The following is a 288,358-nucleotide window of genomic DNA, read 5'->3' on the forward strand; positions in this document are numbered from 1 at the left end:
ATGAAACAGTTCATTCCGAAAGTGTTCAAGGTCAGATTCCAGCCAGAACTGAGTCTGTGATGTTTTGGGGATGTCTCTCCTATCTTGAATTGGGCCCACTCACTGAGGTGACAACTACCATAAATCACCATGTGAATTTAAAAATTATTAATGATAAGATGTTGCCTTTCAGTCAACATCTGTATGATGAGTATGCTGTTGACACCCCAGTTTGTCAAGATGAGAACAGCAGAGTTCATCGGACGGGAAGAATATGTGACTGGTTTTCTGAACGGTCCCCCACCCTATTACATCTTGATTGGTCTGGAAAATTGTCAGACCTGAACCTCACAGAAAATCTGTGTGATATGTCGGAACAGCTGGTAGATCGCCGACATATCCTCAGCAAGTGGACTAACCCTGATGCAGCATATCTGCTCAACCTTGGGGCTTCACTTCCCAACCATCCAAATGGTTATGAAGTCCAGGTGTGGAATTACATGACATTAAATGATGCTTGTAATCACTTATGTAGGGTGACTAATTTTCTGTCTGATGAGGTTATAATTGCTTCAGTTATTGACGGCTGCTACTTATTTTTCACTTTGCAATGACTTGGAACCTTCGGGTAATCAGTAGCATGGAGGCAACTAGATATCTGATTGGCAAAAGTGTGTTACCTTAATAATTGCAAACCTTTCCTGAATCTCGAAAAATGTCATTAATTAATGCATCGTCAAAAATCAAATCATATATTTGAACCAGGATGCTGATGAGCTTAATCAAAGCATTCAAATGAATATCTGTGATCTCTGTGACCCATGATCCTTTTTATGTCTTTCTTTTGTATATGAGTGTTTTTGCTTTGCTCATGTTTTGTTGTGCCATGTGTGTCTCATTTCTTTTTTGTATAGTATGTAGTGCTGAGTAAAGTAGAATGTGCGAGTTTTTCTAATGTAAAGTGATCTTGTAAAGTGTTAAGTAATAAGTCCACCATTGTTTTCCAAATAACAAAATAATTGGTGGATCCACATGCAATAGAAATCTGGATAATTGACGAATCTGACCTTGTAATATCAACCAATACGGCCTTGGTGTACTGGTATTGTGAACAGATGAAAGCACAGAAGAAACTACAGCCGTAATTTTTCCCGAGTGCATGCAGCTCTACTGTATGGTAAAATGATTATGGCATCCTCCTCTTGGGCAAAGTATTTCGGAGGTAAAATAGTACCCACAGGATAGCCGGGTGGGGACTATTCAAGAGGAGACACAAACTGTGTTCAAAGGATCAGAGCGTGGAGTATCGGATTCCTAAATCTGACAGGTATGTTAGAAAATTTAAAAAAGGAAATGGATAGGTTGAAGGTATATATACAGAATGGCGCAAATAAAAGTGTCACGGAGAACGGAGTTCGACGGTACAATGAAACACGGCAGAGGAAAGGAAGTACAATACTAACTTGACTATAGCATGATGTCGAAAGTGACTACCATTCATCTCTTGGCCTTTCTGTGCCCTGGTCAGGCAGTTGCTGAAGGCGGGTCGAGGCTGGACTGTTGGAATTGCTACAGTCTGACCCGAAATATTCTGCTGCAGTTCTTGAAGACTATGAATGTTGTTGCGATACAGCGTAGACCTGAGGGTTCCGCACGCAAAGTAATCACACACTGACCTATCAGGTGACTTGGGTGGCCCGCTAGGGCTGCGACCGGACTGACCTCTGCTAACACTTCGGTCAGGCGTGAAGACTATGTAAATGAGATCCAAAGTGCGGCCGGTGTGTGGGCAGTTGCTCCGTTCTGTTGAAAGCGACTGCAGGTCTTTTCCTCCTCTGTTAATGCTGCCACAGAGTCAAGTCCAATCGAACCCACCTGTCCGGCCCACTTTTATTTTCCTCACACTATAGTGAAGATTATTGAGTTCAGTGGCAGGAGGGAAAAGACTTCCGGTCAAGTGAATGCAGGGTTACACACACTAAGTAAAACAGGAGTAATGCAGGAGTGGCTTTAATAATGGACAAGAAAATAGGAATGTGGGTAAGCTACTTTGAACAGCATAGTAAACATATTATCGTAGCAAAAATAGACACGAATCCCACATCTATAACATTAGTACACGTTCATATGCCAGCTAGCTCCGCAAATGATGAAGACATTGAAGAAATGTGTGATGAGATAAAATAATTTTTTCGGATAGTTAAAGGAGACGGAAATTTAATTTTAATGTGGGGCTTATAACGATATGTTTACGTAATGTGTATACATAAACATACAGTTATAAATGTCCCCGTTCGTAGTCTCTAATTATAATAATATGTTTACTTTTGTGCTGTAACATATAGCTATAATCAGCGGTGGAAACATATTTGCGAACGCCGACCGTGTGCGGCTGTTTCTTGTTGGATCGTCTGATCAGTCGGAAGTTGCATTGCAGAGGAGAGTAAATGCCTATTCAAAATATAATTATTTTGGATAGCTCAACATGAATTTCCTAAGGGACCGTAGTTTATCATGCATTTACCAGTAGAATATGGCGCGGAGAAAATATTTCGCCGCATGCAACTTCCGTCCGAACTCGACGAAAGAATTCGTGACTGTGAACTCTCTATTTGGCAGAAACATATAGAAAATTAAATAATTTCATGAAGAAGTGAGACATAGATTCTATAGTAAATGAATAGTCCATACACCAGTTCCATTTAACTCTGAATTTATGGCAAGTAATAGACGAACTTACACTGCAATGACGGATTTAACATGGATGCCGTTTTGACTGGCACTTCTCTTAATGAAAACAATTCCTTTGACGTTTTCACATACACGTCGCACAATAAATCTACTGCTAGGCACTTTCAGTATTACACATTTACTTTACACTAGAACAATATTAATTTTGACAATAACAATACGGCGGCAAGACATGCGCGTCCGACACAAGTTACAGGAGACAAGAGAAGAATGAGTAACTGTTCATCGAGAATATCTCGTACATCTAAACAAAATGTGTAAAAATGTTCTTCTTCTGTCCGTTTTTCGCGCCGCGGTTTTCAAAGTCAATAACTCACAGCATCTCTGACGGCGCTTCGACAATAAACAAGTTACATCACAGGTCGTTCACCTTTTACATTTTCGCAACATTATTTGCTAACTGTAGCTGTTGCCGAGCGACTGCTCGATTAATGAATGATTTAAAATGATAAGGCAATCACATAATGTTACAGGCTGGAATTCTTTAGTAGGAAAAGGATGAGAAGAAAAATAGTGGGTGAAAGGGGGGGAAGGAATGAAAGAGGAAGTCGCCTGGTAGAGTTTTGCACAGAGCATAATTTAATCATCGCTGACACTTGCTTTAAGAATCATGAACGGAGGTACTACATGGAAGATACCTGCTGATACCGAAAGGTTTCAAACTGATTATATAATGGTCAGTCAGAAATTTCGTAGTCAGATTCTAAATTATAAGACATTTCCAGGTGCAGATGTGGACTCTGACCATAATTTATTGGTTATGAACTGTAGATTAAAATTGAAGAACTGCAAAAAGGTAGGAAATTAAGGGTTTGGGACCAGGGTAAGTTGAAAGAACTAGAAACTTCCTGGGAGATTAAAACTGGGTTCCGGACCGAGACTCGTGCTCGGGACCTTTGCCTTTCGCGGTAAGTGCTCTGCCTAGTTTTATTCCCTTCTTTGATTTCGTTTCGTTCGTTGCATTTGTTCGAGGTGTACGTCCCGTGACATCTGTTCAAATTCACCGCTGATCAAGTCAGTCAGGTGTTTTTTTTTTTTTTTCTTTTTTCCACGCTGAGCTACCGTGCCAGCACTAACTGAGCTACCCAAGTATGACTCACGACCCCCTCTTCACAGCTTTAGCTCCGCCAGTATCTCTGACACTCCAAACCTCATATAAGCTCTCCCGCGATACTTGTAGAACATCCCTCAGTCTATGGCTAAGCCATGTCCACGCAATATCCTTTCTTCCAGGAGTGCTAGTTCTGCAAGTTTCCCAGGTCAGCTTCTTTGAGGTCTGGAAGATAGGAGATGACGAGGTACTGACGGGAGTAAAGTTGTGAGGACAGGTTGGTGCTTTGGTAGCTCAGTTGGTAGGGAGCTTGTCCGCGAAAGGCAAAGGTTTCGAGTCGGAGTCTCGATGCGGAACACGATTTCAATCTGCCAGGAAGTTTCATGTATGTTCTCACTATGCTGCAGAGAGAAAATTTGATTCTGAAAGAACTAGAGATTGTTGACAGTTAGACAACGGTTGACTAGAATAGGGGAAAGGAATACAGAAGAAGACGAATGGGTGACATTAAAAAATGAACTACTGAAGACACTTGAGGACTAAATAGGTAGAAAGACAAGACCTTGTGGAAATCCTTAAATAATACAGGAGATATTGAATTTATTCGATGGAAGAAGACAACGTAATGCAACAAATGAACCAAGGGAAATGGGATACAAACGTCTAAAAATGAGATTGACAGGATGTGCAAAGTATCTAACCAGGAATGGTTGGAGGAAAAATGTAAGGACTTCGAAGCATATTTCACTAGTGGAATAATAGATACTACCTGTAGGAAAATGAAAGAGTGCTTTGGAGAAAAGGGAGGAAGAAACTGAATGAATATCAAATGCTGAGTTATTTAATCCGAAATCCGAAGGCAGTATTATAGAAATGGACGAGGACGTAGATGAAAATGAGATGGAAGGTATGATACTGCGACAGAATTGAAAGACCTGGCCGACATTCATCAGAACTTCTGATAGCCTTGGAAGAGACGGTAGTGACAAAACTCTTCCGTCTGATGTGCAAGATGTATGAGACAGGCGAAATACCCACGGGGGGGTGAGGGAGGGGGGGGGGAATATAATACTTCCAATTCCAAAGAAAGCAGTTGCTGACAGGTGTGCAAGTTACCGAAATATCAGTTTAATAAGCCTTGGTTGCAAAATTCTAACAGTAATTCTTTACAGAAGAATGGGAAAACTGGTAGAAGCCGAATTTGAAGAAGATTATTTTTGATTCGGAAGAAATATAGGAACACACGAGGCAATACTGACCCTACGAATTACGTTAGAAGATAGGTAAATGATAGGCAAACTTATGTTTATTGCGTTTGTACTCGTAGAGAAAGCTTTTGCCAATGTTGACTGGAATACTCTATTTGAAATTATGAGGGCAGCGGGGCTAAAATACAGGTAGCGAAACCCTATTTACAACTTGTACAGAAAACAGACGGCAGTTATAAGAGTAGAGGGGCAGAAAGGGAAGCACTGGTTGAGAATGGATTTAGTGTTGTAGCCTATCCCCAAAGTTATTTAATCTGTACGTTGAACAAGCAGTAAAATAAAACAAAGAAAGACTTGTGGAAGAAATTAAAGTTCACGGGGAAGAAATAAAAACTTTGAGGTTTACCGATGATATTGCAGTTCTGTCATGGACAACAAGGGACTTGGAAGAGCAGTTGAACGGAATGGACAGTGTCTTGAAACGAGGATATAAGACGAACAGCAACAAAAGCAAAACAAGTGTAATGGTATGTAGTCGATTTACATCAGGTGATGCTGAGGAAATTAGATTAGGAAACGAGACACTTAAAGCAGTAGATGGTTTGTGGTATTGGGACAAAATAAGTGATGATGGCCGAAGTAGAGAGGATATAAAATGTAGACTGGCAATGGCAACAAAAGTGTTTCCGAGGACGAGCAATTTGTTGGCATCTAATATAGATTTAAATGTTTGGAAGTCCTTTCCAAAAATATTTGTCTGGAGTGTAGCCGCTTATGGAAGTGAAACACCGATTATCAACAGTTTAGACAAGAGGGTAATAGAAGCTATTGAAATGTGGTGGTACAGAAGAGTGCTGCAGCTTAAATTGGCAAATCATAAAAGGAGAAGGTATAGAATAGAATTGAGGAGACAGGTAATTTGTGGCGCAACGGCTGAGAAAAGTGATAGGTTAATATGACGCATTCTGAGACATCAAGAGAACAGAAATTTAGTACTAGAAGAAAGTGTTCAGGGTAAAAATCATAGGGGGAGACCACTAGATGAATACGGTAAGCAGATTCAGGAGGATGTAGCATGCAGTAGTTACTCAGAGATGAAAAGGCTCGCGCAGACTAGAGTAGCATGAAGAGCCGCATCAAACCAGTCCTCAGACTGAAGATCACAACAACATCCACAACAACATGACCTAGTTCAATAGTTTTCTATAAACATAAAAAAATTGTTCAAATGTCTCTTAGCACTATTGGACTGAGGTCATCAGTCACCTAGAACTTAGAACTACTTAAACCTAACTAACCTAAGGACATCACACACATCCGTGCCCGAGGCAGGATTCGAACCTGCGAGTGTAGCGGTCGCGCGGTTTCAGACTGAAGCGCCTAGAACCGCTCGGCCGCAACGGCCGGCTATAAACACAAAAAAGCGCAATTTTGCATTATAGAATGTAATTTTTAACATTTATTAGTGAGCCATGGCTGGCTCATGCTACGCGCTGAATTAAACGTTCGTTGCGATTCTGTGTTTAGTCACCCGCGGTTATTGCGATTATGCTGTTATCCTCTCATTCCGTGGGTGGCAGCAGCGGTGTGTATCGATATTCGCACCTTGGACTATCTTGGCTCATCGACCCTGGACACGAAAGCTGAGTTTCGATTTAATTTACCAGCAAGTCAAGACTGTTCACATTGTGTCGTTTGGAGTTCGCTGTCGGCTGTTGGGATATTCCCGCGAGCAACAACATGGTTTTCAAGTTGGAAAATTCTAGCCACCCTCCGATGGAGTTTCAGTGTATTTGATTAATGGAATTGAAGTGCACCAGCGGAATCTTCTGCCTTGTGGTCGTTAACGTTCCGGTTAGCTGCCCTGGCCGTTGATGTAAGTTTCAGGCAGTGTAGTTTCCTCATCGTGTTGTTGCTGTCCAGCGCGGTGAGTAGTATGACAGCTCCATGTATGAATGGTCGTGGGCACCAATATCTTCTACGTTGTTCCGTTGAACTCCCTGTCGTGCCCTGGTCGGGTGAAGTGGAAGTTATCTTGTCGGAGGGTCCGTTGACTGTCGGTCGGTTGGGTTGTCGTCGGATCGAGAATGGTTGGCCCGACTGCCTGTCTCACCTCAGCCAGCGTTAGTGTTTGAATTCCAGGCCGACCCTCGAACATCTGAGCACCCTTGAGTGCACTGCCTTTTTTTTTTAAATTTGTTAGTGTTGTTTGTACTTGAATGAATTTTATCCATAGTGGATGCTGTCGAACTCTGTTTGTTTGTACTTGTATGGCTTCTAGCCGATTTTTTTTAAAAAAATGGTTCAAATGGCTCTGAGCACTATGGGACTTAACATCTATGGTCATCAGTCCCCTAGAACTTAGAACTACTTAAACCTAACTAACCTAAGGACAGCACACAACACCCAGCCATCACGAGGCAGAGAAAATCCCTGACCCCGCCGGGAATCGAACCCGGGAACCCGGGCGTGGGAAGCGAGAACGCTACCGCACGACCACGAGATGCGGGCTTTTAAAAATTAAGGTTACTTTGCCCTTAAGGCATAAGATTCTTTAGGCCTTCAGCCTAATTTAAAGAACTGTTTCACGTAAGACCTTTGGCATTTTAAAGGTTTTAATGTTGTTGAATTTTAAGTGTTGGGCCTTCAGCCGATTTTGAGTTTGAGTTGTTTTGCTCTTAAGGCCTTCAGCGTAGTTCAAAGAACTGTTTCACGTAAGGCCTTTGGCATTTAAAAAAATTTTAATGTTGATGAATTTTAAGCGTTGGGCCTTCAGCCTAAATGAAAGAACTGTTTCAATTAAAGCCTTTGGTATTTAAAAATATTAATGTTATGGAGTATTAAGTGTTAGACCTTCAGCGGTTTTGAATTTAACCTGCTTACTCTTGAAGTGTCTGATTCTTTGGGCCTTCAGCCTAACTAAGGAACTGTTTTAAGATCTGGCTTTGGCTTATAAATTTCTCTTTTGTTTAATGCTGTTTAGCTTTAAGTGTTGGGCTTTCAGCCGATTTTGATTTCAAATTGTTTGCTGTGAAAATCTCAGGTTCTTTAGGCCTTCAGCCTAAATAAACTTCTGTTGTAAGATAAGGCTTGCCTTTTAAATTTCTGATTATGCTTGCGTTTTAAGTTATTGGCCTTCAGCCGTTTTTAAATTAAAGTGGCTTTCAGCCAGTAATTAAGTCCCAAGATTAAAGCTGTGTGTTTAAAAACATGTTTGGCGGGCTCTGGTAATGTTTGATCAAATAATAATGTTATATGTTCGAGTGTAAGTGACAGCACCTTATTTTGGCCCCTTTCCACAATTTAAACTACCTTTAGTGCCCTGCGGGTTAAGCTGGACGTATCAGTTAGGATTGTTTGGTGGGGAGGGGGGGGGGGCGAGTCTATTGCATCAATGTCCTTAGTTTTCTTTTCGCTCTACTGTATTCAATTACAGCGTTTACTGGACAAGCCCGTGATTCAGTAACACATGCTAATGTTAGGAAAGAGAAATGCAACAGTTTAGGGAGTGGGACTAAAATACTGCCTTTTCCAGCAAGGCTGAAGATGCGATCGTCGAGTTTCATTACCAGAAGCTGCTGCTCTTAAAAAAGAGCCATCCTAAACGACTGACTCGCAAGTATTCGCGCGGCGACCGTCTGGATTTCTCCGCGGGGCGACTATATCAGGATAACATTTCTTCTTGCGTCCGCAGTTTGCGAACGTGCGGTCCTTTTATAGTCCAATAAAACTGCCTAAACGCCGGGCGGCTAGGCTGCGCCATTTCCACGGCGCACCCGGCGGCAGCAGCAGCGGCTGCGGCTGTGGATGGTTTTTCGGGACGCGGGCGGACGTCAGCTGTTTGCGGCCGTCACGAGCAATAACCGCGCACCGGACAAATTACTTATGCAGATGCGGCGCACCCACTGCGCAGGCGCAAGCCCGGGCGCCCGCCGCTTGCTTTATTAATATAGTTGTCGCGGCGCTCATGTTTATTCTGCCGGAGGGAAGGAGTGGCGGTGTGGGGGGCGAGCAGAAGTACTCGTTGCAGGAGCTGCGCTTTAGCCCAGAGGTCCCCGCGTAAAGTTGTTGCGGATGATGCTGGGTGAAATTATAGCTGTAACTGGAACGGTTAGCTGAGCTTTAGTGGGCTACAAACTTTAAATCTGTTAAAAGGCGTTCATAATGAAGTGTGCAGCAGCAGCAACGATCAACACATATTTAGGACGTATCTCACGTAAGAAAATCAGCTTGTACTTTTTTACCACTATATCCGGTAAACCACGAGTGAAGAGTAACTGGCAGATTCCATAATCCGAGATTACCAGAAAATACTTGACGCAGTGTCACTCTGCAGACTGTTACTCAGGTGTGTGGGTGGCTTGAAGATTTTTTAAGTAACAGAACCCAATAGGTTGCCCTGAACGACGAATGTTCATGGAGACAAAAAGCATCGTAGGGAGTGCCCCAGGGAACTCTCATAGCACCGTTCTTGTTCTCTACGTGCGAAAACTATCTGACGGATAGAGGGAGGGGAAAACTGCGACTGTTTGCTGATAATCAGTAGCGTTCGGGCTAGTGTCGTCGTTGATTGACTCAAGGACGATATAAGATGAATTTGCGACCTAACTTCCCAAAGATGTTCGGGCTCACATGCGGTTCCCCTTCGTCGGAATGTCTTGGCTCAAACTCGTCTAGGGGTTCAACCGCACGTGTCGCATTACACGCCCTAAATTAGACACTTGTGACCCTTTGGTTAAATTTGTTGGCAGATGCCAAGTTTGCGAAATACAAAGGTAATATAACATACACTCCTGGAAATTGAAATAAGAACACCGTGAATTCATTGTCCCAGGAAGGGGAAACTTTATTGACACATTCCTGGGGTCAGGTACATCACATGATCACACTGACAGAACCACAGGCACATAGACACAGGCAACAGAGCATGCACAATGTCGGCACTAGTACAGTGTATATCCAACTTTCGCAGCAATGCAGGCTGCTATTCTCCCATGGAGACGATCGTAGAGATGCTGGATGTAGTCCTGTGGAACGGCTTGCCATGCCATTTCCACCTGGCGCCTCAGTTGGACCAGCGTTCGTGCTGGACGTGCAGACCGCGTGAGACGACGCTTCATCCAGTCCCAAACATGCTCAATGGGGGACAGATCCGGAGATCTTGCTGGCCAGGGTAGTTGACTTACACCTTCTAGAGCACGTTGCGTGGCACGGGATACATGCGGACGTGCATTGTCCTGTTGGAACAGCAAGTTCCCTTGCCGGTCTAGGAATGGTAGAACGATGGGTTCGATGACGGTTTGGATGTACCGTGCGCTATTCAGTGTCCCCTCGACGATCACCAGTGGTGTACGGCCAGTGTAGGAGATCGCTCCCCACACCATGATGCCGGGTGTTGGCCCTGTGTGCCTCGGTCGTATGCAGTCCTGATTGTGGTGCTCACCTGCACGGCGCCAAACACGCATACGACCATCATTGGCACCAAGGCAGAAGCGACTCTCATCGCTGAAGACGACACGTCTCCATTCGTGCCTCCATTCACGCCTGTCGCGACACCACTGGAGGCGGGCTGCACGATGTTGGGGCGTGAGCGGAAGACGGCCTGACGGTGTGCGGGACCGTAGCCCAGCTTCATGGAGACGGTTGCGAATGGTCCTCGCCGATACCCCAGGAACAACAGTGTCCCTAATTTGCTGGGAAGTGGCGGTGCGGTCCCCTACGGCACTGCGTAGGATCCTACGGTCTTGGCGTGCATCCGTGCGTCGCTGCGGTCCGGTCCCAGGTCGACGGGCACGTGCACCTTCCGCCGACCACTGGCGACAACATCGATGTACTGTGGAGACCTCACGCCCCACGTGTTGAGCAATTCGGCGGTACGTCCACCCGGCCTCCCGCATGTCCACTATACGCCCTCGCTCAAAGTCCGTCAACTGCACATACGGTTCACGTCCACGCTGTCGCGGCATGCTACCAGTGTTAAAGACTGCGATGGAGCTCCGTATGCCACGGCAAACTGGCTGACACTGACGGCGGCGGTGCACAAATGCTGCGCAGCTAGCGCCATTCGACGGCCAACACCGCGGTTCCTGGTGTGTCCGCTGTGCCGTGCGTGTGATCATTGCTTGTACAGCCCTCTCGCAGTGTCCGGAGCAAGTATGGTGGGTCTGACACACCGGTGTCAATGTGTTCTTTTTTTCCATTTCCAGGAGTGTATAATAACAGTAATAATAATAACGGGAACTAAATTAAAAACCCATAAATGTTGTAGGCCACACAGTTGCGATTTGGTTACAATAATGTTTATTCAGAAAGCAAACTAATAGCGAAACTGGTCGTATTTAGAATTAATATTACACTCAAGCGCGTATCTATTCGACCCAGTTCGATCATTCATAATCTCATCGCGAAATACAATATTCCACCTCGTCATCTTTGCGAGAAGTTAGTTTCATACCAGGCTCGCGGCTGCTCACCGCTCAGAGACTAAGTCCCGCGATACCATACAACGCGAAATTATCTTTTTAATTTCCTAGCTACCTAAAGATCGACTGTCCGCTTTCGCGTCTCCATCCGAACGGTACCCTTTGGTGTCTCCACCCGAACTGTCCGCTTTCGCGTCCGCAACAGCACAGTACCCTTTGGTGTCTAGACCGCCATAGTCTGGAACTGCGTGGCCGCTACGATCGCAGGTTCGAATCCTGCCTCGGGCATGGGTGTGTGTGATGTCCTTAGCTTAGTTAGGTTTAAGTAGTTGTAAGTTCTAGGGGACTGATGACCTCAGAAGTTACGTACCATACTGCTCAGAGCCATTTGAACCATTTTTGTCTAGACTAGAACTGCCCTCCGCCCGTCTCCGACCGTATTTCACGCGCTCAGAACATCTTCGCTCAACTGACTAGCACTGTTCCCTTTCCTGAAACCGTCAATTTGATTGGCTATAGCTTATTCTACATTACATTTTAACATATTTAAATAATCAAAGCTTGACCATTTTCACGTTCTAAGTAAAGTAACAGTAATATCCATTACATAATAAACGTTAAGTTCTTTTACCTAAAATCAATACAATTTCCTTCTTAACTTTGAATGTCACAGCAAGTAGCCTAGCATCAATGTGCTTTGTGATAAATAAATACAGAATAAAAGTAACTATTATGTACTAAACTTTACAAGAAATATTCTATTACCTAATGATTCAATAAGGTGTTAAGCTGTCATGGTTCAATGTGTTTTGTGAAGAGGAAATGATCTGATGCTTAACTGTAAATACTGATAATTTAAATTTACTACATCTTTTACACAAATAAAGTTACACGATTGATATTTACAAAGTTTGTCATTTTAATGATGTGCTTCTATATGAAATGTCGATTGTTAACATCGACCAAGTGTTTCAGATTTTAACTTTCAGGACTTTGTTACAAAACTTGTTAATTTCACTTTAACAGTAAATCCTAAACTATTATAGATGTAATCAATATTCAAGTTTTATTGCGATTACCACGAAAATTTGTGGAGGATGGCAGATAAAAATTACTGTGGCTTCATTCCCTGCATTACTACATAATTAAATAGTTTTAATAAATGTTTCCCTTTATGGACATCTTAGGTCCGCCATATTTAACACTGCTGCGTCTCCTTGGCCACAAAAGGCTTCTACTGGGTTTCCCTATGACGTAGGTTCTCGTCTGCCTCACTCGCACAATACAGCGCTTAGGTCTCAATAGACAATAGACGCCTGTGAGTTTCCCCATCTCGTGGTGAATTTGCGCACTTTGTGGCACGCGGTGATCGACTACAGGGTTCATTCCACAATTCCTGTAGGCTGACTCTTTCGGCCATATATTTTAATGAGAGCGCAACGCTCGTTAACTCACAACTTGTACAGATTTTCTGTTTGGTGTTATGAAATAGTCGAATGGGAATGATTGGATTGTATGTCTCATTCCCTAGTGCGGATGACATAGATAACATTCTATCGGAATTTGTAAAATCATTGGTAGGAGTGGCAACAAAACGACTATTCACGTTGTTGTGTAGAGCGTATGAAGCTCGTGATATACCATCAGACTTTCGGAAAAACGTCATTGACACAATTCCAAAGATGTAACGGCTGAGAAGTGCGAGAACTATCGCACAGTCAACTTAATGACTCATGCTTCCTAATTGCTGACAAGGGTAATAAATAGAAGAATGGAAAAGAAATCTGAGTATCTGCTAGATGACGATCAGTTTGGTTTTAGGTAAGGGAAAAGGCACCAGAGAGACAGTTCGGACGTTTCGCTTGACAATGGAAGCAAAACTGAAGAAAAATCAAGGCATACTCTTACCATTTGTCGACCCGAAAACAGCGTTGGGCAATGTAAAATAGTGCGAGATGTTTCAAATTCTGAGAAAAGTAGTGCTAAGCTACAGTGAGAGAAGGGTAACATGCAGTATGTACAAGAACCAAGAGGGAGCAGTAATAGTGGGTATCTACATCTACATCCATACTCCGCAAGCCACCTGGCTGTGTGTGGCGGAGGGTACCCTGAGTACCTCTATCGGTTCTCCCTTCTATTCCAGTCTCGTACTGTTCGTGGAAAGAAGGATTGTCGGTATGCTTCTGTGTGGGCTCTAATCTCTCTGATTTTATCCTCATGGTCTCTTCGCGAGATATACGTAGGAGGGAGCAATATACTGCTTGACTCTTCGCTGAAGGTATGTTCCGAAACTTTAACAAAAGCCCGTACCGAGCTACTGAGCGTCTCTCCTGCAGAGTCTTCCACTGGAGTTTATCATCTCCGTAACGCTTTCGCGATTACTAAATGATCCTGTAACGAAGCGCGCTGCTCTCCGTTGGATCTTCTCTATCTCTTCTATCAACCCTATCTGGTACGGATCCCACACTACTGAGCAGTATTCAAGCAGTGGGCGAACAAGCGTACTGTAACCTACTTCCGTTGTTTTCGGATTGCATTTCCTTAGGATTCTTCCAATGAATCTCAGTCTGGCATCTGCTTTACCGACGATCAACTTTATATGATCATTCCATTTTAAATCACTCCTAATGCGTACTCCCAAATAATTTATGCAATTAACTGCTTCCAGTTGCTGACCTGCTATTTTGTAGCTAAATGATAAGGGATCTATCTTTCTATGTATTCGCAGCATATTACGCTTGTCTACATTGAGATTCAATTGCCATTCCCTGCACCATGCGTCAATTCACTGCAGATCCTCCTGCATTTCAGTACAATTTTCCATTGTTACAACCTCTCGATACACCACAGCATCATCTGCAAAAAGTCTCAGTGAACTTCCGATGTCATCCACAAGGTCATTTATGTATATTGTGAATAGCAACGGTCCTATGACACTCCCCTGCGGCACACCTGAAATCACCCTTACTTCGGAAGACTTCTCTCCATTGAGAAAAACATGCTGCGTTCTGTTATCTAGGAACTCTTCAATCCAATCACACAATTGGTCTGATAGTCCATATGCTCTTACTTTGCTCATTAAACGACTGTGGGGAACTGTATCGAACGCCTTGCGGAAGTCAAGAAACACGGCATCTACCTGTGAACCTGTGTCTATAGCCCTCTGAGTCTCGTGGACGAATAGCGAGAGCTGGGTTTCACACGACTGTCTCTTTCGAAACCCATGCTGATTCCTACAGAGTAGATTTCTAGTCTCCAGAAAAGTCATTATACTCGAACATAATACGTGTTCCAAAATTCTACAACTGATCGACGTTAGAGATATAGGTCTATAGTTCTACGCATCTGTTCGACGTCCCTTCTTGAAAACGGGGATGACCTTTGCCCTTTTCCAATCCTTTTGAACGTTACGCTCTTCTAGTGCCCTACGGTACACCGCTGCAAGAAGGGGGGCAAGTTCCATCGCGTACTCTGTGTAAAATCGAACTGGTATCCCATCAGGTCCAGCGGCCTTCCCTCTTTTGAGCGATTTTAATTGTTTCTCTATCCCTCTGTCGTCTATTTCGATATCTACGATTTTGTCATCTGTACGACAATCTAGAGAAGATACTACAGTGCAGTCTTCCTCTGTGAAACAGCTTTGGAAAAAGACATTTAGTATTTCGGCCTTTAGTCTGTTATCCTCTGTTTCAGTAACATTTTGGTCACAGAGTGTCTGAACATTTTGTTTTTGATCCACCTACCGCTTTGACATAAGAGCAAAATATCTTAGAATTTTCTGCCAAGTCAGTACATAGAACTTTACTTTCGAATTCATTGAACGTCTCTCGCATAGCCCTCCTCACATTACATTTCGCTTCGCGTAATTTTTGTTTGTCTGCAAGGCTTTGGCTATGTTTATGTTTGCCGTGAAGTTTCCTTTGCTTCCGCAGCAGTTTTCTAACTCGGTTGTTGTACCACGGTAGCTCTTTTCCATCTCTTACGATCTTGCTTGGCACATACTCATCTAACGCATATTGTACGATGGTTTTGAACTTTGTCCACTGATCCCTAACACTATCTGTACTTGAGACAAAACTTTTGTGTTAAGCCGTCAGGTACTCTGTATTCTGCTTTGTCACTTTTGCCAAACAGAACAATCTTCCTACCTTTTTTTAATATTTCTATTTACAGCTGAAATCATTGATGCCGTAACCGCTTTATGATCGCTGATTCCCTGTTCTGCGTTAACTGTTTCAAATAGTTCGGGTCTGTTTGTCACCGGAAGGTCTAATATGTTATCGCCACGAGTCGGTTCTCTGTTTAACTGCTCAAGGTAGTTTTCAGATATAGCACTTAAAAAAATTGCACAGGATTCTTTGTCCCTGCCACCCGTTATGAACGTTTGAGTCTCCCAGTCTATATCCGGCAAATTAAAATCTCCCCCCAGAACTATAACATGGTGGGGAAATCTACTCAAAATATTTTTCAAATTATCCTTCAGGTGCTCAGCCACAACAGCTGCTGAGCCAGGTGGCCTATAGAGACATCCAATTACCATGTCTAAGCCTGCTTTAACCGTGACCTTCACCCAAATTATTTCGCATTTCGGATCTCCGTCAATTTCCTTCGATACTATTGCACTATTTTCGCTATAAACACGCCTCCCCCTTCACTGTCCAGCCTGTCTCTGCGGTATACATTCCAATCTGAGTTTAGGATTTCATTACTGTTTACGTCTGGTTTCAGCTAACATTCTGTCCTAGTACTATATGGGCGTTCTGACCGTTTATTAATGAGAGCAGTTCTGGGACCTTTCTATAGACGCTCCTGCAGTTTACTATTAACACATTAATATTGTTATTCCCTGTTGCATTTTGACTACTCCTACCCTGCCGCGTCTCAGGAGTCGCCTTGTCGCGCCTAGGGAGAGAATTCTCTAACCTAAAAATCCCACAAGTGCACTGCACACGTACTCCGCTACCCTTGTAGCCGCTTCCGGCGTGTAGTGCACGCCTGACCTATTCAGGGGGACCCTACATTTCTCCACCCGATAGCGGAGGCCGAGAAATTTGCACCCCAGATCTCCGCAGAATCGTCTGAGTCTCTGCTTTAAGCTTTCCACTCGGCTCCAAACCAGAGGACCGCGAACGGTTCTGGGAACGATACTACAAATAGTTAGCTCACATTCCACCACGCGAGCGAGGCTTTCCACCTTCACCAACTCCGCCAACCGCCTGTACGAACTGTGGATGACCTCTGAACCCAGACGGCAGGAGTCATTGGTGCCGACATGAGCAAAAATTTGCAGTCGGGTGCACCCAGTGCTCTCTATTGCCGCCGGCAGGGCCTCCTCCACATCTCGGATGAGACCCCCCGGCAAGCAGACAGAGTGAACACTGGCCTTCTTCCCCGACCTTTCCGCTATTTCCCTAAGAGGCTCCATCACCCGCCTAACGTTGGAGCTCCCAATAACTAATAAACCCCTCCCCCCGTGGGCCTGCTCGGACCTTGCTGAAGGAGCAGCCCCATGTCCACTCACAGGCAGAGCGGGCGATGCCACAGGGCTAGCCTCCACATTGACCCGCCGCCTCGTGCGCCGCGAACGCCGCTGAACCCGCCACTCCCCTTGGGGAGAGGGTGGCCGAACCGCGCCTGGTACCCGCGAAGATGTCTCGACAGCAGGGATAGTGGGTGAAGCATGTAAGACCTGGGGTCTACGATGCGACGCACCAGACTCCCCACTGCCGGTACACTCCGAGGCAGCAGCCTGAAGACGGCTGACCGCCGCCATCAACACGCTCAGCTGTTCGCGAACAGTGGCCAGCTCCTCCTGCGTCCGTACATAGCAATCACACATCCTATCCATCCTAAGGAATCAATTTACTGTAGAGAGTTAATCAACTTTTAACTAGACTGCTAATTCACTAAAGGCGGCTGATAGTTGACTAAAATGTGGTTACTAGACACTTCTTGTAGAAAACAATGAAAATAGCACTACCTGTCTCTGGACTGTATTGAAACCAACACTAGCACTACTCGCAATATGGTTGACTAAAGGGACTCTCTCTGACTGTATTCTAAACAAACACGAAATCTATGGAACACTATTACTAGCACTCGACAATTAAAGCTTCCTAAAAGCAAAAGCTCACGGAAGAAGAAGTGACAAGTAAGAAAAATACAGTTAATACTTAAATTAACGTAGATCGCTGCACAGCAGACGTGAAGCAGACGGCTGTTACGACGGAGAACGAAGTACCCGGATTAAAAAGGAAGTAAGACAGGGATGTAGTCCTTCGTCCCTACTGTTCAATCCGCACGTCGAAAAAGCAGTTAAGGGATTAAAAGTAAATTGCAAGAGTTATATTAAAATTGGAGGTGAAAGGATATCTTTGGTGTCACCGCCAGACACCACACTTGCTAGGTGGTAGCTTAAATCGGCCGCGGTCCATTAGTACATGTCGGACCCGCGTGTCGCCACTGTCAGGATCGCAGACCGAGCGCCACCACAAGGCAGGTCTCGAGAGACGTACTAGCACTCGCCCCAGTTGTACGGACGACATTGCTAGCGACTACACATACGAAGCGTTTCTCTCAATTGCCGAGAGACAGTTAGAATAGCCTTCAGCTAAGTCCATGGCTACGACCTAGCAAGGCGCCATTAACCATATCTGGAGAGAGTCTCACTTGTATTATCAAGAGCGATGTACCGCAGAAGTGAATAAAAGTTAAGTATACGAGAAGCTCCGTTCTTTTCTTTATAGCATTCATAACGTATCCTGTTCCAGACTTAACGCAAGACGGCTTGAGTTGACGCGTGCCCTTTCGGCTACCTCCCTTGTGTCTAGACTGTCTTGTCTACACACAGCAATATCAATGATAAGATTCGCTGATAACTTTGTTATCCTCATTGAAAGTGAAGAATTGCAGGATCTGCTGAAGGGAAAGAACAGTCTAATGAGTACACAATATGGATTGAGGCAGACTAGCACTAGCAAAAGGGGCATTTCTGGCCAAGAGAAGTCTACTAGTATCAAACGCAGGGCTTAATGTGAGGAAGAAATTTTTGAGAATGTAAGTTTGGACGCAGAATTGTATGGCAGTGAACTATGGACTGTGGGAAAACCAGAACAGAAGAGACTCGAAGAAATTGAAACGTGGTGCTGCAGAGGAATGTTTACAATTAGGTGGACTTGTAAGGTGGGGAATGAGAAGGTTCTCCGAGGAATCTGCGAGGAAAGGAATATGTAGGAAACATTGGCAAGAAGGACAAGATGATAAGACATCTCTTAAGATGTCAGGGAACAACATCCATCGAAACACACGGAGCTGTGGAGGGAAGAAACTGTAGCGAAAGGCAAAACTGGAATACATCCAACAAATAATTGATGACGTAGGTTGAAATTTCTACTCTGAAATGAAAAGTTTGGCACCGGAGATTAATATCAATTCGTGGCGTGCCACATCAAACCACTGAAGAGACTCATGACATGATAAAAAAAAAAAAAATCTCGTCCGGTGTTCGGCTGCCTAGTGCAAGTCTATGTATTTAACACAATTTCGGCGACCTGCACTTGATGAATAGCCCCTTGTTCTAAATATGGAAGTACGTAAGTTACAAGAGATAAGGAAAAACGCTCCTCCAATGTGAAAATGCACTATCAGTGGTAAGCTGCTTAAATATCTAGCCGTAATGTTGGAAAGCGACAAGTGATGGAACGAGCAGGTTCATAGAGAGATTGTTAGGAAAGCACAGTTCATCTGTAAAATAGAGCGCTTACGGAACACTTTTGCGACCCATTCTTGAGTACTGATCGAGTGCTTGTGATCGCCGTCAGGAAGACATTGAAGCGATTCAGAGGCGTTCTTCTATATGTGTCACTGGTAGTTTCGTCCGCCCCCGGTAGCTGAGTGGTCAGCGCGACAGAATGTCAATCCAAAGGGCCCGGGTTCGATTCCCGGCTGGGTCGGAGATATTCTCCGCTCAGGGACTGGGTGTTGTGTTGTCCTAATCATCATCATTTCATCCCCACTGACGCGCAAGTCGCCGAAATGGCGTCAAATCGAAAGACTTGCACCCGGCGAACGGCCTACGTGACGGGAGGCGCTAGTCACGCGACATTTACGTTTCACAGGTAGTTTCGATCAACATCAGAATATTACAGAAAAGCTGCCTGAACTCATATTGCAATTCCTGTAGGTTTTCTTTCCCCAAAAGGCTCAAAACATGCTTCTGTTTCACACTACATATTCACTAAAACCGTAAGAACTGATATAAGCAATTTTTTTATAATTACACATTTCACTCTTCGTCTTTGTATAAGGCTCACGAACATTTTCAGATAAAGCATTGATTCACATAAAGCATACATGTTATAAAAGTGTTCGTCCTCAGCCTTCTTCTATGAACAAAACTTTTGTCACGTGCGCACATGAAATTATAAATGAAGAATCGTTCATGACGTGATTCAGAGGTGCATGTTGCGTGTTCCACGGCCATTCTTAGCGGCAGGCACCATCCTGTTGAGCAAAGAGCATCCAGGAGCCAGCTGTTCATTATACTCGAATATTAGCCTTTCTTTATAAATGGCATCCAAAATGGCAGACAATACTCCAAATTTATACGACACAGTCTTCCTGTTCTCTTGGACACCGTACCTCTGAACCGGAGAATGGTCATGTGGTATCAGCATGACGGATGCCCTGCGCATAACGCCTTACGAGCACGACGACTTCTGAACCGTAAGTTCCCTGGTACGTGGACTGGACGAGGTGGCCCAGTTAGGTGGCCTGCCCGATCTCCGTACCTTACACCGCTGGATCATTTTCTTTGGGGAGCAGTGAAGGATGCTGTTTACCAACATGAACCAACAACACCAGAGGACATGAAGCAACGCGTTATTGATGCTTGTAAAGCCATCAAAGAGGAAACAGTAGCACGAAGTAGGGCATCCTTCATCCGCAGAGTGACCCTATGTACGCAAGCCAATGGGCATCACTTTGAGCATGAGATGTGAACGCTATGTTTAGTATGTAATGCTGGTATCACAGTGGAAGTTTCTACAAAGGGCCATTTTACTCAGTGATGTTAAGAAACATTTGTTTGCAACAATTTGTCATTTAACGCATAAGATAAACGTAACATTGATAATTATGTGATAATAAAACTGACTGGTTAAACATGTTTACATTCATCTTCTATGTCCTACCTGAACTTCCCAAATCAAAACATTTTTACCTAAACAACGGTAAAAATTTTAGTCCATTTGCTCGTTTAACTAAAACCATCAACATGAATTTTACTATTACGAGTGAATGATTAACTGCGACTTGCACTAGATCTACAGTAACGTAAAGTTTTAGCGTTGAACGGCATTACCTTTTTAGTAACGGATTAACAATAAGCGAAGTTAACTTTGTGACTAACGTTGCGGTACACAGATATGTTAAAGAACCGCATCACCCCAAGCCTATGGGATAAATACCTGCTGGAATGTACGACGTTAATGCAGGATGGCAGCAGACCGTATTATTCGTTTCGGACCTCTTGATAAGTATGGAAGTGTGATTACGCATGTCAATCACATCGCGATTACGGGCAGCATGGGGTTCACGCCTGAGCCTCAGGACGTTCGCTAGCAGCGCATGTCGGGTGTTTCAAGAGTCAACTTCGCGTCTTAATATCTCGGGATGTAATGGGAATATTGCGATGCAATCAACGCCATTGTGTATGTGCTTTGTCATTCTATGGATTGCTGAAGAAAACATATAGGAGGTCGATTTAAAAAAAACATAAGTTTGTGTTAAAAAACATATATGCTTTCGTTTTAGAATGTTTCCAAATATGTACATTCATGGGCCCCAGCCCTACATTGATACCAGTGAAAGTCGTTTTCCAATAGCTGTTATTGTTCCAGAGATATTTTGGGTGGACAAGCTAGCTGGGACACCCATTGTCATTTCTTATTAACAGTGCCAGCTTATTCCCAATAATAAGCAGCTTTCATTCAATTAATACTCGGCAAAAACCAAACCTGCATTTGGATGGGACTTCCTTTACTCTTGTCAAGAAAGGTGTGCAGTGTACTTCTGCATCCATTTCCAATAAGCTATCACAGGAATTCAAAAATCTTAGCAGTAATCCATGCGCTTTCAAATCGAAACCCAAGAGTTTCCTCATAGGTCACTCCTTGTATTCTGTCGAGGAGTTCCTTGAAGCATCAAGCTGATTCTTATGTTTATTGTTTATTGTGTTTACTTAAACTTATGGCTTGAGTTTTTTGGCTTCATAAACATTTTATTTTTATCTGTTATTACTTTTATGTTGTAGTTTCATGTACTAAGACGTTCCATGACCTTGGACATTTGGTCCTCAATTTGGTCCTACGGAACTTGACGTCTAAATAAATAAATTAAATCACACAAACGCCCAAAAAGGACTGGGAGTATTGTGTGATATGGTTGGAGTCTGTGAGGGCACTTGTATTGGTATAGCATGTTCCCTCTTGACTGTTTCCATCTGCTTGGCCATACGCAAAGACCATCTTGGCTTGTTCCCGCCATGATTACTGTACTGTTCTGCTGCTTACAGTAATCTGCATCAATCATCAATCACACAGTCTGTAACATACAAGGAACACATGGAATGTAGTCGTAGGTATTTCCATTCGTCAGCGCAATCTACCATGCCAATGATGCATTTCCAGACACATGTACATAGGACCTTTTTCCTCCATTTTCAGACACAAATGCGACCCTGCAGTGTGTAGGTTTCACTAACGTTCACTCTACATATATAAATCAGTTATTCCGTTGTGCCTGTTTGTGACTCAACTTCACTATATAGTGATTAGCAGTTCATTCTATTCATAATATCTATGTTGACCTATCATGCTTGGGGGATAGCGCCTGGTAAGTAATTGTCTATGTCAACAAAATTCACCAAGAGCCATATACTTTAAGACATTATTTTATTTTATTCTGAAAGCAACCAGTTTAAGCATTTCATTATGCCATCTTCCGGCCCCATACGCTTCTATCCAAATAAACGAACTTGTCATGTAGCAAATACGTCTTTGTATGAAGCAATTGTATAACGATTTGGATTCACAATATCCAGTGATTTATGGTGGCACCTTTTTCCTCAAAACATTGTCAGACAGAAATGCGTCCCTATCGTTGCTGTCAGGTCTTCGTATGCATACTAATTGGAATTCATGATATCCAGTGATTTATGATGCTACACGACAATTTCGTTTTCTGGAAAGATGCATGTGGGGCCTGGACATGGAAAAATGAAATGCCAAAACTGGTTGCTTTCAGAATAAAATATAGTAATGTTTTAAAGAGTATGGCTGATGGTGAATTTTATTGACATTGACAATTTTCACAGTATTGTTGTATATATTAGCTTTTTTCCCACACCTTCAACTAAATATGCCCCTCTTATTTCTATATTGGCCCACCAACCCTTTCCACTTTAGATACATACCCAACACCTCCTCCTTCTTTGCCTTCACTCTGTTGATCTCTTTTCCCCCTCTGCCAGTCATTACACAGCTTTTCCTTCTTAAGCCTGCCTCCAGCCACCCTCTCCCTCTTTCACCTTCCTCCACTCATCTTCCTACTTTTTCACTTGCCCACTGCCACTCGCCATCTTCCACATGCCTTCTACACCTTGTACTACTCTACCATCCCTTACTCTGTATACCTTCTCCTCCCCTCCTCTATCCTCCTCCTCCTCCTCTCCCTCCCTCTGTCCACTTCCTCTTCCTTCCTCTCTTTGTCGACCTCCTGGTCTACATCTATCTGTTGCCACCAACCTCTGTTTATCCCACTCTTCCTCCTCCCTCTCTCTGTCACTCCTCTTCTCTCTTTGTTATTTCCCCCTCCTCTACCCATATCCTACTCCCCCTGTCCCTGTCCATTCCCTCCTCCACTCTCTCCCCCTCTATGTTCAGACACACCCGTTCACACATACTCCCACTGAACTGCAGCTGATACTACCTGCACAACATTTCAGTCATGGAGGGCAGTCCAGATGTCAGGCATCTTATCACTTCCAACCCCACCACTGTGTTAGCTAGGTGATTCTTACCCCAAGCCGGCCGGTGTGGCCATGCGGTTCTAGGCACTTCAATCTGGAACTGCGTGACCACTACGGTCGCAGGTTCGAATCCTGCCTCGGGCATGGATGTGTGTGATGTCCTTAGGTTAGTTAGGTTTAAGTTGTTCTAAGTTCTAGGGGACTGATGACCACAGATGTTAAGTCCCATAGTGCTCAGAGCCATTTGAACCATTCTTACCACAAAATGCGCTTCAGTCTAGACAGTGTTATGTGTAACATATTTGATGGAAACTGATCCACAGGTTCACATACACACACACACACACACACACACACACACACACACACTCACAAACACACACACATATATATATATATATATATATATATATATATATATATATATATATATATATATATATATACTCCTGGAAATGGAAAAAAGAACACATTGACACCGGTGTGTCAGACCCACCATACTTGCTCCGGACACTGCGAGAGGGCTGTACAAGCAATGATCACACGCACGGCACAGCGGACACACCAGGAACCGCGGTGTTGGCCGTCGAATGGCGCTAGCTGCGCAGCATTTGTGCACCGCCGCCGTCAGTGTTAGCCAGTTTGCCGTGGCATACGGAGCTCCATCGCAGTCTTTAACACTGGTAGCATGCCGCGACAGCGTGGACGTGAACCGTATGTGCAGTTGACGGACTTTGAGCGAGGGCGTATAGTTGGCATGCAGGAGGCCGGGTGGACGTACCGCCGAATTGCTCAACACGTGGGGCGTGAGGTCTCCACAGTACATCGATGTTGTCGCCAGTGGTCGGCGGAAGGTGCACGTGCCCGTCGACCTGGGACCGGACCGCAGCGACGCACGGATGCACGCCAAGACCGTAGGATCCTACGCAGTGCCGTAGGGGACCGCACCGCCACTTCCCAGCAAATTAGGGACACTGTTGCTCCTGGGGTATCGGCGAGGACCATTCGCAACCGTCTCCATGAAGCTGGGCTACGGTCCCGCACACCGTTAGGCCGTCTTCCGCTCACGCCCCAACATCGTGTAGCCCGCCTCCAGTGGTGTCGCGACAGGCGTGAATGGAGGGACGAATGGAGACGTGTCGTCTTCAGCGATGAGAGTCGCTTCTGCCTTGGTGCCAATGATGGCCGTATGCGTGTTTGGCGCCGTGCAGGTGAGCGCCACAATCAGGACTGCATACGACCGAGGCACACAGGGCCAACACCCGGCATCATGGTGTGGGGAGCGATCTCCTACACTGGCCGTACACCACTGGTGATCGTCGAGGGGACACTGAATAGTGCACGGTACATCCAAACCGTCATCGAACCCATCGTTCTACCATTCCTAGACCGGCAAGGGAACTTGCTGTTCCAACAGGACAATGCACGTCCGCATGTATCCCGTGCCACCCAACGTGCTCTAGAAGGTGTAAGTCAACTACCCTGGCCCGCAAGATCTCCGAATCTGTCCCCCATTGAGCATGTTTGGGACTGGATGAAGCGTCGTCTCACGCGGTCTGCACGTCCAGCGCGAACGCTGGTCCAACTGAGGCGCCAAGTGGAAATGGCATGGCAAGCCATTCCACAGGACTACATCCAGCATCTCTACGATCGTCTCCATGGGAGAATAGCAGCCTGCATTGCTGCGAAAGGTGGATATACACTGTACTAGTGCCCACATTGTGCATGCCCTGTTGCCTGTGTCTATGTGCCTGTGGTTCTGTCAGTGTGATCATGTGATGTATCTGACCCCAGGAATGTGTCAATAAAGTTTCCCCTTCCTGGGACAATGAATTCACGGTCACGGTGTTCTTATTTCAATTTCCAGGAGTGTATATATATATATTGATAGTGACCAGGCCAAATCCCTCACCAAATATGCATCAAACGAAAAAACTACAAAGAACGAAACATGTCTAGCTTGAAGGGGGAAACCAGATGGCAGTTTGGTTGGCCCGCTGGATGCCGTTGCGATAGGTCAAACGGATATCAACAGGGTTTTTTTTTTAAATAGGAACCCCCATTTTTTATTACATATTCGTGTAGTACGTAAAGAAATATGCATGTTTTAGTTGGACCACTTTTTTCGCTTTGTGATAGATGGCACTGTAATAGTTACAAATAAGTACGTGGTATCACGTAACATTCCGCCAGTGCGGACGGTATTTGCTTCGTGATACATTATCCGTTATTATACATTATCCGCCTTAAAATGGACCGTTTACCAATTGCGGAAAAGGTCGATATTGATGTATGGCTATTGTAATCAAAATGCCCAACGGACGTGTGCTATGTATGCTGCTCGGTATCCTGGACGACATCATCCAAGTGTCCGGACCGTTCGCCGGATAGTTACGTTATTAAAGGAAACAGAAAGTGTCTCAGCCACATGTGACACGTCAGCCACGACCTGCAACTAATTATGATGCCCAAGTAGGGGTTTTAGCTGCTGCCGCGCTTAATCCGCACATCAGCAGCAGAAAAACTGCGCGAGAATCGGGAATCTCAAAAATGTCGGTGTTGAGAATGCTACATCAACATCGATTGCACCCGTACCATATTTCTATGCACCAGGAATTGCACGGCGACGACTTTGAACGTCGTGTATAGTACTGCCACTGGGCACAAGAGAAATTACCGGACGATTGAAACCTTCCCAGCTCCTCTATATCTCTTGTGTTACGCAACCTTCCCTTTTACATTAACCTATGAAATCTTCCCTTAGGATTTCTACCACTTGCTTAATAAGAACAAATGAAATCTTCCCTTTGAAACTAATTCTCTTTCTCAATCTTCGCATACAAACTTAAATGCTGTATATTAAAAGTTATTTTCTGATTATTTCGACGAAACATAGAATGTGTCGTCGTCGTGACCCGCAGTCGTTACCTGCAAGAGCCCAAAACTGTTCCTTACCTTTTTTACTGGTACTGGAACCCCATCTGACTGCTACAGATTAGATTAGATTAGATTTACTTTCATTCCAATTGAATTCCAATTGATCCGTAGTAAGGATGTCCTCCAGGATGTAGAACATGTCAGAAAAACAACAATACATGACAAATATTTACTACTCAAACAAATAAGCTAATGTACCATTCCACAGGTACCAAGTGGAATGATAGACATTTTTTAATGAACACTATATGAAAGAATCAATTAACAAATACTAATGCACTGAATTTAAATTAAAAAAAGTTTTTTATTTATTTATAAGGTAACAGACGTGTAATACAAGTACTATAATACTTATTTACAATGAACACATTGCTGCATTGAAATGGTGCAGAAGTTAGATTGTACTTACACACACACACACACACACACTCACACTTATTTACGATGAACACATTACTGCACTGAAATCGTGCAGAAGTTTTATATATATATATATATATATATATATATATATATATATATATATATATATATATATATATATATATCAGTTGCTTCTACTGAGAAATTCATCAATGGAGTATAAGGAGTTGCGAACTGCGACATGAATATACTTACTCTGTTTTACTGTACTTTATTAGCTGCTGGTGGTCTGTCTTAATAAGTGGCTGTATTTATTACCAAAGCTGACATTACTCTTTAATAGAAAAGCTGACGTTACTCTTTAATTAATTTGACTGACGTTACGTAATTCATAGTTAAACTTTTTCTAGACAACAATAAATTTTGCAAAGATTTATGTTGATGGTTTTTGGGATGGATTATAATCAGTAATGCAGTATTGCTGCCAAAAATTAATTATATTCTGAATGAAATGATTTTTCAAATGGGACTTACTTTTTACAACAAACTCATAACTAGCATTGCTCAAACATACCTTCAGTAGTCTTGAGTTTCTCAAAAAAATAATTCAGTAATATTAATTTCTCTTATGATAATAGTTAGCTGATGTCTCTGTACATCCGTTTATAATCTCTTGTATATCATAGCTGGTGGCTGGCAGGCACACTGCTTCTCTCAACCTCTCGCTTCAGACCTGCTACCGACTCGCTTCACATCTCGCTTGCTACTGACTTCCTACGGACGCTAAAGTGCGGTCTCTCCTGCCAACAACGGTTTCTGGTGCAGACAATCCCTGTAACCATTATAAAATGTATCAATGCGCGGTCTTACCGGCTCTTTTCTTAAAATGTATCCATACGCTGTCTCTCCCGCCCTTTTTAAAATTATATCAATGTGCGGTCTCTCTTTCCAACAATACTTCGGTGCAGACATTCCCTGCTGGCACAATTATTTCCAACATGACAAATATTAATTATTCCTACTTAATCCTATTAATAAAATATAAACATCTTTCATAAATTGTGGTTTCACAATAGACAATAGAAATATACAAATATACACGTCTTACATAACCCTCCACAGGGTTTTCTTAAAATTTTCCTACGTCGTTAAGTAATTTGGACTTGATGTAAGGAGAAAATTTGATTATAGAAATATGTGTAGTAATAAGTAAGCTAATGATAGATATTTCTTTCCACAAAGTACATACATATACTGTATAAGAATTTGTTTTCCTAAGTCTAACAAAGAGAATAATCAAGAGTATACATCAAAATATACAAATAATATGAGTCAGTAAGTTGGAAGTGTACTTTGGGTAGTAAAAGTTATTTATGTCTCTAATAGTAATGGATGGATGGAGTGTAGCCATGTATGGAAGTGAGACATGGACGATAACTAGTTTGGACAAGAAGAGAATAGAAGCTTTCGAAATGTGGTGCTACAGAAGAATGCTGAAGATAAGGTGGGTAGATCACGTAACTAATGAGGAGGTATTGAATAGGATTGGGGAGAAGAGAAGTTTGTGGCACAACTTGACTAGAAGAAGGGATCGGTTGGTAGGACATGTTTTGAGGCATCAAGGGATCACAAATTTAGCATTGGAGGGCAGCGTGGAGGGTAAAAATCGTAGAGGGAGACCAAGAGATCAATACACTAAGCAGATTCAGAAGGATGTAGGTTGCAGTAGGTACTGGGAGATGAAGAAGCTTGCACAGGATAGAGTAGCATGGAGAGCTGCATCAAACCAGTCTCAGGACTGAAGACCACAACAACAACAACAGTAATGGATGGAAAAAAAAAATTTGAGCATATTTTATGTTTCATTATAATTTTTTTTTTCTCTGGTAAAATTGGCATCTATCAGTACCATATTCAAGGAAGGGGGAAAAAAAGGAATTGGATAGCATGGTCAAAGCACTGGCAATTGTCTGTGAATGCACTCAAAAGTCCGTTTGTTTCTCTCATATAGCACAACACCAGGTTTCGTCATGTCTCTTTGACCCATAATTTTAGTGTAACCAAACACTAAGTTAACCGTAGAATTGCCTGAGTTGCCACAGCTGCATCAGGTACAAGTTCCAACTCCAATTGTCGATTAGTAGTGATGGTGTGCATCTTCGTATGCAAGCACCTACTGACGTACATCATGACTGTGGTGTTCATCTTGGTATGCCGACACCTCATAGAAAACATTGTAGATCGAAGTAACGTGGTTCACTATTCACTTTATTTGTGCTCCATAACCATGGGGATGCACAGGAATTAAGGTACACGTATAATCATTCTGTCAAAAGCTTCACGGATATGGTTGATACCGTTATTACCAAATTTTACATCATCTCTTTCCTCTGTGGTCATAAAAATTATTTATTTTACTTTTAAAAGGACAAAATATGCCACCATGTGAGTTTGTAGAAAAAGTTTATAGTTTCAAACATTTACATGAAAAACACATTTTTCATCTGTAGTGAAATATTCCTGTAAGTGGAATTTAGTAGTACATTTAGGCATCAACATTTTAAATAAAATAGACAAGTACCTTTATACAAACTATGTCACTTTCTGTGACTTTAGCAGATACATTTCCTCTAAATAAATCATAATCTGCTGCTCATATAAATAATTACACGAAGACACTGTTATATTACTTCACAGGTTGTGAATTCACAGTTTTTGTAATATGATAGAACAATTTGACAAACTATGGCACTTTCTGTGACTTCAGTATGTTCGGTAGCGTGGTCGTCAGTTACGAGTCATATTGTCGGTCGACTATATATCATGTTTGAGTTGTGTAGCACACATTTCATTGTTATTTAAGAGAAAACATTTGTATTTTACGCAGAGTGCGAATCGGTATGCTGACATTTGGAGTGATCTGTTTTTCCTATGTATGTATCTGATGTAAAAGATATCATGTTCCATGCAGAAAAAATTTTTCGAATAGCGAAGTTCATATAGTAAGCAGTTTCTCCAGCCGTAGTGCTGCGCTGCGTTGTGCCACCTGTCATCAGAATAAACCATTGCTAAATTATATTCCGTACATACTAACATCTTCATTCTCCCCTCTCCTTTGTACCTCGTGTCATCTCTCTTCATAGCCTATAATAAAATATTCACTGTTAATAATTGTCAGCGCACGGCATGACTTCAATATTTCTCTGCATTATCTATAATAAAATATTCATGGTTAATAATCGTCTGTGTACGGCATAACTTCATCATCTCTCTGCATCTGGAAAATCGCGACAGCTCTCAGCATGACCTGTAAAGCGTTTATCCATATTTGTCCATATTCAATACTTATATTTCAATTAAAACTACGTTTATTTTGGTGAACTATGACAACAATGCTGCATGCACGGGTTGTAGAAGACATCTAACTGCTACTATTGTATGAAAATCATTCGTACGTGTTATACATTTACATTGAAAGTAGTCCTGTTAATTGCTTCACTTACTTTACATAATGTGAAATAAATGTCCTGCGAGAACGCTTCTAAGGCTGCTATTAATGTTCAATGTATTTATCTATGGTCGAGTCGAGGTGACCTGCTGTGCATGTAAATAACCCATTACTAGCTCACTGTGTTTGGGCTTGCTGGAATGTCTCAAAAAGCTCATTGTTATACTCTGTCTATATGTATCCCTGTAAGAAGATTTTTCTATTTTAAGAATTTCTTTATGTTTGACATATGATGGTTTCCTCTCGATTTTTTTGTTCTGCGAGTCTCAATGTGTACTACATTAGCGTGCGGAATATTTCTAATTCTGTACGGTCCTGCGTATAGAAGTTCAAAGTTTTTGCATCGTTTCTTCCCTTTGTGTGACAGATAATGGGTACGAACTAGTACCTTATCGCCAATCTCGTCCTTGCGTGATCTACTTACCTGCTTCTGCTGTCTCTTCCGACGATCTGCAGCTCGTTTAATGTTCGTTGGTGCCATGTCTATTATCTCACAATGACTAAGTCTACGCTTCTTTGGAAAAGTAATCATTTCAGTAAGTTTAGTCGGTGGGTCTTTATTCGTCAGTATTACAGTTAGTGAGAGCATCGTTGACTCATTAGGTATTGCATTTATTACTTCGTGAAACTGTGAAATGTATTCGCCCCATGTTGTATGCTTTCTGTGGCAATACATTCTACATAGTTTCTCGATCTCTTTCATTATTATTTCTGACAGGTTAGAAGAACTGTGATATCTTGATATGTAAATTCGTGTTATGTTTTTTCTCTCTAACATCTGTTCCCATATGTCTGACCTAAACTGCGGTCCGTTATCTGAAATAACCTTCTGTATATATTCTACTATTGATAGAAAATATCTTACAAATGCTCTTGATACTGATATAGCTGTTGCTTTCCTTAGTGGAGAAAATGTTACAAATTTGGATGTCAGTTCTACGGCTACTAGAATATAACCATAACCTTTACTTTGTCTGGAGATTTGACCGAAAAGATCAACTGCTGCCATGTGTCTTAACATAATCGGTAAGATGTCATACAGTGGTGGAATATGTGATACTGTTGATGATTAAATTTCTGACATATCTTACAGAATGCGAACGTGTTTTTCCATATTGTTCAAGTGACAGTTTTGTCGACGAATTAGAAAGCATTTCCTAGCTCCGTAATGTGCATAGCTTAGGTGCGTATACCATATCAATTTGTTTCTGATCCCTTCTGGAATGCATAAAAGCCAATTGTTGCCTTCTGGGTATGAGCGAATAAACAGAATATTTTGATGTATAGTGTAACTATGTCTGATTTTTGCGTTGCTCTTGTCTTGCCAAAGCGTTACAATCTCTTTTAGTGTTTCATCTATCTGCTGTTCTCTCTTTATGTCCTGTACTGCTGATGATATAAAGTTTTCGAATGCTTCTTGTTTGATATACCTAATACTATGGTTGTTGTGGCAGAAGGTATTTTCTTTCTCTAGTCGTTTATGGTGTATAGATCTCGATAGTGCATCGGCAACAATATTCTACGTGCCTGGAATGTGTACAATAGTGAAGTCGAACTCTTGTAGATATAATTTCCAACAGCTTAATCTAAAATGCATAAAATTTGCTTATAATAAAAACTAGATTGCTCGGTGATCGGTATATACTGTAGTGTGTCTTCCATATAGATAATGACGGAATCTCTTAAATGACCATACTAAAAATAGCGTCTCTAATTCTGTTACAGAATAATTGCGCTCTGCTGGAGAAAGTATCCTGCTTGCAAACGCAATATGTTTAACGATTGTCTTACCTTCTTCCTCTACTTCCTGGAAAATATGTACTCCTAGTGCTGTAGTTGAACCATCTGTTGCAATGGAAGGGTTTTGTGTTGGGTCAGGATGTGATAACAAAGGTGCTCTTAGTAACGCTTCTTTCAAATTCTCGAATTCAGCTTCAACGTCTTCATTCCATGACCAAATTGTGTTTTTACTTGTGAGCTAGTATAGCAAGGGTGTGACTAATGCTCCATAATGAATGAATTTTCTAAAATAATTAATAAGACCTAAAAAGCTCCGTAGTTCCTTCTTATTTGTTGGCACGTCGATATCTTTCAGTCCTTGCAATTTGTCGGAGTCTGGTGCAATACCGGTTTGTGAAATGATATGACCTAGAAATTTTATTGAGTCTTTTCCAAATTTGTATCTACGGAGGTTTATAGTTACACCGTTCTGCTCGAATGTATTTAGTAACTGTTGAAGAGTGTAGTTGTGCTGTTCCCAGATTTCTGCTGCGATTAGAATGTCATCTACATATGTAGTAATTTTGTTTTTAAGATCCTGTGGTAGAATTGTATTCCTGCCTCGTATAAAGGCTGCAGACGAAAACGTATGTCCAAACGGACGTTTACAAAATTGGCAACCTTCACCAAAGCAAAAGATTGCCGTATACTTTCGGCAATTTGGATGCAACTGGACTTGCCAAAATCCTGATTTGAGATCGAGGGTGGTATATACATAGAGGTGCCATGAAACTTTTGCAGTAACTCTTCTAACATCTGTGGTCGGTCAGTTTCTGTAATGATTATTTTATTAACCTGACGTGAATCTAAAAGTAAACGGACCGATCCATCCTTCTTTTCGCCGGCCGGTGTGGCCGAGCGGTTCTAGGCGCTAAAATCTGGAAGCGCGCGACCGCTACGTCGCAGGCTCGAATCCTGCCTCGGGCATGGATGTGTGTGATGTCCTTAGGTTAGTTAGGTTTAAGTAGTTCTAAGTTCTAGGGGACTTATGACCTCAGCAGTTGAGTCCAATAGTGCTCAGAGCCATTTGGACCATCCTTCTTTTCAACGATGTGTAATGGATTTATATATTGGCTTGCTGCTGGTTCAATTAGACCCTGATCAATCATTGCTCTTAACACTTTCTTAACTGCTTCTGTGTGTATGTGCGGGATTTGAAAGTGTTTTGCTTTGAAAGACTCGTGTGGTTTCACCTGAAATTCGTACATAACTCTTGTCATCGTTTGTGGAACATTGTTAAAAACTGTTTTATGTTGCACAAGGTTATTTCCTAATTCTGTGCGTTCTGTGTTGTCTTTTGCTATATTGTCTCCAACCTTGCATGTAATTGTCTCTAATACATTATACTCCTGTTCCTCTGCCATGTCGTTATTATGTGTATTTGTGTGAGATACTAATCGTTATCTTTAGAATCTGCAATAATCTCGATCCTGTGCATATTTTGTTCTTCTGAGGATACTGTGTTTTGAAATCTCACTACCACTTCAGTGTCTTCCTTCTGTAATGTTAGGTATGACGATTTAAAGTCAATCTTTGCGTCGTAATGTACGAGAAAATTCATTCCTAATATTATATCAGTCGTTAAATGTGGACCTATCCAACAATTGCTGTGGAAAGTTTGCCCTGAAAAAACAAACGTTAATTGTGTCTGTCTTTTGACTTCAATGCTTTTTCCTGGAAATGCTCCCTTAACTTTAGTTTTGTTTAACGGAAATACTGGTTAATCATTATTGCTATTGCATCTGTTAAATGTGTCTTCGTCAATTACACACATTGGTGAACCTGAATGAATTATTGCCAAAATATTTTGTGACTTTAAATTTATCTGGATTATTGGGTGGCATATATTTTTCTGCATGATCAGTTTTTCGTGTAACAATGTGTCTCACACGTCGTCAAATGTAATGGCATTCTCTATCGTTATCTTTTCTCTGTCCTTATCTATAGTGTCGTCATTTAGAGATTCATCACAGGCTATCTCTAGTCATAAATTTTCTGACATTTCATTTTCCGTCCGGTAGTGTTGTGTGTTTTCTATGAACTGTACTGTTCTACCGTCTTGATTGTTAGCGGTAGGTGGCGGATGAAATCTTGTGTCTGGTGCATTCATACGATGATTTGGTTGTTGTGTACTGTTTGAATTGTAGAATGTCCTTTGCGGTCGGCGTTCGTTTTCTCTCCTTCTGTCGTTATAGCTGTGGTTATACGGCGAGGCACGCGTGTTTCTCTGAAAAGACTGTCTTTGTTCGTTTTGTGTATTTTGCGGCTGACCTGTGTAATGGCTTGCGACCTGTCCCATTTTCTGGGCGATGAGTCATGTGAAAGTTAGACCGGTTCGGCATTTCCTGTCGTATGTGTGTCATGTTATTTGGACGGCTTTGTTGCTGTCTTCAATTGTAATGTACATTTTTGTTATACTGCTGTTAATTAAATCCCTCTGTGTATTCTCGAATAAAATTTACATTTTCACTGCCAAAGCATTTATTACGATTCTTATTGCCAAATAATAAATTGTGTTTGCTCAGAATTAGCACTGTTTCTCCGGTTTGCGTTATGTCGTGAAAAGTCCTTATTAACAAACGCATAATCTGCCTGGTGTACCTCTAGCAATTGCAGGATGTCTCTAAATGCGTACACGCTGTCCTTTTGCTGGCCTGTTAATAATCACACTTTTAATTCTCCGGGGAGTTTTGAAATACACAGCTGTATTAATGCGGATTGACTGTATGGCCCATTGAGGTATTGGTTTTGTTCAACCATATAGTCGAAAAATTGTGTGATTGTTGGGAAAGTAGAATTCTCTAAATTTGACAGACTAATTAGCCGATCTTTAATGCTACTCTGTGTGGTATCTGACCAATATGCTGCTAGAAATGCTTCCTGGAATGCTTCTATTCAAAAACATTGTCTAGCAATTGGTCGCATTCGTCTCGCTGGTTCCCCTTCAAGAAAACTAATAATAAATTCTAGCTTATGTTGAACTGGCCATGACGGTGGGAATGCCGCATTGAATTGTTGGATCCAGTCCAGTGGATGTATTTGCATCCTGTCGTTTTTAAATGTTTTAAACTTTCCCACTGAAAGGAAATGCTTGTGGTCGAAAACAGCATGTCTCTGTGTGCAATTATTTTCGTGATGTTGTGCATATGAATTTATGTGTCTTTTTGCCTGGTTAAGATGTCTTACACTCGTATGTCTACCGACATTATATGTATTGTGCATCTGATGCATGTCACAATGGTGTGTGTTCTGCCGGAATTGATTGTTTGCAGTTGTTTCTTGTGTGTCAGCTATCCTTTGCTGTAAAGAACTGATTTTTGGATGTAACAAATTATTACGTGATTCTAGGTTTGCGATTGTTTGTTGCACATTTGTAATTTGCGTATCCTTACTATTAGAAATCTTTTGAACTGAGACTGGTGTAGTGTCATCTGATTTACTGTCATTGTTAGTATCTAACAGGTCTATTCTTGTAGTGAGTTCGTTGATCTTTTCTGTCAATTCGTTTCGTAATTTACGATTACTTTTGGTTACTTTCTTAAAATCTGCTTTCAAATTTTCTGAGTCTTGAATGATATCTATGTGTTCTACACTCCTGGAAATTGAAATAAGAACACCGTGAATTCATTGTCCCAGGAAGGGGAAACTTAATTGACACATTCCTGGGGTCAGATACATCACATGATCACACTGACAGAACCACAGGCACATAGACACAGGCAACAGAGCATGCACAATGTCGGCACTAGTACAGTGTATATCCACCTTTCGCAGCAATGCAGGCTGCTATTCTCCCATGGAGACGATCGTAGAGATGCTGGATGTAGTCCTGTGGAACGGCTTGCCATGCCATTTCCACCTGGCGCCTCAGTTGGACCAGCGTTCGTGCTGGACGTGCAGACCGCGTGAGACGACGCTTCATCCAGGCCCAAACATGCTCAATGGCGGACAGATCCGGAGATCTTGCTGGCCAGGGTAGTTGACTTACACCTTCTAGAGCACGTTGGGTGGCACGGGATACATGCGGACGTGCATTGTCCTGTTGGAACAGCAAGTTCCCTTGCCGGTCTAGGAATGGTAGAACGATGGGTTCGATGACGGTTTGGATGTACCGTGCACTATTCAGTGTCCCCTCGACGATCACCAGTGGTGTACGGCCAGTGTAGGAGATCGCTCCCCACACCATGATGCCGGGTGTTGGCCCTGTGTGCCTCGGTCGTATGCAGTCCTGATTGTGGCGCTCACCTGCACGGCGCCAAACACGCATACGACCATCATTGGCACCAAGGCAGAAGCGACTCTCATCGCTGAAGACGACACGTCTCCATTTGTCCCTCCATTCACGTCTGTCGCGACACCACTGGAGGCGGGCTGCACGATGTTGGGGCGTGAGCGGAAGACGGCCTAACGGTGTGCGGGACCGTAGCCCAGCTTCATGGAGACGGTTGCGAATGGTCCTCGCCGATACCCCAGGAGCAACAGTGTCCCTAATTTGCTGGGAAGTGGCGGTGCGGTCCCCTACGGCACTGCGTAGGATCCTACGGCCTTGGCGTGCATCCGTGCATCGCTGCGGTCCGGTCCCAGGTCGACGGGCACGTGCACCTTCCGCCGACCACTGGCGACAACATCGATGTACTGTGGAGACCTCACGCCCCACGTGTTGAGCAATTCGGCGGTACGTCCACCCGGCGTCCCGCATGCCCACTATACGCCCTCGCTCAAAGTCCGTCAACTGCACGTACGGTTCACGTCCACGCTGTCGCGGCATGCTACCAGTGTTAAAGACTGCGATGGAGCTCCGTATGCCACGGCAAACTGGCTGACACTGACGGCGGCGGTGCACAAATGCTGCGCAGCTAGCGCCATTCGACGGCCAACACCGCGGTTCTTGGTGTGTCCGCTGTGCCGTGCGTGTGATCATTGCTTGTACAGCCATCTCGCAGTGTCCGGAGCATGTATGGTGGGTCTGACACACTGGTGTCAATGTGTTCTTTTTTCCATTTCCATGAGTGTATTTTGTCAGTTAAAATCAGAACTTCTTCTGTTAATTTTTCCCTAATATTCTGGATTTCAGTGTCTGTAGAAATTTTCGCCTCAATTGTGTGTAATTGGATTTCCGTGAGCCTCTCTTGTATTTGAATGTTTCTCTCCTTAACCGTTTCGGTTTCGGAAGTGTATATGGTTGTCCACGTAAGGTTTCCCCTGAGCAAACACTTTCTTTTTGTCGTCCTGTCGCTGTTTAGTAATTGTTTGTAATAGTCCTTTTCGTTTTTATCCTGCGATCGCACCAGTTGGCGGTGACGTATCAAACAGTTTTCTGTGTGATTTTTAAAACGTTCATCAATGTGAGCGTTTTGTTTAGAAAAGTTCTGTCATTGTTTCTCGTATGCTAACCGCGAATGCTTCTTGTTTTTCTATTATTTCTTGAATCTTTGCGTGTAATTCTTGGTTTGATTGTGAACATTTTTTCAGCGACTCCTTGAATTTCTACTTTTATTTCGTGTTTTAGATTTTGGTACATTTTGTCTAATTACTGATCTGTGTGTGTGCGTTCTGCCTTGATTTCGTTTTTAGATCTGCTGATTCTTGTGCCCTTGTGATTCCTGTGTGTATTTGTATTCGTTGTTAAGAGTTGTACACCTGTGTTCATTTGAACATCCTCAGATGGTGGTAATCGTGTCACCTCTTCCATTTTTTCGGAAGTTTCGTCAATAAAACTGTTGTATCTGCTACGCAGATTGTGTAGCTGTGTACCGTTTGAAACTGTTTCGGCACGTAATGGAGTCACACTGTTTGACTGCATTATAGTGGTTTCGTTACTGAAACTATTATGTCTGCTACTCGTAATTTGTGGCTGTGTAGCGTCTGTTGTATTTAAAAGCAAATTATTTTGCACCAATGTCTCATTATCAGTTGGCATTTCTGAAGTTGACTGTTCGTCAAAAGATTCCATATTATTACTACTCTCGAATGTCTGTTCATCTAACGTTTCACTATCGGGTTTTTCACAAGTACTATTTCTGTCTATTCCTGAATAGAATTTCTCGTCAGTATTTTCTACACTTTTATCGCTTTGAGAACGAGAAATTATTCTGCGGGACATTGTCTATAATTAACACACGCAACAAAATATATCACTGTTCAAAGCGGATTCAACACTGAACAAACACTTCTCAACGCAGAATCAATAGAGCGAACAGAATTGCCGATGGGCTGTGAATTAAAGGTATACAGTTTAGTCTTAAGCGTTGCGCCACTTAACACTAGCTTATTCATACAATTGTCAGAGTCAGAATATTCATTTTCACAGTAGATTCACTAAAGAGTCTTACTGATTGGATGTAGCCAAGTGAAACCTTCCTGTCTCCTCTTTATCCCTTTTGTTCCATTCTACAAATAACCTATGAAACCTTCCCTTAGGATTTCTACCTCTTGGTTAATAATAACAAATGAAATCTTCCCTTTGAAATTAATTCTCTTTCTCAATCTTCGCATGCAAATTTAAATGCTGTATATTAAAAGTTATTTTCTGATGATTTTGACGAAACATAGAATGTGTCGTCGTCGTGGCCCTCAGTCGTTACCTGCAATAACCCAAAACTGTTCCTTACCCTTTTTTTGTTGTTACTGGATCGCCATCTGACTGCTACATCGAACTGCGACAGGAATATACTTACTCTCTTTTACTATACTCTATTAGCTGCTGGTGGGCTGTCATAATAAGTGGCTGTATTTGTTACCAAAGTTGACGTTATTCTTTAATAGAAAAGCTGACGTTATTCTTTAACTAATTTGACTGACGTTACGTAATTCATAGTTAAACTTTTTCTTTACAACAATAAAATTTTGCAAAGTTTTACGTTGATGGTTTTTGGGATGTATTATAATCAGTATTGCAATATTGCTGCCAAAAATTAATTATATTCTGAACGAAATGATTTTTCAAATAGGACTTACTTTTTACAATAAATTTATAACTAGCATTGCGCAAACATACCTTCAGTAGTCTTGAGTTTCTCAAAAAAATAATTCAGTAATATTAGTTCCTCTTATGATAATAGTTAGCTGATGTCTCTGTACATCCGTTTATAATCTCTTGTATATCATAGCTGGTGGCTGGCAGGCACACTGCTTCTCTCAACCTCTCGCTTCAGACCTGCTACCGACTCGCTTCACATCTCGCTTGCTACTGACTTCCTACGAACGCTAAAGTGCGGTCTCTCCTGCCAACAATGGTTTCTGGTGCAGACAATCCCTGCAACCATTACAAAATGTATCAATGCGCGGTCTTACCGGCTCTTTTCTTAAAATGTATCCATACGCTGTCTCTCCCGCCCTTTTTAAAATTATATCAATGTGCGGTCTCTCTTTCCAACAATACTTCGGTGCAGACATTCCCTGCTGGCACAATTATTTCCAACATGACAAATATTAATTATTCCTACTTAATCCTATTAATAAAATATAAACATGTTTCATAAATTGTGGTTTCACAATAGACAATAGAAATATACACGTCTTACACGATGACAGATTTTTTGCACGCGTTCTATTTAGCGAGGAAGCGGCATTTGCCATCAGCGGTAACGTAAACCGGCGTAATATGCACTATTGGGCAGAGTAAAATCCACGTTGGCTTAGACAAGTGGAACATCAGCGACCTTGGGGGGTTAATGTATGGTGCGGCATTATGGGAGGAAGGATAATTGGCCCCCATTTTATCGATGGCAATCTAAATGGTGCAAGGTATGCTGATCTCCTACGTAATGTCCTACCGATGTTACTACAAGATGTTTCACTCCATGACAGGATGGCGATGTACTTCGAACATGATGGATGTCCGGCACATAGCTCGCGTGGGTTTGAAGCGGTACTGAATAGCATATTTCATGACAGGTGGATTGGTCGTCGAAGCACCATACCATGGCCCGTAAGTTCACCGGATCTGACGTCCCCGGATTTCTTTCTGTGGGGAAAGTTAAAGGATATTCGCTATCGTGATCCACCGACAACGCCTGACAACATGCGTCAGCGCATTGTCAATGCAGGTGCGAACATTACGGAAGGTGAACTACTCGCTTTTGAGAGGACTGTCGTTAGACGTATTGCCAAATGCATTGAGGTTGACAGACGTCATTTTATGCATTTATTGCATTAATGTGGTATTTACAGGTAATCATGCGGTGACAGCATGCGTTCTCAGTAATGATATGTTCCCAAAGGTACGTGTATCACATTGGAACAACCGAAATAAAATGTTCAAACGTAGCTACGTTCTGTATTTTAATTTAAAAAACCTACCTCTTACCAACTGTTCGTTTAAAATTGTGAGCTATATATTTGTGATTATTACAGCTCTATCTAACATAAAGCGAAAAAAGTGGTCCAACTAAAACGTTCATATTTCTTTACGTACTACACGAATATGTAATAAAAAGTGGGGGTTCCTATTTTAAAAAACGCAGTTGATATCCGTTTGACCTATGGCAGCGCCATATAGCGGGCTAACCATAGCGCCACCTGGTTTCCCCCTTCTATCTAGACAAGTTTCTTCTTTGTACTTCTTTCGTTTGACACTTATTTCGCGAGATATTTGGCCCAGTCACGATCAATGGACAACCCTGTACATACATATATAGGTATGTGTGTGTGTTTCGGTTAATAATGAAAACATACTCGGTCCTAATTTCGAATCCCGCCACTGCTTATATTCTGAATGAAAATCATCAGCAGTGGCAGCCGATTCCTTCTTTCATAAGAAGTCATCCTCATCCAGACAGTGGGCTCGTCAAAGAGGATGGAGGAGCGGACAGAGGTCCAGGCCACTTGATCAACTGCATGAGGATAGACAAGGCACTGGAAACCACCGCATTAAAGACACATAACGTGTATTCACAGGATATGAGACCTGTAATAATAAAAGCGTCATGATGATCTCTCCATTGGCAAAAGATTCCTGTCTAGTCCCTGTCCCCCCATCGGGTCACCGGGAGTGGACTACAAAGGGGGAGGTGACCTTGACAAAATGACTGAATAATCAACGAAAGGGTAACTTGCTACGAATTGGGGCGAGCAGTGTCAGAGGTTTGAACGTGGTACAGTAGCTGAAATACATAAAAAGTGAAATGTTAAGGCACAATGGGAATATATGGGGGTTTAGTAAAATGAAATATAAAGAAAAGAGGGATTTCTGATCACGTGAGTATACGGTAATATCAACAGCAGCTGAAAGTGGTATAATCGTGGTAGGATTCGCCGTACATAGGAAGGTAGGGCAAAGAGTGAGTTGCTGTGAACAGTTCACTGATAGAATTGTTCTCATCAAAATCGACAGGAAACCAACACCGACAACGATAGATATACATGTCGACGTCGTAAGAAGAAGATGAAGAGGTACAGAAAATATATTAGGATACTGAATGAGTGATTCAGTATGTAAAGGGAGATGAAAATCTAATAGTCATGGGTAACTGGTATGTGGTTTCAGGGGAAGAAGTAGAAGAAAGGGTTACGGAAGACTATGGGCTTGGTACTACGAATGAGAGAGGAGAAAGACTAATGGATTTCTGCAATAAATTTGAGCTAGTAACAGCGGATAGCCTGTTCAAGGGCTGCAAAATGAGGAGGTGCACTTGGCAAAGGCCGGGAGATATGGGAAAATACCTGATTACATCATGGTCAGGCAGAGATTTCGAAATCAGATTCTGGATTGTAATACATACCCAGGAGCAGATATAGACTCAGTTCAAAATATAGTAGTAATGATGAGTAGCCGAGGGTCTAAGAGACTACTCGGGAAGAATCAATGCGCAAAGAAGTGCGGAAATTCTAAGTACTGAAGAGATATGTTTGATCTTCTCTTAGACTATATACACAGCGATAAGGAGTGGCTCATGAGACCAGTTGAACAGGAAAGAAGATCTCTAAAAAGGGCAATCACAGAAGCTGAAAAAAAAAACAAAAAAAAAACGTAGGTAGCAAGAAGGTGACTGCGAATAACCATGGCTAACAGAAGAAGTACTGCAGATGATCGATGAGAGAGGAAAGTGCAACAAAGTAGAGGGAAATTCAGGAACACAGAAACCAGAGTCAAGTAGGAAGGAAATAAATCGAAAGTGCAGGGAAGCTAAGGCGAAATGGTTGCATAAAAAATGTGAATAAATCGAAGGAGATCGAAGGAGAAATGATTATCTGAAGGATTGACTCAGTATACAGAAAAGTCAAAGCCGCCTTCAGTGAAATAAAAAGCAACTGTGGTAACATTAAAAGTGCAGAGGGAGTTCCACTATTAAATGCAGAGGAGAGAGCAGATAGGTGAAAAGAATACATTGAAGGTTTCAATGAAGGCGAAGACTTATTTAATGGCATGTAAGAAGAAGAAACAAGAGTTGATTTAGAAGAGATAGGGGATCCAATATTAGAATCAACGTTTAAAATAGCTCTAGAAGACTTAACATCGAATAAGGAAGAAGGAACAGATAACATTCCATCAGAATTTCAAAAATCATTGGGGGACGTGGCAGTAAAACGACTATTGACGTTCGTGTGTAGAGCGCATGAGTCTGGCGATATACCACTAGATTTTCTGAAAAAATATCATTCCGAGAGTTAACAAGTGCGAGAGTTATTACATAATCTACTTAACAGCTCATGCATCTAAGTTGCTGACAAGAATAATATACAGAAGAATGGAAAAGAAAATTGAAGATGTATCAGATGACGAGCAATTTGGCTTCAGGGAAGATAAAGGCACCAGGGCGCTAATTGCTATTGATAATAGAAGTAAGAATAAAGAAGTTGCTGTGGATAATGGAAGCAAGATTTCAAAAAAATGGAGAAACGTTCATAGGATTTGTCGACCTGGAAAAAGCGTTCAAGAGTGTCAGGTGGTGCAACGTGTTCGAGATTCTGAGATTATGTACGGATAAGGTGTAGGAAGACGAGCAATATACAATGTCTACAAGAAGCTAGAGGGAACAATAAGAGTGGAAGACCAAGAATGAAGTGCTCATATTGAAAATGGTGTAGGACGGTAATCTAGTCTTTCTTCCTTACTATTCAGTCTGCACATAGCAAAGCGATGACTGACACAAAAAAAGGTTCAGGAGTTGAATTAAAATGCGAGGTGAAAGGATATCAGTGATAAGATTTTCTGATGACATTACTATCCTCAGTGAAAGTGGAGAAGAATTACAGAATCTGCTGAATGAAATGAACAGTCTGATGAGTACAGAATGTGGATTGAGTGCAAATCGAAGAAAGAAGAAAGTAATGAGAAGTAGCAGAAATGGGTATGCCGAGAAACTTACCACCACGAGTTAAGGAATTCTGTTGCCTGGCAGCAAAGTAACCCATGACGGACGGTGGGAGGAGGATATAAATAGCAGAGAAGCACTGGAAAAAATGGCATTCCTAGCCAAGAGAAGTCTACTAGCATCAAACATGTGCGTTTGAAAGACAGTGTGTAACACCATAGCTCTAATGATCTACTGATTTATTTTGCTTTTATTTATTTAATGTTACTTCTGTAAATGTGTGTGATTGAATGGGTAACACATAACTGTATATTTCTTTATTTGTTAATATGTGCAAAAGTTCTGTGTTATCCAATGCGTTTGTTTGTTGTTATGTAAACTGCTGATCCTCACTTAGGAATCTTAGCAATTATTGCACCATAAGGTGTAGTGGTTCCCCACGGGAACAGTATTGCATCAGAATGCGCAAATTGTGTTTGGCCTTGCGGAAAAAGGTGGGACTGGTAGCCACCGGTCGGAGACGGACACGGAAGTAGGCGAGGAAGTCAGTCGGAAAGCACACGGAGACGGAGACGGAAGCCGTCGGAGACGAGCCACCAGACGGACACGAGTTACGAGTCCGTGCTATTCCATGGGAAAGACGCATATTGTGCTGATTTCCAAGAGAGGATTTTCATGTTTCTCTCCAAGGGCTCGAATAGTTGGAAATATTCTGGAATTTGTCTCTATCATCGCCATCAAGAAATCGGCCTGCAATTCCACCTACCTGCATGCAGTTGCCACCACATTGCGCAATCATTGCTTCATAGTGACATTATGATGTATGGTGAAGGATCAGCTTAAAGGATGTGTTAATGTGCTGAAATATAAGGTAATTTATATCTGAATTTGTGTATCTACCTTGACTTTTCTCCTCATCATAACCTCTTAGGATCCTCACCGTTTGGACTATACTGATTACCGAGTGTCCTTACTGAAAGTACATTGGAGCCTAGAGTGATTTTGTTAATTAAAGCCTCTTGAACTGAAAAATAATTTTCCTAGTGAAAACTGCTTATTAACGTGTTGTTGCCAACTTCAAGTAAAAGTTCCTAAGACTGAGGCTTATAATGTTTCTTGCTTAGTAAATGATTACATTACTGCTTATTATTGCAAATCGCAGAAGGTGAGTCAGTGTCTTGTATATATGTTATTTTTGTGTCTCACTGCAGTATAAGTGGAAAACTGCAATAGTAGGAAATTATATATTCAGGTTTACTCTTTCTCTCTCTCGTGTATTAGAAGTGCATATTAATAATAACGTTATAAAGACAAGTCACTTTGTGTAAAGTAATAGTGTGTTTTTAGTAGATGTTATAATTTTGCAAATTGCTTCTGCTGCTCTAATTGTTGGTTTCAACTTTATCATATGTATATGTATGTATCAGAGTTAATTGCACTCGCTTGTGGTCAAGTATAGGTTGTGTTTATCTGTTAAAATTATTAATTACTATTTTCTTCAACGAGAATGTTGATCATTCTTTTGCCTAGTTAGGCTGGCGGCCGTTTTACCATTATCAGTTTAACAGTGCAGGAAGGCAATTTCTTCGTTAGTCACTGTTTAATTAGTTACGCAATTCTGACTTTCATTTCCGATAAGCCACTTTCGTTAGGTACAACATGGTCAAACAACAAAATTCCTCTCAGAGGGTAACACTGTTCTGAGTGCGTTATACCATAATTACTATAACAAAATAATTTTGTTTTGTAAACTGACTCCTACTTTGGGGTTATGGTGTAATAGTAGCAGAGTGTAGTGTTATACGTGGCTTTTCTTTGACAGGATTACTTTTTCTGTTAGGACATAATAAGTAATATACCAAACTTGGTATTTGATTACGCAAGCTACGTAAACATTGCGCCACCACGCAGTCCTAATAGTGTTATAAGTGGCGCCGCGTGACAGGACGTTGTTCAGTCTGCACCTACAGACGAAAAAAAAAAAATTATAAGTAGTTAGCCTTTTACTAACATAGAGTGAACATAAAACGTCCAGCGGCACGAACCTGTGCATTATTTGAGAGACCGGATAGTGAAAGTTCAGTTTAAATCGAAAATAAAAAGTATCAGTACTGAACAGTAATTAAAATGGACAGGAAACTAGAAATGAATCTAGATACGCGAGATCAGAATGTAACCGAAAGCAGTTCAGGCAGCACACCAACAGATGCCACTACACGCGAGTTAAATTACGTACGTTCTCACGCAGACGTCAATAAACAGATCGAAGCTATGTGTGTCGCGCGTTCTAAGCAAGACAGTATGAGCGACGTTGTGGAAGACAGTGGCTATGCTAATGAATCGCGGGATATGTTTGAATCACCAAAAACTGAAAGGAAAGTAGATCTTGAACAGAAAAATGTAGCAGAACCTAAAAGTGAAAAGAATTCAGATATGTTAGAATTGTTAAAAATGTTGTCTGCACAAATTGCAGCACAGGGACAGCAAAATGCTGCGCAAAATGACAATATTAGTAAACAAATGCAAGAGCAAGGAAAGAATCTTAGTAAACAGATTGAGAAGGTTGATGTAAAAGTAGACATTGTGAGTAATGAAATTAAAAACCTTAAAAGCGAAATTACTGTCATCAATGGCAATATTGCCAATGTACAAGGACAAATCGATGACATTAACGAAAGATTTGACACTGAAGTAATTAAAATACAAGATCAAATAGAACCCTTAGTCATCACTAAAGTGGACGAAAAGGTATTCGGTATTAAATCCGAAATACAAACTGAATGTAACGTGGAATTTGCGCAGATTAAACAGTCTGTAACAGAAACAAGTAGAGAATTAACCAAACAGATTGTTACTTGCGAAAAGAAGTGTGAACATAACACTTCACAAATCCAAGGCAAAGTGCATGACTTGGAAATAAAAATACAAACAGGACCTACACATTTTACTGAAAAAATGCCTTTCAGTAAAATATTAGAGGGCGAGGAAAAATTCGACCCTGCAAAGAGATATATCGGTTGGCACCCTCTTGATTTTGTAAAGAATTGCGAAAGAAATTTTCCTGAATATTTGACTGACCAGGAAAAAATTAATGTTGTAATCAGTGCATTAACAGGAGAAGCAAAAAGGTGGGGGTTGAATCTGGATACAAACCAGATGTCTTTTGAAAGCTTTAAACAAAAATTTATTGACGAGTACTGGTCAGAACGAAAACAAGACCAGTTGTGGCGTGAGTTCCTAATGGCCAGGGTGTATGATACCAGGGGTAGACAAACTATGAAAGAGTTTTGCGAATCGTGGTACAGGAAACTGATACATTTGAAAGCAAGAAGGACTGAAGCCGAGATCGTTTGGGTTCTTTGGCAGAAACTGCCTGAGGATTCTAAACGGTATGTTGGGAGTACCCACAGTAGTTTTTCTGTATTTCTGGAAAGGGTAGAAGATGAAGATCACTGGCGAAGAAATCGCGATTCCCGTCCACGTAATAACAACAATTATTCGCGAGAAAGTAATGACCAAGCTGAACGACACGAAAATGATAAATTTCGTGTAAATACGGTTCAAAGAGGTCGCGCGAGAGGTAGAGGAAATTATACGATGCGTGGCAGAGGGTACATGACGCGGAATTTCCAAACTAGAGACGAAAGGGAAAACTGAAAACCGCGTGTGTTACGGGTCGGATTCACGCGGAAACCGGTTTTGGGCCCAAAGAAAAGATGTCAAATATTAGATTCGAGAAGGAAAGATGTAAACTACGGGGCAGGAAGTTTAAGGCCGCGCCTATAGCAGATGGGCGCGAAATGTTACGTAGTGGCATTCCCAGTACGCAGTTGCGTGACCGTTCGTCCTCGGGCCAGCGGTTGCCGGAGCAGCGTACATTGTATTTGGCAGCAGACACAAACAGCAGACGTCAGAACAAGATGGCTGCCGTAGAGAGAAACAGGAGAGGCGGGATCGGACACTTCCGATGGCCGGTTTCAGTAGTAGATGAGTGTAAAACTGAAAATAAAGTTAATATGTCATATAATAAGGATAACTTAGTATCGGAATCGTGCGAAAAGACTTTATTAAAGAACGAAAGGGAGGCAGAAAAGGCGAGTGAAAAGGGAAATATTGGCACTGTTATTGATGTGTGTGAGGTAAAAGACGTAGATATGAGGGAAGTTATGATGAATAAAGAGGCAAGGGAGGTAGAATATGCCACGCAAAAGACGTGTGCACAACGAAAAATACGTGAAAATGATGTAAAGGAGGACGTTAGTGAACATGACATTATAAGCAGTGCAGACGAAATTGTTGTTGATGGAAAGGTATTTTATGATTCTAATGCAGAAGGGTCTAGTAAATATTTCGCACAATTACCTGAGAATGATAATAAAGAGGAAAATGAAATGAAAGTTATCGAAATATATGACGATTATACTAAATATGAAGTTAAGGCTGAAATCGTTCAAAGTGATATAACAGAAGTGTCTGACTGTCCAAATGATGTGCATTATGTAGAAAATGAGTCGAAAAACGAAGTGGTTGAAACATCTAGTGATAATCTGCCTCACTGTTTAAAAGTTGCTTTCCTGCTAGAATCTGATAACGAAAATGAAATCAGTGATAGTTCAGATGATGAAGGGTATATGAATATAGATCAAAATGAATATACTAACTTTCTCTATTGTTCAAAAGTTGAGTACTTAAGTGAATCTGATGGTGAGGAAGGGAGTAGTGATGACTCCAGTGAAGATGAATTTTCAGGTGTAAATGAAAGTGAATATACTTTTACTGAAAGAGGGTATGAGAAAATTAGTGACATTTTTCCAAAGCAAGATATAGAAAGTAGAACTGGGCAGAAACCGAATGAATTATTCAATAATGTAACACAGGGGCATAATTTACAGGAAACCCCAGATGATACTATACTGGGGCAAGCCTTAATAAATGTTTTAACTGAGTGTGAATTACAGGAACAAAAAGGACCACCTGATAAAATAATAGCAGAGCAGGAGATGTTGTACCTTGCTAAAGACTTTGAAATTCCAAAACCCAAAAAGCCACCTGATATACAACTGAAATCAGTAGGTAATATTTCCTGGAAAGACATTATGGTTGAGCAGGATTTGTTATGGGAAGAACAGGAGGAAAAGGAACAGAGGATGATTAAACAAACTATAATACCTGTAAATGTTTGTAACACTGAACTGCAAGTACTTTTAGACACAGGATCCCAAATCAGTGCCATATCAGAATCATTCTTTGATCATATTTCATGTAAACCAGGGTTAGTAATAATGTCTGTTAGTGGAGTGAAAATTATAGGAGCTACTGGTAGGTCCAGCAAGCCTATTCAAAAACAAGTATTGATGGACTTTGAAATAGGAAGCCAAAACTTTGAACATGATTTTTTAGTGATCCCTGAATTAAGTGCTGAAATGATTCTAGGTATTGATTGGCTAGACAAGGAGAACGTAATTTTAGATTGCAGTAGTGGAACTGTTAAGATTAATAGGGAAACCAAAATAATAGAAATTAAACTTGAAGGTGACAACCAGGTCCAAGCTGTGAATGTAGAACCCATTTTGTTAAAAATAGAATCTGAAAATGATGGTTTATCCCAACTATATGAAATATACCATGTGAGAGGATTATTGCAGGATGATCAAAAAACTGACAGCTTTAGGGAAATTGTTGATGTTATCCAAGGAATATCATGTGAACAGAAAGGTGATTTATTTAATATCTTGAATAATAATAAGAAAGTTTTCTCTGATAAACCAGGTGTCGTAACTAACTTTGAATACCGTATGGATATCCTAGAACATGAACCATTCTTTGTCAGACCATATCCAATACCTATAGCTAAGAAAGAAGCAGTACAAGCTGAGATTGATAAAATGTTGGAATGGGGGGTAATAGAAAGAAGCAATAGCGAATACAATAGTCCACTTATAATAGTCAATAAAAAGGATGGAGGTGTAAGAGTAGTTGTTGATGCACGAACTTTGAATAAAATTGTCAGGAAAGAAGTAGACAGGCCTGAAAATTTAGATGATTTATTACAAAAGTTCCATAATGTAAAATATCTAACCAGTTTAGACCTTACTGCTGGATATTGGCAGATCCCATTACACAAAGATTCTAGGAAATATACAGCTTTTTTGTTTGCAGGAAAATGTTACCAATACAAAGTTGTACCATTTGGTTTGAATACTTCTGTTTCTGTTTTCATTAGGGCTTTGGATTCTGTATTAGGAAAAGAACTTTGTGCCAGATTGACTGTATATGTAGATGACCTATTGATTGCTACTGATAACTGGGAGGAGCATTGTGACCTGTTAAACAAAACCCTTATTGCTCTTCAAGCAAGGGGCATGACTTTAAAGTTTAAAAAGTGTGAATTTGTGAGACAAGAAATTAAGTTTTTAGGGCACATAGTAACCACATCTGGGATTACCAAGGACCCAGAAAAGCTTAATGCTATTGAAAAGTGTCCTCAACCAAAGAATAAGAAACAGTTGAAAGCGTTTTTAGGTCTTTGTGGGTTTTACCGCAAATTTGCGAAGGGGCAAGCTTTCAACAGCCCACATTTGAATAGCTTGTTGAAGAAAAATAGTGTATATATTTGGACATCTGAATGTCAGAAAGATTTTGAAAATTTGAAAACTGAGTTAGTAAGGGAAAACATTTTATATCACCCAGTTTTAAGTGAGCCTTTCCACATCATTACAGACAGTAGTGCTTATGGTATTGGTGTTGAATTATTTCAGGAAAACACAGAAACTGGGGAAACAGAACATAAGACTATTGCTTTTGCTAGTAGGACTTTAACTAAATATGAGAAAAACTATACTATTTCAGAGAAAGAGGCCTTAGCAATCATTTGGGGATTAAAGAAATTTAGGATTTATTTATGGGGGCATAAAACCATAATTCATACAGACCACAAGGCATTAACTTTTTTAAAAAACTGTCGACTGTTTACCGGCAGGTTGAGTCGATGGGCCCTGTACTTACAACAGTTTGATTATGAGATATTATACATTAAAGGTAGTCACAATTATGTAGCTGATGCTCTATCACGATTGCCTGAGGGTATGAACAACTTACCAAGGGAATGTAATGAAGATGGCAAATTTTATATAAGATATATTAAGGAGGTTCCAGGTAGAAAAAGAATTGAGCAAATTTGTAAAAGTATGAGGTTCCACCAGAATGAAGATGAAATTTGGAAATCAGTGAAAGTTAATTTTAGTAACCCTAATTTCCCACAAATAAATAAATTTTACAAGATATTTAATGGAGTTTTGTACAGGAGAAAGAATACCAGTACAGAAGAATGGAAAGTGTGTTGGCCTAGGCAATTTGAGACTGAAGTGATTGATTATTTTCATCTTGCCTTAGGGCATTGTGGTCCCAAGAAGTGTATTGAAAAGTTGACTGATGTAGTTATAATTAATGTAGGTGCTACTAAGAAAATTACTGAGAGAATAAGATCTTGTGATGTATGTCAGAGGGCAAAAGTGACAAATAAAGTAAATCAAGGTTTCATGCAGAATACAGTACCAGAGGACACATTAGAATTGCTGTCAGTGGATTTGTATGGTCCTTTACCTAAAACGTCAGGTAATTGGTCTTACATTGTTGTAGTGTTGGAAGTTTTCTCCAAATTTGTTAAATTATATCCAATTAGGAAAGCCACTGCTAAAGCAGTCTTTGGCAAAATGATTGAGTATTTTAACACCATTGGTAAACCTAAAGCTGTTTTGTCTGATAATGGACCACAGTTTATTTCAAAAATCTGGAAGGAAGGCATGAAGCAACATGATGTTCAAGTTAAATATATTTCAGCTTACCACCCGGCTAGTAACCCTGTCGAAAGGTATATGCGTGAATTAGGAAGGTTAGGTAGAACCTACTGTCACCATAACCATAAGGCTTGGGGCAGATTTGTAAATGACTTTGAAAAGACCATGAACACCTTATACCATGAAACCACCGGTTTTACCCCTGAAGAAATTCTGTTGGACCGTAAAAGTAAAAGTATTATTGAAGAGATCTTGCAATTCCCACCTATTGTAGGAATTAACCTGCATGATAAAAAAGAGTTAGTTAAGAAAAGAATGAAAGATAAAGCGACCGCTAGATCTAAAAGGCATGATCATAATCTCAAAACAACTAAATTTAAGCTTGGAGATTATGTTTTAGTGAAGACACATGAAAAATCTAGCGAAATTAATAATGAAATTTCTAAATTCAAATACGTTTACAATGGGCCTTTTGAAGTGCAAGGAACTCCACATGCAAATGCTTATTTTCTTGTGTACCCTAGGTCAAGGAAGCCTTTAGGAGTTAGAAATATAGTCGACCTGAAATTGTATGTACACAGAAACCAATGATGAATAAAATGTAGTAACCCTCAGGGGGCATGCATTCTTTGCATTGTCAGGTGCCTGACGAGCACCAGGGACCCGAGTCGTTGCCAGCACTACTTCCATTTCTTTTCGTGCTGCCAATCTTCCTCTTCATCATTCAGAACTTTTACTATCTTCTTTCCTTCTTCTCTATCAGAGTAAAATGAAAAGTGTAGAAATAATGTAACATACTGTGTATTGTTTGTGAACAAATAGAAATGGATAAATAATATGGGTACACTAGAAAATGACCAAGAATAATGAAAGTATAGTGAGTATTGTAAAAGAAAAAAATGTAATGGAAAAGTAATTAAAAGGAAAAATATGGATGAGAAATGGTAAGAATACTGAAAACAAGGTAAATAAATGCCACAATATGACTAAATGTAAATGTTTTGAAAAATGTTCTGTGTCAAAATTGAGGAGAGAAACCTGATTAATATGTGTAAAGTAGATATGAGATATATGTGTCTAGTGCCACAAAGAGTAGGCAAAAGTCACTTACAGAAGGACGTAAAGTTACTGTTCTGATCTTGACATATTTGATAACATTAATGTGTAATTATACTGAGTACTGATGAATAAGAAAGCGGGGAGAAAAACTATAAATCAGGGACTCAAATAACCCCTGAACATTGTCATTATGCCAAAAATGTCATTTAAAATTTTCTTGACTAATGTATATATTTTCTGATGTTGTCATTTGAAAAGAAATGGTTTTGTTGCCAGTGTCTAATAACTGTTTCAAAGTTGCAGGTATCATGGTTTATACCATTAATGCAATTTGTACCAAAAGTGTGACAGAATGATGAAAAACATGAAGATGATGATAATGAACTGCTCAAAAATATGTTGTTGGGCAATGAAACAAGATAAATGAATAAAAATGCTGTGGTCCTGAAATTAAGGACTACCAAATATGCTGTGTTCAGCAGTAGCCAAAGGACTTGCCATTGTGGGGCAAGGAGCTGATACGTGGGCATGAACTGCCAAACCTAAAGTGTGTTTTTGTGCCTAAATGTTTATAAGGACTACCAAAACAATAATGGGCAGAATGTGTATAACTTGGACTGCTAGTGCTGAGGCGAGCAGTGAAGTAAGTTAGGTTTTTTGCTCAATGAGCTATGAACTGATTATTCTTTCTGCAGTCAGTGAGAACTTATTATAAAATAAAAATAGATTATAATTCAAATGGACGTAGATGTTTGTTTTGGACTGCCTTGTTTTAAAATTACAGCAGTGATGATTAAAGATAGGATCTGAATAGCTTAATGTGTTTATGTGCAACAAACATTTTGGACTGCTATTAATGAAGAGCAGCTTTAAAGTTAACTATTTTGAGAAAACCTTGAAAAAGTACTATAATCATTAACATGCTTGTGTGTTTGAATATTTACATTCCTTTAAAAATATTGAATGATAAATTTCTGCTTTGTTAGGTTAAAAATGTTCTGTGCTATTGTATGTGTGTTTATTTTTTTTGAAAGCTATACCTATTCTACTAATGTATAGATTATTTTGTGTACTGTTTGTCTTTTATTTAAACTATATGTGTGTGAAATGAACATGCTTAAAGGTATCCTGTGTAATAATGAAAATTAATTTCCTTAAACCAGTCTGTGGATGAAAATTAGTGTAAATGTCTCAATTTTTCTTAATGTACATGCTGTATGTCTGTAATATGTATTTTTTTTCTTCTTCCCAACTGAAGTTGGATGATATAATTTCTTTTCTGTAGCCACCACCACTTAGGTGTTATGGATGTTTCCTTGAAGTGTCCCTTACAGGAAACTTCAACGAAACATGGGGCATGTGTAACACCATAGCTCTAATGATCTACTGATTTATTTTGCTTTTATTTATTTAATGTTACTTCTGTAAATGTGTGTGATTGAATGGGTAACACATAACTGTATATTTCTTTATTTGTTAATATGTGCAAAAGTTCTGTGTTATCCAATGCGTTTGTTTGTTGTTATGTAAACTGCTGATCCTCACTTAGGAATCTTAGCAATTATTGCACCATAAGGTGTAGTGGTTCCCCACGGGAACAGTATTGCATCAGAATGCGCAAATTGTGTTTGGCCTTGCGGAAAAAGGTGGGACTGGTAGCCACCGGTCGGAGACGGACACGGAAGTAGGCGAGGAAGTCAGTCGGAAAGCACACGGAGACGGAGACGGAAGCCGTCGGAGACGAGCCACCAGACGGACACGAGTTACGAGTCCGTGCTATTCCATGGGAAAGACGCATATTGTGCTGATTTCCAAGAGAGGATTTTCATGTTTCTCTCCAAGGGCTCGAATAGTTGGAAATATTCTGGAATTTGTCTCTATCATCGCCATCAAGAAATCGGCCTGCAATTCCACCTACCTGCATGCAGTTGCCACCACATTGCGCAATCATTGCTTCATAGTGACATTATGATGTATGGTGAAGGATCAGCTTAAAGGATGTGTTAATGTGCTGAAATATAAGGTAATTTATATCTGAATTTGTGTATCTACCTTGACTTTTCTCCTCATCATAACCTCTTAGGATCCTCACCGTTTGGACTATACTGATTACCGAGTGTCCTTACTGAAAGTACATTGGAGCCTAGAGTGATTTTGTTAATTAAAGCCTCTTGAACTGAAAAATAATTTTCCTAGTGAAAACTGCTTATTAACGTGTTGTTGCCAACTTCAAGTAAAAGTTCCTAAGACTGAGGCTTATAATGTTTCTTGCTTAGTAAATGATTACATTACTGCTTATTATTGCAAATCGCAGAAGGTGAGTCAGTGTCTTGTATATATGTTATTTTTGTGTCTCACTGCAGTATAAGTGGAAAACTGCAATAGTAGGAAATTATATATTCAGGTTTACTCTTTCTCTCTCTCGTGTATTAGAAGTGCATATTAATAATAACGTTATAAAGACAAGTCACTTTGTGTAAAGTAATAGTGTGTTTTTAGTAGATGTTATAATTTTGCAAATTGCTTCTGCTGCTCTAATTGTTGGTTTCAACTTTATCATATGTATATGTATGTATCAGAGTTAATTGCACTCGCTTGTGGTCAAGTATAGGTTGTGTTTATCTGTTAAAATTATTAATTACTATTTTCTTCAACGAGAATGTTGATCATTCTTTTGCCTAGTTAGGCTGGCGGCCGTTTTACCATTATCAGTTTAACAGTGCAGGAAGGCAATTTCTTCGTTAGTCACTGTTTAATTAGTTACGCAATTCTGACTTTCATTTCCGATAAGCCACTTTCGTTAGGTACAACATGGTCAAACAACAAAATTCCTCTCAGAGGGTAACACTGTTCTGAGTGCGTTATACCATAATTACTATAACAAAATAATTTTGTTTTGTAAACTGACTCCTACTTTGGGGTTATGGTGTAATAGTAGCAGAGTGTAGTGTTATACGTGGCTTTTCTTTGACAGGATTACTTTTTCTGTTAGGACATAATAAGTAATATACCAAACTTGGTATTTGATTACGCAAGCTACGTAAACATTGCGCCACCACGCAGCCCAGTAGTGTTATAAGTGTTAAATGGTAGTGAAACATGGACTGTGGGACAATCGGAAAAGAAGACAATCGAAGCACTTGAAGTGTGACCTACAGAAGAATCTTGATAGCTGTGTAGGTTGATAAGGAAAGTGCGAGCTAACATCCCAAAGATGTTCACTCCAGGCTCGGAGCTGCTCCCGCGATTGCATACAACACGAAATTTTCTAAGTCGTTCTACTTCCAATCTGCCTAAAGACCGACTGTCCACTTTCGCGTCTCAATCCCAACGGTACTGTGCCCGTCCCCAGCCACGTTTCCCGTGTGCCGAATATCGCTCCACTGACTAGTGCAGTTCGCTTTCTTGAAGCAGTCCATCTGATTGGCTACATATTTAAATAATCAAAGCTTGACCACTTTCACGTTCTAAATAAAGTAGCAATAATATCCATTACACAATAAACGTTAAATTCTTTTAGATAAAACCAATAAAATTTCCTTGTTAACATTGAACATCACGGCCAGTAGCCTTGGACCAATGTGCTTTCTGATAAATAAATATAGAACAAAAGTAACTATTATGCACTAAACTTTACAATTAATATTCTATTACCCAATGATTCAATAAGGTGTCATACTATCATCTTTGAATGTGTTTTGTGTGGAGGAAATTAAAATTACTGTGGCTTCATCCCCTGCATTACTACAGAATGAAATAGTCTTCATAAATGTTTCCCTTTATGGCCAATCATAGGTCCGCCATATTTGACTCTGGCCACAAATGGCTTTCACGGGGTTTCCCTATGACGTAGGTTCTCGTCTCATTCGCGTGCTACAGCACACTGGATGCCTGCGAATTTCCCCACCTCATGGCGAATCTGAGTTCTTTGTGGCACACGGTCCTAGACGACAGGATTCGTTTCGCAATTCCTGAAGGCTGACTCTTTCGGCCATATACTTCAATGAGAGCGAAATTATCGTTAACTCACATGAGGTATGAGGAGGTTCTCTTCAGAATGGGCGAGGAAAACAATATATGGCAAACACTGACAAGAAGAAGGGACACGATCTTAGGACATCTGTTAAGACAATATGGAATAACTTCCATGGTATTAGAGGGAGCTGTAGAGGGTTAAAACTGTAGAGGAAGACAGAGATTGGAATACGTCCAGCAAATGATTGAGGGCGTATGTTGCAAGTGCTACACTGAGATGAAGAGGTTGGTACACGCGAGGAATTCGTGGCGGACGCACCAAACCAGACGGAAGACTGATGACACACATAAAAGTAGGTACTGAGAGCCTAACCGAAAAAGCCACGAATGTATCAACAAATAAAAGTACATTACCAGCCCTATGTAACATAGAAACCAGCTGCGGAAGACCAGACATGTAGCATAGACTTGTTGTTGTTGTTGTGGTCTTCAGTCCTGAGACTGGTTTGATGCACCTCTCCATGCTACTCTATCCTGTGCAAGCTTCTTCATCTCCCAGTACCTACTGCAGCCTACATCCTTCTGAATCTGCTTAGTGTATTCATCTCTTGGTCTCCCTCTACGATTTTTGCCCTCCACGCTGCCCTTCAATGCTAAATTTGTGATCCCTTGATGCCTCAGAACATGTCCTACCAACCGATCCCTTCTTCTAGTCAAGTTGTGCCACAAACTTCTCTTCTCCCCAATCCTATTCAATACCTCCTCATTAGTTACGTGATCTACCCAACTTATCTTCAGCATTCTTCTGTAGCACCACATTTCGAAAGCTTCTATTCTCTTCTTGTCCAAACTGGTTATCGTCCATGTTTCACTTCCATACATGGCTACACTCCATACAAATACTTTCAGAAACGACTTCCTGACACTTAAATCTATACCCGATGTTAACAAATTTCTCTTCTTCAGAAACGATTTCCTTGCCATTGCCAGTCTACATTTTATATCCTCTCTACTTCGACCATCATCAGTTATTTTACTCTCTAAATAGCAAAACTCCTTTACTACTTTAAGTGTCTCATTTCCTAATCTAATCCCCTCAGCATCACCCGATTTAATTTGACTACAATCCATTATCCTCGTTTTGCTTTTGTTGATGTTCATCTTATATCCTCCTTTCAAGACACTGTCCATTCCGTTCAACTGCTCTTCCAAGTCCTTTGCTGTCTCTGACAGAATTACAGTGTCATCGGCGAACCTCAAAGTTTTTACTTCTTCTCCATGAATTTTAATACCTGCTCCGAATTTTTCTTTTGTTTCCTTTACTGCTTGCTCAATATACAGATTGAATAACACCGGGGAGAGGCTACAACACTGTCTCACTCCTTTCCCAACCACTGCTTCCCTTTCATGCCCCTCGATTCTTATAACTGCCATCTGGTTTCTGTGCAAATTGTAAATAGCCTATCGCTCCCTGTATTCTACCCCTGCCACCTTCAGAATTTGAAAGAGAGTATTCCAGTTAACGTTGTCAAAAGCTCTCTCTAAGTCTACAAATGCTAGAAACGTAGGTTTGCCTTTTCTTAATCTTTCTTCTAAGATAAGTCGTAAGGTTAGTATTGCTCACGTGTTCCAACATTTCTACAGAATCCAAACTGATCTTCCCCGAGGTCGGCTTCTACCAGTTTTTCCATTCGTCTGTAAAGAATTCGCGTTAGTATTTTGCAGCTGTGACTTATTAAACTGATAGTACGGTAATTTTCACATCTGTCAACACCTGCTTTCTTTGGGATTGGAATTATTTTATTCTTCTTGAAGTCTGTGAGTATTTCGCCTGTCTCATACATCTTGCTCACCAGATGGTAGAGTTTTGTCATGACCGGTTCTCCCAAGGCCATCAGTAGTTCTAATGGAATGTTGTTTACTACCGGGGCCTTGTTTCGACTCAGGTCTTTCAGTGCTCCGCCAAACTCTTCACGCAGTATCTTATTTCCCATTTCATCTTCATCTACATCCTCTTCCATTTCCATAATATTGTCCTCAAGTACATCGCCCTTGTATAAACCCTCTATATACTCCTTCCACCTTTCTGCCTTCCCTTCTTTGCTTAGAACTGGGTTTCTATCTGAGCTCTTGATATTCATACAAATGGTTCTCTTCTCTCCAAAGGTCTCTCTAATTTTCCTGTAGGCAGTATCTATCTTACCCCTAGTGAGACAAGCCTCTACATCCTTACATTTGTCCACTAGCCATCCCTGCTTAGCCATTTTGCACTTCCTGTCGATCTCATTTTTGAGACGTTTGTATTCCTTTTTGCCTGCTTCATTTACTGCATTTTTATATTTTCTCCTTTCATCAATTAAATTCAATATTTCTTCTGTTACCCAAGGATTTCTATTAGCCCTCGTCTTTTTACCTACTTGATCCTCTGCTGCCTTCACTACTTCATCCCTCAGAGCTACCCATTCTTCATCTACTGTATTTCTTTCCCCCATTCCTGTCAATTGTTTCCTTATGCTCTTCCTGAAACTCTCTACAATCTCTGGTTTTTTCAGTTTATCCAGGTCCCATGTCCCTAAATTCCCACCTTTTTGCAGTTTCTTCAGTTTCAATCTGGAGTTCATAACCAATAGATTGTGGTCAGAATCCACATCTGCCCCTGGAAATGTCTTACAATTTAAAACCTGGTTCCTAAATCTCTGTGTTACCATTATATAATCTATCTGATACCTTTTAGTATCTCCAGGATTCTTCCAGGTATACAACCTTCTTTTGTGATTCTTGAACCAAGTGTTAGCTATGATTAAGTTATGCTCTGTGCAAAATTCTACAAGTCGGCTTCCTCTTTCATTTCTTCCCCCCAATCCATATTCACCTACTATGTTTCCTTCTCTCCCTTTTCCTACTGACGAATTCCAGTCACCCATGACTATTAAAATTTCGTCTCCCTTCACTACCTGAATAATTTATTTTATCTCGTCATACATTTCATCAATTTCTTCATCATCTGCAGAGCTAGTTGGTATATAAACTTGTACTACTGTACTAGGCGTGGGCTTTGTGTCTATCTTGGCCACAATAATGCGTTCACTATGCTGTTTATAGTAGCTAACCCGCACTCCTATTTTTTTATTCATTATTAAACCTACTCCTGCATTACCCCTATTTGACTTTGTGTTTATAACCCTGTAGTCACCTGACCAAAAGTCTTGTTCCTCCTGCTACCGAACTTCACTAATTCCCACTATATCTAACTTTAACCTATCCATTTCCCTTTTTAAATTTTCTAACCTACCTGCCCGATTAAGGGACCTGACATTCCACTCTCCAATACGTAGAACGCCAGTTTTCTTTCTCCTGATAACGACATCCTCATGAGTAGTCCCCGCCCGGAGATCCGAATGGGGGACTATTTTACCTCCGGAATATTTTACCCAAGAGGACGCCATCAGTAAAGCTGCATACCCTCGGGAAAAATTATGGCCGTAGTTTCCCCTTGCTTTCAGCCGTTCGCAGTGCCAGCACAGCAAGGCCGTTTTGGTTATTGTTACAAGGCCAGATCAGTCAATCATCCAGACTGTTGCCCCTGCAACTACTGAAAAGGCTGCTGCCCCTCTTCAGGAACCACATGTTTGTCTGGCCTCTCAACAGACACCCCTCCGTTGTGGTTGCACCTACGGTACGGCCATCTATATCGCTGAGGCACGCAAGCCTCCCCACCAACGGCAAGGTCCATGATTCATGGGGGCAGCATAGACTTAAGAACGTAAAATGAATGCGTAAATGGTGTAAACTACTGAACTTCAAAAGTAATTTACTATACAAGGGCTTATCACACGTAGCCGCATGTCGTGGACGCCCAACAAGAACGGACAACAGATTGCGGCGTGAACCGCAGTGAGACGGCTAAGTGCATATAACGTCAGAACTAATACTGAAAGCGGGACAGGCAACTGAAGAAATCGTTGCTGACAACACGGCCGCACCCCCACGTTTTCTCTCAAACGCCACCCGCTACTAAAAGCGCTATAAACCATATTACTCAATTAAGGTAGCCCTGGTACAGAGCAAATAATGAAAGAAAAACATGTAATGTAATGTAATGTAATGTAATTGTCAAGACATAAAAACTATAAAAAATCTATAATAAAACTGTCAAGAAATAAAAGGAGTAATACAAGGCTAGGGATGCAGATAATGTAACCATCGGATAAGGCAACCTGTATCATTATGGCGTATACCGAGTAGTCAGCAGACTAGAAAACATCAGAAAATACTGGAGACGTATACACTGCAGTGTTACAAGTTAAGTACTAAACTGAGGAACAGTATATTACGTAAAACCCAGTAAAAACATGGAATCTATCTCTGAAAACATTATGCGATACGTCCCAGCTGACACGACACGAAATCTACAAGATAAGTGGACGAGATGTTACAGATACAACTTACGCGAAGATGACCAAATACAACAACCCGCTATAGTGGACGCCCCTTTAGGAACTGAAAGAGCAGTTGAACGGAATGGACAGTGTCTTGAAAGTAGGATATAAGATGAACATCAACAAAAGCAAAACGGGGATAATGGAATGTAGTCGAATTAAATCAGGTGATGCTAAGGGAATTAGATTAGGAAATCAGACCCTTAAAGTAGTAAAAGAATTTTGCTTTTGGGGAGCAATATAACTGCTGACGATCGAAGTAGAGAGAATATAAAATGTAAACTGGCTGTGGCAAAGAAAGCATTTCTGAAGAAGAGAAGTTTGTTAACATCGAACATAGATTTAAGTGTCAGGAATTATTTTCTGATAGTATTTGTATGGAGTGGGAAGTGAAACATGAATGATAAATAGTTTAGACCAGAAGACAATAGAAGCTTTCGAAATGTGGTGCTACAGGAGAATGTTGAAATTTATTTGCGTAGAAGACGTAACTAATGAAGAGGTACCGCATAGAGTTGGGGAGAAGAGGAATTTGTGTTATTACTTGACCAGAAGAAGGGATCGGTTGGTAGGACACGTTCTGAGACATCAAGGGATCATCAATTTAGAATTATAGGGATGTGGGGAGTTTAAAAATCGTTGAGGGAGAGCAAGAGATGCATACACTAAACAGATTCAGTTGGATGTAGGCTGCAGTAGTTACACGGAGATAAGAAGCTTGCACAAGACAGAGTAACATGGAAAGCTGCATCAAACCATCTCTGAAGACCACAACAACAACAACAACAACAATAACAACAACAAAGAGTGGCTGAGCGTCCCTTTATGTTTAAGTTCAATTTACTCATTGAGGTTACTGTCTGTGAGTTGCAACTTGTACTTCATAAATTGTAATTCCTGCACAATGTTAAGGACCTATCCTTTAGATTGTACAAATATAAGAATTCTTAGTTGTCTTTCTTGAGCAAGCTGTGCATACTGAGTGTCAAATGCACCACTATAGCTGTCTTCGGATAAAGAGTGGCTCCATATTCCCTGAACCTAGTTTCGAAACTTCTCGCCATCTGCTCGATATATCTTACACTCATATAGTGAACATTTAAGACCTTAAATGCCAGCATTATTATATGGGAAAAAACATGCACATCATAGGCGGTCAAGAAGAGCTATTGTACACTGAAGCGCCAAAGAAACTGGTATGGTCATGCTTATTGAAATACAGAAAGATGTAAATAGGAAGAATGAGGCGCTGCGGTCGGCAACACTTATATAAGACAACAAGTGTGTGGCACAGTTGTTACATCGGTTACTACTGCTACAATGGTAGTTTATCAAGATTTAAGTGAGTTTGGACATGGTGTTATAGTGAGCGCACTAGCGATGGGACACAGCATCCCCGAGGTAGCGATGAAGTGGGGATCTTCCCGGACGGCAATTTCACGAGTGTACCGTGAACATCAGGAATCGGGTAAAACATCAAATCTCCGACATCTCTGCGGCCGGAAAAATATCCTGCAAGAACGGGACCAACGACTACTGAAGAGAATCGTTCAGGCCGGCCGCGGTGGTCTAGCGGTTCTGGCACTGCAGTCCGGAACCGCGGGACTGCTACGGTCGCAGGTTCGAATCCTGCCTCGGGCATGTGTGTGTGATGTCCTTAGGTTAGTTAGGTTTAAGTAGTTCTAAGTTCTAGGGGACTTATGACCTACGATGTTGAGTCCCATAGTGCTCAGAGCCATTTGAACCATTTTTTAGAATCGTTCATCTTGACAGAAGTGCAACCCTTTCGGAGACTGGTGCAGATTTCAATGCTGACCCACTAACAAGTGTCAGCGTGCGAACCATTCAACGAAACATCATCGATAAGGGCTTTCGGAGCCGAAGGCCCACTCGTGTGCCCTTGATGACTGCTCGACACAAAGCTTTAACCCTCGCCTAGGCCCGTCAACACCGAGATTGGACTGTTGATGGCTGAAAACATCTTGCCTGGTCGGACAAGTCTTATTTCAAATTGTAAAGAGCGGGTGTAGTGGCAACCTCATGAATCCATGGACCGTGCATGTCAGGATGGGACTGTTCACGATGTAGGTGGCTTTGTAATGGTAGGGGGCATGTGCAATTGGGGTGATATGGGACCCCTGATACGTCTAGACACGACTCTGACGGGTGACACGTACGTAAGCAGCCTGTCTCATCACCTGCATACATTCATGTCCACTGTACATTCCGACAGTCTTGGGCAATTCCAGCAGGACAATTCGACATCTCATACATCCAGAATTACTACAGAGTGGCTCCAAGAACACTCTTCTGAATTTAAACACACCTCTGTTGGCCACCGCCCGCATCTCGTGGTCGTGCGGTAGCGTTCTCGCTTCCCACGCCCGGGTTCCCGGGTTCGATTCCCGGCGGGGTCAGGGATTTTCTCTGCCTCGTGATGGCTGGGTGCTGTGTGATGTCCTTAGGTTAGTTAGGTTTAAGTAGTTCTAAGTTCTAGGGGACTGATGACCATATATGTTAAGTCCCATAGTGCTCAGAGCCATTTCAACCATTTCATTTCTGTTGGCCACCAAACTTCCAGACATTAACGTTATTGGACGTGCTGTTCAGGAGAGATCTCCACCGTCTCGAAATCCTACGGATTTACGGACAGCCTTGCAGGATCCATGGTGTCAATCCCCTCCAGCACTGCTTCAGACATTAATCGAGTCCACGTCACGTCGTGTCGCGGCGCTTCTGCGTGCTCGCGGAGGGTTTACACGATACTAGGCAGGTGTACTAGTACCTTTGGCCCTTCAGTGTATATGCAACTAGCTACCGAGCAGCGTCCCCTGTTAAACTGCACCCGCTCTGTGTCTCCACTACGAGATCGGTGCTCAGTGTAAGGCCAGCACAGTGAGGCCGGAAGCGGACTGCGGCCGATGGAGGCTCGCATATAATCGCGAGGGGCGGAAATTGGCCGCCACGAGTTCCAGCCCGTGCGACGCCTCTGTTGTGGCCAATGTCCGACGGCGGAATATAGCCGGGAGAGGACGCATTCTGGGCCGCTGACCAGGCCGACACCACTATAGCGGCTATTCGCTCTCAAATGGTTCCCACACTCAAACTGCAAAATACGGGCAAGGGCCGCCCTACGCAGTTGACGGGTCGCCACCCAGCAACGTTTCCTGCGGGAGTCGTTCAATACAAGCACGCAGCAGACCATCAAAATGCGGATGTAACCATAAACAGGGCGACACGTGCTACGGATTACAAGAGCAGACCGACGATTCGCATCCTACTGCTACGCTGCCCATCAGAATATGTACCAATTTTAGTACAGACGTCACTGCACAGTCGAAACACGTGTTGTTGTCATTATCATCGCAACAAATTCAGGCTGGTACTTCGTGTTAATCCTTGTCTACGTATTCACTCTTTAATGCGGCACATTTTTCCCAACAGTGGATGGTTTGGATGATATCTTCCACTTCGAAGTCGCAGGTTCGAATTCTGTCTCGGGCATGGATGTGTGTTATGTTCTTAGGTTCGTTCGGTTTTAGTAGTTCTAAGTCTAGGGGAATAATGACCTCAGATGTACCCCATAGCGCTTAGAGCCATTTCTTGAACCACTTCGAAAATCACCTACTCAAGATTACACATCAACAAAAGCAAAACGAGGATAATGGAATGTAGTCGAATTAAGTCGGGTGATGCTCAGGGTATTAGATTAGGAAATGAGACACTTAAAGTAGTAGATGAGTTTTTCTATTTGGGGAGCAAAATAACTGATGATGGTCGAAGTACAGAGGATATAAAATGTAGACTGGCAGTGGGAAGGAAAGCGTTTCTGAAGAAGAGAATTTGTTAACATCGAGTATTGATTTAAGTGTCAGGAAGTCGTTTCTGAAAGTATTTGTATGCAGTGTAGCCTTGTATGGAAGTCTAACATGGACGATAAATAGTGTGGACAAGAAGAGAATGGAAGCTTTCGAAATGTGGTGCTACAGAAGAAAGCTGAAGATAAGGTGGGTAGATCACGTAAGTAATGAGGAGGTATTGAATAGGAGTGGGGAGAAGAGAAGTTTGTGGCACAACTTGACTACAAAAAGGGATCGGTTGGTAGGACATGTTCTGAGGCATCAAGGGATCAGCAATTTAGTATTGGAGGGCAGCGTTGAGGGTAAAAATCGTAGAGGGAGACCAAGAGATGAATACACCAAGCAGATTCAGAAGGATGTAGGTTGCAGTAGGTACTGGGAGATGAAGAAGCTTGCACAGGATAGAGTAGCATAGAGAGTTGCATCAAACCAGTCTCAGGACTGAGGACCACAACAATAACAACAACAACAAGAAGATTACACACATGGCTACCATCCATTGATTTTCATCCGTGATCGCCCTGTCAGGAAAATGCAGGGCTCGAGAACTGGAGTAGGAGATGGGGGAAAATTTGGCGGCCAAAAATATAGATATGTCTCTGTATGCAATGCAAAATGAGCTGGGTCGCCACCTTGGACGTAATCTTGAGAGGATATTCCTGCAAAGAGTAGAGTACTTACGTGTTTGTGTCCTGGTATTGCTCTGACACCATGTTTAACATCCAGTTTTCATTCTTGCTCTTTCCTCTTCGATCTTGTACATATTGTATACTACCCGTCTTTCCCTATAGCTTACCCCTATTTGCCTCAGAATTTCCAACATCTTTTATCATTTTACTTTGTGGCGCGCATTTACAGGTTGACAAATGCCATGAATATGTCATGACTGTTGTTCAGTTTTTGCTTCCATTGTCAATCGTAACGTCAGAAATGCCGCTGTGTTAACTTTACCTTCCCTAAAGCCAAACTGACCCTCATCTGACAGATCTTCAATTTTTTTCCCAACACTTCCCAACATTATTTGTGTCAGCAACGTGGTTGCATGAGCTGTTAAGCTGACTGTGCTATAGTTTTAGCAATTATCTTACTTGCTATATTCAGAGATTGATTTTTTTCGAAAGTCGGATGGGAAGATGCAAATCTCGTACATTCTGTACACCGAAAAGAACAGTTGTTTTGTGGCCTCTTTCCAAAATATTTTAGAAAATCTCTTGTGCCTAATTTGATCTTAAGCCGTCCAAAGCTCTTTTAAATTCTGATTCGAATATTGCCTGTCCCTTGCCTGTCGACTACTTTTTCTTCTGCTATTACGTCAACAATCAAGTTCTCTCTATCACAGAGGCCTTCAATGTACTTTTTCTACCTTGAAAGTATAATGTGCAACATTTCTACTTAAACTCGTGTTTGCGTTTGGTTGGTATCTGATAAACATATACAACTTATTCTTATACTAAAATCCGTAGATCTCAGTGCAGGGCAAGAGAACTGTGTTAAAATTAAATTTAGAATGGAAATATGTGAAGCGCACGTTACACGATGCGAAATTCAGGCTAACTAGTACATCAAACAATTAGCCTACGAGAGAGAAATCCGTTATTAATAGAATTTTTGTAATCTGTTTGACTACAAAAAAAAGACTCAGATTAAAATGTTGTCCCTGAATATTATTAATCTGTATCTTTGGTCTTTCAGGAAATGACTAGCAGAATTGTTAACGTAATTACACAGCAAATGGACATAAAATGTAACGCGTCTCACTTTCTCATAAATTTCTTGTAAACTTACAAGATAGCACTTTTCTCAAATCTTTTGCTGATATGAAAGCTCTGAGCTGGTATTATAGTTTTATTATATTTTCACAAATGCATTCTGACGGTCATTGTGCCTTACAGTGGACATGAATTTCGCTGATAATTAAATTTGTTGGCGTACCTTTGAGCACGGAACACTTATCTGTTCTGCAACCTGTTACCATTAGGAATACTGATCTGACTGTTCGAAACCCTCTTTCATTTACTGTACTTGTGATGTGCAATTCAAGACGGCATCTTATCACTTTTCATAAAAATGATTCTGCAGCACACAACTCGCGGTGTGTAATGTGAGTATACAAAACACATTCACAAAGGTAATGACTGAAATATCACCAACTAAACTAAACTGATAAATTATAACAAAGACTTCAAATATAACTATGCTTCATTAACAGCAATACACCATATCATAAAGTTTTCACTACTAGAGAAGTTAGCAAAAATCTTTCTCAATAATTTTCCTCTGTCCACTTACTTTCCTTGACACTTATTTCAGTTATAAGACAAATCCATGTGCTTCTATATAAAACTTCTTGCAATAAACTTTAACAAAACCCAATACTATAACAATAAAAAACTGCATAATTACTAATATATATAAAAACAACTAGATTACCTTAGGAAACCACCCTCCTGGCATTCTTTCATTCACAATTTGTACCTTTAGTCCAGCTCCAGCCCAAAGTTACATAAGGGGGATTGTTTTTATATGTAAAAGCAGAACGACGGTGACTGTTTTTGCACATAAAATCCGAACGACACACATAAAAATTGTACCGTTAACTGAACATTAATTTCAGACCAATTAAATTCTTTTGCAAAAGGAATTAATCGATTTGCATAGTTTGCCTGGGCGCCAGCCCTGTTCGTCGTTCAAATCTTGCTTAATACACCAAAACATAGCTACAGTAAGACTGAAGTTCTAGTGCCTATACAAATGGCCGCTGGTCCGGGATGAAGCAAAACCCCATGTTCCAAGCTGAAATAGGAACCAAACACTAAGATCCCACCCCCTACCCCAATACGCAGTTTTATTGCAACTTATCCGTGTAACTGTTGGTACTTAAAGTTCCCTTCAGATCTTTCTATTTAAAACAATAAAGTTGTATGTAATGCAGCAGCCCATTCTAAAAGTCAGATTCAGTTATCAGAATATACGCAGCAAATTATCTGAGAAGAAGAGGTTAACTTAGCGGAAGAAATTGCTGCGGGTTCCATCAGACCAGTCAAAAGACTTCCGACATTTAAAATAGAAAAAAACCGCCATTCTTGTTTTGCTTTTCTTTACAGGAAATCGATTTGAATACGCCTTTACTGGCGAGGGTGCCAAGCCTCAGATTTTATTTCTGTACCACTGCTGTCGATATATGTCTGCCCCACGTCTCATCTAAAGTAAGAAATAGCCGCAAAAAAATCACATTCTTTCTAAAAATGTTCAAAAAATTACTGATAAATTCGGTTTCGTCTTTCACTCTTGTCATTAACAAAGAAATGCGGCACCAGCCATTCACGAAACTTTCCCATGGTCAATCCGTGGTGTAAAATCAAACGGACTTTTTCTTCTCATGCTTCCACATTTAAGTGACAAACGCACAATACTACTTGATGCACTTTCTCTTCGTTGTCACCTCTACTTCAACTACTGAGTGAGTAATCGTACAGACATTTTCCACGGAAAGTGTCGCTAAAACCCGATTTGAATTTAAACTGAATTTACGCTGGCGATAAACAAATAATTCAAAAATGGCTCTGAGCACTATGGGACTTAACATCTATGGTCATCAGTCCACTAGAACTTAGAACTACTTAAACCTAACTAACCTAAGGACATCACACAACAGCCAGTCATCACGAGGCAGAGAAAATCCCTGACCCTGCCGGGAATCGAATCCGGGAACCCGGGCATGGGAAGCGAGAACGCTACCGCACGACCACGAGCTGCGGACAAAACAAATAATTCTATGGCATCATGGTATTATAGTATTTTCTTTTGAACGAAACACCATCTACAGACCAAATTGACACCTGATTCAAGTTGTTCGAATCTGTATCAGTTTAAAGGTGAATATATCTTGTGCAGATTTAGGGATACGAAACAAGGGAGTCAGCTTTTCGACTTGCCTAGCACTTTCAAAGACATTTAAATCAAAGCATCTTGACATATTCGCGCTTTTTTAATCTTTAATATTAGTACCTATCTCATGTTATACAATGCATAGTGTTAAGTAAAGTAACTTGACGCGTATGTCATCCCCCCAGAAACAAATCGAGCACCAGAAATTTTAAACCCCCAGAAATACTTTTTAGCTATTTAGTGTATGCTCTTCAGCCGTATTGCACTATATATTGTTAACTATGGTTTGCGAATCTTCTGGATCTTGGGTACAGAATCAAGGCCTCAGCCTATAAATTCAAGATGCAGGTGTGCCAGCACATTTCAGCTAAGAGAGTTCTCTGTGCGCTGAAGAAGTAGGGCTGGCGTGTAAAAAAGCAAGAATATATCAACAAAGGAAAGCAGAACGGTGGAAGGAGTATATAGAGGGTCTATAGTATGGCGACGTACTTGAGGGCAATATTAAGCAAATGGAAGAGGATGTAGATGAAGATGAAATGGGAGATATGATACTGCGTGAAGAGTTTGACACAGCACTGAAAGACCTAAGTCGAAACAAGGCCGCGGGAGTAGACAAGATTCCATTAGAATCACTGATAGCCTTGGGAGAGCCAGCCCTGACAAAACTCTACCATCTGGTGAGCAAGATGTATGAGACAGGCGAAATCCCTCAGAATATAATAATTCCAATCCCAAAGAAAGCAGGTGTTGACAGATGTGTGAATTACCGAACTATCAGTTTAATAAGTCACAGCTGCAAAATACTAACGCGAATTCTTTACAGACGAATGGAAAAACTGGTAGAAGCGGACCTCGGGGAAGATCAGTTTCGATTCCGTAGAAATGTTGGAACACGTGAGGCAATACTAACCCCACAACGTATCTTAGAAGAAAGATTAAGGAAAGGCAAACCTACGTTTCTAGCATTTGTAGACTTAGAGAAAGCTTTTGACAACGTTAACTGGAATACTCTCTTTCAAATTCTGAAGGTGGCAGGGGTAAAATACAGGGAGCGAAAGGCTATTTACAATTTGTACAGAAACCAGATGGCAGTTATAAGAGTTGAGGGGCATGAAAGGGAAGCAGTGGTTGGGAAAGGAGTGAGACTGAGATGTAACCTATCCCGATGTTATTCAATCAGTATGTTAAGCAAGCAGGAAACGAAACAAAAGAAAAAATCGGAGTGGCAATTAAAATCCGTGGAGAAGAAATAAAAACTTAGAGGTTCGTCGATGACATTGTAATTCTGTCAGAGACAGAAAAGGACTTGGAACAGCTGTTGAAGCGAACGGACAGTGTCTTGAAAGGAGGGTATAAAATGAACATCAACAAAAGCAAAACGAGGATCATGGAATGTAGTCGAATTAAGTCGGGTGATGCTGAGGGAATTAGATTAGGAAATGAGACACTTAAAGTAGTAAAGGAGTTTTGCTATTTGGGGAGCAAAATAACTGATGATGGTCGAAGTAGAGAGGATATCGAATGTAGACTGGCAATGGCAAGGAAACCGTTTCTGAAGAAGAGAATTTGTTAACATCGAGTATAGATTTAAGTGTCAGGAAGTCGTTTCTGAAAATATTTTATGGAGTGTAGCCTTGTATGGAAGTCTAACATGGACGATAAATAGTGTTGACAAGAAGAGAATGGAAGCTTTCGAAATGTGGTGCTACAGAAGAATGCTGAAGATTAGGTGGGTAGATCACGTAACTAATGAGGAGGTATTGAACAGAACAGGGGAGAAGAGGAGTTTGTGGCACAACTTGACAAAAAGAAGGTACAGGTTGGTAAGACATGTTCTGAGGCATCAAGGAATCAGCAATTTAGTATTGGAGGGCAGCGTTGGGGTAAAAATCGTAGAGGGAGACCAAGAGATGAATACACTGAGCAGATTCAGAAGGATGTAGGTTGCAGTAGGTACTTGGAGATGAAGAAGCTTGCACAGGATAGAGTAGCATGGAGGGCTGCATCAAACCACAGTCTCAGGACTAAAGACCACAACAACAAGAAATACAACTACCTTAAGGAAAAAGTTCGAACCGATTCGTACAAGTTTAAAGTACAGAAGTGGTGCACTTCAAGTACACACAGTAAACATGTTTTTCACTTATGTGCACAAAAATACAATCGGTGCACATACAGATGGTGCCAGTAGCTGAGCATTAATTTCAGACCAACATCTTTTCAAAAAAAGAATTAATCGATTCGCGCAATTTGTCTATGCGCCAACTCCTGTTCGTCGTTCAAACCTTGTTTAATATACCATAACATAGCTTTAGTAAGACACGTTTTTGAATGGCAATACAAATGGCCACTGCTCCTTGCCAAGCCGAAAACTTTTTACCCTATGTTCTCAGCCCAAATAAGAACCGAGCTCAGAGACCCACCAAATCGCGAGTCGGCGCTTAGCCTTCTCCAACGTATTTGTAAAGGTTTTCATCTACGCTGTTTGCATGTTTCTCACCTTGTCTTCGGAAATATGTGCCTGTATGATACTCTTGGCCAGATTAAAATTGAATTCAGGATTCAAGAAAGGAAGGTAGAGTTTAATGCCCCGTGAGCGTCAGTGCAGATGGAGCAGAAATACATATTAGGGAAGAGAAGGGGATTGAAATCGGCCGCGAACTTTTTAAAGGAAACATATCGACATTCACCTTAAGTGATTTAGGGAAGTAATGGGAAATCTGTGTCAGGACGGCCGGGTGAGATTTGACTCGATTTACTTCCTAATAAGAGTCCAGTCTATTGCCACTGCAGAGCTTCGCTTCGTGTTCAAAACTGTCTATCGGAATGATATTGCGTTGTGTAACAATGATCTTTACCCTTTAGAGAGCAAAATGCCATTTACAAATTGTACAGAAAGCAGACGTGAAAGGGAAGCAAAGGCTGAAAAGGCACTGAGACAGGCAGTAGCCATTTTCTGTTATTATTGAATCTGTACATTGAACTGGAGATAAAGAGGGCCAGCGTGAAGTTTAGAACGGGAGTTAAAGTTGAGAGAGAATCCTTTGAGATTTGCCAATGACCCCTGTAACTTTGACAGAGACGACAAAGAACTTGGACGGGCAAGTGAATGTATCGGATAGTATATTGAAAATGTATTATCAGGTGAGCTCCATAGTAGTAAAATGAGGCTATTGGAATGTAGCCAAATTAAACAAGGTAATGCTCAGGGAATTAGATACAGAAACGACGCACTAAAAGTCGACATAAAAGTTTTTGGGTATCGTTGTTGTTGTTGTGGTCTTCAGTCCTGAGACTGGTTTGATGCAGCTCTCCATGCTACCCTATCCTGTGCAAGCTTCTTCATCTCCCAGTACTTACTGCAACCAACATCCTTCGGAATCTGCTTAGTGTATTCATCTCTTGGTGTCCCTCTACGATTTTTGCCTTCTACGTTGCCCCCCAATGCTAAATTTGTGATCCCTTGGTGCCTCAGAATATTTCCTACTAACCGGTCCCTTCTGTTTGTAAAGTTGTGCCTCCTGATAATGACGTCCTCTTGAGTAGTCCCCGCCCGGAGATCCGAATGGGGGACTATTTTACCTCCGGAATATTTTACCCAAGAGGACGCCATCATTTAACCATACAGTAAAGGTGCATGCCCGGTGCCGCGTCATATTGTACACAACTACTGCTGGAGAAAACTTATTAAAATATAGGCCCCTCTCCTTCTTCTTTTGAAATAAATTATCTTTTTTAAAAGCATGAGGTAATGGCACGAACAGTGAACGGTAATATCAAAATATAAGGGTCACTGCGTAGCTAGAACGCACCAGTAGACCCAGAAGAAGGCCGCTGTAACTGTGGCCAAAACGTTGGTTTCCTCCAGCAGTAGTTTTAAACAATATGACGCGGGACCATACCCAGGAAACTTTTATGTCGACTGACTCTGGCCGCGAGGAAGACTACGTAGTTATTGGAGGCACTAAAAGTTATCGATGAAGTTTGTTATTTCGGCAACAAAATAACTGACAAGGGCCGAAGTAAAGAGGATGTGAAATGCACAGTGGCATTAGCAAGAAAAGCGATTCTTAAAAACAGAAAATCATTAGCATCCAATATAGATTTGAGGACAAGAAAATATTTTCTGAGAGTATTTGTTTGGAGCATAGTCGGAATTGAAACGTTGACGATAAACAGTTCAGACAAGAAGAGAATGGAAGATTCGAAATTTGGTGCTACAGAAGAATGCTGAAGATTAGGTGGATAGACTGAATAACTAATAAGGAAGTATTGATCGGAATAAAAGAAATTTATTGCCGGGCTTGACTAAATGAAGGGTTTCGTTAATGAGACTCATTGTGAGACATCAAGAATTGGTCAGCGTGATGGTGGAAGGAAGTGTGTGTGTGTGTGTGTGTGTGTGTGTGTGTGTGTGTGTGTGTGTGGTGGGGGGGAAGGGGTGGAGGGACGAAAGGGTATAGACAGAGACGAAGACTGCGTTGTAGTAAGCAGGTGCAAATGGATGAAGCTTTCTGTAGTATTGCAGAGACGAAGAGGCTTGCTCAGGACAGACTAGTTAGAAGAGGTGCATGAAGCCAGTTTTCGGACTGAAGACCACAACAACATGTACTGAAGACCACAACAACATGTTCACGCATTTGGAGGTGAGGAAGGCAGTGCTTTAGCAGCTCAGTGGCTGGTAAAGGAGTGTTGCAGTAAACTCCCTCTTTCATCCCTCCCTGCTACTCCACCGCTGCTGTCGCTCCCTTCGAGCACTTTTTTTTTTCCGGCAGAGTCGTATGGGGAGAAAAGAACGCAGAAGGGAGCAGCTCGGCCAGCGTTTCTCTTTTACGCGCCTCCGCACATGGCGTTAAACAGCGAGCAGAGGAAAAGACGGTCCGCTTAGATTTCAGTTTTACGGCGAAACGAATCTGCGAACGTGCGGAAGTCTGGGGGGATTAAAGCCGTCGTGGATGAATAGGGGGTGTGGAGAGTGGCCAGGCCAGGATTGCGAGGTCGCGATATTCCTACCGGCGGGTGCCGAGGCTCAGGACTTTGGGGGGGGGAGGGGGGAGGCTCGGACAGTGACCCACGAGGCGACCCCTCTGGCCAATACGCCGCCCTAATTCTGCGGACCGCTGGAGTTCTTTAGGCGCCCCTGCGCCGAGGCCCCTGCGTCAGCGCGTGTCTGAATAGAAAGTGAGCCACGGTGCGTGAGCCTCACGTGAGAATATGGAAGTGGTTGGCCGCTGCAGAGGTGGCGGTATGCGTGGTAGGGATGGGAAAGCAGACCGGTAAGAAACCATATCGGTATTTTGTTTCAGAATAACCCGTATTTCTCGGTATTTGTTTGATCTCGGTTATAACAGGTGTTTTCTTATGTTTACTAATAACCGAGTAATAAAAATTCGAGATATCAATTAGCCATAGCAGCGCTGCTAAAATTTTTCGTTTTTAAATGAAACCTTTTTAAAAAGTGAGTAGCTTTTGCTGTTCAGCTTTGCATTGGTCTGAAATATTGTGTTCTTGTTGGAAATTGGAAAAGCAATCAGTGCTATTTTAATAAGGGTGCCGATAGAACAAACACGTGGCATCACAATTGGTACTGCATTGCTGAGACGATAATGCCCCTTTTGCCGTGTGTCGCGGCTTTAGGTATGCATGTACGTGAGCGGTGCAGAGTCCAAGACTTGCGTGCACCTGGTCTGTACGGCAGTTCCTCGCTGTCGTCGGCGGACATCCTTTATTCACATGATATCTTGCGAACCATGGATGAAGGGTATCAGACGGATGCCATATTCCTTGACTTCCGGAAAGCGTTTGACTCGGTGCCCCACTGCAGGCTACTAACTAAGGTACGAGCATATGGGATTGGTTCCCAAATACGTGAGTGGCTCGAAGACATCTTAAGTAATAGAACCCAGTACGTTGTCCTTGATGGTGAGTGTTCATCGGAGGTGAGGGTATCATCTGGAGTGTCCCAGGGAAGTGTGGTAGGTCCGCTGTTGTTATCTATCCTACATAAATGATCTTTTGGATAGGGTGGATAGCAATGTGCGGCTGTTTGCTGATGATGCTGTGGTGTACGGGAAGGTGTCGTCGTTGAGTGACTGTAGGAGGATACAAGATGACTTCGACAGGATTTGCGATTGGTGTAAAGAATGACAGCTACCTCTAAATATAGATAAATGTGAATTAATGCAGATGAATAGGAAAAAGAATCCTGTAATGTTTGAATACTCCATTAGTAGTGTAGCGCTTGACACAGCGACGTCGATTAAATATTTGGGTGTAACATTGCAGAGCGATATGAAGTGGGACAAGCGTGTAATGGCAGTTGTGGGGAAGGCAGATAGTCGTCTTCGGTTCATTGGTAGAATTTTGGGAAGATGTGGTTCATCTGTAAAGGAGACCGCTTACAAAACACTAATACGACCTATGCTTGAGTACTGATCGAGCGTTTGGGATCCCTATCAGGTCGGATTGAGGGAGGACATAGAAGGAATTCAGATGCGGGCTGCTAGATTTGTTACTGGTAGGTTTGATCATCACGCTTCAAGAACTCGGATGGGAGTCTCTATAGGAAAGGGGGCGTTCTTTTCGTGAATCGCTACTGAGGAAAGTTAGAGAACCAGCATTCGAGGCTGACTGCAGTACAATTTTACTGCCGCCAACTTATATTTCGCGGAAAGACCACAAAGATAAGATAAAAGTGTCAGGTCCCCAGAGGATTTAATTGACAAAATGACATAGCTATTCATAATGTAAAGGTTCAGCCAGTATTTCTTACGCGGACGCCGCGCAGTACCGCAGACACGGAAGGGAAAGTGTCACACAGTACAAATAGCCTGAGCTAGTAAACACGTCGAGGATACGAACAGCGCGTCTCTCGGACCTTGGAGGGTGAGAAGGAACTTTCCGTCCGGGACTCGGCCCGACATATCGAAACCAATGTAGGTCCACAGCGACGAAATGTCCGGGAAGACCGAAAAATAAGTTAGAGAAAGCGGATGCGAGGGCTGCGTCCGAGCAGGGCAGACCTTCACAATGGGTATTTAAGGGCATCCACGAGCAGCAAGAAGCAGAGTCGTCGCAGAAGTCGAAGAGGGCACAAGCAGCGCCCAAGGCCCGGCAGCATCGAGAAGGTAGCATCCGCTACTGATGAGTTTATAGTAACTGCAACTACGAGAAGATGGTGATGCTCTGGTGGAATCAACTACAACTGTCAGTTAAGTAGAAGTTTTACCGTGGAATAGTTTTGAACAGGGACAGTTTGTCTCTGTCTCAAGTAGCCTCTACAGCTAGTTTCAGCAACAGAAGGAACAAGCCACTAGCTGGTGCTTGTCTCCTGTGAATAGTATCAGGGTCCTTTGTTTAAACGAGGAGTAAAGTGGAGATTCTGGCTGAATCTATAGAGGTATACAGAGTAAGGGGAAGGGTCTGACACCTCACATGTTCTTTGTGATCTTAATTTAATAAATTACGTTAAAGGAGAAATCTCACCTTACTGTTTTCAGTGCTGCCAATTCACCCTTTGTACCCGCTACCTATTGGAAGTATTGTCTAAGGTATCTACACCTCCTACACGCCCTTAGACAGTCCAGGAGATTCTACTCCCTCTCACCTCCGTAATAAAGACTAGTTGAAGGGAACCACAAACCCATAATTGTCGTCAACGTCCCGATTGCGCCACGCAGGCTCCACCAACTCTATATTGGCATCCGGGACCTGTGCCGGGACGCGACAAAAGAGATTAGGGCTCGTACAGACGCAAATAGGCAGTCATTTTTCCCTCGTTCTGTTTGGGAGTGGAACAGGGAGAGAAGATGCTAGTTGTGGTACGAGGTACCCTCCGCCACGCACCGTATGGTGGATTGCGGAGTATGTACGTAGAAATGCAGATATGTAGATATCCCAGAGTGGTACCAGCACTGGTCTGGAACTACTTTTTCGAAGTGAGGTAGCAATGAATACACTGCCTCATTTGCTTCAAAAAATTAAATATTTGTCTGCCATTTCCAATAAATAAAAGAAAACGAAGGAAATAGCAACAATAATAAACTGAAAACTTAACAATTCATTCATAATATACAATCAAAATGGAAAGTAGGTGATCTGCTGCCTGTGTCAACGTAATATGTCTTTATCTGCTTGTAGCCTTTGAAAAAGGACAGCTTAACACGAGAAACAGTTCTTCAACCCCAATATTCACCCTTCAGCACTGACTACTCCTAATTTCCAAGTAGTGTTATCATGCCCAAATACAACTTGATTTTCGAGCAGAGTTTTAAAAAATTTGAATCAATAGAAAAATGTTGGCGATTTTTTGTAGCATTCAAACACTTATCACGTTTCGACGATACCAGCGAACAGTAGATGGGCTTACTTTTCTTTCATTTGACTAATTTAATATTCTAATTATGTGTTTCTTGAAACTGAGAGAGTCAAAATGTTTTACTCTTTGTTCGATTTCTACGTTTATCGCAGGAAATAAGACGAATAAAAAACGGAAAATCAGTTATTTCATAAACTGGTTACTTTGAGCGGTTTAACAGTTAGCTTGGTGCGAAAAAAAAAACGATATAGCCGAAAATCGGTTGTTTTAGCGATAAGCACACTGCTTAGTTCGTGGTAATGCCAGACGTTAGATTTCTCAACACACCGTCGATATGCAGGGCAGATGTCATTGTATGTCATTTCATTTGTACGAATGGAAAGCGTTCTACATGTCATTTTTTCAAAAAATTCTATTGTGTGCGTAGAAATCTGTTGTATGTCTCTAGACTTGTTCCAAGTGTCATATCAAGGAGAAAATGTTGCAGGCGTTTATAACTGTAATGTGTGTGGTCATTGTGCCAAACATGCTTGGCTAAGGAGTTCTCTCAGCTAAAGCTACGAACTCATTTCATGTAATTCCCAAGCGTACAACAGGCCTTTTTTATTTTAAAGGTGCTGCTGAACATCGTTGTCAATGCAGGAATGTAAGATCTCTAAATGCAGAATTATCAAAGTGTTTCATACTCATCCATCTCATGTAGGTATTCAAATTCTCACTCTGAAATAGAAGATTAGGAAACTGTCAGTGTATTGAAAACAAGAAACCCATGGTATACTTGTATGCCATGCCGTAGTGTATCTTAAAGACCAACCACGAAATAGAAAGACCAGTTAACTACGAACGTTTTTATTCCTCAACAAAACAGAGAGCTTTACAATAAACATCGCAACATCGGATCGCAAGAATGGAGTTGTGTAAGTAACAGAGGTCAGTACTGAGAGGTTTTTTCACGAATTTAAGTTTATTGTTCTCTTGTAAAGAAAAGGTGAAAGGAATGAGAAATGGTTCTTGTTAACCACAGCTGTACTGATTAAAATATTTTTGCTGAATTTCTGTAGTTGTATTATCACAAAGGAAACGTAATGTCTCTATTAATAGTAGGTGGAACTAAAACTTACTTATTGTCACTTAGAGCAAGTCAGTTACCTGGAATGGCACTAGAACGTTCTTGTTGACTACAGTTCTACCAGTTATAATATTTCTGCTGAGTTTCTGTATTTGTATTATCACAAATAAGACGTAGTGTCTCTGCATTAATGGCAGTTTGAATAAATAGTTATTGGCACCCAGAACCAGTAAATTTCCGTTAATGGCACTTAGAACGTTCTTAAATGAAATATTGATTTTCCATTTTACCGCATTGTGTTTTGTAATGGTGAGCTGCGCAGCATAATTCTTTGATATCAGAATAGCTTCTCAATTTTTCGGATACAAATAACTTATGTACAAACACAGATATAATCTTTTCTTGATTCTCCAAGAAAATTCTAGATTTGGCAGCTGACAGTTAAGTTGGCACTACGACAGACAACGACGACAGCGCCCTCTAGCAGGCGTAGATCAGCTCTACGAGCTCCGCTAGAGATTCTACCCATTCGATCAAGAGCAGACGGCCGGCACACTTCGATTCAGCTTTGCTCTACATACGACGGGTCTCAGCATCGCACCCCATTGAAAGTTATGTAACCATGTATTAAATTGTTTTTTGCACCAGTAAACCACTTTTACTTACGTACAGTACCGACGTATTTTTCCTGCTCCTGCTCCTACCCACGCGCCGCCTTCCAGGCGGGATACAAAACTCTCCATGCTACTCTATCCTGTGAAAGCTTCTTCATCTCCCAGTACCTACTGAAACCTACATCCCTCTGAATTTGCTTATTGTATTCATATCTTGATCTCCCTGTGCGATTTTTAACCCCTAGACTGCCCTCCAGTACTAAATTGGTGATCCCTCGATGCCTCAGAGCATGTCCTACCAACCAATCCCTTCTTCTAGTCAAGTTGTGCCACGAATTCCTCTTCTCCCCAGTTATATTCAGTACTTATGTGATCTACCCATCTAATCTTCAGCATTCTTCTGTGGCACCGCATTTCGAAAGCTTCTATTCTCTTCTTGTCCAAACTATTTATCGTCCATGTTTCACTTCCATACATGGGTACACTCCATACAAATACTCTCAGAAATGACTTCGTCACACATAAATCTATATTCGATGTTAACAAATTTCTCTTTGTCAGAAACGCTTTCCTCGCCATTGCCAGACTACATTTTATATCCTCTCAACTTCGACCATCATCAGTTATTTTGCTCCCCAAATAGCAAACCTCATCTACTACTTTAAGTGTCTCATTTCCTAATCTAATTCGCTCAGCATCACCTGATTTAATTAGACTACATTCCATGATCCTCGTTTTTCTTTTGTTGATGTTCATCTGATATCCACCTTTCAAGACACTGTCCATTCCGTTCGACTGCTCTTCCAGGTCCTTTGCTGCCTCTGACAGAATTGCAATGTCATTGCCAAACCTCAAAGTTTTTATTTCTTCTCCATGGATTTGAATTCCTACTCCGAATTTTTCGTTTGTTTCCTTTACTGCTTGCTCAATATACAGAGGCTACCACCCTGTCTCACTCCCTTCCCAACCACTGCTTCTCCTTCATGCCCCTCGACTGTTATAAATTTAGTTCATATAGTTCTTTAGGCCCCTTTTCCTAAATGAGTATTCGATTGTCTTAAACGGATTATTTAACTTGTTGTTCCCATTTCATTAATTTAGACAATAGCTTACGTTTTTCGGATAATAAGTCTATCATCATAAAAGTGAAATAACATTTTTAGGTCACTATCTACTTATGTCCTATATACTTTTAAACTGACCAAGTGACCAAGCTATTGCCATTCTGTTTCTACTAAATGGGAGTAGAGAAACCACTATTCAAGGTTCTTATCATTCTACTTAATTACTGACTAGCTGGAACTGCTCGCTGGTCCAGATACTGACACACAGATTAACGAAATTAACTGAACGTCCAGTGCTGCTACTCTCGGGAGAGGTATACGAAAATAACTACGCGTTGATCAGAGAAGCTTATTTTTCCACCTGCTCTGCATATGACGTGATATTGAACGATTGAAACCATAAAAGGAAGCCTAAACGTATAACTTCATCTTCAAAATTAATGCATTTTCGGGTAAGCAATCAGAAATAAGTTACATATAACCTTGTTACAGTATTTAGGCGTTAAACGAAAATCTAACAAAACATCTTGTGTAATATTTACCGGGAACAAAAACAAGATCAACTGAAGATGACACATAGTTGTCGAAACATGCTCTGGTAAGGACCAAAAAAATGGAAGAAAAAGTATCTTCCAGAGGTCATAGTCTTAAGTTATCCAAGTTTATGTGTTGATAATTTTAAACAAAATTAATATTTTAAAAAGTTGATACCATTAATTTTACGACGAAAAATTGGGCATTGTGGCTGTGGGGTCCCCGATACTACGAGTTCTGTCCTGTACGAATAAATCGCCACTAATTACAATCTCTAGTTTCCCGTATGATTTTGGATCTCTACAGCTCTGATACTACCATATACGTAATTCCATGATGTCTTTAACACATGCCTTATCGTATTGTCCATCTACTTGGTTTTTTTCTAAATATTCCCTTCCACGCTACTTCTCCCAGGATACTCATTTCCTATCGCTTCACTTAGCTGTCAGCATTCTTCTGTAAGACCGCATCTCATACACATCCACTCTCTTCATTTTAGGTTTTCCCATAGTCCATGATTCAGTTCGATACAACACTTTAAGACAGACGTATAGTCTCAGAAACGTTTTTCTTATGTTTGCCTCTAATAAACGTATTTTGGTACCATGTTTTGTCTGTGCTAAGCTGCTTCTTACATCCTCCTGGCTTTGCTAGTCAGGTGCAAATTTTATTTCCAAGGAACCGAAATTCTTTCATTTCGTCCCCCATTGTAATGTTGATTTTTTCGCGGTTTCCCACTCCACGGGAAGAATTATGTCGCTCCCCCGCGTTCTTTGACAAGGGATTTCTCAGAATAAAGGCGATTCCTTATACCGGAAGTCTTCCGTCTTCATTGCAGAGGACAGCAGTGTCATCACGGACTTAAACCATTTATATTCTGTCACAAGGAATATTAATTTCATTGCTGAATTTTTCTTTTAATTTCGCCACTACGTTTCCGATTTACAAGCTCGTTCTGTGTTACCAACTCTCTCTTACAATCTTTTTAATTCTAGCCTGTGTTTCTTGGTATTAAGTTCTTCTCGTTCCTTCTTGGCTCTAGTATTGTACTGTTGATTCTTCCTCTATCCCTATAGTTTCATGTGATAGTTTCAAATTTGTAGCGTGAGGTTTAGATGGAGTGCGGTTTCGGCGGGATGTTACTGACAAACATAGAAAACTCTATTATAAACAAAATATTCCTTGTGACCCGAATAAACTTGAAGAAGGGTTGAACAACTAAAAATATCTTCTTGAAATAATAATGAAAATTAATACAACACCATTCACTCTGGCCTCACATTGGCAAATCAAATAACGATGTAACATTCTACAGTATACGGCATTTGGCCTTTAGTTACGACAATGGTAACTTGTAATACCAGTAAATATTCACGTATAATAGAAAATTGAGTAAAATCGCTGCTAAACCCTTCTTGCTTTGCTGCAGATAACTGCCCCCAATCACCAAAACACCAGTTATCAATATGCTACACAACTGTCCCCCCTCACGTCTAAGGGATCACCACGTACATACATAAAGAATTGTTTTATACATGCGAGTATAGCAGTACACAATACACATGAATGAATCACCGGTTCAACAACAAGAACCGTACAGAATCAACATAAATACCACGTAGTGCACAAGAATTTTTTTTTGCATTTAACTTGTGCACGATCATGCTCTCTGAACTTAGATATATGAACCGGCTTGCTTTATACCACATTATTCACTTTAGGACGCCCCGAAATCAGTACGCAATACTCACTTATCATGGCCCCAAGTGCAAGCCGTAACTCGATGTTCACAACTTCCGGCCGAAGCGGGATAACATTGACTTCAGTTAATGCAATTCTGGATATAATATTGCGACTTGAAAATAAGAACACCACCCATTCCAACACTAACTTATAAGCACTGTTACTGCGTCTTTTGCAATACGCAACAGCCATTCCTCGCCCTCCTGCCATACGGTGTGTGCGACCGCAGTATGTGGAACCCACTCCAACAGGTTGTTGTCCACAGGCCACCGCCACTCGTGTTGACCATGTCCGTCCGGAGTCGACGAACATGCCAACTCAGTGAGGGTCTTGAACTTGGCTTCCAGCAGAACTGCTTTCTTTGGTGCCTCTCGTCGTAATGTGTAATAGGCAGACATCTACCCAGGCCATCATTCAGGAATTCCAAACTGCTTCAGTATCCATTGCAAGTACTATTACAGTTATGTGGGAGGTGAGAAAACTTGGATTTCATGGTCGAGCGGCTGCTCATAAGCCACACATCACGCCGGTAAATGCCAAACGACGCCTCCCCTGGTGCTAAGAGCGTAAACATTGGACGACGTAACAGTGAAAAAATGTTGTGTGGAGAGGGGATACAATATGGCGATCCGATCGCAAGGTGTGGATATGGCGAATGTCCTGTGCACTTCATCTGGCAGCGTGTGTAGTGCCAATAGTAAAATTCAGTGGCGGTGGTGTTATGGTGTGGTCGTGCTTTTCATGGTGGGGAGCTTGCACCCCTTGTTGTTTTGCGTGACACTATCACAGCACAGGCGTACGTTGATGTTTTAGGCACCTTCTCGCTTCCCACTGTTTAAGAGCAATTCGGGGATGGCGATTGCATATTTGACCACGATCGAGCACCTGTTGATAATGCAGGGCTTGTGGCGGAGTGGTTAAGCGACAATAACATCCCTGTAATGGACTGGCCTACACAGACTCCTGACAACTCTCCTCACTGCAGCGCTCCGTGAAGAATGGACTGCCATTCCCCAAGAAACCTTCCAGCACATGATTTAACGTATGCCTGAGAGAGTGTCAATTGTCATCATGGCTAAAGATGAGCCAACACCATACTGAATTTCAGCATTACCGATGGAGTGCGCCACGAAGTTGTAAGTCATTTTCAGCCAGGTGTCTGGATACTTTCTGTTATATCCTAGCCAGTAATGCCAACCGAGCCCGCTGCCAAAAAGGTTGGCAGCATCAAAGTCCGGACGCCGTCCGCATAAGCAGCGCCAGCGATACAGGAAATCGCCGCAAGTCTGCGCGCGCCACCGCTGGCTTCTGGCTTCTTAAGCGCTGGAGTCGCGAGCGCTAGGACAGTTCTGGATTCGCCGCTCAGTTGAAGACTCGCCACCGAATTGTGTACCTGCTAGTCAGTTGTGTGTTCATCGCAGCAGAGTTGTTGTTTGTCGTCAGCCGACGCTGACCAAGCCGCTCCGACTCGAACTAGACAGATTTCTGTAGACCATGTTCACCACTGTGTTCTGTATCGTCGTTAATAAAGATAAGTACCGACTTTCATTTAATCCGAGTGTTTGGGGTTTCATCATTCTGTTCACTGTTCCAGCGGACCGGTCGGCCCGCTTATAAAAGTGTGGCGGTGACTTCGTAAGCCGTTTCTACAGCGAATTGTTTGTCCCTACGAAGGCCGTCACAAAACTGGCGACGAGGACTTCCGAACTCGTGTGCAGGGCTGGTTCAACTTGTTTCTTGAGATAGAATTTTGGGGGCTGGTCTAATTTGTGTTCACAATGTCTGCCGAATTACAACAGTTGATCTTGTTACAGAGTCAGCAAATACAAGGTCTGGTGGAAGCAATCGCCAAACAAGCGGCTAATCCACCACCACACAACGAACAAGCACAGGCAGCACCGCCTTTTCGTGCTTTTGAGGCATCACGAGAAGAATGGCAAGAATATTTCGCGCAGTTTCAGGCGCACATGTTAGTCTACAAAATCACAGGTAATGAGCGGCAGCTTTATTTAATTTCCACTGCAGGCGTGGAAGTCTATAGACTCCTTTGTAAGTTGTTCCCGGAATCCAAGCCAGAAGCTTTAGACTATGACGTTGTTGTTACCAAGCTTGCTGAGTATTTCGAGTCGCGAGTTCATGTGGCAGCGGCGAGATTCAAGTTCTTCAGATTAAAGAAACTGCCACATCAATCTAATAAACAGTGGTTAACAGATTTACGGGGCCTCACCCGTCAGTGCCGATTTAATTGTGTGTGTGGAGCTTCCTACAGTGATGTCATGTTACGCGACGCTATTACTCAAAACATTGCAGATTCTCGTATTCGTGCTGCTATCTTAAAGTTGCCTGACCCGTCATTAGGGACTGTGATGAACATTATTGAAGCCCAAGATACTTTTGACTATGCTGAGTGTGCGTTAGATCAGCCATGTATTTCTCAAATTGCCTGTGCTAAGCAAGTTATGTCACGCCCGCGGCCCCACCGGCAGAGTCAGACTGTAAACACTAGCCGGCTGCGTCATGTTAAACACATTCGTCAGCCGCGTGTGCAAAATGATAGACTTAAGTCTTGCCCTAAGTGTGTTCTTGCTCATCCTCGTGAACGTTGCCCGTTACGAAACGCGGTTTGTCACTTTTGTCAAAGGAAAGGACACATCCAAACTGTTTGTTTGCGTAAACGCAAGAACAATTCTAGTGCTGCCCAGCCCATGGATATTCATGTTCTTCAAAGCCAGCCCGCCCAGAAGGTCGCGTTTAAAGACTCTTCCACGGTTCGTGTGGGTACTAAACTTGTTCGCCATCAGCCACCCACCCAGCCCTCTGCTATGCGACCCAAGCGTAATTCAAACGCTGTAAAAAGTAATGTACAGACTGCAAGTGAAGCGGGAGTTGTTGTTCCACCCGCCCAACCCACGAGTTGTCGTAAGCAGCGAACACGCGCTAAACGCGCTGATTTTGTGTCTTCCGCCTCCAATGCTCCGATCCAGAGGCAGTGTAATAAACTATTTGTGAAGCTACGCATCCAGGATAAGACCTTCAATTTTCAATTAGACACTGGTGCGTCTGTGACTCTCATAAATAGTGCTACGTATGCGGCTATCGGCCGCCCTAAACTTTCAGCGGCAAAACATTCTTTGGCTACTTATAGTGGCGAACACATTCCTGTGTTAGGTGTATGTAGCGTGCCAGCCACATTCCGGGGCAACACAAAAACAGTTTCATTCACAGTGCTCCGCGCTACAGACAGTGTAAACATTTTCGGATTAGACTGTTTTGACTTGTTTGGCCTGTCTATCCAAGACAATGTGTTGCAACTTAATTCTGTTGTTGTTCCTCAAGACAGCATAACCGAATTGTGTAAACGATACAGTGACATATTTAAAGACGAACTCGGTTGTGCTGCGAACTTTGCCGCTCATATTACGTTAAAAGATAATGCTCAGCCTCGATTTTTTCGTGCTCGTCCAGTGCCTCACGCCCTCCGGGCACCTGTAGAAGATGAACTTCGTCGTTGGCAAAACGACGGTGTTATTCAACCCGTTTCAGCGAGCCAGTGGGCTTCTCCCTTAGTTATTATAAAGAAACCGTCCGGCAAGTTACGTTTGTGTGCTGATTTTAAGTCTACAGTTAATCCTCAGACTGTCATTGATTCTTTTCCTTTACCTAGACCGGACGAGCTGATGGATAAGTTAGGGGAAGCTCGTTTCTTTTCCAAAATTGATCTCCGTGAAGCATATTTGCAATTGCCCCTCGACGAGCAATCACAACAGTATTTTGTCATAAACACGTCGTTGGGGTTGTTCCGTTTTCTGCGTTTGCCTTTTGGTTGTGCGTCAGCTCCAGCTGTTTTTCGGCGTTTTTTGTCACAACTTCTGGCTAATGTGCCATCGTGTTGCAACTATTTAGACGATATTGTTGTGTCCGGTCGGACGCCTGCTGAACATTTCCGTAATTTGGAGTGTTTGTTTACAGTGTTGTCTCAGGCAGGCCTACGTTGCAACATCGATAAATGTTCATTTTTCCTTACGGAGTTGGAGTATCTGGGACATGTTATTAATGCTCAAGGCATTCATCCCTCCCAGTCACATTTAGCAGCTATTCGTGATTTGCCCGCCCCTCGCAATCTGCATGAATTGCAAGCAGTTCTTGGCAAATTGACATATTATATTAGGTTTATACCTAATGCATCACAGATTGCTGCACCGTTGCATCGTCTCCGCCGTAAGAATGTTCCGTTTGTGTGGTCAGCTGATTGCCAATCAGCCTTTCAGCAGCTAAAAGAGGCTTTATTGAATGATCGTTGTCTGGTCCATTACGACCCTAACAAGCCTCTGGTGTTAGCTTGTGATGCCTCTTCTTTCGGCCTCGGTGCTGTGTTGTCTCACCGAGTCGGTAACACCGAACGTCCTATTGCGTTCGCCTCTAAATTGCTAAACAAAGCTCAGTGTAATTATAGCCAATTGGACAAGGAAGCGTTGGCTATTGTGTTCGGTGTCACAAAATTCCATCACTACCTCTATGGTAGACCATTCTATTTAGTAACAGATCACAAGCCCCTGACGTCACTGTTTCATCCGTCTAAACCAGTTCCTCAGCGGACGGCTCAGAGACTACAACGTTGGGCTCTTTTGTTATCACAATACCAGTATGAGATACTGTATCGCCCTACAGCTCAGCATGCAAACGCTGACGCGCTTTCTAGATTGCCGATTGCTGCGGATGATGTCTTCGATTCCTCTGACGACTATTGCCATCAGATTGACGCCGATGAGCATCAATCCCTCCGGGATTTTCCGATTGATTATCGTCAGGTGGCACGTGAGACAGCTACGGATCCTCATCTGAGTTTACTATTACGTTTTGTTCAACGTGGTTGGCCGTCCAAGGCAAAGGACATATCGGATCCTGTGGTTCGTCGCTATTATCCGCAACGTCATCTGTTGTCTGTTTCGCACGGAGTTTTGCTGTTACGCACCGAGAATGACCAGCTTCGTGTAGTGGTTCCCCAAGTGCTCCAATCCAAGGTCCTCGACTTGTTGCATCAAGGTCATTGGGGAGTGGTCCGCACCAAGCAGCTTGCCCGCCGTCATTGTACATGGATCGGCATTGATAAGCAGATTACGCAGATGTCTACAGATTGTTCGACGTGTGCCGAACACCAAGCTGCTCCGCCTCAACGCTATTTTGAGTGGGCACGCCCTGCCGGTCCCTGGCAGCGAGTACATATTGATTTCGCTGGTCCATATTGGCATTCTCGTTGGCTCATCGTGATAGATGCATTTAGTAATTTTCCGTTTGTTGTGCCCATGCAGTCTACAACGTCTGCACAAACTATACAGGCGTTGACTTCAATTTTTTGTATTGAGGGTCTTCCAGAAGTTTTAGTGTCTGACAATGGTCCACAATTTACCTCTGCTGAATTTGAAGGTTTTTGTTCTGCCAATGGCATTCGCCATGTTCTTACTCCGCCGTTCCACCCTCAATCGAATGGTGCAGCGGAGCGTTTTGTACGCACATTCAAGGATCATATGGACCGCCTTCGTGCTACGCACTCTCGTCAGCAGGCCCTCATCACGTTCCTGTCGTCGTACCGGACCACGCCACGCGACGGCCCTTCGCCTGCGGAGCTTCTCCACGGCCGTCGTCATCGCACCCTACTTCTGAGCTTCGCACGCGTTTTCAGCGCAACGACGCCGTTTTTTTCAGAGTTTATCACGGTCGCCGTCGTTGGGAACGTGGTACCGTGATAAGTGTCCAGGGTCGCGTTTTTTATACTGTTCAAGGTGCTACTGGGGTGCACAGGAGGCATCAGAACCAGTTGCGCCGCGCTGGCCGCCCGGATTCTGCCGCTCGTTCTTTGTCCACAGATTTGGTCCGCGGCGGGTTCCAGCCGCGCCTTCCGACTTCGCTGCCGCCCCCAGGGCAGCAGCAGCAGCCGTCGCCGCTACCACGCCGACAGCCCGTCCCGTTGATGCCTCCCGCGCAGCTTCATGCGGGAGCGCCCCGGGTGGTCGCTCCGGCGCCTGCGGTCCCTCTTCAGTCGCCACCGCCTTCGGAGCTGATGGACGTCGACCCCTCAGCCGGGCCGCCTTCCCAAGCGGTGGCTGTGCAGCCTGTACTGCAGCCGCTTTCCTTGGGCACCCCCAAGGAGTCTGACACCGCAGCGCCTTGTCCGGCGCCCACTCAGCAGCCGTCGACGCAGCGTCAGGAGACGCTGCCTCTCTTCGTGGGTCCCGACGCCCCGTCGCGTCCAGTACCAGAAGCTGCGCCCGTGGTCACAGGCGTGCACCCTGACCTCGGTTTTCAGTCGATGTTTCCCGAGGCCCCGCGCAGCCAATGCTGGGGTGCGGACCGGGGACTGCCACCGACAACAGTCTCCGCCCCGGTCTCTTCTGCTACGTCTGCGGCCAGACCCCTCCCCCGCCGTCGACGCTCGCCACGTCATTATTCAACGACGGTGCGGCGATTTGGGGGGGAGGAGTGTTATATCCTAGCCAGTAATGCCAACCGAGCCCGCTGCCAAAAAGGTTGGCAGCATCAAAGTCCGGACGCCGTCCACATAAGCAGCGCCAGCGATACAGGAAATCGCCGCAAGTCTGCGCGCGCCACCGCTGGCTTCTGGCTTCTTAAGCGCTGGAGTCGCGAGCGCTAGGACAGTTCTGGATTCGCCGCTCAGTTGAAGACTCGCCACCGAATTGTGTACCTGCTAGTCAGTTGTGTGTTCATCGCAGCAGAGTTGTTGTTTGTCGTCAGCCGACGCTGACCAAGCCGCTCCGACTCGAACTAGACAGATTTCTGTAGACCATGTTCACCACTGTGTTCTGTATCGTCGTTAATAAAGATAAGTACCGACTTTCATTTAATCCGAGTGTTTGGGGTTTCATCATTCTGTTCACTGTTCCAGCGGACCGGTCGGCCCGCTATTAAAAGTGTGGCGGTGACTTCGTAAGCCGTTTCTACAGCGAATTGTTTGTCGCTACGAAGGCCGTCACAAAACTTTCAATCACACAGTGTACATTGACTGACCCAAGACGTGAAGCACTGAGAATGGTAGGAAGGTACAAACTGACAGTTCACGGATTGACAGGGTATGCGATGTTATTCCAGTGATTACAATATCGAATGAAATCGGCAAAGAACTCAGCAATATGATCCTACCTACCATCATGCGGTTGCTGTCCCTCTGGCCTGCATGCACGCGCTGGTTCAGTTGGGAAAGGTGTCATAAAGCCGTTGTATCTCTGCTGCTGAGGCAAGCTCGCCCACACCTGTTGTAACTAGTTCTTGAGATCCTGTATACTGGCACAGGGACAGAGATTACGTCCGAGGTGATGCCACAGATGTAACAGTGACAGATCTGGGACTCTTTCTGGCCAGATGAGTACCTGAACATCACGTGGACAAATCAAGGCGACACCAGCAAGGCTCTACTGAAAAAACCACCACGATGGACATGATGACGCAAGATGTCCCTGACGTGGCGTCAGAGTTCCCTCAATCGCTACCGGCCGTGGCTCTCCACAACTTGACACCAGGAGTAACACCGCTGTGACTTTCAAACACATTTCAAGACTGAGACCTCTCCCCAGGTCACCGCCATACTAGCCGACCATGGTCACCTAGCCCGCTAAACACAATGCCAGACCATTCATGGGTAATCCACGCTTTCCGACCATAGCACCGTTACAAACTCAGCAATTTGCGCTGTGGTTTTAACGACAGTTTTTGCACGTCACGATCGTGTCACATAGAGTGCTGGTGCACTCCAAACATTGGTGCCGGAAGACAGAGTAAGTTACAGGGAGACCACTACATGTTTTTGGGTGGCAGGCGTAGTTTTGAAGGGGTTCCAGTGTGGCTGGTGCCCAATACGACAGTCATCCCTTTCACTGATCAGACGTGGTCGACAGAAACTTTGACTATTATACCTGCCCTGGCGTCCCCATGATGTCCAAAACGGAACCACTGTGACATCGAAATTCTTTTTCTTCTTTCATCATGGTCTAGGTCATAGACTTGTTGTGTCTTCTAAGTACCAGCCATACTTTTCTTGGTGTTCCTACTGATCGTGTACCTAAAGTTTTAAATTTTAAAGGTTGTTTGGTAGTCTCGAATCTGGCATTCTTTGTGTACCAAATATCCAAAGCTCTGCTCCTATGTCTCGTTTCGTAGTTTACTTAATCTTCTACCACCCTTAACTCCTCTTAGAAATTTCATTTCTGCCGCTTGGTTTCTACTTTCTGCCTTTTCAGTAGTTGTCCAGGTTTCGCTTCCAAAAGCAATGTGGGGTGGCTATTACTTTATAAAACTTTATTTTTGTGTCTTTTCTCGCTTTATTTCTCCATGTTCTCTTGATTGTTTCTTATACAATTCGATATTGCTAGAGTTTGTTTTCAGTATCGATTTCACTCTGGTAGCTCATAATATTTCCAAGGTAACTCAAGTGACTAACTTGTACAGTGCGTGTGTTTCTTATTACGCTCTCAGTTCTCGGCAGTTTTGTCCCTTTGGAAGTCACCGTTTTTTATTGCGGAATTCATATTTTTATATTGTATTCTTCAGAAATCTAGTTCAGTCTATAGATGGACCTCGTATTAAAAAATATTTTATGTTGTAATCTCAATCCCGGGTCACTTTGTTGTTTCCATGTTTCAATCGTATCATCAATGCATATACTGAAAAGTATGGGTGATAAGCTACACTCTTGTCAAACCCCTTCGTTTATTGCTATCTTCTGATACCGCATGGTGAGTCTTTATTCAAACTTTTGTACGTTTACATAGGATTTCTATCAACTTGATTAGCTACGGACGATATCCATGCCTGTTCCATAATATCTTCCCGTCTACATGGTCGAAGTGGGCTCTCTCTAATCCTATAAAGGCGATGTATGTTTCTCTATTGAACTCTCTTTGTTCTTCTAAGATTTATTTAAGTATGAAAACATTATCAGTGCAGGATCTTGCTTTTCTGAAACCATTTTGTTATTCAGATAATAAATTTCGGCGATAATTTGTACACCTTGATTTATTACTCGGCGTAAATCTTATAAGCTGCGTCCGCTAATGCTATTCCATGAAAATTGTTGCATTCATTTACTTATCCTTTTTTAAAGACATGTGAAGCTCTCCATAGTTTTGGGATTTGATGTCTTTGCCAACACATATTACGTAAATCAAGAAGTTTAAGTTTTAATAATAATCCCCAGTATTTAAGTAAGTGGCATTTATGCCGTTGGAGCCTGCTGCTTTCCGGTTTCATTACTTTTTTAAGGGTCGTGTTTATTTCTTGGATCGTTTTGAGATAGGCGTCATATGGTTCATCCGTTGTAAGGGGTCTTCCCCTACAGCTAGGTGTTTATTGCACCAGAGCTGTTCATAATGTGCAATCCATTTTTATTCTGATTCATATTTAACTTTGTCTTTTTTTCTGTTTAATTTCAACGCTTCATCCTGTAAGATACAGACTGCCTTCCATGGCTGTCATGTTCAACTCTGCTCACAAATTTACTCCAGGATTCTTTTTTCGGTTTCTTGACAGTGATTTTTACTTTATTTCTTTTATCTTTATATTCTTATTTCGCAGATTGTCTTTTCGTCTGTGATATATGTGACACGGTCGTTTTCTTTCCTAGACTGATTTTGCTATGTCTTCGCTCCATATTCTGAGTTCCTTCTTCTTTTCTGATTCTCTTTTCCTACTGACTCATTTGCGGTCTGTTCAATACACTGTTTTTAATATTTACTTATTCGATTTCCAAACTTGTGTCTGTCTGAATTGGACAAATATTTGCTGTAGATGTTTTATGCTCTCATCCTGTAATACGTATACCGCAAAACCTTCTCCCTTCTTGTCTCAACTCTGTTTTTTTTTTTCCATCCAGAGAGCATAGCTATTTTTGCCACTGGTATGTAGAGATCCTATGAAATGTCGCAACCTCTGAAAACACAAACACCCTGAACTTGCATTCATATATTAATGTTGGCCATCGCATAATCTGTTGCTGATGTGTGTCCTCGCCCTCTAAAGAAAAATAGTACTTCTCAGTCCATTACTTGAGGAAAAATATATAAGAGATAGTCCATTATCATTTGTTTGAATACTGAATAACTGGACCAGACGGCCAAAAGCATAACGCTATCTCACACGAGTACGCAGCTTCTCCATGTCCTTCACAGTGATCAGTCAACATCCGTCACTATTCACTCCCTTTTTTAAATACTACAAGGCGTGGTAACAATACTAAACACCAACACTGTACCCTGGCTGCCGTTTTATGAGTCACAGAGAATTGCATCTCCAGATATTTACAAACTTGCCGTTGGTGTGTAAGTGTGCGAAGTTACATTGATACCCGACCATGTCCTCTGGTTGCTTCACCTTTTACGTCAGGCAGTGTATCTTGCATTTTGTAATCTCGTATACACTACTGGGAAAAAATGCACTACCCTCAAGCACAACGACACTTTATTGACAGGTGATGTAGCAGGTCTTTCATCACTATAAGACTATATGAACAGAAATTCAGATCTAATGAAACACGAAAGTCACAGTAAAGTGCGTCCAGGAAGTCGTATAAATACACTCCTGGAAATGGAAAAAAGAACACATTGACACCGGTGTGTCAGACCCACCATACTTGCTCCGGACACTGCGAGAGGGCTGTACAAGCAATGATCACACGCACGGCACAGCGGACACACCAGGAACCGCGGTGTTGGCCGTCGAATGGCGCTAGCTGCGCAGCATTTGTGCACCGCCGCCGTCAGTGTCAGCCAGTTTGCCGTGGCATACGGAGCTCCGTCGCAGTCTTTAACACTGGTAGCATGCCGCGACAGCGTGGACGTGAACCGTACGTGCAGTTGACGGACCTTGAGCGAGGGCGTATAGTGGGCATGCGGGAGGCCGGGTGGACGTACCGCCGAATTGCTCAACACGTGGGGCGTGAGGTCTCCACAGTACATCGATGTTGTCGCCAGTGGTCGGCGGAAGGTGCACGTGCCCGTCGACCTGGGACCGGACCGCAGCGACGCACGGATGCACGCCAAGACCGTAGGATCCTACGCAGTGCTGTAGGGGACCGCACCGCCACTTCCCAGCAAATTAGGGACACTGTTGCTCCTGGGGTATCGGCGAGGACCATTCGCAACCGTCTCCATGAAGCTGGGCTACGGTCCCGCACACCTTTAGGCCGTCTTCCGCTCACGCCCCAACATCGTGCAGCCCGCCTCCAGTGGTGTCGCGACAGGCGTGAATGGAGGGACGAATGGAGAAGTGTCGTCTTCAGCGATGAGAGTCGCTTCTGCCTTGGTGCCAATGATGGTCGTATGCGTGTTTGGCGCCGTGCAGGTGAGCGCCACAATCAGGACTGCATACGACCGAGGCACACAGGGCCAACACCCGGCATCATGGTGTGGGGAGCGATCTCCTACACTGGCCGTACACCACTGGTGATCGTCGAGGTGACACTGAATAGTGCACGGTACATCCAAACCGTCATCGAACCCATCGTTCTACCATTCCTAGACCGGCAAGGGAACTTGCTGTTCCAACAGGACAATGCACGTCCACATGTATCCAGTGCCACCCAACGTGCTCTAGAAGGTGTACGTCAACTACCCTGGCCAGCAAGATCTCCGGATCTGTCGCCCATTGAGCATGTTTGGGACTGGATGAAGCGTCGTCTCACGCGGTCTGCACGTCCAGCACGAACGCTGGTCCAACTGAGGCGCCAGGTGGAAATGGCATGGCAAGCCGTTCCACAGGACTACATCCAGCATCTCTACGATCGTCTCCATGGGAGAATAGCAGCCTGCATTGCTGCGAAAGGTGGATATACACTGTACTAGTGCCGACATTGTGCATGCTCTGTTGCCTGTGTCTATGTGCCTGTGGTTCTGTCAGTGTGATCATGTGATGTATCTGACCCCAGGAATGTGTCAATAAAGTTTCCCCTTCCTGGGACAATGAATTCATGGTGTTCTTATTTCAATTTCCAGGAGTGTACATGGTGTATCAATCCTATTCTCACATGCATACTATCAGAAAGGAGCCGAATGACATCAGCCTATAAGTTCTCCCAAGAATTTTGCTCCTTTTGCTGCAAATCGATAATGAACCGAGCAGGCCAGGGCCGGCAGTTTATACCGCGAAGAGCACGTTACGTGACAGCAGCCGTATACGGATTTGTACTTTCCTACTGAAAAGGACACCACCTTACTAACGAAGATATGGCAGTAGCACGGAGACAACATCTTGTGCAATTCTGCGGGCGCTAGTTACTCTGTATTAACACAAAATAATGACCCAAGTTACAACTCATGGCGCAAACACAATGAAGTCTTGGATGGGACCTCCGTGTTGTGGGCGAAAGCGCTCTGGAATAGACAGCTCACCAGGCCAATGCCAGACACGTGAACGAACATCACTGGCATACAGATAGAAACCGTTCTCATCACTGACGACAGCAAAGCGCCATTCCACTCTCCAGTCGACTCTTCCACGACATCAGAGTAGCCGTGCTTGGTGGCGTGATGTGTCAGTGGCAGCCTGCCCAGAGGCACACGTGATCTTAGTCCTGCTAGAAACACAAGTTTCACAACTATCCCTGATGACAGCAGGTGCAACATGTGGCCTGATATCATTCCTGGATGATATTTGGTCGGTCGTTGCTGCTCGCCAAGTGCTTCGTCCTTAACGTGCATCTGTACTACGCATACATCCAGAACCCGGTGTGCGGATGTAAGAGTGTTCGACAGACCAGTGCTAAACACCGACACACAACCGACATATTGCAACGAGCATATACAGCTATCCGTCGATACATCCACACAGCTTCCTCCAGGCCGACATTTCAATCCCCTTCAAATGAGTGAAACCGTTCAACGGAAGTGCTCGTCGGTGGCACATGGCTGTATCCTAGAATGAGTGTTAGAAACGTTGTCCACCTCTAAACGAAGCACATTTAGTGCTTCATCATCTCCTTCGAAGGATTAAGCGTTGTAATCACCTGTTCCGGTCTCTATCACCTATTCATCCATCTGTTACGAGGTCTAACAAGTTCTCTCTTTCCAGTGGACCGGTAACTCATTATTTTTTTGGCATTCTATCAACACGATGTTCTCTTGAATATTTTCATTGACATAAAAGATTATTAAATCTGATAATAGTGCTTCATTCTTATTTCATCCATTTTATTACAGCCTCTCTCATATCTCACGAACTTCATCTCTGCTGCTCGTATAAGCAATTTTTCTGTTTTAGTTACTGTCCATGATTCGGAACCATAGAAGAGAAGGTATAGACATAATTTTATATAATTTCATTTGTGTTTCTTTTCTTATTTTTTCCCAAAGTTCTTCCAATTGTTCCGCATATAGCTTGATATTTATTAACCTTCTTCTCAATGTCTTTGTCATAGTTAAAACTAATATCACGTGCTGAGCAATTGAAGTGGGATACTCGCTCCAAAATTTTCTCATTTATTATTACCTCCGATTTTAATACTTTACTTTGAAAGCCATTATCTTCTACTTATAGATATAGCTAAGTCGTAAACAATTACGTTGTGGCTCAAATCTACATACTGAACTTCAAAAGTTGTCTTCTATTTCCTGTATAATTATCTCATCATCAGCATATATTGTATGGTACGCTAGAACCCGTTTTAATTCCTGAGTGTACTTCATATTTCCACATTGTCAGTACATAATTTAAATAAAGTGGACTATAGACTGCACCCTTGTCGAACATCTTGATTTATTACACTTTCAACAGAAATTTTCGAACCTGAACTTATAAACATTATTGTATGTACTGGGCGATCAGAAAGTCAATATAAATTTGAAAACTGAATAAAACACGGAATAATGTAGATAGAGAGGTAAAAATAGACACAGATGCTTGGAATTACATGGGGTTTTATTAGAACAAAAAGAAACAGAGTTCACAAAATGTCCGACAGATGGCGCTAGACAGCAAAACGTCAGTAACTGCGCATGACAATCGTGTTTAGAAGGAGCTATAATGAGAGAGAGAATCCTTGCTCCTAGTCTCCAGTAATTGGGACAGTTGCCCCTCTCCAACATAAACACTCCCATCACAGCACAAGACATTAAACTTATCCTCGAGTCCAAACGCAACACGGCCCCTGGTCACGACTGTGTCACCTACCGCCACCTCTGAGAAAGCCCCTATTCCTTCCTGACTGTCCTCGCCCATCTCTATAACGTCATCCTCTCTACTGGCTTCTACCCTGACCTGTGGAAGACCTCCCGCATCCTCTTATTCCTCAAGCAACACAAACCCCCTTCTGCCGCCTCTTCCTATTGTCCCATCTGCCTCACCTCCGTCTTCAGTAAGGTCTTCGAATCCATCCTCTCCCACCGTATCCATCAGCACCTTACCAACACCACCTCCTCCCCCTTACCCAGTGTGGCTTCCGACCCTCCTTCTCTGCTGAAGACCAACTCCTTAACCTCGTTCACCTTCTGTCCCTCCAGCTCAACTCCCATTGCTCCGCCATTTTTGTTTCCCTTGACCTCCAAATGCCTATGACCGTGTATGGCATCCCGGTCTCCTCTTTAAACTCCAAACCTACTCCCTGCCTATCAATTTTGTCCATCTGGTCGCCTCCTTCCTCTTGCACCGTCCTTCCTACATCACCCTACACAACACCAACTCCCGTATCTTTTATCCCACTGCTTGCGTCCCTCAGGGCTCTGTCCTCTCCCCTCTCCTTTATCTCTTCTATACGGCTGATATGCTCAAGCCACCCCCACCTGTCTGCCTTCTCCAGTATGCTGTATGCTGATGACACCGCCTTCCTGGCTCTCAATCCTACCCTTCAACGTTCCCAATGTACCCTCCAAACCCACCTTAACCAGTTCGCCACTTGGTGTAACTAGTGGTTCCTCCGTCTCAACACCACCAAAATCCAGGCAATCATCATAGGCCGCACTACCCGCTCGTCTCCATGATTTCTACCTCAACCTTTATGGTCATCCCATCCAGCTCACCCCCACCCTGAGATACCTTGGCCTCACCCTCGACCGACACCTCACCTGAACCCCTCACCTCCACACCATCCAGGAGAAAGCCCATTCCCACCTCCACCTTCTGAAACTCCTGTCTGGTCAGACACGGGGTTGCATCCTTCTACCATCCTCCACACCTACAAATTCCTCATCCGTTCTATCCTCTGCTATGCCAGCATTGCCTGGATCTCCGCACCCACCCGCTATTACAAGGCCCTCCACACGCTCCTATATGAACTCATCCACTTCCCCCACCTCCTCCTGTTCCTCCAGTATCTCCACATCCTTTACATTGTCTGCAGGCTTTATCCCCCCCACCCTCTGGTTTCCTCCTTCCTCTCCACCCCCCGCCCATTGCCACGCCTCTATTGCTGTACCCCTCCCTCTCTCCACCTCCACACCCTCCATCTCCTCCATCAGGGCAATTTCCAGCGCCATCCCCTCCCGGATGATGAACTTCGCTGTGACATCTACCCTTCCTTCCAACTATAACCTGGCCTTGTCCCCCCCTCCCCAGGGCCCCCTTTTACCTCTCCCAGAGCGGATTTTCCTCCTCTCCCCCCCCCCCCTCTGAGACCCTGCACCCCATTCTGGCCTCTTTCCTTCCCACGTCCCTCCCTACCTGGCCCTCTTCAGTGCGCACCCCGCTCATCTCCCCCATCTCTTCCCCTCCCTCATCTCCTTGCCCCTGGCAGATTCTCCGTTTTGATCGTCGTCGGTGTGCCACATCAGTGTTGTGTTTAGTGCTGTTTCTCCTGTGCGTCAAGAGGTGTGATTTTAATTGTATACTGCCTTGAGGTTCGCCGTCAGTGTTTGTTATGTGCTATACCATCTGTCGATACCTTTCATGCTCCAGTCATACTGTGCCTTGTGTTATTTTAATTGTCCCAGTGTGTGGTTTTTGTGTGCGCTACTTTTTTATGGTTTTTATCTCCATTTTGTAGTCTCCCCTTTATTGGTCTATTGCCTTCCATGATGCTCCCCCTTTTTTTATATCTATGTTCACCATATTTTCTCCTTTGTATATTTTTTAATTGTCTTCTATTGTTCGTTCTATGTCTTTCAGTTGAAGAACAGCGCATATGCTGCTGCCAGCCCGCCCCGACGGGGAATCAAAATACTATAAAGGAAAAAGAGAGAGAGAGGGAGAGAACCAGATGCGCCAGCAGTCGCAGCATGTTGACATTGCCTGAAAATTCGCTTTTAGAGAAGCTGGATTATCAGAATGGGGAATGTGCTAGTTCAGCGTTACGATCCTATCACCATAGGAAGGGGATTCGAACGGGCAAAGGTCCGTTGACAAATGCAGCTATGGCGAGAATGATTTGGAAGTTCGAAGCCACGGGTTGTTTAGACGATAGACCCCGTAGTGGCCGACCGAGCACAAGGCGTAATGCTGCTGAGACAGTTCAGGAAGAAATGGACTGTAGCAGGTTCGTCTACGCACTGGGAAGTCGGCGCTCGTGCAGTCGCACGTCGCTCCAGCATTCCATACACTACTGTTTCGTTGGCACTTAGGCATACCCTCCGATGCTATCTGTACAAAATCCATCGGCATCATGAACTGTTACCTGGCGATTTAGTGAAGCGGAGGTCGTTTGCGGTGTGGGCGTTTCAAAAGATGGCGGAAGATGACGATTGGTTGAGTAACGTGTTGTGGACCGACGAAGCTCATTTCTCGCTCCGAGGGTCTGTCAACGCCACAACTGCAGAATTTGGGCTACCGAAAATCCTAGAACTGTCGTGGAAACGCCATTGCACGACGAGAAAGTCACGGTATGGGTTGGATTTACCACATCTACCGTTATCGGGCCTTTTTTCTTCGAGGAAATTCGTGATTCTGATTTTGTAACTGCTACCGTGACGGGTGAGAGGTACGCCGATATGTTACAGAATCGCATCATCCCCAACCTGGCTGACAAACACCTGCTGGAACGTACGATGTTTATGCAGGATGGCGCTCCACCCCATATTGCTAGACGCGTGAAAGATCTCTTGCGCCCGTCGTTTGGTGATGATCGTGTGCTCAGCCGACACTTTCGTCATGCTTGGCCTCCCAGGTCCCTAGACTTCAGTCCGTCCGATTATTGGCTTTGGGGTTACTTGAAGTCGCAAGTGTATCGTGATCGACCTACATCTCTAGGGATGCTGAAAGACAACATCCGACGCCAATGCCTCACCATAACTCCGAATGTGCTTTACAGTGCTGTTCACAACATTATTCCTCGACTGCAGCTATTGTTGAGGAATGATGGTGGACATATTGAGCATTTCCTGTAAAGACCATCATCTTTGCTTTGTCTTACTTTGTTATGCTAATTATTGTTATTCTGATCAGATGAAGCGCCATCTGTCGGACATTTTTTGAACTTTTGTATTTTTTTGGTTCTAATAAAACCCCATGTCATTCCAAGCATGTGTGTCAATTTGTACCTCTCTATCAACATTATTCAGTGATTTATTCAGTTTTCAAATTTACACTGACTTTTTGATCACCTGGTACATACAGACTCAATACAGTGTTAATAATATGTTTACGGAAATTTTTTATTTCCAATAATTTCCTCAGAAAGGATCTTTTTATCTTGCCAGAGACTTTCTCAAAATCAATAAATACTAAACGTGTTTCTAAGCCGAATTCTCGACGTTTCTCAATAATCTGTCGTATCATATATTACCGTTACATGAACGTCCTTGATTGTGTATCTGAGATTATTGTATCAGTTTAAGAATTTTCCCATAGATTTTACATTCTGCGTTTAGTAAACTTATTCCTCTACAATTTCCTGTGTCTTTGGTTCAGATGGTTCAAATTGCTCTGAGCACTATGCGACTTAACTTCTGAGGTCATCAGTCGCCTAGAACTTCGAACTAGTTAAACCTAACTAACCTAAGGACATCACACACATCCATGCCCGAGGCAGGATTCGAACCTGCGACCGTAGCGGTCGCTCGGCTCCAGACTGTAGCGCCTAGAACCGCACGGCCACTCCGGCCGGCTCCTGTGTCTTTCCTATTGCCTATTTTGTGTGTAGAATTTAGCTGTGTTCGAGTCTTCAGGTACAGAATAATTCTTCCGACATGGAGGATGCAACGCCGTAAAATGATTCCTCCGCATTTCATTAATTCAGCATTAATGCCATCTAGGTCCGTAGTTTTCCTGTTTTTGTAATATTTAAGGATACTTTTAATTCCTTTATGTCTATTTGATCTACGTAACTATTGTCAATTTTTATAGAATAACTTTCTTCACTATCTTCATCATATCACAAATTTTTGTAATAGTATAGACATTGATCTTCTGTTACTATATTAATGTACGTAGCATCTTTCACCTCCGTATTCATATGGTTCTTAACTTTATATACTATACTATGTCTTCCGTGAATGTCATGTTCAGTAGCCGGCCGGAGTGGCCGTGCGGTTCTAGGTGCTACAGTCTGGAGCCGTGCGACCGCTACGGTCCGCAGGTTCGAATCCTGCCTCGGGCATAGATGTGTGTGATGTCCTTAGGTTTAATTAGTTCTAAGTTCTAGGCGACTGATGACCTCCGAAGTTAAGTCGCATAGTGCTCAGAGCCATTTGAACCAAGCCATGTTCAGTATTAGGAATGAAACTTTCCCAGAATTCAATATGGTATATTTTTATTAAATAGTTTGCTTTACGTCTTTTCTGATTATATATTTCCAGGGCTTAATTTGTTCATATATGTAAAAATGTGTCATAAGGATTTGTTTTTTTGTGTCTCTATTCCATATTTTGAGATCCCTTTTCCGGTTTGATACATTACTTTTGCTTAGTACCTCATTGGCTACTGTTAACATTGTTATTGACTGTCTTTGTCATTCTTCTTCAGTATTGTCTTCGGTTCCAACCATCTGCAATTCCTGTGTGAGTCTTTGTCGCCGTAAGTTCCCTATGCGATGTACCATCTGACTTTCTGAAAAACGTCATCCACACAATTCCGAAGACTGCAAGAGCTGACAAGTGCGTGAATTATCGCACAGTCAGCTTAACAGCTTATGCAACTAACTTGCTAACAGAAAGAATCGAAAAGGAAATTGAGGATGCGCTAGATGACGATCAGGTTCGCGTTAGGAAAGGAAAAGGCACCAGAGAGGCAATTCTAACTTTGCGATTGATAATGGAAGCAGGACCTAAGAAAAATCAAGACACATTCAAAGGATTTGTAGATGTGGAAAAAGCGCTCGACGGTGTCAAGCGCTGCAAGGTATTCGAAATACTAAGAAAAATATGGCTAAGCTATAGGGAAAGGCGGGTAATATGCAATATATAAAAGAACTAAGAGGGTAAAATAATAGTGGAAGACGAAGAATGAAGTTTTCTTATTAGATAGGGTGTAATACTGGGATGTTGTCTTTCGCCGCTACTGTTCATTGTATACGTCGAAGAATCAATGAAGGCAATAAGAGAAAGGTTCAAAGTGGAACCTTATCAATCGTAAGATTCGATGGTGACATCCGTGCCCTATTTGGAATGGAAGAAGAATTACAGGATCTGGTGAATGGAATGAACAGTCTAATGAGTACAGAATATGGGCTGAGACTAAATCGAAGAAGAAAGTAATGAGAAGTATCGGAAATTAGACCAACGATAAACTTAACATCAGGACTGGCGATCAAGAAGTAGATGAAGTTGAGAAATTCTGAAACTTCCTGGCAGATTAAAACTGTGTGCGAACCGAGACTCCGGCTGGAGTGGCCGAGCGGTTCTAGGCGCTACAGTCTGGAGCTGCGCGACCGCTACGGTCGTCGGTTCGAATCTTGCCTCAGGCATGGATGTGTGTGTTGTCCTTAGGTTAGTTAGGTTTAAATAGTTCTAAGTTCTAGGGGACTGATGACCTCACTAGTTAAGTCCCATAATACTCAGAGCCATTTGAACCATTTTGAACCGAGATTCCAACTGCCAGGAAATTTCGTATCAGCGCACACTCCAATGCAGAGTGGAAATTTCATTTTTGAGATATTCTGCTTCCTAGGCAGCAAAAAACCCATAACGGACGGAGCGAGGAGGACATGAAAAGCAGATTAATGTTGGCATGAAGGGCGCTCCTGGCCAAGAGAAGTGTACAAGTATCAAACATAGGCTGTAATTTGAGGAAGAATTTTCTGAGATTGCAAGTCTGTAGGACAGCATTGTAAGGCAGTGAAACATGGAGTGTGGCAAATGCGGAAAAGAAAAGAATAGGAGCTTTATGATGTGGTGATAGGGAAGAATGTTGAAAATTGTGTACACTGATAAGGTAAGGAACGAGGAGGCCTTCCAGAGAATCGGTGAGGAAAGGAATGTATGAAAAGCACTGGCATGAAGAAAGGACAGGACGGCAGGCCATCTACATCTGCATCCATACTCCGCAAGCCACCTGACGGTGTGTGCCGGAGATGGTCTGTTAAGACATCACGAAGTAACTTCCATAGTGACAGAGGGAGCTGAAGAGCGTAAGAACTGTAGAGGAAGACAGAGATTGGAGCACATCCAGAAGATAATTGAGGACGTAGGTTGCAAGCGCTACTCTGAGATGAGAAGGTTGGCCCAGGAGAGGAATGCGTGGCGGCCCAGCTCAAACGAGTCAGAAAACTGATGACTCAAAAAACAGAAAAAATGGTTCTAACCACACACAGGTGGCTCAGGAACTCTGCGACATACAAACGGCCCTTCATCAGTCACATACAGACAGTCACTAACGACAAGACGGAGCCGTTCCACTCAAAAATCGAGTCAGGACACCAGAGAGGCATTGTTTGGCGGTTTCCTGCTGACTATTGTAGCCTAGCTAGAGGCACATGTGATTTTAGTCCTGCTGCAAGTAGACGGTTCCCAATGATCCCAGGTGACACAGCAGTGTAATGTGTGCCCCAGTTTAGTTCCTCGTTGGTGTTCGCTCAACCACTTCTGGAATCAAAATGGGTGAATCTTGACGTGCGCCTATACCATGCGGACGTCCAGAGCCTGGTCTACGGGTGCGGTAAAGTTCCAGAGACCACTGCTGAAAGCAGCGACACATCACCGATGCACCATGCCGATCATCTGTAGCATTCTGTCGATGTGTCCATCCATTTTCCCGCAGGCCCAAAATGAGGCTCTGTTCAAATCGCTGAATCTGTTCAATAGCAGTATGTACTCGCTGGTGGGGCACGGTTGTAGCTTGACATAAATGTTTCTGAGCCGTGGTGGAACTGGTGCCAGGGCTGTCTTTGGTTAGGCACTATCGGTTCCCTCTGGCAGAAGTTGGTCTTCGGAGCCTGCGCCGGCTCAGGATATAGCGGGCAGTACGGAGTGGAGAGGGACAACAACGTTGGGCACGGCAGTCCGAAGTGAGCGTATTAGTGAGACGTTGGAGAGACGACAGCGAGCACGGTGTGCCTGAGGTGGAAGCGTGCTGGGCCCATAACCCACGCTCTGCTATCATTGGCACGTTATTTCTATTTTTTTAATTGCAATTTCCTTAACCTTTAATACAGGGTGAGGCAGTGAAACGGCACGATTTTGTAAAACCACCAAAGATTTATTTACAAGTAAAATCATAATAGTTGAACATGGATCTCAAGCACAAGAGTGGAAATTAAAGATTTAACTTAAAAACAATCATTTTTTTAATATGGTGTCAGTGAGGTGTCGTCCTTGGTTTTGCACACATTGTCTAAGCCTGAGATGAAATTGTCCCATGACGTTTCGTAGCATCTGTAGTGGAATGTTGTTAATTTCCTGTCGAATTCGCTCCTTCAGGTCTTCTTTTGTTCTTGGTGGATTTTCCTGGAAGACTTTGCACTTGAGGTAGCCCCAAAGAAAAAAGTCTGGTGCCGTCAGATCTGGTGAACGGGCAGGCCAGGGGAAATCGCCATTCCTGCTGATTAGACGTCCTGGAAATGCAACTCTGAGCAATTCCATTGAGACATTAGCAGTATGGCTTGTTGCACCATCATGCTGGAAGAGTGTTTCAGCATCTGGATCATGTCGATCAATTCCAGGCAGACCAAAAATGGTCAACATGTCAGCATAACGTCCAGAGTTTACCGTCACTGTGTTGCCATCTTCATCTTCAAAAAAATAGGGCCCCACGATTCCACGAGATGACATTGCGCACCAGACTGTTACTTTTTCAGAATGGAGAGGTTTTTCATGAAGTTCATGCAGGTTATCTGAGGACCAATATCTGAAGTTTTGCTTATTTACGTACCCACTAAGATGAAAGTGGGCTTCATCACTCATCCATAAGTTATGCACTCTTTCTTCATTTCGTTCAATAACGTTAAGCATTGACTAGCAAAAGCGTATACGGTTATTGTAGTCATTAGGTTTAAGGGCTTGCACTACCTGAATTTTGTATGGATGATAGTGAAGGTCACTCTTCAAAATCCGTCTTACTGATCGATTGCTGAGACCAAGTTCTGCGCTGTGCCGTCTCGCGGATTTTCGCGGACTTCGTCCCAACGCTTCGCGCACACGATTAATGTTCCCGGGTGTCCGGATTGTTTTTGTGCTGCCGCCTCTTTTCTTTGTTGTGCTAGCAGTAGCTTCAAAGGTTTTAACCCAAAGGAGAATGGCTTTCCTTGATGGCACGGGAGCCCGTGGCGGCAGGTTGAATTCACGACGAAAGGCGCGTTGAGCACCAACCACACTATCCGCGTTTTTGTAATATGCCTTTACGGCATATGCACGTTGCGCTCTCGACCAACGCTCCATGGCTACTGAAACTTCCACCACTCTAGACGCCCAAGGTCACTTCCCCCACTCTCGCAACCCCCCTCCGCGCCCGACAACCACTATCGAAATCGTGCCGTTTCACTGCCTCACCCTGTATAAAGGGAGTGGTAAGACTTGACCGATACAGTGACCATTTCATTTCAACATATTTATTTGCATCATAGATAAATCATTAAGAGAATTACAATCATAAATCAGATGATAATTTCTTTAAGAAACGCCATTCAGGCAAACTTTACAAACTGCTTGTTATATAAAACCACAAATGAATTAAGCTCTTTAACAACATTTAAAAACCCGCCACTCGGGCCAAGTAAATCATTTAAAATAAACTTCACATCAAATAATGAGGAAATCAATTGTTATTTTCACACAGATTGAAAACCGGCCTTCCCGGGCGAGATATTACCAAACAACTTTACAAGGTTATAGACAATTTGATCAATAATAACCCAGTTATTTCCCCATCAAAATTGACATACGCCACTAAGGCTGAATTGCACCGCAATTTCAGAAAACGGCTTGAATTAAGACACATTCTTCTATAAATTCCTCAAAATTTTTAAGACAAATATTTAAAACATTTAACCCGGGCAATCTTGCAGAGCCACCACAAGTTTGCAGCTTGTACAGAAACTGAGGCCCGAGATTGTGAGGCCGCGACTTGGCCACGAACGGTGGAGGCGACTGAGTGCTTATCTTCGAATTAAGGTGTGGACTCCGTTTGTACTTCCACCCCGTTCAGGACACCGAAATCGGAACCAAACAGCACACGCGAGCTCAGGCCAAGTCCACCGCCCGTACGCCCGCTAGTAATTTAAAAGGGGAGGCTATGCACTTCGGTGGCCCAGTGCTTCCGATCTCTGAAACATAAATCAGAAGCGACAACAGGGAACCAAACAACCCATACAGAAAACTACTTCGATGAAACTGACATAAACTGATTTCATTCCTTTCAGCAGAACCACGTACACGAATGATGCAAACGCACCTGGCTCGTTAAAACCCAAGCATCACATGAAGCACCTCACGTGGGGCTGTACGGTACCACAAGGCAATCTTTAGACACGGAATATACACTCCTGGAAATTGAAATAAGAACACCGTGAATTCATTGTCCCAGGAAGGGGAAACTTTATTGACACATTCCTGGGGTCAGATACATCACATGATCACACTGACAGAACCACAGGCACATAGACACAGGCAACAGAGCATGCACAATGTCGGCACTAGTACAGTGTATATCCACCTTTCGCAGCAATGCAGGCTGCTATTCTCCCATGGAGACGATCGTAGAGATGCTGGATGTAGTCCTGTGGAACGGCTTGCCATGCCATTTCCACCTGGCGCCTCAGTTGGACCAGCGTTCGTGCTGGACGTGCAGACCGCGTGAGACGACGCTTCATCCAGTCCCAAACATGCTCAATGCGGGACAGATCCGGAGATCTTGCTGGCCAGGGTAGTTGACTTACACCTTCTAGAGCACGTTGGGTGGCACGGGATACATGCGGACGTGCATTGTCCTGTTGGAACAGCAAGTTCCCTTGCCGGTCTAGGAATGGTAGAACGATGGGTTCGATGACGGTTTGGATGTACCGTCCACTATTCAGTGTCCCCTCGACGATCACCAGTGGTGTACGGCCAGTGTAGGAGATCGCTCCCCACACCATGATGCCAGGTGTTGGCCCTGTGTGCCTCGGTCGTATGCAGTCCTGATTGTGGCGCTCACCTGCACGGCGCCAAACACGCATACGACCATCATTGGCACCAAGGCAGAAGCGACTCTCATCGCTGAAGACGACACGTCCCCATTCGTTCCTCCATTCACGCCTGTCGCGACACCACTGGAGGCGGGCTGCACGATGTTGGGGCGTGAGCGGAAGACAGCCTAACGGTGTGCGGGACCGTAGCTCAGCTTCATGGAGACGGTTGCGAATGGTCCTCGCCGATACCCCAGGAGCAACAGTGTCCCTAATTTGCTGGGAAGTGGCGGTGCGGTCCCCTACGGCACTGCGTAGGATCCTACGGTCTTGGCGTACATCCGTGCGTCGCTGCGGTCCGGTCCCAGGTCGACGGGCACGTGCACCTTCCGCCGACCACTGGCGACAACATCGATGTACTGTGGAGACCTCACGCCCCACGTGTTGAGCAATTCGGCGGTACGTCCACCCGGCCTCCCGCATGCCCACTATACGCCCTCGCTCAAAGTCCGTCAACTGCACATACGGTTCACGTCCACGCTGTCGCGGCATGCTACCAGTGTTAAGGACTGCGATGGAGCTCCGTATGCCACGGCAAACTGGCTGACACTGACGGCGGCGGTGCACAAATGCTGCGCAGCTAGCGCCATTCGACGGCCAACACCGCGGTTGCTGGTGTGTCCGCTGTGCCGTGCGTGTGATCATTGCTTGTACAGCTCTCTCGCAGTGTCCGGAGCAAGTATGGTGGGTCTGACACACCGGTGTCAATGTGTTCTTTTTTCCATTTCCAGGAGTGTAGATCGTTCGGTAAGGCTACGCACACGTATCAATGTTTTAGACACTTGCCAGCTGAAGTAAGAACAATACTATGAAGGGGCGAAGCACACACTTAGTAAGAGGCATGAAATATCACATCACAGTCCTTGCAACGCTTTGCTGCCTCAAGAGCAATCATCATTATATTTCTCTAATCGTTGGTAGGAGTTGAATTACTTAACTTGATGCCAGCTGGTGGATCGATGTGGCGAAGATACCAGACGTTGCTTGGTTCGACAGTAACAGCCTGTCCCTTCACGGAAGCGAGCGTATGCATAGCTTCACGAGGCTGCCAAGAAGCAACAGCGTTGGCCCTCTGTTACTGACCCCAGTACGATCAAGCGCTAACTGCCGCCCGTATTCAGTCACACCGTACTCACTGTCGTCTCTCCAACGTCTCGCTAATACGCGCACTTCCGCTTGCTGTCCGCAACCTTGTTGTCCCTTTCCAATTCTTTTCTTTATTGAATTTCGATGGCAGCAGCTTAGTATGCCGCTCTTCAGCCTACAGACTTTGTTTTAAAAAAGGAGAAGATAATATGTAATAAAAAACAGGCGACAAAATCGGAGACAAAGGGTAACATGGCGAAAAAATCGTGGAACTTAAAACATAGAACAAGGGGGATGATGATGCTAATAAAATACATATGAACCAGACAGGTAAAATAATAGACAGACAATTAAAAAACACGCCAACAGTCTGGTTTGTGTTCGCAAAAGACACAAAATTCACACCCAGCGACAGCATGGTTTCTGTTAGCAACACGGGAAAAGATGGAACAACACTGAACAGTCACTGGAACACAGCACTAAAATATGACATACCACAGCCGAGAGCAGGTGGGGGGAAACTGGACAGAGGATGGGAAAATAAAATAGGGGGGAAGGTGAGGAAAAGCGAAGGGGGGAGGGGGGAAGGAGCCAATGGAGGATGAGGACCCATAAGAGGGGTGGGGGGTGCTGGGCAGACGCGACAGGGAGTGGGGAAGGCAGAGGATGGAAAGACAAAAGGACTCGGGGGGGGGGGGGGGAGAAGGGAGGTAGGAAGAGGTTTGGTGGGGAGAAACACAGGATGGAAGGGGGGAAGAGGGAGCCCAGGGAAAGGACGGAGGAAAGGAAGGGGGGGTGAGGATCAGAGTTGATAGGAGGGGTAAATGGAGGGAGAGAGGGCATCGTCCGGGAGGGGAGTTGATGGAAAGGAGGTGAAGGGTGTAGAGATGGAGGGTAGAGCGGACACAACAGTGAAGGCGTGGAAGGGGGCAGGTCCCTTTCCACTCCGTACTGCCCGCTATATGCTGAGCCGGGCCAGGCTCCAAAGACCAACTTCTGCCAGAGGGAACTGATAGTGCCTAACCAAAGCCTGGAGCCACTCCCGCCAGCCACGACTCAGTATCAAATAGTATTCATCTCTAAACTGAGAACAGGTACGGCATGCGAAGTCAGAAACAGAGGGTGTACAGTAGACCTACCGAGCGCTATCTGGTGACCGTGAGAAGCCCTCAGTATGCACGTATTAGTGCCAAGTGCCACTGAATACAGTCCTGGACAATGTTTTTCTTTTCTTTTTTTTCCTTTCAGTGTATTTGTCTAGCTTCTGAAGAAGTCATTCACAGTAAGAGTCGAAAAGCAGTCCGTCTTCAGGCCACGAGTGGCCTACCGGGACCATCCGACCGCCGTGTCATCCTCAGCGGAGGATGCGGATAGGAGGGCGGTGGGGTCAGCACACCGCTCTCCCGGTCGTTATGATGGTATTCTTGACCGAAGCCGCTACTGTTCGGTCGAGTAGCTCCTCAATTGGCATCACGAGGCTGAGTGCACCCCGAAAAATAGCAACAGCGTATGGCGGCTGGATGGTCACCCCTCCTGGTGCCGGCCACGCCCAACAGCGCTTAACTTCGGTGATTTCACAAGAACCGGTTTATCCACTGCGGCAAGGCCGTTGCCGCAAGAGACGAAAAGGGGACAGAAAATGTTCCATAGACAACAACAAGAAATCGCAGTAAGCCGGCTGTCGGCAAGCCTGCCAAATCCTTGCGTGGTAACCTGCCTCGCCGTGGTTCTGAAGCCCTTCGGGACGAGTGCTCCAGGACGGAGGCAGGAGGCTGCGGCAGCGGGAGATATCTCTGGACGGTGGCGGCGGCGGCGGCGGCGGTGTGTCGGCACGCGGTGTCGGCAGGTAGCGGCCGGGCGCGGCCCGCAAGGAATGCGTCCGCCCCCGCCGCCGCCGCCGCCTCCACCGCCCTGGGAGCGCCAGACGCGCGCCGCCGCCGCCGCCGCGCCGCCTCCCGCTGCACCACCGATCGCCTCCCGCGCCACACCGAGCCGCGCCACTCCGCGCCATTCCGATATGGATTTCGCAGCTGTGTGCATCGATCCCCGAGGCCTGGCCTCGCCAGTCCGTACCTGCGGCAGGCACGCAGCGTCTGCGTGACGCCGGCCCGCCTCTTCTGCCGCACTGCTGTCTCAGCTGCCGTCCGCGCGTCGCCGCCGCTTCTCTTAACCCTGCCCTAATCTTGGGGTCTTGAAAGGAGAATATAAGATGAACGTCAACAAAAGCAAAACGAGGATCATGGAATGTAGTCGAATTAAGTCGGGTGATGCTGAGGGAATTAGATTAGGAAATGAGACACTTCAAGTAGTAAAGGAATTTTGCTATTTGGGGAGCAAAACAACTGACGATGCTCGAAGTAGAGAGGATATAAAATGTAGACTGGCAATGGAAAGGAAAGCGTTTCTGAAGAAGAGAAATTTGTTAACATCGAGTATAGATTTAAGTCTCAGGAAGTCGTTTCTGAAAGTATTTGTATGGAGTGTAGTCATGTATGGAAGTGAAACGTGGACGACAAATAGTTTGGACAAGAAGACAATAGAAGCTTTCGAAATGTGGTGCTATAGAAGAATGCTCAAGATTAGATGGGTAGATCACGTAACTAATGAGGCGGTATTGGCTCTGAGCACTATGGGACTTAACTGCTACGGTCATCAGTCCCCTAGAACTTAGAACTACTTAAACCTAACTAACCTAAAGACAGCACACAACACCCAGCCATCACGAGGCAGAGAAAATCCCTGACCCCGCCGGGAATCGAACCCGGGAACCCGGGCGTGGGAAGCGAGAACGCTACCGCACGACCACGAGATGCGGGCGAGGAGGTATTGAATATAATTGGAGAGAAGAGGAGTTTGTGGCAGAACTTGGCAAGAAGAAGGGACCAGTTGGTAGGGCATGTTCTGAGGCATCTGGAGATCACAAATTTAGCATTGGAGGGTAGCGTGGAGGGTAAAAATCAGAGAGGGAGACCAAGAAATGAATAAACTAAGCAGATTCAGAGGGATGTAGGTTGCAGTAAGTACTGGGATATGAAGAAGCTTGCACAGGATACAGTAGCATGGAGAGCTGCATCAAACCAGTCTCAGGACTGAAGGCCACAACAACAACAACAACAACAATCTTGGGGTCGATATTACCCGAGAAACAGATTGTTCTATCATAACAGTTTTAAACAACCCCATGCAGAACCTAGTGACGCCAGTATACGAGGGTCACTCCAAAAGAATGTACACTATTTTCGTAAAAATACAGTTTTCGTTCTGGATTTGTGAAAGTTTTACGCTGTGTAGATACATCCTTCCCGCTTGTCTTCAAACTTAGTTCAACATGTTCCCGTGAGTGACGCCGTCACAACATGTCTTCTACATATACATCTACATACATACTCCGCAATCCACCATACGGTGCGTGGCGGAGGGTACCTCGTACCACAACTAGCATCTTCTCTCCCTGTTCCACTCCCAAACAGAACGAGGGAAAAATGACTGCCTACATGCCTGTGTACGAGCCCTAGTCTTATCTTTGTGATCTTTCTGCGAAATGTAATTTGGCGGCAGTAAAATTGTACTGCAGTCAGCCTCAAATGCTGGTTCTCTAAATTTCCTCAGTAGCGATTCACGACAAGAAGGCCTCCTCCCCTCTAGAGACTCTCACCCGAGTTCCTGAAGCATTTCCGTAACACTCGCGTGATGACCAAACCTACCACTAACAAATCTAGCAGCCCGCCTCTGAATTGCTTCTACGTCCTCCCTCAATTCGACCTGATAGGGATCCCAAATGCTCGAGCAGTACTCAAGAATAGGCTGCATTAGTGTTTTATAAGCGGTTTCCTTTAGAGAAGAACCACATCTTTACAAAATTCTACCAATTGTAACAACTACAACGGCTTCTGATACCAAATGTAACAGTTGTGTTACTAAATGTGACACTTCTGTCACTAAATGTAACTGGGTTTTCTCTTTTGATGCTGTCAATTGTCAGGATGGGCATTCTAAAGCATTCTGTCAGGGTGAAAATATTACATAATTTAACGTTTCTCTCTTAACAACATGTGGGCAGGGTGGGTTCTTCCTTGGCTCGGGTATGAGGTCGAATGAAACATCATTTTTACATAAGATAACTTTTATTGAAGATTTGTACAACTGTATCTTACGGGATGTTCTGGTTCGGAGAGCGGCAGCTGTGTCGTTTGTGAAGTCTTCTGCTGCGGCAGCGGCGGCGGCGGCGGCGGCGGCGGCGTCTGATTACGCGTAGCGGTGTGTATCTCGTGTCGCTGTCTCGCTCAGTTGACTGGAGAAGCGCAGCGCGAGGTGGCCCGTTTAATTATTGCAAGCGAAATCGTGCGTCGGATGATACCTTGGGAGTGGCGTCCCAGTGTTTCTCTTCTCTATGCGGCCGCGTGTGTTGTGCGTCGACCAGCGGAGCGGCGCGGCGGGGGAAGGCCAGTGTCCCGGACTCGAACCACGGACTCCCGCTTGCCAGTCTTCGGCTGTCAGGTCTTCATCCCAGCTCACAGGTGACTACTGATGTGAGGCCGTCTCCTTCCCATCCTCACGAGTCACCCGGGTACGTAAAAATCAGACTTCAAATACCTTTTAACTTCTGTCTTCTGGCGCTACGGCGGCTGCTTGCTACTCCATTACAGCGGCGGACTTGGTTCGTCTGTGCATGATGCAGACTCTTCTTGCATGACGCTCTTCAGCACCTAAACTGACTGAAAACTACTGCTACTCTTCTTTTCTTCCTTCGTCTCTCGTCTTCGTCTTTGTCTCCGCCTCCGTCTCCGTCTTCATCTGACTTCCTCCGTCTGGCCCACTGCGTCTCGCGTATTTATTCACTTCAGTTTACTGGAGGTGAACGACTTCACGGTCATCGCCTCGTCTGTCACGTTGAATAGCTTCTCGAAGAATCTTCTTAACGTCGGTCATTGGCTCTTGGGATGTAGGCGAGGGCCTTTGCTCACATACGACAACTGAGAAACACGTGAGCCGTTCGGGCGATGCCCTGACGGCTGAATCGACAGCGCCCGCTTATGTGGAATTTGCTGACTTCAGGGTCATTGTCTCTTCTGTTCTGCTGTTTCGGCCCGCTGTTTGCGAGTATGTAACTCTCTAAACTAAACCAAGTTTTTCATCTATATTCTAATTTCTAGTTCACTTTGATTTCACTAATTTATTTACTTAAGTACCACTCAACATTCCTCCACCCTTCGGAGAAATTCGCCCTCGAATTTACCACTCAACATTCCTCCACTCTTCACACGGCAAAAGCACTAACATAAACAATGAAAACTCTCGACTTAGAAAATTACACACGCTTCACATTAAGTATGTGGAAAATACTATCACTTTACAAAAGCACTGTACGCTCATAAATCACATAGTTCACACATAAATGGTTGTAATAAGTGTAACAAATCTTTATGACAATGAATGAACAAAAATAGATTATTCACTTAGAAAGTAACATAGCAACACCTGTTTAATCAACCCTATATGAATGCAAGAATATTTATTCTACAGTATTGTTTACTTTAACATAAGACTGTTTAATAAAGAATGAAGTACAATAAACAAAATTAATACACTAATGCTCAAAAGTAAACACTGAAGTACACCAGTTAAGAATGTGGTATCCAGTTAACAGGGATTTGATGAAGTGGTATATTATGATTTGGCTTATTTTTCGTCTTAGATAAAAGAAAACTGTACAAAGTAGAAACACCAACACAAAGGTTCCAGATATACCCGTTCCTAGCATTATAATTTTAGTTTTGTGTTCACCTTTTAATTTTAAAACATGTTGCATCATAACATTGGCATCAATTTTGCCTTGCTGTGAGTTTATGAACATATCTAATGACTTCAGAAGGGAACTGTCAAGGGAGTCATTGAGGTAGGACAGGTTTTGTGTAGGAAATGCTTGCATGGCGTTTTCTGAAGAAAGCAAACAACATGGTTATGATCTTACCAACCTAGTAAAAACAAAAACAAAGAAAAGAATGAATACATTGTTAACTACAAGATCTACATGTCTCTACGTTCAACTTTTCTTTCTTAAAAAATAAACCCTTATCATTTATTAATTATTTACATATGTATATTACAGTCTACTAAGATTCAACTAGGACATTCGTACTCTTGGTCGAAGATTGTATGGTGCCATGTCTGTATGTTGTGCTGGCGTGGCCACTCTTTTTCCTTTTCGGGTACTTCCTCCACCCTTCGGAAAAGCAGGTACTATTTCTGAAGGAATTACATCTGGAGCGCCCTTGAAAGGTTTTAAACGACTTGCATGGACAATGGTAGTTCTGGTGGGCAGTTGCAATTTAACGTTGACTGGTGACGTGATCTCAATAATTTGATAAGGACCTCTGTAGTTTGTTACAAATTTCTTCGTTTTTCCTTTAGCAATGTAAGGAGTCGAAAGCATAACCCACTGACCGATTTTGTAATTTGGATATTTAGCTTGGGTATTACCTAATCTTTCCTGTCGTTCCAAAGCCTTTGTATTAGATTTTTGAACCTTTTTCCATACATCCTTCATCATTCGACTGAAATCTCTTACTGTTTCTCCGACTTTTCCGTTTTTCTGCCTGATTACATCAAAAGGGGACGGCATTTTTCTGCCATAGACCACTTCATAAGGTGACATGCCAGTTGCTTCATGCGTTTTGGCGTTGTATACCGACACGATTATTGGTAAATACGTATCCCAATTAGAATGTTGTTCGTTAATATAATAACTAAGCATCTTGCCAATTGTCCGATGAACTCTTTCTGTGCGCCCGTTGCACTGAGGGTGTAACGGAGTTGTGCGTAATTTGCGTATTTTTAGTAAGTGGCAAAGCTGTTTCATTAGTTCAGACATAAAATTAGATCCCTGATCTGTGATAATAGCTTCAGGTACGCCAAATTTAAGTATCCAGTTGTTAACTAAAGCTTGGGCAACTGTATTTGCTTGCTGATCTGGGAGACTCACCATAGCTAGATAGCGTGAAAAGTGATCTATAATTGTAAGGACATACTTATTACCAGCCGGTGTTTTATGAAATGGCCCGTAGAGATCCACTCCGCAGATTTGATATGGACATGAAGCCTCAGGGAGCCTCTGTAAGGGTATTTTTGAACGAGAAAGTTCAGCTCGTTGTGCGCACGCAATGCAATTACGAACGTACTGCGCAACATCCTGCTTTCTGGTTTGCCACCAAAATCGCTCTGCTACACGTCTTTCGGTTGTCCGCTGTCCACCGTGTCCTGCAAGGATATGATCGTGGGCCTCTGCCATTATTTCTTGTCTAAGGTGTAGGGGAACAACAATTCGCGGTCCAAGTTTTGTTTTACGGCGTAATACACCATCTTCAAAGCAAAATTGTTTTTGAGTTGCGTATTTTTTGCATTCTGTATCCTCATCTTGTGCCTTTCTCCAGTCCTCAGTATCTCGGCCTGTTGCTTCCAAAAGTGCTATTTTCCGACTTAGACAATCTGCATTTGTGTGTTTTTTGCCTGGTTTATGGATAACTTCGAAATCCATTTCGGAAAGACATAGGGCCCAACGCGTGAGACGACTAGATGGATCCTTTAATCCAAGCAACCATTTTAAAGCTGCGTGGTCTGTAATGACCTTGAATTTCCTACCATACAAATAGCATTTAAAGTATTTGATACCATAAATAACACTTAACAATTCTTTCTCCGTTGTGGAATAATTTCTTTCTGCCGTTGTTAGTTGTCTCGAAGCGTAGGCTATGGGGTGTTCCGCGCCATTAATATTCTGACTCAAAACAACTCCTACTGAATGACCACTTGCGTCACAGGATAAAATAAATTCTTTATTATAATCTGGGTAGGCTAATACTGGACTGTGTGTTAACTTATCTTTAAGGGTTTGAAATGCTGATTCACAATCTTCAGACCAATGAAACTTTGCACCCTTTTTCAATAATTGGGTTAAGGGTCGGGCAATTTCAGCGAAATTTTGAACATATTTCCGGTAGTACGATGCGAGACCAATGAAACTTTGTACTTCCTTAACGCGTTGTGGTGTTGGGAAGTCCTTAACTGCCGAAATTAATCGAGGATCTGTTTTAATTCCTTTTTCACTAATGACATGCCCAAGGTATGTAACCTCTGTCAATGCAAAACTACATTTTTCCATGTTTAATGTTAATTTAGCTTTTCTAAGTCTCTGAAAAACATTACGCAGACGCACAGCATGTTCATTAATGTCTTTGGAGAATACAATAATGTCGTCTAGGTATACACAACATTGCTGAGTTTTGAGTCCTCGCAATACTCCATCGAGTAGTCTTTGAAAAGTTGCTGGTGCATTTTTCAAACCGAAAGGCATTCTTTTAAATTGCCAGTGGCCTCCAGGGGTAGAAAATGCTGTTTTATGCCTATCTTCAGGTGCAACTTCCAATTGATGATATCCGCTACGTAGATCGATTGTTGAAAAGTATTTACTGTTACCCAAACTGTCAATGATATCGGTAATGTTTGGAAGAGGATAAACATCTGAGATAGTTTGTTTGTTAAGGTGTCTGTAGTCACAACAGAATCTATATCGTTTCGTACCGTCGGGAGACTTCTTTGGAATAATTACGATATTTGAATTATAAGGAGAATCAGAATATTCTATAATTCCATCTTTTAGATGCTGTTCTATGAATTCATCCAGTACTGGCTGTAAGTGATGCGCAACTCTATAAGGCTTCCTATAAACTGGGGGGCTATTTCCTGTTGGGATCCTATGCTGTGTGATATTTGTTGCTGGCAGTGGACCTTCTGCATTAAATAAATCTTGAAACTCAACTAAAACTGCTTCTATCGTGTCTCTATCCTTTCCTTGCAAATGCTCAATCTTCTGGCGTAATGCGGTTTTATAGGCGTCTGGTTTCTGACCATCGTTAATATCTGACCAAATGAAATCTTCTTCTTCAAAAGTACTGACTGTAGCTACTAATATTCCCTTATGCAACTCTTTGTCCTCCACTCCGAAATTGTCAATATGTACCGGTACTTTTCTTTCTCCTTCAACGTCTTGAACCCGTACAACACTCCTTCGTACAAAACAATGTGATACATCTAATTCCTCATTTTCCTCTAAAGGCTCTATTAGACACACTGTATCTGTAGGTACTTCGGAGTCAACGGTCATCCAGAAAAGTTTTCCTGAGCCAGATGGTATCTGATCCCGCGAATCAACCTTCAAGGACGTTGCACGCAGTATAGTTGATTTCGCCTTCCGGTTAGGGAAATCTTGCGGCAGAGGGCCCTTTGCAGCGGTGTCACCTAGCTGAAACACTATTCCGCTAAGTTCGACAGTTTGCTGTCTGAGGTCGATTTTAGCGTGATGTTTATTCAGGAAATCCAGTCCTAGGATCGCGTCGTACCCGTCAGTTACTTTTGTTACCACTTCTACATCTTCCTTAAATTGTACACCGTGAATATAGAAAATCAGTGATGTACATCCTAATGACTTCACTGTACCTCCTCCTACTCCACTCAATCTATACCTTGGAGGGTCATATTTCTTTTCTCCAATACATTCATTACTTACTATTGATACGTTTGCACCTGTATCCACTAGTATCCTTGCCTCCTTATCCTGTATGGTAGCAGATAACCAGCATTCCGCCTTCACATTCGCCTTAATGGCATGAAATTTTATTGGGAACGCCTGGCGGCGGCTCCGGCATTCCCGTTTGAGTTTAACTGATTTCTATTTCCAAAAACTTTCTTAGACCTGCATTCCTTGAATGTGTGACCTATTCTTTGACAATTAGTGCATTTAGGTTGTCTGCAATTTTTTGCTATATGGCCCTGTCGATCGCACCTAAAACATCGTACTCCTGCTGAAAATACATTTCGCTTCTCCTTGTATCTGGTGGCAATGTCTATTTCTTCGAAAGCTGTCGCCACAGATACAGCTTCTGCTAAATTTTTAGGAAACTCTGCCCTGACACGACGGGACGTTTCAGGAGGCAACCCACGTAAAAATGTATCCAGAGCTCTATTTTCTGCCTCTTGTAAAATAACTTTATTTGCTTCATCACTAGTTGTCAACTGATAGGTGTTAATATTAACTTTTCTAATCCTATCTACAAAGCTTTCTAACGACTCGTTTTGCCTCTGAGTGATAGTGTTTAACTGTTCCCTATAAAATCTACAGCTGTTCTGTTTTTGAAAACGTTTAAGCAATCCTTTCTTTAATTCCTCAAATGTTGGAGCATTCCGTAATTCTTCATGGTATAAGACGTGTGCTTTAGCCTCTCCTGTCAATCGTAACTTTGTCATTTGTAAGAGCTGTTCATCTGACCATGATCCTAACTTTGCAGCTGCTACTAAATCATCAAAAAAGGCTGTTATGTCTTCGCCAGGTTTACCTGAAAAAGGAGTTACTAAGGCTGCTGCTGAGGAATTTAAGGTGGGAGGGATTGAACTGGTTTGCCTAACGTCACTCAACTGTTTAAATAATGCATTATTATCGTTTTTAAGCTGTGCTATTTGATTAACTAAGCTCTGAATAGCTTCCTCAGTAGAAACCGCTTGTGGTGCTGACTCTGACTTTGTACGATTTCGTGTCATCATTTTACCAGCTAGTAGTTACACAATATTACCACACTGAATTCAAAAGATGTTTAAATATTTTCGACAAATTCTTAAGATCATGAGAGAAAATACACTTCTAAATAAAGAAAATATTACGACTGCTATGCGCACCTCTATCCTTTCATACATTAAACAATACTAACTGTGGACCTTTAGTGACTGTCACTCACACCTCATATTGAGCCAAGGGTTTTTCCTCTGACACCAAATGTAACAACTTTAACGGCTTCTGATACCAAATGTAACAGTTGTGTTACTAAATGTGACACTTCTGTCACTAAATGTAACTGGGTTTTCTCTTTTGATGCTGTCAATTGTCAGGATGGGCATTCTAAAGCATTCTGTCAGGGTGAAAATATTACATAATTTAACGTTTCTCTCTTAACAACATGTGGGCAGGGTGGGTTCTTCCTTGGCTCGGGTATGAGGTCGAATGAAACATCATTTTTACATAAGATAACTTTTATTGAAGATTTGTACAACTGTATCTTACGGGATGTTCTGGTTCGGAGAGCGGCAGCTGTGTCGTTTGTGAAGTCTTCTGCTGCGGCAGCGGCGGCGGCGGCGGCGGCGGCGGCGTCTGATTACGCGTAGCGGTGTGTATCTCGTGTCGCTGTCTCGCTCAGTTGACTGGAGAAGCGCAGCGCGAGGTGGCCCGTTTAATTATTGCAAGCGAAATCGTGCGTCGGATGATACCTTGGGAGTGGCGTCCCAGTGTTTCTCTTCTCTATGCGGCCGCGTGTGTTGTGCGTCGACCAGCGGAGCGGCGCGGCGGGGGAAGGCCAGTGTCCCGGACTCGAACCACGGACTCCCGCTTGCCAGTCTTCGGCTGTCAGGTCTTCATCCCAGCTCACAGGTGACTACTGATGTGAGGCCGTCTCCTTCCCGTCCTCACGAGTCACCCGGGTACGTAAAAATCAGACTTCAAATACCTTTTAACTTCTGTCTTCTGGCGCTACGGCGGCTGCTTGCTACTCCATTACAGCGGCGGACTTGGTTCGTCTGTGCATGATGCAGACTCTTCTTGCATGACGCTCTTCAGCACCTAAACTGACTGAAAACTACTGCTACTCTTCTTTTCTTCCTTCGTCTCTCGTCTTCGTCTTTGTCTCCGCCTCCGTCTCCGTCTTCATCTGACTTCCTCCGTCTGGCCCACTGCGTCTCGCGTATTTATTCACTTCAGTTTACTGGAGGTGAACGACTTCACGGTCATCGCCTCGTCTGTCACGTTGAATAGCTTCTCGAAGAATCTTCTTAACGTCGGTCATTGGCTCTTGGGATGTAGGCGAGGGCCTTTGCTCACATACGACAACTGAGAAACACGTGAGCCGTTCGGGCGATGCCCTGACGGCTGAATCGACAGCGCCCGCTTATGTGGAATTTGCTGACTTCAGGGTCATTGTCTCTTCTGTTCTGCTGTTTCGGCCCGCTGTTTGCGAGTATGTAACTCTCTAAACTAAACCAAGTTTTTCATCTATATTCTAATTTCTAGTTCACTTTGATTTCACTAATTTATTTACTTAAGTACCACTCAAGACGACTATACGCCTTCCCCACAACTGCCATTACATGCTTGTCCCACTTCATATCGCTCTGCAGTGTTACGCCCAAATATTTAATCGACGTGACTGTGTCAAGCGCTACACTACTAATGGAGTATGTAACGTTCGCTGGCAGCACACACACTATGAAGCAGTTCGTATGTACTGTAATTGTTTAACAAAAAAAATATTATTTAATTTTGTACAAAGGACATTCGTTATTATTGTAATATTTTCTGTAATAATATTCTCGATGTATTTATGATTGTAATATTTCTATACTCATAATGTAATTTCGAAATATGTCAATATCTGCGATAAGAAAAATGTAAAATACAGCCGCAGATTGCAAAGAGACATTAACGGTTCAGTGGCATAAATAGGAATACATAGTGTGCATTCTTTGTCGTCTTCCTCGAGAGCTGAGAGAGAGAGGAACCTATGACGTAGCATTTTATGAATGAGTAGACTTCTTTTGTCTGAATCCAGATTTAGCCGCCATTAGAGGAGAAATTACAAACTAATGTAAGTTGAATTATTGTTGTAGCCTAAATACATTATAATTTATCAAAATTGTGTATTACTAATGTAAATTAGCTTGCCCATGTCATCTATAATATTTCTTTAAAGAATTTTCAGCATTTTTAGCAATTACCGCTGGTGTTGCTGGGCTGTGTCGAGACCGAACGATTTGCAGCGGCGGCACATTTGAAAAATTGTTCCGCTAAGATAAATTAACCAAACCCGTAAATCGGGAGCAGATAAAATTAGCAGTGAATTACGAAAATATTTTTCTCTTACAGCGATCCTGAGACTGACGGAATTTATTACTGGTTTCACATTTGTGCATTCATAGGCGGATAGTTAACGTTGAAGTTTAACAATCTGTTGGTTCTTTCAATTTCTAAAGCAAATAACTTAAACGTATAGTGAAGTGTGTTTTATCAATGATAATTAAACGTTCAGGTCGGCTTGGCAACATTTAACCATTTTCTGCTAACAGAGACAGTCTTGTGTTCCATAGCTAACGCCGGGAAAGAATTCAGTAAATATTTAAAAAAAACCACTGCATTTAGAAAATGTGTGCCAAGGCCGAAATACGTAAAAAATTTAATTTATACAATTTTCAACTAAATGTTCTTAATCAGTTAATATGAATTTATCAGCATGAGAGGGTTGACTAAGTTCACGTAATTTTAAATGTGCTTAATGCTGTCGAAATGAATTTTTATTATCACACGTAAATAAGGGGTTCTACAACAAAGTTCGTACTGAAAAAAAATAACAAAAACAATTTAAAGTAACATTTCCATCCCCCCACATTTTCAAATTAATAATCAATTCATTTATGTATATATGGTTTTTTAAAATTTCATTAAATTGGCGCCCAACGTGGGGCTCGAATAAGCAGTGGCCACGAAATACCCATGAGATAACTAGGGAATTATTGTAATCGAACTTTGTTGGAGAACAATTCATAATTTTTTCATGTATTGTATGTATTGCCTAACCAATATTGTGTGGTAATACCTGTATATGATTTTTTGCATGAGAACACTATACACCCAGAGGCAAGCTGAAGAAGAGAGCTCATTATTTGAAAAAATTAATTACCTACCACAATACCAGGGGCAGCTGCACCCAAGATAGATCACCAAAAGGTAAAGCTACAGTGTAGTTGTCCTGTGGGTAGTAAAGTAGCCTCAGTGCGGTGTTCTCGGATCATTAGTGGTGTGCTTGTTGTTAGTGTTTTTTTTTTTTTTTTTTTTTTTTTTTATAACAGGACATTCGAGTAGTTAGTCATCGTAGTATATAATAAGTGTGTTTCAACAAATGACCATTTCTAGTGTGACTATGTCAGTGAAACCTGAGTGTTAGGATATTTAGTTCAGATTTTGTTTCTTTTGTTGACTATGGTTAGATTGCGTAGTAAGAAAGATATAAACATGGATAATGAACAAGTTACCAAGCAGTGATACCGAGTTAGAAAGTGGGGCACAAAGTAATGTTAGTGGCGTAGTTCAGGAAGTACAATGTGAGAATCTGGGGGCAGAAGGGCAAGAAATGTTCCCACTGCCAGCCAGTGATTCAGTTGAAAGTAGAAATACTGTGCCACCCACAAGCACTAGACACTGACCAGAGAGTGGTGAGGTGTCAGAAGTGCAATCATTAAGGGTTATGTTCGAGCGCATGCTCAATTTCCAAGCTGAATTTGCACGTATGCAAGCAGAACGCAATAGAGAACGTGATGCTAAACAAGCAGACCGTGATCGATGCCAGCATGAGAGAGACTTGTAGCTAATGCAATCTTTGGAAGCTATGCAAAGTGAGATTGTTAGTTTGAGACAAAACTATGAAACCATACCCAAAGCGGTGCAAGAACTGAGCGAAAGAGTAGATAATATCCAGGTGGCTAACGCCAGTATCGTAGACGAAATTAGTGTACTGGCTAACAGGATGGAAAAATTAGAAATTGACACAAGTCAAGCAATAGAGCAGAAAATGGCCGAACAAAATTGAAAACGAATTTACAAAAAAATAGACGAGAAGGTGCACGCCGCGATTGAGGCCAAAGACTTGGGCTCCAGTGCGGAAGTGCAGGACCTAAAAACGGCAGCGTACACTGACATTCCACGCCGCGATTGAGGCCAAAGACTTGGGCTCCAGTGCGGAAGTGCAGAACCAAAAGCGGCAGCGTACACTGACATTCCGCTGTGGCAGCGGGATGTAAACCGTCGTCTTGCGGAGCTGGAAAACAGCTTGTTGCACGACGACGCACGGGCGTGTGTCACGCCTGCCAGGTCCAACAATGATAGGCATATAAATACAACAGTGAGAAATTGCGACTGCGAGACAGAACAGGCAACCAATCTTAGCGAAACAAACAAATGTCACTCCAAAATAGTGATTGAAGAAAGCCTGATTAAAAACCGACAGTTTCAGATCTTTACAACGGAGAAGAAATCTGTTCACCCTGTAGTATTTATCAAGGGATTTAGAAACATTTTGCCTGGCGTTTGGAGTCATACACAGAAAATACAGTTTGTTATGTCTTACATACAAGGAGATGCTGCATTATGGGCAACCGAAGCGGCTGGCAGTTGCGACACATATGAGCCATTTGAAAAGGCATTCTTGGCCAAATATTGGTCAACATGTATTCAGGAGAGATTACGGAAAGAGGTATATAATCCAGAGCCGTATTCTCCACGATTAGGCAATTTGCGAAAATATTTTGAGAAATACATTAATAAGACCCGTTACTGGGACGAGCAGATTTCATCCCGGGACTTGATCAGACTTTTGAAATCACACTTGCCGATACACGTAAAGGAAAAACTTATACACTTACCGGAGAACGACATGGAACATTTCTTGTCTGTTCTGGACTCAATTGACCTGATTCAGGAGGATGTTAAGGCAGCCTCTGAACAGGCTAGAAGTAACGGAAACGGTTACAGAAATGGTCGAAATAACACGCCTCCACCAAATAATGGAAACGGCGGAGGTAACAATAGGAGACAAGATTATGTACAAAACGGGAATAGAGGTAGAGACCGGAACGGCAATAGTCCGCCGGTGAATAATGTCCGGAAAAGGAGGTTCGATGACCGATATGAAACAGGCCCACCAAGCAATAGTAGATGGAAAAATGCCAGGGGTCCGTGGAACACTAATACCTATAACGATGCAAACCGAACTTGGCCACAGAACCAGAGGCCCAGTCCGGACCGGCAAAACAGTGAAAGATATGACAATAACCGACCGCCACCACAAAATGCGCCAATTGCGCAACCGTGGCGGCCGACGCAACACAACTTACACATAGTGGAGGTCAGCGACACAGAGCAGCCACACCCATCCACCAGTAATAATCCAACAAACTAGATTCAGCCGAGATACGCTCTCCATCGTCGGCTGAGGTTTGGAGTGAGAGCAGCCCGATACAGAACAAAACATCGGGAATCTGTATTCCTCAGGTATAATGACGGGGTACAGATGGGACATGAATTAATAACTGAACCACCCACGTGCATAAAGGAGCACAAAGACGAAGTACAAGTGATAATAGAGATCAAAATTAACAATATTGATGTGCAAGCAATCGTAGAGAAGCCATAGCGTGCTCGTTCCTCGTATAAATGGTTTAAAGGTTGCCTGCATTTTGGGGGTAGATTTCTTGAGAGAAAGGGACGCAGTAATCGACCTTTCTCGGGGAAAATAAGTTTGATGAACACGGATAGGAGGATAGAATTGTCCATGCTCATATCTGAAGAGGTACCTGTGCCTAATTGTAATGCTATTAACATAAAATGTAGGAATCAGTGGATACTACATTTAGACAATCATTCTCTAGGACAAAATCTCTATTATCCAGACGTACAATTAAAAGCAAATGTGGACGCACTTGTGAACAAAGTATCACAGTCCGAAAATTTGAACTCAATGCAACAGCAGGATTTGGTACAGTTATTATCTAACTATGCAGATGTATTTTCAGAACGACCAGGAATTGTTAAGGGATATCAATACAAAATCGAGGTGAAGTCTCACAAAACCTACTGTCGAGCCTCATACTCCATTCCTTGGTCCAAGAAGGAAATAGTAGCTATCTCCTAGCAGATCCCCACTCAGGAAGAGTACGGGGACTGTATCCGCGTAAGGAAGTGAAAATATTCCTACAGTAAATGACTAATAGTCCTATGTGTTATGTGTAAAAAAGTTACACCATTCTTTTGAAAATGAATGAACATTAATGATGTGTGATCTGTAGAGATAATGTACTAGTGTAGAAGTATTTAGTTATACGAATACGATTGACTTTCTCTTTTGTTTATCAGTATTTGTGTTATGTCTTCTTTTTAATTAGTGTTAGTTTAAACATGCTCTAAATGTCTGCACAGATAACCTGATTAGTGCAATTATTTGCAGTGTTAAATTGTGACAGAGATCAGTCAGGAGGAACATTTTAGTAGTGATTAGTTTGTGTACTGCATGATATTCTATATGTGTGTCAAACTTGAAATATTTCTTGGTACAGTGTGTGTGTGTGTGTGTGTGTGTGTGTGTGTGTGTGTGTGCGCGCGTGTGTGTGTAGCTGTCAGATTGACAGGTTCGAACCCAGTATAATATTAATAATATGAAACCATGAGAACTTTATTTTCAACCAGTATTATCAAAGAGAGTAATGCACCCAGTAGTGACCCGAGGGCACCATGGGAGGCAAACTTATTGCAAATTTAAGTAACGCAAAGTTACGCACAAAGAAGCTTCAATTGAAGCATGTGCAGGTCCAATCAGTTAAAAGAGCTAGCCCGATACAGTCCAAGTCAATTTTAGCCTACAGAGACTACACTGTAGTTACGTAGGACCTTGCAAATAAAGTGAGACATAATTTCAAAGGAGTTATTGAATAATATGGCTGAATCCGGCTGGAATGCACAAATAAAATCTACTCGAACATAAATATAGATGATTTTTGGGCAAACTAATACGAAATTTTAATATTTGTTACCATGTACGCAATTATCACACACCTTGGTAAAGAGCGAACAAAGAAGTTACGCATGTGCTGTTACAAAAAAATTGCACAACGGACATTGTAAGTAAAAAAAAACTTAAACAAAAGTGCAGTATTGTGTGGCAGAGACAGACAGTGACTGTTAAACCTGCAGCAATACGTCACGAGGTTGTTTTGAAGAAGCAATAAGAAACTGTATCATCGCCGTGTGTGCAAGTGACAAGGAGCTAGCACGACACTAACAGTGAGTCGATAACAGTCGGTCGACCAAGCTAGTGTCAAACTATAACTCTTTGTGTGTCAAGGGACGCCAGGAAAGCGCATTGACTACAGAGATACATTTTGTTCTAAGGTGAAAACTTGCGTGTGACTAATGACAAGTCATGACATGGTGAAAAAATATTGTGTGCCCATAAAACGCGTTACTGTGACAACGAAACATTGTGCAAACCAGACTAGTGAAGGCCTCCTGAATAATAACTGCCAATAACTGTGTGCGTTCTTTCCCACGGCAGGAAAAATGCTCATAAGGATAGAACACTGTTTGTGAACTTGCTGCATGTTTGCTTCTTGCAGAAGATGTCACACGGGCGAGCTGATATACAACGCGCATCCGGCTACTTCAGCCATGCAGCGGCCGCAGCAGCCCGTAGCAGACCAGACAGCCACACGCCTCTCCGCGCCGTAGCTGTCAACACCGGGGGCGGTGACCTACACGGAGCCGACGCGCCGCGCCGAGCGCCGCTCAACAATCATTCCGCAGCGCTCACCAACTACAGCATTATTGACATATTCCAAAATATTTACACAAACTGCATAACATGTCAATGAAATCGATTTTTGACAAACATTGAACACTTATTATGTATACCCGTAAACTGACGAGAGAAAATGAACACTAACAAGTGTAGGAGATGGATTTGTAACACGTAGGTAGTGGGAACATTATGAAAAGTGACGTTGTGCTAAATGATTTCAAAAAACTGAGTGATATATCCTAGGACAAGTGACCTTGCAGTATATCGCAAAAATATTTCTTTAAAGAATTTTCAGCATTTTTAGCGATTATCGTTGGTGTTGCTGGGCTGTGCCGCGACCGAACGATTTGGAGCGGCGGCACATTTGAAAAATTGTTCCGCTAAGATAAATTAACCAAACCCGTAAATCGGGAGCAGATAAAATTAGCAGTGAATTACGAAAATATTTTTCTCTTACAGCGATCCTGAGACTGACGGAATTTATTACTGGTTTCACATTTGTGCATTCATAGGCGGATAGTTAACGTTGAAGTTTAACAATCTGTTGGTTCTTTCAATTTCTAAAGCAAATAACTTAAACGTATAGTGAAGTGTGTTTTATCAATGATAATTAAACGTTCAGGTCGGCTTGGCAATATTTAACCATTTTCTGCTAACAGAGACAGTCTTGTGTTCCATAGCTAACGCCGGGAAAGAATTCAGTAAATATTTTAAAAAACCACAGCATTTAAAAAATGTGTGCCAAGGCCGAAATACGTAAAAAATTTAATTTATGCAATTTTCAACTAAATGTTCTTAATCAGTTAATATGAATTTATCAGCATGAGAGGGTTGACTAAGTTCACGTAATTTTAAATGTGCTTAATTCTGTCTAAATGAATTTTTATTACCACACGTAAATAAGGGGTTCTACAACAAAGTTCGTACTGAAAGAAAAAATAACAAAAACGATTTAGCCCGCATCTCGTGGTCGTGCGGTAGCGTTCTCGCTTCCCACGCCCGGGTTCCCGGGTTCGATTCCCGGTGGGGTCAGGGATTTTCTCTGCCTCGTGATGGCTGGGTGTTGTGTGTGATGTCCTTGGGTTAGTTAGGTTTAAGTAGTTCTAAGTTCTAGGGGACTGATGACCATAGATGTTAAGTCCCATAGTGCTCAGAGCCATTTGAACCATTTTTTGAAAAACAATTTAAAGTAACATTTCCATCCCCCCACATTTTCAAATTAATAATCAATTCATTTATGTATGTATGTTTTTTTTTAAATTTCATTATAAGTATTCAAACATTACGGGATTCTTTTTCCTATTCATCTGCATTAATTTATATTTATCTATATTTAGAGTTAGCTGCCATTCTTTACACCAATCACAAATCCTGTCCAAGTCATCTTGTTTCCTCCTGCAGTGACTCAACGACGACACCTTCCCGTACACCACAGCATCATCAGCAAACAGCCGCACGTTGCTAACCACCCTATCCAAAATATCATTTATGTAGATAGGAAACAACAGCGGACCTACCACTCTTCCCTGGGGCACTCCAGATGATACCCTCACCTCCGATGAACATCGAGGACAACGTACTGGGTTCTATTACTTAAGAAGTATTCGAGCCACTCACATACTTGGGAACCAATCTCATATGCTCGTACCCTAGTTAGGGGTCTGCAGTGGGACACCGAGTCCAACGCTTTCCGGAAGTAAAGGAATATGGCATCCGTCTGATACCCTTCATCCATGGTTCGCAAGATATCATGTGAAAAAAGGGCGAGTTGCGTTTCGCAGGAGCTATGCTTTCTAAAACAGTGCTGATGCATGGACAGCAACTTGTCTCAAGGAAATTCATTATATTCGAACTGATAATATGTTAGAGAATCCTGCAACAAACCGATGTTAAGGATATTGGTCTGTAATTTTGAGGATCCGTCCTTCTATCCTTCTCATATACAGGCGTCACCTACGCTTTTTTCCCAGTCGCTCGGGACTTTACGTTGGGCAAGAGATGGCTGCTACACTTGTCGTTTGTCAGAAGCAACGTGCTGTCATAGAATTCCTGTGCTGTGAAAACGAGACAGTGGGAAACATCCACAAGATGTTGAAAAAGGTGTATGGAGATGCTGCTGTCGACCGCAGTACAGTTAGTCGGTGGGCAAGCAGGTTACGTGATGATAGCGGGCACGGCAATATTGAGGATTATCCTCGCAGCGGCAGGCCTCGTACTGCACGCACTCCAGACAATGTGCAGACAGTTAACGAAAAGGTGACTGCTGACAGACGCATCACACTGAACGAATTGTCACGCTACGTTGCAATAGGGGAAGGAAGTGTTAGCAGAATACTGAAAGTGTTGGCGTTAAAAAAGGTTTGTGCCACTTGGGTTCCCAGGCTGTTGACTGTGGCTCACAAAGAAACAAGAAAATCGGTATGCAGCGAACTTTTAGAACAGTACGACAATGTTGGAGACGAATTTCTTGGAAGAATTGTGGCAGGTGATGAAACATCACTCCATCATTTTTCACGAGAGACGAAGAGGCAATCAATGGAGTGGCATCATGCAAATTCACCCAATAAAAAAAAAAATTCAAAACCACACCTTCTGCTGGAAAAGTTATGGCTATGGTGTTTTTCGATTCCGAAGGACTCTTGCTTGTGAACATTATGCCAAGTGGAACCACAATAAATTCTGATGCATATGTGACGACACTGAAGAAACTTCAGGCTCGACTGAGTCGTGTTCGACCACATAATGAAAAGCAGGATGTTTTGCTGTTGCACGACAATGCACAGCCACATGTCAGTCAAGAAACCATGGAAGCGATCAAAAAACTCGGATGGACAACACTGAAACACCTGCCTTACAGTCCTGACCTGGCTCCATGTGACTATCATGTGTTTGGGAAACTGAAAGACTCTCTTCGTGGAACAAGGTTTGAAGATGATGACTTCCTTGTGCACGCTGCCAAACAATGGCTCCAACAGGTTGGTCCAGAATTTTACCGTGCGGGTATACAGGCGCTGATTCCAAGATGGCGTAAGGCAGTTGAGAGGGATGGAAATTATGTGGAGAAATGATAATATTGTTCCTAAAGGGCGTATTTACACATTTTAAAACTTTCAAACACGTAGAATAAAAGATGTATTTAAAAAAATAGTGTGCATTTCTTTTGGATTGACCCTCGTAGATAGGATTTATTATCCGTCTTGACTGAATTAATTTTTAAAAATGACCGGTTTGGGTTCGACATGAGCCATCCTCAGATCAATAGACAACAGTAAAATGATGAGCAACAACAGGGTGTCTGGACTAGAATTAGAGACAAACATATCCGTATAACGAAAGAACTCGACATTTTAAGTTGTTGGCTAAATACGCAGTCGACAGAGACGCGATCCTCACCATTTCATGAACAACGCTGCCGCTTGGCGCACGTGTGCCACTGACAGCCAGCACCTATCCCGACACGTTGGCGAACTTCGTGGTTCCACATATGCCTCCCGACTCATTCTCCTACAGAATGAAGCCCGGTCCCCCTACTATTATGGTATCATGGTGATGTTACCATATTTCTGCATGGGATGTTTCCTGATCCTTCGTTCCGAAGGAAGGGGCGGGGATACCATTGCCTGGTCCCCCAAGATTCACGATCTGCCTCCACTGGGTTTCAATGCGTGTGGGTTTGCCTAGGACATTGTTTACACAACAAGCTTTGTAGATCTGGTAGATCTGAGACAACAGATCTGAGCCATAGTAGCATCCATAATACCTGCCATCACTATGAACAAGTTGGCGACAAGTGGCAGCAATAAATGTCTTTGTTTTAATGAAGCCGCCCCAATTCGCAAATCATATTCGTGGAACTCTCTCCCAAAACACAAATGTTTTCAGAAACCACGTTATTAATAAACCCCTAATGCTATTGCCAACATGAGGCACCTCATACATTTGTTACATTTGGGTAAAGGATATCCACCCACACCTAATTAATAATAATTACAATGTTATTCTTGAAGGTACTTAATTAAAATCTGTGGTTTTAGCGGACGTTAAAAGGTGACTGCTGTGTGTTAGTGTGCCATCTTGAAAATTAGAAATGAGTGTCCTTTCTTCAAAATGTCTTGTGATTTGGACACAGGTTGTCGACACTTTTGGAAACGAGAATTTCCAGTTTTCCATTGCCATATGGAAGCTGGTATGCTGACTTGCGTACAAGGAGTGTATACTGTTTCGTGGTGTTTTCTGTACGTTTCGACAACCTTAATCGAACTATACAATACTTTTCATCTTTACGTAAATGAAGATAGAGTCATTGGGTGGATTTTAACGTACCCTGGAGTTGGCTATAAGCTGCTAGCTCATGTGAACGCTGTTAGCGCTCTTTCTGCTGCTGCTGGGCTAGCTCGCGCACTCCTCGTTCACTACAAGTGTGCGTCTAGTCGAAATGATCCTAGTCTCGATGTTTGTCATATGTCATATATCCGTTGGATGTCTGAAATTCAAAACAAAACTTTGATCCGTTACGTAATTGTGAAGAGTACCTCAAAATTAGAAGTGCACGTATGTAGAAGATCAAATGGTTCAAATGGCTCTGAGCACTATGGGACTTAACTTCTGAGGTCATCAGTCCTCTAGAACTCAGAACTACTTAAACCTAACTAACCTAAGGACATCACGCACATCTGTGCCCGAGGCAGGATTCGAACCTGCGACCGTAGCGGCCGCGCAGTTCCAAACTGTAGCGCCTAGAACCGCTCAGCCACCCCGGCCGGCGTAGAAGATCAAAAGCTTCTTTAGAAAATAAAAAGTTTTTAGTCGCATTACAAGTTAAAATTCACCCCAAGTTTCTATTTAGATTCATGTAGAAGATACATTTCAGCGAAATCGGGTGAACCATTTCTGAAACACCTTGTACGATGGTGTCTTCCAGGGATAACCCCACATAGGGTCTCACAGGCTGATAATGCAACACAACCCTTTTTTTTTCTTTTTAGTGCAATATATCGTGAGGAATTGAGGAGTGCTTGTTATTGATAGTGGTTGTGCCGTCGCCTATTCGATAGTAGCTAAAACAAGCAGCAGATCACTTGTGAAACAGTTGTGCAACCTATCCTGCAATATTGATGAGGTACATGCAACTCTTTCGGAATAACAAGGGATATTGGACGTATACAAGTGATGCTGAGAAAACCAGAACTTCCAAACGCTTGAAGACAGACACACATCATCATCTGAAAATTTAAGTTCTAGTCACAAAGTTTCAAGAACCAGCTTCAAACGAAAAATCTTTGAATATACTGCTACTGCCAATGAATCGCTCCCATGTGATTCCATGAAGAAAGGTCATACTAATTATAGGACGCAGAGAGGCGTTTCAGCAATCATTCTTCACCCCTTCCGTGTATGAACAGGAAAAAGCGCTATTAATAGGTACAATTGGAAGTACTCTCTGCCACGCACTTCTCAGTGGTTTGCAAAGAATAGACGTAGAGGTATCAGTATGTAGATGTACAGCTGGAGATGTAAAACATACGGTGCGGTCGATCTCTATGAGAGTCGAAGACTCACATCCATAGCTGTTGCAGCTACTGCAGTAATAAATACACTGGTGTGCATAATATAAGAACGAAAGAAACTTTCTCATGATGTTTCACTGCCAAGTAACATAGCTCGATGAAACTTGGGTCGTACGTAGAAAGAACTGCTACAGTACAGAGGGTAACTGAAAGAAACCCGTAATGATATGAACAGAAATGACGCTCTTAGGCAACTCGCCGTGATTTATGATGGTGTTCTGAACATTACGAAAGGCGGTTAACGGTTTCTAATGGGGTACGTGATTACCAGTAATGCCGGCTCTTCACTATGCTCCCATACTGGTGGCCAAGTTGTTTAGGATTTCTGGTAAGTACTTGAGATACAGTGTTCCACTGCTCCACCAACACGCTTGACAACGGTTGGATGGTCGTTCGTGCACGTCGATGCACTGCAACACGTCTTCCCAATGATACCGACACGCGCCCGTGGAATTTAAGGTGGGGGAACGGGCAGGCCAGACTACTCGTCGAATATCATCCAACAGCTGCTCCACCTGCACTGCTCGATGCGGGCGCTCAATGACATCCATAGATCAGATTAGATTAGATTAACTTTCATTCCAGTTTATCCGTAGTGAGGAGGTCCTCCAGGATGTAAAACATGTCAGAAAAACAATAATACATGAAAAATATTTACAACTCAAACAAATAAGCTTATGTACGATTCCACAGTTAATGAAAAACTATATGAAAGAATCATTATACAAACACCAATGCACTGAATTTAAAATAAAGAAAAGTTTTTTTTTATTTATAAGGTACTAAACATGTAATAGAACTACTATAATACTTATTTACAATGAACACATTTCTGCACTGAAATGGTGCAGAAGTTAGATTGTACTTTATATACACTCCTGGAAATTGAAATAAGAACACCGTGAATTCATTGTCCCAGGAAGGGGAAACTTTATTGACACATTCCTGGGGTCAGATACATCACATGATCACACTGACAGAACCACAGGCACATAGACACAGGCAACAGAGCATGCACAATGTCGGCACTAGTACAGTGTATATCCACCTTTCGCAGCAATGCAGGCTGCTATTCTCCCATGGAGACGATCGTACAGATGCTGGATGTAGTCCTGTGGAACGGCTTGCCATGCCATTTCCACCTGGCGCCTCAGTTGGACCAGCGTTCGTGCTGGACGTGCAGACCGCGTGAGACGACGCTTCATCCAGTCCCAAACATGCTCAATGGGGGACAGATCCGGAGATCTTGCTGGCCAGGGTAGTTGACTTACACCTTCTAGAGCACGTTGGGTGGCACGGGATACATGCGGACGTGCATTGTCCTGTTGGAACAGCAAGTTCCCTTGCCGGTCTAGGAATGGTAGAACGATGGGTTCGATGACGGTTTGGATGTACCGTGCACTATTCAGTGTCCCCTCGACGATCACCAGTGGTGTACGGCCAGTGTAGGAGATCGCTCCCCACACCATGATGGCGGGTGTTGGCCCTGTGTGCCTCGGTCGTATGCAGTCCTGACTGTGGCGCTCACCTGCACGGCGCCAAACACGCATACGACCATCATTGGCACCAAGGCAGATGCGACTCTCATCGCTGAAGACGACACGTCTCCATTCGTGCCTCCATTCACGCCTGTCGCGACACCACTGGAGGCGGGCTGCACGATGTTGGGGCGTGAGCGGAAGACGGCCTAACGGTGTGCGGGACCGTAGCCCAGCTTCATGGAGACGGTTGCGAATGGTCCTCGCCGATACCCCAGGAGCAACAGTGTCCCTAATTTGCTGGGAAGTGGCGGTGCGGTCCCCTACGGCACTGCGTAGGATCCTACGGTCTTGGCGTGCATCCGTGCGTCGCTGCGGTCCGGTCCCAGGTCGACGGGCACGTGCACCTTCCGCCGACCACTGGCGACAACATCGATGTACTGTGGAGGCCTCACGCCCCACGTGTTGAGCAATTCGGCGGTACGTCTATCCGGCCTCCCGCATGCCCACTATACGCCCTCGCTCAAAGTCCGTCAACTGCACATACGGTTCACGTCCACGCTGTCGCGGCATGCTACCAGTGTTAAAGACTGCGATGGAGCTCCGGCAAACTGGCTGACACTGACGGCGGCGGTGCACAAATGCTGCGCAGCTAGCGCCATTCGACGGCCAACACCGCGGTTCCTGGTGTGTCCGCTGTGCCGTGCGTGTGATCATTGCTTGTACAGCCCTCTCGCAGTGTCCGGAGCAAGTATGGTGGGTCTGACACACCGGTGTCAATGTGTTCTTTTTTCCATTTCCAGGAGTGTATATTATTTTACACACACACACACACACACACACACAAATTAGTTGGTTCTACTAAGAAATTCATCAATGGAATACAAGGAGTTGGCCAGCAATAAATCCTTTAAGCTTCTCTTAAACTGAATTTCATTGGTTGTGAAGCTTTTTATGGCTGGTGGCAAGTTATTGAAAATGTGTGTTCCTGGATAATGCACACCTGTTTGGGCAAGAGTAAGTTACTTTAAATCCTTGTGAAATCAGGGTCGAATGTACCCCTGAAAACATGCTGATAGGGAAGGAATACAGTGTCAGAAAAACCTTGAATAGTGATTGTACCTTGTTCAAAATTTGTAGGCCAGTAATGTCATGCAACATTGTGAATGCCCGCACCATAACACCAGGACCACCAGATCGAACATGTCCGACAATGTTCACGGGTGCATCAAGTGTGACCCCCCTCTCACCATACGAGGATGCATTCACAGTCACTACTCTGACCGAATCTGCACTCTTCCGAGTGCAGCACGCGACCCGCTTCGTCGTTGGACCAGTCTCCCTGGCACTGGGACTATCGCAAGCAGCATCACCCATGTATAGGTGTTGAACGGAACACAATGAACTGATCGCTGGACCAAGAGACCAGCCCCATACAGTCGCCGTGTCACTGTGGAGCTTCAGATTAGGTGCCTTACTGTCCTGTTGAAACGTCCCCTTTTTAAAAATTTATATACGACTGTGCTTAAACTGACACAATACTTTTAGCGCAACGCAATCTGACTTTCAAAAATCCCTACAAAAAATGGCCCTGACTAACATTAACCTATGCGTTTCACAAATCGCTTACCTCACAAAAATCTCGGTTACTCGAACTACTGCAATACAGCTAGCGCCACAGCTGCCAGCTAAATAAAAGATTCAAACTACGGAAGGCACTAACTACTGATAGGCATAGTTAGCAAATGAAAGATTTTGATAGAGAACAAACAATGTATTTACCTTAATAGGCATCAAAAGTCATAATATATATCCATTCTTACGAATATCAAAACTCCGCCATTTCTCTCCCCACATCCACCACTGCTGGCGGCTCACCTCCAACTGCGCTACGCTACGCGCTGTTCACATCCAGCTGCCGCTGCCCAACACTACAATGGCAGACAACAATGCAAACTAGCCACAGACTGCACACAGCACAGCCAGTGATTTTGATACAGAGCGCTACGTAACGTTGCCAATAAGAAAACATAAACAGCCTACTTACATAGCCCCAATGCTCCCCACAAAAAAATTTTACAAATTGTTTTGGGCACTAGCCAATACAGATTTGAAAAAAAAAAATTTCATAATTACAATAACAAAGAAATCAAAGGCACACACTTATTGATACAATGTTGGTCAAAAGCTAAAATTTTCTCACAGTCCATAAAGACAGTCCTGATCATTCATCACAGTAACATTGCAGTGTTTTTCTCAAAGTCTGAGCAGTAAAAGAAATGCACACGGAAGTAGTGGATTTCCATGCAATCTTGAAGAAGTAGTGTTGTCCTTCCAACGGAAAGACAGTGCTGACTCTTGACATGCAGACAGGTATTGGTCCACAACGGAGCAAACCCACAGCAGAGTCAGTCAACGTTTTGAAGAATATTGGTAGGTAGGTCATCACAGAGTAGACCCACTGTAGTCCTGGTAGACATTACGGTATTGGTGGGCCATCAAAGATGCAATAGTCCTTATAGAGATAATGGTATTGGTGGGACATCAAACGTGCAGACCCACTGTAGTCCTTGTAGAGACGGCCAGCAGCCATCTGTTCCAACTGTGCAGGTGCACAATCACCATCGAAGAGTCTTGCGGAGAAGCTATATTCTCCGCATAAACCACCACTTGTGCACTCACAAAGTTTTTGAAATTGTCCTTAGAACCAGCAATGCTCTTATCCAGTTCCTTGCTGAATTATTAACACACGTGTAAACACTAACAGTCCCTACTTCTCACATATTGTCCATATACTATGACCAACAGAAACGTGTGCAGTGAAATGGAAGTTACAAGTTAATAATATGATGAACTGGTGTCAATTACAATTTTATAGCATAAGAATACAATTACAAAGGTACAAAACACATCATTAAAGAACATAACAATACAGAGAACATTTGTAGTACAGGCTTTACAAAAGAATCGATATAACATATACGTCAGTGTTACAGGAATTATGACATGAGTACATACATAAAAGATCAGAATAACTTTCGAAACATCAACTTCACACATGAGCATTAAAACAAAACAGAATAAATAATGTCTAAACATCTTTACAAAGAAAATAACATAGTATTTGAAAAATTCTACAACATATCTCTTATCAGATAAATATATAAAGACAGGAAAAACACCAATACACAAGAGTGCACAAACACATACCAGAATAACACAGGAGGAAAGGTATGAAACGTCCCCTTTCTTAAAAATTTATATACGACTGTGCTTACACTGACACAATACTTTCAGCGCAACGCAATCTGACTTTCAAAAATCCCTACAACAAATGGCCCTGACTAACATTAACCTATGCGTTTCACAAATCGCTTACCTCTCAAAAATCTTGGTTACTCGAACTACTGCAATACAGCAAGCGCCACTACTGCCAGCTAAATAAAAGATTCAAACTACGGAAGGCACTAACTACTGATAGGCATAGTTAGCAAATGAAAGATTTTGATAGAGAACAAACAATGTATTTGCCTTAATAGCCATCAAAAGTCATAATATATATGGGAGTTCATAACATCCATTATTACAAATATCAAAACTCCGCCACTTCTCTCCCCACATCCACCACTGCTGGCGGCTCACCTCCAACTGCGCTACGCTACGCGCTGTTCACATCCAGCTGCCGCTGCCCAACACTACAATGGCAGACAACAATCCAACTAGCCACAGACTGCACACAGCACAGCCAGTGATTTTGATACAGAGCGCTACGTAACGTTGCCAATAAGAAAACATAAACAGCCTACTTACACTGTTAAATGTGGTTGCAATTGTCTCCTCTGTTTGACTTGGGTCCCTTCTTGTGTGTTGCACAATGCAGTGGCCATCTGCTGCCGCAGTTGATGGCGTCGATCAGCTTCTCTTCTTTGGGCGTCAGTACCTGTGGTTGCACGTGAAACAATGCTGGAGCAATACCAAAGTCCTGGGCTCCAATTTAAAAATAAAATTATTATTGTCTTCTGAACTTCCATGTTAATGCACATTTTTTACCTTTATTGTTATTTTAATACCTTACAGAAGGTAGGCCGGCAGTGGCCTATCGGCGCCACTCTTCGGCCACAGAATAACGGATAGAAAACGTGGAGACAGCAAAACAGACGTACATGAATGGTAAAAACAGGAGACATATATAAGAAATGAAATGAGGGCGTTCGTGAAAGGCACTGGTTGTACAAGTAAGTTTAGCAGTGCACACAGGCGCAGACAAACAGTGTCACACGTGAACAGAGGAGCACACTGAAGAAGAACACTGATGCACGTAGGTGAAGAGAACACTGTAGCAGATTGGTGATGATCTTCGACGCACTGAAGACAGTGATGAGATGGGGAAGGGGGGCCTGCCACTGGGTGTAGGGGATGGGCAGGGGGGGGGGGGCGGGGGGAAGCAGCCAATGGGAGATGCGAGGGGACAGGGTAAGAGAGAGGGTAGGGTTATGTGGGGAAGCTCAGGAAGGGTCAGGAGGGAGAAAGGAGGGGGAGTAGGGAGACAGGGAGCCTGGAGGAAAAGGGGAAGGAAAAGAAGGGGAGGATTAGATCTGATAGGAGGGGTATATGGAAGGAAGGAGGACATCTTCAGGAAGGGGGAGTTGGCGGAAGCCACCTCGGGCAAGGGCGTGGAGAGTGTGAAGATGGAGAGCAGGCACGGCAGCGGGTTGGGGCGGGAGAGGAAGGGAGAGACAAATGCACATACACTGGAAATGATTTTAAGCTCGATGAAGTTCATTGTGGAAATGTGTTATTGGAAGGTCCACAGGGTGTAGAACGCTGTCTTGTTCGTCCAGATTAGTGGTGGGCAGGAAATCGCGTATCTGTTAGAAATCACAGTGACTGAGAAGTCACAGATATCACAGTAGCAACTTTACAGAATCTAACTGCGATTTCAGTCACAGTTAGCAGTCGCAATAAGTATATCACATTCAAAGACGTGAGCTATCTATTGGTCGAATTTAGCACTGCTTTCTGCGATTTCAGTGACAAGTCGCAACTAAGAGTCGCAAGTAGCATCTAAAAAGCGCGGTTAACAGTGGCATCTGTTGGCCAAAGTTCGTACTACGTCCTTCTCTGCGGTATGCTATGGAGTCCAACTGCGATTTCCGTGACAAGTCGCAACCAAGAGTCGCAAGTAGCAACTAGAAAGCGCTGTCAACAGTGCCATCTGTGGGTCAAACTTCGTACTACGCCCATCTCTGCGATACACTATTGAGTCCAACTGCGATTTCCGTGACAAATCGCAACTAAGAGTCGCAAGTAGCAACTAAAAAGCGCAGTTAGCACTCCCATCTGTTGAGCAAAGTTCATACTACGCTATTCGCTACCGAGTCAAACTGCGATTTCTGTGACAAATCGCAACTAAGAGTCGCAAGTAGCAACTAAAAAGCGCAGTTAACATACTTTTCCTAGTGTTATCTGTTGACCGACGTACGTACTTCGTTATGAGAGCCTTATGCCTCACGACATCGATGTGCTGTGTGTGCATATGAAGGGCTTATTTCAATAGTGGTACAAGTCCATTTTTGTTCATTTTGAGATACAGAGTCGTAAAGTTAAATGAGCGCTGAAAAATCTGCAGTTGAGATACCAGAAATATTCAAGCATATGGCTTCTTGCTAGAGATGAACCTTTATTTATGTTTGTTTGGATCACTAATTTCAGAAGCATTATAGACAGAAAAGTGGAGGTAATGGACTTGTACCACTATTGAAATAAGCCTTTCATATTATATGACGACATGCACATTCAGCATCAGTTATGGTTGGTCAAATACCGCTGTGACTCTGAATGCATTATATTAATAAGAAGCAACATTGCCCTTTTCTCCTGAAAATATCAAGTAACGTAACAAATGTGTTTGATTCTGCTTCCAATATGACAGTTTTGGTTAATACTCCACATGTCTACAGGACTTTGCAATGTTAACACAGCAGAACTCAGACATCTGTATAAGTGTAGAGAAATGAAAACAGTCATATGAATGCCTCACTTTTGTTCCGACACAGTTCAAGACTCGGGAGAAAAGTTTTACACCTGGTGTTCTACATGGCAACTTCACACACAAGAACTTTTTGCCGACACTACTACCACCTACGTAAGTAAGCTTTTCCTGTGTTACTTTCAAGTAATGCACTTAAGCTATTCCTGATTTAACTGGAAGATCTGTACTTCCCACTTTCATATCAACAGCGTCAAAATGCATATTGTAGACTTCGGGATATGTTACAGGTCAGAGTCACACCAAGATTGTGGAGAAAGGGGGGGGGGGGGAGGGGGAGCGGCATGTCGCTCTCCAACAAGTGTTTACCAATAAGTAAGTGGCGGAAAATTATGGGTATAGGACGGCTTAAACATGTGGAAAATGAGATTTTTATTATTCACTCACTGTATTTGACATTTATTATTCCTTTAAAATCGCACAACAACTTTAATAAAACCCAGTTTAATCATTCACACACTTATTTCACAATTATTTCACTTTTAAACTGCAAATACTCTAAGAGCTGTATTGAATCTTCACGAGTCTCTCCCAACAGCCTCGATGTGGATAGATACGTACAGCAACCAGTAATCAGAGTCAGAACTGTGTCTGCAAAAACACAAGGATTATTAAACAATTTTTGCTGTCATTAATTACTAGCAATATAATTGACAGAGTAGATTGCTAATATTTGCTATAATGAATATCACATTTGCAAGAACGATCTCACTGAAGTAATTAAGTCCATCGAAACGCTTAGAAACTAACCTCTCGTCTGACGAAAATGGTCTAAAGACGCAGTGGCAATTTCTTCAGATCTGTTGACAATGATATTTTGAGTTATCACTTTACTGAGTGACTGAAATGTAGTTCAGGTACCTGTGAACATAACAATATGTTAGAATTCATTTTCTAAATACGAACTATTACGGTACTGTACGGCTACTTACATATTAATTACACTATTAATATTTTCACAGTTGTTTCTTTAACACAAAATTAAAGCCAACGGAAGAAAAAACGTAAAACATACTTGCCAATGACAGGTTTGTTGCGATGCAAGTTTCTGTGTTGACAGATGTAACTTTTTCATACAGTGGTAAGTCGCAGAAATCGCAGGAGTCACAGAAATCGCAGAAGTAGCAGAAGTCACAGAAATCACAGAAGTAGCAGAAATCGCAGAAGTCACAGAAGTAGCAGAAATCGCAGAAGTCACAGAAGTAGCAGAAGTCGCAGAAATCTCGGAAGTAGCAGAAATCGCAGAAATAGCAGTGGCGGAGGGATACACGAGCTATGTTCCTTAACTGCGACTCTTAACTGCGACAAATCGCAGTTAAGAATAACAGATACTGAAAAGTAGCATTCACAGAAATCACTGATATCGGAAAATCGCAGTTTAGCCCATCACTAGTCCAGATGCATTTGCATCATAGTGTTGATAGGAGCCCGTCAGTTTGTTGTTATCAAACATGTGACGATTCGTTTCCAGCACCAGCAGCCGCCATTTGAAATATGGTTCAAATGGTTCAAATGGCTCTGAGCACTATGGGACTTAACATCTATAGTCATCAGTCCCCTAGAACTTAGAACTTGTTAAATCTAACTAACCTAAGGACGTCACACAGATCCATGCCCGAGGCAGGATTCGAACCTGCAACCGTAGCGGTCCCGCGGTTCCAGGCTGAAGCGCCTAGAGCCGCACGGCCACACAGGCCGGCCGCCATCTGAAATCCCGCCTAGCAGCGCCTTCGGCATCCTGAGAGGGCGCCCCAGGACCGGTCGCGCTCGTGCAGCCGTGCTGCTGGCAGCGTGAGGCCAGAACGTTCCGGACGGGGACCACGTAAACTTCTCGGTGCAACAGAGACGCCTGATCAAGAGTGGCTACCAGTCGTTGCCATGGTGACCCGTTGGGTCGGGGCACGTGGTCGAGTGAGCACGAAGAGTTATACGCAGAAGGGCCGCTAGAACTGCTGCACACCGCCACTCGCCAAATTGTCGACTCTGAGGGTCGCTAAACAGACACATGAAAAAAGGTGATGTTGGTCGAGATGGCAGTTTGCAACTGTTGTAGTGAATAATGAAATAATAAGCAACCAGTTGCGTAAAATAAATTTAGTTTCCTTACCGGTTGTATTGAGTGCACTAATTGTGCGCATCGTGGTTACTGTAATGAGCCCATGTGGTTTTGGAAAGGCGTGCTTACCTTTACAAGAATCATATTTGTTTCATTGTATGCTAGTCATTTTAGTACTGTATATCGTTTTATTCATCTGATTATTATTAAAAAAGGTGTCGTTCATGTTTTGGGAGCAGGGCTGTATGAGGGCAATCGTAACGTATGAGCTACCAGTTCAACGTAGCACATGACGTGTCTGTTGTGTAAGGATTACCTGTGGTCGTTTTACTATTATTTATTCTGAAATGCAGGACGGTGGACTCAGAACGTAAGTTTAAAACTTTTCTTTTTAATTGCTAGTGAGATCTGTGCGATTTATGTCTCCCGAGTGACTTGATACGATCTATTTTTTGAGCAATACGTTATCTGTGGGAGCTGTAAAATTGTTTGTTTTGAATGCAGGAAGGTGAATCCAGTACACAATTTGAAAGTTGTTTTCGTTCATTCTAAGCACACTTTTGTCATGCTGATTCATTAGCTGCAGTCTTAATACTCCTTGTTGCTTATAAAGGGGGGGATGAAAGTTTCAATTGAAACTGTTCCCTGTTTATTGATCTTAAAAATTTTACCTAAAAGAAAGCTTTATTCGTTCAGCTTTCAGAATATTGTATTATAAAAATAATTACATCGATTTCCTTGTAAGGTTAACGGGGGTTTCACCTCTTGAATCAAGTTTCTGCTCAAATATTTGCGTGTAATAAAAGAATGGAGCTTTCTTGTTGCAATGTTATTACGTATGGCTGTAAACCCCAGCATCACCACTCCATTGCCACATAGCAAAACAGTTTGTTTACAGTCCTGGTTACCGACATTCACCATTTCCTCATTATTCGAGTTTCCCGATGATTCCTTTCACGTATGAAGTCATCCAAATGTTGTCTCTGGGCTACTGCAGTGCACTGTTAACTGCTCGCTGATTGATAATCACTGCCTTTTCCCCTTTCCTTCAACTGCCTCGTGTTACAAGGACAGCCCCATTTGGCGCTATAGTCGCGCTAACGTCACTCCATGTGAGATCCATCTTCCTCTGCATGACAAGGTTACCCCTGGCATCATCCTTCCGCAATTTTATTTATTTTCGCCGAGTTTTTAATATGTCACATTACCTATCTCGTCCTTAAGTTTTGCAGGGCATTGTGTCATATCATTCTGCTCTCCACTCAGTTATACTGCTTCCGAAACTGTTCTTATTTTGAATTCTTGTCGCATGTTTCGCTTTAATCGTAGGCATGTGATAGTACGAATAAGAAAATGCGGATATTATTTATTTTGATCTTTCCACATTAATGACTGTTACCTTCGTTGAAGTACGTTCTGCTTCTCTAAGATGACGACAACTCTGGTGACTTTTCAAGAACATTAATATGCCAAACCATTCCGTTTCCTATTAAAAAACGTATTATACTGGCGAAATACTCTCGCTCTTCGGGAAGGATGCGGTAACTCCTATTCAAAAGAAGACAGGTGCTGACAGGCATGAATTTTACCAAATATCAGTTTAATAAGTCATGCTTGCAACTTACTGCTGACACAGTTTCTCTACGGAAGAATGAAGAAACTGGTAGATGCCGATCTCGAAGAAGATCAGTTTTGCTGCCGGATAAAAGTAGGAACACGCAGGACCACACTGACCCTGCAAATTATCAGCAGGCAGTCTGATTAAGGATAAACCTAAACTTACAGCATTTGCAGATTAGGCGAAAACTTTTGGCAATGTTGACATGTATACACTCTTCGAAATTCTTAAATTAGAAGAAGTAAAACAGAATATGTTTATTTCATAACACAAAGGAGTCAAAAGGTTATCGACAGTTTATACAAATAACAGACAGCAGTTAAAGGTGTCAAAGGACACGAAAGAAAAGCAGTAGTTGAAAGGCGTACATCTAGCAAGTAGTGAATGAAATTGGAGAAAAGATTCATGGAGCAGAAATAAAAACTATGCGGTTAGCTGATAACATTGTAGTCCAGTTAAAGGCGGCAAAGTACTTGCAAGAGCAGTAGAACGGGGTAGAGAGTGTCTCGGAAAGAGGTTATAAGACCAAAATCAACAAAAGTAAAACAGGGATAATGCAATGTATTCGAATGCAATCAGGCGATGCTGAGGGAATTTCATCAGGAAACGGGACTCTATAAAGAGTATATTAGTTTAGCCATTTGTGCGGCAAAGGAACTGGGGATGGCCGATCTCGAGAGGACACAAGAAGAAGCAATGCAAACAGCAAGAATAGCGTTTCTGACAATAAGACATTTGTTAACATCGAATATAAGTTTCTGTATTAGGATGGCTGGATTGCAGCCTGGAACGGAAGTGAAACGTAGAAAACAAGCAGTTCAAAGAGGAGGGTGGTGAAAGGCTTTAGAATGTGGTGCTGCAGAAGAATACTGAACATTAGATGGGTAGATAAACAAATCAGAAAGAACTGTATCGATTTGGGGAGAAAAGAAATTTGTATCACAACTTGACTAGGAGAATGGATTGACTGATAAGGTGCATCTTGAGCCATTGAGGACTAGTAATTTTGGTAATGCTGGAATGAGTGCTGGTTAAAATTCTTAGAATGATTCAGAACGACAGGCAGGTTTCAATGGATCTCGTTTATTGTAGTTATGCAGAGAATAGACAAGCATAGAGAGTCGCATCAAATCTGTGTTCGGACAGAATATCACAACAACAATGCATGTATGCAGGAACAATTAGCATCGTATTCCAACGAGAAAAGGTCTATGTCGAATGTGATCCTTGCGGGACACATTTCTAAGTCTCGTATTTAGTAATCAAATCCTTCAGACAGATGAATATAGCAGAAAACCACTGATTTCGTTACTATAACGAGGACGTCATACACATAGTTCCTGGGGTAAAAATGACCCGATTGTTATTTGAGGGCATAAAACACATAAATTATTGTAAATCATTACAATTTTAAATTTAGATTCTACAATCAGCCATGGGATACCGGGTAATATCATGTGACAGCTCTTTTGCCCCGCGCAGTTCAACAACTGGCATGTACTTGGCAGATCGCTAGAGGTCCCCTGCAGGAATAATTAGCCGTGCTTCTTCTACAATCGTCCTTAGCTGCGAAATTATTGCCGGTGCTGAATTTTGTGCAAAAATTGACCTCTCGATTACAGCCCATAAATATTCCACGGGATTCATGTCGGGCGACCTGGATGGACAAGTCGTCCAGAATGTTCTTCGAATCAATCACGAACAGTCGTCACCTAGTGACATGGCGCATCATTTGTTTGGGAACATGAAGCCCCAGAATTATTACAAACGCTCGACAAGTAGCTGAACATAACCATTTCCAGTCAGTGATCGGTGCACCTGGACCAGATTACTCAGTACATTCCAGGTAAACACAGCCCTCACCATTATCGATCCTCTACCAGCTGGCACAGTGCCTTGTTGACACTTGGGTTCATGGCTTTGTAGCTGCGTGGGGTCTTCACCACACTCGAACCCTACCATCAGCTCTTAAGCAGCCCATTCACAGCCCGACCGGTCCGCCAAACCGCTCGCTAACGCTAGCCGCGACAAGTCGGGCTGTGTGTGGCCACCCCCCACCCCCGACCACTGGCCGGCCTCTACCTGCGAGCGCACAGTCGTGTGGCAGCGCTCACCAGGTCAAAACAAAAAGGAAAACTTGCTGTGGCTGCAGCAGTGATTTTATGTGTAGATGAAGACAAGAAAAAGAAACGTTTATGGATAAAAGAGTGGTTGAGAGATAAATCCAAGTTTTCTCACATAAATCTGTTGCGTACCCTCCAAGTTCAAGAGCCTACAGACTATAAAAACTTCTTACGTATGCATGACAATACTTTTTTTGAACTACTGGATCTCATACGGCCTAAAATCGAGAAGAAAGAACCGCATATAAGAGCTACCATCAGTGATCAGTGCTGAGGCGCGACTAGTAGCAACATTGTGATTTCTGGCTACAGGCAGAAGCTATGAAGACCTGAAATACAGCTGTGCCATTTCACCTCAGCTGCTTGGAAAAAATCATCTCCGAAACGTGTTGCGCCATCTTTGACACACTGCAGCCAATATATTTAAGAGTAAGTGGTTCACACTTTAATCAAATTACAAATAATGTTTTCAATATTTTCAGCTACTTTCCCTAGTTGCTACTTCAGTTATGATCATGTAGATAAGAAAAAACTTATTTCGCTATTGAATGTTTCATTTGTGTGTACAAACATGTTTCGCCTATTCACGTTAAGCATTTTCAGTGGTCTTACTGGTCTCCATTGTTTTTCAGGTCGTTGTTTTATAGGCTGATTCTTAATATTTCATGCGCGCTGAAATAAAAAATGAAATTCGTTTTGTTGAGTCAGGTCAGGTTTTATTGCTATTTCATTTTTTAAATAAGGCACTTAAGAAATTTTTCAACATAAATATGCGGATTATGGTTTGAAAACTGTCTTATATTTGGATGAAGTCTAAATCGTGTATACGAGATCGTACATTAACATCATTTTATGGAAGAAATGCTCTATTCAAAGACTTTCGTAAGTGTTTTGTAACTGGAATGTCTCTCTTGAGGCACCAAGAATAGTGCACAAGCATGTTCTCATCCCAGCGAACCTGGTAACTTTCCTCCATGACTCTGATACACTTTATGAAGCTCACCCTGCCCCTGTCTATAGCCCCCACAGTTGTGTTAGCGAAGTAATCTAATGTGAGCTGAGAAAGTGCATTTTTATTGACGTATGAACACCATGTATTTTGAAGTTTTGCCGAGATTTCTAGACTGTATTTTCATGTTTTGGGCTCATATAGATGCCAAGAAAGATGTTTATTATAGATTTCAATACCATACAGGCATTTATCACTGTATCCTCCACACTCTCATCGAATTGTCTTTCATAAGCTCGCTGATCTGAGGGCCATCAAAAATACCTGCATTAAATTTAATCTCAATGAAACACGGAAATTTGTTTTAACAAAGTAAAAGCTCTAGTTTCTTTGTTCACTGCCATCATATAGAACCTCATCAAACCAACTTTAATGTGCAGCAGTGAAAGTGGTGGGCTTGTGACTTAACGTTGTGCAAACCAGATGAAAGGGAAGGTCTTGCCTATTAGATGCTTTAGCTGCAAAGAATTGAAGATACATTTTCGTCACAAAAGGAGTGGTGTTTAACTTCTAGTGTGGCTTAATGACTTATCCAATATGCAGCAAAATCGGTCAGGACAATTCTTGCACTTTCGATTCGTTTTGTAACAATATTGCTTTCACTTAGGAAACTTAAGTCATGCTACTTTCCGGCTTACTGCAATATGACATGGAAATAATTCTGCCTCGTGACGAACCTAAAAATTTCGAACGCTTGAATCGCCACTACCTGAAAATTGAGGTAGGGAAGAAACCTGACCTGATTGAGCAAAGTGAGTTACATTTTCTAATTCAGCGTGCACTAAATATACAAGATCACCTAAAAATAGACGTGACTTCAGAAAAGAAGTTTTGAAATACAAACTAGTGTAATAGAAAGAAAATAATTTTCTTCTCAGAATATTTATAATTAATTAATTTTCTTGTTGTTATTGAGCACTCAGAATGCCTAGCATGAATAGACGAAACGTGTTTGGTACACACAAATGAAATATTTAGTTGGTAAAGTCAGAATTGACACATAAATTTGACTAAAACGTATAGGGTTGCTCACGGGAAAATTGTTATTGAAAACATGCTGTTTCTTAGTGAAATTCATCTTTATTGTTGTAAAATAAAATCAGTAATACAGTTAATGTTGTTGACTGTCACTTGTCGATGGCTTACATGCGCCTCCATCAAATGTTCTTCCATGGGGTTGCAGTTGTGTAGCTTGTTGATACGCGCCTGTTTCGTATATTCTACTATGGTGTTGCAGTTGTGTTGCATCATATGGGAGTGGAAACTGTGGTGGAGATTGCATTACATGCATATACGGATTTGAGTGAGGCGTAAAAATTTGGGAATCACTACTTAATTTCCTCCTCTTTGCCAAAGAGAGTACATACGAACTGAAATCGGAACTCATTTGGTGAGGCCACGGTCTTCCAGTCGTCTAGATTCCAACCGATATGATCACAAGTGCAGGAGAGGCGCTGCAGACGATGTGGTGGTGTTAGCAAAGGCACTCGCGTTGCTCGTCTGCTCCATTGCCCATTAACACTACATTTTGCCGCACTGTCCTAATGGATACTTTCATCTTACGACCCACATTGATTTTTGCACTTATTTCAGTCAGTGGTGCTTGTATTTTACCATTGACAGCTCTACGCAAGACCCACCGCTCTCGGTCAATCAGTAAAAGCCGTCGGCCACCATGTTATCCGTGATTAGAGGAAATGCCTGATATTTGGTATTCTCGACACACTTTTGACACTGTAGATCTCGTAATACTGAATTGCCTATTGTTATTGTTGTGGTCTTCAGTCCTGAGACTGGTTTGATACAGCTCTCCATGCCACTCTATCCTGTGCAAGCCTCTTCATCTCCCAGTACCTACTGCAACCTACATCCTTCTGAATCTGCTTAATGTATTCATCTCTTGGTCTCCCTCTACGATTTTTACCCTCCACGCTGCCCTCCAATGCTAAATTTGTGATCCCTTGATGCCTCAAAACATGTCCTACCAACCGATCCCTTCTTCTAGTCAAGTTGTGCCACAAACTTCTCTTCTCCCCAATCCTATTCAATACCTCCTCATTAGATACGTGATCTACCCACCTTATCTTCAGCATTCTTCTCTAGCACCACATTTCGAAAGCTTCTATTCTCTTCTTGTCCAAACTATTTATCGTCCATGTTTCACTTCCATACATGGCTACACTCCATACAAATACTTTCAGAAACGACTTCCTGACACTTAAATCTATACTCGATGTTAACAAATTTCTCTTCTTCAGAAACGATTTCCTTGCCATTGCCAGTCTACATTTCATATCCTCTCTACTTCGACCATCATCAGTTATTTTGCTCCCTAAATAGCAAAACTCCTTTACTACTTTAAGTGTCTCATTTCCTAATCTAATCCCCTCAGCATCACCCGATTTAATTTGACTACATTCCATTATCCTCGTTTTGCTTTTGTTGATGTTCATCTTATATCCTCCTTTCAAGACACTGTCCATTCCGTTCAACTGCTCTTCCAAGTCCTTTGCTGTCTCTGACAGAATTACAATGTCATCGGCGAACCTCAAAGTTTTTACTTCTTCTCCATGAATTTTAATACCTACTCCGAATTTTTCTTTTGTTTTCTTTACTGCTTGCTCAATATACAGATTGAATAACATCGGGGAGAGGCTACAACCCTGTCTCACTCCTTTCCCAACCACTGCTTCCCTTTCATGCCCCTCGACTCTTATAACTGCCATCTGGTTTCTGTACAAATTGTAAATAGCCTTTCGCTCCTTGTATTTTACCCCTGCCACCTTCAGAATTTGAAAGAGGGTATTCCAGTTAACGTTGTGAAAAGCTTTCTCTAAGTATACAAATGCTAGAAACGGAGGTTTGCCTTTTCTTAATCTTTCTTCTAAGATAAGTCGTAAGGTTAGTATTGCCTCACGTGTTCCAACATTTCTACGGAATCCAAACTGATCTTCCCCGAGGTCCGCTTCTACCAGTTTTTCCATTCGTCTGTAAAGAATTCGCGTTAGTATTTTCAGCTGTGACTTATTAAACTGATAGTTCGGTAATTTTCACATCTGTCAACACCTGCTTTCTTTGGGATTGGAATTATTATATTCTTCTTGAAGTCTGTGGGTATTTCGCCTGTCTCATACATCTTGCTCACCAGATGGTAGAGTTTTGTCAGGACTGGCTCTCCCAAGGCCGTCAGTAGTTGTAATGGAATGTTGTCTACTTCCGCGGCCTTGTTTCGACTCAGGTCTTTCAGTGCTGTGTCGAACTCTTCACGCAGTATCTTATCTCCCATTTCATCTTCATCTACATCCTCTTCTATTTCCATAATATTGTCCTCAAGTACATCGCCCTTGTATAGACCCTCTATATACTCCTTCCACCTTTCTGCCTTCCCTTCTTTGGTTAGAACTGGGTTGCCATCTGAGCTCTTGGTATTCATACAAGTGGTTGTCTTCTCTCCAAAGGTCTCTTTAATTTTCCTGTAGGCAGTATCTATCTTACCCCTAGTGAGACAGCCTCTACATCCTTACATTTGTCCTCTAGCCATTCCTGCTTAGCCATTTTGCACTTCCTGTCGATCTCATTTTTGAGACGTATGTATTCCTTTTTGCCTGCTTCATTTACTGCATTTTTATATTTTCTCCTTTCATCAATTAAATTCAATATTTCTTCTGTTACCCAAGGATTTCTATTAGCCCTCGTCTTTTTACCTAATTGATCGTCTGCTGCCTTCACTACTTCATCCCTCAGAGCTACCCATTTTTCTTCTACTGTATTTCTTTCCCCCATTCCTGTCAATTGTTCCCTTATGCTCTCCCTGAAACTCTCTACAACCTCTGGTTCCATCAGTTTATCCAGGTCCCATCTCCTTACATTCCCACCTTTTTGCAGTTTCTTCAGTTTCAATCTGCAGTTCATAACCAATAGATTGTGGTCAGAATCCACATCTGCCCCAGGAAATGTCTTACAATTTAAAACCTGGTTCCTAAATCTCTGTCTTACCATTATATAATCTATCTTATACCTTTTAGTATCTCCAGGATTCTTCCAGGTATACAACATTCTTTTATGATTCTTGAACCAAGTGTTAGCTATGATTAAGTTATGCTCTGTGCAAAATTCTACAAGGCGGCTTCCTCTTTCGTTTCTTCCCCCCAATCCATATTCACCTACTATGTTTCCTTCTCTCCCTTTTCCTACTGACGAATTCCAGTCACCCATGACTATTAAATTTTCGTCTCCCTTCACTACCTGAATAATTTCTTTTATCTCGTCATACATTTCATCAATTTCTTCATCATCTGCAGAACTAGTTGGCATACAAACCTGTACTACTGTAGTAGGCATGGGCTTTGTGTCTATCTTGGCCACAATAATGCGTTCACTATGCTGTTTGTAGTAGCTAACCCGCACTCCTCTTTTTTTATTCATTATTAAACCTACTCCTGCATTACCCCTATTTGATTTTGTATTTATAACCCTGTAATCACCTGACCAAAAGTCCTGTTCCTCCTGCCACCGAACTTCACTAATTCCCACTATATCTAACTTTAACCTATCCATTTCCCTTTTTAAATTTTCTAACGTACCTGATAACCTACGGTTAACGAAATGGAACGTAACATGCGTCTAGTTCCAACTACGTACCGCCTTCATGCGTGCGGCCATAATAACGTCGGAAACCTTTCAACAAGACTCACCTGAGCTGAAAAGAGAGCTCTGTCAATCCACTGCCCTTTTGTACCTTGCGTGCGAGCGATACTACAGCCGTCAGTATATGTGCATGTCGCTACCGTGAGGTGAATTTTGTGAGCTCAGTGTAGTTGCTCAGCTACGGTTAAATTTGTATCAGCAATATGTAAACCTTTTTGACCCTCAATGTTAATCAGCGCACTACTCTCTATCGCTCATAAGAAACTTGAAAGGGTGTTTTGTTGGACTACCTGACAGTTTTGTAACAGCTCTTGTACTTTTTGTAGAAATATTCTAAGTTCCATATTATAGTTTCGTCCTTTGACTGAGTCACCTGCATATATTGTAAACAAACTGCTGCACAAAGGTGGTAAGAAAGGAAGGAATAAAGAGAAAATGAAAAGTTTCACAAAAGGTCGGAAGCATTTTCAAGCCGCATCGTGTTAAAATAATGTTCCAGACAAAACAGACTAGCGAGGTATGACCGGCAACATGACGTCGGAAGATAAATTCATTCGAATAATTGGGAGTTTGTAAAATTCATTGCGCATTTGTGATGCAAAGTGTATTCGACAGACAGGAAGAAAATTTTCGTACATACAAAAGAATCATAAACATGCGTTCAGACTACATGCTTACGAGAAATCAACTATGGTGAATTATGTATAGGAAACAGGCCATCCCCTTAAGGCCATAGAAAAAAAAAAAAAAAAGCACTTCGTCGTCAGGCCACAAGTGCCCCTTCGGGACCATCCGACCCACGTTCATCCTCAGATGAGTATGTGGAAAGGAGGGGCGTGTGGTCAGCACACCGCCCTCCCGGTCGTTATGATGGTTTTCTGTGACCAGAGCCGCTACTATTCGGTGGAGTAGTTCCTCAATTGGCATCACGAAGCTGAGAGCCCCCCGAAAAATGGCAATAGCGCGTGGCGGCCCATACGGTCACCCATCCAAGTCCCGGCCACACCCAACAGTGCTTAACTACGGTGGTCTGAGGGGAACCGGTGTAGCCACTGCGGCAAGGCCGTTGCCAACGGCATATAAGATGAGTATTAAATCTCGCCCTTAGGGGGGAGGGGGGGAGAAAGTCTAGTTGCCGGAAGAACTGGAGATGGGCATTGATGAAAATAAACGTAGCAGTAATCTGGATATGCAAGGTAATAACAGCGAAATGATATTTCTTAACACCTCCGAAGAATTATTTCAAGGCAGATACATAATAATAAATTTGTAGTGCCTCTTTTACGAAGTAGGTAGACGCTGGTGACTGTAGACTTAGGAAATGAGGAAAATATAGGCGACCAATAGAACAGTATTTTGGTTCAGACGATAGTTGCGCTTACACAGTAATACAGCGGACGTGGCAGTTCACGACAACCTCCTGTCTCAACTCGACGTTACTGAAGCCTACAGCAGATGAGGAGGCCGCGACCTGGTGCAGTGTACGGTGTGAAATGGGACGTCCACTGACAGGATTATCGATTATAATGTAAGACGATGACTCACACTCCGAGGTAGACGTAGCATTTCAGCTTTTTCACCTCACGGCCTAGGTTGTACAACCTGATGATAAGAGCGTTGTCTCTCGAAACGTGATGTTGCGTTGAATGACGGACTGCAATTATGGTTGAATGCCACCATTTTTACTGTAAGTACACTCGTACTGATTTCATGATAATTTTTGTTTGTTTGGTGTGAATGCTGTCGTTGAAATTACTTAATTAAAATCTGTTGTTTATCGAGGTTAAAATACGTTATAAAAACATCATAAAATTTTCAAAATTTATAAGTTGCACAACTTCCAAATCCAAGACGTTGCTGTAGGTCTGTCTCCGCCGTGGCTTGCTTCCTCATGTGATGACTGTTTTGCTTTAGTGCCGCGAACTGAACAGTTGCCGCGCGGGATTAGCCGCGCAGTCTTGGGCGCTGCAGTCACGAACTGTGCGGCTGGTCCCAGCGGAGGTTCGAGTCCTCCCTCGGGCATGGGTGTGTGTGTTTGTCCTTAGGATAATTTAGGTTAAGTAGTGTGTAAGCTTAGGGACTGATGACCTTAGCAGTTAAGTCCCATAAGATTTCACACACATCAACATCTGAACAGTTCTCTGCTAACGGCAGCTTCACCGACGTCAGACGCAGCACACTTGGTTCAGATGTCCCTCCCCATACTCTGACCTGAGTCCATTCATGGACTTGTTATGCGCTTTCTTTTTCAACAATAAGTTTCTGTTCTATTAATTTTGTGTTGAGCACTCATATTTTATCCTAAGTCGTTTTCCTAACCAGGCCCCTATCCCCAGTCCTGCGATAATTCAGTGTATGCTATTTTAATGAACTGAATAGCACAACTCCACAGTTAACACTGTGAAACTGTAAAGTATGTAATTATTTAGTGAGCATAAGCTTAGAAATACTCCACGTAATTTTGCATAAAAGTATTGTTAAAGTTAAATTACTATGAGCTGATTTGAGATATTAAGTTTAAATATTCTTTTTATTGAAATAACAGTGTTTATAACTTCATGTGTTATGTAGTTAACAGTGTTTCTCAGATTGTGTTGTGACTAGAGTGTCCAGTAATGATTTGAGTCTATCGATAGATTAGTTGCTGGGTCCCCATGCTACTAGTTGAGCCAGAATTAAATTGTATATCACAATAACAGTAATCAAGAAGTGCAGCTTTCATTCTGATAACTTGCGTGCACTGCAGTAAGCAAATAGCTACAAATATTCAAAGTATACAATACCGAGGTTCACATGTCCCAATTGCGCTAAATAGTACAAGGAAGTGAATTCTACTTGAGAATGTAAATAATAATCAGTATAAAAGATATACTTGCTTGAAAACTATTTCAATGAACTAATTCCCAATAACTAAACTGTCGAAAGAACCCCTTTTCTAATATAATGGTGCCGAACCATTAGTAATCACTTACCTGTGATGATAATTAGCTTCTTTTTGTAATTTGCAGATGTTATTGTACTGGTCTTCAGTCCAGAGACTGGTTCGATGCAGCTCTCCATGCTACTCTATCCAGTGCAAGCTTCTTCTTCTCCCAGTAACTACCGCAACCAACATCCTTCTGAATCTGTTTAGTGTATTCATCTCTTGGTCTCCCTCTACGATTTTTACGATTTTCACCCTCCATGCTTCCCTCCATCACTAAATTGGTGATCCCTTGATGCCTTGATGTCCTACTAACCGATTCCTTCTTTTAGTCAAGCTGTACCACAAATTCCTCTTCTCCCCAATTCTATTCAGTACCTCCTCATTGGTAACGTGATCTACCCACCTAATCTTAAGCATTCTTCTGTAGCATTACAAATAATTTTAGAAAAAAACTGCCTGACACTCAAATCTATACTCGATGTTAACAAATTTCTCCTCTTCAGATACGCTTTTCTTGCCGTTGCTAGTCTACATTGATATCCTCTCTACTTCGTCAATCATCAGTTATTTTGCTCCCCAAATAGCAGAACTCATCTACTACTTGAAGTGCCTAATCCCCTTAGTATCACCTGATTGGATTAGACTACATTCCATTATCCTCGTTTCGCTTTTGTTGGTGTTAATCTTATATCAGCCTTTCAAGACACTGTCCATATCGTTCAGCTGCTCTTCCAGGTCCTTTGCTCTCTCTGTCAGAATTACAATGTCATCGGCAAACCTCAGAGTTTTTATTTCTTCGCCATGGATTTTAATTCCTACTCCGAATTTTTCTTTTGTTTCCTTTACTGCTTGCTCATTATACATATTGAATAACATCGTGGATACAACCCTGTCTCACTCCCTTCCCAACCGCTGCTTCCCTTTCCTGGCCCTCTACTCTTATAACTGCCATCTGGTTTCTGTACAAATTGTAAATAGCCTTTCGCATCCTGTATTGTACCCATGTCACCTTCAGAATTTCAAAGAGAGTATTCCATTCAACATTGTCAAAAGCTTTCTCTAAGTCTACAAATGCTAGAAACGTAGGTTTGCCTTTCCTTAATCTTTCTTCTAAGATAAGTCGTAGGTTCAGTATTGCCTCACGTGTTCCAATATTTCTGCGGATTCCAAACTAATCTTCGCCAAGGTTGGCTTCTACCAGTTTTCCATTCGTCTGTAAAGAATTCGCTTTAGTATTTTGCAGCTGTGACTTATTCAACTGATAGTTCGGTAATTTTCACATCTGTCAACACCTGCTTTCTTTGGGATTGGAATTATTATATTCTTCTTGAAGTCTGAGGGTATTTCGCCTGACTCATCGATCTCTGTATAGTCCATGTCAAATCTCTGGCACATCATTTGCTCTTGTATCTTATCAGAAAAACAGTGTTTGATTTTCAAGTAAAGTCAATCCCAATAGTTCAATTTCTTTATGCTAGTACTTGGTACAGCTTTGTCTAATTAGGCTGGCGACCAATTCCTTTTACGTAATTGCTGTTTATTTTATTACTAATAGAACATTGTTTCGACTCCCGTATGTCCTGCTACTGCTTCCCATGCTACGTCTTTCCATCACACGATCACGGTCAGATATGTATCCTTTCACAGGAATAACATTTTCTGTGTACTGCTAATTTCGAAGTAGACGGTAGTGTTACAATCTTGACGTAATATGTTTGCAATGTTTTTGAGGCTATAGAGGTACTTTCAGTCGTGTCCAGATTTGTTGAAAGAACGAGTTCTGTTCCATGCTCTCAGAACAATAGTGGTATTTCATTTGACCATCCTTGAAATTATAGTATGTTATTTATTACTTTCTCACTCTTCTGATATTGCTCATAGGCTTCTATTGTGTACGGAATTTCCTTTTTTTCTGTTTCTCACTTTTTCGTTAAATAGTACTCCAAGTGGTTCATCAAAGCACACATGTCATCCTGTTTTGACACTGTTTATTGAATTAATGACCAATAATAAGGAATTATTATAAACTGCTTTCCATGTATTTACATTCCTAAGTAATTCATAAAATTAACTCGAGTCCTAATTTGTTTCCAAGTGCACTTAAATTTCTCATGAGACAGTATTTGACCTGACAACCAGTTATAAAGTACAATCCACGTTCAGCGGAATTATTATTCAAAGAATAGCTGTCATTACCAGGAATAATTTTATACTTTGCATAATTAGCACAGCCAGTAAGGTGTTAGTGTAGGCGAGACTAAGAGACTTCATGGTGTTCCGGACTATTTTCGACATGACAGTCATATGACATGTTCCTTAGGCACTATGATTACAACCTGAGGTTTCACGTCTCCACTGCAAGAGTTCTGCCTATAAGGAAGTTCACCGTCATCCTTGTTATTAGTGACGGGAAGTTAGAGGGTATAATCGTAGCGTTACCTTCATGAAATATTTTTCTAGTGTTTCCAACTTCTCAATGTTTCACTTAAACCCAGTTAAGATAGTGTTAGTGATTATTATTGGGCATAAATCTTGTAAAAAAGGGGAATATTTTGAGGTAGTTATGTTATGTACTCAGTTTACGTTCAAAATAGAAAGAGGGGATTTCCAAGTTTCTGATAATCAATAAACTGTAGCGTCTGGTCATCAATCCTAACGTCGATGCAACTCTCCATTATTGTCGCTTGCCAGCTGTCTTCGTCGTTTCAGCTAGACTGTTGCGTTCCGCAACATCTGCAGTCTGACTAAGGCACTCACATCTAGGGCTGCACCTACTATTACTCTCTTCCATCATCACCTAAACTAATGTTTTCAATAGCAACACATGTAATATGTACACAGCCATTCAATATTTTCGATTTATTATGCGATATCCAAACTAGGATAGTGGAATGTAGTCTAATTAAGTCGGGTGATGCTGAGGGAATTAGATTAGAAAATGAGACACTTAAAGTAGTAAAGAAGTTTTGCTATTTGCGGAGCAAAATAACTGATGACAGTCGAAGTAGAGAGGATATGAAATGTAGACTGTCAATGGGAAGGAAAGTGTTTCTGAAGAAGAGAAATTTGTTAACATCGAGTATAGATTTAAGTGTCAGGAAGTCGTTTCTGAAAGTATTTGTATGGAGTGTAGCCATGTATGGAAGTGAAACGTGGACGATAAATATTTTGGACAAGAAGAAAATAGAAGCTTTCGAAATGTGGTGCTACAGAAGAATGTTGAAGGTTAGATGGGTAGATAACATAACTAATGACGAGGAATTAAACAGGATTGGGGAGAAGAGAAATTTGTGGCACAATTTGACTAGAAGAAGGGATCGGTTGGTAGGGCATATTCTGAGGCATCATGGGATCACCAATTTAGTATTGGAGGGCAGCGTGGAGGGTAAGAATCGTAGAGGGAGACCAAGAGATGAATACACTAAGCAGATTCAGAAGGATATAGGTTGTAGTAGGTACTGGGAGATGAAGAAGCTTGTACAGGATACAGTAGCATGGAGAGCTGCATCAAACCAGTCTCAAGACTGAAGACTACAACAACAATAACATGCGATTAGTAGACATTTTTTCTTCATCTGTTCTAGGATTTCACTTCCCACTCGATCTTCAACAGACTCCTGTAACATCATACCTCGAAGGCTTTTTAATAGTTTCATTTCTGAATTTCTCAATGATCATGTCTCATATCAACACAGAACTGAGCTACAAACCTATCTTTTTCTGTCCCTGGCAGCTGTTTATTTCTACAGAAAGCACTTATGGTTTGCCCAGTCCCTGTCTCCCACTGTTTTGTCAGGATATTTGTTCTAAGGATCTTTGGGGGGTGTTTTGATACTGATTATTGCTCGATTTATTGATCAATAAACATCTCGTAGCTGTGGTCCCAGCGGCGACCTGTTTCCGCATAGGCCGTTGTAGAATCTGTTGTCATCAGTGGCACACTGAAGGGGGTCGCTCCATCGCGTGAAGCACTGGCCAGCGAGAAGCATCGGCCAGCGACTCGTGGTCTGGCGATGGCGGGTTCAAAAAATGGTTCAAATGGCTCTGAGCACTATGGGACCTAACATCTGAGGTCATCAGTCCCCTAGAACTTAGAACTACTTAAACCTAACTAACCTAAGCACAGCCGCGCAGGATTAGCCGAGTGGTCAAAGGCGCTGCAGTCATGGACTGTGCGGCTGGTCCCGGCGGAGGTTCGAGTCCTCCCTCGGGCATGGGTGTTTGTGTTTGCCCTTAGGATAATTTAGGTTAAGTAGTGTGTAAGCTTAGGGACTGATGACCTTAGCTGTTAAGTCCCATAAGATTTCACACACACACACACCACACACATTCATGCCCGAGGTAGGATTCGAACCTGCGACCGTAGCAGGAGCGCGGTTCCGGACTGAAGCGCCGAGAACCGGATGGCAGGATGCTTGCACGCTGATCTGTAGGTACTTTCCATGCAGCAGGTAGCATCGAAGAACGGGTGACCGTGGTGCATGTGTAACCCACGCCACTTTGAGAGTGTTCAACCCCTCTCTGGTCACTGCCCACCTTGTCCCATTAGTCACATCGAGGTGCCGGTTGCCATGAAGTCCGATGTCGTGATGTTCACTGATCCTGTCCCACCGATTAGGGAAGCCCTCTGGTCTGTGTGAGGGAGAAGTGTCAGAGCATATCATCTCCAGAACTGGAATGGTGGTGGTGGACCCATGGACAAACCGTCAATGGCAGCTTCCGTTCTCGAATCCGGCGTCAGTTATCTCTAGACTGCTGTCACTACACCAGGCAGTGAGAGAAGAGAGTATATCCGGCAGAGTGTGACAATACTGGAACAATCTTACGCGAAACCTTACACCGCAATAATCAACGAATCGAGTCCGAATGACATGAATGCCATCGATCCTATTGTTAGTCTGCCCGCTGGTCACATTGCTTATACTGAATTTGGAGCCGGCCGGAGTGGCCGAGAGGTTCTAGGCGCTACAGTCTGGAACCGCGCGTCCGCTACGGTCGCAGGTTCGAATCCTGCCTCGAGCATGGATGTGTGTGATGTCCTTAGGTTAGTTAGGTTTAAGTAGTTGTAAGTTCTAGGGGACTGTGACCTCAGAAGTTAAGTCCCATAGTGCTCAGAGCCATTTGAACCATTTTTTAACTGAATTTGGAAGAGGTTTTGGTGTGAGATGCCATTCTTAACAACCGAATAGGTCCCATTTATTAGGAATGGTCAGTGGCCTCGGACTACATCTTAATAAAGGGTTTGTTTGAGTGCCGTAACTACTCCTTCAGGTCCTTGATAGGCGTTTCACTCCTATCTAGTGCATCTTACTTAATTTTATGAGAGCAACGAAGGCGTTCGTTGTGAAGACTTTTCTGCTGAGCTCGCTCGCACTCAAACACAGTAGCACAGATGTCGAACTCATGGTGAGCAACTAACTACGCCAAAATGTTTACGCCTTTTGGCTGGAATATGTTGACCCACCCGTGCAATGAAGTATTGCTGGACTACGGAGAGTTGGAAATGTTTATTCTCCTGTCCCTGTAATCTCAGTGTGTAGTATCCCTTTTCCCTTGCGCAAACTATTCTACTTCTTCGAGGTGGCGCAGTGGTTAGCACACTGGACTCGCATTGGGGAGGACGACGGTTCAATCCCGCGTCCGGCCATCCTGATTTAGGTTTTCTGTGATTTCCCTAAATCGCTACAGGCAAATGCTCGGATGGTTCCTTTGAAAGAGCACGGCCACCTTCCTTCCCCGTCCTTCCCTAATCCGATGAGACCGCTGACCTCGCTGTCAGGTCTCTGAGGCGTGGCGCGGCTCTCGGGCGCAAGACGCTATCGATTACTCATCTGAATGAGGTTGGCACTATGTGCGATCGCGAGCGCCTCCTGTCGGAGCGGGTCCTAACGAGGGAGTGAGTGCGAGTACGGGAGTCTGGGGCGGACAGCAGGGGAGAACGGACATTGCGGCCGCACTCTGGCGCGACAAGAGAAGAGTTGTTGTGCACGGCCGGGAAGGGAGCGTTGAGCAAGGCGGCAGTCAGCATCCCTTTCCGGGGACAGAGGGTTGCGGCAGTCCAGCGAGCAGACACCAGCTCCGGCAGCGGTACTCCTGTTTGTGGACGTGACGTGGGTCGTATTTTGGCGCAGTATAGTTTGCATGGTACGCATGTGCTGCTCCCTTTATGCCCACTGTAGCGGCGTAGCAAGACAGCCAAGCCACGTAGATTGGCTCACGCAGATTGGCTTGAGGTCTGGAACAACGTAAAGTAATTATCCTATAAAGAAAAGAACGTAGTTCTTGGAATACTTAACTTTAATCCACAATTGGAGAACATCGGTCTTGTTTAGACATTATTACACTGAATATAAACTGGTAATGGCGCCTTGCTAGGTCGTAGCAAATGACGTAGCTGAAGGCTAACTATCGTCTCGGGAAATGAGAGCGTATTGGTCAGTGTAGCTTCGCTAGCAAAGTCGGCTGTACAACTGGGGCGAGTGCTAGTAAGTCTCTCTAGACCTGCCGTGTGGTGGCGCTCGGTCTGCGATCACTGACAGTGGCGACACGCGGGTCCGACGTATACCAATGGACCGCGGCCGATTTAAAGGCTACCACCTAGCAAGTGTGGTGTCTGGCGGTGACACCACATTCCTCCCCCGCAAATCGGCGTACGGTTGTGTTATAAGGCTTCCGTCCGCCGTGGGGAGGACCCCATGTTGACGTATACGACGAGGTGGGGAGCCTAACAACAGGCGAGGCTGTGCCACCCGCACCCGGCCATTCGGTCCGATGGGAGCTAGGAAACGCCTGAAAACCTAGTCCAGGGTGCACGCCAACATGCGGTTTATGCGCCCGTAGAGAGACAGGAGGGGCCGAAGAGTCGACCTCCATCGGGGCGGTGCACCCGACGGGCGAAGACGACATCTGGTCCGGAGCGGGCAAGAGTTCCATGTCGGAGGACAGCTGGGCACGGGAAGCGATCGGCGAAGCGTGACCCAGGGAGGCGCCCGGCGGCTGCAGCGACGCGTCCACTGCGGGCGGCGCCGGCGGGAGGACCGGCGACGGCGGCGGCGCGTCGCCATGGGGCAAAATGGAAGGCATCGTCGGTAACACCTGGGGATGAGGCGAGCCAGTAGATGGGTTCCAAGGGCGCTGACCGGACGGCACCGTCGCTGAAAGCAGACGGGGAGCGGCAGAACCCGTGCGACGACAGAGGCGCAGCTGATTGAGATGCCGACGCACCTCACCAGAGGCCCCCAAAACCAGATACATAGCGCGGCCGAGGCAGCGAGGAATGCGCCCTGCGAGCCAACGCCGTGAACCTCGATGGTTGCGATAGTATACAACGTCGCCTGGAGCAAAAGCAGGTGGCTGCCGCTGCACAGGAACCTGATGCGGCGGATGCAGCAAAGACATCAAGGTGCGATGAGGACGACCGTGGAGCAACTCAGCCGGCGACCGACCATCTCGGGGCTGAGAGAGATACGAGGACAAAAAGAGCAATAACGCGTCCTCCAGAGAATGCGACTCTTTCAACTGCAACATCTGGGACTTGAAAGTCCGGACCAATCGTTCAGCGGCACCGTTTGACTGAGGCGAAAACGGCGCGGATGTCAGATGTTGAATACCATTGGCCTTGCAGAATGACTGAAATTCTGTGGACATGAATTGTGGGCCATTGTCGGAAACAATAGTCTGCGGAAGACCTTCAATGCAAAAGATAGCAGACAACGCTTGGATGGTGGCAGATGACGTCGTGGAAGACATCCGGACAACAAAAGGAAAATGACTGAAAGAATCGACCACGACCAACCATCGAGCATTCCAGAATGGGCCAGCAAAATCGATGTGCAAGCGTTGCCAAGGAGAAGTGGCTTTTGGCCATGCAAAGAATTTCCGCGGTGGGGCGGATTGTTGTTCGGCACACGCCATGCAAGAAGAGCACATATTCGTAATCGCAGCATCGATTCCGAACCAAGTACAGGGCTGCTGAGCAAGTTGTTTCGTTCGCACTATACCCCAATGTCCTTGGTGGAGAAGCCGTATGACAGAGGACTGTAACGAACGTGGGACCACGACCCTGGACTGATCATTATCAGAACGCAACAGCAAAACACCACGTCGTACAAAAAGTCTCTCCTTGTGTGCAAAAAATCTGCGAACCAACGGATCCTCGATCCGTGACTTTGACAAGGCCCATTGCGTAGCAACAAAACGCAGAACGGTAGCAAGGACAGGGTCAGCAGCTGTGGCTGTAGCTACACGACGAAAATCAATCGGAAACGATTCGACCACGTCATCGGTTTCCGCATCAATGAACATGCAAGCAAGTTCGGAAGAATCGAATGCTCTATCCTCAGCAACAGGCAAACGGGACAACGCATCAGCGTTTCCGTGCGTAGCAGTGGACCGATACAAGATATCGTAGCGGTACTGCGAGAGGAAAAGAGACCAGCGGATGAAAAAGCGATGTCAAAGGTTTGTGGTCTGTGATGATGGTAAAGTAACGACCATACAAGAAATCATGAAACTTAGTAACACCAAACACGAGAGCCAATGCTTCTTTCTCGATCTGAGAATAATTTCTTTGCGCAGACGAGAGCAATTTGGACGCAAAGGCAATAGGGCGATCATGCGATCCATCTTTGTGCGCAAGCACAGCACCGATCCCGAAATCCGATGCTTCTACCATCAACAAAAGGGGTTCTGGGGATTGAATGGCGTAAGGCAAGTATTTGAAAGCAACGCCGATTTCAACTGGCGAAAGGCGCGTTCGCATTCCGTCGTCCAGACAAACGGAACACCTTTACGGCGTAAGCGATGAAGCGGAGCTGAAATGGAAGAGGCGTGGCGCCCATATCTGTTGTAATAATTAATTTTTCCCAGCACACTCTGTAGCTGCTTCAAATTCTGCGGCGAAGGCAAGTCTTGTATGGCACTGAGGTGCTCGGGAGTGGGATGTATGCCTTGGGCATTGATTACATGTCACAGATATGGTAAATCACGAGCAAAAAACACACATTTGTCCTTCCGCAAGCGAAGACCATTTTGTCGCAAGACCTGAAATAATGTTCTGAGATTGGCTAAATGTTCTTATTCAGTCTTTCCGGAGATCACAATATCGTCCAGATAGTTTGCTGCAGTAGGGACCGACGCACAAACTGTTTGCAGATATTGCTGAAACAATGCAGGGGCGGATGCACACCTGAATCTATACAAACCAAGATGCGTGTTAACCACTAAATGCGCTGGGATTCGCCGTCCACTGGTATTTGCAAGTCCGCATCGGCGAGGTCCAACTTCGAAAAATATTTACCCGGGCACAGTTTGTCAAAAAGATCTTCCGGGCGGGGTAAAGGAAAAGTTGCAGTCACTAATTGTGGATTCACCGTTGGCTTGAAGTCCACACAAAGTCTCAATTTTCCAGAAGGGTTTGGCAAAATTACTAAGGGTGATGCCCAGAGAGAAGCCTGCACGCGTTCAATTACACCTTGTGATTCCAATTCGTGTAATGTTCTTGCGACCTCATCACGCAATGCGTGGGGAACATTGCGCGCTCTGAAAAATTTAGGTTGCGCGTTGACTTTCAGTTCCAAATGTGCTTTATAGTTCTTAGCGCAACCAAGGCCTGGTGCAAAATTGTCTGCAATTCTTCACATAGACGAGAAACACTGGCTGAAGGCACAGTCTGGTTCACTGATAGGACCTGATTGACTATAGACAAGTTAAACAACTTAAATAAATCTAAACCAAACAAGGTCATGGCAGAAGAAGAACGAAGGATGTAAAAAGACACAAGTTTTGTTTGTCCCTTGTATGTTGCAAGAAGGCTGCACTGTCCTAACACAGGGATAGCTTGTCCTGAATATGTAGTTAGCTTAACATTTGCGGCACGCAACGGAGGTTTGCCCAGCTGTTTGTACGTGTCGTTATTGATCAATGAAACTGCAGCTCCGGTATCGAGCTGGAATGGTATTACGTGGCCATGAATGTCCAAGTCTACAAAAAGTTTATTGTCCTGCTGATGACAAGAGCGACTGTCTCGTGCAACGTGAACAGACACTGGTACAGAATCACTTGCTAATTGACGTGATTTCCGGCGACGTCGACGCACACTTTTTGTGGGACGAACACAGTCACTGTTAGAGAGAGTGGCACTGGGCGGAGTGGAATTAACTACATGAATTTCCATGGGTGAAGGGTCACGAGCCTGAGTAGTCTTGGTTCGATTCCGATTCCGGCGCGAAGCAAAGGGCCTGGAAAGGTTGTTAGTGTCCGATCTAAGCTTTTTCTGGCAAACACTCTGAACATGTCCTTTTTTATTACAGAAAAAGCAAATAGCTTGGCGTTACGGGCAATTGTCAAGCGAATGTCTAGTTGCACACCACGGGCATGACTTTAGCACTGCATTTGCTTGCTGGCGCGGCACACGTTTTGGAGAGCTTGGTGGCAGCTGCGCGGACGGGCGCGAGGGCTGTTGACTGTGCCCTGCAGCGCGCCCGGCGGGCCGGTTAACGTGACACATGGCTGGCGAAGTTGCAAATGATTCCTGAGCAAAGTCAAGTGTGTCCTGCCGATCCAATATGTCTATCACTTGTTGAAGGGAGGGATTGACTAGTTTCAAAATCTGTTCCCGTATGCGAACATCAGAAACGTTCTGTGCAATTGCATCACGCACCGTAGTATCTGAATAAGGGAGTCCACATTGACACTCAAAAGCACAATCCCTAGTAAGGCCTTGCAAAGTTGCAACCCACTCCCGATTAGTTTGACCGGCCGTACGTTTTGTACGAAAGAAGGCATACCTTTTTGCAACTACATTGACTGATTCTTTGAAATAGGCATCTAATGCAGACAAAATTTCTTCGTAGGACAGAGTTGCTACGTCGCATCGGGGAAATAATTTCACTATCACATGGTACATCTGGACGCCTACACAGGACAATAAGAAAGGCTGCCGCTCGTTACCTTGAATTCTGTAGGCGGCGAGATGGAATCCAAATTGGCGGGACCACTCCGTCCAGCTTTCCAGTGCCGCATCAAAAGGACGAAAAGGTGGTGCAACTGCATGTTGTGGCTGCGGTAGCGGTGGAGCGGCGGCGGCCGCATACTTTTGCATTGCACATTGACCCTGGACGAGCTGTCCAAGGGAATGCAATAATGCCTGCGTCTGTTGATTCTGCAAGCGATAAAATTCGGACAGTACATCCGGAGATTGTAGCGAAGCCATGACACAAGTAAATTAAGGCAAGATCAATTGGTACAAACGCGATTTAGCTCGTCGCCAACTGTAGTGGCGTAGCAAGAGAGCCAAGCCACTCGGAGGTAGCCGAAAGGCTCGCGTTAAGCTCACGCAGATTGGCGTGAGGTCTGGAACAAGGTAAAGTAATTATCCTATAAAGAAAAGAACGTAGTTCTTGGAATACTTAACTTTAATCCACAATTGGAGAACATCGGTGTTGTTTAGACGTTGTTACACTGAATATAAACTGGTAATGGCGCCTTGCTAGGTCGTAGCAAATGACGTAGCTGAAGGCTAAGCTAACTATCGTCTCGGCAAATGAGAGCGTATTGGTCAGTGTAGCTTCGCTAGCAAAGTTGGCTGTACAACTGGGGCGAGTGCTAGTAAGTCTCTCTAGACCTGCCGTGTGGTGGCGCTCGGTCTGCGATCACTGACAGTGGCGACACGCGGGTCCGACGTATACTAATGGACCGCGGCCGATTTAAAGGCTACCACCTAGCAAGTGTGGTGCCTGGCGGTGACACCATACCCACGTGTGTTGTTCTGTGCGTATGTGCATTGAAAAGGTTACGCTTCGGCTGAAACAGTGGCTTGTGCTTTACGTTCATGCACCCTGACTCATTTGTTTTGTTGCAAGCATCTGTAATTTCAGAGATTTTTTTTGCCGCGATTGTATTAGCCCGGTGGTGCCTAGTATCCGAGAAGAAGACAGCTAACGTGTAACCTGTTGTTTTGGGTTTTGGAGTCCTGTTTGGGCAACCTAGTTACCACGCACACAAATGTATTGCTGCCGAGTGAGGTTAGTCCTAATCTTGTGGAATTGAGCTTTCAGTGACTGGCTCGTCTGCAAATTAATTAATTTAACCTTTGTGGTGGGTTCTTTTTTGCTTTCAATGGTGAATTTCTTGTCATTCATTTGTGTATGTTTCGCCATTAATGATAACTGAGTAAGATAGCAAGGTCTTGAAGGGCTTGCGTATCGTGACTGTATTTTTGGCAACTGTTTAATTTGATTTCTTGTTTACCGGTCTGGTGAAAACTCATGCCAAGTTTAATAATTTCCGCCGATGGTCCGGAAGTTGGTTTGAAGGTAAATCCGTTGGTAAATCTTTACTGGACCTAACTGTTCACTGATCTTGCGTTGAACTAATGGCATTATTAAATCGTTTCTTGTGTGCTGTAAATTACATTACCACAAACAAGGAGACAGGGCACATTCTGTGGTGGAGGGGTAGGAACTGTTCCTGCTTTGCGCGTGGCGTCTTGTCGCTCGCTATCATTTCCCGCGTTAGTACGGGCGGCGTGAGATTTGTTTGCTCGCGGTTGTATGGCCGCTAGTCAGCTGTGCCTGCTCCCGCTTCAGGGTGAGCCGTGTTTCGTAAGGCGTACGCCGACTTTCAGTCACTGTCACTCCTGTGTTGTGTCGGTCGCTTACCGAAACGTTAGTCTGTTTTAGCACGGTGGCCACTGGGCCGTGACGATGTCGGCTGATGACCAGCGCTGGGGCGGTCGTCCGCTCTGAGTGGCTTCGGTCGCTTGGACTTGGCAGTTACCTTCTGGTTAAACAGATCAGATTTGTTTATTTTCTGTAAATTCCTAAGTAGTTTGTGAGAAAAGTTGTAACTCAGCTTTTCATGATTTTACACAATTCAAGCATTTTGGTAAGGCATTTTCCTATCTACACTCCTGGAAATTGAAATAAGAACACCGTGAATTCATTGTCCCAGGAAGGGGAAACTTTATTGACACATTCCTGGGTTCAGATACATCACATGATCACACTGACAGAACCACAGGCACATAGACACAGGCAACAGAGCATGCACAATGTCGGCACTAGTACAGTGTATATCCACCTTTCGCAGCAATGCAGGCTGCTATTCTCCCATGGAGACGATCGTAGAGATGCTGGATGTAGTCCTGTGGAACGGCTTGCCATGCCATTTCCACCTGGCGCCTCAGTTGGACCAGCGTTCGTGCTGGACGTGCAGACCGCGTGAGACGACGCTTCATCCAGTCCCAAACATGCTCAATGGGGGACAGATCCGGAGATCTTGCTGGCCAGGGTAGTTGACGTACACCTTCTAGAGCACGTTGGGTGGCACGGGATACATGCGGACGTGCATTGTCCTGTTGGAACAGCAAGTTCCCTTGCCGGTCTAGGAATGGTAGAACGATGGGTTCGATGACGGTTTGGATGTACCGTGCACTATTCAGTGTCCCCTCGACGATCACCAGTGGTGTACGGCCAGTGTAGGAGATCGCTCCCCACACCATGATGCCGGGTGTTGGCCCTGTGTGCCTCGGTCGTATGCAGTCCTGATTGTGGCGCTCACCTGCACGGCGCCAAACACGCATACGACCATCATTGGCACCAAGGCAGAAGCGACTCTCATCGTTGAAGACGACACGTCTCCATTCGTCCCTCCATTCACGCCTGTCGCGACACCACTGGAGGCGGGCTGCACGATGTTGGGGCGTGAGCGGAAGACGGCCTAACGGTGTGCGGCACCGTAGCCCAGCTTCATGGAGACGGTTGCGAATGGTCCTCGCCGATACCCCAGGAGCAACAGTGTCCCTAATTTGCTGGGAAGTGGCGGTGCGGTCCCCTACGGCACTGCGTAGGATCCTACGGTCTTGGCGTGCATCCGTGCGTCGCTGCGGTCCGGTCCCAGGTCGACGGGCACGTGCACCTTCCGCCGACCACTGGTGACAACATCGATGTACTGTAGAGACCTCACGCCCCACGTGTTGAGCAATTCGGCGGTACGTCCACCCGGCCTCCCGCATGCTCACTATACGCCCTCGCTCAAAGTCCGTCAACTGCACATACGGTTCACGTCCACGCTGTCGCGGCATGCTACCAGTGTTAAAGACTGCGATGGAGCTCCGTATGCCACGGCAAACTGGCAGACACTGACGGCGGCGGTGCACAAATGCTGCGCAGCTAGCGCCATTCGACGGCCAACACCGCGGTTCCTGGTGTGTCCGCTGTGCCGTGCGTGTGATCATTGCTTGTACAGCCCTCTCGCAGTGTCCGGAGCAAGTATGGTGGGTCTGACACACCGGTGTCAATGTGTTCTTTTTTCCATTTCCAGGAGTGTATGTTTTATTTAAATGAGAATTCTTTATTGGGGTTATTCACCTCTTGAAACTTAACATAAAATTTGTAACTTAGCTTTCATGATTTTACTTAATTCAAGCATTCTTGTAAAGCAGTCCTTTATCTACGTTGTATTGATTGGTAATTCTTTATTGGGGCTATTCACTGGTTGAAGGTTAACATATGTTTGTAACCAAGTTTATGTCCTTGCTTAAATGAGATTTGTTAAGAGCCTTTATTGCAGGAAGATCATTAAAGTTTGGGTGCTTGTAATTGTGAATACTGTTATCTGTCTATCTTGTGGGCTACCCTTCCACTTCCACAGCCAAGCTGTCCTAACTACCAGTACAGTCTCCTTTCCCAAAACAACCACAATCCTCTACCTCTTAAACAGAATAATATGCACATTTCTTCAAGAGTCTCCTGTTCAAATTAGCCTGCAACCTGACGACCCGTGGCCGCACCGTTGCAGGATTTTAGTTTGGGTTTAGTTGCGTATTATGGTGTGTAATCGAACCCATCAAATCCACCAGGGACTGATTGGAGTTTGTATTTTAAATGTCCGAATCGCGTGTTATAGAACCGTTGTTAACGTTTCGTAGCAGGGAAAGGAATGCCTTTTAATTACGAACTTGACAATATTAAGCTCTATTACACGCTAATATTGCTTCACATGACACTAATAATGTGCAGAATAATTTATATATCCCTCCGGAAGTGAAAATACTGCGTGGGCCGCGCTTCGGAAAATGAATCAGGTTAGTGGTCGGGTTTACAACACCCCGCGCGTCTGCCGCTACCAGCAGGGACTGCCTTACACAAAAAAGAACCCTCCTCCCTCCCCCGGTGATTATGTGTCGCTTTCTCACAAAAATACAGCTTTTAGTTCGCCCAGTAGAGCATTTTCATTACAACTGCACAACATTACAATTACATTACTAACATTAACAACAATCTCCAACAAAATTTTGACACATTGTAGCTAACAGAATACTGTTGTTAGCAATCCACCAATTTATGTTTAAAACTTCTCTCAAAAGCGAGGTGTGGATAATGGGGTTAGATTTTCAGGATCAGCATGCCACACTAGTTATTATACACACAGCAATTTATATGGCCTTCCTGTATTTGGTTTTATCCACACCCCTGTAGCTAAGACCTTGCACCTATGTACAGTACGTCAGTACATTTATAACTTACATTCAATCTATACTTTATTTTTCAAAAAATTATCTACTGTTTCATAAAATACTCTCTCCTTCCAATGAATATTTATCACAGACATCATACTATTGCATAGTGACACATTTACTGTGCCATGCCTGCTTTCTTCCTATCGATTCTACTCCACAGATCATACCGTTTCGGCGCTCATGATGCGTGCAAGAGGTGGCGCGCGTGAGACCGAGTAACCGTGCGGAGCGAGAGCCGGTTAGTAAGAACGCTTGGTCTGTAGTGGACACAAGAGGCAGCCTTGGTGGCGAATAATGTCACGATGAAAGTGTCCAATCGGGTCGGCGCTCGCTGTATTGGGCGCCTTTTGGGATGCAGTGTGTAGCGAAGAAGTTTGGTGAAAGACTTGCATATTTAAAGTTGCTTAGTCTATTTATTCAGTTATGAATGCATTTGCCAAGGGCGTCATTTGTTGTCTGTAAGTCAACTTCGTTACTATTCACTTTGTCTTCAGTCTAGTTCTCGAGACACTTAACATCGATACCATTTTATCGTAATCGCATCACTATAATCCAATGAAATTGGTATTAACGTAAATTGTCTTCTGCCGTTTGACCTTTAACGATTGATCCCTATCATCGTACTGTTAATCATGGCAGAATAACACAGTGAAAGTTGTATTGGCCTAAACCCGCTGCTGCCCTCTGATGTGTAACAAGGAAGCTGTTCAGAGGATTGATCTTTAATCCTAGTTCGTTCCTTTTACTGACTGAATCTGTATCAGAATTACTGTCTCAAATGCAAACTTGTGCCTGTTTAGATATCTGGTAAACAACTCAAGTGGAAAAATTTTTTCAGTGTAATCATTGTTTGAATCAGTTGTTTACATGAATAAAACAATGGTTCAAATGGCTCTATGCACTATGGGACTTAACGTCTGAAGCATCAGTCCCCTAGACTTAAAACTACTTGATCCTAACTAACCTAAGGACATCACACACATCCATGCCCGAGGCAGGATTCGACCTGCGACCGTAGCAGCCGTGTGGTTCCGGTCTGAAGCGTCTAGAACCACTCGGCCACAGCGGCCGGCCATGAATAAAACCTTGTGTGTAACAAAAGGTGAATAAATTCTCCCTCCCCCAAGGTCCAGTCCATCCACTTAGTCCTTTATGGCCGTTTTATGAGGCGCCGATGTACCCCCTAATCAGTTATAGAGGTTTCCTTAACATTAACCTTTAGTATAAGATCGATCATTTTACTTAGTCGATTTTCATTCGACGCTGTTTAAATAAATAAACACTTTTAGTCGTTGCAATTTGAATTTCAGTGTATCATCACAAGGGTCAGCTGGCACACGATCCAGTTTCTTAAGCATACAGCCCAGTTTCCATCCATTTAAGACGACTTTAATCGGCAAACCGTAACACGAAGATTGTCTCTTCCACATAAAAAGCATTATCACAGTGAACAACCGCATTTTATAGATTTCCTGATAATTTTCTGTTGTATAATTACGTCAGAGCGTGAATCATCCTTTGATGTCTGGAGAATGATACCACATCACCTGACAATGGGAAAAAGTTATTCTGTCCCACATTGTCATACGCAGTCTAAAAATACACGAAAGCGACATTACGTTGAAGATGCAAAACATTATAAAAGCCTGTGTAACAGAGTAGTGGTCCTCCTTTGATGTGCAAAACAGCAGTGGTTCTGCATGGCATGAATTCAACAGCTCATTGGTACGACTCCGGAGGCATTTGGCACCACATGTCTATGCAAATGTCAAGCAATTCCTGGAACATTACGGGCCAGTAGTCAACGGCCTCGGAGCTTGCGCCAGGTAGTGTCCTATGTTTGTTCTGTTAGGCGAATTTTGTGGCCAAGACAGCAACGAGAGTTCGCTATGATGCTTTTCATACCACTGTAGCACGATTGTGAACTTGTGACAGCAACAGGTGTCCTGCTGGAAGATGCCATCACTATTGGGAATACATGAAACTTGAAAATATAGTGTAGTGAAAGCTGTCATGGTGATTTGGTTACTATCAGAAGTCTCATGGATGGCCAGAGGGATGCCTTCCACAACAAACTGCTAATCCCACCGCCCTGCATAAGCAGTGCTGGTCAATTCGAGCAGCCATCTGCATGGATGAAAGCGTATCTGAACGTGGTGCATTGACCTGGTGTAACAAGAATTGCGTTTCATCCGATCAGGCGACCGTGTCCATTTGTTCACTGAACAATCCACTGCAGTCGTAACGATGTTCTTGGGTCGACATGGCAACACACAGTTGTCGTCTGTGGCGAAGCCTCATAGTCAACTACACTCCTGGAAATTGAAATAAGAACACTCTGAATTCATTGTCACAGGAAGGGGAAACTTTATTGACACATTCCTGGGGTCAGATACATCACATGATCACACTGACAGAACCACAGGCACATAGACACAGGCAACAGAGCATGCACAATGTCGGCACTACTACAGTGTATATCCACCTTTCGCAGCAATGCAGGCTGCTGCTCTCCCATGGAGACGATCGTAGAGATGCTGGATGTAGTCCTGTGGAACGGCTTGCCATGCCATTTCCACCTGGCGCCTCAGTTGGACCAGCGTTCGTGCTGGACGTGCAGACCGCGTGAGACGACGCTTCATCCAGTCCCAAACATGCTCAATGCGGGACAGATCCGGAGATCTTGCTGGCCAGGGTAGTTGACTTACACCTTCTAGAGCACGTTGGGTGGCACGGGATACATGCGGACGTGCATTGTCCTGTTGGAACAGCAAGTTCCCTTGCCGGTCTAGGAATGGTAGAACGATGGGTTCGATGACGGTTTGGATGTACCGTGCACTATTCAGTGTCCCCTCGACGATCACCAGTGGTGTACGGCCAGTGTAGGAGATCGCTCCCCACACCATGATGCCGGGTGTTGGCCCTGTGTGCCTCGGTCGTATGCAGTCCTGATTGTGGCGCTCACCTGCACGGCGCCAAACACGCATACGACCATCATTGGCACCAAGGCAGAAGCGACTCTCATCGCTGAAGACGACACGTCTCCATTCGTCCCTCCATTCACGCCTGTCGCGACACCACTGGAGGCGGGCTGCACGATGTTGGGGCGTGAGCGGAAGACGGCCTAACGGTGTGCGGGACCGTAGCCCAGCTTCATGGAGACGGTTGCGAATGGTCCTCGCCGATACCCCAGGAGCAACAGTGTCCCTAATTTGCTGGGAAGTGGCGGTGCGGTCCCCTACGGCACTGCGTAGGATCCTACGGTCTTGGCGTGCATCCGTGCGTCGCTGCGGTCCGGTCCCAGGTCGACGGGCACGTGCACCTTCCGCCGACCACTGGCGACAACATCGATGTACTGTGGAGACCTCACGCCCCACGTGTTGAGCAATTCGGCGGTACGTCCACCCGGCCTCCCGCATGCCCACTATACGCCCTCGCTCAAAGTCCGTCAACTGCACATACGGTTCACGTCCACGCTGTCGCGGCATGCTACCAGTGTTAAAGACTGCGATGGAGCTCCGTATGCCACGGCAAACTGGCTGACACTGACGGCGGCGGTGCACAAATGCTGCGCAGCTAGCGCCATTCGACGGCCAACACCGCGGTTCCTGGTGTGTCCGCTGTGCCGTGCGTGTGATCATTGCTTGTACAGCCCTCTCGCAGTGTCCGGAGCAAGTATGGTGGGTCTGACACACCGGTGTCAATGTGTTCTTTTTTCCATTTCCAGGAGTGTATTTGCGGCGAACACTGTTCTGCAAAATAAGTTGCCCGCACCAGTAGCCTGTAGTCAGATGCGCCACCGTTCGCCGCCTATACAGATTTACAAAGGACACAAGCTTCCGACCTCCATATTGTGTGAATTGTAGTGGACTTTGCTGCCTAGTTGTGATTTCACCGTCATTCAACCAGTTTTCACACATTTTTACGACGGCAGCACGCAAACAGCAGAACAGCTTCACCATTTCTGAGATCCTCGTTCCTTGTCACCGACACATAGCGATCTGCCCTTTGTCAAGGTCATTTGTCTGTGGATTTTGCCCTTGTTGTTTATAGAATTCGTCTCTGCTCCGTTCAAATGGTTCAAATGGCTCTGAGCGCTGTGGGACTTAACATCTGAGATCATCAGTCCCCCTAGAACTTAGAACTACTTAAACTTAAGTAACCTAATGACATCACACACATCCATGCCCGAGGCAGAATTCGAACCTGCGACCGTAGCGGTCGCGTGGTTCCAGACTGAAGCGCTTAGAACCGTTCGGCTACAGTGGCCGACTTCTGCTCCGTAGAAACAGTCTGAAAAGCTCTTAAGGGTCTTGCAGGGTAGATTTAGCTGGTAAATAACTGCCGAGAAAAAAGATACGTTGGGCAGTTTACGAGTTAATTAGCACTGAAGTTAGCCCATTAGGCCATCGCGCGCGCAAATTAAAGAGGCTTGCCAGAGAAGGTGTCGGCAGTCGTGTTCTTCGTTTGGCTTTCTAAAACTGAGTAAGAGACTGATACAAAAACTGGACATGGGACGATATTAAGGATCGAACCCGAGACAAAGACTGAGCAGGCTCGTCTACACTGTGTCTTGTTGGCCGCTTGAATTTGCGCGCGCAATGGCCTGATGCCTAACTTCAATGCTAATTAACTCGGAAACGGCGCAACGTATCGAGTATTTTTGAACAATTATTTCTCAACATAAAGTACCGTGAAACACCATTTCAAGTTTTAGGGGCTGTTTCAGGTCACACTTTATGAAGCGCTTATTTCAATAGTGGTATAAGTCCATTTTTCTTCATTTTAAGATACAAAGTCCTAAAGTTAAATGAGCTCTGAAAAATCTGCAGTTTGCATACCAGAAATATTCAAGCATATGGCTTCTTGCTAGAGATGAACCTTTCTTCCTGTTTGTTTGAATCAGTAATGCCAGAAGCACTGTAATCAGAAAAGTGGAGGTAATGGACTTGTACCACTATTGAAATTGTGGTGTCAGCGCCAGACACCACACTTGCTAGGTGGTAGCTTAAATCGGCCGCGGTCCATTAGTACATGTCGGACCCGCGTGTCGCCACTGTCAGGATCGCAGACCTAGCGCCACCACAAGGCAGGTCTAGAGAGACGTACTAGCACTCGCCCCAGTTGTACGACGACTTTGCTAGCGACTACACTGACGAAGCCTTTCTCTCATTTGCCGAGAGACAGTTAGAACAGCCTTCAGCTAGTCCATGGCTACGACCTAGCAAGGCGCCATTAGTTACTTCATGAATCTAAAGATAGTCTCACTTGTATCATCAAGAATGCTGTATACCAAAGGACGATATAAAAGTTAAGTGTTCTAGTAGCTACGTTCTTTTCTTTATCACATTCATTACGAATCCTGTTCCAGACTTCGCGCCAGTCGGCGTGTGTGTACGTGTGCCCTTTCGGCTACCCGTCACTGTGGACTGGCTGCCTTGTCAGTCTAATACAGAAATAAGCCCTTCATATGTTATTAAAGTTTTCTCGTAAAGTTGTCTTACGCTCTCCGAAAGAAATTTAGTCCTCTCCTAACATACTTTCAATTTTTCCTTCAATTTCTCGAGTATTTGTGTGCCTGTATTTCTGATGCGTTCGTAATGCTAAAGGGACAATCCATCGTGGCAGTGGCATTCACACGATTCGGTATTAAATGAAGGACTGCAACGAAGCTGCAGTTTGACGTATCCAGTAATTTCCGTTTCTGGGTCTGCTGTAATCTCTGCGTGTTTCTGAAGCGAGAAACTTGTTCCATTTTTGCTACCCCTTTTCCTCCCATTACCGCCCGGTAAGAATTTCTCTGAAGACGTCGTCTTGGTACTTGTGCAAGTGAGTTTCTCACCGTGTCAAGAAATATTCTCCGGAGGACTAAATGTTAAAATTTAATCAGGCGCGAGGAGTCGTCCCCGTCAGGTGCACCGCGATTCGCAGCAAACACCCCGGGACGGCCGTCTACGTCCTCGCCTGCGCCCGTTCTCGCGCCGGTACCCGCTGCCGCTGCCTCTGACGCTGACGTACTCCATTAGCGTCGTTTGTGTTGCGTCGCGGCGGCTGCACAGGCGCACCGAGTAATTCCGAGACTCCGCCTGCGTCTGCAATAAGAAACGCTCGAGATGCCTTACCACTTCATTCTAACTCTCCAGTGCGGTAATGAAGACTGCACGATGATTTTTCCTCTCGTGCAGCTTTACTCACACAAAGGGTACGTGGAAACTCTTTCAGTTAGCACATTACCTTCATCTTTCCACTTCTAAATATTGACTGGAAATATTTTTCACTGCCGCGGGTAAAGCATGTATCCGTATACACATGCGTCTCAGAAAATCGTACGTTTCTAAAATGCAATCTGTAAGAGATCCACGACTAAGGAATTTATTGCTAGCGCACTCGAGCAGGTGTAACTTCTATGGATTGCTCAGACGTATACAGTGCGTGTGCACTCTATTCCATTTCTTAAGGGGGGTAGAACGTCAAGCGGGCCGACTTGGAGCAGGAAAGGCACCACAGTACATTTTAATTTCCACTGTCTATACTTTTACAAATAAATTCATTAAACTTTGTCTGTATGACCAGGAGGGATTCAGAATTCACACTCATAGCAGTGGAAGTTCGAAAACATAAAGAAGTAATTTTTTTACATGTGAAATTTCATCATTTTTTTCACTTACTAATGGCAGCAATTGTTGTTATAGGTACACTTTTCTCCATATCTAAAAGAGATGGTTCGATGAATTTTGCACATCATACAAACCATACTTAAAGGTGTATGAAACTCTAGAATTATCCAAATCTATTAAAAACTGTGGTAAAAATTGAGTTAATTAACTACAAAATTTGTGTTTTTTCTAAACATGAAGTTTAAAATACAACAGATCATTCGTTTTTTCATAAATTAAATAAATTCTAGAGTTTCATAGACCTGTAAATATGGTATGTATGCTGTGCAAAATTCATCGAAGAATCTCTCTAACTTATGAAGAAAAGTGTACCTATAGCAACAAATGCAGCTATTAGTGAGTGAAAACATGATGAAATTTCACACGTAAAAAAAAATTATTTTGTTACGTTTTGTAACTTCTCCTTAGAAAATTTAATGAATTACTGTGCTGATAAACCCGTACGTTATTTGATTTTCAAACAGCTAAGCAAAACTGAACGTACTAAGACATTCACTAAAGTGACACACAATATTTTTAGCGCAACGCAATCTGACTTTAAAAAATCCCTACAAAGCAATGGCCCTGACTAACAATAAGCTATACCTTTCATGAATTCTTACCTCACAAAAATCTTCGTTACTCGAAATACTGCAATACAGCGATCGCCAATACTGCCAGCTAAATAAAAGATTCTAACTACTGAAGGGACTAACTACTGATAGGCATAGTTAGCAAATGAAAGATTTTGATAGAGAACAATGTATTTACCTTAATAGTGTTCAAAAGTCATGATACATGTATATCAGTTCATGACATCCAGTCTTACATATTTACTGTCTCTGTCCTGATCATCCGCCTTCAAAACTCCGCCATCTGACTCCCCACATTCACCACTTCTGGCGGCTCAACTACAACTGTGCAACGCTACGCGCTGTGAACATCCAGCTGCCCAACACTACAATAGCAAACAACAATGCAAACCAGCCACAGACTGCACACAGCACAACCAGTGATATTCATACAGAGCGCTACGTGGCGTTACCAATAAAAAAAAAAAAACTAAACAGCCTACTTACAGTTTTCGAACTTCCACTGCAATGAGTGTGAATCCTGAATGCTTCCTGGTGATGCTACAACATTTTATGAATTTATTTGTAAAAGTACAGACAGTGGAAATTAAATTGTCCTGTGATGCCTCTCCTGCTCCAGGTAGGCCCGTTTGAAGTCCTACCCCCCTTAATATTTTCTGTACTCAGTGCATGTGCACCCTACTTCATATCTTAATATTTTTTGTACTTATATTATTGGTTATGAACTGCAGATTGAAACTGAAGAAACTGCAAAAAGGTGGGAATTTAAGGAGATGGGACCTGGATAAACTGAAAGAACCAGAGGTTGTAGAGAGTTTCAGGGAGAGCATAAGGGAACAATTGACAGGAATGGGGGAAAGAAATACAGTAGAAGAAGAATGGGTAGCTCTGAGGGATGAAGTAGTGAAGGCAGCAGACAATCAAGTAGGTAAAAAGGCGAGGGCTAATAGAAATCCTTGGGTAATAGAAGAAATATTCAATTTAATTGATGAAAGGAGAAAATATAAAAATGCAGTGAATGAAGCAGGCAAAAAGGAATACAAACGCCTCAAAAATGAGATCGACAGGAAGTGCAAAATGGCTAAGCAGGGATGGCTAGAGTACAAATGTAAGGATATAGAGGCTTGTCTCACTAGGGGTAAGATAGATACTGCCTACAGGAAAATTAAAGAGACCTTTGGAGAGAAGAGAACCACTTGTATGAATATCAAGAGCTCAGATGGCAACCCAGTTCTAAGCAACGCCGGCCGAAGTGGCCGTGCGGTTAAAGGCGCTGCAGTCTGGAACCGCAAGACCGCTACAGTCGCAGGTTCGAATCCTGCCTCGGGCATGGATGTTTGTGATGTCTTTAGGTTAGTTAGGTTTAACTAGTTCTAAGTTCTAGGGGACTAATGACCTCAGCAGTTGAGTCCCATAGTGCTCAGAGCCATTTGAACCATTTTTCTAAGCAAAGAAGGGAAGGCAGAAAGGTGGAAGGAGTATATAGAGGGTTTATACAAGGGCGATGTACTTGAGGACAATATTATGGAAATGGAAGAGGATGTAGATGAAGATGAAATGGGAGATACGATACTGCGTGAAGAGTTTGACAGAGCACTGAAAGACCTGAGTCGAAACAAGGCCCCGGGAGTAGACAACATTCCATTAGAACTACTGATGGCCTTGGGAGAGCCAGTCATGACAAAACTCTACCATCTGCTGAGCAAGATGTATGAGACAGGCGAAATAACCTCAGACTACAAGAAGAATATAATAATTCCAATCCCAAACACAGCAGGTGTTGACAGATGTGAAAATTACCGAACTATCAGTTTAATAAGTCACAGCTGCAAAATACTAACGCGAATTCTTTACAGACGAATGGAAAAACTGGTAGAAGCTGACCTCGGAGAAGATCAGTTTGGATTCCGTAGAAATGTTGGAACACGTAAGGCAATACTAACCTTACGACTTATCTTAGAAGAAAGATTAAGAAAAGGCAAACCTACGTTTCTAGCATTTGTAGACTTGGAGAAAGCTTTTGACAATGTTAACTGGATTACTCTCTTTCAAATTCTGAAGGTGGCAGGGGTAAAATACAGGGAGCGAAAGGCTATTTACAATTTGTACAGAAACCAGATGGCAGTTATAAGAGTCGAGGGGCATGAAAGGGAAGCAGTGGTTGGGAAAGGAGTGAGACAGGGTTGTAGCCTCTCCCCGATGTTATTCAATCTGTATATTGAGTTAGCAGTAAAGGAAACAAAAGAAAAATTCGGAGTAGGGATTAAAATCCATGGAGAAGAAATAAAAACTTTGAGGTTCGCCGATGACATTGTAATTCTGTCAGAGACAGCAAAGGACTTGGAAGAGCAGTTGAACGGAATGGACAGTGTCTTGAAAGGAGGATATAAGATGCACATCAACAAAAGCAAAACGAGGATAATGGAATGTAGTCAAATTAAATCGGGTGATACTGAGGGGATGAGATTAGGAAATGAGTAAAGGAGTTTTGCTATTTAGGGAGTAAAATAACTGATGATGGTCGAAGTAGAGAGGATATAAAATGTAGACTGGCAATGGCAAGGAAATCGTTTCTGAAGAAGAGAAATTTGTTAACATCGGGTATAGATTTAAGTGTCAGGAAGTCGTTTCTGAAAGTATTTGTATGGAGTGTAGCCATGTATGGAAGTGAAACATGGACGATAACAAGTTTGAACAAGAAGAGAATAGAAGCTTTCGAAATGTGGTGCTACAGAAGAATGCTGAAGATAAGGTGGGTAGATCACGTAACTAATGAGGAGGTATTGAATAGGATTGGGGAGAAGAGAGGTTTGTGGCACAACTTGACTAGAAGAAGGGATCGGTTGGTAGGACATGTTTTGAGGCATCAAGGGATCACAAATTTAGCATTGGAGGGCAGCGTGGAGGGTAAAAATCGTAGAGGGAGACCAAGAGATGAATACACTAAGCAGATTCAGAAGGATGTAGGCTGCAGTAGGTACTGGGAGATGAAGAAGATTGCACTGGATAGAGTAGCATGGAGAGCTGCATCAAACCAGTCTCAGGACTGAAGACCACATCAACAACAACATATTATTTATCAATTATATATATGCTTTGTGACTTGTGACTGTAGACTTAGTAAACTAAATATGTTACAGAAAAATTCGTTGCCCATGGCAAGTACAACTGACCTGACCATCGCTGCCAAATTTTTTCCCCCCAGTGGAGGGTTATGTAAGAGGTCAATGACTAACGTATTTATTGCTAGCGCACTCGAGCAGATGTAACTTCGATGGACTGCTGACGCGGTGCCTTCGATATGTAAGCTACAGTATAATCGCACACCAGAGGGCAGTGTCGGCGGCAGCAGTAGTAGTAGCAGCTCGCAGTCGGGCGGTTGGGTCGGGTCGCTCTTAGAGAGCACTTGTCTAGTTGTGCAGCTCACAGAGAGCACTATGCCCGGTAGCGGAGAACGATGGCGGTGCCTGAGAGATGTAGTATAAGGTATAAGGTAAAAGCAAAAAAAAAAAAAAATTGCCGCGCGAATATGTAATTTGTAACAAGTCATTTTGTACAGTTGTTGTATCAAAGTCACATCTAAATAATTTTCATTAATTTTTCAATAATCTTTCTTATAAAGATAACTTTTGACAGTCATTCATTTGAATTTAAAGTTTTTACTAATTCCTCCTTTCCATAGTCATGCGAATTATCATAAATAAAATCAATGGTTTTTCATACATAACAAAATCTAGTGGCCAGCATTGCACTAGGCTGTGCCAGAAAAATTTCTTACAGGAGCAGATGTATACGCGTTATCCGGCGAGTTAATTAACGTAAGCATTTTCAGTTTATTCAGAATGACTTTTCAGGGCCATGACGCAGCACTACTCACGTCCAAAACTTAGCAGTTCAAATTCACAGTCACTTAATTATTGAATGGTTATATAAGAGTCACATTTTCTTTTAGAGGTTAGTCACATTATTATTGCGAGTCTACGCAGATAATCTGTTGAGAGGTAACAACTCTAATAATAATATTTTTAAAAAAAGACAAACGACGCATCCGAATGCAACGGAAATTGGTAGTGCGCGTACAGTGTAACGGAAGATATTAAAGGCTTTACTTTACCGAAGTATGCGATGCCCTCCAAATTCAACCAGTTTAACGAGTATTTATGATTATAGAAAAGTTATTGTGTATGTTAACAATGATTGCACAACATGTCTCCATAAACAGTCAACCCATTAAATTATACTAAATAACTGACCCACACAAAAGTTAATATCACTTGATCACTGATACAGCAAATGTCATCATGTAAAAACACTAAGTTTATCTTAAATAATTAATATGAAGTACGAAAAATAGTGGCCAACTTAGGTATTTTGGATCTCCTTAAATAAAAATCACCCAGTGAAACCTATTTGTTCACTAGGAGCGTTTTCACTCAGTATTCACGTAATCAACCCTATTTTAGACGAAAACCAATGTAATTCTTAATAATTCATGTTACTTACTTATTTATGCAAATTAGAGAAGTCAATTGACAAACTTCTAAAACACGGCCTTTTTGTAACAAAGAATTATTCTGTCAAGTCAACAAATCTGTCTGTCATTTTAATAACATGTTAAATTATGTCACTCGATGCAAATTAATAACTTTTCTGCACAAATTATGATAACAGATGTACATGTGACTTATAAACTATATCTCTTTTTAGTAGTTCTTTGAGAATGTTATAAATACAGGCAGCAAGAAGGGTCGGGAGGCAGTCGGAATGTCACTTTGGTAAAGTGTGTTTCTGTGTTATTGTTTGAGATGGATAAACAATGCAAAGAACATGTAAAGGAAGTACTACTTTGTGTTGTGTTATGGTCTTTGGTGGACAGTGGAATTAAGATGGCCACCAAAGTAATAAATATTTGATGTTTACATATGTGTTGGTTTCGCTCATTCTTTATCATCAAAAGCACATAAAAAAACACGGGACCTCATGTTTTTAACCCTAGACAACGAGATTTAGAGCCAGCATCAGCATCGAGACACAGCAGCGATCCAGCAAGCAGCAGCGATTACCACAATGCATTTTAATGGCGCCAACCTAACATCAAGTGCTAACAAGCTCCGTAAATGGGAGTGAAATAGTGCGATTACAGCAATTAGCAATATCAACGACTAGGCGACCATTACAACAGGCAAAGGAATTATTCCTAGTTGAGAAATACTGGATGATTTTTTCAAGAAAAAGAACTTCACAAGCTGAGCAAGCGAATAACGGGTCGGCTCTCCTCTGGCCCTTACGGTGTTACTCGGCTTGGCATTGACCTGACGGCACTGACTGACAGTGTCGGAATGGCGCGTTAGATCATCGAAATCCTGAGCTGCTGGGAGGGCACTCTCCATCACGCTTCAAACGTTTTTAAGACTGAGATATTCACTCTGCAGCGGAGTGTGCCCTGATGTGAAACTTCCTGGCAGAATAAAACTGTGTGCCGGATCGAGACAGTTTTAATCTGTCAGGAAGTTTCATATCAGGGCACACTCCGCTGCAGAGTGAATATCTCATTCTGGAAACATGCCCCAGGCTGTGGCTAAGCCATGTCCCAGCAATATCCTTTCTTTCAGGAGTGATAGTTCTGCAAGGTTCGCAGGAGAGCTTCTGTAAAGTTTGGAAGGTAGGAGACGAGGTACTGGCAGAAGTAAAGTTGTGAGGACGGGGGGTGAGTCGTGCTTGGGTATCTCAGATGGCAGAGCACTTGCCCGCGGAGGCGAAGGTCCCGAGTTCGAGTCTCGGTCCGGCAAACAGTTTTAATCTGCCAGGAAGTTTAAGGCGCTTTCAATTAGGGGAGAGCTCCTGCGACCTTGCTGACCAAGGAAGGGTTTGGCAAGCACGAAGACAAACGGTAGAAACCCTCGCCGTGTGCAGTCTGGCATTGTCGTCGTCAAAAGTACGCCCAGGATGGCTTGCCATGAAGGGCAACAAAAGTGGGAGCAGAATATCTTCTAAATACCGCTGTGCTTTGAGGGTGCCCGGGTGACAACCGGAGTCACGATAAGAAATTAAATGGTACCCTAGACCATCACGCTTGGTTGTCAAAGTGTATGGCTGATGACGGTCAGCGTGGTACCCCACCGCTGTTGGGGCGTCTCTAGATACGTCCACGGCCTGGAATCCCATTGGAGTAGAATTGTCTTCACTGAACAGTACCGCATCGAACCGACCCCCGATGACTAGCCGAGAGTAATGAGATACAAACCTCACTGCCTCTGGAAATGATGGCCTGGGGTACCATTTCTTTTTATAGCGCACCTCTTTGGTGCGCGTTCGCGGCACCCTTCTTGTGTAAGGGCCAGAGGTAGACCAACACGTTATTGACTTACTCAATTTGTGAACCTCTTTCTCCTAAATAAATCATTCAATTTTTTCTGAAATCTAATCGTTTGTTTGTACGTTTACATCATATCTACCGATTCCCATCGCATTCGGATGAGGTTGTGCGTCGATTTTTGTCTTACAACGTGATTTCCATAAAAGACGTTGCATCTTCTTGACATTCGGAACCACTAACAAATCATTATTTTCGGATTGTCGTCTAGCAGGTGGTCAGATTCACGATCCGCCGCAATACGGAGCAGCTGTACATGATGGATGGTTTTCAGTACCACGAACGTTTTCTCTTCTTAAAGGTTATGTTCTACATGATATGTCCCTTGTCTTCTTGTCTCTTGCTAATATTGGCATATCTGAATAGCTAGTAGCACATCTAATAACCTTCAGAATCTCTTCTGTAAAATTCCAAGTTTCTTCTCAAAGTTTAGAGTTTTCAAAAAGAATGATCAGTTTCTCTCCTACGTGAAGGAATATTGAAATTCGACGTCACCCTGAACTTACTTATACAGCTATATTCCCGACATAGTGCCGGCTGGAATAGCAACCAACACTGAGAAGAGTATTTGTTTTAGTCTACTGTCGTATTTTTTTTATTTTGTCTACTTGCTGCTGGTTTTGGTACGCAGTACCATCCTCAGGCCATCCTGTTTATATATATATATATATATATATATATATATATATATATATATATATATATATATATAAAGCACATGTTAAAATATACTACTGGCCAGTAAAAATGATACACCACGATGATGACGTGCTATAGACGCGCAATTTAGCCCACAGGAAGAAGATGCTGTGATATGCAAATGATTAGCTTTTCAGAGCATTCACACAAGGTTGGCGCCGTTCGCGACACCTACAACGTGCTGACATGAGGAAAGTTTCCAACCGATTTCTCATACACAAGCAGCAGTTGACCGGCGTTGCCTGGTGGAACGTAGTTGTGATGCCTCGTGTAAGGAGGAGAAATGCGTACCATCACGTTTCCGACTTTGATAAAGGTCGGACTGTAGCGTATCGCGACTGCGGTTCATCGTATCGCGACATTGCTGCACGCGTTGGTGGACATCCAATGACTGTTAGCAGAATATGGAATCGGTGGGTTCAGGAGGGTAATACGGAACGCCGTGCTGGATCCCAACGGCCTCTTATTACTAGCAGTCGAGATGACAGTCATCTTATCCGCATGGCTGTAACGGATCGTGCAGCCACGTCTCGATCCCTGAGTCAACAGATGGGGACAACCATCTGCACGAACAGTTCGACAACGTTTGCAGCAGCATGGGCTATCAGCTCGGAGACCATGGCTGCGGTTACCCTTGACGCTGCATCACAGACAGGAGCGCCTGCGATGGAGTACTCAATGAAGAACCTGGGTGCACTAATGCAAAACGTCTTCTTTTCGGATGAATCCAAGTTCTGTTTACAGCATCATGATGGTCGCATCCGTGTTTGGCAACATCGCGGTGAATGTACATTGGACGCGTGTATTCGTCATCGCCATACTGGCGTATCACCCGGGGTGATGGTATGGGATGCCATTGGTTACACGTCTCGGTCACCTCTTGTTCGCACTGACGGCGCTTTGAACAGTGGCCGTTACATTTCATATGTGTTCGGACCCGTGGCTCTACCCTTCATTCGATCCCTGCCAAACCCTACATTTCAGCAGGATAATGCACGACCGCATCTTGCAGGTGCTGTACAGGCATTTCTGGATACAGAAAATGTTCTTCTGCTGCCCTGGCCAGCACATTCTCCAGATCTCTCACGAATTGAAAACGTCTGGTCAATGGTGGCAGCGCAACTGGCTCGTCACAATACGCCAGTCACTACTCTTGATGAACTGTGGTATCGTGTTTGAGCTGCATGGACAGCTGTACCTGTACGCACCATCCAAGCTCTGTTTGACTCCATGCCCAGGCGTATCAAGGCCGTTATTACGGCCATAGGTGGTTGTTCTAGGTACTGATTTCTCAGCATCTATGCACCCAAATTGCGTGAATATGTAATCACATGTCAGTTTAGTATAATATATTTGTCAAACGAATACCCATTTATCATCTGCATTACTTCTTGGTATAGCAATTTTAATGGTCAGTAGTGTAATAATGCGAGAGACATTTGCAAAATACTTTCTCTCTGTAATAGCAAACATAGGGTATTAAGGACAACCTTTAAATACATAGGCAGCCCCTTACTCCTTGCAAGCAGTCGTCACGTTCGCTTCCCAAGTAGGTGTATCAAATATTGAATGTAAAAGTCGATGCTGAGCTTTACATCAACGAAAATTGCGCCCAGCAGTGAGAACAGTGACCCCTATGTAACGAATTTCCTTCTTTTTCCTCATAAGAAATAATAACATTGTAAAAATATGTGAAGAATAAAAATAGCAAAAACATGACATTTACGAATTAGCGTAATGAAAGAAACCATGAAACATTCTCAACGTAATAAAACATTAAAAGCAATATATCACATCTTGATCTCCATGTTTACATTCAAAGCCTGTATACAGTTTATTTCACTGCAAGAATATCAGTGTGACCAAGAATCATTTAATCAGTTAATTATTGTACCATAAATAGCATTCTACACCGAAAAAATAAAATTATTTTTATTGAAAATATATCGAGCATCCAGGGGGAATGACGGTGCAGTGTGGCTAAGAATGAGCCTGCAGCTGTCAGATGACAAACTGGGGCAGCGTTTCAAGTTTCCGATTTACTCTGGCAATGTCCGCGTGTGCGCTGGAGCTCTCGGCTGGAGCTGGAGCTCGCGCTTCCTCCGCACCGTGTCGAAGCTCAACGACCCACCAAGGCCGTGAAGACCACTGCTTGAGTGTACTGTACATGTGTGAGAGTTTCCTTCGATGGGCATTCGTTTCATGAGAAGGCCACAACACCAAATCGTAAAACATAGACGGTGGTGGATTGATAAGCTGCGGAACGGCCTGGAGGAATCTCGATGTGGCCGGCCGTGGTGGCCGAGCGGTTCTAAGCGCTTCAGTCTGGAACCGCGCGACAGCTACGGTCGCAGGTTCGAATCCTGCCTCGGGCATTGGTGTGTGTGATGTCCTTAGTTAGGTTTAAGTAGTTCTAGGGGACTGATGACCGCCGGTGTTAAGTCTCATAGAGCTCACACCCATTTCAATCTCGATGTGGTGCCGCCGAGAGCCGCAACATACACACGGCCACTAACTGGATAATCCGGAAACTGGAAATGGTGCCAAAGATCGTCAACTGTCATTTCCACAGTAATACTTGCCACGCTGTACTGTCATTTATCTGATATTCAGTAAATAACTTTTTTAATATTTATGGTACCGAAGAGATCGACCATTCAAATTTTAGTGTTTCTCAGTGTACATCAACTCAGCTATGCATATGTATTACATGGCAATTAACCTGTGCAACACATTTTAATTGAACTTTTAATTAAAACCGACATATCATTTAATCCTGAACTAGAAATGCACTCTGAGTTGACAAACCGGAATACACACCACAAACAATTTTTAGTTTGCAAGATTTATGTTTTTAATTGCTCTTTTATATAACTCCTTATTTATTTACATATTTCTCCCTGTAATTCATAAACTAATACAGTTATTTCAATGCTTATTGCATCACTGGAACAAACAGGTAAATTCCTATAAGAACATTGTTTCATATTTACTTGTGTTGTAATAATTGATGGCACAGAGTTAATAAGTTATTTTCAGTCTTGCTGAAACAATTTGCATTTGCTACATACTAACTATTAGCTAAAATACAAAAAAGTGTAAAACATCAGTTTTGTTTAGGTTTTTGGCATACATATTAAGCCGTATTCACATCTTTTAATAATATTTATATGTAAAAAGTTGTAAATGAGACTGAAGATAGTATGAGGTCATTAAGTGATGTAAACTCACTGGTTTTCCACTGTGCGGAGAGCAGAAGTGATAAAAAACGTTTATCCAGCTCCAAACGCATCTTTAGAAACCACCCTCCCCCTCCTAAAACCCTTTACACTGACTGGAAAATGAGTCCTGATGATTATGTGCTTACCAGACATTATCTGAGGAACTCTGTTTTAACGTGTCAGGATGTCGTTCTGAAAGTTATATTTTTGTAGTTACTGTCGAAAATCAACATACTAGTTCAATAGAAGTCAGTCCTCTGATCAAAACACAAGAAAATATTCTTTTATTTTACAGGGAGAAATCAGCTGAAAGTAGAGGACCTACAAGAGGTCTTTTGGTGCCCCTTGTTCTCGTTACCCTAGGAAAGTGTATATCGTGCCTGTACATAATCCCCGTTCTAAAGGCATTACTCAAAGGAGCGTACTTAAACACGTTTTCCTTATATCCATTACATCCATGCACATTATGAAAATGTTTGTATGTACGTATGAATGTATGTATGTGTGTTCCACATCTTCCCCTAAACCACTGGGTGGATCTGAACCAAACTTGGTACACGTATCACTTACTGTCTGGAAACGACCACAGTGGGGATGAAACGGGTGCGGCTCAAAAAGAAACGTACCTCAAGAAGTGCAAATAGCCACTCTATATTCATCCAGCGTTTGGCAGTGAGAGCACTTAGTGATTTGCAACAAATTACTCCCGTAATTTCCAACCACCACTCCATCTTCCTACATGATGAAAGGAAAAAAGTTTCACATGTGATTTCGCCGGCCGTGGTGGCCAAGCGGTTAAAGGCGCTACAGTCTGGAACCGCGCGGCCGCTACGGTCGCAGGTTCGAATCCTGCCTCGGGCATGGATGTGTGTGATGTCCTTAGGTTAGTTAGGTTTAATTATTTCTAAGTTCTAGGCGACTCATGACCGCAGAAGTTAAGTCGCATAGTGCTCAGAGCCATTTGAACCATTTCACATGTGATTTCAAACCATTACGAGACTTAATCGCTGAACATCCCCCAGCCCCCAAAATGATGAAAAAGAAAAAATGTTTCGTGCGTACTACTTGTACACTGTTCATCCCGTAAAACTGCTATGTCAGGCACGGCGTTTTAATTTATGACTACTTTGCTTATTCTCAAAGCATTTTGCGGACAATATTCAAATAAACCAATGAACGTACCGCCAAAATTTTTTATCGCATGGCACATAGTTTGGGTGATACTACATCATAGGCAGTGAGCTGCTTGAAAACGAAAGTGAAGAGTAAAATTCCTTAGAGATACAGGTGAAATATGGGTGCAATTAGCTGTGAAGTATGTCAAATATACGTGACTTTTGCGGACCTGGCAATGAACTGAGAAGTTACAATGCTCGCCTATGACTGCCTTATTGGGCCGCGAAAGGCATGTTGCTGACCAATGTAGGCCTTGCAACATTTGCATGGTACTCTGTAAACTCCAGCCTTCCGCAACCTCAGATCATTCTTTACCAATTCGGCAACACCGTAGGTCTTTGTAAGTGGCCGGGAGACTATTTTAACATAGTGTTTATTTACGATTTGCGCAATTTCGACGAAATGTGCGCGGGATCAGGGTTCGCTTCTAGGTACTGCGGGGGATTTTTTCCTTGTGGGACGATTAGACCAGAGTGATGTGAACTGAGTAGCTACCTAATTGAAAGCTATCGGCTCCAAGGCCACACCGTCGACAAAGGCCAGGAGTGCAGCGTGCTGATCCCATGCCCCGCTATACTGCATCTGATGATAAATGGTCTTCCCTTATCATCGCCTCATAACCCCTCACAGAACCAGAATACCTAATGTGCTAGTATCTATGACTGAAGACAGTCCTCAAAATATATCCTCAATTACATATGTGCTCTCCAAGTCAACAGAAAAATGAACGGTTAATCGTTTGCTACATAAACATTAACATTTATTATTAATACGAATCTAAGAGCAATAAAAGATTTGAATAACTAAATGTATAGTAACTTGACACTTGAAACTCATTTATAAAATAAACCACCACACCGTCTTATCCACCTGTTTTAGCACAGGACACAAACGGCAGCTGTGTATCGGCTTACGAAACGAGTGTGCTTGGTGTCTCAGGTATAGAACAGATCTATCACGATCCATGATTAAACGCTCTTCTCAAAGCAACCTGATATCCGTGAGAAGTTAGTTACATTGCACTTTAGTGTTATTTTAGAAGCTACTCACTTCATCCACATTTAATGGTTGATTCCGTGCAGCTGAGGCAATTATACTTCAAAATTATCATAATACCCGTTCTTTTCAACACCTTGTCTTCCAGTCAGGATTTGTTGTTCACCTGTTTATAATATGGGAAATGACTGTATTTGATTCAAAGCTGAACAACTTTATTGCTATCAAAGATGTGATGCAGATACTTTTTTTACGCTGAAAACTTTATGCAGGGTGTCCCAGAAATGGTGAGATAAACTTCTAAGGGAGGTCGTCGTACGCCGCTAAGTGGTGCTGTACGCGAGAGTACTGGAGGGGATCTGGTTTCTTCCCGGCTTGCTTGAAGATCATACAGCAAGTGTGAGGCACAGCACGTGATTCCAGCCTGATGGGGCGCCTGCTCATTTGGGACTGGCTGATAGTAGACATTTGAACAGGTTATTCCTGCATCGATGAATTGCGCGTGGTGGATACGCCCTCCCCCCCTCCCCCATCCCCCCTCCCCCACCCACTGCATTTGTCGAACCTTGATTTCTTACTGTCGGGAGCCACGAAATCTCTTATATATCGTGATCACATGCGGTCTGAAATGGATCTCGCAGCAAGAATAGCCTGCGTATCTCCTACAACCAAAGAAACTTCCTAAAACTAAACTAAACTCCTCCCGAACAGGCTATGAAGGCCCAACGGTTCCGTCCGGCCACCGTGTCGTCCTCAGCCCATAGGATTCAGCCGGCCGCTGTGACCGAGCTGTTGTAGGTGCTTCAGTCCGGAACCGTGCGACCGCTACGGTCGCAGGTTCGAATCCTGCCTCGGGCATGGATGTGTGTGATGTCCTTAGGTTAGTTAGGTTTAAGTAGTTCTAAGTTCTAGGGGTCTGATGACCTCAGATGTTAAGTCCCATAGTGCTCAGAGCCATATGAACCATTTGAATCATAGGCGTCACTGGATGCGGATATGGAGGGGTATGTGGTCAGCACACCGCTCTCCCGGCCGTATGTCAGTTTACGAGGCCTTAGCCACTACCTCTCAATCAAGTAGTTCCTCAGTTTGCCTCACAAGGGCTGAGTGCACCACGCTCGCCAACAGCACTCGACAAAGAAACTCCCGGTGTAATTTATTTCCGTGCGTCCACAGTCATTGCCTTGTCTGTGACAGGCAAGCATAGCGTCTGATGGCGCAGACTTTAAGAATCTGTTGTAACATTAGAGCTCTACTGATGCCATACACCATGTGTACCCACTATATCCAATAAATATTTCAAATGAGTCACTTTCTCGTTTTATTTCCGATCTTCGACCTCTGCTGCCACTGACAGCAGACGTATGCCGCCATGGGCTGCTATGTAATTTTCAATCCTCGAGATGTTCCCCATCTCCTCTAGAAGTTTGTCAAAACATTAGCGGGACACCCAGTATAACTTCTCTATCAGTAACAATTACAATTCCTTAAAGCAAGATCTTGAGAGAGATGCACAGTAATGACTGTTTAATAAACTTGTTGCCAGTGTCACTGTTAACTACAATTTCACAACAGACACATCTAGAATTTACGACTAAAATTCATACGTAACAAACTCACATTTTCTTCCATTTGCGACTTTATGATTAAGCACTAGAGCACTTGCAATGACAGTCTTCAAGCGTGGATAGGCTGTTTCCATTTAATTATTCTTTAGTCAGCCATATCACTCTAATACAACTGAGAGCCTACATCTTCAACATCACAATGGCTCTTCACTGTCGTCACTCATTGTAATATGTCTTAATACCTCTTTATACATCTTATTCCCCCTTCGCTCCCAGTCTTCACACTTCTCCAAACTCCTTACTACTCCATAAGTGACCCTCTCATTATTTTCATAAACCTCAGTTCACAGGTGCTTACAATTTTTTCTCATCAAGGACTAATTTTGTAATCATATAAACACGTTATGTGATTTACAAAATGAACATACAAAAGTTTACGTATTTTAACTCATCAAATTTACCCTAAGGTCACATACAGACCAGTACGATCTACGACCACTAGCGGCTCCTGGCGACAGTTTCTGAGTCACATGTATTAGAAATGGCGCACATAAGTAATTTTTGTCACTCGCACAGCCACTCACCTGCAGATACGTAAATAAATCACTACTTGGGGCACAGATGGCATAGGCATCCGATGAGATTCATCGACCATTCCAACTTACATAGACTAAACTACCGTCGAGAGCTGTATCATCTCCATTTTCAGCATGAAGACAACTTTCAATTTTACACTACCCAGCCTATATCAGCTCCATTATGACTTTGCATTTTCCATCCTACCCGATTCCTAGAAACATAAACAGAATAAATTCAAGAACAGGAATAACCGTCGGTCCAATTTGGAGTTGCTTCCTACCAAAACTACAGTTAGGAAGTTTTGGTAGGTTACATAAATGACGTAGTAAAGGGTAGGATTACCAGTGCTACTGACAGCGTTTGTAGGAAAAGAAACAAGCGAATGTGTGAGGGAGGAACTGGGAGCCGACGACTTGTCTTTGTCTTTGTTGTTCTACACAATTAGAACCGAAAATCGTTCAGTGTTAGTCCATTGTGTATTTTGCATCCTTACAATGTATTAATTGCATTTTATAAGTATCACAAATTAATTGATCGCAAACCATCTGCGATTTTATGTAGACAAAGCAATTACTTTCTAAGCAAGAACATTTTACATTCACAAACATAAAAAATTCATATAATTATTGTTGTTATTTTGTACTCAGTAGAATGTTCTTCATCGTGAGCAAAGCAAGAGTTTCCTGTTATTATTGGTAGCTCGAAAGTTGTTTATGTCTGCCATAAATATGTTTTACATAAACTCGCGGAAGTATTGAATTAATGTTTATTATGTTTCTGTTTTCATATTAACAGAATCTTCCGTCGGTTCTTGGTAGAACAATATTATAATAATATATGAAAAGCACCATTTTGCTTTTGTTCTACAATATTACTTTTATTGCTAACCGGTTTTCGGCTTACAAGGCCATCTTCAGACATTTACAATAAAAGTAATAGTGTAGAACAAAAGCAAACTGGTGCTTTTCATTTATTATTTCCGTTTTCAGTTTTTTTTTACTTTTTCTAGGAAACTGCGTTCTCTAGCGCTTTGTGATATTGTCACGTAGAAGCAGGTGTAATTAGATGACTGACGAACACTAACTTCACTTAACGAAGCTTTATTCAGTACTTGCACATACAAGAGCAGGGACCGAACTGCCTCCGGCCAGAACACATACAATATATATATATATATATACAGCTACAGAACATTCCAGTACAATGATTCTTAACATTTGTGGATACTTCTAGAATGCACTCGAACCAAATATAGAGATTAAAACTTTACAGCTTTTTTTAAATTTAATTTTGTTCGTTTTCGTTTGCTGCATATGTTCGTGGCGAACGTCGTAAGACACCCTTTTAAGTTCGTTGTTGACCTATTAACTCAGCTTTTTATTATAGAGGGCAGCTAACCCTCTGACCGAATACGCTGAGCTAGCGTACCGGCTCAGGTGAGTTTTGAACTCACGTACCGCGATCCAACAGGCTAGTATCATAACCGCTACACTACATTGGCTGCGCTACGGAGAATCGTCTGCGACATTTCTCCTCCTTAAGAGAACAGCGCCTCGGTGTTACGTCCTCCTAGTTCGGGAAGGAGTCATCGGTCCTGCACACTCCGACTCCCGATGACTGACGTGCGCCCTGGCGGTGATTGTCTTAGAACTTCCCTTGCCGCTGCTCTAAGCGTCACCTTTACGCTTGTTGCCCGTCGCTGATGCTTCGAACTTACCCTGGGTTGCAGGATCCTTATAGGGCTTTATTCGAAGGACGTGGAGCATATCTCTGATCTTTCGTAGTCTTGTGTCGAGGTCGAAATCTTCAACTTCATAAGTAACATCAGACAACTGTCTTACAACCTTATAGGGTCCAAAGTAGCGCCTGAGGAGCTTCTCAGAGAGACCAACATTCCGAACAGGAGTGAAGATCCAGACGAGGTCACCAGACTGGTAGACAACAGGGCGGTGGCTCGCGTCATACCTTCTGATATCGTTTTCTTGAGCCTGCAGCGTGAGGAGTCGAGGTAACTGCCGATCTTCCTCAGCTCTGGTTAACACCTGGCCGATATAGTTGTCGTCCACATCATCAGGATGTAACGGAAACATAGTGTCCACCGTCGTCGTCGCCTCACGCCCATGAACCAGGAAAATGGCCTAAATCCTGTGGTGTCTTGTTTGGCGGTGTTGTAGGCAAACGTCACGAAAGGCAGCACCTCATCCCAGTTGCTCTGCTCAACACTGACGAACACTGATAGCATGTCGGCCAAGGTCTTATTAAGGCGTTCAGTAAACCCGTTAGTTCCCGGATGGTAGGCAGTCGTCATGTGATGAGTAATGTTGCACCGACGGTTTATCTCTGTCACAAGATTCGTTTCAAAAACTTTCCCTCGATCCGTAACTAACGTCCTTGGGGCAACGTGTTTTAATACAATGTCTTCTACGATGAATTTGGCTATCTAGAATGTTTCGGCTGTTTTCATGGCTTTTGTAATGGCATAGCGTGTCTGGTAATCAGTGAAAACAATAATCCATCTGTTGCCACCAGCACACGTTGGAAATCGTCCGAGGAGGTCAATCCCAACACGCTGGAACGGCGTTTCAGCTGGTGGAATTGGTACAAATCGGCCATGTGGTTTCTGAGGAAGTGCCTTTCTCTTCTGGCACATCTCGACAGTGCGATACATAGTGACGGACACTCCTAAATAAACCTGAACAGAAAAATCTCTTGCGTATCCTGTAGTATGTCTTAATAAATCCTAAATGTCCGGCTTCAGGTATGTCATGAAATTTCTATAGAACATCTAAGCGCATGTGTTTAGAAATTACTGGTAGCCACCTCTTTCCAAACGGATCAAAGTTTTTCTTACAAAGTAAGCCATTGACTACCTAAAATTGTCCTTTCTCATCCTCTAACCGACTTAAGGCAAGCGTAATTTGAGATATCTTGGTGTCCTTCTGCTCAGCAGAGAGATCCTGGAGTGCAGCGAGACAGTCACTAACTTCATCAAAGTCGTGATGGTCTTGCACAGGGTTTCTTGAGAGACAGTCGGCATCTTGGTGGTTTCTTCCAATTTTGTACCCTATGGTATGGCCGTACTCTTGAAGACCTAGTGTCCACGTGGCGAGTCGCCTGTTGGATCCTTAAGACCTGTCAACTGACAAAGTGAATGATTGTCTGTAACAACTGTGAATGGCCTTCCATAGAGATACTGTCCAAATTTGCACATAGCCCAGATCACAGCAAGACATTCTCTTTCTGTAGTTCAGTAGTTTCTCTCGGCTTTTGTAAGCGTCCAAGAAGGTTAGGCTGTAACCTTCTCTTTTCCATCCGAAATTTGCACTACAACAGCACCGATCCCATACCCACTGGCATTTGTGTGTAGTTCTGTAAGTGCTCTCTCATCATACAGACCGAATACAGGGTCAGTCGTCAGAGCTTTTCGCAGTGCATCGAAAGAATCTTGTTGAGCACCACCCCAGATAAATTTAGCATCGGCTCTTAACAACTCTTGGAGTGGCCTGGCTTTGATACAAAAGTCTTTGATAAAACGACGGTAATAAGAACATAATCCGAGGAAGATTCTTACATCTCTAATACTTTTAAGAATAGGAAATTCCGTTATAGATCTCACCTTTTCTGGGTCTGGTCGCACACCTTCGTTTGACACAAGGTATCAAAGTGTTTTGATTTCTTTTGCTCCAAAGAGACACTTTCTTGGATTAAGTCAGACCATGGGCTCTGTGAAGGGTGAACGATGTCATTCTTCATCATTTTCTCTACCTCATCGCGAATTATTCGACTTTCCGTTGCTGACACGCGGTATGCTCTCTGGCTTATTGGTAGATGGTCTCCAGTGCTAATCCGGTGCTTCGCCGTCGATTTGTCTAATTTGCTCTTCAACTGTGGATTGAAGCATTCAGAGAACTCTTGAAGAATGGCAAGTAGCTTCTTCTGTTGTTCCTTAGTGAGATCTGGTGATAATGGAGCTAGAAGATCTTGTTTCGTAGTGGTAGCGCTAATTTCGCCCACAGACTCGGCATGGGAGGTTTCTATGACGCTCAGCTGTTCTGTAATTAACGGCTCAGCGTTTGATACGCACATGCGTCTTGGAAAGATCTGCAGTTTTCGGCGATAGTTAACTATCCACAATTCACCGAATCCGTTCTTAAACGAGACGACAGAGGCTGGGATGACCAAGTTATTCTTCAGCGGTATGCTTCTCTTACATTCCACTATAAGATATATGGGTTGATGCATGGCATGACACATGACAGTTACCTTTCTAGCGCTGACTGCAGGAATGATCGGAACACATACGGTATACATGCAGTTACAGAACATTCCAGAACAATTATTCTTGACATTTGTGGATACTTCTAGAATGCACTCGAACCGAATATAGAGATTAAGGTTTTACGGTTGTGGTGAGTTTTGAACTCACGATCCTCCATGCAACAGTCTAGTGTCATAACCACTACACTGTGCTACTCACCTTCATCTGCGACAATCTATGTGAATTGTTTTTATTTGTATTTTTGCTACAATTTCCCTCTCTTTCACGTTACAGATCAAAAATTTTCGGATAAGACTTCATTTAAGTATTGTCAGGTTCGGTTTTGCTGTAAATATCGTTTATTCGTAAGTACTAAACAGGAGGAAAACTATGAAGAAGATAAATGTTCTGTACGTTACACGATCCTTACATACCTTTAGACAGTACACCGTTTCCGGTTTCTAGGGGAATCTAATAAGTCTATGATTACATACAGAAATCGGAACAATGTAAATAAGGTATGCAACACACCTAACATTTAGGACACGCAGTCACCATCTTCACTGAACAAGGATAATAGGAAAACCACAGTAGCCTACGCCTTCTCGTGATATTCTACGGTAGCGTACGGTAGTTTTACACCTCTAGTCAAGTATTTGGTGAAGAGCTGAAGTGGGACAGTGTACCGTCGCATCTGATTCCGTGTGTGCCGACGAATTGTGCAAGAAAAGGCTGGCGCCTGGTTCCCCGTCACTGCCACTTCAGCCAATCTATGAATGAGTGCGGCGAAGCGAGTGCTGCTGAGAGGCGGTGGCGAGTCCTCGGGCGGTCCGTGCCGTGAATAATGCATGCTGGGAGCGGCGTCGCCCTGGGCGTGACGTAGCATGCGGGTGCCGGCGTCGCCGCCGCCGCACAGTATTTGCTTTAGGCGGCGCGGGCTCGCACCCTAGGGCGGCGCAGATAGGCCGGGCGTGTACTTGCCTGATGTAGCCGGCGGCGTGAAGCCTCTCCAAGACCCCCTCTCCTTCCTGGAAAGCTCTTAACAGTAGTGACAAGGCACGTGTAGGGCTCCAGTCATACCTCTCTTCCTTATTTTAGCTATTAAACACATAACAGCATGATAGCAAACTATTTAAGACAAAACTTCCGCTCTAGAAGAATATAAAAGATTTGCTCCCTCATATAAAATTCATGGCAAGTGATAAGTGGCACGACGCGTTTCATGTCTCGAGAGCTCGGTCTCATCTTCGGATAGAACAATGAACAATTTTGAATGTATGCTTTCCCGGAGTATACAGCTGGCGAAGAGTTCTCGAGCAGTTGCAGTTTGAAGACACCGCCATCCGGCTGGACGCCCGAGATCTCTTCGCCAATGAACAATTTATTTTAAAAAAAGGTTAAAACACTGTAAGACAAAAAAAAATTTACCGCGAGAAATTGACCTTATGGAGCGGAATTCAGTATATGTGATATACAGACAAACAAATGATATTTCAGAAAAATTGTATGATTTATTCAAAAGAAAGAGCTTCACAAATTGAGGAAAACAATAACGTGTTGGTCCAAATCTGGCCGTTATCCTAGGAACTATTCCGCTTGGCAATGATTGAGAGAATTGTTGAATGTCCTTCTGAGGGATTCCGTGTCAAATTTTGCCTAATTTGAGTATTAGATGATCGAACTCCGGAGACGGTTAGAGGGCCCTGCCCATAATGCCCAAACTCAACTGGGGAGAGATCCGGCGCCCTTGCTTGCCGCGGTTGAGCTTGGCAGGCACCAACACAATCAGTAGAAACTCTCGCTTCGTGCTGGCGGGCGTTATCTTGTAGACACGTAAGCCCGGGATGGCTTGCTTTAAAGGAAAATAAAACGGAGCGTAGAATATCGTGTGTAGCGGATGACAACAAAAGGGATCCTGCTATGAACTGAAAACGAATCACAATACATCACTTCCGTTACTGGGTTATATGGCGGGCGAGCCATGGTCCAAGGGTAGCGTCTTTGATTAGTAATCAAAACGTCTGCGGTCCCGTGATCGAACTACGCCGGTGCTTCAGTTCTGAATAAAAATCATCAGCAATGGCGGACGAAGACTTCCGGCACAAGAAGTCACCCTTATTCAGCCAACGGCCTTGTCAAAGTGGGCGAAGGACTGGACAGAGGTTCAGGGTTCTCACTTACACTTAGGGTGCGAAACTGATCCTAAAGACGGAAGAAACAACAACCAGAAGAACCTGTATGCAGAAGGCAGAAAAACCACAACATTAAAGAAAGGTTATGTGTATCTACAGGACATGTGGCCTATTATTGAAAAAGTGCCAACGGCCATACCGTGTTGAATACACCGGTTCTCGTCCGATCACCGAAGTTAAGCAACATCGGGCCCGGTTAGTACTTGCATGGGTGACCGCCTGGGTACACCGGGTGTTGTTAACTCACAATATACATAAATGACCTGGTGGATGACATCGGAAGTTCACTGAGGCTTTTTGCAGATGATGCTGTGGTGTATAGAGAGGTTGTAACAATGGAAAATTGTTCTGAAATGCAGGAGGATCTGCAGCGAATTGACGCATGGTGCAGGGAATGGCAATTGAATCTCAATGTAGACAGGTGTAATGGGCTGCGAATACATAGAAAGATAGATCCCTTATCATTTAGCTACAAAATAGCGGGTCAGCAACTGGAAGCAATTAATTCCATAAAAAATCTGGGAGTACGCATTAGGAGTGATTTAAAATGGAATGATCATATAAAGTTGATCGTCGGTAAAGCAGATGCCAGACTGAGATTCATTGGAAGAATCCTAAGGAAATGCAATCCGAAAACAAAGGAAGTAGGTTACAGTACGCTTGTTCGCCCACTGCTTGAATACTGCTCAGCGGTGTGGGATCCGTACCAGATAGGGTTGATAGAAGAGATAGAGAAGATCCAACGGAGAGCAGCGCGCTTCGTTACAGGATCATTTAGTAATCGCGAAAGCTGGAGATGATAGATAAACTCCAGTGGAAGACTCTGCAGGAGAGACGCTCAGTAGCTCGGTACGGGCTTTTGTTGAAGTTTCGAGAACATACCTTCACCGAGGAGTCAAGCAGTATATTGCTCCCTCCTACGTATATCTCGCGAAGAGACCGTGAGGATAAAATCAGAGAGATTAGAGCCCACACAGAGGCATACCAACAATCCTTCTTTCCACGAACAATACGAGACTGGAATAGAAGGGAGAACCGATAGAGGTACACAGGGTACCATCCGCCACACACAGTCAGGTGGGTTGCGGCGTATGGATGTAGATGTTGAGGTAGATGATCTCTCCATTGGCAAAAGATACCGCATTAGTCCCCCATTTGCGGTTCAGGGAGGGAAATGCCAAGTGGGATGTGACTTGAGGAAAAGATCGAATAACCAATGAAAGGATAACGTTCTACGAGTCGGAGAGTGGAATATGAGAAGTTTGAACGTAGTGGAAAGCTAGAAAATCTGAAAAGGGATATTCTAAGGCTTAATATCGATACAGTCTGCGTTAGTGAAGTGAAATGGAAAAAAGACAAGGATTTCTGGTCACATGAGTATACGGTAATATCAGTGACAGAAAATGGTATAACGGGTGTAGGGTTTGTTATGAATAGGAAGGTAGATCAGAGAGTATGTTAATGTGAACAGTTCAATGATAGTGTTGTTCTCATCAAAATCGATAGCAAACCAACATCGACAACGATAGTTCTGGTGTATATGCCGACATCGCAAGCCGAAGATTAAGAGAGAGAGAAAGTATGTGAGGATATGGTACGGATGATTCAGTACCTAAAGGATGACAGAAATGTCATGGGGATTGGAAAGCGTTTGTAGGAGAAGGAGAAGAATGTACATCTACGGAAGAATATGGGCTTGGTACTAGGAATGAGAGAGAAGAAAGACTGAGTTTCCAAATAAATTTGAGCCAGTAGTAGCGAATAATCTGTTCAAGAATCACAAGAGGAGGCAGGCTTGGAAAAGGGCGGGTGATACGGAAGGGTTGAGTTAGATTACAGCCGGCCGGGGTGGTCGAGCGGTTCTAGGCGCTACATTCTGGAACCGCGTGACCGCTACGGTCGCATGTTCGAATCCTGTCTCGGGCATGGATGTGTGTGATGTCCTTAGGTTAGTTAGGTTTAAGTAGTTCTTAGTTGTAGGGGCTGATGACCTCAGTCCTTGAGTTCCATAGTGCTCAAAGCCAATTGAACCATTTTTAGTTAGATTACATCATAGTCAGCCAGAGATTCCGAATTGAGAGATTGGTCTGAAAGGCGAACCCACAAGCAGGTAGACTCAGATCACAATTTAGTAGTGATGAATAGTAGGCTGAAGTTTAAGAGATTAGTCAGAAAGAAACAATACGCAAAGAAGTGGTATACGGAAGTTGGAAGGAAGGACGAGACACGCTTGAAGGTCTCTAAGGCTATACATAAAGCAAAGGCTGTACATTTGGGAAACTATGGACATCTCTCGAAAGGGCAATCACGGAAGTTGAAAGGAAAGATGGCAACTGCGAAGAAACCATGGGTACCAGAAGAAATACTCCAGTTGATCGACGGAGGACGTAAGTACAAAAATGTTCCGGGAAAATTGGGAATGCAGAAATACTAGTCACTTAGAGAGAACAATTGGAAGTGCAGGGAAGCTAAGGCGAAATGACTGCATGAGAAATGTGAAGAAATCGAAAAAAAAAAAAAATGATCGTCGGAAGCACTGACTCAGCATATACACTCCTGGAAATTGAAATAAGAACACCGTGAATTCATTATCCCACGAAGGGGAAACTTTATTGACACATTCCTGGGGTCAGATACATCACATGATCACACTGACAGAACCACAGGCACATAGACACAGGCAACAGAGCATGCACAATGTCGGCACTAGTACAGTGTATATCCACCTCTCGCAGCAATGCAGGCTGCTATTCTCCCATGGAGACGATCGTAGAGATGCTGGATGTAGTCCTGTGGAACGGCTTGCCATGCCATTTCCACCTGGCGCCTCAGTTGGACCAGCGTTCGTGCTGGACGTGCAGACCGCGTGAGACGACGCTTCATCCAGTCCCAAACATGCTCAATGGGGGACAGATCCGGAGATCTTGCTGGCCAGGGTAGTTGACTTACACCTTCTAGAGCACGTTGGGTGGCACGGGATACGTGCAGACGTGCATTGTCCTGTTGGAACAGCAAGTTCCCTTGCCGGTCTAGGAATGGTAGAACGATGGGTTCGATGACGGTTTGGATGTACCGTGCACTATTCAGTGTCCCCTCGACGATCACCAGTGGTGTACGGCCAGTGTAGGAGATCGCTCCCCACACCATGATGCTGGGTGTTGGCCCTGTGGGCCTCGGTCGTATGCAGTCCTGATTGTGGCGCTCACCTGCACGGCGCCAAACACGCATACGACCATCATTGGCACCAAGGCAGAAGCGACTCTCATCGCTGAAGACGACACGTCTCCATTCGTCCCTCCATTCACGCCTGTCGCGACACCACTGGAGGCGGGCTGCACGATGTTGGGGCGTGAGCGGAAGACGGCCTAACGGTGTGCGGGACCGTAGCCCAGCTTCATGGAGACGGTTGCGAATGGTCCTCGCCGATACCCCAGGAGCAACAGTGTCCCTAATTTGCTGGGAAGTGGCGGTGCGGTCCCCTACGGCACTGCGTAGGATCCTACGGTCTTGGCGTGCATCCGTGCGTCGCTGCGGTCCGGTCCCAGGTCGACGGGCACGTGCACCTTCCGCCGACCACTGGCGACAACATCGATGTACTGTGGAGACCTCACGCCCCACGTGTTGAGCAATTCGGCGGTACGTCCACCCGGCCTCCTGCATGCCCACTATACGCCCTCGCTCAAAGTCCGTCAACTGCACATACGCGTCACGTCCACGCTGTCGCGGCATGCTACCAGTGTTAAAGAGTGCGATGGAGCTCCGTATGCCACTGGAAACTGGCTGACACTGACGGCGGCGGTGCGCAAATGCTGCGCAGCTAGCGCCATTCGACGGCCAACACCGCGGTTCCTGGTGTGTCCGCTGTGCCGTGCGTGTGATCATTGCTTGTACAGCCCTCTCGCAGTGTCCGGAGCAAGTATGGTGGGTCTGACACACCGGTGTCAATGTGTTCTTTTTTCCATTTCCAGGAGTGTAGAAAGGTCAGAACGACCTTCGGGAAACTAAAAAGCAAGGTCAGTAATATTTAGAGTGCAATGAGTATTCCACTACTAACTTCAGAGGAGAGAACCGATAGGTGGTAACAGTTCATTGAGTACCTCTATGGGGGACGACTTGTCTGATGAGGTGATAGAAGAATAAGGGTAGTCGATAATGCGTCCAGTATAAAAATTAGAATTTGAACAAGCTTTGGAAGACTAAGATCGAATAAGACAATAGGGATAGATAACATCCAATCGGAGTTTCTAAAATAGTTGGAGCTAGGGAAAACAAAACGATTATTCATTTGGTGTGTAGAATGTATGGGTCTTCCGATATACCATCTGACTTTCAGAAAAACGTCATCCGTGCCATTCCGAATATTGCAAGAACTGGCTTGTGCGAGAACTATCGTACAATCAACAACAACTCATGTATCCATGTTACTGACAAGAATAATATACAGAAGAATGGAAAAGAAAATTGATGATGTGCTAAATGATGATCAGTTCGGCTTTAGGAAAGGTGAAGGCACCAGGGAGGCAACTCTGACGTTATAGTTAATAACGGAAGCAAGACTGAAGAAGAATCAAGACATATTCATAGGATTTGTCAAACTGAGAAAAGCATTCGACAATGTAAAACGATGCAACGTGTTCGAAAAAAGTAGGGTAAGCTATAGGGAAATATGGTGTGCTGCACACTTGTCTCTCATGGGGTGCCTAGGTTGCTGCTTTCTCGGATAGCTAAACAAAAATTCAAGCAAATAACATTAATATTTTTTTAAAAATAAAGTACATTGACAATACTTAACTTTGGTTCTGCAATGATGTATTGCAAGCAATTTTCGACATGCAAGTAATCAATGTCCTTCGCTTTACACAATGTCCTTGCCAGTTATTACACAAGGACATATGGATTACCAATCACGGCTGTTCTCTTTCTAGAGCGTTGTTTCTAGTACGGGGCTGCTAGTGTGCGTCTTTCTACTGTCCGACCGAGGCTATTGTTTTCTTCTTCCTTTATTGTCATTTCATGCCTCAGCTGTGGCGGGCCGGCAGTGGCCTACATACATAGCTCTTCGGACAAGAGACACAACATATACTAGATGTGGAAGACAGAGAAACATAAAAAGCATGGGAAAGACATGATGAACATTACACATTGCAGATATTAGAAGTCATTCGACGGAAGGCACTCTACATAGAGGCTGTCACCAGTTGAAGAGACGAAGACATCCAGGTGGAGACGTGAACATAGAACACTGATGTAAACACTGGTGAAGATCATCGGTGAAGCACTCACAAACACCCTGATGAGGGGGGGGGGGCTGCCTTGAAGTGGCAGGGAGAGGGAGGAGGGCTGGAAGGAGGGGGATGGAGCCAATAGGAGAAGAAGGGGTTGGGAGGGGTTGGAATCCCAGGGAGGGGGTGGAAGCGGGAGATGTGGGAGACAGAAGGGGGAAAAAGGAATGTGAAGAGGGAAAGAGGGAGCCCTGGGGGAGAAGGGGGAAATGGGAGGGGAGAGTCAGAGCTGGTAGGAGGGGTAGATGGACGGAACAAGGACATCCTCAAGGAGGGGGAGTTAGCGGAAGCCACCTTGGGCAAGGGTATGGAGGGTGTGAAGATGGAGAGCAGGAGGGATGCAAGAGTACAGGCACAGCAGCGGGCTGGGATGGGTGAGGATGGGAGAGACAAGCAGGTGTGTGGGATCCAGCTTGCAGGAGGTGTAAAGGCTTCGTATCCATTCGAGGAAAAGGAGGTGTGGGAAGGGAATCAAGTCATACAGGATCCGTGTGGTGCATGGTAGATGGATGTGATAGGTGAGGCGAAGCGAGTGGCGTTCAAGGATTTGGAGCGACTTATAGTAGGCGGGGGGGGGGGGGGGGTGGATATCAAATGGTTCAAATGACTCTGAGTACGATGGGACTTAACATCTGAGGTCATCAGTCCCCTAGAACTTAGAACTACTTAATCCTAACTAACCTGAGGACATCACACACATCCATACCCAAGGCAGGATTCGAACCTGCGTCCGTAGCGGTTGCGCAGTTCCAGACTAAAGCGTCCAGAACCACTCGGCCACACCGGATGGCAGGGCGAAAATCCAGGTGGGATGGGCATAGCGTAAGATGGGGCAGATGAGGTATTTGTGAGTGTGGAGGTTGGTGGAGGAGTCCAGACCCCAGGTGTGGCCAGAGAGGAGTTTGAGGAGGCAGAGTTGGGAGTGTGCCTTGGCTTGGATTGTCTGGAGATGGGGGGTCCAGGAAAGGTGATGGTCAAGGGTGACACCAAGGTACTTGAGGGTGGGGGTAAGGTGAATAGGACAGCCATAGATGGTGACATAAAAATCAAAGAGGTGGAAAGAAGGGGTTGTTTTGCCTACAGTGATTGCCTGAGTTTTGGAAGGATTGACCTTGAGCAGACACTGGTTACACCAAGTGGTGAACTGGTCAAGATGGGATTGGAGAAGGTGCTGGGAGCATTGCAGGGTGGGGGCGAGGGCAAGGAAGGCGGAGTCATCAGCGTATTGGAGAAGGTGGATGGGAGGTGAAGGTGGCGGCATGTCCACCATGTACAGAAGGCAGAGAAGAGGGGACGGGATGGAACCTTGGGGCCCACCGGCAGAGGGATAGAAGGTGCGGGTATCCGTGTTATGGATGGTGACATAGGAAGGATGGCGAGAAAGGAAGGAGGCGATCTGATGGACATAGTTAATAGGAAGGGCGAAGATTTGGAGCTTGAAGAGGAGACCGGAATGTCATACACGGTCATAGGCACCCTCAAGGTCGAGGGAGAGGAAGATGGTATACATCCAAACAGGCAAATGTGGAGGACGGACGCTTCCGAGATGTTAGAGCAGCAGCTGACGTAATCTGGGAACATATCTATTCTAAAGTGTGTCGCTTTGACAGATACTCAGATCCCCAACGCTTTCTGGAAAACTGTGAGGGGGATGTTGCACAAACCCTACAGGTGTTGCTTGATTCAGTCAAAAATAGAGGCATCTGAGGCCAAGGCCGAAAAACAGAACCAAAGCAATTTCTATTGGTCATGTAATATCTTACACCAGACCCAAATCCTTATATATCCCTCCAAGTTGGAGCAGGAGCCCTCCCATCGCGGAAATATGACTCAAAGGAAATAAATCAAATGTCGAGTGGACGTGGTTTCTGCCGTTCCTACGACGAGGCGAGGATTTTTGAGGTGCCTTGTATGAACCACCTTCAATGCTCTAACCACTCATATTCTATTTCTCAATGGGCATTTGACAGTGCAGATGTCCATGTTGACTGATTTGATGATCGTGATAATTCCTATGCCGTGGGTGGTATCCAATGTGTAGCTCGAGCAATTTCCGCCTCTTCAAGTGGTACAGTAATCGCTAGAACCAGTACTGTTCAAAAATCCAGCACAGTTGGATAATTTTGTGTAATTCCAATAACAACATGTGAACACACTTGAGGAGCTTTGAAGAGCATCTTGTTTGACGACTTGACGGAAAATTGTGTGTCAGTGAAAATTAAAATTGCTGATACCAAGTGGTTTTTTGGTAGATGGAAAGGGGATGAACAAGTTGGAATGGTTTTACGGAGAAAATAACGTACTCGACGTTACAGACACTATTCCTTCCATTCATCAGTGCACCTCACAGCGACTATGATACTACGTACACTTCACTTCTTACTGCAATAATCAAATGAAAAAGAATTAAACAAAATGTCTGTTTTTTTACCTGAGATAGTGCCATCTTTCCCTCGACACTCCGATTTGAGTATGGTCATATTACGGTTTCATCTTTTCATGTCATACACTCTGAGTGGAAGTGGGTTGCAAGAGCTATTCTGCGTTGCCTACGTGCAGTTATCAACAGAGAAAAATGATGGCTGGTAGTGCCTATTCAAGGGCAGTTCGTACACATATCCTTTGTAGTATAGCTCTCGCAAATGTCATCTTCACAAGAATGAGTAACAATGAGAGAACAGGTCAGCACCTTGAAGAGGAGTCTACACCATCCTTTGGAAGCCTTCTGTCATGAAACTTTGAAGCAGATGTTTGTACAGAAATTTGACGAGCTGAAACTAAGCGGTCCCACTGCCAAATTATGAATATTCTACTTCGAAATGACTGCTCTCATGAAGCAGTTCATCAGGGTGAGAAGAGTGGTAATTGGGAACTGAACATCGCCACTGACAACAAAATTTGACCTCTATTTTCATGCCTGTGGGCATTTTCTGTATGCTAGCATTTTCTGTGTGCTACGTCTGCACAGCTCTATTTACAAGACATGTTGGGCCTTAATAGAAAATATCCTAAGAACACTATACACGGTTTGCGCTCAAGGGGCGGTTTATCGACAGAAGATCTGATAAGTTTTTGAGTGGGTTATGGTCTGACATGACGATTGAGCAGACCATATCCACTCTCTCTGCCCGTTGCATTTTGGCGAAGAAGACTCCCAAGTCACTGTTATATGACTTGTTCACACAACTGAATGAGGTAAACCTATTGTCATAAATTGTGACTTTCTTCTCCACTGGGTTGTGTGGAAGAATGGTGAAATATTCCAATTAATCCTAAGCACATACGTTGACTACCTAAAGAGATGCTGCACCCGATGTGCGACAGGTGTCGTTGTTGATGGCTACCCAGAAGACCTGTCCACCAAGAGCATCAAATATGCTGAGCGCTTCCGTCGAAACAAAAGACACAATACTCCTGAGGTCACCTTTACCGGGTTAATCCTGGTGACTATAACTCAGAAGCAGAATTAAAGCACGCCTAATTTGCTTGCTTACTGAGCGGTTTGAAAGTGAAGGCTTCCCAATAAATCAAGCTAGTGAAGACGTAAATCACCTGATTGTTCCCACGGCCAGTGAGATATCGCAGGAGCATGAGAAGGATATGGATCTTCTCATCATGCTAAGTGCCCTAGCCGTACCATTAGCAACCCTGTATCGACCCCATCAAAGTATTTGGTCCCAATAGCCTCAGACTGGGAGACAGTATCAGAAGTAGGCCATCCATATTTCTCCATGTGACACAACTTAAGAACTCTTTATCATGATGAGAAGATTGTGGCCAAGCTGTTGGCCGAAAATATAGAAGAAATCAAATCTTTCTTCTAGTATGACATTCAAGTTGAAGCAATTGCCGAAGCTGGACTAGGACTTTTAACAGCCATCTGCCGCGGTAGGGCAGGAGATGCTTCAGATAAATTCCGATACGACCTGTTTTCCAAAGCCCTCGTGTGATGCAGGTTCAACCTGTAATCCTTACCGCCAACTTCCGTAGCATCCCGCCAGCGTTGCGTCAGAACCTGCTTAGAAGTACAAATGTGGTTCGGATACCAGGTGGATCCTTTCTTCAGGGGATAGGAGACCCCTTTACTACCTCCAGGAAACCAGCTCCCCAGTCTCTTCTCTCCACAGTTTCCAGCAAATGCAACAAGGAATGTGCAGGTGGTTAAAGGTGTCGAAAGGCTGCGATTAAGTGCTTGTTGATTTGTGCCAACTGCAAGGGGGACTCCTTTACTAACTCCCTAAAACCAGATTAAATTATCGAACCAAAAGTTGAAGAAGACCTGGAGTGGTGGCGAAAATTGCCAACTTCGAGGAGCGGGGTGGTGGGGCGACCGACTCCGAATCGGAAATTACGGATTTTGAGGAGCCGCATGTACCAACGAGAATCAACATGGCTTAGCCACAGCCTGGGGGATGTTTCCATCCCCCAGGCTGTGGCTAAGCCATGTCTCCGCAATATCCTTTCTTTCAGGAGTGCTAGTTCTGCAAGGTTCGCAGGAGAGCTTCTGTAAAGTTTGGAAGATAGGAGACGAGGTACTGGCAGAAGTAAAGCTGTGAGTACCGGGCGTGAGTCGTGCTTCGGTAGCTCAGTTGGTAGAGCACTTGCCCGCGAAAGGCAAAGGTCCCGAGTTCGAGTCTCGGTCGGGCACACAGATTTAATCTGCCAGGAAGTTTCATATCAGCGCACACTCCGCTGCAGAACGAAAATCTCATTCTGGAAACATCCCCCAGGCTGTGGCTAAGCCATGTCCATATCCTTTCTTTCAGGAGTGCTAGTTCTGCAACGTTCGCAGGAAAGCTTCTGTAAAGTTTGGAAGGTAGGAGACGAGGTACTGGCAGAAGTAAAGCTGTGAGTACCGGTCGTGAGTCGTGCTTCGGTAGCTCAGTTGGTAGAGCACTTGCCCGCGAAAGGCAAAGGTCCCGAGTTCGAGTCTCGGTCGGGCACACAGTTTTAATCTGCCAGGAAGTTTCAACTCCTTAACCTGTTTTCGCCCTATCAGTGGCCATACAAAAATTTTGTGTTAGATCAGGATGTGCTAAAATCGGTGCTGTTGTTAGTGCGTTTTTCACTTTTAAAAATTCTTCATTGGCTTGCTGATCCCGTACCCATGGTGTGTTTTTTCCAGTCAATGCACATAGGCGTGGTGTTGCGAGAGAGTCGATCCAAATGAATTTTTTATAGAATCCTCTGAGAGTTTTCTTATTATATGGAGTACAGAATTCTTTGATTGCCGTTAGTTTCTCTGGGTCGGGCATTGCCCCTTTCTCTGAAATTATGTGTCCTAGAAATTTGACCTCTCGCCTTCCAAATTTGGATTTTGTTCTATTTACTGTGACCCCATGCTCTTTCATGATCTGTAAAAACTGATTTAATGTGTCGTTGTGATGTTCCCAAGAAGGTTCTGCTATAATCACATCATAAACATAACAAGTAATTTTTTGTAAAATTTCATGACTGAGTATAGTATTAAATCCACTAATAACAGCTGCTGATGATATGTTTAAACCGAATGGCAATCGTTTAAACTGGTAACATCTACCGAATACGATAAATGCTGTAAATTTTCTACATTCTGAGGCCAATTCTATTTGCCAGAAACTAATCCGTAAATCAACTGATGAAAATATCTTAGCACCATGGAAGTTTTGTATCAATTCCTCTAATTTTTCCGGGCGATCTGTCTCAGTGATTATGATTGTGTTGATCTGTCTGGAATCAAGCACTAACCTGATGCTCCCATCTCGTTTTTGTACAATATGGAGCGGGCTGTTATATGTGGAGGTAGCTGGTTCAATAATATCATCATCTAACATTTTAGATATCTCCTGGAATATTTTATTCCTGTAGCTTAATGGGATTGTATAGGGCGTCACTCTATATGGTTTGTGCTGTTTTACTTCAAACTTGTACTGAAAGTGTTTAATACTGCCAGTCTTAGGTAAAAATACCTCTGCTTTATCTCGTAAAATACCCTCTAATTCTCTTTTACTGTGTTCCGAAATACCTTGAACTTCTTACAATTTTTCGTCGATTTCTATATGGACTTCTAACATGAGTTGAGGCGATTCCCCCTTTTGTGCATACCATTCTAATTCTTCATCCTCTTTATCTCGCGTCATTCTTAATTGTTTGTTTATAACTGGTATTTCTTCTAATTTTAGCTTTTGCTCAAAGAGAAGTGTAACATTCCCGAATGTTACGCTACCTTTCCCCGTATCTACACTCCTGGAAATTGAAATAAGAACACCGTGAATTCATTGTCCCAGGAAGGGGAAACTTTATTGACACATTCCTGGGGTCAGATACATCACACGATCACACTGACAGAACCACAGGCACATAGACACAGGCAACAGAGCACGCACAATGTCGGCACTAGTACAGTGTATATCCACCTTTCGCAGCAATGCAGGCTGCTATTCTCCCATGGAGGCGATCGTAGAGATGCTGGATGTAGTCCTGTGGAACGGCTTGCCATGCCATTTCCACCTGGCGCCTCAGTTGAACCAGCGTTCGTGCTGGACGTGCAGACCGCGTGAGACGACGCTTCATCCAGTCCCAAACATGCTCAATGGGGGACAGATCCGGAGATCTTGCTGGCCAGAGTAGTTGACTTACACCTAGCCCAGCTTCATGGAGACGGTTGCGAATGGTCCTCGCCGATACCCCAGGAGCAACAGTGTCCCTAATTTGCTGGGAAGTGGCGGTGCGGTCCCCTACGGCACTGCGTAGGATCCTACGGTCTTGGCGTGCATCCGTGCGTCGCTGCGGTCCGGTCCCAGGTCGACGGGCACGTGCACCTTCCGCCGACCACTGGCGACAACATCGATGTACTGTGGAGACCTCACGCCCCACGTGTTGAGCAATTCGGCGGTACGTCCACCCGGCCTCCCGCATGCCCACTATACGCCCTCGCTCAAAGTCCGTCGACTGCACATACGGTTCACGTCCACGCTGTCGCGGCATGCTACCAGTGTTAAAGACTGCGATGGAGCTCCGTATGCCACGGCAAACTGGCTGACACTGACGGCGGCGGTGCACAAATGCTGCGCAGCTAGCGCCATTCGACGGCCAACACCGCGGTTCCTGGTGTGTCCGCTGTGCCGTGCGTGTGATCATTGCTTGTACAGCCCTCTCGCAGTGTCCGGAGCAAGTATGGTGGGTCTGACACACCGGTGTCAATGTGTTCTTTTTTCCATTTCCAGGAGTGTATTATCGCTCGCCTCTCATTTAAAAAAACTGCACCTATAATCAAACCTACAGTTGGTTTAGGTATAATCACTAAGTTGGCTTCTATCTTTTCACCTTTTTTGTCTCGTTACTTCCGCAGCATTGTTTCTAATAGAACCTCTTACTTTAATCTTACGTGTTTTCAGAACTGGCAATTCCTCATTGGCGTTACACTGCATGAATAAATTTTCTGAGATCGCAGTAAGTTCACTTCCGCTATCAATTACAATATTGACTGGGATATGCTTTACCATGGCCTTCACAATTGGTTGAATTTGAAAGGGTTGGTTCTGTTCTTCTTTTTCTTGCATCAACGAATCCTCCACTGAATCATACATGAGTCTTTTCAGGAATTTCCCTTGTGAATTCGAACTTTCTGTAGGATAAGCTTCGACTGCTACTTCTCTCTCTTTTATTTCCTCTTCTCTATTTCTTCCTTCAGTTACGCTTTCTTCAACATCCTATACTTTTTCCTCATCCTCGTCTATCTTCTTCTTCGTCGCTACTTCCACATAATCGCATCTAAATGCTCTAATTATCGCTTCATAACTTCCTTCCTTATTTACGTTGGGTTGTGTGCCCACTAGTAACTTATTTTCCACTTCTGTCGACTGAGCATTATCCTCATTGAATTCGCTTTCCCTGGTTTCTATCTCAAATAGCTCATTACTTCGTCCTTTCCTCCTACATTCGTTGTGCATGCCTCTGGTAATTCATCTTCCTCGTCAGTATTCTCCCAATTAATTTCGTCCCAACACGATATTGTCATTTTCCTGTCTTCGTTTTCATCTGGTCCCTGCGGATTTGTTTCTTCCTTCTTCTCTTCTCGTGATAAGGTATTTACTTCTCTGTTCAAGGTGCTGCAATTGTCCTGGATCGGTGCGTCATTCTCTTTGGCATGGGCGCTTAGCTGTGAATTCGAACGTTTATCGGGCTTTGGTGGTCTTACCTCCACCTCTTCTATCTGTATTCTCTTTTCTTGTTCAGCTTGTTGATAGTGGTTTCTTTGTTGATAATTTGTCGGTCTATTGGTTCTCCAGCACCCGTTCCGGTTGTCGTTATTCCCTCTGTAATATTTGTTGCCGTTCCTGGGTGAATTATAGTTATTGCCATATTCTCTTCTAAATCCATAACCGGTTCTTTGTTGAAATCTGTTGTCGTTTCTTGGTGCGAAGTTATCACGTGGTTCGTAATTATTGTTTCTTCATACTGTGTCTTGTGGATTCCACTGCTTTTTGCTTTCGTTTTCACGTGCGCTTCGTCTTTTTCTTGCGTCATCTTCCGAAAATATGAACTCTAGTTCCCTTAGAATACCTTTAAATGCTTCGACGTCATTGCCTCAGCGACCTACTAATGATTGCTGGTATTTCAATGGTAACTTAATCGCGCATAATGTAATCAGCTCTCCGTCACTGTATGGTACATCTAAGCATTGAGTTTTCTTCGCCATTAATTCGAAAAATTTCACGGAACTCTTCTCTCCTGAATTTTCAAAATATGGGTTCTGTAATAACTCCTACTTCACTCTGTTCTGTGCTTCGCTGGACCAATATTGTGAGAGAAACTTCCCTCTGAAATGTTCGTACGATCGGCATGTCGCTGCAACATTCTGCATGGTTTCTGCGACTGTTCCTGACATGTGTCCACATATAAAGTCTAATTTGTGTGCTAGCGTCCAGTGTTCTGGTAATCCTACTCGGAATTGATCAATAAAAGTTCGTGGAAGTAATGCGTTTCCTTCTCGAAAGTGTTGAAATTTTCTGACTGTGAGGAAATGATCGTTGTCGTACTTCGTCATAGTTCCATATGAAATTCGCGATTCTTCGCCAGTTTTGTTTCTGATCATTTCTCCCGTCGTTCTTTCCGGTTGTCGTAGATCCATTGGATATTTTCCACTGTAACTTTCGCGTACCCTTGCGTAGTATCGTTGGAGTGGTACGCAATAATTTTCTTCCATCGATTGTGAACGTGTAGCTGAATGCATTGCACTGTACTCTTCGCGACCTGGCTATCCATTGTCACGTATTGGTTCGGTATCTTGTCTGGCTAACCTTGCCGCTTCATTGCACGATCCAGACTGTCTTGAAACATACATTTGTGGTTCTGCATGTGTTTGTGGTGCCGTTTGTTCATCAAGAATTTTGAAACGTGTTTGTTGCGGTGCAGGCTGTCTGATTTCACGTATGTTACTTTCCGCCTGTGATTGGAATCGAAAATGCATGATATCTTCGTTAATTGCTTGTTTTTGCGGTGCTGTTGCAGATACGGATGTGGTTGCAGACTCAGTGCTTGTTCGATCTTGTTCACTACACTCTTTAATGGTTTGCAACAACTCTGTTCGCAATTTCTGAAATTGTTGCTTCGTTTGCGCTTCTATTTTGACTATGCGGTTATCATATCTTTTCAGCGCTGCTTTTGTGATACGTTTGTGTAACACACTGTTTTCAACAATTTCACGAGCTGTACCTGCTGCTTGTCTAGTAATTACGTTTATCTGTTTCTCTAGTTTCTTGACTTCTCCCTGGGTGTTGTTACGTAATGTTTTGATCTTGTCCTGAGTGTCATTACACAATGTTTGTACGTCCGCTTGTACCCTGTCAGTGTCTGTTCTCAATTGATTGTGACCTGTTACTAAGTTTCCTATCACTTCTCGAGATTCTTTTGCCTCGTCTTCAATATGACGTAGGTGTAACTGAATTTTTTTTGTTTTGTTCTTTAATCTTACGCATTTGTCTCGCGGTTTCTGCAATTTGTTTCGCCGTTTCTGCATTCTGAATTTTAATTTGGTTCGCAATTTCTTTATTTTGTCTTGTCATGGTTTCCGTCATTAATTGTAATAATTCTGCCAGATTGGTGGGTCCTATTGCGTTTTCTTCCGACGTCCTACGCTCTGTGTTTTCGCCCAAGTATTGGTTTGCAACCGATTGCATTGAACTGTGAGGTGACACGTTTCTGCACGAATTCCTTGTACTCTGTGGTGAGGGAGCTCTGATTACTTGTACTATGGGTTCTACGTATTCAAGACGCAAGTTAGAATCCTCATCGGCTGTCTCTTTACTTTCCTGCTCCTCTGCCATATGCTGACTTACGTTTTCTATACCTTGACGTACATTATCCTCGTTATGGTGCGTTATCTGTCCTATTTCTCGCGATACTGCATCGTCTGTTGTACTGTCCCCTATTCTCTGTCCGACTTCATGCTGGGTCTCTACCTCAATTCGGTCAATGTCTCGATCTGCCATTGCTAATCTTTCCGAATCCCTTATTTTCTGTTTTAAAAGCAATTCACGGGCCCTACTTCGTGTCAACATGCGCCCATACGATCTCACGCGTTTCATAAACGTTTTGCACACACGACTTGACAATCCATTCACTTACTTGTTGGGTCAGAACCAACTTGTCAACGATGTAAACGCCACCTGTGCGCTTGCATTGGAGAGAAAACTTAATTGTAACAATATTAAAATTCATAATTTAATTATGCTATTGTCTCTGCTAGAATGTCTCACGTTCTATTGAATACTTTCTTACTATCTCTCGCTACAGCTACTGCTTTCGACTATTTATAACTATAGGAAAAAAATTTGTTACAAAATTTTTCAACAAGATATTTTTCTGACCTAGTTAGGCATGTGGTCGACCTTCAATCATGGTGTTTTACCATCCTGGCAGGGGCACCATTCTCTAACATTCTGCATGGTGTCTGTTTGTTCTAAGTCGTATCACCCTACCACTTTCGCGCAACGACGCTCTGAGCGTTTTTAGGGAATTGACTAGTTTGAACCTGGGACCTGTTGCTGGTCAGGAGACGCCAGACCACACATGACATGTAGAGTTCAGAAGAGTTCAGTGAGACTAGCGATGATATAACCAAATACTTAATGATTTCAGCGTCAGCTGCACTGCACTCCCTGTAAAAGAATCTTAATACTAACTAAATGTAGTGGAAGGGGTTCAAGACTTTCCTATTTTTAGTTAGCTGGTAAAATAACGTCGAAAAAGCAGTTAAGTTTACCATTGGAAATTCTATTCTACTCACAAAACATTGTTTATAAATAGCACTATTGATAAAAGGAAATATTTTTATACAGGATGATAAAAATCAACTGCGTTCAACTAAAATGTGAACGAATATTCCCTGAGTGGTTTTCCAAGTTCTACAATGGATCGAAGGATGACCTATGCCATATCACATCTATAATCTAGGTTTAAATTAAGTTTCACAAAAGAGAAAACTATCAAAATGGTCTACAGTGACCCTCAGTTATCTTTAATTACTTATCTAACTTGTTGTAAATTACATTGGCTGATGTGGCTTTTCGTCCGCAGCTCGTGGTCGTGCGGTAGCGTTCTCGCCTCCCACGCCCAGGTTCCCAGGTTCGGTTCCCGGCGGGGTCAGGGATTTTCTCTGCCTCGTGATGACTGGGTGTTGTGTGATGTCTTTAGGTTAGTTAGGTTTATGTAGTTCTAAGTTCTAGGGGACTGATGACCATAGATGTTAAGTCCCATAGTGCTCAGAGCCATTTGAACCATTTATTTGATGTGGCTTCTTAATAATTATGTAACTTATGTAGCAAATGTGAATACCATGACCTTCAATTGACGATCGACACTAGTATTACGTAAGAAAGGGATGTAACAGATGAGACTTCTGCAGTTCTGAGTGAAGCCTTATGCACTCAAAAATGCGGCATCGTGTGCGTTCGTTACCTTGTCGGTGTTCGTCAGGGGGCGGCGGATGGCGCAGCTAGACGCACCTCGCAGTCTCGGAAGCAACTCTCTCCTAACTTCTCCTTACTACAATTTACCGAAGTTGGTTTAAAAAAAAAAAAACTAGCTTGCTTTGTTTTCATCAGACCATTCATGGTCTCAATGTTAACCTTAAGCTCCGCCTACAAAAATTCTGTCTATCCAATGAGAAACGTTATACTTTTCGTGGTGGGGCAATGTTTTTAACGTTTGCAACGTAACAGAGAGTGGTTGGCTGGCGACGTGGGTGTCCGTCCCTTACCGTAGGGCCTTCTAGCTTAACACGGTTCTGCTCTCGGCTTCTGTTCTCGTTTATCCCCTCGGAACTGCGTCTGTTTCACGGTGGGAAGGTATGACATGCATTTAGGCGTTCTTGTGTTAGTTTGTGATATTCCATTTGCTCACTCGTCGATCGTATTACTTTGGTTAATTTAACGTCAGGATTTATTTGGAGCTACGTGTAATACTGCCGGATTTGCTTATCATGTGAGGGTTTTCATGGAAGGTGTTGGATCTGCCTGACACCTTACAAGTCAAGCATCCGAAATGAAAAATAGCACGGAATATCAGACTTCAAACACTGTTCAGAAAATTCGGTTTGTAATTAATATAATAGTACATGGCATCCAACATTTAGAAACTTCGTAATTGTGAATGTCACAACTTCTACAATCATACGAAACTGCAGTGATCCTTCGGATATGCATGTGTGTCCGAAGGAACGCTGCATCGTAATTCTGAGCAACACAGGCGCTGCACTATCGTATTTATGCACCAATACCGCGCAAGCGATCTACAATTAAAATGCATGAAATGCATTCCAGTGGGGAATAATTACAATCATCAACTATAAAATCGAAAGAAGACAGTCTCGATGGTGTTTTCAGATTATAATTCGTTAGCAACCAGTTTCAGGCCTTTGCTCAGACAATCTTCAGGCTTTTCTGCGCCATTATAGCTGCTGGTTGCGGCAGACAGAGAGATATCCGTAGAAGTAAGGATGTCACAGCGACATGCTCACTTATACGGATCTCTCTCCGTTTACCGCAACCAACAGCCATAATGGCGGGGAAAAGCGTGATGATAGTCTGCGGAAATGACCAAAATCCATTGCCAACGAATAAAAATCTATAAACATGATCGAGACTGTTTTTATTTGATTGTTAGCATATTATGTTTTGTTGCTACAATTGCCTTTCAAAGAGCAAGTGCGGATTGGTATAGTTGTGAACTATGTTTGCGTAAATCTGGTCGATAAGTTCGTTTTCAGCAGTGGCTCTATTGCTAAAATCACTGTTGAGTTTAACTAGGCAGGTCGTCTGCTCAGTAGGATATGTGCCCTGTCCTATTTGTAAAAGCTGTTGATCAAAATGCGCTGGTGTTTCGTCTATCGATAGTTGATGACGGGTCATGGCCCATCGAACATAGGCTGGTGTGAGGTGGAGCGCACACCATTAAGTTGACAAGTGGTTTTGACTTTGTACATATGTACTGTTTGTGTTTTCCTTTTTTCGTTTATAAATGTATAGCTACGGTGTTCTTTTAATGATTGACAAAGGTCTTCTTAGGCACTTGTCGGTTTTATTGATCTGAAGAAGGTGTAGTTATCTACGCCGAAACGTAGGTTAACACTAGGTGCTTTTTTCGCAATCGAGGTGGGCTTCTAGTTTTTTAATAGAATGAAATGTGGTCCCACAAACTACCCCTCCATTATAAAAGTAAAATTATACTCACTTTCAGAATTATGTGGTATTATGATAAAAGTCATATTACTCCCCCCACTTGTAATCTTTAATCTTGGAATTTTACAACACTTGACAATACTATCTACTACTATAAACATGACTTCAAGTGAAAGTTCAATTTCCGTAAACTTATAATCCAACTGGTTTTCCTTTTACATCACTTGTGAATTTTACTGGCACTTTTAAATGCAAATGAGCATTAAAACACTTTTTCCCAAGTAATAATATTCCCTGATTTCATATTAAAGTTCAATTTATGATTGAGATTCAAAATAATCATACATGAAGAGTCTTTTTATCTGATGTGAAACAAGTAACTTTCACCAAGCATAGTAAGTGTACTAGCACAAAACTTTGTCACACACAATTTGACAGCAATGTGAAGCTGTTAAAACTTTCTAATAAGTCAATCATTAAATGCCCTTCTTTGTCTATGCAACAGCTAATTTAATCAACAACATATTAATATTGTCTCACTAAACATTAGGCACAGGTAAGTAAATTGGAAAATTAACCAGTTCTTTGTAACGAGGATACTCGGTTTTCATCACTTACAAGGAGAGGATCCTACTTGGATAAGTGCACAGGACATACTCATTGTTAAAACACACTTTTTCAATATTTCACCAAACTAAACACAAAAGTACTGGTTCATACAGTTATACAGTTCTAACCTCTCGTATGCGTGGTGAAGTGGTTGCGCAATCGTGGTGGCGAGCATGTGGCGGTTACGTGGTCTCTCCGTTAGCATTAATAAGCTCTATTTACTTCTTCTTGGCGTCGTTGATATCATTATCAGAGCCTTTTCCAAAGCGAGAGCACTATATTCAGCCACAGATTGCATCTCAGTTGCAGTACTGCAGGCCTCGCTCGGCACCTGCGCTGTTCACTCGTCGGTTACTGGCTGCTGCCTGCCGACTCACTACTGTGCTCTCTTGTTTGCCGCCCAGGCTGAGCGCCAATACCACCTTTTCGCCAACGCCAATCCACTTCCGTTGCAAAGGGAATTACTCTGGGTTTTACTTCATATTATACAAAGTCCCTAGGTATGAACCAGCTATTACACAGTTACAAACATATTTTTAAAAATCTCATCATTTAAATGTATTAAGGAGTCAACACAAAATGCTACTGCCCTCCAATTAATACAAAGAACTTAACTCACAAAGAGTAAACATTTCACACAAACTCTCCTTCTTCACAGTAGATCAAAGACATTTCATAATAAAGAATATACATTTTATATTACTCAGAATTAATCAGTACAAATTATTTACAATATCGATTATAGTGTTACACGGTCCGGCACAAGTTTTCATTGCCGTCATTGCATTACATAGCTGATGGTTGTCCATATTAGAAAGAGTGAATACTTTCATGTACTTCTAGATTTCATTTACTGCCTGTTAGCAACTAATTTTAAAGCACTAAGGACTCATCTTCAGGTAAACAGCATGATAATCGATGTCAGATGGCCATTGACCAGATGTGTGCAACTGTTAGCAGAATTTACCTACAGCTGAACGCTTTAGGATCGGACCAAGACTTCTGTCGTGGGTCAGTTCAGCTCTAATGAACAACACGGCATGTGTGGCTAGACATATCTAAACGGCTTCCCAGGTGTGTACTCCTGAAGAATACCGTATACAACCCAATCATATAATGTGTGTTTAACTAGACGGTAAATGATTCAGTCTTGACAGTCTCCTGAAATGTAACTGAGACTCTCAGTCGTCGTGTCAAATATTACCGCTTAAGCTATGCACCAGTTTCGATTTCCTCTTATTATATCGCATGCCAGTGGAAGAAACCAGGGAAGCCTTAGACACTTCTTACATCGTTAGCATGGGTGCTACCTATAGTATTATGAACATTGAGTAAATTTTCAACTGCCAAGATCGCTAAAATCATTTATTCTTAGAGATAACCGATTTCGGCAGTTCTCTGTTGCCATCTTCGGATCTGTAAAATATGTGAGCGATAATGTTAGGGTACAATAACTAAGATAACAGCACACAATTATATCGAAAATTTCAAATAATGGAGTAGCAACATCCCTACGTTTACATCAATTTCCTAGCATTTTCGGTCCTAGCTCTTGCAGATTAGTAGATGGCAACAGAGAACTGCCAAAACCTGTAATGTATGTAAATAAATGGTGTTAGTGATTTTGGCAGGGGAAAATTTATCCAGTGTTCATGCTAAGAGAGCGTTAATTGTTCACTTGTTGCACCTCCGTCTGAAGACCAAAAGGTAACCCATCTGTTTCCATAGCGTAAACAGAGCTGAGCGTGTGGTCACTCTTGTGGCTGTGAACTTCCACGTTGAGAATCCCAAAAAAGGAAATTGTAACAATGATTTCAGTTTGTAGGTCATACCGCGTACGAAGGGAAGGAGGACTCGATTTTGACATCATGTCAGCGACATGGTCCATAATCGTGGAGCACAAGATCGGATTGGGGAAGGACGGCTGTAGGAAATCACTCATATTCTCTTCAGGTAACCACCCCACCGTCTGCTTGAACCGGTTGAGTGAAACCACGAAAACCTGTATCTGTCGGATTCTAGGCCAGTGCTCCTTCGCCTCTGCGCCACGAATCTCGGTACCATAGCGTGTTCTAAATTGAGAACTTACAGGCTGTTACCCAGTGTACAAGAGAATCCGTATAACTGAAAAAAAATGGGAAACGTATTGGATTCTAGGTCCTTTAGGTTGCCTGTTATGATGAAACGCTGCCAACGTAAGGTAACATGTCCGCTCATTTGATATCAGCTTCTTCTTCTGGGCGCTCCTTCGGTTTAACCAGTCTGGATCATGATGCTTTGCAGCCTTGTGTTCAGATCAACAGATGTCAAAGCTAGTTACGTTTTAGACACATCACCTGAAACAGTTCCCAAGAAACTAACCAGTATTTGATAAGTAATGACTTCAAAAAATAAGTTACACTCTAAGGCCACTGGGCAAGAAGAGTGGCGCGTTGCTAGAAGAGAGTACACGTTCCAGGTTTCCAGTAGATGCAGTTATGCTGCAGTACGACTATCAGGTGCTTCACAGTTTGCGGCTGAAAAGGCGGGGCCATTGCAAACGTGTTCCAAAGCAGAAACACGCGAGGCAGTACGATCCTTGTGGCGGAAACGTCTAGACTGCACACAGATTCGCCGTGAACTTCTACCGGTGTGTGAAGGGAGATGCCGATTGGGAAGAATTGAGCTTCCACAGTACTGTAGGGAAGCAGCATACTCACGCCTCATAAAATTCACATCAGTCTTTCTATTGTGTGCCAGCCTAGTCCGCTGTAACTAGCTCTGACGTCATAAATATTGCGCAATACTTTAAAATGAAGTAAATAACCTGAAACGTTTCTAGCATGTCAGGAGTAATACAAAATTAATATGTGTTGGATATCAGTTCAATAACTTTAGACATTTTCGAAATTTGGATGTTTTTCTGTAAAAATCATTGGCGCAACAGAAAAGAGCTAGAAACATAAAAATCTATATTTAGATTCCTTTTGCATAATAACTTAGTAGAAACAGTATTCTGGATCTCACAAATTAAAATTTTAGTTGAAATTCATGATTTTCTAGTTTTTATCTTAAAAATTAAGGAAGCAAGATAGATTAAGTAGGCGAATAAATAAAGCTAGGATGTTTAAGTAGAAGTGAGATCCGGTATAACCATAAAGACGTGAGAAGTTTCAACTGAATAACTATAAAACTATAGCGATAGCGTGGGATAGGTGGTTGGGCGGGGGGGGGGGGGGGGGAAGCAATTCTAAGATGGCTCCGTGAACAAGACAAGGGGCTCATTTATATCGCCAAGTGACTCAACTACTCATATTACATTGTTACTGTAAAGAAATTTCCTAAAATTCTCCAGATCTCAAAAAACCCTTTAATTTTCTTTTTTTTTTTCGAAGTGAATGAAAATTCTTCACCGCTGCACTAGCTGTATAAAGGTTCCTTTATTAGGCAACACCACCGGTTTCACAAGCCTATTGGCGCATCTTCAGGTGATAATCGATATTAAATACAGAAGTGTTCTTATACAGGGTGATTCAAGAAGAATACCACAACTTTAGGAATTTAAAACTCTGCAACGACAAAAGGCAGAGCTAAGCACTATCTGTTGGCGAATTAAGGGATCTATAAAGTTTCATTTAGTTGTACATTTGTTCGCTTGAGGCGCTGTTGACTAGGCGTCAGCGTCAGTTGATGCTAAGATGGCGACCGCTCAACAGAAAGCTTTTTGTGTTATTGAGTACGGCAGAAGTGAATCGACGACAGTTGTTCAGCGTGCATTTCGAACGAAGTATGGTGTTAAACCTCCTGATAGGTGGTGTATTAAACGTTGGTATAAACAGTTTACAGAGAATGGGTGTTTGTGCAAAGGGAAAAGTTCTGGACGGCCGAGAACGAGTGATGAAAATGTAGCACGCATCCAGCAAGCATTTGTTCGCAGCCCCGTCATAATGTCTGTATATGGGGCACAGAGAATCTGTGGGAAACAACTCAGTATGAACGTGACTCGCCTAAGGTGAACGTTTTCTGTGCCATTTCAGCCAATAAAGTTTTTGGTCCCTTTTTCTTCGAAGGTGCTACTGTAACTGGACTACAGTATGTTAGAGAATTGGCTGTTCCCTCAGCTCAAACAAGAAGCACAACAATTCATATTTCAGCAGGATGGAGCGCCACCACATTGGCACTTATCTGTCCGTAACTACCTGAACGTCAACTACCCGAGGCGATGGATCGGCCGCCAGGCAGCCCGTGACAGAGCACTTCATCACTGGCCTCCAAGAAGCCCTGATCTTACCCCCTGCGATTTTTTCTTATGGGGGTATGTTAAGGATATGGTGTTTCGGCCACCTCTACCAGCCACCATTGATGATTTGAAACGATAAATAACAGCAGCTATCCAAACTGTTACGCCTGATATGCTACAGAGAGTGTGGAACGAGTTGGAATATCGGGTTGATATTGCTCGAGTGTCTGGAGGGGGCCATATTGAACATCTCTGAACTTGTTTTTGAGTGAAAAAAAACCTTTTTAAATACTCTTTGTAATGATGTATAACAGAAGGTTATATTATGTTTCTTTCATTAAATACACATTTTTGAAGTTGTGGTATTCTTTTTGAATCACCCTGTATAATTCTGTCAATATATAGTGTACGAGATAGTGTACAATGTCACAACGTTCGAACTGTAAACCGAGTAATTGCGTAACGCCCTAAAATGTTGGTTACCGAATGGCTAAATTTTATAATTTATAGATCGTGAGGTGAACGTCGATAAAGTCAAAACTCCTGCTCCTGTAAAATTCCCAGGGAACGAGAGGAAGTCACTGTGAATTGAAACATGTATGGCAGAAACATTAGTATGGACACTAGTGCTCCAATAAATTTATTACAACAAGAATATCCGTTTCGAATGTTTCTGCCACGTATGCTCTAATTTAGAGTGATTTTCTCTTGTTCCATAGGTATTTTCTTGGAGCATGCGTTTTGGCTCCTTCGACGTTCACCTCAAGGTGTATAAATTTCAGTTTAAAATAATTCTCATTTATTATTCTGTCACAAGAAAAAGTTGCTGGATTTCTCAAGACGATTATGTCGGCTATCGTGCAAATTTCAAATTTAGCCATTCGACGATCAACCTGTTAAGAAGTTTAATGAAAGAATACATTGTGCGTTGTAGGCTCTATTGTGCTTTGTTAAGAAGTTAACCAGTTAAGCGGTTTTTCATCTTGATCATTGGGACATCATACGTCACATCCAGCCTTATCATGTGATAAGGTGTGAGTAAAAGCCAGTTCTTTTTTTTCTGTTATACAATGTAGATTAACAACATTTTATGAGAACACTTTTTAAAATCAATGCAGATTATCGCCGGAGATGCGCCTATAACGGTGTGAAACCGTTTGTGTTGCCTAATACTGGGACCACTACACAGCTATTGCGGCCCTGAAGAATTTTCATTAATTTAAAAGAAAATTAAAAGCTTTTTTTGAAATTTCCATTACTCGTTGGAGAAATGCATTCATGGCAGAGGCAGGCGACCATTGAGGTTTGCCACAACTTTGAAATATAGAAAGGTCTTGAACACAAAATTCTTTATTAAGTGTTACGCGTTTCAAAATCTCATCATCAGACTGAAGCTATGGAGTGAAGTGTACAAGAAACTTAACGAAATCAAATACGTACAGAAGTATGCATCTAAGTATTCCAATATACAAAAATTTCAGTTAGTATCGTATTTATATGAAAATCAAATTTTAGTTCAACGTTCACGAAAGTGAGCACATAGTCTGAATGCAATACAGATCTGATCGCATATAGACATGTTTAACAGTGCCGTTCTCTATTCGAACAGAACCAGTGCCAAACTGACTGTGGCGGCTAAGCTATCAAAGAAGTAAACGAAGGCTGTTATGTAGCGCTAGAATTAACCACAGAAAGCAAGTCGATGAATAACTTCACAAACTTCCATGCACTGCGATTAAGTAGATGTCACAACCTCGTGAACAACTTGACAGAAATACGTTTGGGCTATTTTACGGAAGAAACATTTACATACTAACAGCATGAAATGTGCATAGTTAAATGACATTGTAAGCAGCATTACAGGGTTAGTCATAGTCAATAATCAGAACAGAAGAGAACAAATAACTGGTATCGTAGAATATAACCTAAAACTGATCAAGGTAGTAAATGAAATATAGCTGGCAAATTATAGATAACTATGGCTAATTTAAGCAACCTTAGATCAATTGGTCAAATACGAGATGCATTTCGTATAGTGTATACTGAAAAACTCCTGCTCATTAAGTAACCGATGTAACTGACAGATATGATGTGTATTTTTAACAGACTAGTAAGAGCGGCGACGTGAAAAACTTCAAGTCCTTCGGCTTCGGCAACAAACTCCTTCATTTTCAAACGCTGTCCCAAAACACTGGAATTCCTAGGATATGAGTGCTCTCTGTATCGAGTACTGGAATCTCTCCGCGACTTACCAATAAGTTATCGAAATCTCCACATTCTATCTTATATACATCTAGTTTACTGAAAGTACTTCTTGGTTTCTGTACTACGTCATGCCTTAATCGCATATGTAAATTGTTGTTGTTGTTGTTGTGGTCTTCAGTCCTGAGACTGGTTTGATGCAGCACTCCATGCTACTCTATCCTGTGCAAGCTTCTTCATCTCCCAGTACCTACTGCAACCTACATCCTTAGTGTATTCATCTCTTGGTCTCCCTCTACGATTTTTACCCTCCACGCTGCCCTCCAATGCTAAATTTGTGATCCCTTGATGCCTCAAAACATGTCCTACCAACCGATGCCTTCTTCTAGTCAAGTTGTGCCACAAACTTCTCTTCTCCCCAATCCTTTTCAATACCTCCTCATTAGTTACGTGATCTACCCACCTTATCTACAGCATTCTTCTGTAGCACCACATTTCGAAAGCTTCTATTCTCTTCTTGTCCAAACTGGTTATCGTCCATGTTTCACTTCCATACATGGCTACACTCCATACAAATACTTTCACAAACGACTTCTTGACACTTAAATCTATACTCGATGTTAACAAATTTCTCTTCTTCAGAAACGATTTCCTTGCCATTGCCAGTCTACATTTTATATCCTCTCTACTTCGACCATCATCAGTTATTTTACTCCCTAAATAGCAAAACTCCTTTACTACTTTAAGTGTCTCATTTACTAATCTAATCCCCTCAGCATCACCCGATTTAATTTGACTACATTCCACTATCCTCGTTTTGCTTTTGTTGATGTTCATCTTATATCCTCCTTTCAAGACACTGTCCATTCCGTTCAACTGCTCTTCCAAGTCCTTTGCTGTCTCTGACAGAATTACAATGTCATCGGCGAACCCCAAAGTTTTTACTTCTTCTCCATGAATTTTAATACCTACTACGAATTTTTCTTTTGTTTCCTTTACTACTTGCTCAATATACAGATTGAATAACATCGGGGAGAGGCTACAGCCCTGTCTCACTCCTTTCCCAACCACTGCTTCCCTTTCATGCCCCTCGACTCTTATAACTGCCATCTGGTTTCTGTACAAATTGTAAATAGCTTTTCGCTCCCTGTATTTTACCCCTGCCACTTTCAGAATTTGAAAGAGAGTATTCCAGTTAACGTTGTCAAAAGCTTTCTCTAAGTCTACAAATGCTAGAAACGTAGGTTTGCCTTTCCTTAATCTTTCTTCTAAGATAAGTCGTAAGGTTAGTATTGCCTCACGTGTTCCAACATTTCTACGGAATCCAAACTGATCTTCCCCGAGGTCCGCTTCTACCAGTTTTTTCCATTCGTCTGTAAAGAATTCGCGTTAGTATTTTGCAGCTGTGACTTATCAAACTGATAGTTCGGTAATTTTCACATCTGTCAACACCTGCTCTCTTTGGGATTGTATTTATTATATTCTTCTTGAAGTCTGTGGGTATTTCGCCTGTCTCATACATCTTGCTCACCAGATGGTAGAGTTTTGTCATGACTGGCTCTCCCAAGGCCATCAGTAGTTCTAATGGAATGTTCTCTACTCCCGAGGCCTTGTTTCGACTCAGGTCTTTCAGTGCTCTGTCAAACTCTTCACGCAGTATCTTATCTCCCATTTCATCTTCATCTACATCCTCTTCCATTTCCATAATATTGTCCTCAAGTACATCGTCCTTGTATAAACCCTCTATATACTCCTTCCACCTTTCTGCCTTCCCTTCTTTGCTTAGAACTGGGTTGCCATCTGAGCTCTTGATATTCATACAAGTGGTTCTCTTCTCTCCAAAGGTCTCTTTAATTTTCTTGTAGGCAGTATCTATCTTACCCCTAGTGAGACAAGCCTCTACATCCTTACATTTGTCCTCTAGCCATCCCTGCTTAGCCATTTTGCACTTCCTGTCGATCTCATTTTTGACACTTTTGTATTCCTTTTTGCCTGCTTCATTTACTGAATTTTTATATTTTCTCCTTTCATCAATTAAATTCAATATTTCTTCTGCTACCCAAGGATTTCTATTAGCCCTCGTCTTTTTACCTACTTGATCCTCTGCTGCCTTCACTACTTCATCCCTCAGAGCTACCCATTCTTCTTCTACTGTATTTCTTTCCCCCATTCCTGTCAATTGTCCCATTATGCTCTCCCTGAAACTCTGTACAACCTCTGGTTCTTTCAGTTTATCCAGGTCCCATCTCCTTAAATTCCCACCTTTTTGCAGTTTCTTCAGTTTCAATCTGCAGGTCATAACCAATAGATTGTGGTCAGAATCCACATCTGCCCCTGGAAAGTCTTACAATTTAAAACCTGGTTCCTAAATCTCTGTCTTACCATTATATAATCTATCTGATACCTTTTAGTATCTCCAGGATTCTTCCAGGTATACAACCTTCTTTTATGATTCTTGAACCAAGTGTTAGCTATGATTAAGTTATGCTCTGTGTAAATTACCTTACGCTTTATACGAGACGTTGATGTTAGGCTTTCTCAAAAGTTTCACTGTTTTGCCTCAGTAGGGGCCATTGTAGGTTAGACTTACAAAGAAGACGTTTTCATCCTCTTTTTTTGACTGTTGTTCACGATGTTCTGACCTCTACTTAATCGCAGATTTTCGTAAAGTTTCTCTTTAACTTGCTTTCTATGGTTAATGCTAGTGCCACCTACTGGCCTTCGTTTATCTCCTTTCACTGGTGCTATTCAAACAGACAACGGCGCTGTCAAATATGCCTGCACGAGATGAGATTTGTACTGTGTTCAGTCTCTGTACTCAGTTTCGTGAGCTTTGTACTAAAGTATGGCTTGGTTCAAATGGCTCTGAGCCCTATGCGACTTAACTTCTGAGGTCATCAGTCGCCTACAACTTAGAACTAATTAAACCTAACTAACCTAAGGACATCACACACATCCATGCCCGAGGTGGATTCGAACCTGCGAACGGAGCGATCGCTCGGCTCCAGACTGTAGCGCCTAGAACCGCTCGGCCACTACGGCCGACACTAAAGTATGATTGTAATGCGACTACAATACTAATTTTCTTGTACACTTCATTCCACAGCTTCTGATGTTGAAGTTTTGAACGCGTAACGCTTAATAAAGTTCTGTGCGGGCAAGAACTTTCTATAAGTCAAAGTTTTTTGAGAATACAGGGTGATTCAAAAAGAATACCACAACTTTAAAAATGTGTATTTAATGAAAGAAACATAATATAACCTTCTGTTATACATCATTACAAAGAGTATTTAAAAAGGTTTTTTTTCACTCAAAAACAAGTTCAGAGATGTTCAATATGGCCCCCTCCAGACACACGAGCAATATCAACCCGATACTCCAACTCGTTCCACGCTCTCTGTAGCATATCAGGCGTAACAGTTTGGGTAGCTGCTGTTATTTCTCGTTTCAAATCATCAATGGTGGCTGGGAGAGGTGGCCGAAACACCATATCCTTAACATACCCCCACAAGAAAAAATCGCAGGGGGTAAGATCAGGGCTTCTTGGAGGCCAGTGATGAAGTGCTCTGTCACGGGCTGCCTGGCGGCCGATCCATCGCCTCGGGTAGTTGACGTTCAGGTTTCATAACTAACCTTTTTCGTAGGACTCTCCATACAGTTGATTGTGGAATTTGCAGCTCTAGCTCTGCGAGTCGATTTTCCTGGGCTGCGAACAAATGCTTGCTGGATGCGTGCTACATTTTCATCACTCGTTCTCGGCCGTCCAGAACTTTTCCCTTTGCACAAACACCCAGTCTCTGTAAACTGTTTACACCAACGTTTAATACACCACCTATCAGGAGGTTTAACACCATACTTCGTTCGAAATGCACTCTGAACAACTGTCGTCGATTCACTTCTTCCATACTCAATAACACAAAAAGCTTTCTGTTGAGCGGTCGCCATCTTAGTATCAACTGACGCTGACGCCTAGTCAACAGCGCCTCAAGCGAACAAATGTACAACTAAATGAAACTTTATAGCTCCCTTAATTCGCCGACAGATAGTGCTTAGCTCTGCCTTTTGTCGTTGCAGAGTTTTAAATTCCTAAAGTTGTGGTATTCTTTTTGAATCACCCTGTATTTTGGAGAACTTTAGGAAAATCTTCTTACAGTAACAATATATAATCTTATCTGTGGGTGCCCTAACTACAACACAGTATGATTCGTACAACGTTCCGACTGATGCTTACAGAGATGTTGTGACTGTGTTGAAACATACTGTCATGTTTCTCTGTCACTTTGACGTGTAGTGCAGCATTGAGCAAAACTTAGTTGGTCTGCCATACTAACGAGTAACTTATTTTTTGAAGTCCTCCTGCAATACGAGAAAGTTTTAAACCGCATAATGCCTGAAATGTCGTGAAGACTTCGTGACGAACTGACACTTCGCTGAGTTAGCGAACGGTACAACATAACGTGCTAGTGTAGTGTGCAGCTGCATGCAGAAGGATAGGAAGTTAAATAGGTGAATGAGTAGTGCGTGACAGAAAAGAATGTTCGTTTCCAGTTTCGAACAAAATGCAGCAACGGTGCAGTGTATATCTCTGTAAATAGAACGCCAACCTTTAGTGGGTTACCTGCCAAACTAAGCTTTCTTGTCGCTCGTTAATTACAACGGCATTAGAACAGGCTGTCGGGAGCCAGCAGAAAGCACCCGCGGGCGCGTCGCTTACAACTGCAAACAATGGCACCATTCCGTCAACCGCCGGGAAGGAGACGCGTGCGTGCGTGCGGGGGCGGCGGTGCACTCGGTAATAATGAAGGATAATCTCCCCTCTCACATCGCTGACAGGGGACAACAAAAAGCCTCGGTAACGATTGCTGTGAGCTGAGCTAACAGAATGTTCGCTGCGAATGGCAGTCGGCGGGTTTCAGCGACGGAGTGTGGGCGGCTGGAGAGCCGGCAGGCCGACGACAGAAACGGCAACAAAACAATAGTGGGGGATCCAGAGCCCCGCGGGAAGGTGGGGGGGGGGGGGGGCGGGGGAGCCGTCCCATTGTTCTCCGGCGGCGTCCCCCCTGCCTGCGGAGCGGGATATTGCGTGCACCTTAATGAGCCACAAACAACGGCCGTCATCAGGGTGTGACAAAACCTTTTCTTCGCAACATTTAGGCGGGCACTCTGCCCTGCTAAACGTGACTGCTCCGTGTCCAGTGGATTCAGTTTTGCGTTCGTCTTTCCCGAGGCAACGTGCGACATCAGGCGGTAGCTTACGAAATCCCAGTGAAACTGCCGAGAACTGTAACTGAGAGCGAAGGTATTTATTCAAACGTATTGGCAGTAAATAACTCCCGGCTAGGTAATACCACATTCGAAAGAACGTTGACAACTGTTTCTTTTCTCCGTAGGTTAGGAGTTCGAGGGTATGTTAATTGTATTAATTAACTGTACTGTATAGTTTATCATTTGCACAGAGGACACACAATATTACGAATACCTGGTTAATATCGCGTTGCTCCACGTATAGAACGAAATACAGCAGTGGTTCTGCGTGGCGTGGATTCGACAGTTCCCCCGTAGCTTTCTACCTCGTCCGCCCGTAATGAGCGCGATGACGACGGGACGTCAAATCCTAATCTTCTTTTGCTCTTTTTCCTTTAGTAACTTTTAGAAGGTATGAATCAGATATCTTCACACTATCATGCAGTTCCCTTAAATTATGAGCCGGTGGCTTTTGGGCGTGGGGGTGGCGCCGGACATTGTCCTATATATTCTGCATTCGTGGCGGGCCGCATCGAACCAGTCAGGAGACTGATGAGTAAAAAGAAAAAAAAGAAAAGTTTTCCATTGGGTCGAGGTCATGCCAGTTTGGTGGCCAACTTCGCGAACGTGTTCCTCAGATCAATTGTTGCACGATTCTGGCCTTGCGGCACGGACAGTCATGCTACAGGAAGATGCGCTCGCTGCCGGGGAGGACATCAACCATGAATGGACGCAGTTGGCCCAGAAAAATTTTCACATAGTCCACACCTGTCACGGTGCCTTAGGTTAAAATCGCTGGTCCCGTGGAAGCTCCAGTGAATGTCCCCCTTAGAATATTTCTTCTTCCGCGTCCTGTGTCCCTGACGCTGTTCTGCCTGGAAGACGGCATATTCGGACACGAACATCGACCTCGTGCAGTAACAAACGCAATTCAGCCACCTAGTTGATATGTTTACAGTGACCCACCATCCATTCTCGATAATGTTATGCCCACTGTAATCATAAATGACAATGTCGTTGGGTCAGCATGGGAACTTGCAGGGGTTATTTTCTGCGGAACTCCATCTTAAACAACATGCGCTAAACGGTGTGCTCCGAAAGCCTTGGGTCTGCATTATTACTGTACCCTCACGTCACATCTGCCTCAAATCACCACGTATCCTACTTTACTGAGCGGCCACGCCACGGTCCACCACGTTTCATGATAGTGTGAGGATGTCCAACATTTGTCTGCCATATGAGATTTCACTGACCGTCAACCACTTTTCATAGCTGCTCACGACAGCATCCTGCGTGGAGCCTGTCAGCGACGCCACTTTCAAGATTGTCACCCCAATCCTCGGGGCGATAACAATCTGCTGTTTGTCATTGTCGCATACCACAGTGAATTTCCACTTTCTCAACTCGTATCATCGTTGGTTTAATTCCCTGTGAGTCTCTGCTCCACCTCTGTACTTTCTTTACCACGTCACGCTCTCGCCACTCGCAACGCCACCGGGTTGCAGTCAATCTCGCAGTGGCCGAGGGTCATAACGTTTTGTTTCGTTTGATGTGAAGTTTACAACTTTCACCCAGAATGAAACTTTCGAAGAGATTTCAGGATTGCAGCCGGCCGTCGTAAACTTCATTTCACAATATTTCGATTGGGCACCTGCCAGTCATCTTCAGATGAGGCGTCGAAGGCTGACGAAGACACATTTGACGTCTGGCGGTCTCTCTTGACCTTGCTTCGGCTCTCCGCTCCGCCTTATACAGCGCGCTGAGAGTATTTTCCGCGCGTGAGTCAAGAGTCATGGTGACAGAAGAACCACACTGCCTGGCTGCAACGCCCTCGCTGGTGGAACTGCAAACCTCAGCTGTCTTCGACATTGCCACTCGCCGTATTCATCAGAGTATTCTGACGTCTTCCTTTGTAACAAATCTCGGAGATGACGGGACTATACGGATTATCCAGCTGGTAGCCGCTCTCACGGTCCATTAGATTTTCCGCGATGCGTATTTCAGCGTACTCGTTTACAGTGGAGTCCCAAAGACATGTTACTGTGGCCAGAATTAATGTTTTGTAGTACTCTATTGAATGCCCTTGAAGATACAATGTTCCACAACTGCAGATATGCTGGGTTGCTGAAGGCGAGTTCAAGGTTTATGTTCTTTGCAGCGTTCTTCCACTGTGCATGTTATTTGTCGGATATAGGCCACACCACGTTGACAAGGTATGTTACAAATTCCTGCTTTCCTCAATGACAAATGACGCCACGGGTGTAACACTCCCTTATTATTTTGGGGTATCCGCTCGTTCGCGGATTTGAATAGCAGCCCAAATTAAGTAATTAATTAATGTGACCGTGTACCTAATGGGGCTGGCAATCGGATTGGACTGCTTGGGAGTTGTTACATTCCATTCTGTCCTTCTCAAATGCTGCAATAATGAAATGTCTGGTGGCAAGAGAACAACAACACAGCTTCACTGATCAAGACCTATATTCATCTCAAAAACACAAAGATAAGGAGACAGCCACTTGTAACATTTCTACATGAATTTGCTATGCTGTATAACGGTACTGATGGTCAATAAAGCTGGTTAAAAGCCGTGAGCTGTCTGGGGAAGTTAATCTTGCATTACTAAGCAACTGTTTCACGACTGGGTATCTAGTCTAGGTTTACCACATTACCAATCAGACTAACATTGATTATAATCTTTTACAGTCATACAACAACCGGTAATATATATTTATAAAAGGGAGAATTTAAATAAAAAGAAAGAATTCAGTTTATATTTGCAAATTTATTTTAAAAATTGTTCACTGAAATTTCAGCATATTATACGTGAGTTATAACTGAGCTGGTGCCTTATTTACGATTGTGAAAATGTGAGATTGGAATCTTACTGAACACATAAAATATGGAGTCAAGATTGGGAGACTGGATACAACACTGCATTCATAAAACAACACACAAAGAACATTGAAACACATGCAAGAGAAAGTTAACCACAACCAACAGATTCAAAATTTCAGTCAAAGAAATAATGTTCGTAGCACAATCCTGTCCGTCATGTAATTACCACACAGTGGTATACTAAATTCATATTAACTCTTTGTGAAATCTTCCCAAGAAGAATAGCTGAGGGCTACTTTGATGATTACACCACATGCTTCACGTGGTCAACTTGGTTTACAGAAAGCGTATAACTCCACAATAATTTAGATAATAAAAATAAATTAGATCCAAAAGCAATTGACAAAAGAAAAACCTTGAACTGGTTACTAACGTCTTACTATTAACCTGATGGGTCAAACAGTTATATAACCACGTGGTACTGGTCTCACAAAGTACACCCCACGTGGGTTGAACATAAAGAAAAGTTGCTATATTGAAGATATTGTTAAGACGAGACGTTATAATCACACAAGCATTCGCATTTAAGATTGATCTTAGTTAGAGTTACTGATCAACACGTGGTTCCACTTTACTCACAAAGTAGTAACAAAGCAACTCCCGGAAAATAATATGAACTGGACACGAGAATTACACTACGCTGCAATTTAAGATAACCTTTGATATCTTAGAGCTAAACCCGAAATAAAAGTGATTAAATTCTCAGTTAAGCTGAACTTAACAAATCCATTGTCCTACGGACTTAGCAGACACGCGCTTAGCCGGAGATCTTACCATTTCAGACGCTCGCACTGCCAGACTGCAACTGCCTACTGCTAGACTGCAACTGCCACTACTGGACTGCAACTGCCTACTCCCAGACTGCAACTGCCTACTGCTACTACTGGACTGCAACTGCCTACCACTGGACTGCAACTGAACTACCACAGAGCGTGCTTCCCTGAGGGTGGCTCACAAAGACAAACGGAAGGGGCCAGAGGGGCAGCTTCCTATACCAACATGACAAGGGACGGACCGGACCATACTAAGAATAGAAACCTCTTTGCTTTTAGGAACCATAGTTACCTGTTCCGACGTTGGTCGTACTGTTCTCTAGCAGACAGCCTTGTCTGCTACCCTCAAGCATGCAACTACAAACACATTTGATCATTCATTCTCTCACACAGAAGGGAAGGGGGATGACAGTATCTTATCATATACAGTATATAACAGAAAGCGGATGTAGGTTCCGTATGAGACTGTGTGACATGAATTACATATAAGAATTACATATAAACTGTGCTTTAAAGTGTAGTAGTGTGACAGATCGTTCTTGTTTATGTGTAAAAGTAACACGTTCCACTGCTCAGTCTCCTCCCAGATAGTCAGAAACGCCACAGTAAATTTAGGAGAGGAATTTACTCCATAAATGACAACAAATTTGAGAAATTAAACATGAAAGGAATCCAACAGAGACCTTTCATAACCCCAACGCTCCGGGAAAAGACTGTGCAGGGAATTTTCTGGCCATGCTGGGACATTCCCAAGCAGGCTTCTCACACCCTACTTAAACCAAAAGTGTAAAGAAAAGGCAAAAGGTCACCACCTACTTGCTAAAACACAATAATTTCAAACATCTTTACAATCTACCAATTTCAAAGAGAGAAAAAAAAACACACAATCTGTTACACCTGTTTAAAAGATCGTGTAGACCTAAATCGGTCAGCAAGTAAAAACAATGGTTCCTGTGTCATTAATATGAAAACAATTTCTGGTTGTTACCCTTATGGAGTTCACCAGTATTTGCTCATTGCAAGAGCCAACTGATCACAGGCAATTTTATGACTGTTTATTAACAAACAAAATTTATGAAAATAGCAAAGGTGCCACAGCAATTAAAAAAGAACATGAAATAACATCAGTATTATAAAGCAGACATTACAATGCACCATCCGCAAAAGCAAAAAAAAATATAAGAGAAAAAACGTGTTTTACAAAGTGGTTATCGCAAAAAAACTCTATATCTTACAAAACTAATAATTTGTAGAATTAAAATAACTATGTGGCACTAATTTAATCACTCTACTATATTTCAATTAGCTAGCAAACAATGAGCACTGTGTCATTATACTGAAACTACAATAATTATGTGATTGTTACCCTTAAGGGGTTCCTCACAATAAATATGCCCAATGCAAAGGCTAATCGATCACAGTCCAATGAGAATGAAATGCTATCTGACTGATAAAGGAAGCAGTGCCACAGCAATGAATTTACGAAACAAAATAACACAAATCTAATACATCACACAAGAACAAACATTGATCAATAAAACAGTACAATAGTCAACATCTAAAAAAAACACCAATAAATAAAACACCTGCAAAATACAACAGTCAAAGTTTAAAAAAAATGTAGAACACCTGCAAAATACAAGAGTCAAAGTTTAAAAAAAATATAAAACACCTGCAAAATACAAGTGTCAGAGTTTAATAAACACCAATAAATCGAGTCCCTGCAAAACACACGAGTCAAAGTTTCTGTGACAGAAACACACGTATATGCATTGAACTAAGAACCGTATAATCACTGTTCACTGATACACTCACTAGTTCCACTGTTCCGAGGCACAATATAAGGGGAGGGGGAGGGGGTTCGTCGCCGCAGCTGTCAGTAGGGATTTTTGTCCATCTGTTGCGTGCAATCCCGCCGTCTCTGCCCTCTCATGAAGTTTCTCTTGGTGGTCTGTGTCACGTACATCTCGATTTGGTTCCATGTTTGTGTTGTCAAATTCATGCGGTCTCCTCGATTGACACGCCAGGTTGATATTCCTGGGCAAGGATGACACTTCAATGGCTCTTCTTTTGTGTCACCCTTAGCGACCAGAGAACATCGAACCATGATTTACTGTCGCTTGACAGTAGGCATCCATCAGGAAATGTCGATAGGCGTCGTTGACGTCTGCAAGTTTCTTTGGACAGTACCTGTCAAAAGGCTCCACGCTCCTTGTGTTGTTTCTCCGCGGCCGTCTCGTCACGGTCGCGTGCGTTGCCAGGAGATGGATTTCCGCACGGTGGACCGCTCGCCCATCTCAGGTCATCGCCTCGAGGAAAGGGTCGCCCGGGTCGGCCGCCCATTAGCAGCAGGTACAAGGGAAAGTGTTTGCGGCCACCCTTCTTTTGTGGTCGACCGCACTCCCAAAGTGGCCTGGCTGACAGCGTGTCCCGCTGGGAAACCCGCCAGTTTACGACTAGTCCAGCTGCTCCCGCTGTCTCTTAAGAGTTTTGCCGGTTCGCTTTCACGTTCTCAACTGCATTCACAGAAATTTTTCATCATCCTTATGTGATTACACAATGTCATACATAATACCACTTAGTATTGTCAATCGACAATATAAAATAAAATTTAAATGACTTGACAATGTCAAAAAAAAAATAAAAGTGAAATTACTTGACAATGTAAAAATAAAAATTAAATGAACTGACAATACAATATTTAAATCCACATCACTAATGTGGTTCACTTACGTTTTAATAAATCAAGTGCTACTTATTCATTCACTAAAATGAATTGGATTATGCCTTGTGCAAGTATTGGTCAGGAGAGCATGGGGTTCACATGTTATTTACACACACACATGCACACCTGTTGTCTATTCTACAAACTAACTACCCATAAACACGCATTACTCAAAATTCTACTTCTATCCACTACTAGTTAATCTAACAAGCTACTTCAATGCTATTTCAACACCGTGTATATACCACTACAGCAATGTTCTACTTCGTACTCTTCTTGACGCTCGCCGCATATGTCTTGTCATATAATGAATATGGAGAATTTTCTTAAACATACACATTAAAAAGAACAATGGTTATTTACACGCAAAAACATTTATACCAGTTCGCACACCTGAAAAGAGACTCGCAATTATACATTTATCATACTCATATATTCACACATCAAACAGTAAGAAAATTTCATCTAAAATTATGTTATGACAAGAATTAATCACACAGATGGCTCTGAGAACGGTAAAAAAAAAATGTCTGCACTATACAGGTTATACTACATTTTCTTACCCATTTTTCTGCGATTTCGTTCCTTCTTTAAGTTACCTTTCGCTTCCAAATCAGTTATTTCGCCTGTGGTGGTTATTCTGGATTCATTTCTCATGAATGGCAAAATTGTGGTCACCTCTATTCTGTAAAACAGTATCATCTTAACATATTGAACTTACAACAGACACAAAAGATTCGAATCCTCCTGTAGTTTAAATGACAAATGTTTTGCTTCATCCTTATTACCTTAAACCAAGCTTTCCTTCGTTCCCATAATCAAAATCATTTAATCATCCTCTACCTTCAAGAGGGAAATTTCCTCAGTACAAATCATATAGGCTGCAGTGCATCCCGCACCAGCGAAAACAGTAGGCTGTAATGCTCACAGCATCAGCAAAACACATAAACGTCGCTTTTCTAGGACAAGTATTAACGCAGAATAATTTTTTTAGGCTCTGGCTCAACATCAGTGAAGACTACAAAAAGGATCCACATTTCCGTTCCATTCTCCATTTGCTGAAAAAACTGCTTGTATGACTACCACAATAATATTTCAGGGCCACGTAAATTACACAAACCACAATTCTTCTTTCACCTTGAAGGGAATCAATATACTTACGAAATCCACAGACAGCACTTTACGTACTCAGCTATAAAGAACAAAAAAGACATATATCATCAATATTAACATATCATCGCATATTGGGAAGCCAATGGTTAAACAATCGTATTATCGCATCCTGATTTCAAGATTCTAAACTTACTCATTCCATTCTCAGAGTTATCCTATTTTAAAATATTCATCCAGCACGCATACTATAGTAAGAGATCCTCATTTATACAGACAGATATAGAATAGTAATAGATAGATAGTAGCACTGAAAGCAGAAAATCGGAAATAAGGCTACTAACAGCTGGGGACCTGGGTTTGCCAGACCCATAATACCCACAGATCGGATATTCCCCTGAGTTCTGCATTAATTCAGCAACGATCTTGCTTCTCTCAGGAGCGACTCCATTCAATTTACACAAAAAAAAACATAAACAGCATTTCACTCGTTCACAAGGAAACCTTTTATGTTCACATTAGAACCAACCTAATTCCTAGTTGCACAAGGAGAAAAAAAAATTAAAACATCACTTCAATCAATCACATAGAAATATCTTTATCACTATTTTTACCAACATATTATTCAAATTGCATGTCACAAATTTAAACTAATCAATTCATTCTCCTCTCTATAAACCCTATGTACTCATTTGCCATGTCGCTCATTTGTTCCGATTGGCGCCTTCTGGGCTGATCATTTGTCATTGCCAGTTTCGTTCATTCCCATTTGCTGGATTATGTCTAGGGTTGGCCGGCCGAATTTCAACATCATGTGGGGCTCCGCCTACAATCCTACTCCCACCGTGTTCATCGTAGTAACGATGCTGGTTGCCGTACCTGTTGCGTTCACGATCTTGTCCCCATCCTCTATCATTTCTGTTGTTCCACCTGTGTTCGCGACTGTTACCCCAGTTTCTATACGGCCTGTCCCGATTATTGTTCCGTTCGCGTCGCGACGACCAGTCACGCCGTTGATTAGTACGACGGCCACGACTGCGATCGCGCTGCTGTGCCCCGTAATAACTTTGTGCCTGATTAGGCGGGCATTCTGCTGTATTATATTCCAACTCTTGGAGAAGTGTTTTAAACGTTTCCACGTCCTCTTTGCATCGTCCCGCAAGAATGACGTGCCGCAAGTGCATCGGCAATTTGGTGATGCATATCCTAATTAGTTCCGCAGGCCCGTATGGGTCGTATAAAAATTGATTTGCCTGCAGCATGTGGTCGAATAGGCGTGCAGGGCTGCCAAAACCAGGCTGGTTCAGCTCGTGAATCGCTAAACTGTTGTCCGCTATTGTGTTGCTAACGGACGTGGGACAATGCGTTTCCGCCTCCTGGACCCTCGAGAGTACCTGCTGGTGATCTCTTTGGCATTCTTCTCTCAGCGGTTGGAAATTCCTAAGTAGCCGTTCTTCGCTTTCTTTAGATTCGGCCTCGCGACTCAGCTTGCTCTGTTCTCCGGCTTGCAGACGGTCATGGATTTGTTCAAATGTACGGCCTAATTCTTGGATCGATTTTTCTGATTTCTGCATCATTTGTTCGCCTGGCTCTTGGATCGATTTTTCGAATGTATGCGTCATTTGTTCGCCTAGCTCGCGGATGGATTTTTCTACCTCGCGGATCGATTTTTCAAATGATTCTTGATTTTGTTGCAATAAGGTTTTCAAGAGTTCTGCCAAATCAATTTGGTTAGTAGGAGGCAAATTTATTCCTGGCTCTGCTGTGAGCCCGTTCGTGCTGTTTTGCATTTCGTCTGAAGTATTCCCCATTGCATTTTCGGAACCGCCCGACGCGTTAACATTCGAAATCAAATTATCCCCTTGGTCCATATTGCTTAAGTTGTCGGACCGCTTACTTTTAGCTTGGTTACGTGTCAGCATTAGTGCAATTTACACCCAGTACGCAACACACTAATCTCAATAAATGTGTCCCCCAAAAATTACGACAGTCACACGAAAGATACCCAACCTAGTACGCACTCTTTCACACGCAAAACAAATTTTTATCTTTGATCGAAACAGTGCAATGTACAAGCGAGAACAAAAAACACACACACATATAAAACACACAAATACAGAAAACAAAACAACAAGACAAACAACACAACGCCGCTCAACAACGCCGTGAATCTTTTGAACGTCTGCTCGGAAACAACGCAAAAGTTGTTTGAGCGCTGTAGGGAAAAAAAATTAAGATTATAACACGCTCGCAATCTAACGTATCAGAGATTCCAGAGTCTAGCGGAATCACAGAACAGGGTCGCCATGTGTAACATTTCTACATGTATTTGGTATGCTGGATAACGGTACTGATGGTCAATAAAGCTGGTTAAAAGCCGTGAGCTGTCTGGGGAAGTTAATCTTGCATTACTAAGCAACTGTTTCACGACTGGGTATCTAGTCTAGGTTTACCACATTACCAATCAGACTAACATTGATTATAATCTTTTACAGTCATACAACAACCGGTAATATATATTTATAAAAGGGAGAATTTAAATAAAAAGAAAGAATTCAGTTTATATTTGCAAATTTATTTTAAAAATTGTTCACTGAAATTTCAGCATATTATACGTGAGTTATAACTGAGCTGGTGCCTTATTTACGATTGTGAAAATGTGAGATTGGAATCTTACTGAACACATAAAATATGGAGTCAAGATTGGGAGACTGGATACAACACTGCATTCATAAAACAACACACAAAGAACATTGAAACACATGCAAGAGAAAGTTAACCACAACCAACAGATTCAAAATTTCAGTCAAAGAAATAATGTTCGTAGCACAATCCTGTCCGTCATGTAATTACCACACAGTGGTATACTAAATTCATATTAACTCTTTGTGAAATCTTCCCAAGAAGAATAGCTGAGGGCTACTTTGATGATTACACCACATGCTTCACGTGGTCAACTTGGTTTACAGAAAGCGTATAACTCCACAATAATTTAGATAATAAAAATAAATTAGATCCAAAAGCAATTGACAAAAGAAAAACCTTGAACTGGTTACTAACGTCTTACTATTAACCTGATGGGTCAAACAGTTATATAACCACGTGGTACTGGTCTCACAAAGTACACCCCACGTGGGTTGAACATAAAGAAAAGTTGCTATATTGAAGATATTGTTAAGACGAGACGTTATAATCACACAAGCATTCGCATTTAAGATTGATCTTAGTTAGAGTTACTGATCAACACGTGGTTCCACTTTACTCACAAAGTAGTAACAAAGCAACTCCCGGAAAATAATATGAACTGGACACGAGAATTACACTACGCTGCAATTTAAGATAACCTTTGATATCTTAGAGCTAAACCCGAAATAAAAGTGATTAAATTCTCAGTTAAGCTGAACTTAACAAATCCATTGTCCTACGGACTTAGCAGACACGCGCTTAGCCGGAGATCTTACCATTTCAGACGCTCGCACTGCCAGACTGCAACTGCCTACTGCTAGACTGCAACTGCCACTACTGGACTGCAACTGCCTACTCCCAGACTGCAACTGCCTACTGCTACTACTGGACTGCAACTGCCTACCACTGGACTGCAACTGAACTACCACAGAGCGTGCTTCCCTGAGGGTGGCTCACAAAGACAAACGGAAGGGGCCAGAGGGGCAGCTTCCTATACCAACATGACAAGGGACGGACCGGACCATACTAAGAATAGAAACCTCTTTGCTTTTAGGAACCATAGTTACCTGTTCCGACGTTGGTCGTACTGTTCTCTAGCAGACAGCCTTGTCTGCTACCCTCAAGCATGCAACTACAAACACATTTGATCATTCATTCTCTCACACAGAAGGGAAGGGGGATGACAGTATCTTATCATATACAGTATATAACAGAAAGCGGATGTAGGTTCCGTATGAGACTGTGTGACATGAATTACATATAAGAATTACATATAAACTGTGCTTTAAAGTGTAGTAGTGTGACAGATCGTTCTTGTTTATGTGTAAAAGTAACACGTTCCACTGCTCAGTCTCCTCCCAGATAGTCAGAAACGCCACAGTAAATTTAGGAGAGGAATTTACTCCATAAATGACAACAAATTTGAGAAATTAAACATGAAAGGAATCCAACAGAGACCTTTCACACTGCCTTCGTCAATACACTGTTAATAACGGCTAATCTCAGCACAGGTTTCTTCGTTATTCATCGTCGTCACACGCAAAATCCAATCACTGTAATCCAACACTGCAATCCAAATAATGCCGGCGCGGTAGACGCGGAATCTCAATAACGGCACACAAATATCACTGATTACACTTGTAATTAAACTTCTTCACTTTCCCGTATAATACTATCACAAAGGGGCTAAACCGCGGCGATGGCCACTCCCTTTGACGGTAATCTGCATTATTTCAACAGCTGGCTTCTGCACAGCTCTCTGCCCGCCTCGCGGGAACCTCCAACACACACTGACTTCAACTCTCGCTCTCGCGACCCAACACACTATCGATAGTTGCCCTGTCGACCTGCGCTGATGCAAACTTAGTAGTAAGGGCCTGCGGTCCCCTTACATCCCCGCCCTCGAAAACTTCTTTAGAGCCGCAGGCGAAAAAGAATCGGCACGGGAATTAACCATTGCTACATTTGAACAAAACACACAGTGTAAATAATGAAAGAAATTACAATTCATCAAATTAATCCCTCGACTCCGGTAGTGGGCAGCCTCCACAATAATTTCTACAAAGGTTATTACATCACATAAATATGGCATTGTCCAAATTACAATTTTTTTATCAAGCAGCATTAGTCCTCTCAAGTCCAACACTCCCTTATTATTTTGTTGTATCCGCTCGTTCGCGGATCTGAATAGCAGCCCAAATTAAGTAATTAATTAATGTGACCGTGTACCTAATGGGGCTGGCAATCGGCTTGGACTGCTCAGGAGATGTTACATTCCATATTGTCTTTCGCAAATACTGTAATAATGTACTGTCTGGTGGCAAGAAGAACAACAAACACAGCTTCACTAATCAAGACCTATATTCATACCAAAAACAAAAATAAGGAGACAGCCACTGCCTTCGTCAATACACTGTTAATAACGGCTAATCTCAACACAGGCTTCCTCGCTATTCATAATCGTCACACGCAAAATACAATCACTGTAATCCAACACTGTAATCCAAATAATGCCGGCGCGGTAGACGCGGAATCTTAATAACGGCACACAAATATCACTGAAATCACTCTGTTAATTAAACTTTCTCACTTTCCCGTATAATATTAACACAAAGGGGTTAAACCGCGGCGATGGCCACTCCCTTTGTCGGTAATTTCTATCAATTGCTGGCTTCTGCACAGCTCTACCCGCCTCGCGGGAACCTACCCAACACAGTACTCTGACTTCAACTCTCGCTCTCGCGACCCAACACACTAATCGATAGTTGCCCTGTCGACCTGTGTGAGCGCAAACTTAGTAGTAAGGGCCTGCGGACCCCGTACATCCCCGCCCTCGAAAACTTCTTTAGAGCCGCAGGCGAAAAAGAATCGGCAAGGGAATTAAACATTGCTACATTTGGACAGAACATACAATACAAATAAATAATGAATTTACAATTTATCAAATAGTCCCTCGACTCCGGTAGTGGGCTGCCTCCACAATAATTTCTACAAAAGGTTATTACATCACATAAATGGCATTGTCCAAATTACAATTTTTTTATATCAACCAGCAATAGTCCTCTCTAGTCCAATATCGAATGAAACACACAACATACACTAAAAAATTATTACCTAAACACATGACATGTGAATTACTATACTACAAAATAGTTGTTACAGATTTTATACCTATTCTCAGATAATCTTTGATATGAAATATGCAATTCTAATTGTAATACATCATAAAACACACTGTAAATAAACATTTCCCTTTTTAAATGTCTGTTTTGCAACTAAATGTCCTAAATATCTTAGCAGGTTTATTCGGGTCCTGGTAGCCCTCACTCTTGTCCGGACCTCACCTGGATTGTCATTCAGTTTTCTTCGGTTCCTCCACCTCTTCCTCTATAATCAGATGAATGATTAAAGTGATTCCTTGGGTCATTACTTCCCTCTTCTATATGCACTGTGTCATTCATTCGCCTATCCCATCTTCTCTCATGATCTCTTGCTTCTTCACTCCTTCTCCAATCATTTCTCCATTGACGTTCACCACCATGGTTCCTGTACCTATGACCACCACCTCTTCCTCTATAATTAGACGAATTACCAAAATGATTCCTTGGGTCATCACTTCCCCCTCGGTTTTGATCATTAGGTTGATTGTGTCCCTGTGATCGAACAGATTCCAACTGTTCCAGTATCTCCATCAGGGCCTCCCTATTTTTAATTAGGCTCCCAGATATCGTTTCTTGCATTTTCTGATTCAATCTTCTTTTTATCGCCGATATCATTACGTTATCACTCAGGGGTTGTTCCAAGGTCTCGTTCAGTTCCCACAAATGTTCGGCAAACTCTCTCAACGTTCCCCTCCATGTACTAAGTGATTTGCGATGGAGTAGGTCCTCAATTGCTGCACATTGATGACTTGTGGACCAGTATTTCTTCAAGAATTCCTCTTCAAACTGATCATAACTAGTAGTCCCTTCCTTCTTCCTGACTCCCCAAGTGAAGGCCTCACCTTCCATTCTATCTATTGCAAATTGAATCTTGTCTGAGTCCTTAAGATGTGCTGGGAAAACTCCTTTTAGCCATTTCATAAATATCATTGGGTGCAACCCTCCTTTCGGTCTAAATTTCTGCCCTGTATTATTTTGGACGCATCGATTATCACTGCTCATCAAGGTAACTACCTTACCTTCCCCAACGGTTAAGGTGGCATTGCTAATTCTTTTATCGATTTCTTCTGTCTTGCTCTCCAATTGCTGCACTCTCTTGTTATCCTCTTCTCGTTGCATGGCTATAGCATTTCTCAGATTGACAGCCAGTTGGTTTTGCCTATCTCCTATCCCCTTAACAGCATCGTTGCATTGTTTCTGCATCTGCGTCACCTCGGCGATTCGATAATTGCAGTTTGTTTCCACTTCGTTGATTCTTTCTCCAAATTCGGCTTTCGTTTCTTCAATATCGTCTTCTATTTTTTTTGTTAACCTTCCTTCCACCTTCTCCACGTCTCCCTGGACTTGGTCTATGCTCTTCTGTAGGTTCCTCTCTCTTTCGTCGATGTCCATCTTCAGTCGTTCTTGTAACTCCTGCATTTCCTTCTTCAAATTATATTCCATCTTCATTTGTGATGTTTTGATCTCTTGTAAATCTTCCTTTAGTGATTCTCTTGTTTCTTGTGAACTTTTCTCTAACGATGCGTTAGTTTCTTGTAAACGCTTCTCTAACGATTCTCTTGTTTCTTGTGAATTCTTCTCTACTAATTTGTGGAATCTTTCTTCCCTCTCTCTACTTTCTTTTAGCAAGGCTGCCAACATCGACCACATATCTGCATCCTCTGAAACAGGCCTAGCTCTCATCGTTTGTCCCGGTGTCTCAGGATAACTAGTTGAATGTGCTGATGGGCTTCCTAATGACAATCCACAATCACTGATTCCTGAATCATCTCTGTCCTCCTGTCCTATCCCTTTCCTTTCAACTACTGCCTCACAAAACTGCTTATCTTCAGTAGACATGTTTGGTTTATTTTTAATGCACAGGCAAGTAATACAAAAATAACCTCTAATAACCCAAAACACTCCTAATTACCATGAAACTAATCAAACAGTACGTGCAATCCTTTCAGTTAATCCCCAAAATGATACAACATGCATGAGTACCGAACATCACAACTCTCAAAAACCTAATAATTTCCAATAACAATTTCACATACACAGTTTATGTAAAAATGTTTTAAACAAGATAATCACAACACTCACAAAATCTATAAATGTAAAATCCCAATTACCATTTAGACAGTGTAGTGTGCATAAATAAGCATGCTATATTTCAGAGTATGTTTCGCAAATTTTTCGGAAATTACCGCAATTTTGCACTTTTCCTAAGGTAAATATCAGTTAAAAACTGTTTATTTATCTCGAATACTGCACACTGCAATTTACTGTTATGTCAACCAGTCGTCTTCACTCACCAACCGACGTTACCGCGAGTCCCGATGTTTTGACGTTTGAGGTGGGCGTGGCGCTGCACTGCTGCCGAAGCTCGCGTGAAGTTGAAGATCTGCTACAAGACGACGTAGTTCTCCGTCGGCCGCTCTGTGGCGCTGCAGGCGGGCGTAGTTTGTAGTTTGTCCGCTAGATGCCGGGACTGCGCTCGTTGTCTCGAAGTCGCGTTGCTCCGTGGTAGGATGTCGTGTGAAATCACCTTGCGGATCGAAGCTCTTTGGTGCAACTGCTACACGGGTCTGCGTGACGTCACTCAACAATTGCGTCGCCACAACACATTGTCGTCAGCATAACAGTTTATGGGTCCACACGAAGCCGTCCGATTTTCACTGTTCAAAAAGCAATTTCAGTCGAAATACTACCGCTAAACACTTTTTTAACAACTTTTGTGACGAAATCTTAGCTCGTTTTGCTATTTTACTCTTCACACGCGTCTTTCTTTAGTGTCCACTTTTCACAGTTTTTCGCGCGGATTTACGCGTTTGCACATTATACCACAGTTTATTGACACTAATGTTCTATTTAATATGGCAAGAAAAAACAGTTTAGTCACAATCGTAAGATATTATTACTTCGTATTGTTCAAAAATGCATTGTTCCTTGTCGCGATATTAACGTTCATGCACTGTCCCGATTCCGCATGCGTTAAGCATGGTAAAATTACCTATTGTTCATTACGATTCGTCCGAAAATTGCAGTAGTCCTTTCACGGTAAGCCAAGGGTGTAACACTCCCTTATTATTTTGTTGTATCCGCTCGTTCGCGGATCTGAATAGCAGCCCAAATTAAGTAATTAATTAATGTGACCGTGTACCTAATGGGGCTGGCAATCGGCTTGGACTGCTCAGGAGATGTTACATTCCATATTGTCTTTCGCAAATACTGTAATAATGTACTGTCTGGTGGCAAGAAGAACAACAAACACAGCTTCACTAATCAAGACCTATATTCATACCAAAAACAAAAATAAGGAGACAGCCACTGCCTTCGTCAATACACTGTTAATAACGGCTAATCTCAACACAGGCTTCCTCGCTATTCATAAGCGTCACACGCAAAATACAATCACTGTAATCCAACGCCGTAATCCAAATAATGCCGGCGCGGTAGACGCGGAATCTTAATAACGGCACACAAATATCACTGAAATCACTCTGTTAATTAAACTTTCTCACTTTCCCGTATAATACTAACACAAAGGGGTTAAACCGCGGCGATGGCCACTCCCTTTGTCGGTAATTTCTATCAATTGCTGGCTTCTGCACAGCTCTACCCGCCTCGCGGGAACCTACCCAACACAGTACTCTGACTTCAACTCTCGCTCTCGCGACCCAACACACTAATCGATAGTTGCCCTGTCGACCTGTGTGAGCGCAAACTTAGTAGTAAGGGCCTGCGGACCCCTTACACACGGTTCACAGCAGGTACTAAATCTTTGATTGTGGGCGAAAAATTAAAATGGTTCAAATGGGTCTGAGCACTATGGGACTTAACTTCTGAAGTCATCAGTCCCCTAGAACTTGTTGTTGTTATGGTCTTCAGTCCTGAGGCTGGTTTGATGCAGCTCTCCATGCTACTCTGTCCTGTGCAAGGTTCTTCATCTCCCAGTACCTACTGCAACCTACATCCTTCTGAATCTGCTTAGCGTATTCGTCTCTTGGTCTCCCTCTACGATTTTTACCCTCCACGCTGCCCTCCAGTACTAAATTGGTGATCCCTTGATGCCTCAGAACATTTCGTACCAACCGATCCCTTCTTCTAGTCAAGTTGTGCCACAAACTCCTCTTCTCCCCAATTCTATTCAATACCTCATCATTAGTTATGTGACCTACCCATCTAATCTTGAGCATTCTTCTGTAGCACCACATTTCGAAAGCGTCTATTCTCTTCTTGTCTAAACTATTTATCGTCCACGTTTCACTTCCATACATGGTTACACTCCATACAAATACTTTCAGAAACGACTTCCTGAGATTTAAATCTATACTCGATGTTAACAAATTTCTCTTCTTCAGAAACGCTTTCCTTGCCATTGCCAGTCTACATTTTATATTACTTTCACCTGAAAATTATTAAGGATTCTTGGTATTTTTGATGGAAATATTTCAAACGAAGGGAAGAAAATCTAGTGACTTTGCTGGCGCATTCTCCTCTTTATCCACTTTCCGGTTCTTAATTTTAGCTGAGAATGCATGGTTAACGTGCCGAGAAGAATATCCATTGTCTCTGAACACTATCTTTAAATGTGCAAAATATTTAGGCCAGCTACCTGCATCTGATACTGTATGGGGTCCCTGTACCATCGTTTGAAGCACATTCATGGATTGGGTAATTTGAAGAGTGCAAGTACAGATTAGTGTAAGTGCGCTGACGATAAACAGAATGTCCCAGACAGCCGTCGCTCTCCCGTCTAACCAAAACATTCAAGAATGTGAGACAATCATCTTTCTCTAATACCATAGTAAATCCAATGTTCTTATGAGCTGAGTTAAAATCATGTAAATGCTCCATTAAGTTATCTCCTCCGTGGGACCACATTATAATATTATCAGCCACGTAGCTCCGAGAAACAGTTGATGCGAAAATGGAAAAACCGTCAATTTTGGCCACGGAAGCAAATTATTTCGACCCCATTATGAAAGAATCTGTTGAAGTACGCATCGCGGGAAAATCTAATGAACCGTGACAGCGGCTACCAGCTGGATAACGAGTGGAATCCCGTCGTCTCAGAAATTTGCTTCAGACGAAGACGCCAGAATACTCCGAAGTCTGCAGCGGAAACGCCGAAGACAGTTGATCCCTGCAGCTCCACCAGCGAGGCCGCTGCCGCCCTGCCTTGTGGGCCTTCCGTCACCGCGACTCTGACGCATGCGCGGCAGTACTGTCTGAACATTATACAGGGTGGACCATTGATCTTGACCGGGCCAAATATCTCACGAAATAAGCGCCAAACGAAAAATCTACAAAGGACGAAACTTGTCTAGCTTGAAGGGGATACCAGATGGCGCTATGGTTGGCCTGCTAGATGGCGCTGCCATAGGTCAAACGGATATCAACTGCGTTTTTTAAAACAGGAACCCCCATTTTTATTACATTTTCGTGTAGTACGTAAAAAAATATGGATGATTTAGTTGGACCACTTTTTTCGCTTTGTGATAGATGGCGCTGTAATAGTCACAAACATATGGCTCACAATTTTAGACGAACAGTTGGTAACAGGCAGGTTTTTTAAAATTAAAATACAGAACGTAGGTACGTTTGAACATTTTATTTCAGTTGTTCCAATGTGATACATGTACCTTTGTGAACTTATCATTTCTGAGAACGCATGCCGTTACAGCGCGATTACCTGTAAATACCACATTAATGCAATAAATGCTCAAAATGATGTCGGTCAACCTCAGTGCATTTGGCAATACGTGTAACGACATTTCTCTCAATAGCGAGGAGTTCGCTTTCCGTAATGTTCGCACATGTATTGACAATGCGCTGACGCATGTTGTCAGGCGTTGTCGGTGGATCACGATAGCAGATATCCTTCAACTTTCCCCACAGAAAGAAATCCGATAACGTCATATCCGGTGAACGTGCGGGCCACGGTATGGTGCTTCGACGACCAATCTACCTGTCGTGAAACATGCTATTCAATAGCGCTTCAACCGCACGCGAGCTATGTGCCGGACATCCATCGTGTTGGAAGTACATCGCCATTGTGTCATGCAGTGAAACATCTTGTAGTAATATTGGTAGAACATTACGTAGTATATCAGCATACATTGCACCATTTAGATTGCCATCGATAAAATGGGGGCCAATTGTCCTTCCTCCCATAATACCGCACCATACATTAACGCGCCAAGGTCACTGATGTTCCAGTTGTTGCATCCATAGTAGATTTTCCGTTGCCGAATAGTACATATTATGCCGGTTTACGTTACCGCTGTTGGTGAATGACGCTTCGTCACTGCCCATTTTAACACGGGTAATGTATCACGAAGCAAATACCGTCCGCACTGGCGGAATGTTACATGATACCACGTACTTATACGTTTGTGACTATTACAGTGCCATCTATAGCAAAGCGAAAATAGGTGGTCCAACTAAAACATTCATATTTTTTACGTACTACACGAATATGTAATAAAATGGGGGTTCCTATTTAAAAAAACAAAAAACAAAAAAAACAAAAAACGCAGTTGATATCCGTTTGACCTATGGCAGCGCCAGCTAGCGGGCCAACCATAGCGCCATCTGGTTTCCCCCTCCAAGCTAGAAGAGTTTCGTTCTTTGTAGTTTTCTTCATTTGACGCTTATTTCGTGAGGTATTTGGCCCGGTCACTATCAAGGGACCACCCTGTGTAAGTCGGAGCAGAGACGTCTTCGTCAGTCTTCGATGACCCACCTCAAGAAGACTGCAGGTGTCCCGTAGAAATCTCCTGGATGAAGCGTACGCCGATCGGCTGCAATCCCGAAATCTCTTCGAACATGTTTTGCCTCGTCCACATCTACTTACTTACTAATATTATAAATGCGGAAGTAACTCTGTGTGTTACCTTTTCACGAGTAAGCCACTGAAGAGGTTTCTGTGAAATATATTGTGGAGATGGTTTGAATCCTGAAGAAGAACATAGGCTACTTTAGTAGCTGTGTAGTATAAGATATTTATTGACTTGCAGAATGTAATGTGAATTAGAGAGACATAATTACTCGTTGAAAAACCGATTTACCCCTTAACTTTTGTACTTCACCATACTTGTGAAAATGCTTTTATTGGTTGGTATGTTCTACATTGTACTACTGAGCGTAATGAATGCAATGCTTACACAATCATCAACGTGTTTAATGCACGCTTCCACACTAATAATATCATCATCATCATCATCATGATCATCATTAAAGACTGATTATGCCTTTCAGCGTTCAGTCTGGAGCATAGCCCCCTTATAAAATTCCTCCATGACCCCCTATTCAGTGCTAACATTGGTGCCTCTTCTGATGTTAAACCTATTAATTAAAAATCATTCTTAACCGAATCCAGGTACCTTCTCCTTGGTCTGCCCCGACTCCTCCTACCCTCTACTGCTGAACCCATGAGTCTCTTGGGTAACCTTGCTTCTCCCATGCGTGTAACATGACCCCACCATCTAAGCCTGTTCGCCCTGACTGCTACATCTATAGAGTTCATTCCCAGTTTTTCTTTGATATCCTCATTGTGGACACCCTCCTGCCATTGTTACTATCTACTAGTACCTGCAATCATCCTAGCTACTTTCATATCCGTAACCTCAACCTTGTTGATAAGGTAACCTGAATCCACCCAGCTTTCGCTCCCATACAACAAAGTTGGTCGAAAGATTGAACGGTGCACCGATAACTTAGTCCTGGTACTGACTTCCTTCTTGCAGAAGAGAGTAGATCGTAGCTGAGCGCTCACTGCATTAGCTTTGCTACACTTCGCTTCCAGTTCTTTCACTATGTTGCCATCCTGTGAGAATATGCATCCTAAGTACTTAAAACCATCCACATGTTCTAACTTTGTTCCTCCTATTTGGCACTCAATCCGTTTATATTTCTTTCCCACTGACATTACTTTCGTTTTGGAGATGCTAATCTTCATACCACAGTCCTTACATTTCTGATCTAGCTCTGGAATCTTACTGTGCAAACTTTCAATCGAATCTGCCATCACAACTAAGTCATCCGCATATGCAAGACTACTTATTTTGTGTTCACATATCTTGATCTCACCCAGCCAGCCTATTGTTTTCAACATATGATCCATAAATAACATGAACAACAGTGGAGACAGGTTGCAGCCTTGTCTTACCTCTGAAACTACTCTGAACCATGAACTCAATTTACCGTCAACTCTAACTGCTGCCCGACTATCCATGTAAAGACCTTTAATTGCTTGCAAAAGTTTGCCTCCTATTCCATAATCTCGTAGAACAGACAATAACTTCCTCCTAGGAACCCGGTCATATGCCTTTTCTAGATCTATAAAGCATAGATACAATTCCCTGTTCCACTCATAACACTTCTCCATTATTTGCCATAAGCTAAAGATCTGGTCCTGACAACCTCTAAGAGGCCTAAACCCACACTGATTTTCATCCAATTGGTCCTCAACTAATACTCGCACTTTCCTTTCAACAATACCTGAAAAGATTTTACCCACAACGCTGATTAAAGAGATACCTCTGTAGTTGTTACAATCTTTTCTGTTTCCATGTTTAAAGATTGGTGTGATTACTGCTTTTGTCCAGTCTGATGGAACCTGTCCCGACTCCCAGGCCATTTCAATTATCCTGTGTAGCCACTTAAGACCTGACATTCCACTGTATTTGATGAGTTCCGACTTAATTTCATCCACCCCAGCTGCTTTATTGCACTGCAATCTATTGACCATTTTCTCCACTTCCTCAAATGTGATCCTATTTCCATCATCATTCCTTTCCCATTCTACCTCGAAATCTGAAACATTACTGATCGTATTTTCACCTACATTGAGCAACTCTTCAAAATATTCCCTCCTTCTGCCCAAGGCATCCACAGGATTCACCAGCAGTTTCTCTTACCTGTCCAAAATACTTGTCATTTACTTCTTACCTCCCTTTCGAAGACTGCTAATTACACTCCAGAATGGTTTTGCAGCAGCTTGACCCATATTCTCCAACCTGTTTCCAAAGTCTTCCCAAGATTCCTTCTTGGATGCTGCAATTATCTGTTTGGCTTTGTTTCTTTCTTCAACGTAACTTTCTCTGTCTACCTGAGTTCTAGTATGTAGCCATTTTTGATACGCCTTCTTTTTCCTTTTACAGGCTGCCTTGACTGTGTCAGTCCACCAAGCTGTCTGCTTCATCCTACTTTTACACACTACTGTTCCAAGACATTCTTTAGCCATTTCTAGTACTGTGTCCCTGTACCTTGTCCATTCCTTTTCCAATGACTGTAATTGACTACATTCAACTAACTGGTACCTTTCTGAGATCGCTGTTATGTACTTGTGCCTGATTTCCTTATCCTGAAGTTTCTCCACTATTATCCTCCTACATATGGACCTGACATCCTGCACTTTCGGCCTCACAATCCCAATTTCACTGCAGATTAAATAATGATCAGTGTCATCAAAGAATCCCCTGAATACACGTGTGTCCCTCACAGCCTTCCTGAATTCCTGATCTGTTATTATATAGTCAATGACAGATCTGGTTCCCCTGCCTTCCCAAGTATACCGGTGAATGTTCTTATGTTTAAAAAAGGAGTTTGTGATTACTAAGCCCATACTGGCACAGAAGTCCAAGAGTTGTTTCCCGTTCCTGTTGGCCTCCATATCCTCTCCAAATTTACCCATAACCTTTTCATACCCTTCTGTTCGATTTCCAATCCTGGCATTAAAATCAGCCATGAGCAGAACACTGTCCTTGGCCTTTACTCTAACAACTACATCACTGAGTGCCTCATAAAAGCTATCCATCTTATCTTGATCTGTCCCTTCACAATGCGAATATACTGACACAATCCTAATTTTCTTGCTAGACACTGTCAAATCTATCCACATCAGTCGTTCGTTTACATACCTTACTGCAACTACGCTGGGTTCCATTTCTTTCCTGATGTAAAGCCCTACACCCAATTGTGCTATTCCTGCTTTGACTCCTGACAGGTAGACCTTGTATTCTCCCACTTCCTCTTCTTTCTCACCCCTTACCCGAATGTCACTAACAGCTAAAACGTCCAGCCCCATCTTCCTTGCAGCCTCTGCCAGCTCTACTTTCTTCCCAGAGTAGCCCCCATTGATATTAATAGCTCTCCATCTCATTACCATTTGTTTGCCAAGTCGTATCTTAGGAGTCCCTGGTTTGTCAGTTAGAGGTGGGACTCCGTCACCTCCAAAGGTCCGAGGCATTTTGCTCTGATTGTTACCAGCATCATATTTAAAGAACCAGGGAAGCAGGTTGCTAGCCTTACTTGCCCCGAGTCGCATTGAGTTTTACGCCTAACGGTTGAGGGACTAACCGGTGGATTTGGTAGTCTTTGCCGTATGAGCACAAAGGTAACCACGACTCAGAATATATCCGAGATGCCCAGCCTTATTCCAAAGTAACTGGTATCCCGACTGTCGGGACCACTTACTTTGCCACTCATACGTTGCCCGTGGTTCATGAACTAGGCCATGACTACAGGAACCCACACCATGAAGCACACACTAATAACATCAAATATAAAAATAATATTAAATATTATATTATAATATTAAATATTTAACACTAATAATATTAAATGAAAAAATAAATCAGTCTTTAGGGGCTTCACAACTAAACTACTGAATCTATTTCGATGAAATTTGCTATGGACATAGCTTGAACCCTTAGAAGGAACGTAAGCTAATTTAGAACATAAAAAATAAAAAAAGTGTGGTGTCACCGCCAGACACCACACTTGCTAGGTGGTAGCCTTTAAATCGGCCGCGGTCCGCCAGTATACGTCGGACCCGCGCGTCGCCACTATCAGTGATTGCAGACCGAGCGCCGCCACACGGCAGGTCTAGAGAGACGTCCTAGCACTCGCCCTAGTTGTACAGCCGACTTTGCTAGCAATGGATCACTGACAAATACGCTCTCATTTGCCGAGACGATAGTTAGCATAGCCTTCAGCTACGTCATTTGCTTCGACCTAGCAAGGCGCCATTACCAGTTTATATTGAGATTATAATTATGTATCAAGAGCGATGTTCTCCAATTATGGATTAAATTTAAGCATTCCAAGAGCTTCGTACTTTATTTATTAGACTCAACTCCTTTAATTGTTCCAGACCTCACGCCAGTCTGCGTGAGCTTAAACGCGTGCATTTCGGCCTCCTCTAGCAACACGGTGTTGGCTCTTCTGCCAACACATCAAAAAGTCTACCCCTGAGAGGATGAAGTAGAGAATGAAACATCTTCCTTCACACCACTGAACAAAAATGTTTTGCATAATGTGCATGCTGTATTTTGTATAGCTACTTCAGCAGCACGGTGAATAGATGCGTACTACTTATTATGCCCCTCTGCATGCACTACTCAGAAGCGACGATGTAGATATGCCTCTTTGTATGTTGTGGCAATTGGGTGTGGGGGGCTGGAGGGAGGGGGTGGGTGTGACATAACCTTCCTTACCGGCAGAATAAAAGTTTTAGTGTGGTAGAAAGTATGCAATGCGTTAAGATAGGTTTGCCTCGGGAAAGACACGTGACGAATGCGATGGCATAATGTGATTATTACTTTAACACACATCAAATAATCTCCCGCAAATTTATTATATAGGGTGTAAATTTTAAGTTGACGAACGAGAATAACTCGAAAAATATGCTTCACACGAAAAAATGTGTAGAAACGAAAGTTGATTGTTTTCGAGGGGGACGTCTGATGATGCTAAAACTAGCCAGCCATCCCACCCCCCTGGGGGTGGGGCGGGAGGCAACTTTAAAATTTCAAATGGGAAACCTCATTTTTTATTGCAGAATCAGCTTCTACATAAAAACTACGTACACTTGGTCTTTAACATTTGTTTCGATTCTTGGTAGTTGGCGCTGAAATTCAAGAAAATCCATGTTCTCATTTTTTCGTGGAGAATGGTTGCGGATAAATAAAAAATACTTATTTACTTCGTAAATTTTGAGTCGCTAAAACTAAAATCTCCCTCTCCCCCCATAGGATGGGGCTTGAGAGAGAGGAATTACTTTTACAAATGTTGACCCACTTATCCGAATCTGCGGAAAAATTAATAGAGTATTTTGGTCAACATTTTCAAAACTCTTATTCCACTCTCTCCAACCCCACCCTATGGGGCGAGAGGGAGTGTTTTAGTTTTAGCCTAGCGGTCTAGGGCGCTGCAGTCATGGCCTGTGCGGCTGGTCCCGGCGGAGGTTCGAGTCCTCCTTCGGGCATGGGTGTGTGTGTTTGTCCTTAGGATAATTTAGGTTAAGTAGTGTGTAAGCTTAGGGACTGATGACCTTAGCAGTTAAGTCCCATAAGATTTCACACACATTTGAGCATTTTTGATTTTTTCTGTCACCCATGATTTCTTCACAGTTACCTCCTTTGTACCTATGTTTACCTTTGCAACTTCTATGATTGCCCTTTTTAGAGACGTACATTCCTCTTCAACCGTACTGCCTAGTGAGCTATTCCTTATCGCTGTGTCTACAGCCTTAGAGAATTTCAAGCGTATCTCTTCATTTCTTAATACTTCAGTAGCTCACTCCTTTGGGCACTGATTCTTCCTGAGAATCAGGAATCCTTCAGCCGACTGTTTATCACAACTAAACTGTGATCTGAGTCTGTATCTGCTCCTGGGTATGTCTTACAATCCAATGCCTAATTTCGGAATCTCAGCCTGACCACGCTGTAATCTAACTGAAATATTACCGTATCTACTGGCCTTTTCCAAGTATATCTGCTCCTCTTGTGATTCTTGAACACAATTTTCACTATTACCACGTGAAATTTATTACAGAACTATATTAGTCTTTCTCATCTCTCCTTCCTGATACTAAGCTCATAATCTCCCGTAAACCCTTTTTTCCACTCCTTCCGCCACTACTGTATTCCAGTCCTTCATGACTATTAGATTTTCATCTCCCTTTACGTACTGAATTACCCGTTGGATATCCTCATACACTTTCTCTATCTCTTCAACTTCTTCTTGCGACATCGGTATGTATACCCGAACTATTGTTACCGGTGTTTGTTTGCTATTGATTCTGATGAGAATAACTCTGTCACTGAGCTGTTCACAGAAAATCACTTTCTGACCTTATTTCCTATTGATAACGAACCCTATTCCCAGTATACAATTTTCCGCTGCTGTTGATATCACTCTACACTTGTCTGATCAGAAATCCTTGTCTCCTTTCCATTTCACTTCACTGGCCCCACTATATCTAGATTGAACCTCAGTATTTCCCTTTCCAGGTTTTCTACTATCGCTAGCGCGCTCAAACGTCTCTGACATTCCACGACCCCACTCATAGAACGTAATCCTTTCGTCAGTTATTCAATCTTCTTCTCAAGGTCACCTCCGCGTTGGCAGTTAACTCGCTGAGTTCCGAATGGGGATTACTCCTGAATCTTTTCCCACTGGAGAGACCACCATAACACTTTTTCAATTACACATCACATGTCCTGTGGATACGCAGTATGTGTCTTTAATTCAGTAGTTTACGTTGGCGGATTGAGGGTAACTTCTTGTGCCGAAAGTCTTCGGGCGTCAAAATTGAAGCAGTGAACACGAAATCAGGGACGTTTGGATTACTAATCTAGTACATCACCTATTTTTGGCCACCTCTTTTTATTTATTTATTTTGCATCATGTGAGGGTAATATATACTTTATTTATATAAAAAAAACATTACACCAAATCAGGATAACGTCAGAAAATGCAATGGGGAAAATTGACTGTTCCTTTTAAGCACATGGAAGGTAAAGTTGATGGGACATGAGTGCATGTTGGTCGCCTCCGGTTCGATAGCACCGCGGGGGTTGGGAGTTAGGGCCGGAATGGGCAGGGGTCAAACCACGCGAGGTTTGACCACGGCGTCCCCAACACCACCAACCAAACGCAAGACGACAAGAGGACAGCCAAGGAAGGAGATAATGTAACCATGACATTCCATAGTGTGACACACCAGTGGTAGGTAGGGGATACCGGAATGGAAAACAAGAGCAGTGCGATGTCACGTGCTGTGCCGTTCAGGGGCTTGAAATAGAGTGAGGGAGATGTTAGTAGTGCAACTCGGCAACAGTCAGGTCAAGCAGGCCAGGCACATTCCAGATGAACGGGGAGTCACACAAAATCCCACGGATGTAATTGGCGAAATAGGGGCTGTAGCGTGAACGTCGTTTAATCAACGCATGCCCATTCTGTAGGACGGTGCAAAGAGCAAGCCACGCCTCCATGAAGGTAGGGCACTGCCCATCCTTTGACTCAAACTATCGCAGGGAAACATACGTCCTCTGGACGAATGAAAGCGTACGGTTCGACAACGGATGGAGGGGCTTGTACGAAACAGACGACAATTTTCCACCTCAGTGTCCAGACATCACGGACAGAGGCGCATCACACCAGGTCGCTAGTACTGATGTTGGAGGTGCGGCTGATGATGGTTGCGCTACACCGCCATTCACCTCGTTGTAGATACTTGATCGCAACGTTGTTGCAAGGTACGCCAGGTTGTAATTGAACGTAGAAATCCTTTGGACGAGGGGGGTGGGGGGGGGGGGGTGATAGCACGTACGTGGGAGGCCGGTCGGACATCGGTAAGGTCTAAAAAAAAATAGACGCAAAACTTGTCCTGCTGACAACGGCGGGGAGATAGAGACCGGCGTGTCAAACGTCCAAGAGTTGTGACTACGAAGGCTTTCCCGGCGTAATAAATGATAATATTCTTCTCGGGTATGCAGCCGGATCATAACGTCTTCATGACACAATATTTCCGCGGTCCAACTGGCCGCCATCTTGAGGTGAGAGTGCTGGTGCACGATCTCGCCGGAACTGACTTCCCAGCGCAAGCGGCAGCCCCTATATAGGCCGCAGAAGACCCACAACGCGTGCGCGAGAAGGTGCCGTAGCTGCCCTCTAGCGCAGTAAACATACCGCGCCGCCAGTGGTGGAAAGAGGCGAAATCGAGATATCGCTGTCAAAAATAAAAGAAATTTTAACAATTTTTATTCCGACGATTGAAACACAGACCGTTCCTTTTTAATGTCAGATAACACCGGGTCCCAAGTCTTACTTGATAACCCTTGTCTCTATTAATAAGATTGTCAGATAAACGAATCTCTATGGATTCTTTTAAAACACAGTCCCAATAGCGAGATGCAGGGGCAACCATTTGTGTCGCGTCATATAGCATTCTCTGTCCCTCGGTGAGACAGTGTTCCGCCACTGCAGATTTCTCAGGTTGAAGCAGCCGTGTGTGCCGATGATGCTCAACACATCGGTCTTGAATGGTCCGGATTGTCTGACCAATATAAGCCTTCCCACAGTGGCAAGGGATCTTGTACACACCAGGCTTCCTCAAACCCAAGTCATCCTTAATAGAGCCAAGAAGCGCTCTAATCTTGGCTGGCGGACGAAAAATACTTTTGATATGATATCTTTTTTAGAATTCTTCCTATCTTCGAGGAAATGCTCCCAGCAAAAGGCAGAAAAGCCACCGATTTGCAGGTATCTTCTGGTGGTTCAGGCGATGGTCCAAACTGGAAAGCACGACGGATCTGTTTATCTGTATAGCCATTCCGCTTGAACACAACCTTAAGATGGTCCAATTCTTGTGTCAAGCTTTCTCCATCTGAAATGGAATAAGCTCTTCTCGCCAACGCCCCGCAGGACCCCCGTACGCTGGAACGATGGATGACAGCTAGATGCATGGAGGTAACGGTCCGTGTGCGTAGGCTTTCGATAAACACTGTGTCCCAGTGTCCCATCATCCTTTCTGTAAACCAGAACATCCAGAAACGGAAGCTTTCCATCACTTTCCACCTCCATGGTAAACTTGATGCTAGGATGCAGGGAATTAAAATGATCTAGGAGGTGGTCAAGAGCTTCTCTCCCCTGAGGCCACACCATAAACGTATCGTCAACGTACCTCCAGAAACAGGTTGGTTTTAAGGACGCCGTCTTCAGCGCCATGTCCTCCAAATCTTCCATAAAAAGGTTGGCGACTATTGGGGACAATGGGCTCCCCATAGCCACTCCGTCAGTCTGTTCAAAATATTTGTCATTGAATAAAAAGTACGTCGACGTCAGCACGTGGCGACAAAGCCTGGTTGTTTCCTCATCCAGTTTCTCACCAATTAATTGCAAGGATTCTTCCAGAGGAACCCGCGTAAAAAGAATCCATAGAGATTCGTTTATCTGACAATCTCATTAATAGAGACAAGGGTTATCTTTTAAGTAAGACTTGGGACCCGGTGTTATCTGACATTAAAAAACAACGGTCTGTGTTTCAATCGTCGGAATAAAAAATTTTAAGATTTCTTTTATTTTTGACAGCGATATCTCGATTTCGCCTCTTTCCACCACTGGCGGCGCGGTATGTTTACTGCGCTAGAGGGCAGCTAGGGCACCTTCTCGCGCACGGGTTGTGGGTCTTCTGCGGCCTATATAGGGGCCGCCGCTTGCGCTGGGAAGTCAGTTCCGGCGAGATCGTGCACCAGCACTCTCACCTCAAGATGGCGGCCAGTTGGACCGCGGAAATATTGTGTCATGAAGACGTTATGATCCGGCTGCATACCCGAGAAGAATATTGTCCAAGAGTTGCTGCGTGAGTGAGTTTCGTGTGCCCGTTCACTGTTTGTTCATTGTATTCAGATACAATGCCGCCGCACGACATCAGATGTTGCTGAGTCCAAGCTCTAGACCACAGGAGTGTATTTCTCTCTGATAATATTTATTTGTGAATGCTTGTGCATTACTTATATTACCTCTGTTATTATTGTGACAGTATTCGGTGCACAATATACACGGACTACCCAGGAAGGTCCGTCGTGTGTTACTGGTGCTCGCGAAATCCCATCTGTTCTACTGCTCTAGCCTTGTGGGTGGTCGCTTCTGAGAAACTTTGGTGTGTTCGAAACGCAAGAAGTATCGCCTGCTCGCGCATCCAGTTTCCACAGCACAGAGACCTTAGGACAGGACACTCAAGAAATACTACTTTTAATAACTTCTCAGAAGGATTGTGCGTCGCACGTTCCACTTACTGATAGTGCACAAAAATGCTATTAAATTAATGCGTAAGCCTGAACACGTGAAATTTTCCCAGCAAGACCATAACATAATGTACCCACGAAGAAATAATATTATTCTCGGATTCTTTTGGAAAGTTTACTCTCGAAAGAGATAAAGAGTCCTTTAAAGGTACCTTACAGTCGTTCTTCGTGCTGATGAAGTAATGCTACCGTCCTTTTGCCTCAGGAGGTCTACAAGGAAAAGATATGTGGTATACTTTGTTCTGGTGCATATCGGATGATTAACAAAGATCCTGCTAACAAGGTGACAATAAGGACTGCTGCCTTGCTGAAAGCTACAGAACTACCGAAGGAAGTCATAAGAAGTCTAAAAGTGCGAGGTGCAGTGCCACCGAGATTTTATGGCCTTCCTAAGCTCCACAAGATGGGTAAGGATGAGCGTCTAGAGGACTTGGCTATGAGACCTTGTAACCTCCCCCTCACTTATCGACCTTAATGACAGTGAAAAATTAAACCGCGTGTACCTAATGGAAATTTGGGAAAGCAATCGTCACCGAAGTTAATCTGTCGGTAAAGAGGGAGGAAAGGGTTACATCTAAATGAAAGGAAAAAATGCAAATGTAACTGGTGGAAATTAATTTTGAAAAGGGGTAAAGTTAATAAAGAAAGTAAATGTGCGGCCGTTATGTTAACAATTAACTAGCGGTAATTAGATATTTGAGATTTGGGGGAAATTACGGTCGCCAGTCCTAAGGACAATTACTATAGTAACTGAAAAAGAAAGGTTATTACACATATAATTAACACTAGAAGCGTGGCAACTGAAGGTTGACACGTGTAGTGTGAAAACTGAAAGTTTATCAGAAGTAATAAATTTCGCTACACTCTAACTTAATTTAGCAAAAGAACTAATAAAACCGGAAAATCGAAAGTTAATTTAGTGACTGAAGTTAATAGTGAGCTTTCTTTCTGAAGCACATCGAAATTCAGTAAAATACGGTTAGTCTTGGACTACCTCAACAATCATTTCAAAAGCAACTTGACTCTACGCAATTTAGAAATAAGAGATTTAACTTTGAACTTGAATTAAATGATTCTGAACAATTAACAATAGTAAAATTTTGTACGTACCAAGCTGAGCTGCAGTCACAGGTAAGCTAAAATATGCTAACAAAACTCGCACTCTTAATTTGTGCTCGTGTAATCTAAATATTGTAGCCAGCTATGAATACTTTAACTGAACTCTGAAATTAAGGCAGTGAAATTGAATTTTATTATTTTAATGCTAGCGTTTGAATTCCAACGACACTCGGGTTCATTTCGGAAAAGGAAGGGACCCTGCTTGGCAATGCAATTGGGACAATGAGCAACAAAGGTTCATGCTAAGTTGCTGTAATTTTGCGATGCAACAATTTTATAAGTTTGAAAAGCTGAGGTCTGCCATACAGTTCTAAAACTTTACGTGCTTCCAGTCTTCCTTGTTGGTTGATTGAAGGTTTGAAGCCGCCGATCGAGGAGGTGGCGACAGTCACTCATTGTCGGCCGTCGCTGTTGCAGAAGCTGGATGTTGGCGCCCCCTCTTCTCGACACGGTCACCAGACGAAACGGGCTCTTGATGTGCGCCAGCTAATGCTTTCCGTCCGCGAAACCATGTCAGAAACTATCATCGCAAGTCGAGCGCAATTACATGCTGCCAAACCCCGAAAGCGCGGCAACACGCGGGAGCTTCACACAACACACCTGCTCCACTCGCTACTCCCGCCAGACTCTTTCATGCTCTGCCCGCGCTCCACGCGGCAGAGTTAACACTACCAAAGATCCTACACACTTTGATTCTTCACACGACCTATCGATGTAATCGTTCGATAGCAGTTTTCCCTAGGCAAGACCCAGCGTAAAAATACAAATAATATTTACGAAACAAACCAATTATACATCGACATAAATGCATATATATATATATATATATATATATATATATACAAATAGTAAAACAATTACAATATGTAAAGACACAGAAATGTCATATATTCAGGTAACAAAAATAAGGAAAACAAATTATAGTACAATAGATGGAAATAGGAGGATATGCATTTCCGGCGTTACACGTGCCCCACTTTGTCTGAGGATGTTCGTGTAATGTAAACAGACTCAGAAAATGTCCCAAAAAAGAAACAGCGGAAATGCATAATCTCAAAACATCAAAAAAATTTAGCATTCGTCTAATTAACCATAAACCAATTTTTTGACAATAATAATTGAGTGGAGACACTCCTAATCTTATTCCACTCTGTCATCTTGCACAAAATAAAACAGGTTGACAACATATCAAAATTTATAGAAAACATAGAAAATGGTTTAGCTATTCCAAAATCATTAAAATTCGTAACACTATACGAAATGGAATACTATTTGCAAAATTAATTAGAGTGCGTGGTCATAAAAACAGGTAGATCAAAATACGCAAACAAATAATTAAATAGACTACACATTTTGTATAACCTTTTCATAATTAATATTCTCGTCACGAGAATCTATTTAACGCTAAACAAGAAAATAATGTACAGCAGATCGACAAAAACATAAATATTAACAGCAGAATTCTTTCACATCAGCTGTCCGGGAAGAAAAAACAACTGCACCTTCCATACTCGCAAGTGCAAAGAATGCCGACAGCGGCACAAGAGCTGACAGCGGCTCCGCCTTGCCAGTATTGTTGCGCCCGCCTGTGCGGCACGCTTGATCTCACTCGCCCTTGTAACGGCGTTTCCAGAACGTCCGTTTCACTGAATTCTTTCGGAAAAACTCACTCCCGAGTAATCTCAAGGAGTCCATAAACACTAAAACAGTGGATAACTCAACACTGTCCATCATCACACGCATGTACTAGCCTGAAACTTAAAACAGCGTCTAAGTACATCGGCAATGACTAGTAAATCACATATTTATGAAATCTTACAGCTATTTACAAAATCATATTTACATTCCTTAATCTACTGTGACTCAGCTGAAAACTTAAACTAGCAGCTTGGATTTTTCAGTTGATTAGATCATGATTAAATTGATTAAAATTAAATTGATTAATCAAAATTAATTACTTATTAATTACAACTTCTTTAATGACCTTGGTCAGTCAAAAGCATGGCAATCTAGCAAATCGTTAAATCTTACACTCTATTTTACATACTGTACAAATTACCCATTGTGTGGTATTAATCGATCCTAGGTCGGTACAATTTCAAGTCTGCAATGTTCTGTATACCTAATAGTTTACCAGAGCTTGGATACACTAAGCAATAAGCATTTGTGTGAGGTATACCAATGACTTTATATGGTCCATTATAAACAAACTTAAATTTAGAGATTTCATGGTCTATCTCGCTCGATTTCTCATGAGCTTTTACAAGTTCTAAGTCTCCGATTGCAAACTTAGCAAAACGCTCTTTAGCGTCATGACGACGTATGCGAGTATAGGCTTTTAGCTTCATTACTTCTCGCAAACGATCTTTTTTCACACAAATACTAGTGTTAATCCGTGGAGGGAATTTGATTATCTCTTCCAATTCACTTTCTACACTTTTGTCAATGCCGAGATTCCTCACGTTACGGCAGTCAAATTCATTCCTACGTCAATGTCATCCGGCCAGTTAACAATGTGTATAGGCTGGTACTGCCTATGCACACCATCTCCTGCCTCGTCAAAACTACTATTGTTTTATCTTGGGACGTACATATCAAAGTTTTGCTTTCGCAATTAATCACTGCACGGTACTTTAATAGCCAATCTAACCCGATAATTACTTCCGTAGTTATGTCTGGCACGACGACAAACTCTTGTTCAAATCGTGCCCCACATATCTCGAAGTTGACAAAAATCTGTTTTGTGACCGGTTTACTGGCCTTCCCAGTAGCACCGATAATTTTCACTCCTGTTACTGGTATAACTACGATGCCAGGTCTGTCTTTCAGTAACTCAAATATTTTCCCAGATACAGCACTCAATTCTGCACCGGTGTCAATCAACACGTTTAGTTGTAGGTCGTGCATATTAACAGACACTACTATCTGTCTACACTTGTCCTCGACTGTTTCTTTATTTTCCCACAGTAAATCCTCGTCTATATCCAGGTCATTCCAGAAAAAACCATCCGGCTTTGATCTTAAATCCGGCTTATCTGGCGGCCTTTTCAGCCTCTGTTCACATACAGTTTTAATTTCAACACGTTTGTCCTGAGGCTTAGTCTGTAGCTTCGCCTCCAATACCGAAACCTTTTCCTGCAACTCGCCAACTAGTGAGTGTGGCTTTGCTATAAATTCACTAATTGTCACCTTCGTTGATTCCACTTTGGTCAGATTGATCTCATCTGCCAATCTACCTGGAGAAATGTGCCCAGTAGTATCTGCAATTACTTCCTCTAGATCTGCGCAACCCACACTGTTATCGTCTGACCGTATAATGTCAGCTCTAACCTCATACACGCTGTAATCTATGTGCTTTTCTACCAATCGTGTCCGGCTACCACTAAAATTTTCGTAATCTTTCTCCTTAATACTCTTGCAATGTTTAAACTGGAATTTTGCGTCGGATGGGTCGGCCACTTCTAACACTATAACCTCCGGTAAAGTCTGCCGGTCAGGGCCAGAACTTTCCGTTACTACTTCAACATCCAACCCCTGCGGGACGAAACACGACGAATCTTGGTCGTGCTCCCCATTAACATCAACTATTTCTAGTAAAGTCTGCCGGTTAGGGCCAGAACTTTCTATCATTTCACAAACACTATCATCCTGCGGGACGAGACGCGGCAAATCCTGCCCGCGCTCCCCATAAACACTTCTCCCATACAGGCCCCTATAATCTCTTAGTTCGTCGTATAAGCGACCAAACTGCCTTAACCAGACCTCATCCCTCTCTGCATCCCCTCGCTCGATGACGGACGTTTTATCCGACATCTGATCCTCTCTCAACACTTGCGAATCATTCTTAAACTCAATCTCCAGTTCCGCTGTGGGTATTACAGCTGCCACTTTATAATCGATTTCCGGAACACTACTTAAATTGTCCTCACTGACAGTGAATGTATTTTCTACTGCCGTGTCTACAGCTGATCTACTACTTGTGGGCGCACTCCTTTCTCCTAACACTGGCACACTCTCCCGCCGTTGATTATTCCACACGGAATTTTCATAACGACGACACCTGGGTTTTCTCCTGTTATTGGGCCGCCAAAATTTTTCCACGCCCGGTCGGCCCCTCACCGGCGCGGCTAATGGTTTCCCTGTCTCGTCCCAGCATATACGCTCCCCGGATGCTGCTGAGGCGGCTGATCACACCCTCTGGCGTTATTACTATTCTGTGAAGCCGGTATCACGCTAGTATGATACTGGTTTCCGTCATTCCTGTTATTATTTGCATTGTACCGATTGTTATTACGGTCAGAACCATTATTGTTATTGCTGCCATGGTTGCGGTATGCATTATTCCCATGGTTATCGTTGTTGTGGTTGCTGTGGTACCCGTTGTTGTTACCACGGCCTCTACCACTGTCGCGATTATTGCGCCAATTGTCCTCGTCCTCCACTCTTTCCAGGAAATCATTTATTGTCCTGTAATTGCTTCCCACGTAGCGTTTTGTATCATCTGGAAGCTTTTTGTAGAGTTCCCAGACTATTTCGGATTCGGTGCGGCGATCACGCAAATATTCCAACTTGCGGATCCAGCCCTCACAAAACTCCTTCATCGAACCGCGCGAATTCGCATCGAAAGGCCTCGATACGACAAATTCGCGCCAGACACTTTGCTGTTTTTGCTCTGACCAGTATTCAGCCAGAAACAAATTTTTAAATTCGTCAAAAGTCAGGTTCGTAATGTTGAGGTTTAAGCCCCAACGCTTGGCATCACCAGCCAACACATCAATAACCTCATTAATTTTTCTCTCATTAGTCCATGATCTGGGTAAAACTCTTTCACAATTCTTAATGAAATCCGTCGCGTGTATACCGCCTTTTTTCAAGGGGTCGAACCGCTCCTCTTTCGTCAACAACTATGTGCATAGATTGGCACATAGCTCTGTTTTTCGTCAAGTTTCTTTTCTAATTCCGACACTCTCGTAATTACTTGGCAAGTGGTTGTCGCAAGCGTTTCTACTTCCCTTTTTTTCTCTTCGCAGGTATTAGCCTGCTTCGTCACTTTGGTATCTACTTCGGATACTAAAGCCTTTAAAGTTTCCACCTTCGTTTGATCCTCTTTTTTGACTAATTGAATTTGTTCCGTCACCTTATTCTCGATGATCGGAGCAACTGATTCTCCTACACTTTTCTCGATTCTGCTAATTTCGGAATAAAAACGAGTATTTATGCTCGCAATTTCCGCCTGGACGCCTATCATTTCCTGTTTAAGATTACCGATTTCGGTATTAATCACAACAACATCTTCTTTGATTTTATCAAATTTTGTGTTAACAACTCCAACATTGTTGTTAACAACATTAATAGCTTCGTTCTGATTGTCTAGCTTTCGTGCAATTTTTTCAAACTGGCCTTCTTGCTTGGCAGCCTGAGCTTCTTGCTTGGCAGCCAGAGCTTCTTGCTTGGCAGCCTGATCGTCTTGCTTGGCAGACAGAGCTTTAATTTCGTTAATCAAAACATTCAATAAATCCGTTAAATTCCCCGTATTCGTCATCAAGGGATTCAGATTTGATTTTCACTTCCGATTCCGAAACATTTTCTAAAGTTTGGTATTCGATTTCTGCTCTTTGTTGCGTTTCGGCGGTCGCGTCTTTCATGCTAGCCGCCTGCCCCTGAACAATGGGTACCGCGGTGCGCGTTTCCCACTGTTCGACCGATTGTTCCGTATCCAAGTCTACCAAATTTTGGTAATTGTTGCCTTCACTCATTTTAATAATTTTCAATATAAATAACAAATCTCAAATCTAATTAGGATTCCTCCCACTACTTAATCTCGCTGACGTAACTATCTGTTCGTAACCAATACTTTGTTACGACATTTGAACCAAACAAAATTCGTGTCCAGAACAACCTCAAATCCGAAGATTGTCCGGACACCAGGTCGCCACGTGTAACCTCCCCCTCACTTATCGACCTTAATGACAGTGAAAAATTAAACCGCGTGTACCTAATGGAAATTTGGGAAAGCAATCGTCACCGAAGTTAATCTGTCGGTAAAGAGGGAGGAAAGGGTTACATCTAAATGAAAGGAAAAAATGCAAATGTAACTGGTGGAAATTAATTTTGAAAAGGGGTAAAGTTAATAAAGAAAGTAAATGTGCGGCCGTTATGTTAACAATTAACTAGCGGTAATTAGATATTTGAGATTTGGGGGAAATTACGGTCGCCAGTCCTAAGGACAATTACTATAGTAACTGAAAAAGAAAGGTTATTACACATATAATTAACACTAGAAGCATGGCAACTGAAGGTTGACACGTGTAGTGTGAAAACTGAAAGTTTATCAGAAGTAATAAATTTCGCTACACTCTGACTTAATTTAGCAAAAGAATTAATAAAACCGGAAAATCGAAAGTTAATTTAGTGACTGAAGTTAATAGTGAGCTTTCTTTCTGAAGCACATCGAAATTCAGTAAAATACGGTTAGTCTTGGACTACCTCAACAATCATTTCAAAAGCAACTTGACTCTACGCAATTTAGAAATAAGAGATTTAACTTTGAACTTGAATTAAATGATTCTGAACAATTAACAATAGTAAAATTTTGTACGTACCAAGCTGAGCTGCAGTCACAGGTAAGCTAAAATATGCTAACAAAACTCGCACTCTTAATTTGTGCTCGTGTAATCTAAATATTGTAGCCAGCTATGAATACTTTAACTGAACTCTGAAATTAAGGCAGTGAAATTGAATTTTATTATTTTAATGCTAGCGTTTGAATTCCAACGACACTCGGGTTCATTTCGGAAAAGGAAGGGACCCTGCTTGGCAATGCAATTGGGACAATGAGCAACAAAGGTTCATGCTAAGTTGCTGTAATTTTGCGATGCAACAATTTTATAAGTTTGAAAAGCTGAGGTCTGCCATACAGTTCTAAAACTTTACGTGCTTCCAGTCTTCCTTGTTGGTTGATTGAAGGTTTGAAGCCGCCGATCGAGGAGGTGGCGACAGTCACTCATTGTCGGCCGTCGCTGTTGCAGAAGCTGGATGTTGGCGCCCCCTCTTCTCGACACGGTCACCAGACGAAACGGGCTCTTGATGTGCGCCAGCTAATGCTTTCCGTCCGCGAAACCATGTCAGAAACTATCATCGCAAGTCGAGCGCAATTACATGCTGCCAAACCCCGAAAGCGCGGCAACACGCGGGAGCTTCACACAACACACCTGCTCCACTCGCTACTCCCGCCAGACTCTTTCATGCTCTGCCCGCGCTCCACGCGGCAGAGTTAACACTACCAAAGATCCTACACACTTTGATTCTTCACACGACCTATCGATGTAATCGTTCGATAGCAGTTTTCCCTAGGCAAGACCCAGCGTAAAAATACAAATAATATTTACGAAACAAACCAATTATACATCGACATAAATGCATATATATATATATATATATATATATATATATATATATATATATATACAAATAGTAAAACAATTACAATATGTAAAGACACAGAAATGTCATATATTCAGGTAACAAAAATAAGGAAAACAAATTATAGTACAATAGATGGAAATAGGAGGATATGCATTTCCGGCGTTACACGTGCCCCACTTTGTCTGAGGATGTTCGTGTAATGTAAACAGACTCAGAAAATGTCCCAAAAAAGAAACAGCGGAAATGCATAATCTCAAAACATCAAAAAAATTTAGCATTCGTCTAATTAACCATAAACCAATTTTTTGACAATAATAATTGAGTGGAGACACTCCTAATCTTATTCCACTCTGTCATCTTGCACAAAATAAAACAGGTTGACAACATATCAAAATTTATAGAAAACATAGAAAATGGTTTAGCTATTCCAAAATCATTAAAATTCGTAACACTATAAGAAATGGAATACTATTTGCAAAATTAATTAGAGTGCGTGGTCATAAAAACAGGTAGATCAAAATACGCAAACAAATAATTAAATAGACTACACATTTTGTATAACCTTTTCATAATTAATATTCTCGTCACGAGAATCTATTTAACGCTAAACAAGAAAATAATGTACAGCAGATCGACAAAAACATAAATATTAACAGCAGAATTCTTTCACATCAGCTGTCCGGGAAGAAAAAACAACTGCACCTTCCATACTCGCAAGTGCAAAGAATGCCGACAGCGGCACAAGAGCTGACAGCGGCTCCGCCTTGCCAGTATTGTTGCGCCCGCCTGTGCGGCACGCTTGATCTCACTCGCCCTTGTAACGGCGTTTCCAGAACGTCCGTTTCACTGAATTCTTTCGGAAAAACTCACTCCCGAGTAATCTCAAGGAGTCCATAAACACTAAAACAGTGGATAACTCAACACTGTCCATCATCACACGCATGTACTAGCCTGAAACTTAAAACAGCGTCTAAGTACATCGGCAATGACTAGTAAATCACATATTTATGAAATCTTACAGCTATTTACAAAATCATATTTACATTCCTTAATCTACTGTGACTCAGCTGAAAACTTAAACTAGCAGCTTGGATTTTTCAGTTGATTAGATCATGATTAAATTGATTAAAATTAAATTGATTAATCAAAATTAATTACTTATTAATTACAACTTCTTTAATGACCTTGGTCAGTCAAAAGCATGGCAATCTAGCAAATCGTTAAATCTTACACTCTATTTTACATACTGTACAAATTACCCATTGTGTGGTATTAATCGATCCTAGGTCGGTACAATTTCAAGTCTGCAATGTTCTGTATACCTAATAGTTTACCAGAGCTTGGATACACTAAGCAATAAGCATTTGTGTGAGGTATACCAATGACTTTATATGGTCCATTATAAACAAACTTAAATTTAGAGATTTCATGGTCTATCTCGCTCGATTTCTCATGAGCTTTTACAAGTTCTAAGTCTCCGATTGCAAACTTAGCAAAACGCTCTTTAGCGTCATGACGACGTATGCGAGTATAGGCTTTTAGCTTCATTACTTCTCGCAAACGATCTTTTTTCACACAAATACTAGTGTTAATCCGTGGAGGGAATTTGATTATCTCTTCCAATTCACTTTCTACACTTTTGTCAATGCCGAGATTCCTCACGTTACGGCAGTTCAAATTCATTCCTACGTCAATGTCATCCGGCCAGTTAACAATGTGTATAGGCTGGTACTGCCTATGCACACCATCTCCTGCCTCGTCAAAACTACTATTGTTTTATCTTGGGACGTACATATCAAAGTTTTGCTTTCGCAATTAATCACTGCACGGTACTTTAATAGCCAATCTAACCCGATAATTACTTCCGTAGTTATGTCTGGCACGACGACAAACTCTTGTTCAAATCGTGCCCCACATATCTCGAAGTTGACAAAAATCTGTTTTGTGACCGGTTTACTGGCCTTCCCAGTAGCACCGATAATTTTCACTCCTGTTACTGGTATAACTACGATGCCAGGTCTGTCTTTCAGTAACTCAAATATTTTCCCAGATACAGCACTCAATTCTGCACCGGTGTCAATCAACACGTTTAGTTGTAGGTCGTGCATATTAACAGACACTACTATCTGTCTACACTTGTCCTCGACTGTTTCTTTATTTTCCCACAGTAAATCCTCGTCTATATCCAGGTCATTCCAGAAAAAACCATCCGGCTTTGATCTTAAATCCGGCTTATCTGGCGGCCTTTTCAGCCTCTGTTCACATACAGTTTTAATTTCAACACGTTTGTCCTGAGGCTTAGTCTGTAGCTTCGCCTCCAATACCGAAACCTTTTCCTGCAACTCGCCAACTAGTGAGTGTGGCTTTGCTATAAATTCACTAATTGTCACCTTCGTTGATTCCACTTTGGTCAGATTGATCTCATCTGCCAATCTACCTGGAGAAATGTGCCCAGTAGTATCTGCAATTACTTCCTCTAGATCTGCGCAACCCACACTGTTATCGTCTGACCGTATAATGTCAGCTCTAACCTCATACACGCTGTAATCTATGTGCTTTTCTACCAATCGTGTCCGGCTACCACTAAAATTTTCGTAATCTTTCTCCTTAATACTCTTGCAATGTTTAAACTGGAATTTTGCGTCGGATGGGTCGGCCACTTCTAACACTATAACCTCCGGTAAAGTCTGCCGGTCAGGGCCAGAACTTTCCGTTACTACTTCAACATCCAACCCCTGCGGGACGAAACACGACGAATCTTGGTCGTGCTCCCCATTAACATCAACTATTTCTAGTAAAGTCTGCCGGTTAGGGCCAGAACTTTCTATCATTTCACAAACACTATCATCCTGCGGGACGAGACGCGGCAAATCCTGCCCGCGCTCCCCATAAACACTTCTCCCATACAGGCCCCTATAATCTCTTAGTTCGTCGTATAAGCGACCAAACTGCCTTAACCAGACCTCATCCCTCTCTGCATCCCCTCGCTCGATGACGGACGTTTTATCCGACATCTGATCCTCTCTCAACACTTGCGAATCATTCTTAAACTCAATCTCCAGTTCCGCTGTGGGTATTACAGCTGCCACTTTATAATCGATTTCCGGAACACTACTTAAATTGTCCTCACTGACAGTGAATGTATTTTCTACTGCCGTGTCTACAGCTGATCTACTACTTGTGGGCGCACTCCTTTCTCCTAACACTGGCACACTCTCCCGCCGTTGATTATTCCACACGGAATTTTCATAACGACGACACCTGGGTTTTCTCCTGTTATTGGGCCGCCAAAATTTTTCCACGCCCGGTCGGCCCCTCACCGGCGCGGCTAATGGTTTCCCTGTCTCGTCCCAGCATATACGCTCCCCGGATGCTGCTGAGGCGGCTGATCACACCCTCTGGCGTTATTACTATTCTGTGAAGCCGGTATCACGCTAGTATGATACTGGTTTCCGTCATTCCTGTTATTATTTGCATTGTACCGATTGTTATTACGGTCAGAACCATTATTGTTATTGCTGCCATGGTTGCGGTATGCATTATTCCCATGGTTATCGTTGTTGTGGTTGCTGTGGTACCCGTTGTTGTTACCACGGCCTCTACCACTGTCGCGATTATTGCGCCAATTGTCCTCGTCCTCCACTCTTTCCAGGAAATCATTTATTGTCCTGTAATTGCTTCCCACGTAGCGTTTTGTATCATCTGGAAGCTTTTTGTAGAGTTCCCAGACTATTTCGGATTCGGTGCGGCGATCACGCAAATATTCCAACTTGCGGATCCAGCCCTCACAAAACTCCTTCATCGAACCGCGCGAATTCGCATCGAAAGGCCTCGATACGACAAATTCGCGCCAGACACTTTGCTGTTTTTGCTCTGACCAGTATTCAGCCAGAAACAAATTTTTAAATTCGTCAAAAGTCAGGTTCGTAATGTTGAGGTTTAAGCCCCAACGCTTGGCATCACCAGCCAACACATCAATAACCTCATTAATTTTTCTCTCATTAGTCCATGATCTGGGTAAAACTCTTTCACAATTCTTAATGAAATCCGTCGCGTGTATACCGCCTTTTTTCAAGGGGTCGAACCGCTCCTCTTTCGTCAACAACTATGTGCATAGATTGGCACATAGCTCTGTTTTTCGTCAAGTTTCTTTTCTAATTCCGACACTCTCGTAATTACTTGGCAAGTGGTTGTCGCAAGCGTTTCTACTTCCCTTTTTTTCTCTTCGCAGGTATTAGCCTGCTTCGTCACTTTGGTATCTACTTCGGATACTAAAGCCTTTAAAGTTTCCACCTTCGTTTGATCCTCTTTTTTGACTAATTGAATTTGTTCCGTCACCTTATTCTCGATGATCGGAGCAACTGATTCTCCTACACTTTTCTCGATTCTGCTAATTTCGGAATAAAAACGAGTATTTATGCTCGCAATTTCCGCCTGGACGCCTATCATTTCCTGTTTAAGATTACCGATTTCGGTATTAATCACAACAACATCTTCTTTGATTTTATCAAATTTTGTGTTAACAACTCCAACATTGTTGTTAACAACATTAATAGCTTCGTTCTGATTGTCTAGCTTTCGTGCAATTTTTTCAAACTGGCCTTCTTGCTTGGCAGCCTGAGCTTCTTGCTTGGCAGCCAGAGCTTCTTGCTTGGCAGCCTGATCGTCTTGCTTGGCAGACAGAGCTTTAATTTCGTTAATCAAAACATTCAATAAATCCGTTAAATTCCCGGAAACTACCGGTTTTACTTCCGAAGCGGCTTCCTCTTTAATTGTCCCCCCGTATTCGTCATCAAGGGATTCAGATTTGATTTTCACTTCCGATTCCGAAACATTTTCTAAAGTTTGGTATTCGATTTCTGCTCTTTGTTGCGTTTCGGCGGTCGCGTCTTTCATGCTAGCCGCCTGCCCCTGAACAATGGGTACCGCGGTGCGCGTTTCCCACTGTTCGACCGATTGTTCCGTATCCAAGTCTACCAAATTTTGGTAATTGTTGCCTTCACTCATTTTAATAATTTTCAATATAAATAACAAATCTCAAATCTAATTAGGATTCCTCCCACTACTTAATCTCGCTGACGTAACTATCTGTTCGTAACCAATACTTTGTTACGACATTTGAACCAAACAAAATTCGTGTCCAGAACAACCTCAAATCCGAAGATTGTCCGGACACCAGGTCGCCACGTGTAACCTCCCCCTCACTTATCGACCTTAATGACAGTGAAAAATTAAACCGCGTGTACCTAATGGAAATTTGGGAAAGCAATCGTCACCGAAGTTAATCTGTCGGTAAAGAGGGAGGAAAGGGTTACATCTAAATGAAAGGAAAAAATGCAAATGTAACTGGTGGAAATTAATTTTGAAAAGGGGTAAAGTTAATAAAGAAAGTAAATGTGCGGCCGTTATGTTAACAATTAACTAGCGGTAATTAGATATTTGAGATTTGGGGGAAATTACGGTCGCCAGTCCTAAGGACAATTACTATAGTAACTGAAAAAGAAAGGTTATTACACATATAATTAACACTAGAAGCATGGCAACTGAAGGTTGACACGTGTAGTGTGAAAACTGAAAGTTTATCAGAAGTAATAAATTTCGCTACACTCTGACTTAATTTAGCAAAAGAATTAATAAAACCGGAAAATCGAAAGTTAATTTAGTGACTGAAGTTAATAGTGAGCTTTCTTTCTGAAGCACATCGAAATTCAGTAAAATACGGTTAGTCTTGGACTACCTCAACAATCATTTCAAAAGCAACTTGACTCTACGCAATTTAGAAATAAGAGATTTAACTTTGAACTTGAATTAAATGATTCTGAACAATTAACAATAGTAAAATTTTGTACGTACCAAGCTGAGCTGCAGTCACAGGTAAGCTAAAATATGCTAACAAAACTCGCACTCTTAATTTGTGCTCGTGTAATCTAAATATTGTAGCCAGCTATGAATACTTTAACTGAACTCTGAAATTAAGGCAGTGAAATTGAATTTTATTATTTTAATGCTAGCGTTTGAATTCCAACGACACTCGGGTTCATTTCGGAAAAGGAAGGGACCCTGCTTGGCAATGCAATTGGGACAATGAGCAACAAAGGTTCATGCTAAGTTGCTGTAATTTTGCGATGCAACAATTTTATAAGTTTGAAAAGCTGAGGTCTGCCATACAGTTCTAAAACTTTACGTGCTTCCAGTCTTCCTTGTTGGTTGATTGAAGGTTTGAAGCCGCCGATCGAGGAGGTGGCGACAGTCACTCATTGTCGGCCGTCGCTGTTGCAGAAGCTGGATGTTGGCGCCCCCTCTTCTCGACACGGTCACCAGACGAAACGGGCTCTTGATGTGCGCCAGCTAATGCTTTCCGTCCGCGAAACCATGTCAGAAACTATCATCGCAAGTCGAGCGCAATTACATGCTGCCAAACCCCGAAAGCGCGGCAACACGCGGGAGCTTCACACAACACACCTGCTCCACTCGCTACTCCCGCCAGACTCTTTCATGCTCTGCCCGCGCTCCACGCGGCAGAGTTAACACTACCAAAGATCCTACACACTTTGATTCTTCACACGACCTATCGATGTAATCGTTCGATAGCAGTTTTCCCTAGGCAAGACCCAGCGTAAAAATACAAATAATATTTACGAAACAAACCAATTATACATCGACATAAATGCATATATATATATATATATATATATATATATATATATACAAATAGTAAAACAATTACAATATGTAAAGACACAGAAATGTCATATATTCAGGTAACAAAAATAAGGAAAACAAATTATAGTACAATAGATGGAAATAGGAGGATATGCATTTCCGGCGTTACAACCTATAACGAGCACTATTAGTTCACCAACTTATTTTTCTGCCAAATGTTCAGCTTCCTCATTAAAACGATTGGTATGGAAATGTAGTCACCACATTCGTAATTCTAAGGAAGGCCATAAAATCTCGGTGGTACTGCACCTCGTACTGTTAAACTTCTTATGACTTCCTTCGGTAGTGATATAGCGTTCAGCAAGGCAGCAGTGTTTATTGCCACCTTGTTAGTAGGATCTTTGTTAATCTTGCGGTATGCACCAGAACTCAGTAGACCACGTATCTTTTCCTTGTTGACTCCTGAGGCAAAAGGACGGTAGCATTACTTTATCAGCACGCAGAACGACTGTATCAGTATCCTCACGCAGCTTTCGTATCGCACATCTTTCTTCCTTGGAAACATTGCTTCTTTGTGGACGATGCTTCGTAATTGCTTGACAGGTTTCTCGTCTGATATCTTGAGCAAACTCCTCTGATAGTGGTCGAACAGCTTCTTCAATGGCACTGATGAAAGATGATATCGAATTTACGTTGTCTGTCTTAAGTAAAGGGCTCAATTTTGCCCCTACTCCAAAGACTTTGTCGATATTATCTTTCATTTTACACCAACGTACATTTAAAGGACTCTTTATCTCTAATCGGCCAACACTTTGATAAGAACATTACGGCCTTATTTGAATATGTGCTTTTATCATCTTATTTTCAGTTTAATGGTGAATTTTATGAGCAAATTGATGGTGCTGCCATGGTAAGTCCCCTCTTCACTCTGGTAGCTAATTTATTCATGGAAGACTTCGAGGACAAGGCACTGGACTCAGCAAGTTTTAAACCAACTGTCTTCTGGAGGTACGTGGACGACACATTCGTGGTATGGCCCCATGGGATCGATGAATTACATCGATTTCTTGAGCATTTGAATTCCATCCATGTTAGCATTAAATTTGCTATGGAAATAACGAAAAGACGGCTGCCTGCCCTTTTTGGATGTTGTCGTTCGCCATAAAGATGATGGCACATTAGGGCCTGCCGTATTTCGGAAACCAACACACACAAATCTATATCTTCATGCCAGTAGCTGCCATCACCCTTCACAGACCATAGGTGTCCTTAAGACAGTGCATCGGGCGCACTGTATATCCGGTAAAGACAATTTGCAAGAAGAGTTCACATACCTCTAGAGCATTTTTTTATTGAATGGATTTTCTCCGCAACAAATTCGTAGAGCATTCGATGCAAAACCTAAAATGCAGGTATGTGATGGGTACGAAAATGGTAATGCCTTCAGATCTAGTGCGTTTTTGCCCTATGGGGATGCTCTTCCCTCGAAGATAGGCCGTATTATTGAGAAACCCTGTGTTAAGGTGATCTTTCGCCCCCCCCCCCCACGAAGATTGCGGCTTTACTCGGCTCTGTGAAGGACGATTTACAGCTTCGTAAAGCCGGTGTGTATCAGATTCCTTGTGGAAATTGTGAGAAGTCGTACATAGGTCAAACAACACTCACCGTTCATGAGAGGTGTGTGGAGCATCGAAGATACACCCGCTTATTACAGCCTAACAAGTCAGCTGTGGCCGAAAATTGTATTGATACAGGGACGTCCGTTAATTACAGTGATGTGAAGATTTTAACATCCACCTCTTCTTTTTAGGAATCTGTCTTCAAGGAAGCTATAGAGATTAGATTAGCTAATAATTTAATAAAGAGAGATAATGGTTCTATTTTAGACAAAGCATGGAATCCGGCTCTTGGCGTAATTAAACTGCCGCCGATCATACATCGATAAGCTAATCGAATGTCCGTACGCCTTCGCCACAGGCGGCTTATGTGTAAGCGTATTTCCCTGCCGCCGACCAGCATCTGTGACCCTCATGCGCAGTACCGCCGCGGTGGAGCAAACAAGGAAGCGTTTGGCGTCTTCTCAGTCTTATGACTCACTCTGAGGATGGCCGGACGATACGCGGCCGCAATATCAGTGGAGGAACTTTTATGTGCGCGGTTGGATGGCCGAAATTTAAAGAAAGGAGTGTATTTATTTTGGAACAATTGATTTAGGGATGGATTTATGTAGTTTATTTATTACAGCGATACAAAACACTCACTCTAATGTGCTTGGGGTTGTAACGCTCCCGCCCTAAACCGGACGTACGTTAGCTGTATAAAGCCTGTACTGTAATAAGTTCACGGGCTTCACCTTATAAACAAGGATTTTAGTACATAAGTTGACCGCGTGTACCTAATAGAAGCAAGATCGGACTTGTATTCAGTCAATAACTACAGTGATGCATCAAGCAAATGTAAAGTATAATTGTGCGTTCGCACGGACAAGAAGTACACACAGTAGATGCTACCGTTAATTAATAATTCGGTCGCCAGCCTACTTAGGCAATGAGTGAGTTTTTCCTTGTACAAGTGGGTGCATGTACAAGCATAGTAACTCGTAGTAATGATGCGTTATATGGCAAAGTTTGTAACCAGAAAAAGCCACTGAACTAAAGTTTTCTCTTTTTGTTTTTACTAATTTGGACGAGCTAAATTTACACAATACCACACAGCAATGATTACTACGAACTGCATTTTGTATATTGATCAGACTGAAATCGGGCATAGATTTCCCTAGAATAAGCAGTTTTGAAAGCACACATACAATGTCACTATTAACATTGGAAAACAACACAAATACACTTAGGATTAACCTAGAACTTAACTTTACTGGTCAAATCTGATCAACACATGTCAAGGTTTGAAAGAATGGACAAGACAAGAGGGGGGGGGGGGGGCTGAAACTGTTATCGTCGTTATACTGAAACTGTTAAGTACTGAAGGCAAATTAACACTCAAAATTATCTATCTATGGATAACTACTCATTTGTCTTACTTCTGAATAATTTAACTGTGGTTCAAATGGTTCAAATGGCTCTGAGCACTATGGGACTCAACTGCTGTGGTCATAAGTCCCCTAGAACTTAGAACTACTTAAACCTAACTAACCTAAGGACAGCACACAACACCCAGCCATCACGAGGCAGAGAAAATCCCTGACCCCGCCGGGAATCGAACCCGGGAACCCGGGCGTGGGAAGCGAGAACGCTACCGCACGACCACGAGATGCGGGCAATTTAACTGTCATTATTTCCGTCTCAGATTAATTAAATAACATCGCTAACTCAATTCAAAAAAACTCTCTTCCAAGTTAGTCATACTTTTGTTCTTTACCAACAATTGCAATAACACACAGAACTTTTAAACTTCTTTATAGCATAGATTGATCTACTGATAATTCTTATTAACACTGATTTTTAAACTTTCAGTTCAGGATACTCGGGTTGCACAATACGAGGTAAGGATCCTGTCTAGGTCAGTGGTCAGGATAAGTCATGGCTAAGGCAATTCTGGTAAAAGTCACGTTATTATTGAACAATTAGAAACAGTTTCGACACTGGTCCACACAGATACACTTCTAAAGATGAAATAAATGTTTGACCTGTGCAAGTCGGTGCGGCGGTTGGCGGGCAGCGAGATAGCGGGCTGCACGGCACACATACAAGCACGGCTAAGGCTCACGCTACATCGGCACTTTCCATCTTCTTAGCGTCGTAATCTTTCCAACTTTGTGCCTCAGATTATAGCCATGCCAAGTAGTCGTCGGAATCGGTGCATCCGAGGCTCAATGGAATCCACTTTTCCTGAGTAGCCGCCTCGGTACAGTACGTGTTACTCTGACCAATTCACCACTCCGACTCTTTTCTCGCCTCCGACTGACTGACTTGAGCCCGTTGTGCCGAACCGCGCCCAGTGTGCGTTTTCCCGCGCTCGCCTGCCTCCACCTTTTCCCGCTCCCCTACAGGTAGGGTATTCACCACAGGTTTTCTACTACACATATTCTACTGCATTACCTACGTATGGACCAAGTGTTTAAATTACAATTTTCACATCTTACAATAGTTTTAACAATAGTACACTTTCTTTTGATTATCACCTTATTTGAAATCCAACATAAATAATAATATTCATTACAAAAGTTACTCACTGTTTCTTTAACATGACACGAAAAGAGAAAGAAATAAAATCAAACATTGTTCACACTAATTTATCGAAATTCATACAGAAAAAAATTATTATATGTACAGTTGTCGTTACACATGCCCCTGTTTCCAGAAAATTTTCTTAAGTCCAAATTTTATGGGAACACTAAATTTTACAATTATACAGTGGTTCTGAATCTTTACTTAAACATCCAAAAAGATTTACACTACATATTCCCTTTTACTTACTGTATATAGGTTTACACCCTTTTAACACATCAAGAATAATTATTTGTCATTTACTCAAGTGCCTTTTGCACAGTCCAACTTCCCATCATAACATTACTAAAATAGCAATTTAATCAATTTTTTTTCAAAGAAATAATTTAAAATTCTGGAATAAAAACATTTAACTATAAAAACAATAGCATATTTTGTACACACAATAAGATAATTTGTCGCTGCTTGCTTTGAATAGCAGTCCATTTCCTTACTTACTAAACAAAACACATATATATTCAGAAAATTAACTACACATATTTGCTGCCTATTATGCGGATTTCGGCAGTCCTTTTCACTTCATATTGTCACATCTCCTGGATCACATTTATAATTTTCCATCGACTATTTATCTGCCCTCATTGGTATTTGGCAGTCCTTCATATTACGGTTCATACACTGCCCATTTTCATTGTTGACAGTTCCATCTTTTATCGGACTGATAGCATTTATCCTTTCATTTCAGTCCTTTTCTCCATACATTTTTATAGTTACAGTACAATTGGTAATCTGAAACATAACTACATTAGCACACTTTCAAGGGTATACAGACATTTACAAAGATTAGTTACATTTAGAATAACTTGGGCTCAGCATAAGATACAGCACATTTACTGCAAGTCGCTTTCTGATTATCCTTATATCACTCATTTCTAGGAACATACAGTTTCAGGTCCACAATATTTCTTACACCTAAAGGTCTTTAGGATTTTGGGTAGATCAGGTAGTAAGCATTGTCGTGTGGAATATTCTGTATTATATATGGTCCATTATAAATATATTTAAATTTGGAAATCTCATGGTTTAGTTCACTAGACTTTTCGTGGGTTTTTAAAAGAACATAATCTCCAATTTTAAATTTAGAAACTTTTAAATTTTTATTGTGTCTTTTAGATCTAGATTCAGCTTTTTGCTTTGCCCTTTTTATCACCAATTCTTTCTTTTGATCCAATCCCAAACTTGTACAAGGTGGAAACTCTAGTTTTTCTTCAATTAAACTTATACTACTTCTGCCTAACAAAATTTCTTCCGGTGGGAAGCCAGTAGTTTCATGATGTAATGTGTTCATGACATTCTCAAAATCCGATATAAATCTGACCCAGATTCCAAATTAACAAAACAATAATTCACTTTCAGGTAACACTGAGATACAGTAATAATAAAGTCATGCCTAATACTAATATACAAATACAGTATCCTGCCCCCAGTCTCTTTATTAACAAGGCAGTCTTTTAGGGTTCATAAAACAGTCACTTAAGTCTGGTGGCTTTTTAGGCCTCCTGTTTTCTACATCTTTCACTAAGCCATTCAGATCTTGCCAACGTTTCGTTTCATCAGGTGGCTTTTTAGGTTTTGAAATTTCAAAGTCTTTAGCAAGGTACAACATTCCCTGTTCTGCCATCATTTTATCAGGTGGTTCTTTTTGTTCCTGTAATTCACACTCCTTCAAAACATCTATTAAGGCGTACCCCAGTATAGTATCATCTGGAGGTTCCTGCAAATTATGCCCCTGTTTTACATTACTTAAAAATTCATTCGGTTTTTGCCCACTTCTATTTATTGTATCTTGCTCTGGAAAATTTTCACTCATTTTCTCATACCCTCTTTCAGTAAAAGTATATTTACTTTCGTCTACACCTAAATATTCATCTTCACTAGAGTCATCACTACTTTCTTCCTCAACATCAGATTCACTTAAGTACGCTACTTTTGCACAATAGTGAGAGTTAGTACATTCGTTTTCGTCTGTATTTGCGTATCTTTCTTCATCCGAACTATCGTCGGAATCCGACCATTCCGGATCTCTTTCAGGTTCTAACATAAAAGCTTTTCTGAGACAGGCACTAAGTTCCTCCTCTGTATTGTCGTCAGGCTTGGATTTTAACTCAACCTCCTCTTTTGGCAATACGGCCTCATCCTCAGCTCTATTCACGTCCACTGTGACTTCATATTCGGTGTAATCCTCGTGGACTTTGATTACTTTCAGGTAATCATCTGCCCCTTCTCCACGGAGCCTCTCGGTAGCAGCTTGTACTATTGGCGGATTATTAGCAGAAGTTATTTCTTCGTCAATGCTGAGGATTTCATCCTCCAAATCCTTCCTACCCTTAATCTGCATCCTATCGGCGGCACGCGTACTTTGCGCGGAGCTATTTATTCTCTCCTCTTCCAATTCGGGCCACGTCACCTTATCGACGTCCCTACTATCTCCTTTTCCACTAACTAATTTCTTTGCCTCATACTCCTTCTTAAAATCCTTCCACTCACATTGCTTTAGGCCCTTGTACAGATCGTCGATCTGCACCTGCCAATCAGTTACTTCTGCTAATTCATCCTCGCCTTTTCTCTCATTGCAAACACTGCTAACCGCACCTCGCTGTGTATTCACAGTTTCCTTTATCGTTTCCGTTGCCACGGAATTATCATTCGTAAAACTTTCATTAGCCCTGACGGCTATTTTCGTATCTACTGCTGCCGTATTTCCAGCGGCTTCTTTCTTAACAGATGTTCTGCTAGGCTGGGTCGTTGCCCTCTGATGCTCCACTCGCCTGTTAACATGTAGCGTTCTGTGCGGCAGAAATGACTCATTCTGGCTCGCAGCTGACGCTTGTTTCGCCACAACACGTCGCGGCGTTCCGTGCCTGTCCCTAGCCTGTCTCATTACATTACGGTCGGTCCGGTATCTTTTTTCAAATCGGGGCCGGTATGTATTGTCCGCTTCCGTTTGCCCCGCAACGTTCGCGGAAATTAGTTTCCCGCGTCGTTATTATTTTGCGCGGTATACCCTCTACCGCGACCTGAATAATTTCCTCTGCCTCTTCCTCTACCTCTTCCTCTTTGTATTATATTGACGCGAAATCCATCGCCGTCATTTCTTTCGTCATTGTTTTGGTTATTACGGTTACCAAAATTTCGATAATTAGCACGACTTTCGCGCCAATGATCTTCGTCTTCGACCCTTTCTAGAAATGCTTGGAAGCTGCGATGATTGCTTCCTACATACCTCTTTGAATCTTCTGGGAGCTTTTTATATAACTCCCAGATAATTTCTGAATCTGATCTTCTGCCTCTTAAGTGTGTCAATTTCCGGTACCAATGCTCGCAGAAATCTTTCAAAGAATTCCTGCCCCTGTTATCATGCTGTTTGGCCATGATGAACTCCCGCCATAAATGGTCCTGCTTTTGTTCAGACCAATATTCTTCCGTAAATCTTTGCCTAAATTCTTCGAACGTCATTCGTTCGGTGTCCAAATTAATTCCCCAGCGCTTAGCATCGCCTGCTAAGGCGCTAATTACAACATTTATCTTTTCCTGATTAGACAAGTGTTCAGGAAATATTCTCTCGCAATTTTTGATGAAATCTAACGGATGCCATCCGTTGTGTTTCTTGGCGGGATCAAAGCGTTCCTCGCCTTCTAACAGCTTCGTAATCGGTGTGCCATTACAGACAACACCAGGCCTATTTTTAATTTTATTCTTAAGGTCAAAAACTTTGCCTTGAATTTTCGAAGAATTTTGTTCACATTCGGTAATTCTCTCGCCTAAATCTTTTTCAGTGTCTGAAACTGCCCTTTTCAACTGTGAAATTCCGTGTTGACATTCGTTTACGATCTCAGATTTGAGACCGAAAACTTTTTCGTCTACCTTAGTTTCAACCAGAGGTTCTACTTTCTCTTGGATGTTGAGAATTTCAACATCGAATCTACTATTTATGTTTCCAATTTCCTCCTGCAGAGTATCCATATTTTTGTTAATGGTATCAATTTCAAATTTCAGAGTATTTACCACAGAACTTAAATTACCCACTTTCTGTTCTACTTGTGCTATTTGTTTACTAATTTTAATTCCCTGTCCTTCGACCTGTGCTTTAATTTGATCCACCTGTGTTTTAAGTTGCTCGTTCTGTGTTTTGAGCTGATTTCCCTGTATTTTGAGTTGCTCGTCAACGTGCGTTTTAAGCTGTTCATTCTGTGTTTTAAGCTGCTCATTCTGTGTTTTGAGCTGCTCGTCAACGTGCGTTTTAAGCTGCTCATTCTGTCCTGCAATTTGTTTGGTTAATTGTTCAAATAAGTCGTTCATGCTTAAAATTTTTACACTGTTTTGTTCTACGGAATCCGTGTGTTCCGGTTCTACTTCAGAAGTTTCTTTCGGTTCTTTCTTTATCTGTGGTGAATCAAACATGTCAGTGGATTCGTACACGTACCCACTATCATCTACCAAGTCACCCTCTACTTCCTGTTATGTCCCTTGCTGTGTTCGAGACGATCTCGACATTTCAATCTGTTCGTTGACGTGTTCATGGTACTGTATGTATGCTAATTGTCTTCCGCTAACGCCATCTGTTATCTGGCCGCGTAAACTCCGGCTACTGTCAGCCGCATTCTCCTTTTCGCTTGGCGCATTTACCCTGCCTACGTTCCTGTCCATATTGAATGCCAACTATACCACACTATTATACTTGACGCTCACTGTAATTTATTTTACTGAATTTTATTGCTATTCGTGCCACTGAACATTCACTGTTCGATCTTTACGTTAATTTGTAACCGACAACAACTGGATGTCCTGTCACCGGGAAGCCGCGTGTAACGCTCCCGCCCTAAACCGGACGTACGTTAGCTGTATAAAGCCTGTACTGTAATAAGTTCACGGGCTTCACCATATAAACAAGGATTTTAGTACATAAGTTGACCGCGTGTACCTAATAGAAGCAAGATCGGACTTGTATTCAGTCAATAACTACAGTGATGCATCAAGCAAATGTAAAGTATAATTGCGCGTTCGCACGGACAAGAAGTACACACAGTAGATGCTACCGTTAATTAATAATTCGGTCGCCAGCCTACTTAGGCAATGAGTGACTTTTTCCTAGTACAAGTGGGTGCATGTACAAGCATAGTAACTCGTAGTAATGATGCGTTATATGGCAAAGTTTGTAACCAGAAAAAGCCACTGAACTAAAGTTTTCTCTTTTTGTTTTTACTAATTTGGACGAGCTAAATTTACACAATACCACACAGCAATGATTACTACGAACTGCATTTTGTATATTGATCAGACTGAAATCGGGCATAGATTTCCCTAGAATAAGCAGTTTTGAAAGCACACATACAATGTCACTATTAACATTGGAAAACAACACTAATACACTTAGGATTAACCTAGAACTTAACTTTACTGGTCAAATCTGATCAACACATTTCAAGGTTTGAATGAATGGACAAGACAAGAGGGGGGGGGGGGGGCTGAAACTGTTATCGTCGTTATACTGAAACTGTTAAGTACTGAAGGCAAATTAACACTCAAAATTATCTATCTATGGATAACTACTCATTTGTCTTACTTCTGAATAATTTAACTGTCATTATTTCCGTCTCAGATTAATTAAATAACATCGCTAACTCAATTCAAAAAAACTCTCTTCCAAGTTAGTCATACTTTTGTTCTTTACCAACAATTGCAATAACACACAGAACTTTTAAACTTCTTTATAGCATAGATTGATCTACTGATAATTCTTATTAACACTGATTTTTAAACTTTCAGTTCAGGATACTCGGGTTGCACAATACGAGGTAAGGATCCTGTCTAGGTCAGTGATCAGGATAAGTCATGGCTAAGGCAATTCTGGTAAAAGTCACGTTATTATTGAACAATTAGAAACAGTTTCGACACTGGTCCACACAGATACACTTCTAAAGATGAAATAAATGTTTGACCTGTGCAAGTCGGTGCGGCGGTTGGCGGGCAGCGAGATAGCGGGCTGCACGGCACACATACAAGCACGGCTAAGGCTCACGCTACATCGGCACTTTCCATCTTCTTAGCGTCGTAATCTTTCCAACTTTGTGCCTCAGATTATAGCCATGCCAAGTAGTCGTCGGAATCGGTGCATCCGAGGCTCAATGGAATCCACTTTTCCTGAGTAGCCGCCTCGGTACAGTACGTGTTACTCTGACCAATTCACCACTCCGACTCTTTTCTCGCCTCCGACTGACTGACTTGAGCCCGTTGTGCCGAACCGCGCCCAGTGTGCGTTTTCCCGCGCTCGCCTGCCTCCACCTTTTCCCGCTCCCCTACAGGTAGGGTATTCACCACAGGTTTTCTACTACACATATTCTACTGCATTACCTACGTATGGACCAAGTGTTTAAATTACAATTTTCACATCTTACAATAGTTTTAACAATAGTACACTTTCTTTTGATTATCACCTTATTTGAAATCCAACATAAATAATAATATTCATTACAAAAGTTACTCACTGTTTCTTTAACATGACACGAAAAGAGAAAGAAATAAAATCAAACATTGTTCACACTAATTTATCGAAATTCATACAGAAAAAAATTATTATATGTACAGTTGTCGTTACAGCGTCACACTACACAGACCTGCAAACTACTCGTAAGTCACAGTAACAATGCAAGCGAAACGCTCTGCAGACACGCTGACTAATCATAAACTGTCGAAGTAATGTATACAATTTATTTAGCGGCGGAATTCACGTAGTTTAGTTATTACACTGATACAAAACACTCTCCCTGACATGCTTCAGGTCACAGAAAATAGTCCACAGACCTGCAAAATACTCGTAAATCGCCGAAATAATTCAGTACACCGATGAACAGACACGGAAACAACTCGTAAATAATGCATGTAAAAGGCTCTGCAAAGACGCTTGCTAATCATCAGCTATTGAAATTATGCATTGCACAGCCTGCACACGTGTTCACAAAATAATGCTACATACAAAAAAAACATGTAAATTTAAAAAAAATAATGCATGTGTAATACTAAGCAAACAAGCTCACAACACTTAATCAGGTGAAAATAATGTAGTGCACAAACACTCATTGCACGCAAAAAATACTTTGGAACTATCGCCAACCGCAACGTATCAGCAAACTCTTCCCTACAAAGGTCCCAAGGCACGCACGCCGGACGCCGCGCTCAGCCGGTCCCATACACGAGACGTCTCTGAGTCGCACGCGTGTATTTTCCGTTGCTCACGCGATGCCTTTCTACCTGCAGTACAGCGAAGACATAACTGCAGAGTGACTCGCCATCGTAGGCGCAGATAACAGGTTCTCATTGTTATACTGACATCACATGTCTACGTAAGTAATGGCCAAGTCTCTCTCTCTCTGAATGCGCTATAGAAACTTGTTGCAATGCTTCCCACAATAGCGCAGGGTGCAGTGCTGCTAGCGATCCTAACAGGACATGCGAAATGCGTCTAGCCATGCACTTGTTTACTGTCGCTGACGTATGGCTTTCAGAACTGTGTGTCCAGCGAGAGACGTTTGCTTAGCGGCTCACCAATGCAGACGCAGCTGATAGGGTATCAGTGTTATACTGCCGCCACATGTCTATGTAAATAAGAGCCGAGTCTACCTCTCGGAAATCGTAGGTACTGCAGAAATAGTTAACTGTCGCTTTTGTTGGAACTTTCGTAATGTCTCAGCTTGTCTGCATGGAAATTCTTGTCCTAACAGGACCTGTTTACGGAAATAGCGCAGAATAATGCTGAATGCGTTCCTCCTGATGGTCCTAACGTGGCACCCCGTCCATCACGCGTTGCTCTTCCTAGAAATCGTTATATCCTGCTTGCAACAAATATCTTCAGAACGCAAACGTTCTCACCACTATGTAGAGGTTCCTATGTCCGAGCACAGGGGATGTCTTACGAGTGAATGCAGCATTCTGACCGGCTCTTACTGAATTTAGCCTCTAAATTACTGATGAAGTGCGTGTGGAAGCGCTGTCCGCGTTTTTCTTTCTGCTGATGAAACTTTCAGCAGCGAAACTATTTTGTATACATCGCCATATAGCACTGGCAGTTAAACCTCGCAGAAGTGGCCTACAGATCGGCAAATATGGAACTGTAGAACTAGGACCGATTGTGACAGTGATATGGTCGTTGCGATCGTGTTTTTTAATATCTGATTAGGCATCTCTTTCTAAGACACAGTGGTACCACTCACATGAAAAACGTATGAGACATGTTCACCCATCGCTGATTTTCGGTCTTTATTATTCGTGCCGCCGGCAATCAGTTACTTGCGAAGTACTATACTTAGTAGTAGTGGATGCGTGATAGATTCATTATGAGCATCAGGCTTATAAAGTATGTGTATGTGTTCCGACATGTGCAAAGGAAATGATTATGTCCAGTCGTAAGGGAGGTACGGATTTGAAGTGGAATACTGCGATAACAAAGGAAAAAGTATGTGATGTTATAAGAATGGTACACACATTTCTATTCCCAGGGCCACAGCCGTCAGCAGGGTGTATTTCTGATACTTCACTCACTGTCGATTGTTGTCCAATTGAGACCGCGATGGTAATATTTAATTGTAAGCATAGCAATCAAATATGTATATGACTGGTTTCCTAGGACGACTCTATCAAAGGGGGTGTGAAGCCCGGCAGCGGCGGTGGCCTGTGGAGGGAATGATTCACGTTTCCCGCTAATGGCAGGAGATGTCCGAATGGAGAGGCCTAATGGGATGCAGGAATGTAGCTGACTTAACTATTTCCTCCTCTAGATGGCTTAATATTGAACTAATACTTAGTATGTATTGGAAAGCTATCGTGATGGCAATTTGAGAAGATTCAATATGGATGTGTGATTGTGCTGGACCATTATTCCCTCACATTTAAATTGTCTGGTTGACTGCTTCTGCACACTTCATGCTTGTATGTAGCAGAGATAGCATCGAATGTGATGTGTGCATCTAGGAGGTGAACGGGTGGAAGACACGTTTGCTGCTTCTCTAGACATGAGAAAGGCCTTAGTTGACTTTGAAAATTATAGGGATGATTTGGAATCTGTTATATCACCAACATCGGTATTCACGAGTGGAAAAGCATGGGAAATAACATATATTCTTGTAATCCCAGAGTCTGGAGATGGGTGTAGAAAGCAAGCAAGTCAGGGCCAGAAACAGCAAAGCGTTTGTGCTGAGGGGAAATGAGCCTGACTTTGTACAGCAGTTCGGACAGTGATTTCAGTCCGCTGAGGGTGCTCTGGTCACATGTCGGGAGCAAATGACTTGTGACCATCAGATGCGGTGGATGAAGCTGGCCAGCGTGGCTGGGCGGTTTTAGGCACTTCAGTCTGGAACTGCGTGACCGCTACAGTTGCAGGTTCGAATTCTGCCTCGGTCATGGATGTCTGTAATGTTCTTAGTTTAGTTCGGTTTAAGTATTTCTGAGTTCTAGGGGACTGATGACTTACGATGTTAAGTCCCATAGTGCTCAGAGCCATTTGAACCATTGAGCGGTAGATGACCGCTGGCCCTTGCTGGAAATATCTAGCGCTGTGATGAGCATATACTGTGCATGTGCTTAAGCTGTCTGTCTTCGCTGTATATGTACGAGTGTCTGGCGGTCGATATCTATGTTCATGATGCAAAAGGGGTGATTCTGTATGGCGCAGGATACGAATTGTATGTTTACTACATCGATATGCTACGTAAAGATCTGTTTCACGCTGAAGTATTCATGCATCCGTCCTCAATGGCAGAGCAGTGTAATTGAGCATGAGTCTTTCCATATTTGACGATCTGTAGGCCACTTTTGCAGGATTTAACTGTCAGTCAATATGGCGATGTGTACAAAATGGTTTTGCTGCTTAAAGTCTCGTCTGCAGAAATAAAAAGGTGGACAGTGCTTCCACATGAGCAGCATCGGTAATTTAGAGGTTAAATTCTGTAGAGCTGATTAGAAATCTCCATTCATTTGCAGGATTTACTTTACGCTGGGAGCCGGCCGGAGTGGCCGTGTGGTTCTAGGCGCTACAGTCTGGAGCCGAGCGACAGCTACGGTCGTAGGTTCGAATCCTGCCTCGGGCATGGATGTGTGTGATGTCCTTAGGTTAGTTAGGTTTAATTAGTTCTGAGTTCTAGGCGACTGATGACTTCAGAAGTTAAGTCGCATAGTGCTCAGAGCCATTTGAACCATTTTACGCTGGGACACAGGAGCCTCTACAAAGCGCTGAGAACGTTTTCGGAGATGTTTGTTGAAAGCAGGACTTAACGGTTTCT

At 42.9% G+C, this 288,358-nt stretch overlaps 1 protein-coding gene, 1 non-coding gene and 1 pseudogene across 2 annotated transcripts; 2 read left to right on the forward strand and 1 right to left on the reverse strand.

Moving 5' to 3' along the window:
- Positions 1 to 347: 347 nt before the first annotated feature.
- LOC126237547 (proline-rich protein 2-like) lies at positions 348 to 125,612 on the forward strand. Its single transcript, XM_049947733.1, has 3 exons — positions 348 to 498; positions 87,507 to 88,038; positions 125,501 to 125,612. The coding sequence occupies exons 1-3, from the start codon at positions 348 to 350 to the stop codon at positions 125,610 to 125,612; spliced, it is 795 nt and encodes a 264-aa protein (XP_049803690.1).
- Positions 125,613 to 151,182: 25,570 nt separating this feature from the next.
- On the reverse strand, positions 151,183 to 151,300 carry LOC126238582 (5S ribosomal RNA; annotated as a pseudogene).
- A 45,811-nt stretch (positions 151,301 to 197,111) lies between these two features.
- Positions 197,112 to 197,230, forward strand: LOC126238296 (5S ribosomal RNA). Its single transcript, XR_007545313.1, has one exon. It is a non-coding gene; the product is annotated as a 5S ribosomal RNA (ribosomal RNA).
- The last annotated feature ends 91,128 nt before the right edge of the window (positions 197,231 to 288,358 follow it).

Source organism: Schistocerca nitens, chromosome 2, assembly GCF_023898315.1.
Source record: "Schistocerca nitens isolate TAMUIC-IGC-003100 chromosome 2, iqSchNite1.1, whole genome shotgun sequence".
In the NCBI taxonomy this organism is placed as follows: domain Eukaryota; kingdom Metazoa; phylum Arthropoda; class Insecta; order Orthoptera; family Acrididae; genus Schistocerca; species Schistocerca nitens.

Bases quoted from the DNA above. Each gene is read 5' to 3' on its own strand.
- LOC126237547 (XM_049947733.1), top strand. From the start codon at position 348: ATGTCGGAACAGCTGGTAGATCGCCGACATATCCTCAGCAAGTGGACT. The intron at 499-87,506 runs GTAATCACTTAT...CTTTGTCCACAG, and splicing joins CATGACATTAAATGATGCTT to ATTTGGTCCGCGGCGGGTTC. The intron at 88,039-125,500 runs GTCTGCGGCCAG...TGCTTCTTGCAG, and splicing joins GCCCCGGTCTCTTCTGCTAC to AAGATGTCACACGGGCGAGC.